Below are 264,401 nucleotides of genomic sequence, written 5' to 3'. Positions count from 1 at the left end.
AGCGGCACACTAAATCGTGTAGTCTTCAGCCGGAGCCATTTTGCAAAATGGCTGCCGCAAAATGGCGGCGGCCATAGACCAAAACGATTCAACGCAGGAGGTCGTTCCGGACCCCTGCTGGACTTTGGCAAGTCTTGGGGGTCAGGAGGCCCCCCAATTGGGCCAAAAGTTCCTGGGGGTCCAGCGGGGGTCCGGGAGCGATTTCCTGCCGCAAATCGTTTTCCGTACGGAAAATGGCGCCGGCAGGAGATCGACTGCAGGAGGTCGTTCAGCAGGGGTCCGGAATCCTTGCTGAATGACCTCCTGCAGTCGATCTCCTGCCGGCGCCATTTTCCGTACGGAAAACGATTCGCGGCAGGAAATCGCTCCCGGACCCCCGCTGGACCCCAGGAACTTTTGGCCAGCTTGGGGGGGCCTCCTGACCCCCACAAGACTTGCCAAAAGTCCAGCGGGGGCCCGGAACGACCTCCTGCGTCGAATCGTTTTGGTCTATGGCCGCCGCCATTTTGCGGCGGCCATTTTGCAAAATGGCGCCGGCTGAAGACTACACGATTTAGTGTGCCGCTTTTCCTGCTCTCCCCCTTCCCCCGATTTAGCTACGGACCGCCGCTACGGAGGTAATTTAAGGCTACGGACCCCTGGTAATTTAAGGCATTTGGGGGGGGGTTTGGGAGGGTGGGGGATTTAATTTAAAGGGTCGGGGTGGGTTTTAGTGTGCCGTGTTTTAGTGTGCCGCTGGACCCCAGGTAATTTAAGGCATTTGGGGGGGTTCGGGAGGGTGGGGGATTTAATTTAAAGGGTCGGGGGTGGGTTTTAGGGTGTTTTAGTGTGCCGGTTTTCCTGCCCTCCCCCTTCCCCCGATTTACGATTTTTTGACGATAAATCGGGGGAATTGGTATTGTATCGTGGCCCTAACGATTTTTGACGATTTAAAATATATGGGACGATATTTTAATTCGTCAAAAAAACGATTCACATCCCTAGTATACACATTAAATTATAGCACATGCAAAAAATGTTTTAGTCAGAATTTTAGTGTATAGGCCCCCTTTGCATCTATTGGGAAAATGCTTATGTGTATAGGCCTATAAATGAAGCCGGTCACATGGCTTAGGCCAAAGCACTTCATAATATTTAAGGTGATCCACATTCAGATTCCCCTGTATATCAGGGATTGTTTAGGTTTGGGGGTTACCTAAGAGTTTGTGCACTCAGACCTGAAAAAACAGGGAGGATGGCTCCTGTGCTGTAAGCAGCCCCAAGGATGACCTCAAAGAAGTTTCTCTTCCAACTCTGAGGCCTGCAAACATGCCCTGAGGCAGGCGGAGATATAATTTAGGGAGGGGTAAGTGGCAGAGACCACTGGGGACAAAAAGAGCAAAAGACCAAAAAGTGGATGTGAAATGTCCTATGAATATACTTATATCCAAGCAGAAAATAAAAAAACATGTAAAATAATTACATGTCAAGTCAAATTACATTTAAAGGTCAACTCATACTTGCATCGAAATCTTTACTAAAAAACATTATATATAATACTGTTGTCGTAGACTTGTTATTTACTTAAGTAGATGCTCTGTGTAAACATTCTACAATGGCTGAACAGCAACATGAGCATAAGTGACCTTTCAAACCATTTTAGGGATATTTCTGTTCAGAACATTCTGTTTTCTTGAAAGGGGAAACGTATTCAAGAATGTCAAGGATGTTAACATAAACACCAGGCCTAAAACCAAGCACTTAATACTAAGTGGCCATGAATTAAAAAAGAATTCCTACAGACTCATCTATCTGATTCAAATGCATATTATATTATGTTTCTGAATACAAAAGGTATTAATGTTGATTCCTTACTTATTAAGAAAGGCTGCACAAAAATTGTTTTAGTATGGGGAAGAAGGGGGATTATTACAGTGAAACATGTTAAAAGATGCAACACTTCAGTGTCAAGTATTTACTGACTAATCTAATGACCATATTAATGATACTGCAAGTAATAAAAGTACGTGTAAAATTACCAAATACATTCTCTCTGATCAGTGCCATTATTAGTAATTAGTTATTCTTCGGTTCAGTAACATCAAGAATTTTTTTTACCACTGAATTCATTAGTTGCTGTGATAAATTTTGTTTTGGAAAGGCACATAGTGTATTACAACCTTTGCACCAATAACTAGGTACGGTTCCCCCTTTAAAAATTGAATTTGCAGTTAGCCGGAGAAATGCAAGCAGCTCCACTAAATGCAATTGGCCTGTTACAAATGTCCCATTGCCAGCAGTAGGAACTATGGGAACTGGTCACAGAAACCCCGAACTTTAAAAAAAAGATGGTGCACAGGTACAGTGGGCTCATGTTCACTTCTGTAATGTTCTATTTGGTTCCATTCGAACAGATGGCAGCTGTCCTAATTAAACATAATGAAAGTGTCTACCGCTTTGAACATTTGATGAATGGCTAGCATTTTACACTTTAACTGCATCTAAATTATCATTAAAGACTTGCAGGGCCTGAAACAATCCTTTTCCGTTCTCTACTTTTATCATCCATGTCCTCATTAGGGACTGACTGAATTTAAGCAGCAGCACCTGCTCATATTTCGTGTGTGATGGTGAGACATACAAAGAGCATCTATACCTCTGAATAAGTGACATGACTAAACCCTTCCTGTTCACATTTCTTAAATTAAGTCAAAATTACAAATAAGAATTACATTTACATCTACCTTCAGTACTCTGCTGTATTATAGAGTGGTCAAAGAACAAGAATGAGGCAAGAGGTCTTGGGATACTGCAGAGGCACCGGGTGAAAAACAAAGAAGCAGGGGAGCCTCAGATCTTCTCAAAACTGACCAAGAAAGGAAAAACATTTTAAAATCAAAAATGAAAAAAAATTCAAATGAAAACTTACAGGTGACCTCTTCTGGAGATAGATAAAGATACTGAATATTTTCTTTATATTAGAAGGCCTTCTTGTTTTCAAGTAACAGTTCTAGCAAAACAAAAAAGTTTAGATTATACAGTTGACAATCGAAATAAGAAAAATCTTTGCAATATTTTATTTACATTTCTATTTCATTACATTACATTTTTTTTTGGGGGGGGGAATCTCCTGGTTAGTTACTTTTGATAACCATAGTGCTGTTATGCTAATTGTCATCAAAATCTCATGCAGGCATCATACTATTATACCGATTCAATTATGGAAGCAATTTTGAGTAGCCCATGTAGCTGCAAAGTGTGTGGGTATTTTTATCCAGGCCCATATATAGACAACTACCTCCAGCAGCTGGTTTGGAGACTATTGTTATTTGGTTCTTATTCAAAGAGCTGAATGTAGAATAACTCCTAAAATGTTATGACCCCAAAAGAATGATAATATTGTTATAAGTACTTGAAAATCATCTGGAGGGAAAGAGTTTCCTAACCATAATATTTCTGTCTTCTTGACATTCAATTCAACTTTATTGTTCTCCATTCAATTTTGTTAATGATGTTAAAAACGTGCCGCAAATCCTGACAGTTATTTTCAGAGCAATCAGTGACAGAAAAATATGAAAATCATCCACATAAATATAAACCTTCAGCCCCAGGTGCCTTATAATTACAGATGTGCATTGTTTTTATATATCTAATCGGTTCATACTTTGTTTTTCCAGTGGTTAATTTCATTTTTTCCATGTTTCAGGGTTTTTTTGCGTATTTCACTAATTTCGTTATAGTGCACATGGAAGACTAAATATAACATTTTAAATTTCACCCACTGGGAATTTGGTAGTCAATGTAAAGAGAGTTAGGGGTAAATTTTAAAAGGCATATGCGGGCATCCATGTGCACGAGCTCCCCGGCGCGCACACATAGATGCCCGGTTTTATAACATGCATGCCCGCAAGGGGGGTGCATAATTGTGCAACTTGCATGTGCCGACGTCCGCGGCCTTCCCTTGTTCCCTCCCAGGCCACTCTGATTTCCCAAACCCTTAATCTAACCTTCCTATCCCTTCCCCTAACCTATCCCCCCCAGCCCTATCCTACCCCCCCCCCCCCCGGACTTTGTTTTACCTTCTGCGCCTGCCTCTGGGCAGGCACAGGTTGCATGCACCAGCAGTCTACAGGCAGGCAGTCCCCCAGCACAGCAGCAAATTGATGCCCCTTTTCCAAAGCCCCAGGACATACGCACATCCCGGGCTTTACGTGCGTGGCTGGGCCTTTTTAAAATAATATTTATGTTTTATAATTGTATTATATTTGCAACACATATGTTTTAGGTTCTATATACTAATGTATATTTTTATTTTTTAATAGGCCCTGAAGCAGCCCTATTATAAAAGGGCGAAACTCAGGCCTTGAGTCGAGTAAATTCTTAATAAATATTATAAAGGACATTCGATGTTATCTTTTTTTTGTTTCCTCAACGGCTTCAATAAACCATCTTCCTTATTGTTTTTTGGGACCAACAACGGATGGTGGAAATTTCTGATGTGGGGGAATTGAGGTTTATATATTGGCAAGGGTTTTTTTCCTTCGTGCTGCGCACGGTCTGTCTTATATTATAGTAGGGGTGTGCATTCGGATTGACCGCATTAGTAAAACGCAACTCATATTTTTTTTTACTTAAAAATTGATTCGACATAAACGATCGGATTTCCCACATATCGAATAGATATGTTCGATATGTGGGAAATCGCGATTGTTGAGCCAAAATAAAAATTTAAACCCCCTCACCCTCCTTAATCCCCCCCCCAGACTTACCACAACTCCCTGGTGATCGAGCGAGGAGTGAGGACGCCATTTCTGCAATCCTTGGCGAGAAGCATGTGGCGTCGGCGGCACGTCGAGTGACGCCGGCGTCACGTGATTCCCGGCAAGTTCGCGCCGGACGGCTCGTTCGGCCCAAAAAGAACTTTTGGCCAGCTTGAGGGGGTCAGGAGGCCCCCCCAAGCTGGCCAAAAGTTCTTTTTGGGCCGAACGAGCCGTCCGGCGCGAACTCGCCGGGAATCACGTGACGCCGCGTCACTCGACGTGCCACCGACATCACATGCTTCTCGCCAAGGATTGCAGAAATGACGTCCTCACTCCTCGCTCGATCACCAGGGAGTTGTGGTAAGTCTGGGGGGGGGGATTAAGGAGGGTGAGGGGGTTTAAATTTTTTTTTGCACATATGTACATATACCCAACTCATTGGATTTTTTTATGTCCATATTGGCCGCAAGTGGGACCCCCTTTCGGACATAAAAAATATGAACATAAAATTTTGCTCTGCACATCCCTATATTATAGTATAGGAGAAGCATGTTTGTGTGTTGTTTTCATGCTCTGTGCTTGGTGGGGGAGGTTTTCAAGGGTGTTGTGTGTGTGGAGAGGGCATGTGTGTCCGTGGGTGCTCACACTCGCATACATGATGTTTTGTGGACATTGCGGAGTCACGCGCAGTTTCAGTTTCACGTATAGATTTGCTAGCGCCGAGGAGTGGCAGTATGGATGCGTTCCCATGATGTGACTGTTGTCTATGTGGGTGACTGTTTTTTGAGGGGGCAGGAGAGATGCAGGGTATCATCAGGGATTTGGCTGCATCGTGTCATCGTCGTCCCCCTCTTTCGTTGCTGGTGAGTGAGGGCTGATGTTTTTGTTTCTACGTCCGCTGGATGCAGACTGGACCGGGGGAGTGCCCAGTTGCCTGTTGGGGGGTTGTCGCCATCCGTGAGGGTTATGTGGGTTTGTGCTCAGAGTCCTTGGGCAGGCTGGCAAGGATTATAAGCACAGGACAGGTGGAAGTGGAGAAGTTTGGCACTTTGGAGATCCATGCTGGATGACGGTGACCGACTGCGGCCGGTGGCAAGGCACTGACCGCTGTTGATGCATGGTGGCTGAGGGGCTCAGAGTGTCTCGAGGATTGTACAGGCGGGTGTCCCCCCCCCTGCACCAGCGTGGCAGCAGGGAGGCGTTTTGAGAGTGAGGAATGTGCCATCTGCAGTGCAGAAGAGATTTCCGAGCAGGACTTGGGGACAAGGTGCGGCAGACATGCTGTAAGCAATGGGGAATTCCATCGGTGGGGGACTGTCTGTCTTCAAGGCACGTTGGCCATGATGTGGCAACAAACCAGGGGCCCCATTCGGTGATTGGACAGTCACCTGGCTCAAATGAAGTGGGTGACCGGGAAGTCCTAAAATGTTTATCTCCCGGAGGGTAGGGCCTTGCTTCGATGCGGCAGGCCCCAGGCTTGAGGTAGCGGGATGCTTGCACCAGCAGGGCGCATAGGGCTTTTAAAATCTGCCCCCTAAAGTGGTACATATGGGGCAGAAAGGTAGGCAGAGTAGTATTAGAACCCCTATGGTGGTGCATCTGGGGCATGGCAGGTAGGTATAGTAGCAGGAAGATCCACTATCAGGGGTATGACAGGTAGATAAATAAGAAGCAATACCTTCAAGGAGCTTTCAGTCATCTTGCCACTCATATGGAAATTCTGAAAAACTAAACAAAGGCAGATTGAATTTCAAAATGACCAGCATTTTCATGAACTTTGGCACCAGTCTTGAGGGATAAGGGCTCATGATGTCCCTGACATTGAGAAGACATGTTCACTAGTCAAGCTGGTTGGCAGATAGGAAAATAGGGCTGAGTCACCTTGGCTTGGTCTGTCCAGAATGCAGACTTGTGCCCAATATACTCGATGGACTCTGTGAGATAGCATATCACAGAAATTTGTGCTGGTGTCTCCTTTGCTTGGGGGTGAGACAAGGTAGCTGCTTTATGGCCTCTGCCAGGAGATATGGTTCTTTGGGCAACATGGCTTTGGTGTATTGATATGAGAGAAGAAGTGATAGCAGAGAGGGTGCTGCTTATTAGGGATGTGAATCGTTTTTTGACGATTTAAAATATCGTCCGATATATTTTAAATCGTCAAAAATCGTTAGAGCCGTGATACAATAACAATTCCCCCGATTTATCGTCAAAAAATCGTAAATCGGGGGAAGGGGGAGGGGAAGGGGGAGGGCGGGAAAACCGGCACACTAAAACAACCCTAAAACCCACCCCGACCCTTTAAAATAAATCCCCCACCCTCCCGAACCCCCCAAAATGCCTTAATTACCTGGGGTCCAGAGGGAGGGTCCCGGTGTGATCTTTTACTCTCGGACCCCGGTGCTTGTAGAAATGGCGCCGGCGCTACCTTTGGTTTTTCCGTACGGAAAAACGATTCGCGGCAGGAGATCGCTCCTGGACCCCCAGGGACTTTTGGCCAGCTTGGGGGGCCTCCTGACCCCCACAAGACTTGCCAAAAGTCCAGCGGGGGTCCGGAATGACCTCCTGCAATCGAATCATGTTGTCTACGGCCGGCGCCATTTTGCGCCGCCATTTTGCGCAAAATGGCGCCGGCCGTAGACAACACGATTCGACTGCAGGAGGTCATTCCGGACCCCTGCTGGACTTTTGGCAAGTCTTGTGGGGGTCAGGAGGCCCCCCCAAGCTGGGCAAAAGTTCCTTGGGGTCCAGCGGGGGTCCGGGAGCGATCTCCTACGCTCCTGACCTCGGGGGACAAAAACAAAATGGCGCCGGCGCTACCTTTGACCCGTCATATGACAAGGCAAAGGTAGCGCCGGCGCCATTTCTACAAGCACCGAGGTCCGAGAGTAAAAGATCACACCGGGACCCTTCCTCTGGACCCCAGGTAATTTAAGGCATTTTGGGGGGGTTCGGGAGGGTGGGGGATTTATTTTAAAGGGTGGGGGTGGGTTTTAGGGTTGTTTTAGTGTGCCGGTTTTCCCGCCCTCCCCCCCACTGGACCCCAGGTAATTTAAGGCATTTGGGGGGGGGTTCGGGAGGGTGGGGGATTTATTTTAAAGGGTCGGGGTGGGTTTTAGGGATGTTTTAATGTGCCGGTTTTCGATTTACATGATTTTCACGATTTTCACGATATTTAAAAAACCCAAACGACGACGATCCGATTCCCTCCCCCTCCCAGCCAAAATCGATCGTTAAAATGATCGATCACACGATTCACATCTCTACTGCTTATGCTTGCACTACTCTCTGAGGTAGACACTTTTTCCTGGGCTACATCCCCACTGTGCCTCTGCCTCTGACATTTTCTGTTCACACCCCCAGATTCAAGCATCTCCTTCATGAATATGAGACTCTTGGACTGGAGGGTGAGACTCCCTTTCATCCATTGATCACAAAGTATAGCAAGCGTGTATTGTTTTCTATCAAAGGTTTCAGATTCTCTTGCACATTGTGCTGCAAGGAGTCCACAGACCAACACTTCGGCTTTCATTCCCTCTTGCTCACAGAAGCTCTCTAACTTTTCCTCCAGAATATTTACTATAGGGATTACCCCAGCCAGTATGGTATTTCTGGAACTCAGATCCACCATGGCATCTTTGAAGGGTTTCAGAATGTGTGCCAGCTACCTCATCAGTACCTGATCTTAATGCCCATGGATCACTGAACACCTATTTCTGCTTCAAAAGACAGATCATGAAGAGGTGACAACTGTTCCACTAACTTCTAAAGTATCATATAGGTGGAATTCCAGTGTGTGCCAACATCTTAAATCAAATGTTTGTGAGGCATCCCAAATTCTTCCTGGGTTTCATAAAGAAACTGCTCCACTTACATGTGTCAAAGGAATTACCCTACTAGTTTCCTGCCCCAGGGCATCATTCACTGCCAAGCCAGCAATAGTGCATTGGAATGGATATCCTGAAATCTACAATCTTCTATTACCTTTGCCATATTTGTACTACTCTACAACAAATAAACCTGTCTGAAGCCTCCTGCCTCTCCTGTCTAGTTTCCAACTGTCCAGCAACTTTCCTATCACTATAGAATATTGCATGAGATATGGGTGCTATGCATTAACTCAGTGTGTAGCAAAGCCCATCTGCACCCTGATGCTCCATCCCTACTGTAGCTGCTGCCAGCCCCTGCGTCAGCTATGGTCCCACCAGTATGCTGTCAGGGAGTGGTAGGCATGTGCAGTGTTCATGCTGGTCCAGATATTGCTGGTGAAATGCACGATGTTCCCTTCTGCCTTAGCCAGCTGTGTCTGCATGAAAGTATGGTACTGGTTGTACAGGGTGAGATTGACATTCCTACTAAATGTAATCATGATGGGGACTTTTTAATTGAGGGTTAACATATGCAGCAGATGCTTAAATCCCATAGTCCCCGCTACCTGCAGGAGCTGGTCATCAATAGCAATCATTTCCCCAATGCTACTCATTACTACTTTAGATGCTGCCTGTCTCTTGTCCCAGGACAGTGCTACAGAACTGTTGTGATAATGTGTGGTTTGGATCCTTGGGTGCTAAGGAGATGACCATGCCCATGGGAAGGAGCCCCTTGAGGAGCCGCAGCACTGGGCTAGACCCATGCACACTAAACACAGGATAAATCTTTTATTAAACAGCTTGTGGCAGTAGTGAGGCAGTCCATAGCTGTAGTCTCAGGGACCTCGGCAGAGGGAGCCCTTCTCTCCTAGATGACGTCAGAACGTTCTGCAGCAGGTCTCCCAGCAAGGAGATAGTGTGGATGAGATAGACTGAGAGTTAGAGTACTCACTAGGTGTTAACTGTTGATATGTGATTCCACCAGGTATGTAGTTGAAGTTACAGGCACCAAGACAGGAGAGCAGGCCCTGTTCCCTGACAGGAACCTGAAATAAACAGAGGGCCCCCGAGGAATGGGTGCCCAGGTTAGCATGTACCTCGAAGGGGAGAGAGAGAAAGCTTCCTGCGGTAGAGTAGCGTAGACAGGAACGGCTTCGAGTCCTTGTTGACTCAGGGAGCTAGCAAATTGATGATGGTAATATACCCGGATGGCATGTTGTCAGTATGAGTGAATGCTCTCGAGTTTCGTGCCAAGGATCCTACAAAGACGTGGGTAGTGAGTGCATGTGCACCCTAGTAGGTACCTGGGAGAAGCAATGGCGGGAGGCTGCACCATAGCCGTTCTGGGGACGCCAGAGAGGTTGGCAGGAAAACGCAGTGGTAGCCATCTTGCTCAGGTAAGCGGGAGGAGCCGAGAATGAGGTGAGGCAAGTGGGGCGAAGCCGTCGAAGACCGACGGATGCAACAGTAACCCCCTTCAAAGGGCGTCCATGCTGTTTCCTGCCAGGTCTTGGTTTTTGAGGATGCAGATGATGAAAGTCTTGTAGCATCTCTTTATCCAGGATATTAGACATTGGTGTCCAAGAGTTTTCTTCAGGGCCATACCCTTCCCATGACAGGAGGTATTACCATACTCTGCCTCATCTTCTCACATCGAGAACTGCGTCTACTTTGTATTCGATGCCTTCTTCAGCATCTATCGGTGTTGCATCTGGTACCTTGTTGAAGAATTCACTAAGGATCAATGGCTTCAATAGTGGGACGTGGAATGCATTGTGGATCTTTAAAGTAGATGGTAGCTTCAGACTGTAAGTGAGATTGCCCAGTCATCGGAGAATGAGAAATGGTCCAATGAAGCAAGGAGCAAGCGAGCTGAAGGAAGTTTAAGTCTTAAATGCTTTGTGGAAAGTCAGACTTTATCACCAGGCTTGAAGTCTGGAGCCTTGCAGTGATGAGCATCGTATCCTTTCTTTGCTCGGATTCCTGCTTTGGTAAGCATCTCTTTTGTCTGAGTCCAAAGTTGTTGGATATCTTTAGCCATAGATTGAGCTGCTGGGGACGACACTGATAATAGAAGTGGCAGTGGCAGTGGTGGCTGTGGTAGTCATCCGTTGACCATTTTGAATGGTGTTGATCCAGTTGATGTTGCTGGATGAGAATTATGGCAAATTCTGCCCAGGGCAACAGTTCACTCCAATCATTCTGGCGAGTGTTCACGTAGGCACGAATGAACTGTTTGAGAGTCCTGTTCATCCTCTCTGTTTGTCCGTTGGATTGTGGATGGTATGCGGAGGTGAAGTCGAGAGAAATATCAAACTTTTTACAAAGTGCCTTCCAGAAGTTAGCTGTGAATTGGGCTCCTCAATCGGAGGCTATGTGCTTAGGCAAACCATGCAGATGGAAGATGTGCGCAATGAATAGCTTGGCGAGCTCCATGGCAGTGGGTAAGCCTGGGAGAGCCACAAAATGAGCCATCTTTGAGAACCGATGTACGGTTACCCATATGGTGTTGTTTCCTCCTGATAATGGCAAATCTACCACGAAATCTGTGGCAATATGTGTCCATGGTTCTTCTGGCACTGCCAAGGGTTGGAGTAGACCCCATGGATGACCTGGCGGCGTCTTCTGTTTAGCGCAGTTTGCGCAGGAAGCAACGTAGGAGAATGTGTCTTCCTTCATGGTGGGCCACCAGTAATAGGTCTGAAGTTTAGACAGGGTTCTACATTGACCAGGATGTCCTGAAAGTTTGGAGTCATGGGCCCAAGCCAATAACTTCTTTCTGAGGATCTTGGGTACGATCGTCTTTCCTGCAGGTACTGAATGGGGTAGCTGCCAATATGACCTTCTCTGGGTCAATGATGTGTTGCAGTTCTTCAGGTATGTCCTCGGAGAGGAATGAGCGAGATAGAGCATCAGCTCTGATATTCTTATCTCCAGAGCGGTAGTTGAGCACAAAGTTGAACCTGTTGAAAAACAGAGACCATCTCGCTTGTCTATGATTCAGGTGCTGTGCGTGGCAGAGGTACTCCAGATTCTTATGGTCTGTGAAGACCGTTACTTGATGTTGCACTACTTCGAGCCAAGGGTGCCATTCTTCAAATGCCATCTTAATAGCCAGAAGCTCCTTATCTCCTATTCCGTAATTTTTCTCTGCAGGAGAGAAGCGGCGGGAGAAGAATGAGCATGGTTGTGGAACTTTGAATCACCAGCCTGGCTTAATATGGCCCCTACGCCAATGTCTGAGGCGTCGATCTCCACGATGAAAGGCTTGGAGGGATCTGGGTGTCGAAGCACGGCTTGCTGGAAAAGGCATCTTTTAGATTCTGGAAGCAGCTATCGCCTCTGGAGACCAATTAGCAATGTTGGCACCTTTCTTTGTCATACTGTAAGCGGCACTGTGAGTGAAGAGTAATTCTTGATGAAGGTCCTGTAATAGTTGGTGAAACCTAAGAAGCGTCTGAGAGCTTTTAACCCGGTGGGTTGCCCATTTCTGGATACTCTCCAGCTTCTGTGGATCATTTGAAAGCCTTGATTGGAGATGATGTAGCTTAGGAAAGGCACTGACTCTTTGTGAAATTCACATTTCGATAGCTTGGCGTAGAGATGGTTCTCACAGAGCCCTGTAGTACTCTCTTGACATCCTCCTGATGAGTGGTCATGTCTTGCGAGAAATCAGTATATCATCCAAGTAAACAAAACATACTTATAGAGGAGGTCGTTTATTAAATTTTGTAAGACAGCCGGGGCATTGCACAGGCCGAAGGGTATCACTAGATATTCAAAGTGACCATCCCGAGTATTGAAGGCCATCTTCCACTCATCACCATCTCGAATGCGAAGTAAATTGTAGGCTCCTTTCAGATCCAGTTTAGAAAAGATTTGAGCCCCTTGTCATCTGTCAAACAACTCTGAAATCAGAGGCAGGGGGTAATGATCCTTTATTGTTATTTCATTGATTCCCCTATAATCTTACATGGGCGTAATGTACCATCCTTTTTGCCCACAAAGAAAAAGCCTGCTCCAGCAGGAGACTTGGATGGTCTTATGAAGCCTTTTTGGAGATTTTCCTGGATATATTCGGACATGGCTTTATTTTCTGGCATGGACAGAGGGTATACCCTACCCTTGGGTGGCTCCGTATTAGGCTTTAGACTAATAGCGCAGTCATAATGTCTGTGAGGCGGAAAGACATCTGCAGTTTCTTTTGAAAAGACTTCTTGGAAAGATGCATATTGAGGCAGCACCCCCGGCAGCACTGGGGTGGTAGGCATACAGGGTAATGAAATTACCTCCTTCAGGCATGTATCATGGCAGTCAGGTCCCCATCTAGACCATTGCAGTGTAGCCCAATTGAATTGAGGCATATGCTGCAGCAGCCAAGGTAATCCCAGTACTATAGGGTGCAGGGCCTTCTCTAAAACAAAGAAGGAGATGGTCTCAGAATGAAGAGCACCGGTTCGTAGACTCACTGGTTCAGTGCATAATGTTACTTCACCCAGTAAGGGTTCTCCATGAATGGATGAGAGAAGTAGTGGAGGCTTCATAGTGGAAGTGGGGATCCGTAGGTGCTCCACTAATCATTGAAGAATGAACTTGCCTTCTGCCCCAGAGTCCACAAGGGCAAGAGTCTGGATACAGGAAGAGAGAGCGGAGGATAAGGAGTGGTGAGACCTAAGCAGAGTCCTCCTGCAGGACTTATTTCTGCCAGTTTCCCGGACATATAGGGCAATTTTGGACAGCATGACCGGCTTGTCCACAATACATACACAGCCCTAATTTCTTCCACGTTCTCTCTCTTTTGAAGTTAGATGGCTACGGCCTAACTGCATAGGTTCTTCTTTGCCGGCTGCTGGGACCTGAGGAGCAGGCCTGGGTGTGGACTTAACTCGAATCTCACTCAGGAAGGGTCTTCTGGGAGTCTTGGTCTCTTTATTCTTATCACGAAGTCGGCGATCGATCCTTGTTGCCAATTTCACCAGTTCAGTCAAGGTCTCAGGCATCTCACGAGTGGTGAGTTCATCTTTCAGACAAGGGTTCAGTCCTTCAAAGAAAAGAGTCTTCAAGCATCTCGGGTCCCAGGATAATTCAGACGCCAGTGTCTTGAATTCGATAGCGAAGTCAGCAAGAGGTTTGTTCCCTTGCTTCAGAAAATCCTGCAATGGTATACCGGGCAGGATCATCAAAAACTGATTTAAACAGTTCAATAAATCCTTCAAGGTCAAGAAGGATTGGATCCTTGCGGTCTCACAGCAAAGAGGCCCAAGACAATGCTCGTCCATCTAGATATGACAGAATAGAAACATAGAAACATAGAAATGACGGCAGAAGAAGACCACACGGTCCATCCAACTGCCCAGCAAGTTTCGCACTTTTTTTTTCTCATACTTATCTGTTACTCTTGGCTCTTAGTAACCTTTTGGTTCTATTTCCCTTCCACCCCCACCCTTAATGAGAGAGCAGTGTTGGAACTGCATCTAAGTGAAATATCTAGCTTAATTAGTTAGGGGTAGTAACCACCGCAATAAGCAAGCTTCACCCATGTTTATTTGTTTACCCAGACTAAATAATCCAGTCCTTGTTGGTTGTTGTCTGTGTATAGATCCACTTTTCTTCATTCCCCCTGCCGTTGAAGCAGAGTGTTATGCTGGATAGGCATTGAAGTGAAATATCAGATTTTCTCCCCTGCCGTTGAAGCAGAGAGCTATGCTGGATATGCGTGAAGTATCAGTCTTTCTCCCCTGACGTTGAAGCAGAGAGCTATGCTGGATATGCATTGAAAGTGAGGTAGCAGACTTTCTCCCCTGCCGTTGAAGCAGAGAGCTATGCTGGATATGTGTGAAGTATCAGTCTTTCTCCCCTGCCGTTGAAGCAGAGAGCTATGCTGGATATGCATTGAAAGTGAAGTATCAGGCTTATTTGGTTTGGGGTAGTAGCCGCCGTAACAAGCAAGCTACTCCCCGCTTTTTGTGAATGCAAATTTTTTTCCACATTTTCTCTTGCCGTTGAAGCTTAGAGCAATGTTGGTAGAATGTAGGTTGTCTTGGCATACGCTGTGGGAAAGTGTCCAGGTTGTATTGAAAAGTGCATGCAGCACTGGTTAATGAAGTTTCTGCATCTCCATATTTCTCCCGAGAAGTGGGTGGGAGCTGCTAGAGGCACCGTAGTCTTGACCATCACCTCAGATGGTTTAGCGTCTTTACCTGAGGTGGAAGGAGAGTTCATCTGTGTGTGCAGTAGATTGAATGCAGCGGTCAGTCCTTCCAGCGCAGTCTGCTGTTCGGAGATCCGCTCAGCCAGGCCTGGAATGGCCTGCAACGCACTGAGCTGAGCTGGAATCATGGAGTTAGCAATCTGTTGTGATAACGTGTGTTTTGTGGATCCTTGGGTGCTGTGGAGATGACCATGCCCACAGGAAGGAGCCTGTGAGGAGCCACAGCACTGGGCTTGACTCGTGCACGCAAAACACAGGATAAATCTTTTATTAAACAGCTTGAGATTTCCACCAGAGATGGCAGTAGTGAGGCAGTCCATAGTTGTAGTCTCAGGGACCTTGGCAGAGGGAGTCCTTTTCTCCTAGATGACATCAGGAGGTTCCGCAGCAGGTCTCCCAGCGAGGAGATACTGTGGATTAGATAGACTGAGTGTTAGAGTACTCACTAGGTGTTAGCTGTTCATATTCGATTCTACCAGGTGTGTAGTTGAAGTTACATGCACTGAGACAGGGAGAGCAGGCCCTCAACGAGCGAGTACCTGTTCCCTGACATAAACCTGAAATAAAGCAGAGGGCCCCCGAGGAGCGGGTGCCCAGGTTAGCATTTACCCCGAAGAGCAGAGAGAGAAAGCTTTCTGTGGCAGCACGGAAGCGGCAGAGTAGCGTAGACAGGAATAGATTCGAGTCCTTGCTAACTCATGGAGCTAGCAAATTGATGATGGTAATATACCCGGATGGTGTGACGTCAGCATGAGGGAACGCCCTCGAGGTTCGCGCCAAGGGTCATACAAAGACGTGGGTTGCGTACGTGTGCTCACTCTTGAAGATACCTGGGAGGAGTATTGGCGGGAGGCTGCACCATAGCCATTCTGGGGATGCCAGAGAGGTCGGCTGGAAGACGTGGCAGTAGCCATCTTGCCCAGGTAAGCGGGAGGAGCCGAGAATGAGGTGAGGCAAGCGGGGCGAAGGCATCGAAGACCAACAGATGCAACATGAACATCATTCCATTTCCTCTATAGTGGGTTTGGCTGGAAACTGCTGGCCTGCCACCTGACTGGTGGAAGAGGCCATGGAATCAGCTTGAGGAAGTCTTCCCCTTTTCAAAACCTTTCTCTGGCTTTTACTTTGATTTGCAGAAGGGCTCCCCAGGCTATTACTGTAACCCTGATGCCAGTTATAATGTGTGCTGCTTCTGCAGATGATGTAGCATACCAGTATTTGTCAGATGTGCCATTTGCTTCCCTTAAGTTATATTCTTGCTGCAGTGAATACATTGAGCAAAATTCATGTCCTCCCTCACTTTAAAATGCCTTCAGATCAAGGATGTATATCAAGATCTCTTTTCTATATCCTTGGGGGCTGATTCTGGAACTGAAGTTAAAGTTGAGGGTGGATGCTCTGGAAACATGCCAGGGGCATCATTTGTAATCCTGCCTTTGCTGTCTGCTCTTCCTAGGGGTTAATGTCAATATCAACCTTAGATATTACTGATTAAACTTCCCAAATTCTCATTGGCTCCTAGCTCTTCAATATCTTCTGATTCATAGAATCCCAGAAATAATTCTTCCTCTGAATCTCTTGGTAAAAATAGTGCATTCACTGCCTCAGAAGCAGGAATCATAGAGCTGCATGCTAATGGTTTTGGCTGTTACATTTTTCCTGCCTTTGTCTGTGACCCTGTCCTGCTACTACCAGTCTTGGGTATCTCTCCCTGCCCTGCTACTACCAGTCTTGGGTATCTCTCCCACCTCAGCTCCAAAATATGAGGGAATGGAACAGACAGTGTTGGCACATGGTCTCCAATTTTCAATTTCTTCTGCTTTTGAGTTACCTTACACTCATATTGCTCTCTTTAATTAGGTGGCAGGACAGCCTTTTTTTTTTATCACTGCTATGACAGTGAACTGCCTCTACACCAATTTTTTGACCCCCGCCAAGCCTGACAACATTCCTTCCTCTTCTTTCTTCTGCCATGATAACATTTTCTGAAGTGGGGTTTGGATATTACAATTTAATTTATTTATTGATACTATAGCTGTACAATCACTCACAGTATCTCTCAAAAAGACACATATACACACACACATTTATAATGTATGTGTGCTGTGCTATGTGCACTAGTGTTGACTGACTCTTCATATAAAAAGCAGTGGACTTCCAAGCCGCTGTGTGCACCGCTGTAGGTAGTCCTGCTGCTCCGCAAGGTTTCACTTGACTTCCGCCCTCTGCTAAAGTGAGGGACAGAGATTTCTGTGGCAGCCAAACTTCCCTACCCCTTATTCAGATGTGAAACGCAAGGCAGAGTTATCTTTCTTCTTTTTGTTTAATGATACGGAACGATGAAATATTCGGTGGAATAGATATTATTAGAAAGAAAGAAAAAAAAACCTTTACAAATGACATCTGTACCAGAATGGTGCTTGACAGCCTGCCCTGTCTAGTCCTACAGTAATACCAAAGTAGGGTTCCCATGGTAACCAAAAGCAAGCGAGCGAGCAAGCGGGGGAGGGGGGAAGAATTTTGTCTCTCTGCAAGCCGTTTCAGGAGTGCTGCGATCACCTCTCCCAACTTTCCTTTTGTTCTGGGGGCCGAGCTGAAGCTGCTGTTGCTGCTGAAGAAGTTGCAGCCCATTAAAGTGGATCCCTGTCCTCGCTCACTGCGGTGTCGGAGCGCGCGGGCGGCCCCGCCACGGGGAGGTGACAGTTGTTGGTGGTGGGGGGTGCCACCCTCTCATGAGCCTGCTGAAAAGAAGCTCCGATCCTCCCGCCTTGCACCCGGCCACCGCCGGAACTTCACTTCTGCAGCTCTCGGGAGAAAGCTTTTTCTTCACTTTTGATTTTAGCGAAATACTTTTTTTTTTGTCTCCTCAGGATTTAGTTTTGCAATTAGCAACTTCTGCAAGACTTTGAAACCAATCGGCTAAGGGGAATATTTCTTTTTTTTAAGTTGGGATCGGAAATACATTTTGCATTACTCTCCAGCAGACTCCTGTCGTGCGCTGTGGATAATTTTGGATGAAGTCTGAAGAGTCCTTTCATATATGGTCTGTGTCAGATGCCTAAATAAATGGCAGTGCCGTTTGCTTTCACCTGAAACCTGTCTGGTATGAAGCTGACTGAACACCACACTAACGCCAGGGACAGGGTAGGCAGTAAATATTCAGGGTAAAGACACGGTAAATGAGCTGGTTAACAGGGTGATAATTTGGACGCACATTACTGTATCGGAGGGAATAGCTAATCCAATCTTTAACATGTCATATACATGCGGCGGGCAGAAAGGGATACGCGTCCTTTTCGGCAAGCGGTAAGGACGTGTAAAAGCTGATACTGAATCGCGGGTACGCCTTAAGCGTCCAAAACTTGCGTCCAAAGCGGGTTAAAAACCGAGTAACCACGGCTGCACTTTACTGTATCGGCCCGTTTGTGACAGGAAAGGAAAGACTATCTATCTATATCACAGTTGCAAACAGAGATTTGCATCTTTGGTCAACAAGGTGTATGTGGAGAGTCAATGAGGCTTTTGTATCCCTTGTGCTTGAGATACTCAAAGGAACAGGTTCTCTGAAAAGTTATGTGACATGTTACAGAAGGATGGGGACAGGTAATGCCCAGGATAAGCAAAGAATATTACAACTGACATAAAATTGGCTGAGATCAGTATGACCTGTCAATAAGGGGCTGAACTTGTACAACTTAATTTTGTCTGATCTAGAAAAGGCTAAACTTGAATGGCTATCCTTATTACAGTGATGCTATCATATGAAAACAAGAGAGAACCAAAAGCAAAATGTGTTCTTTCATTTTATGTTGTTTTGGATTGTGAATGTTACAAAAAAAACAAAGACATTTTGCTATGTTTTGTTCTTTTGGTTTAGTGTATGCTAAATGGTTTTAGTGCACACTACTTAGCATTTGCTAAAACAATTTAAAAGTGAATTTTAAAAGCCCGAAATGCACATCAATAAGGGGATGCATGAATATATTGGACTATTGCGCACTAAGCAGATTTTAAAAGCTGGCCAAATACATGCATAAATGTGCATTGCACACATCTTAGAAATTTTCAAAAAGGGGCGGGGAATAGACATAATCTAGGCTGGTCATGGGCCTTTTGGGGTGTGAAGCTGAGATATATGCCTAAATACTTATACATTCCCATATGCGTCAAGTATCCCTGCAGTGTAAATTTACTTCTGGTATAGATGCCATGTAAGTTATGAAATAAAGATAAATAGGTAGATCGGACAGGGTTTAAGAATCGAGGAAAACTGGAGGGAGTGAAGGCTATTAAATCAGGGAGGTTTGGAAGACATCTTTCATAACTGGGAGAACTAGGGATGAACTGGTAAAACTGGAAATGGCATCGGCACACATCCTTTTAAAATCCTCCACTTTATGCTGTAGAAGTGTCATTTGTGCACATATGTTCACACCCACTTAAAATTTGGCTCACATGTGCGTGCAGCCAGGCTATTTTATAATATGCAAGCATATATGTGTGAAAGTTATAAAACAGCCGTGTGCCTGGGTAAAGGCCGATGAACATTACTGTCCCGCTGTGTGCTGGAACAGAAAAACAAAACAAAATTAATACAAAAGGAATATTTTCTTGTACACCCCTTGTACACCCCTAAACATAACCACAGTGGTTAAGCTTTGGACTGTGCATGTTACACAGTAGTGGTTAGAGCAGTGAGCTACAAATGAAGAAACCAAGGTTCAAGTCCCACTGTTGCTCCTTGTAACCTTGGGCAAGTCACTTTACCCTCCATTACCTCAGGTACAAATGTAGATTATAAGCCCTCTGGGAATAGAGAAATACCTGCAGTACCTGAATATAATCATAAGAACATAAGAAATTGTCATGCTGGGTCAGACCAAGGGTCCATCAAGCCCAGCATCCTGTTTCTAACAAAGGCCAAACCAGGTCACAAGAACCTGGCAAGTACCCAAACACTAAGAAGATCCTATGCTACTGATGTAATTAACAGCAGTGGCTATTAGCTAAGTAAACTTGATTAATAGCAGTTAATGGACTTCTCCTGCAAGAACTTATCCAAACCTTTTTTGAACCCAGCTACACTAACTGCACTAACCACGTCCTCTGGCAACAAATTCCAGAGCTTAATTGTGCGTTGAGTGAAAAAGAATTTTCTCCGATTAGTCTTAAATGTGCTACTTGCTAATTGCATGGAATGCCCCCTGGTCCTTCTATTATCTGAAAGTGTAAATAACTAATTCACATCTACTCATTCAAGACCTCTCATGATCTTAAAGACCTCTATCATATCCCCCCTCAGACGTCTCCTCTCCAAGTTGAACACCCCCAAGTTCTTCAGCCTTTCCTCATAGGGGAGTTGTTCCATTCCCTTTATCATTTTTGTTGCCCTTCTCTGTACCTTCTCCATTGCAACTATATTTTTTTTGAGATGCGGCGACCAGAATTGTACACAGTATTCTTTTTTTGTCCATTTAATCTTTATTGAATTTTATTGTAATTACAAGACAGGACAACATGTCTCAGATTTTTCAGTAGGGGCATTACATAATCAATCTCCATTTAGGAGGGGAAAAAAAGGAAAACAAATTATCATTTAAACAGAAAAAGTATAATTTTTGCCCTTATCCTGTTTTACTATGCAAAAAGAGGGGAGAACAAAAACTTACTAGAGCAAACAAATCTTAAGTAATTACTTATCATTACATATTAATAGCAGGTTGGACAGCAGAGATAAATAGCAGGTATTATTTCTATGCACTGGCATTTCCAACGGATTACTCCCTGTTATCCCCATGCAAATTCAAGAATAGCTCTAATTGAACTGGATCCATAAAAACATAACGTACATCGTTTATTTTCATTATACATTTGCTAGGAAATCTTATTGTTATCTGAGCACCTAGCTAACAAGTTCTGGGACACAGTGGTAAAAAATCTTTTACGACGCAATTGCGAGGCTCTTACTATATACGGGTAAACAAAGATCTTTTCAACTAAATAGGTTTTATTACAGTTACAGAGAAAAGTCCTTAGTACACTATCTCTCTGCTTGCAACATAAATTTATTAATTAAAGTTCCACTTTTTTCCACTTGTTCTTCCTGTGTTGTTTCGAAAAAACCGGATAGGTCCGTCAATGGAGATATCTCAGGATGTTCTGCTTGAGTATTCACATTCATATTGCCTGGCCTTTGATTATCTTCTGTGAGGAAATACATTTTTAGGAAAGTTGGTAATTCTCCAATAGGCCAAGACAGTTTGTCCAGCAAGTATTTTTTAAATTGTTCCTTGGGAGAAATTAGTTTGCATTTTGGAAAATTCAGTGCTCTTAAGTTGCTTGAATACTTTGGATCTGATATATTTGTGAGTCCATTTCCTGGATTTTATTTGAGTGGGCTAAAACCACCGGATTCACTGCATTAAGCTGAACTTGTGATTCTTTAATCACTGCAGTTAGAGAAACTATCGCATTCTCAAGTAATGTTACCGCATTCCACAGAGCTTCCAAAGTCACCACTGGAGGTTTAATAAGTAATTTATTTGAAGAAATATTTATCAGACCTTTTTCTTGTTGTTCACTGGGTTCCTTGGGGGATTCCGTCTGACTCCTTACTTGAATGGGCAGCATTGGCAAATCCACACCAGCACTGCTCAACCCTCCGATGTTTGCCTCATTCAAGGCAGTTAAAACCTCTCTGCCCTGAAGCTGCTCCATCAGACCTGTGAGAAGACCTCCTTCGAGGGCCATTTCTCCTCCAAACGCTATCCGTCCAGGGGTTAAGGCCGGTCTAAACACTCTGGAATGGGCAGGAGGTGAAGGAGTTGCCGGCGCTCTGGGGCTAAGAGATGTTTCGCCGAGCAGCATCAGAGCCTGCTCCTCCTCTGGCACTGCAGCTGGGTCTCCCGGAGCGTTACCCGCAGCGGCGTAGAACTCCTGGATCTTCATTTGCCGTAAGGTAGGCTTTAGGGGGATCGAGGTTCCCTCTCTCACCTCCCCTTTTCTTTTTGTTTGAGGCATTATCTTCAAAAAGGCAGAAAAACCAAACAAGTCAGGAGCTCTCTCTCACCGCGTCTTTCTCTCAGGGCACCATTTTGTTCTCCTTGTACACAGTATTCAAGGTGTGGTCTCACCATGGAGCGCTACAGAGACATTATGACATTTTCCATTTTTTTAACCATTCCCTTCCTAATAATTCCTAACGTTCTGTTTGCTTTTTTGACTGCTGCAGCACACTGAGATGACAATTTTAAAGTATTATCCACTATGATGCCTAGATCTTTTTCCTGGGTAGTAGCTCCTAATATGGAACCTAACATCGTGTAACTACAGCAAGGGTTATTTTTCCCTATATGCAACACCTTGCACTTGTCCACATTAAATTTCATCTGCCATTTGGATGCCCAATCTTTTGCAAGGGCCTCCTGTAACGATTCACAATCCTCTTATGATTTAACTACTCTGAATAATTTTATATCATCCACAAATTTGATAACCTCACTCGTCGTATTCCTTTCCAGATCATTTATAAATATATTGAAAAACACCAGTCAAAGTACAGATCCATGAGGCACTCCACTGTTTACCCTTTTCCACTGAGAAAATTGACCATTTAATCCTACTCTCTATTTCCTGTCTTTTAACTCTTTGAAGTGCTGTGAAAAGTAAAATATAAAAATCTAAATAAAAAAAATGATGGCTTGGCAATGTAATCTGCAGCCCTTGACTTTCTAAGGAGAAAGGGAGAGGCTGTCTGAATCCAGTTATCTATTTAAAGCAAGAGGACACTGTATAAGATCCTCTGAAGATGAAAGGGATGCTAGAACAGTTGTGTGTTATAGCTTGCCCAAAATCTTTCAAACTGACACTAAAGACCTATCTATTTACTAAAGCTTTTAATCTGGATGCCCATGATTTAACACTTAAAGCAGTGTGTAGGACAGTGCAATATTTAATTGTTGTAATTATTCACAAGCAATTTCCATGTCTATTCTATTTGTTTTATGTTTTCCAAGTTATTGAAAAATTACACAACTCCAGGGAGGGGGACACAAATACTCATCTACTCCATGGTAGTTCACCCGACACAGCTGTGTTTCGGACGATGCCGTCCTGCTTCAGGGGGTGTCCTTCAAAGTTTACTTTTGAGAGCGTCGTAGGGAAGCCTTTTGTACATTCATGGGGGCTGCCGTGGATTATAAGAAAGAAGCAATACCAATGAATGTACAAAAGGCTTCCCTACGACACTCTCAAAAGTAAACTTTGAAGGACACCCCCTGAAGCAGGACGGCATCGTCCGAAACACAGCTGTGTCGGGTGAACTACCATGGAGTAGATGAGTATTTGTGTCCCCCTCCCTGGAGTTGTGTAATTTTACTATAATAGAAAAAACCTTAACAAAAATGGACAATTGATAAAAATCTAAATTAAAGCAAGGTGACCCTATACAACAATAGAGTCTGTTGCACAATACAGACCCTTAAAGTAAGGGGCCTACATATATTTGGTTTCGCACATTTGCGAGGTGTTTAAAATATACTGGTGGTACTATTTGATTCCTGATATTGTTGTTAGACAATTCAGTACACTGGAATACAGTGATTTTGGGTGAATTGGTTCCAAGTTATTGATACATGTGCTGCCCACGGCAGACCTGCGATGCGGCCCTCTTACCTTCTCATGCGGACTCCAGCTCCTGGTTCCTCTGACCTTGGGTCGCCTCTGGTACCTCCGGCTCTGCTATGGTCTCCAGTGTTGCCAGAGATGTCCTTGCTCATCGGGCCTCTCCGCATGGTCCGCAGAGAGACGCCAACATCTGCGCTGCACCCCTCCCTAGGCGCACGCACGTGCATCCCTAGTTCTTTTAAAGGGCCCGCGGTGGGAACCTGGCCGCGGCCCCAGATGCTGATGTCAGACTCTTAAGCGTATAAAAGCTCAGGCCTCGCTCCATAGCATTGCCTTTGTAACATGTCTCCTCGTACTCTTCGTACTCGTTGCTGATAGAGAATCCTCTCTACTTCGTGTTCCTGATTCCTGTGGTTCTCGGTTCCTGTCTTCCTCGTTCCTGTCTCATCTATGTGTTGGACTGACTCTTTGGATTTCAACTCTGCTTTGACTACTCTTCAGCTCATCTCCAGCCCCGGACCTCTGCTTTGCCTGACTACTCTTTAGTCTATCTCCAACCCCGGACCTCAGCTACACTTGACTATGCTTGCCTTCTCCATGCCCTGACCATTGCCTTGATTAACGATGCCTGCCTTCTCCGTGCTCTGACCATTGCCTTGATTAACTACACCTGCCTTCTCTTTGCCCTAACCACTGCTTTGATCAACTACGCTATAGACCTTTCTGTGTCCAGAGTTCTACGCTGCTTTCCATGACTTCCACTTGCCGCCAGCTCTGATCCTAGCCTGTCAGTGATGCCTCCTCTTGCCTATCCTCTGGACATGGACTTACAAGGCTTAAGCCTTCCTTTGCTTGAGTGCTTCCAGTTACTTGTTGTTCCTTTGGCGCCTGAGTTCCTGTACCAAATCCAGTCCAGGGTATGACTTTTTGCCATCTACTGGCTACTGTCTCTGGGCCGAACCACTTCTCGTTACTAACCTAACCTCGAGGCCTACCTAAGTCCTGCTGGCCCCGGCACCCAAAGGCTCAACCTGAAGGGAACGAGGGCTGGTATAGGTGAAGCTCCAGCAGCGTCTAGCTTCAGCCCACTCCACCTGCTGACGGTGGGGACCAGTAGGTCCTTACCTACGGGTTGCATCAACCCCACCTCGACCCAAGGGTCCACCTCCGACGCATCAGTTATATGTTTTCCTTTTTAAACTATGTATATTTAAATAATGTAATCTGCTTCCAACATGATATGTATGAATGAGGAATAGAAAGCTTTTTAAATAAATAAATAAATAGATAAATAAATAAATAGATGACGAAGCAATAGCTCATAGTGTTTAGAAGGGTTAAGAATGAAATATCAACTTCAACTTAAGAGATTCTGACATGTGAGATGTGCAAATAATTTGGTTTGAACCAATTGTATACATTTAGGCAAATCTGTTCCACTAAAAAGCCAAAACATCAGTTTCTAACTTTCAGGGTACCCAATCTTATTTAGATATTTCTGACTATCATTTTCTTTCCAATCTCTCTCATGTTTTTGTTTATATCCAACAAGTTTAAACATTTTGAAACAAAATATGTCTATGACTAGTTGTACAAATTTCATTTACATGCTTGTGTGATACATTTTTGACAAACTCGTAAATGTCATATCTGAAGTCAGATTTACTAACTCCTTTCTACATTAACCATGTCTAGGTTGTGACTTTGAAATTAGGACATTTTCCAAACTAAATGTTTTCATCATGTCCATAGTGTAGGTGTGCAAAAGACATGTAGATAATCCTGGATATGAATTCTGCCTTCATAATAGTTTGACGTAAATTCATGATTTCCTGGCTTGCAAGAATCAGTTCCATCTGTTACGGTGCATTGTGCCCACTTTGCAAGAGGAGAATGCATTTTCATCAGTGCAAAGTAGTCAAGAAGGTGAGGGTTTTGGAAACAGTATTTTTACAACATGCCATCTCTTTTGCAAGAACTGACATATGTGTGTCAAGTGTATTTCCTTTCTCAGGTATGGATAAGGTAAAATCATTTTCCTTAACAATGAATCAACTAAATAGTATGACAGAACAGATGTGAGCAGGTTGGCATATTCTTGGTCTTCAGCGGGACTACAATTATTATAATTTTTCTTGTGGCTGGAATATGTTTAAATATAAGTATATTGCTACTTACAAGAATGTGCAATAGATACCTACATTGTAATCTTTGCTTTTCTCAGCTCTTATCTACAAACTCTCCTGAAACTCTACTTGGAAGAAATTTTACAAGACATTTTGAATGTATTTACTTAAAATGCATTTAAACATTTGTATATTCTGCATACACAATACAAATCATTCTATTGTTTATCATTTACCTTTCCATCAGTGTTAAATCAGAAGTAATGAGTTATCATTTTGGTGTGAAAAATAAGGTCCTGTTTTGGTAATAACATGTATATGGAGAGTAGTCCAATGAATTCAATAGTATCTGATGTTAGCTTTATATACTTCTATTTTTATTCTAATCAAATAGGGAAGGGGTTGCACAGATTTTTATAATCAAGCAAATATTCAGTTCAATAACCAATATAACAAGTATTTCTAATTATGATCACTCCAACAAAATTGAGCATTTCTAGATAATGAAAATAAAATGCAACAAGCTGTTTTCTATGCTACTCTTACTAGTCTGACATTGCTAACAGTTTGGAGGAGGAAAATATGCTTTAGCCTACAACAGAAAATGCTTAAAGGAAAAACAATAAAAATGTGAAGCAATTTGTCCAAACTGTCATTTTGTTACTTGTTTCCTGTGAGTGTGTCTGTGGTTCATTTGCTGTAGAACTTTGGCTTCAGGGCTAATATTCAGTGCAGCACACAGAGTCAGGAACAATACTGCAAAACAGTTTTGTGACCAGTAAATACTTGGCAACCATGTTCATGGATTTCTAGGAATAACCATCAAGTATATTTTTGACAAAACTAGGGGTCACCATTATGAAACTCCAAGGGGATGACTCAGGACCAATATTAGGAAATATTTCTCCATCAAGTGGATGCCTGGAATTGCGCTCCCTGAAGAGGCGATGAAGATAAGAACAGTAAATGAATTCAAAAGGGCACGGGACAAACACTGCAGATCCCTAAAAGCTTGAAAATGGAAATGAAAAAGGAGGAGGTATAACATTTCTGCATGGGGGAAGCCTACACAGGATGACAGTTACTATCCTTAACAGATCGCATGGGGGGGAAATCTACATGGAGCAGCAGATACTACTCTTAACAGATCGCATGCGGGTAACTTGCATTGAAGCGGCAGTTACTACCCTTAACAGATCGCATGTGGGAAATCTACATGGAGCAGCAGATACTACTCTTAACAGATCGCATGCGGGTAACTTGCATGAAGCGGCAGTTACTACCCTTACAGATCGCATGGGGAAATCTACATGGAGCAGCAGATACTACTCTTAACAGATCGCATGCGGGTAACTTGCATGAAGCGGCAGTTACTACCCTTAACAAGATCGCATGGGGGAAATCTACATGGAGCAGCAGATACTACTCTTAACAGATCGCATGCGGGTAACTTGCATGAAGCGGCAGTTACTACCCTTACAGATCGCATGGGGGAAATCTACATGGAGCAGCAGATACTACTCTTAACAGATCACATGCGGGTAACTTGCATGAAGCGGCAGTTACTACCCTTAACCGATCTCATGGAGGTAGCCCACACAGAGTGGCAGTTACTACCATAAGCAAATTGCTGGGCAGACTGGATGGATGGTCATTATCTGCCGCCATTATTATGTACTATTAATTTGAATACAATGGTAGCCAGATTTTTGGATTAGTAACCTTTATTTACTCAGAATTATTGAGTCAGTCAAGTAGAAAACAACTACGTCATACAAAGGATAAGTTTCATACGCATTTCTGCAGATAAAAAAGTATGGCCGAATTTATTTTTTTTAAATTGCCCTCTGGATATATGAGTAAACTTATGTGTGCATATTCTGTTCACACATAAATTTCCCCAGCCTAAGCAGAGGCCATTCTCGGGGTTGAAACGAGGTTTGCTCTTACTAGCATACTTTTGGATTTTAAAAATATGCACACATATTTTTAATGGGAAATTTATGCAATGTTTTAGCAGGTATAATTTGTGTGGGTAGACTTTGTGGGATCATTTTCAAAGTGGGACGTATGCACATAATTTCACTTTGAAATGAGTTTGTACATGAATTTATTTGCTGGCTAACTTATGCATGATGTTACAAACATTACAACCAAACTATCCTAAAATGTTTTTAATAATGGTGCAATAAACCACTTGGCATTGTCCTGCAGCAGCAACACTCACAGCTAGTCCTAAAGTGACTGTTGTATTTCACAGTTTTGTTATTTTTAACCATTTGGCCTTGATGTTGAAAAATTCAAAAGTGTGCAAAAATCATGCAAAGGGATACTCAAGACCAAGAAATATAAAAATGTGCATATTGGGACCTATCTATTAAAACTCATGCTAAAAAAACTTTACTGTGCAACTCAGTAAAAGTTTACATGCATTTTTAAAAAAAGTTTTACATACTATTCAAAAACATTTAGAGAGGGATGATAAAACATTGCCCTCAATAGCGGGCCTTGGTACTAACATGGACATTAACTCAAAATAGATAAATATCAACATTAGCTGTGGCCCAAATTCCCTGGACAGTAAGCATAATAGTGAATTGCCCTCCCCCCCAAACTGGCAAATAGAAAGTAGCCTTCTCCCTAATTCAACTTCCCAAGCATCATCCCACTATCTGGTATAACAGGAATCTCCCCCCCCCCCCCCCCCCCATCTCCCCACCAGGAACATCTTCACTCCAGCAGTGCACAGTAGGAGCTCTTCTCTACAAGAAACATTCCCCATCCTTGAGAAACATATATAGAAACATAGAAACATAGAAATGACTGCAGAAGAAGACCAATCGGCCCATCCAGTCTGCCCAGCAAGCTTCACACTTCTTTTTTCTCATACTTATCTGTTTCTCTTGGCTCTTAGTAACCTTTGGTTCTATTTCCCATTCACCCCCACCATTAATGTAGCGAGCAGTGATGGAGCTGCATCCAATTGAAATATCAAGCTTGATTAGTTAGGGGTAGTAACTGCCCCGCAATAAGCAAGCTACACCCATACTTATTTGTTTACCCAGACTATGTTATTCAGCCCTTATTGGTTATTTTTCTTCTCCCCTGCCGTGATGTGAGCAGAGAGCTATGCTGGATAAGCATGAACTATTAGTTTTACTTCTCCCTTGCCGTTGAAGCAGAGAGCTATGCTGATATGCATTGAAGGTGAACTATGCATTGAAAGCCACATTAACTATCAACAAATATTGAATAAGCCTAATAATTGGTAATACCTATAGCCTTTGAACTCTCCGTTAATTTCACATACTCTTACCCACCCCTGGGGTTTGTTGTTTTTTTGTTTTGTTTTTTGTTTTTTAATTTGGAGATGGCAGCCCTCCATCCTTCCGCTCCGTGAAGGTGGAACACCACCACCACTGGCCACTGGCATCCTGCTCCGTGAATGCCTCTGTGGCTACTGCCGCTCCGTGCAGTGTTTTGCTGCCTCCTCTTTATACACGTCCTCTAGACCTGATGGACCTTATCTGTTACTCTTGGCTCTTAGTACCTTTTGATTCTATTTTCCCTTCTACCCCCCCACCATTAATGTAGAGAGCAGTGTTGGAACTGCTTCTAAGTGAAATATCTAGCTTAATTAGTTAGGGGTAGTAACCGCCGCATGTCCGTGGAACATAGCAAGAACACCTCCCAAACAGGTGTCCCCATAGCACATGGTAGGAAACCTCCCCTATCCACCTCTCTCTGGTCTATCAGGAACCTCCACTCATGAGAGGCCCTTCCTCACTCAGATACATCCTTCCCTTTTTCCCCTTCTCCACTGCTACATAGAAAAATAAACCCCACCTATACCTCCATAAACAGGTTTTACCAGTCTGGTTGGGTACTATCTTCATGAGTAGCCCTCTCTTGCCCACACTACAGTCTAGTTGAATGATACCCAGGAGGTGTCCAGCTATATGGGTGGGAGATTTCTCAAAGGGGTGATAGTTCTGGGTGTGAATCCACCTAGAAGAGGGGGTTTCTACTGTGCACCATGGGGGGGGGATGCATTTTGGGAGTTTTCCTTAATATACACATTATTGCATAGTCCTCATCATATTGGAGAGTAAGGATGGACAAAGCCTGTGGCACACAGCTGGAAATTCACATTACTTAAATCCCTGTCCCTACTCTTACTCTTACCCAAAGTTTGGGGTGGGTTACAATAATACATGCGTAGAAGCAAGTATACACATACCACCCTCAATTAAAATGAACTAGAAAATATGACTTAAAACAAGGATTGCATAATGATATGGAAACCCACCTTCCAAGGGGAGTTTGGAGGTTAAAGAGCATGCTACAATTTAAGTGAACTGCAACAAAGAACAATGAGGACAATGCAGCTATGTAGCAGTAGCTAACTGCCCAGAAAATCCAGAATGAGATTGAAAAGGCTGCCAGACCCCTTACTATGAAGGAGCTTAAATGAATAGATGAGTCAGAGAGTCAGGAGGGGATTTGAATGTCACAGCCCCTGGTCTACTGTTGATATCTTGCAGTGAAATATCACTTTAAATCAAATGATAGCAAAATGCTATATTACAGAACTATGATGAGAAAAGTCCTACTTTTGAGAATTCTGAATGAGAGATGGATTTATGAGAGAAATGTACTGAAAAACAGTCCTAGAAGGCAAACAGATTCTCACCCTGACTAAGAAGTGGAAGTCCAATGCCTTGGCTATGCAGTTCTCAGACAACAGTAAAAAGAGGATGGCAGGATGGAAAGGATGTACACATATTCTCTTTCCATGGTCCTGCCTGGGTCTTAGCCTTTTGTCTGAGAGAAGGTGACCCATCCAAGCTGGGTAACAGTGAATGACTGGCCATGAGCTTAGTGGAGCTAAATCACTGAAAGCTGAGACTGTGGAGGGCCTGCATCACTGAATGTTAAACAAGCCATAAGCCTAGTAGAGCTGTAATCCCAAGCCAGAGAAAACCCTCCTACCAAAGAAGAAGGACCAAAGAACAGCGGCAGATCTAGATGTGGAGCAGTCCCCCTAGCAGAAAGGGGACCACAGCGGCAGATTGGGAGGTGAACCTGGGTCCTACTTGAGCACATGGACCCCAGTGAAGATCGAGTGGTCCCCCAAGAGGGTATGAAACCCAAGTGGCAAATTGAGCATCCCTCAGGACGGTGTGGACCACATGGCAGATCAAGTGGTCCCCCCGGAGGAAGGGGATCTCAGCGCCAGGTTCCAGCGGTGCAGTCTCTTTCCCAGGAATGTGTGGACCCCAGCAGCATTCCAGGAGGCAGAGTCTCCCATAATGGGCATAGATCCCAGCAACAGACTAGGAGGTAGAATCAAGTCTCAGGTGTGCAGTGACTTCCAGCGTTGGCATGGACCTTTCAGTGGATTGGAAGCAGCACTGAGGAGATGCAAGTGGTTTAGGTACAAGTACCTCCAGGCGAACACACCCACTAGCCCAGTTGCATCTTTTCACATGGGAGAGATTTGGGCTAAAAGGGGGAGGATTATAATACTTGATTATGTGGGAACGCAAGCGGTCCCTTCTATATGGTGGTATACTGTGGAGGCCAACAACCCTAAATTACAAAATATTTAATTTTTCTTGCGATCTTGTAAAAATATACTATAGTTGTGTGGACTGAGACTATTAACCATGAATAGATAAGTGGGCTGTTTTACATCCTATTAGTCATATGTATAGTCATGTAGAAATGTATATAATTATATAGTCTAATGAACCTGTATATATTTGTACATACTGCCAGTCTTGTTCACAATCCCATATGTTTTCCTGGGGGTGAAAGGAGGAAATCCCACCCATTAAAACCTTTTCCCCAGGTGGAGGCACCAGGCACCAAGAAGCAAGACCAATGGAGTCTGCTCGTGAAGGGGCTCCCACCCGGTCAGTTCCCAGACCCAGGGAATACCCTGTAAGGTAAGTCAAGGGGGCATTACATAAATGTTTGGAGGCACCACTGGGATCAATTTGATTTAATTTTGATTATTTTTACTGTGAATAGGACTGGCAGACTGGGGAAAAATGGATGCCATGGTTGAATTGTTGTTGAAAAATTGGTGTAGAGATGAAGGCGTTAACTTGTCATGGGCTATATTGGTGAATTGTGTCCCTGAGGACTGCTTTTGAGCAGGCCCTAGCAGATTTCCAAGTTGTTGGGGGCAAGTAAAGTTTAGGGGGAGATTTTACAAGGATGCACAGGGGAATGTGAAAGTTTTCGTACTTGCTCTATGCATTTAGATCCTAACAATCATCCCTTACAGTTTGCTGGGAGAAGAGGTATCTGTTCCCTTAGTCACTATGGGAGGGTGAGTATTCTATCCCAACCCCCTGGTAGTTGGCAAAAAAATGTTATAGGCCTTATTAGGAAGTAAAGGAAACCTCTGCAGGATTTAGCAAGGATCTGCCCGAGGTGGGACGGCCAGCCTGTTCTAATATACTGATTGGTATTCTGGGGAAGGAGGTTAGAGAAGTGCCTGTAGCCCCATTATGATACCAACCCATATAAAAGGTGGAGTTGAGCCCACCCCACCAGGAGAGGAGGAATGTGTCCCACTGGATGGTCCTGGCCCTTTAGATGCTCCATGAATGGGCAATTCACTGAGTTGGAGAAAAGAAGTGAATGGTAGAGAGTTTGCATGCCCCTGCCCTTCATGCAGTAATGTCTCTGACACCTTCCAAGCCTGATGCTACTGCCCAGGATTGCTTGGAAAATTTAGAAGGCATGTATGGTGGTACAGAAGACAAAGAAGATTGCTTATTCACTTCGAAACTACATGCAGAGGCCTGGGGAAATGCTCTCTCAATATGCATCCCGTCTAGATTAGAAAATTGGAAATGCCATGCAGACTTGAAATAGATGTTTTTTAATTTCATTGTACATTTAATTTTTCTCCACTAAGGAATTGCAAAGTCAAGATCACACTCGGTAGCACAGAGAGGAGGGTAAAAGAAACACAGTGAAAAAAAGATGCAAAATTATTTTTTCATGAAAGTAGCTGTTAGTCTAATTTGATAACTGGTATGCATGTTGCAGTCAGACAGGTTGGCGTTTATAACTGGAAAATGGGCAGAAATAGTAAATGGAGAACTTATATGATAAATGTCATGATGCTACAAATATGATGAGGCCAGAGCCACACATTAAAGAATACAGAAACAGATGTCAGCAACAAAGGATTACATGATCTGCTCCCTCTGCTCCGGCATACTGTGCCATCACTGTGCTCACTTCCTCCCTCTGCCACTCCCTTTGCACAGTAGTGGTGAAGCTATTGGACTATCATTCTGCTCAGTTGGTCTCTAGCACTTTAGAAATATCCATGACTCACCATAGAGTATTAAGGGCTCAAAGCATTTATTGACTCAGTACAATATCTTTCTATGCCTCTCACAAATCTTCAGTTGTCAATACATGTTTCAAAACTTGTAGATATTGAATTCACTATGGAATAGAGCATGCTGACAGACAAAACAAAGTCAGGAAAAAAAATGAAATTCTGTTGGAACTTCAGGTGACTTAAGAGAAAATTAAACCCCTGAAGATATAAAAGGAATCCTGTTTTATTCCCCTTTTTTATTATTTTCTAGCAAGCGAGAGCACATGGGAGCAAACTTATAAAAGCAGACAAAACTCTGCAGTGCAGTTTAAAGACCTCAAGTCCTGATGCTAAATGACAAGACTGAAAACTTTTGCACAGTAAAGGAAAGCTGAGCCTTGTCTTTATGAAGTTAGAAACTGCTTAACCTTCTAAATGGAAAAATATCCTTACTTTTCTCATGAAAGTGGTTTGACAAGAGAAATAATCATCATGCATATGCATTCTAACCTTCATTTGCTGCACTAAATTCTGATGGATCCCCTACCTGTTTTCATATCAGGCACAACAATCTTTTTTATATATAAAACTAGCAACTGTACCTGTTCTACGCCCGGGCGGCGAGCCTTTTATTGGCACATATGCTCTTGTATGGAAGCGTTAGCTGAAAAGGAAAAACTAAATTGTTTTCATTCACCCAGGGCAAGGGACGTGGAGGCACATTTGCTAAAGCCAGGGCTGGCAAAGTTTATTTACCAAGCTGTCTCTCGCACTCCCCCACACCCCCTCTCCTCTCTCACACACACATTCTCTCTCACCGGCATCACCCCCCCCCCCCATGCTCTCTCACACCCTCCTGCTCTCTCTCACCCTCCCCCACCCCCCTCTTACCAACCATTCTCTCTGTCCCCCCCTCTCTCACACACACATTCTCTCTCACTGGCATCCCCCCCCCCACCCCATGCTCTCTCTCACACCTTCCTGCTCTCTCTCACCCTCCCCTCCCCGACACACATTCTCTCTCACCGGCATGCACGGGACCCTCACAGTTCGCGGCGAAGATGAAGGCCCAGCGTGCCGTTTGTGGCAAAGATGAAGGCCCAGCGCAGTGTTTGCGGCACACAGGGGCCTTCCATTTTCGCCTTGAGCAGAAAATAGCAGCGGAGACCCCGGCATGCTGCGAATGGAGTGCGTCCTGCGGCACACGCTCCATTCGCAGAGAAGATGAAGGCCCGGGCGTGCCAATCGCGACACACAGGGGCCTTCCCTTTTTGCCGCAAACGGAACTGGGCCTTCATCTTCGCTGCGAAAGGAGCGTGTGCCACGGGATGTGCTCCGTTCGCGGCATGCCAGGGTTTCCTCTGCTATTTTCTGCCTGTCCCGCGATGGCCGCTGTCCTTCTGGTTTTGAATAGTCTTCTGGCGAGGGAGAAAATCGGCGAGGTGAGGGAGGAAATCTGCGGGAAGAAGGAATTCTGTGCAAAATCTGCATTCCGCAGTAGCGCTGAATTCCCCCAGGAGTACCTCTTGTAGCTGGTGTTGTGACATGGCCGCTGTACGGCGTGTTTGAGCCCCCAAGGCGGCCAGGGAGCCACCTGCGCCATCTATCGGTGGGCTGGGGAACATGTGCGAGCACTGACGGACACACTACTAAGCCCGATATATTATAGTGCCATCTATTTACGGGCTGGGAACATGCACAAGCACTGATGGACACACTACTAATTTTGATATATTATGGATGCTTCCAGTGGATAGACTGCACCCCTATTTGTGTTACTGTGGCTGGCTAAATGCTAAAGTTAACAAGGAGGTTGCCCAGATTAATAGCTATAGTTTATTTCATCTCTGTCATGAGCAGATTAAATTTCATTATATATATATAACACAGGAGAATGTCCAAACAGGAACTAAATTATGATAGATATTTAGAGAGGGCTTGCTTTACCCATTCTTAGACTGAAATGGAGGCAAAGGTGAATAACTTTTTTTTTTTTTTTTAATTTAAAAAATGTATATTCTGCCAAGTGCAACAGAACATAAAACCATCAAAATATAGATAAAGCCAATAGTGATATACATCAAATAGACCATTGGACAAACCAGGTAGTAAGCAAACTTGAACACTGCACTATAAAATGCAAGATACAATAATAATTGGGGCAGGTCTAATACCCAGCTCAGACATCCTCCATGTTGCATACCCATAACATACAAACAAGTCCTAGATCATGTCATTGGATAATAATGGCCACAGCTTTTTATTAGACACTTGACAAGGAAAACTAATTTGGGTGCACATACCTGACTACACCTTCTTGACCATTGGTACACAGGAGGGCAAACGCTTGGCTCTAAGGCACACACTCTTTTCCGCTCTAACAAACCCATCATACTCTGACAGCTACACACAGGTTATGTCCAAAGCTGCCTTGAAAGGTCCACCATCGGGCATGAGCTATGAATGAGACCTGACTATCCACAGTGATCATTGTCACTGGATGGTATCTGTGAGCAGAGAACATGTGAGGTTATGTGCTGGAATACAACTCTAGTACTGGGCAAGCACAGGGCAGCCATCACCAATTCTAATACAAGTTCTATATACTGCAGAGTATCAGCGGCCCGGGTCATGCCAGCATTAGCACGATGCCAAAATGCCCACTCTGGAGACTGGTGGCCTTGAGGGTCAGCTTGAAATCTGTTTAGCGGTTTTGTGTCCTGATGTATAAGAATTAATCTACTTCCTGGTGGACAAATGGTCATGTAAGCAAGTACAGTCTGTGGGCACATCATTAAATTGGACTCTGCTAAAAGGATGATGATCTGACCCTGAGCAGACTGATCAATCGAAGATTGCCGAATGTGCACCACGATCCTGCCATTGCGTATTGTGACAGAGGACAGTAACCCTGGGGTCGATGCACTAATGTGCATTCAGCAGAGTGTACAGTTTTACCCTCAGTCGTGTGCACATTTTTTGTATGCAAATGGTACTCCTGATGCAGGTAGGAGTTTTCCGCTCAAAAAGTGTGCATGTAATACTGTGCATCCTGCTTAGCGTTGCATGGAAATCCCAGGCAAATTAAGTCATTAGCTCTTACTCTTCAATATACAGTTGCACCCTAGCTTAACTTAGGTTTTCTTAGCACTGGGAATTTTACTCCTGTCAGAGGTAGAATAACGTTTCCAGTGCTTGTGTCTGTCTATGGAGCTGAAGCAGAAATTCTGACACCAGGACCTGTAATAGGGATTTGTGCGCAGAAAACATGCTTTGTGTGCACAAAAAATGCATTCTGCACTGACATGCATTCTGCACTGACAAATCATGTTTTTTGTGCATACAAATCTTTTATGTGAACAAAAGATAAGTTTTGTGCACATAAATCACTTATGAGAAACCCCTCCGCTTCAGCGAGTTTAAAAGTGCATTCAGCCTGTGCTGAGCACACATTTAAAATTGGACTTGTTTACATATTTTCCAGTTAGCGCACTTGTTTAACTCCCAACACATTAGCACAGGGGGTGCTCAAACTGGTCCTTGGAGACCTCTAGCCACTCAGGAATTCGGGATATCTCTAATGAATATGCATGACATTTATTTGCTTGTCCTACCTCCTTGTGTAATGCATATTCATTAGGGATGTTTATGGAAACCCAAATAGCTGGTGAGGGAGGGTACTGGTCTGAGCACCCCTGCATTAGCATACTATTAGCTTACTGTATCTGGAGTTTAAAAAGTTGTAACCTGTGCATTAAGTTTCAGTGCACAGTTTTAACCCATATGCTGTTGCATCAGCCCCTCTGCTAGTACAAATGCCTTGCAGGATGCTGCCTTGAATTCGCTCAAAGGGCTCTTAATATTGCCAGGGGAACATTGCACAAAGCAAAGTGGCCTTGAATTCCAAAGAAGCCACACTTGATCATATGTAAATGGTCTATTGACAGGACTGTCTCCTGGGCCCAACCTCTCATGATCTGTCTCACTATGAAAGTGTGCACAAACTCTGACCCATATTATCTGGCACCGCAGGGGCCACATCTGCTAATTACCCAGCCGTGCATTTCACTGGGGCATGACAAACCACAGCTGAGGGATCCAACCAACAGAGCATGCTGTGGCAATGGCAACTAGCTATGTAAGAGGCAACTGCAAAGCATTAACAGGGTAATTTTCAAAGGAAAATGTAAATATAACATACTATCATAGCAATTTTCAAAATCCCATTTACCCGCATTAAGTGCATTTAATCTGGATAAAATCTATGGGACAATTCAATAGCATATTTTGTAGCAATTTTCAAAAACCCATTTATGTGGGTAGATGAGCTTTTGAAAATTATTGTTAGTATGTCACAATTATATTTACATTTTTCTTTTAAAATTATCCTATAAACCTCCCTCAATTACTATTATCTCATATATATATATATATATATATATATATATATATATAAATTATATACTGCATAACCAGTAAAATTTACAATAGAAATGGTTTACAGATTTAACATATCCAATAAAATCCAACATAAACCCAATTACCTACAATTCAGCATTACATATACAAACTACCAACTGCCACCGTCACCTCCCAAGACCCCACCATGCCACAAACCATAATCCCAATTCTCCACAGCATCAGAAGCCAACCCTAAATCAACTTAACTGTCCCCTCCTCTGAAAACTGGAAAGAAAACAAATGGGCCTTAAGAAGTTTATGAAATTTTGTATAATTCGATTTATTTTTGACCAACACTGGTAAATTATTCAAGGGGCTGCTGCTGTAATAGGGGTAGATTTTAAAAGGTGCTCTCAGGCAGGTGTGCCCATGTTATAAAATCAGGGATTGGCACGTGCAAGGGGGTGCCGCGCTGCCTTCCCCCATTCCCTTCCCCCTAGCCTGACTTTCCCACCCTTTCCCCTAACCTTTTCCCCCCTACCCCTACTCTAACCCCCCCTGACCTTTGTCTTACCTTTTGTCTTACCTTTTGCACCTGCCGGCACCTGGGACTTATACACGTCCTGGGGCGTGTCACCGGGCCTTTTGAAAATAGGCCCATCGTGCTTAAGACCGGATTTATGCGCGTAGCCTTTTTAAAATCCGGCCCATAGATTGCCTACTAGATCTAAATTTCCATTCATATCAGAATTCCAAATAGGCCCATTGGGATGCTCTAAGGATTCGACCTGGTAAATGCCATGATAACTTTGATGAAAGGTATCGCAGACCTTATAGATAGATAGATAGATAGAAATAGATGATAGATTTTTTTTAATATTATGTGGGTATATATGCATTTATATATTGCTGGGGGTAACAAAGCGGTTTAGTGGAACAGGCGAATCAAGCCAACCCCAGACATTGCAGCTCCTTTCTTCCCCTAATCCTAATCCATTTTCCCTTTTTTATGGGCCTACTATCCAATTGAATAATTGAAATAAATGTAGCCTTTAATTGCCCTAAAAGAAGCAGCCTTTAAATGACCTGAGAAACAATGGTTGGCTCTTTTCTCTTTTCTCTTTTCTTTTGAAATGTGGAAGTTCATAGGGCCTCATTTTCCACGCCGCTCGCACGCAATAAGGGAACTTTCGCACGTGAAAAGTCCCTTATTGCGTGCGATACCAGGATGGGGGTGGAGTCGGGGCAGAGTTCGCCCCAGAAGAGGAGGAGTCGGGGCATCACCGGGGCCGACTCTGCACCGTCGCCGCGGACAGTGAAAAGGTAAGTGCCTTTTCGCGTCAGCTTTCGCTCCCAATAGCTACATCTCCTATGGTGGCACTATTGGGTGCGATCGCTGCCGGCTTGCGCAGGCCCTCCCCCCATTGCGGCCCCCCGCCCCTCATCTTCTAAAGTATCGCAGGCCTGCGATACTTTAGAAAATGAGGCCCATATTCAGTAGGCCGGTTAGTGGACAAGTTATCCAGCTAAAGTTAGCCAGATAATTTGTCCCATATATTTAGCAGGAGAAATGTCCCGCTAAATATAACTACCTAAAGTTATCCGGTTACATATATTCTTCGCAGAATGATGAATCATGCGAAAATGGTGGACGGGGGCGCGAAGGGGGGATGGGCCTGCGAAAGCTAGCAGCCTTCGCACTATGGCGGTGCGCCAGCTGCCGGCTTTCACACCGAATAGCACCAACGTGAAAGGCAATTGGCCGGTGCGCGCAACTTGCGTCTGCCCAGAGGCGGGCGCAAAAGGTAAAACAAACATTTTGGGGGATTAGAGTAGTACTGGGAGGGAAAGGATAGGGGAAGGAGTGGGAAGGTCAGGCTAGGGGGAAGGGAAGTTCCCTCACAGGGCACTTCAATTTCGGAGCGGCCCTGGGAGGGAATGGGGGAAGGCTGCGCAGCTTGGCATGCGCAAGGTGCACAATTGTACAACCCTTTGCGCACACCGACCCCTGATTTTATAACTTGTGTGCACCTGCGCGCGCAAGTTATAAAATAGGGTGTACATGTGCACGCGCCGGGTAGCACGCGCACATGTACGCCCGCACACAACCTTTTAAAATCTACACCATTATTTTTACTCGATGCATAATTAAGCTCTGGAATTCATTGCCAGAGGTGAAAGCTATTAGTATAGCTGTGTTTAAAAAATGCTTGGACAAGTTCCTGGAGGAAAAGTCCATTAACAAAGGAGAGTTGCAGAAATCCACTGCTTATTCTTGTGAAAAGAAGATTGGAATCAATCTACCCCCTGGGATCCTGCCAGGTACTTGTGACCTGGCTTGGCCATTGTTGGAAACAGGATACTGGACTTGATAGACCTTTGGTCTGACCCAGTAGGGCAAGCCTTATCTTTTTATGTTACTTCTGCCCTCAGTATTGAAAACCAACTGCATGTGCCAAGGCTCATTTTTGTACAGCAAAGGGGCAAAGCTACATGGAAGAAGACTGTACATATCGAGTTTAGCATATATGCACCATATAGCACAAATATGATATTAGCACATATAACATGCATTTTTATGGGTGAGTTTGCATAGTTATAGTGTTCATACACAGTGGAGGCTATTGCATACTCCATATTGCATGCTCTATTAAGTAGCATTTTTGTATGCATATCAAATTATTACTGATGCACATGTTAAAACCTTACTTAAGAACATAAGAACATGCCATACTGGGTCAGACCAAGGGTCCATCAAGCCCAGCATCCTGTTTCCAACAGTGGCCAATCTAGGCCATAAGAACCTGGCAAGTACCCAAAATCTAAGTCAATTCCATGTAACTGTTGCTAGTAATAGCAGTGGCTATTTTCTAGTCAACGTAATTAATAGCAGGTAATGGACTTCTCCAAGAACTTATCCAATCCTTTCTTAAACACAGCTATACTAACTGCACTAACCACATCCTCTGGCAACAAATTCCAGAGTTTAATTGTGCATTGAGTAAAAAAGAACTTTCTCCGATTAGTTTTAAATGTGCCACATGCTAACTTCATGGAGTGCCCCCTAGTCTTTCTATTATCTGAAAGAGTAAATAACCGATTCACATCTACCTGTTCTAGACCTCTCATGATTTTAAAGACCTCTATCATATCCCCCCTCAGCCGTCTCTTCTCCAAGCTGAAAAGTCCTAACCTCTTTAGTCTTTCCTCATAGGGGAGCTGTTTCATTCCTCTTATCATTTTGGTCACCCTTCTCTGTATCTTCTCCATCACAACTATATATTTTTTGAGATGCGGCGACCAGAATTGTACACAGTATTCAAAGAGTGATACAGAGGCATTATGACATTTTCCGTTTTAATCACCATTCCCTTTCTAATAGTTCCCAACATTCTGTTTGCTTTTTTGACTGCCGCAGCACGATTTCAGTGTGTTATCCACTATGACGCCTAGATCTCATTTTAATGCTTAAGTTCTACAGTCCAATACAGAAATTTAATGTAGGTTGCACTCACTTGAATGGGCTTTCAAAGTGAGAAATTATTCATGTTTTTATAATGCTCCGAATTCCTGTGCTTGTGTGTCTAAGAGGAATGATTCACTATTGCAATTACTATACAGAAAGCACTGGAGCCATAATTTCCCCTAATGACAACCAGTCGGAACACAACATCTCAGGATCAATGGTTTTTGTTAGGGATGTGCAAACTTGAGTTTTGTTTTGTTTTTATTTTCGGTTCACCCATTCATTATTTGAGGGGTAATTTTTTGTTCCTTGTTTTTTGGAATTTCTTTTTTTTTTCTTTTTTCAAATTCATTTGTTATCAGGAAATCGATGAACTTCAACACTAAAGATTCTGCATTTTGTTTCTGTTTCCTGTAGAATGAAATTCTTTAAAACTGACAGCAAGGTGAGCACAAATGATAAATAAGGGTTCTGAGTTCATCTGTACCTGAAGATTAAATCAAGCTGTAGGAATAGTACAACAAAAAAAGATCCAGAAATGCATAATATAGCAAGAGGGAAAATTTTAAGAGAAGAAACCAGACCAAACCAACCCAAACCCCTAAAACAAGAACAGAGCAAACTGTTTCATGGCCGGAGGGTATGAGTCAGACTCCTTGATCTTTTAGGCTATTTCCCATCGGTATGGATTTTTAATTCAATTTGCAATACATATTCTCATTCTTAATTTGTTTCAGGGGGGGGGGAGCCGATGAAACTATAAATATTGTAAATACCACACTGCTTCTAGAAACCAAACTCACCTTGCACTCCTTGTCCTTTTTGCTGGTGCCTGCTTCTTAAACATCCAGTGAAAACCTTCTGTCATTACTTTGCTGCAGTATCTAAGCTAAATAAACTGTTACTGTTGAAGCTCATGTTTTGCGTAAAACTAATTAGTATTATTTATGTGCTACCAGATTCCAATAACTATTTCACTATAATTCCCAGGAATAATAAAGTCCTTTCTGTAACTAACAACTGTTTAGTTAAGCCTCTGGAGAGGTTGCTGTTCCAGCAAAACAATTGCTGTCAGACTGTAATTATCAATTTTGAATGGGTTACTGCAGCTATATATGAAATGTTTAGCTTTTTAATTTTGACACATAATGATGACAGAAACAATGTGATAATGAAAAGGATTTTGATTCATGTAAAAATAGATTTTTAATGAGCACTGAAACTAGTTAGTTTTGGGGGTTATAAAGTCTGTAATATCCTCTACTTCTCTTGCTTACACACAAATGATGTAATATTTATAATGGGAAAAACAGTCAAGAAAGTTAATCTGGAATAGGTTCATGAACACTGAACAATATTATGGAAGTGGTAAAGGCGAGATCTTATACTTTAGTTGGGTCCTGGCCTGCATCCGTTGGCTGGAAGTGACAGGCGAGAAATAATATCACCACTGGCTGGCTGGACATCAGGTAATGGGGGGAGAAAATGGAGGAGACTGCCTCCCCAGTCTTCAAATGTTGCGGTGGGGGAACCCTTCCATGTAGTCCAGGCCCAAAATGGGCACTCGAGCCCACAGAATTGCTTATCTCTGTTCTAGTTTAAGAGCTTATACATATAATTAACATGCATTATGCAAATGTCTTGTGCTTTTGGAAGGTGCCTCATACGTTCACATTATAAACCACTCCTCACATTCATCTCAGCTGCTGAGAGCCATGAGGAGAGCAGTGTTGTTTTAGTAATGCCCTACCCACTTTGAGCTTCATAAGAACATAAGAAGTTGCCAAACACAGCTAATGGCACAGTCCCTGCCCGCCCCCATGTCTTGCCCCTCCATGCCCAGACCCCGCCCCTGGCCCACCCCTTTCTAGAGGCCTGGCACTTCAGTGCGTATCAGGAGTTACGCACATGGCAAGGTCCTTTGGAAAATGCGCACGGCGCGCACAGGGCCGGCCACATGCGTAGCCTGGCTATGTGTGTAACCCACGATTTTTACAAGCACTTGTGCTTTAAAATCAGGTCATAACTCTTCTTAACTAAAAGCAAATTATGAACTTCTCCTCTAGGAACTTGTCCAAACATTTTTAAATCCAGCTAAGTTAATTGCATTGAGTGAAAAAGAATTTTCTCAGATTTGTTTTAAATGTGCTCTTTGCTAATTCATGGAATGCCCCCTAGTCCTTCTAGTATCTGAAAGAATAAATAACCAATTCACATTTACCTGTTCTAATTCTCTTATGAATTTATAGACCTCTATCATATCCCCACTTGGCTGTCTCTTCTCGAAACTGAACAGCTCTAACCTCTTTAGCCTTTCCTCATAGTGGAGTCAATCCATTTTCGTTATCGTTTTATTTGCCCTTCTCTGTATCTTATCCAGTGCAACTATTTTTTTTTTTTTTTGCGATGCAGAGACCAGAATTGCACACAGTACTCAAGGTCTCACCATGGAGCAGTACAGAGGCATTATGACATTCTACCTTTTATTCACTATTCCCTTCCTAATAATTGCTAACATTCTGTTTGCTTTTTTGACTGCCAACTATTTCAATGTATTGCCCACTATGACACCTAGATATTTTTCTTGGGTGGTACCCCCTAACATGAAAGCTAACATCATGTAACTACAGAATGGGTTACTTTTCCTTATATGCATCACCTTGCATTTGTCCATGTTGAATTTCATCTGCAATTGGTTGTCCAACCTTTCATTCTTACAAAGCCCCCTTGCAATTTATCACAATCCAATTGTGATTTATCTACTCTGAATAATTTTGTGTCATTTGCAAATTTGATCACCTCACTCATCGTTCCATTTCCAGATCACTTATAAATATATTAAAAAGCACCAGGTTCTTGGGTACTTGCCAGGTTCTTATGGCTTGGATTGGCCACTGTTGGAAACAGGATGCTGGGCTTGATGGACCCTTGGACTGACCCAGTATGGCATGTTCTTATGTTCTTAAGTACAGATCCTTGAGGCACACCACTGTTTACCTTTTCCCACTAAGAAAATTGACCATTTCATCCTATTCTCTGTTTCCTGTCTTTTAACCAGTTTACAATCTACAAAAGTGCATTGCTTCCTATCCCATTACTTTTTAATTTTCTTAGAAGCATCTCTTGCAGGACTTTGTAAAATGCCTTCTGGAAATCCAAATACACCATACTTACTGGCTCACCTTTATCCACATGTTTATTAACCCCTTCAAAATTATTTAGTAGATGTGTGTCCCATTAAACCATGCTTATCTATATGTTCTGTGATTTTGTTCTTTAGAATAGTTTCCCCAATTTTTCCTAGGATTGAAGACAGGCTCATGGTCTATAGTTTTCCAGATCACCTCTGGATCCCTTTTTAAATATCACAATTACATTGGCCACCTTCCTGTTTTCAGGTACAATGGAAGATTTTAATTATAGGTTACAAATTAATAGTAATAGATCTGAAATTAAATTTTTGAGATCTTTCAGAATCCTGGGGTATACCATCTGGTCTGGGCCATGTGCTACTCTTCAGTTTGTCAATATGGCCTGCCACATCTTCCAGGTTCACTGTGATTTGGATCAGTTCATCTGAATCATCATCTCTGAAAACCATCTCTGGAACAGGTATCTCCCAAAAATCTTCATTTGTAAACACTGATGCTAAGAATTCATTTCATCTTTCCATGATGACCTTATCTTCCCTAAGTGCCTCTTTAACTCCTCGGTCATCTATTGGCCCAATTGACTCACTCACAGGTTTCTTGCTTCAGATATATTTTTAAGAGTTTTTATTATGAGATTTTGTCTCTATGGCCAACTTAATTTCAAATTCTCTCTTAGCCTGCCTTATCAATGTTTTATACTTAACTTCACAATGCTTATGTTTTTTCCTATTTTCTTCAGCTGGATCCTTCTTCCTATTTTTAAAGGATTTTTTATGGATAAAATAGCCTCTTTCACCTCACCTTTTAACCATGCTGGTAATCATTTTACCTTCATTCTACCTTTCTTAATGCGTGGAATACATCTGGACTGCACTGCTAAGATTATATTTTTAAACAATGTCTACACCTGTGGTATACTTTTAACCTTTGCAGCTGCATCTTTCAGTTTCTTTCAAACTATTTTCCTCATTCTATCAAAGTTTCCCTTTTGAAAATTTAGGGGGTAATTTTCAAAGGAGTTACGCGCATAAATGTAACTACTATTGTAGCAATTTTCAAAAGCCATTTACTCACGTAAAGTGCACTTATGCGAATAAATCTTATGGACGATTCAATGGCATATATTGTAGCAATTTTCAAAAGCCCACTTACTCGAGTAAAGTGCATTTACATGCGTAAAACCCAGATTTAAGCATGTAAATGCTTTTTAAAATCCGCCCCTTAGTGTTAGAGCTGTAGATTTATATATTGTCCCCCTTACAATCATTACTTCAAATATGATCATGTTCAATCATGTACAATCATGTACAATCATTACTTCAAATATGATCATGATCAAATATGATCATGTTCAAATATGATCCAAACTGCCCTTCTAAACTGGGAATCCTGCCTTTTCTCCATTAACCAACTCCTCACAAACATGCATCTTGCTCTCAACCCCCAAAAAACTGAGCTCCTTATCATTTCCAACAAGCAGCCACCGCCAGCAATCCCCCTCTCACACGCATCGACATCATTCTCATCACACACTCGCAACCTTGGTGTCATCATTGATAACCAACTCTCTTTCAAACCATTTATCAACGCTATTATCAGAGACTGCTATTTCAAACTACAAACGATTAAAAAACTCAGACCACTCCTACACTTCTCTGATTTTCGCACAGTTCTCCAGTCTATTATCTTTTCGAAAATAGACTACTGTAACGCCCTTCTCCTTGGACTCCCTTCAACATATACCAAACCTTTACAACTCTTACAAAATGCCGCTGCACGTATCCTCACCAATTCCAAAAAAAGGGACCACATCACACCCACACTGATTGAACTTCACTGGCTCCCTATACAATCACGCATTGTGTACAAAGCCCTCTCCCTGATACATAAAAGTCTGATTAATGAAAACCTTAACTGGATCACCCCCCCTTTACATCCACGCACATCTATCAGACCCACCCGCCCCGCCCTACAAGGAACCCTCCGTACTCCTACAATCAAAACGATCAAACTTACCTCCACCATGCACAGAGCTTTCTCCCTTGCTGGCCCTACCCTATGGAACTCCCTACCGCCTGATATACGCACTGAGACCTCAACCCCTAACTTCAAAAAAAACTAAAAACATGGTTGTTCTTACAGGTCTACCCACATGCTCCCCCCTCCCAAAGAGGAAGACCCTACAACACGATATCCTACAACTCGATATCGTTAAGCTAACCCTCTTATCTGATTCTCACCCCCCTAAGCCCTTTCTGCTACCCGCATAACCCTTGACACCCCTGAATAGCTCATGATCCTCCCTCTCTCCTACCCTCTATATGCCCTCCATTGTACCTTTCCCTCACCCTCCTTCTCTCTCTTCCACTCCCTTATCTCCATTATTTTGTTTTCCCCTACCCACCATTTGAATCTCTAAATTATTCAGCTCCACACTGCTGTTTTTACACCTTTCTAACGACAATGTGTTATAGTTTTAAAGTTATTGTATTGATAGTATCATGACCCCTCCAGCATAAGTGTTCTCCTTAAGATATCTTTATGAATATAGTTGCCTAAGGTAACTCTTATACTCCCTGTTCCCACATACATATATATCTCTTGTATTTTATTGTATAGTTCTATCTATTACAATTATATCTTCTGTATATTTGTTTTATTTTCCACATTGTTCTAATGTTCTTTGTAAGGGGCTGTGCCCATAAGTTATTAGTTGTATGTAAACCGATACGATGTGCAAACGGCTATTGGTATATAAGAAACCTCAAACCTCAAAATGTTATGATCACTATTTCCAAGTGGCCCCCACCATCGTTACCTCTCTCACCAAATCCTGCATTCCTCTAAGAATTAAATCTAAAATAGCTCCCTCTCTCATTGGTTCCTGAACCAATTGCTCCATGAAGCAGTCGTTTAGTCCATCTATGAATTTTATGTCTCTGGCATGTCCTGATGTTACATTTACTCAGTCAATATTGGAGTAATTGAAATCTTCAATTATTATTGCACTGCCAAATTAGTTAGCTTCCCTGATTTGTCATAGCATTTCATCATCTGTCTGATCATTTTGGCCAGGTGGATGGTAGTATACTCCTATCACTATTCTCTTACCCAGCACACATGGGATTTCTACCAATATAGATTCTACTGAGCATTTAGTGTCATGTATGGTCTTTAGCCTGATGGATTCTATACCCTCCCAGACATAAATTGTTACACCCCCAACATGTTAATCCTCCCTATCATTGTGATATAATCTGGACCCCAATATAGCACTATCCCATTGGTAATCCTCCTTCCACCAGGTCTCTGAGATGCCTTTACTTTCTAACTAGATGTTAATCGGTTTCCCCTCAGTTGCATTGTAAACCGGTACGATAAGACCTGGTCTTGAGCATCGGTATAGTAAAATAAATAAATAAATAAATAAATAAATAAATAAATAAATAAATGCCAATTATGTCAATCTCATCATTCACTACTATACATTCTAACTCTCCCATATTACTTCTTAGACTTCTGGCATTGGCATACAAACATTTCAAAGTACACTTTTAGTTTGTATTAACAACCTACTTTTCAGTTGATATGGATAATTTGGAATTCTTTAGCTCAGGTGATTCTTTACTTATAGGCACATGGACTACTATTGCTTTTATTGGAACCTCTCTGTTGGGATGCCCTAACTTTCCTGTTTCATTGGTATCCTTCACAGATAAATTCCTACAAACTATGCACTGCTGAGCGACTGTCGGTTTTCCCCCTTGGTCTAGTTTAAAGGGTACTCTATTACCTTTCTAAAAGTTAGCACCAGCAGCCTGGTTCGACTCTGGTTAACGTGGAGCCTGTCCTTTGAAAAAAGTCTCCCCCTTCCCCAAAAGGTCATCCAGTTCCTTACAAAACTGAATCCCTGTTCCCTGCACCATCATCTCTCCTAAGCATTGAGATTCTGGAGCTCTGCCTGCCTCTGGGAACCTGTACATGGAACAGGGAGCATTTCAGAGAATGCCACCCTGGAGGTTTTGGATTTCAGCTTTCTACCTAAAATCCTAGAATTGGCTTCCAGAACCTACCTCCCACATTTTCCTATGTTGTTGGAGCATCATATACCATGACAGCCGGCTTCTCCCCAGCACTGCCTATAATCCTGCATAGGTGATAGATGAGGTCTGCCACCTTCACACCAGGAAGGCAAGTTACCACACATTCCTCATGTCCACCAGCCACCCAGCTATCTACATTTCTAATAATCGAGTCACCAACTATGATGGCCAACCTTCCCTCCGGGGCAGTAACCCTTGGAGAATTGTCCCTAGTGTGAGGACAACACATCACCTGGAGAGCAGGTCCTTGCTATAGGATCACTTCCCAATATACCATGGTGATGCTCTCCAACCAGGAGGACTTTTTGATCCAAAGCAGCCAGACTGGATATGGGACTTGGCTACTATGTCCCTGAAGGTATCATCAATGTACCTCTCTGTCTACCTCAGCTCCTCCAGGTCTGCCACTCTAGATTCCAGAGATTGGATTCATTCTCTGACAGCCAGGAGCTCATTGCACTGGGTGCACATATAAATCTCTCACCGTTGGGTAAAAAATCATACATGTGACACTCAATGCAAAAGACTGGAAATACCCCTTCTTGTTGCTGGACTGCTGCCTTCATCTTAGGTTCCTAAAGTGTTGCATCCGTCGGTCTCAGATGGCTTCTCTCTGCTCTCTCCGCTAGCCTTGGGAAGCTCACTATTCCTTCTTTTAACAGTGACTCCATTACTTTTCCCACCACCGAGGTGAGGCTAACCGGTCTGTAATTACCAGCCTCTTCTGTTTCCACTCTTGTGAAGCAGGATCACCACCGCTCTTCTCCAGTCACTCGGCACATATACAATTGAAATCTTCTCCAAATAATAATGTTGCTTGATTGCAACTAGCCAATGAACGAAATATCTTAACAAAAAATTATGGTCAAAGATGATTGGGGCATACAAATTACACAAAATGATAGAGTGCCTATAAAGAAGGCTATCCATTATTACATATCTACCTTTCGGATCATCTAAAATCTTAGATACCTGGGAAGAAACTCTTTTGCCCACCAAAATAAGTACTCCCACCTTCCACAAGTCGGACTGGGCAGAATAAAGTTCCTCCACTGTCTTTTAACTTTCCGATGTTCCTCTTTGATTAAGTGCGCTTCCTGCAACATTGCAAAATCTGTCTTTGCTCGCTGCATGGCTTGAAGAATTTTATATCGTTTAAGGACAGATCCAATACCCACTACATTCCAAAGTAGGGGCCACAGTCTATGCCCTAATGCAACACCAGTGCATCAGCCTAAGCCTAGGCCTGAAGCTGGAGTGCCACCTAGGGCATAGACTAAGGCCCAAAGTAGAGGCCACGACCTACACCTGAGTGCGACACCAGAGTCTGAGCTTAGGCCCAGCCTGACACGAGGCCTCAGCCTAGACCCGAAAAAGGTCTTACCTAATCCATCAGGAATCTGATGGCAAGGCCGAGCCTTGTCATTAATTACACAAATCCTAGAGAGCCAAAATGTATATATAAAACATACAAAATTTATTGAAAATCCCACACATATATACCTGTATAGACAATAAAACTAAGCTAGCACACTCACTCATTCATATCCACAATTTAAAAAATATGTCTTTTTGAGATACAAAAAATACAAATGTGAATTGTTATTACAAATTAATTTCACAAATGCTCATGGATTATAACAATTAATACATTGCATATATTATATATTGCCACGATCAATATATTGCCACGATATTTGGGCCTGGGTCCTGGCCAAGGCCGAGCCTTGGCCAGGACCCAGGCCCAAAGCAGCATCTGAACCCAGGCCCAATGCCACAACGCATCTGATGGCCAGGTCCTGACACGGGTGCCTCGGCCTGGACCCAGGCTCAATGCCGTGACCCAGCCCAGAGGCCGGGTTTCGATGCCTGGGCCTAGCCTGGATCCAGGCCTGATGTCACAACCAAGCCCAGATGCTGCCTCCCAGTTCCAGGGCCTCGGCCAGGACCCAGGCCCACTGTCATGACCCGACACAGAGGCCGATTCCCAACACCAAAGTCTCAGCCTAGGCTGGAGCTCGGACCCAGGTCCAATGCCCTGACCTGGCAGGTCTCGACACCTGGGCCTCAGTCTGGACCCAGATAGAAGGCTGGATCCTGATGCCAGGGCCTTGGCCCAGACCAGTGTTGCCAGATGGGTGGGCTACTTTTCAATGAGCTTGTGTGGGAAGTTTTTCATGTTTTCAGCTGCAGGATTTTGGGCTACTTTTTTTTTTACTTGGGCATCTTTTTGGACGTCTTCTGCCTGGTCTCCAGAAGCACTTTTGCTGATGCATCACCAACTACTGACCGGCTTTTTAGCTGGCTGTGGAGAGCAAGAAAGATTTGTATCTAGAAGCAACATTGTATTCAGATGAAATAATTTGAAAGTGGTAAAACTTTTCAAGCATCTTTATTGTCAATACTATTAGCATTTTTTTTTCTTTCAGGTCTGTGCTGTGCCGCACTGACTGAATGCTGGTTTTAGTTGCTGAAATTCAATAATATTTTAGTTTGTGTAGAATTACAAAAGGTCCATAGGTTGCAAGGTTTGGAGATATTCATATGCATTTGAAAGGCAGAATAATAATGGTACTGGAGATCTGAAGCAGTTATAGCTTGATTATTGGAAGTATGGAGAAACAGCTTTGTGTATAAGATAACATGGTCACACTATCTTAAATCTATTCACAGATGTATTTAGTCCATGAAAAAGGTATTGCCTATGACTTGTTTGCTTATCTTTTTTTCTGCCTAACAACAGAAAATATACCTCCTGTTCACTATAATTAGGGACCATTGTTTTCAGTTGTTTACTGATTTCTGCATTTCCCACCCCCTCACTTGATTTTTAAGAGCAAAAGAGAAAACTCCAGCAGAGAGAAAGGAATTAGGGCGCCAGTGCAGGAGTCCACTACCTTCTCTCCAACATCCCAGATTTCTAGGCTTTTCTAGCCTTGTTTTTAAACTATTTTACGTCCCTAGGTATTTCTGTCAGTTTGTCTGCATGCAGGACTGTGCATAGTCCCTAGGTATTTCTGTCAGTTTGTCTGCATGCAGGACTGTGCATAGTCCATAGGTATTTCTGTCAGTTTGTCTGCATGCAGGACTGTGCATAGTCCATAGGTATTTCTGTCAGTTTGTCTGCATGCAGGACTGTGCATAGTCCCTAGGTATTTCTGTCAGTTTGTCTGCATGCAGGACTGTGCATAGTCCCTAGGTATTTCTGTCAGTTTGTCTGCAAGCAGGACTGTGCCTAGAATCTTGCATAATTCAACTTTTACTTTTTTTTATTTGCAATTTTTTAGTTTTGGTGCCACTTTTGGGCTAGATTTTGTGATTGATTTGACTATAAACATTTTGGCATCTGGTAAGACTGGCACAGACCTAGGCCAGAGGCTGGGTCTTGATGCCAGGGCCTCGGCCCGGACCCAGGCCCAATGCCAGGGCCTGGCTAGAGACCAGGTCCCATCGCCAGGGCCGAGGCCAAGGTCCAGGCCTCCCAGCTGCTCTCCGCATCATCCTCTTCTTTTTTTCTGACACCGTTGCTGCGCCGGAGTTCATTAACCCTAGTGCATTTACCCTAGCGGACGGAGCCATTTTGATGTACAGCAATGCCATACACATTGTCATACATCAAAATGGTGCCATCTGCTGATCCCCACCAGACTGGGTAAGTGGGAGCTGGGGGGGGATCCTGGCTCTGGCATTTTTCTGGCAGATGAGAGGCCCTGGGAGGCCTTGTTTTTGCTTTTTGGTCATCTTGGGGTTTGTTTGTTTTTTTTAATTGTTGCTTTGTTTTCTTCTCATGAATGAAACTAATCAAACAATCCACAAACCTAAATTTGTGAGGGAAAAAAAAACCTCCCGAAAATGAACACAAATCTTTTCCCCCTGCACATCCCTACCCTCTACATCCCATCACCCAATCTCTTCCCTCCTCCCTCTTATCCTTTCACTCAGTCCCCCACCTCCACCACATCTCCTCATTCACTATCTTGGCCCTTTCACCCTCACCACTGGTGGTCACCAGTAGTAAAGGCAGCAGGGCCCGGGATCACAGTGTGAGAGGCAGGAAGCCAACACACCCAAGAGTGGCAGAAACAGTGAGGCTTGCATCATTTTTTACCTTGGCTGTTGTCCTTTCTGCCTCCAAAATAATGCTGGAAAACTGCACAAAAGTCAAAGCTATGTGGCTTTGTCTCAGGGTAAGCAGTTTCAATATTCTCTGTTCTTCTTTGCTTCTTCCAAAGGCTGGAGAGCCATAAATAATCCATGCAATTACTAGCTCAGTTCTGTTTCCTCAGGTGAACCAAGATTGATATACACTGCCTACTCTGCTCTACTTTCTTGGTTCCCAAGAAAAAAGTAGCACAATGCCATTCTGGAAGGGGTTTTGTTTTTTTTTGCCAGAAATTTACTTCTTGATAATCTACACAAAAAAGGGTAGAATTAGCACAGGTGTGAAAGTTGTGAGAAATAGTGTCATCCATCAAGGCAAGAGTTGAAGCTTTGACAATTTGCACTACTACTCACAAGTTTCAGATTTATGGTAATTCAAACACTTTTTGTCTGTTCTTTGCTCTTCAGTGTCAACCCTTCTCTTTCCATTCTCTGCAGTGCAGGAGGAGAGGTGGAACAAAAGGGAAGGGGCTAGATTAGGGATCAGAGTGACACTTCTCAAAATACTCCAGGCTCACCCCCTCCCCTTCTTTTCTCTGCAGGCTGCCTGCAGAGGAGGGGCTGGAGAAGAACACCCCTGCTCCTCTGCCTCTTAAACCTGGAAAAAAAAAGTGCTAGAACTGCATTCCTGGCCATTCCCCCAAAAATTAAGCCCTGAGGTATGGACACATCATGGCTTGATAAAGAGGAAATATGATATTTTCTGTTCTGTTCTCTATTCCTTTGTGGATCTATTCCTAACATTTCTCTGCTCCTGACTAAAAGTCCCCATGCCAGCCTCATCCCTGCAATCTCTGGAAGGAAAGAAAAGGATGATTATATGATTGCCTTTACCTAACTACTGTAAATACTTAGACCTTATTATTTATAACATACTGGGTTTTTAGTCTCCTGTGATGTCAAGAAGAAATGTAATAATCTTCACAGCTTTAACATTAAGGGGCTGCTTGTGTTCTGATATTTGTGATTCTGTTTTTTTCTTCAGGGTGCAAACACCCTATTATAGTTATTAGCCAAATAGACTTAGACGGTAACTTTATTCTCATGCACGAGCACACATGTGCGCATGTTTGCTGGGATATACACATAAACGCGTCCATTTTATAATATGCGCGTGTATATGAGCGCACATTATAAAATCTGCAGGACACGCATGTTACGACTATGGCTGCTATGCAGCCGCATCACCACCAGAGGTCCCCCATGAGCATTCTCCCCCGGCTGGCCCAGTCCATCCTCCTTGTCTACTCTATGTTCCAAACTTCCTTTATAACCCTGCCTAACATATCCCTCGGTGTTTCGGCATTGAACTTGCCTGGGCTCCCTGCTCTAGCCTACTGCCTCTGTGTGGCCTTCGGGCCTTCTGTCTGTCTTGCCCTGCTGCCTTCGGGCTACTGCCTTGCCCTGCTGTCTTTAGGCTTCTACCTTGCTCTGTTTCCTTCGGGCATTCAGCTTAGTTGTCTTTGGGCTTGTGTGTTTTATGTTTAGTGTTGTAATGTTTGGTTAGTCTGTCTGGTCATTGTCAGTCTTGTTTTCCCCGAGTTCCCTTAGTCCAGTCACTCATACCAACAGTCAGTATCACCCTTACCTACACGCAACCCTGAGTCCATCCTTACCAGCACCCAGCTCCAGTATTCTGATCACTTCTACATGCATTCACTTCCACACATACCTCCACGCTGTTCCTGTGTTTAAGTTCACCCTTACCTCCACGCACCTTGTATTAGACTCCCTCCAGCCAGCTCTCACTACCACAGGCACCCTTCTGTTAGTATTCAGCTCCATAAGCCCCAGCCAGTACCCAGCCTTACACACTCCTGCCTGCACCAGATTCTACTCCAGCCAGTATCAGAGGCTTTCCTGCAACCCCTGTCTCTCTCCACCTGGAGTCATCCCCGCAGGTGGTGTTTACCACACCTAACCGGTGCCCATTCATAACAGCATGCTGAAGCCATCAACCTCCAGAGAGAGAGAAAGGACTTGGTATTCATCTGGTGAGTCTCCACGGTTTTTTACTTGTAATGCCTGTCAAACCCTGAACCTTTTAACTTACCAGAACTGTCTAGCCTGTCAGCTTGCAGATCAAGAACACTGGGCATGCAGCAACTGTCACAAAAAGAATGTTTCTGCCCACCAGGAATGTTTAAATTGTCATACTCCTAAACCAGGATGGTGGAACTGCTCCTGTATTCCCTGTCTATTGCCCCCAGGCAAACCCTGCCCCTGCTACACAGCTACCGGTCCAACTGTTTCACTAGAAAACGCAGCCACTTCTATTACACAGGGTTCAGCTTCTGACCCAATTAAAAATGTTATTACCTTTGGCAGTTTGCGGACAGAGAATTCCAGCACATCATTTCAGACACCTTGAAGAAAACCTGTCACCAAAAAACAAGTTGTATTTCTGAAAACCTTGGAACTCACCTGGTTAAGAAGGCTCTTATGACTTCCATGCTAGAGTCTCAGAAACAAAAGCAGAGAGAACTAATTAACTCTAGCAGAGCCTTGCTTCCCACAGCTGCAGATCAGTTACAATTAACGACTGGAGTTCCAAGACGATCCAGAGCTGCCTGTGCTTTCACTAAACTACAAGTTCACACTTCTAAACCAGGGAACCATAATCTGGAGCTCCAGACTCTGTCTCTAGGTACCAAGTTTTACGCAGTTCAATCTTTATCTTCCTTTCACACCACAACAGACTTCATTAACCTGCCATCAGAGCCTGCCGCATTACCCCAGAAGGGGCCTGAGCATGCCTGGCCGCCCCAGGAGGTTCCTGAGCCTGCCTGGCTGCCCCAGGCGGGGTTTGAGACTGCTCCGCTGTTCCAGGAAGGGGTTGAATTTTTCGCATCACCTCAGGAGGTCCTTGACCCTGCCCACCCACACCAGAAGGGGTCTGAGCCTGCTGCATCACATCCCCAGGAGGGGGTTGAGACTGTGTCGCCACCCCAGGAAGAGGATGACTTTGTCACACCATCTCAGGAGGAGTTTGGAATTGCCATCATGCAGTGTCCCCTGCAGAGTTGGGACCCAGGTGGAGGAGGAGGCCTTAAGGAGGGGGGTACTGTTACGACTATGGCTGCTATGCAGCCGCCTCACCACCAGAGGTCCCTCATGAGCATGCTCCCCCGGCTGGCCCAGTCCGTCCTCCTTGTCTACTCTATGTTCCAAACTTCCTTTATAACCCTGCCTAACATATCCCTCGGTGCTTCGGCATCGAGCTCGTCTGGGCTCCCTGCTCTAGCCTACTGCCTCTGTGTGGCCTTCTGGCCGTCTGCCTGCCTCTGTGTGGCCTTCGGGCCTTCTGTCTGCCTCTGTGTGGCCTTCAGGCAGTCTGCCTTGCCCTGCTGTCTTTGGGCTTCTACCTTGCTCTGTTGCCTTCGGGCATTCAGCTTAGTTGTGCTGCCTTCGGGCTTGTGTGTTTATGTTTAGTGTTGTAATGTTTGGTTAGTCTGTCTGGTCATTGTCAGTCTTGTTTTCCCCGAGTTCCCCAAGTCCAGTCACTCATACCAACAGTCAGTATCACCCTTACCTGCACGCAACCCTGAGTCCATCCTTACCAGCACCCAGCTCCAGTATTCTGATCACTTCTACATGCATTCACTTCCACACATACCTCCACGCTGTTCTTGTGTTTAAGTTCACCCTTACCTCCACGCACCTTGTATTAGACTCCCTCCAGCCAGCTCTCACTACCACAGGCACCCTTCTGTTAGTATTCAGCTCCATAAGCCCCAGCCAGTACCCAGCCTTACACACTCCTGCCTGCACCAGATTCTACTCCAGCCAGTATCAGAGGCTTTCCTGCAACCCCTGTCTCTCTCCACCTGGAGTCACCCCCGCAGGTGGTGTTTACCACACCTAACTGGTGCCCATTCATAACAGTGCGTACATGTGCACTCAATTTTATATGGGTGTGCGCAAATGCCGCATCTACCTTGTAAATGGGGGATTTTGTAAGATGTACGTGCTGACGGCAATACCCTTTTCCCCAATCCATTCCCAATTTGCCCAGTTAAACAATAAGACTTCCTTACCCCCCAGCTAACTAGCCTTTCTTTTGCCCTACCTGCCCCGACCCTTGAAACCCTGCTCAGTAGCCGTGACTTTAAAGTTTTTCTACTTACACCTCCGGCATAGTAGAAATAAAGTTACGTGGTAGGGGACCCCGGCGCACGCTTGTGTGCGTAAGTACTTACATGTACATTTTTACTTAGGGATTTGAACTGCCCATGTCCTGCCCAGAATCTACACATGCCCCACCCATTTTTTTACCTTTTGCATTTGTGTGTGCACTGGGAGATACGCGTGTACGCAGCCACTTTTTAAAATCTGCGTGGTGCACACTGGCCAGAGATACACACGCATATCTCCTGGCTTTGGCATGTAGGCCTTTTAAAATCTACTACTTAGGAAAGCCTGCGCTTTTCCCTGGGAGTGAGATAGATCAGCTATTGGAGATCTGCTGGTTACTTGTAACCTGGACAGGCCACTCTCGGAGACAGGATGCTACACTCAATGGATGGTGGTCTGGCCCAACATGGCACTTCTAATGTTTTTTATGTTCTTATGACATAGGATGAAAGCTAAATGGAGTTGAGTTTTCTCATGAAAAGAACCTCAGAGGTCAATATTTAGAAGAATCTAGCAATCTAAATAATAGCAGCCAGTCAGATCAAAGCCTTTGAGAACTGGTTAGGCTAATTGGTCAAATTTTAGCTTCTAAATTTCACTTGACAATTACATTTAGCTTGTAAATAGCAGCATGCAAATATATTTTCTGTATAAAATCAGACCTATTTGGAACAACTTTGGTGTTGACCTCAATTATTCTTGGACCTAACCACAGAAAAAGTGTGATGCCACAACAAGGATTCATCTTGCTTGAGTGCTTTTTCCCATGGTTCACTACATTGATCACTGATATGAAAAACTCTCTGACCATTCAGGATAACCACCTCATTATTCAGTTACACCTTTTATTGTATTATTATTATAGGCATAATCATAGTGGCTTCCATTAGGTGAAATGTGAAAGTATGCAAAAATGTAACACACTTCTCTGTGCCAACCTGAATGCTTTTTTTTTTTTTTCACATAAAAAAATGCTGTGGGCTGAATATTCCTGGAGCTGACATTTTACATGGCTTCTAAATTTAGTATTGTTTTCCTAAAGAGATTTTGCTGACTTCAAGTTTGGCATTATTTATATTCGTTTTCAGCATATATATAGGATTAGCCTTCCATTTAAAATTTATTTTATAGTTAAAGGTTATGTGGCCTTCAAAATAAAAATTAATATATTTAAATTACCACTCTGAATTTTTATATCTTTTCATGTTTAAACATAAGTTTTTATACTTTATCGTGTCTCATCACTCACTTCTGACAAACCAAGGTCACAACTGCTGCACAAAACTGATGGTCCAACACAGCTGAACTCACTGAGTCTGCTCCTAATCAGCTAAGGATGTTATCTACCTGCTGATCCTTCACTGCACCTGTATTTCAATCAGTGAAACCCCAAGCTGCAATTCCCTCCACCAGTCCTCACAATTCCTTCACCCCCCAGTGCCAGACAATTGCTGGTGATGTCACCAGGAGCTTAATTTGAAAGCATTGGGGCAGATTCCTGAGGTCACCTATCTGCTGTCCTACCACTTGACTTATCTGGATGCTGCATTAAAGAAGCAGAACAACAAGCTGCTGTTTTCTCTGCCTGCCATTGAGCCACCTCACTTCCTACTCTTCCAGCGATGGACTATCACTGACCCCACCCTCAGTAACATCAAAGGGAGACTCCGGAAGTGCCACATGCCGAGGTATTGCATTTGCTCTGTTGGAAACAGGAAGGAGTACAACAAAGGTCTCCTTAGTTTGTGAGGCGTGTGAGGAGATTGAGTTCCTTTTCTTGCCTTGATTGAAAGGGTAGGGAGTACCTGTTATTCTGACTATGGTAATGACAAATCTCAACAGATTTCAGCTATATGTGGCCATTGCAAATTAGGTGGTATTTGTCATCATAAACAATGTAGGTTTGGTAGGCTCCTAGCTTTTAGCATCTGCTCACAAAATGCTCTCTTGTATCGATCCCCCTTTATTGAGAATTTCAGCATATTGACCAATGCAAGATCAGTACATAGGAAGTCTATTATTATCTTTGACATGCTAAACGATATAAAACTAGATCTATTTGGTATTATAGACATGGCTATTGGAGACTGATTTGTTTTGTTAAATCAACTTTGCCCACCGACATATCTTTTAATCTCTAAACTGTGACTAGTTAAGCAGAGAAGTGGTATTTTAATAGCTTTTAAAAAGTGTATTTCTTTCCATCAAATTAAATTCAAGACAGAACAACCATATGAAATGCTCATGCTTTCTGCACAAACATGGAGTATATGTCTGTTTTACCTTCTACCTGGGCTCTTTGCACAGAGTTACTCCCCCCATTATTAAATCCCTGATTACTTCAAGAGTTGATTTAAATAATACCACAGTGCTGGGAGATATCAATTTACATGTAGGTAAGCAACCACTTACAATGCATTTTTCCATGTCTACGCTGAGATAATAGATAGTTCAGGAGCCTACTCATAACAGCAGCTATACTTTGGATTTAATTTTTTTAGTCAAATTCTACTTCACAGCAGATCTTATAGCTTCACATGTGCACAAGTGCTATGGACTTATTCTGAAAATATCTGGTGCCCTTTAGCAATAAAAATAGAGCACCAATGAGGAATCATTATTTTAGGTAGGGTCCTGGAGACATTGATTGACTATGTATGTGATGTCTCAAAGATACAAGATTGTAATGATCTGTGTATTGCTGTTAATTCTTGGCTCAATTCATTAAAAGAAGTCATTGATGAGGTAGCCCCAGTTAAAAAGATCTTTCCAGTCTACATTGATCACATACTGTGCATGGCTCTCCCTCGAGTTAAGGGCTGCCAAGAGTTAATTGTACAGGAAAGATCATCATTGGTGCAATCTGTATTCATCATCAGATTTAGCTGCTTATAAATGCCAGCTAGAAAAGTACAGATTTCTGACAGATAAAACCAAGAAAGCATAGTTTGCAGCTAGGATTCAGCTGACAGGCAACAGGCCTATTGACAGTTCCAGACTACAATATCTCTTACATACTAATAATATTGGTGCTGGAAAGATTGTAACTTCATCTGCAGCTATCATGTAAATGGTTAACTAGTTTCTTTCAAGACAAAATCACAGCTGGGCTAGATTCCCTGCTGGGGTCCTGTATCTCTTTCTCTGTTGGGAGACTGGATTGAAATGGGAGCGGTTTTCTTTAGCAATAGTAGATGACATGAGAACCAGTTTATAGCTGCCCTAAATTATTCTACCTGTCTGCTTAATCCATGTTCCACATTAGTATTCAAGACCTTATCAGGGGATATTGGTTACTCCATTGCTGGAATCATTAATGCATCATTGTCAACTGGATACTTGCAAACCCCACTAAAACATACCTCTGTATGACCAACATTTAAGAAAGCGATTCTGGATCCTTTAAATCACACTATGATCTTATTTTGTCCTTGCTTTTTTTTTGCAAAGACAATTCAGGGGGGTGTATTAAAACAACTAACTGAGTTCTTAAATGAGCACACTATATTAGACCAGTACCAATTTGGATTTTGTAGGGCACATAACACAGAAATTCTATATTTATAAAGTCTGGATGTCTTTGGGAGACGTTTTGATAGTAGCACAACATATCTCCTGATGCTTCTTGATGTATCAGCAGCATTTGACATATTGAATCACCAAATTATGACATCATGTTTAGCTGATATAAGGACAACAGAGATGGTTTTGAAGTGGTTTACAACTGATCTAGCAGACAGGACCCAAAAAGTGAAGATTGGGTCCACGGAATCGACTTGGTATCATATAGAAACGGGTATCCTACATTTACTTTCTTTTCCCCATATGTGTAGCATCTTGGCAAGTTCAGGAGTAGGATATTGTGTATACACTGACAACATCCACTTTTTTATTCCAGTTACCTTATCTAGGCCAGATGCCATGGCACTATTATCTTAATGCCTCACTGAAGTAGAGCACTGCTGTTCAAGAATAGCATGGCCTTTATTATCAGGAAAAAGGAAGCTATTGTGCTTAGTAGGTTCCCTTCTAAAGAAATCCCATTTCCCTGTGATTTAACGAATGGACAATCTCTCTTTCAGTTCAAATAAGAAATTTAGGGTTATGTTTGAGCCTGATTTATCCTTTTATATACAAGTCAGTGCTGTGATAAAGGTAGCATTTTTTAAGCTATGCCTCCTGTTAAAGTTGAAGCCATTACTGAGCTTTCTGGATTTCTGTACACTTTTGCAAGCACCAGTCCTAACTGGGCTAGATTACTGCAATTCATATTGGGCTACCAGCTAATATTCTCAGCGCTCTACAGATCATCCAGAATGTAGCAATATGAATACAAACAGGTACTAAACTGACAGAACACATTGCTCCTGAATTGCAGTCCCTTCATTAGTTGTCGGTATCATGGAGGATAAAATTCAAGATTGTGAAGATTATTCACAATTCTTTAAATAATGATGCACCTCTCTATATCAGTACAGTTTTGAGAATTTACTGACCTTTTCAGGTCTTGTATTTCTGCTGGTTGTGGTTTATTGGAATGGATATACCCCATCCATAGTTAGTGCATCTAGCCAAGGTCTGAGTGAGAGCTTTCTCAGTCGTCGGGCCTTTGCTCTGGAACTCTCTGACAAATAATCTGCAAGTTATTGAGTGGACCAAGAGTTTTAAGAAACAAAGGCATATTTTTTCAGGGAAACATTTGGTTCAGAGGAATAAGAATACGATATGCCAGGCTGTTGGTACTAATTGGTAGAATTTGCTTAAAGTAGACATTAAGAATAAAGTATCTTGGTTATAAATGTTTAGAATCAGTTTGAAGAGGCAATATATAGCTGAATCTTTGTGATGAGGGAGCTCAGAGATGTGCTAGTGGGTCCGCTGCGAGACCTGTTCAATAGATCCCTGGAAACAGGAGTGGTGCTGAGTGATTGGAGAAGAGCTGTCGTGGTCCTGCTCCACAAGAATGGAAACAGAGGAAACCAGAAACTACAGACTGGTTAGCCTCACCTCAGTGGTGAGTAAATTAATGAAGGAAAGGATAGTGAACTATCCACAGTCAGGAGGATTGCCAGACCCCAGGCAGCATGGATTCACTAGGTGAAGGTCCTGTCAGACAAATCTGATTGATTTTTTTGATTGAGTGACTAAAGAACTGGATCATGGAAGAGCGCTCGATGTGATATCCATGGATTTCAGCAAAGCTTTTGCACAGAACTGAAAACTTGGACATTTAGATTACATTCTTTGGTACAGAGACACATAAATCAGATGAATTATATTATGCAGCATTGTACCAATCTATATAAATATTATTTTGTGCTTTCCATGCCTTTAGGGCTTAAGTATGATTTTTCATTATTGTTTTTTAACACCCTTGAATACCAGATTTACATTTCTGCTCACGATCATTAGCTTTTGTGAAAAAACTGTTACACTTCCTGGCCACGTTCACTCCGTGGCAGGGCCTGCTCACCTTTCTCTCCCGTCCACAAGCTCCGGGCTTTCCTCCTCCGCAGATGCAGCCAGTTCGCAGCATCCCCGGCTCCCCCGCGCTCAGTCTCCCATCCAGGTCTCATGGCAGGGCTTGGCATTCTCCATGGCGTCGGTCCCGCCCCTAGGCACACTAGCGTGGACCGCCCAGCCTCTTAAAGGGCCAGGGGCAGATCCCAACTCCGCAGCGCAACCTGATTGACGGCAGTACTTAGGGAAGTGGTCAGACACCACTTCCTTGCCTTGGCAATTGGGTCGTACACTCTGGTGTCTCTAGTTTGCCTGTTCCAGTGTCTCTTGTTAAAGTGTCTCTTGTTCCAGTGACTCCTGATCCAGCGTCTCCTGTTCCAGCGTCTCCTGTGTCTCCTGTTCCAGCATCTCCTGTTCCAGCATCTTCTGTTCCTTCATCTCTCCATCCCTGGTAGTACCCTTCAGACTGATCTCACGGTACTGACCTTTGCTTGCTCCTGACTACTCCTGATTGCTGCCCAGACCTGACCTCTGCCTGTCCACTGACTACTCCTGATCACTGCCTGGAACTTGACCTCTGCCTGACCACTGACTTCTCCTGATCGCTGCCTGGAACTTGACCTCTGCCTGACCTGACTACTTCTGGATTGACTACAGGTATTGACCCCTGCTTCGGCTGCCCATTCTGGACTAATATTCTGGCCTTGATCCTTGCTATCCACTTGGACACTTTCTTCTGGCCTCCTGCAATCTCTGGACATTCTTGCTTGGACATCGACCATGCACCCTTGTTTGTGGTGGGCACTCCTCTGCACCTCCTCTCTAGGAAACCCTGCAAGGCCCACCTAAGACCAGGCAGCCTGGGTAACCAAGGGCTCAACCTGAGGGAACCCCAGGTTGCTATTGGCGAAGCTCCAGCTAGCCTCCATCTCCTCCTGTGCTCCGCCTGTTGGTGGCAGGCGCTCTCCGGGTCTGACCGGAGGGCCGTACCAATCTTGCACCAAGCCATGGGTCCACCTACAGTGCAACAAAAACATTCCTTGTTATGAAATAGGAAAGGGGTATTTGCCCATCTCCCTCATCTCTGCCACCATTAAAAAGTAAATATGGGTTTTATACAAAGCAGCTCACTAAAAGATAATTTTCTATCTCCTAGCAGCTGTACTTGATGAATTAACAAATGATACCATTTTTAAATGCTTTATCATGTAAGTGAAATTAAGAAAACTCATTCTATTAACTAAATTCAGTGTGAGGCTGTAATGAGGCATCTCTCCCTCTTCAAAGCAGGAAAGTTGCAATTTAGAACATTTTGATTACTGTTGCTCTTATACAATGTTGATGCAGATGTAATGAAATGTGGGTAGCGGGAGCTTACTGGGCAAATACAAAGAAATAACTGCTCCTTATATTTAATTTAATAAGCTATCTTCATAATGGGCCATCCCATATTGTGACTTTTGTAAAATATTTAGTGCCTATGCACTAAATCACCTAAAAAACAAGTGGTAGCCTGAGATTTTAATGCATGCATGCTAGTGTAGTGCGCTAAAATGTGTAAAGCTCGTAATGATACCTTGTTAAAGCAGGTTTACTGAGATCGGAAATGACCTAGTTCCTACTGCTAGTAGCACAGGATTATACTAGGCTACAATAAACTTAGTCACAATAGGTTATCAATGTACCTGTACCAATTACGCACCCCTTCCTATACCAAAACAAAAGAGAAGGATCTGCCAGCCCTAAAATAACCCCGCTCAGAATAAAAGGTCGGCCATGGCCCCCACCATAACCCTCCAAATGTCCTACCCCAATCCCCTCCCCCACCTTTCCCTTCAGGAGAAGAGATCTCCCACTCCCACTCCCTCCTGCCCTGCTCACTCTGATGGCCAAAATTGCTCTGGATAACTTTACCTACATCTTTGCCCTTCTCTTCTGCTTCAGGTGCAATAGCCTGCCGAGGTGACAGAAAAACCATAGCTATACCTCTATAGATATAGTTAAGCTTTAGTGTTACCATCTAGGTTAATACAAATCATGTGGCTGACACAAATGCTGTTAACCATTTAGAATAGTAATGAGCAGATTTGTTAATAACTATTTTGCTTGCAGTATAGCTAAGTTTTTTAGTATGAATACAAGTGCTTTCATTATTCTTAATGCATAGTGTTGCCTTTTATTAAATAGGACATTTGTGAATAAAGCTTGCTGTTAAAGAGGCTGATATACTAACCCACAATATTTGCCATGAGTTGGCAGCAGTTTTGAATTGCAATTTTGCTACCAATGTGGTAGTGAAATTGCACAAGATCTTTTACACACGTGCCCCAGCCAGAAACTTTCCTCATTCCCAGCTGAGACAAAGCACAAATCACTGCAGGGATTTACAGAAGCCTCAAGGACCATATGAGTTATCTCCATGTCCTGCAAAGTGTTAATGAAATTCCCTGTTGGTCTAGTGGTTCCTTGACCTTGTGGTTCCTGTGCTCCTTGTGGGCTGAAAATATCAAAGCCCTGCCCTCTTGCTGTCCCCTTGCCACTAAAATCACACAAAACCCCATTTAGGTGTTTCACATGCCCATTCCCTTCTAAAAACTTAAGCTCTTGAAGGGGAGGACTTCAGGGACCAGGAACATTTCCCAGTTGCCTATGCCCTATCGGGATCTGGTTCCAAAATGGCACCAGCTAACTGCAGAAGCTCCTTTGACATGCAATAAGGAGCATCTGCAATCAGCTGGCACCATTTTGGAACTGGGGGCTGATGGGGCAGGTGTGAGTAGCCATCATTCCTGCCCTCAGAACACCAACCCTTTGAAAGAGTAAGCTTTTGGGTAACATTGTCTATACTTTCTGGGATGGGGGAAGTACCTTACACAAGCGACAAGATCTCTTTAAATCCTCATGGTGGTTCATGCCCAGGAATGGACAGAAAAATGACTATGTCTCATAGAGATAGCAATTTTTGAGATAGCTGTTTTTTCAATAATGGGCCTGCAAAGCATTTTTGTATGCCTATTTTCACAAAAAAAACCCCCAAAGAAAATAATCAGTTGTTTTGCATGATTTTGCATTACAGCAATTCATAAATGTGAATTTGTTGCGCACCCCATCCGCATCCGGCCCACGCAGGGCCTGCTCACCTTGCTAGTTCCTCTGCAGGGCACGGATCGGCCTCCCCAGCGGTAGCCGCAAGTTCCACTAGGCCTTGGCATCCCGCGGTGGCAGTTGCCGGGCCTTCCACTGCCAGGCCTCATGCCGGAGTATGGCGCCTCCTGCAGTGTAGGCCACGCCCCTACGTGCATGCGCGTGGACCGCCCGGCCTCTTGTAGGGCCAGGGGCAGGTTCTAGCTCTATGGCACACCCTGATTGATGGAACAATATAAGGAAGTCCCTGCCTGCACTTCCTTGCCTTGGCAATCGGGTCGGCATTGTATTGTGTGCTAGGTTGCCTCTGCGTTCAGTCTTGTTCCAGTCTCGTTCCAGTCTTGTTCCAGCCTTGTTCCAGGATCCTACTGTTCCAGCCTTGTTCCATTGTCCTACTTTTCCAGCGTCCTCCTGTTCCTGCATTTGTCTGTTCATGTTTCCAGGTAGTACCCTCGGACTGTCTCTCTGGTACTGACCTCGGCCTGTTCCTTGACCATCTTGTCTGCTACCTGCATCCTGACCTCTACCTGCCTTGTGACCTCATCTGACCTCCGGAACCTGACCCCTGCCTCGTTGACTACTCCTCAGACTGATCCTCAGATTCTGACCTTGGCTATCATTGACTACGTCTTCTGAATCTGGCTCTGTCCCTTGCCTTGTCATTGCCTACTCTGTTTGGGCCTTCCTTGCCTCTCCAGGGCAACAGCGTGAAGTCCAACCGTGCTCCCTTGCTGATCGTGGGCACGCCTCTCTACTACCTTTCCAGGAGACCTTGTGAGGCCCACCTAAGTCCAAGCGGCCCGGGTCCCTACAGGCTCCACCAGGGGGGACCTCGGGCTTCCAGTGCTGAAGCTCATCTCAGCCTCTGTCTCCTCCTGTGCTCCACCCCCTGGGGGCAGGTGTTCCCTTGTCCCTACCAGGGAGCCGTTCTCCAATGCTCCAGGACAAGGCTCCACCTCCAAGCGCAACAGAATTTTGAGTACATTTTTGCACACTGTGGTCTATAGGAAAAGGTTCTTTAACGCAAAAGCTACTTTTGTGAAATTTTTTCCCAAAAGAGCTTTTTACACAAAAATATATGCAAAACTAATACATTTTTGCACATTTATGTGCATTTTGTGAGGTCTTTTACACGAAAACACTTTGTGCAAAAAACAAATTTACAGCTTAATACATCAGCCTCAAAATTTAAAAGGTTTGAAACTAAATATTACAGAAATTGTATATTTCCAAATTGTTCGGCAAACTTCTGAAGCATAGTAAAGACTAAGGATGTGCATTCATTTCCAAAAATAAAATGAACCAAAAATAGCTTCCTATGAAAATACTGAAAATTTGGGGGTATTTTTGTAGTCATGGCATTTTTGAGAAAAAAAAATGGATCTCTGGCTGCCCTGGCAGGTCCTCTCCAGGGCAAAAATCAGTCCTAGTTTGGCCTGCCGTGAGTTTGCCTGGTACCAAGACCTGTCCAGTACTGGCCTAGCTTTGAAGCCTACCTAATGCCAGAGCCTGCGCCAAGCTGACTCAACATGGGGCCTGCCCCAAGCTGGCCTACCCAGCACCAGGACCTGCCTAGAACTGGCTTATGCCAAGACCTGCCTGCTCTTGGGCTAGCCTATCCAAGCCTGAGCCAGCCCAGTGCTGAGACTGGCCCATAACTGGCCCAACACCAGGGTTTGCATGAGGCCAGGCTTGGGGTTCAACCGCTCTTCTTCCCCTCTTTAAAATTACATGGGCCAGCAAGCTTTCACCACAGTCCCCACTTACCCCTTCCTGGATCCTCCAAAGAGAGCAGGAATAATATCTAGTTGCTCCCACCTTGTTCCACGATACTTTTAAATAACAAGGATAGCATCAAAGTGGCATCACCTCAGTTACTTGTTCTGGTGCAGCCAGCACCATTTTTCTGACTATTTGAATGGCCATTTGACAAAATGGTGCTGGCCGCACCATACAAAGGTACCAAACTGAGACCACTTTAACGCCTTCCTCCAGATTGTGATAATATTTTTATAGCATTAAAGGCCTGGGTGGGAGTGACTGGGCATTGATCCTATCCTTTTTGGAGAATCCAGGAAGGGGTTAAATGGGAGTCAGGATGGGAGCTCCCTGGCTCAGCAATTTTAAGGGGGGAGGAGGGAGGGGGAATGTGAGCCCTGGCCTGGTCCTGCTCCAAGCAGGTCCTGGTGCCAGGTAAGACTTGACAGCAAGCTAGCTCAGGGCAGGCCCAGGTACTGGATAGGCCTCAGTGTTGGGCCAGATTTGGCAGGCCCTGGTGCTGGGTAGACCTTAGCACTGGGCCATCTCTGCTCAGGCCCCAGCAGCAAGTAGGATTTGGCACTGGGCCAGATCAGTGCAGGCCTCAGTTATCAAGCGAACTCTAGGCAGACCCAGTGGGCGACCGGCACCGGGTCAGATTCGGTGCAAGCCTGTCTGCAAGCAGACTCCAGCCTTAGCACCAGGCTGATGTTTTTCACTAGAGAGTGGAATCACAGGGACCCAGTAAGACCCTGCTAGGACCACCAAAGGTCCTTTTTTTGTTTAATGTTGTTGGTTGGTTTTTTGTTTGATTGGTTTTTTTGCAGTTTGGCAATGCAAACCCCCATACAAATTTAACAAATAAAAAATAAATTATCGTTGCCATCTGTTGATGGATTCCAGACAAAGTATTCATACCTTCCAATATCTGAAAGAACACTATCAGTTTGAAAATAAAAATTGTTTTGGCATCCTTACAAATATGTCATTATTTTGACTCCCTAATGCATTTGGGTGCCAATATTTTTGCGCCTGCTGATTTTGAAGGAGATGTGGTAAATTTGACTTCTAAAATAGATGTCCTCTCCATGTTTTATACAAAATTGCTGTGGAAATGGGATAAAGATCAAGTATCAACACTGGCAAGCCAATGGTCAGAGGATATTAGTAAGGAAAAGATGTAGAGGACTTGTGGGATGCTTTGGGACACATGCATGGATTGGTTAAAAGTGCAAACCTATGTGATATGCATTTTAAATAGTAAATGTGTCTTCCATTCGTGCACAACAGACTAAAATAGTCCCCAAGGGGCAAGTCATGAATGTGGGAACTCAGAGTGAACTTCTTTCCATTTCCTATGGGTTTGTACATATATTAAACAATTTGATGAGGCAGTGTTTTTACACATTTCAAGGTGTAGAGAGCAGTCTCTTCCTTTGGATGTTCAGCTAGATCTCCTTGACATTGTTAATACATTTGACTTGTAAGATGATGATCTGCTCCTATTATTGCATAAATCTTACTGTATGATTAAAGAATATATTTTGACACAGTAGGTATCTACTGATCACCTCCTTGACTATGTGCAACATACAAATGCATAATCTTTTGATTATGGAAAAACTATTAATAATCAAAGGCACTGTTAGTTGATGTAAAAAGTTTCTACGAGTTTGGACCCCTTAACTCGCTGTCTTCTAGACTCTAAAGCATAAGAACATAAGATATGCCATACTGGGTCAGACCAAAAGTCCATCAAGCCCAGCATCCTGTTTCCAACAGTGGCCAATCCAAGTCACAAGTCTCTGGCAGTTACTCAAACATTAATTAGATCCCAAGCTACTAATGCTAGTAACAAGCAGTGGCTATTCCCTATTGAATAATAGCAGTTTAAGTCTCCTCCAGGAACTTATCCAAACCTTTTATTAAACCCAGCTACACTAACTGCCTTAACTACATCCTCTGGCAATGAATTCCAGAGCTTAATTGTGTGTTGAGTGAAAAATAATTTTTCTCCGATTTGTTGTAAATATGCCGTGATTGTTTGTCCAGAACGACAGTATATAAATAAATAAATGAATACTTGCTAACTTCATGGAGTGCCCCCTAGTCCTTGTATTATCCAAAAGAATAAATAACCAATTTATATTTGCCCATTCAAGTCATTTCATGATTTTATAGACCTCTATCATATCTCCCTTTAGCCGTCTCTTCTCCAAGCTAACAGCCCTAACCTCTTCAGCCTTTCCTCATAGGGGAGCTGGTCCATGCTCTTTATCATTTTGGTTGCACTTCTCTGAACTTTCTCCAGTGCAGCTATATCCTTTTTGAGATGCGGTGACCAGAATTGCACACAGTATTCAAGATGCGGTTTCACCATGGAGCGCTACAGAGGCATTATGACATCCTTTGTTTTATTTGCCATTCCCTTCCTAATAATTCCTAACATTCTGTTTCCTTTTTGACTGCCAAAGCACACTGAGCTGATAACCAATTCACTGGATGTTTGATGTAGGTAAGGTTTGTCTTTTTGCGGATGACACTAAGATCTGCAACAGAGTGGACACGCCGGAAGGAGTGGAGAGAATGAGACGGGATCTAAGGAAACTGGAAGAGTGGTCGAAGATATGGTAGCTGAGATTCAATGCCAAGAATTGCAAAGTCATACATATGGGGAGTGGAAATCTGAATGAACTGTATTCGTTGGGGGGGGGAAAGGCTGATGTGCACGGAGCAGGAGAGGGACCTTGGGGTGATAGTGTCTAATGATATGAAGTCTGCGAAACAATGCGACAAGGCGATAGCAAAAGCCAGAAGAATGCTGGGCTGCATAGAGAGAGGAATATCGAGTAAGAAAAGGGAAGTGATTATTCCCTTGTACAGGTCCATGGTGAGGCCTCACCTGGAGTACTGTGTTCAGTTCTGGAGACCGTATCTACAAAAAGACAAAGACAAGATGGAAGCGGTACAGAGAAGGGCGACCTGGAAGGTGGAGGATCTTCATCGGTTGACGTACGAGGAGAGATTGAAGAATCTAAATATGTACACCCTGGAGGAAAGGAGGAACAGGGGTGATATGATACAGACTTTCAGATACTTGAAAGGTTTTAATGATCCAAAGACAACAACAAACCTTTTCCGTAGGAAAAAAATCAGCAGAACCAGGGGTCACGATTTGAGGCTCCAGGGAGGAAGATTCAGAACCAATGTCAGGAAGTATTTCTTCACGGAGAGGGTGGTGGATGCCTGGAATGCCCTTCCGGAGGAAGTGGTGAAGACCAGAACTGTGAAGGACTTCAAAGGGGTGTGGGATAAACACTGTGGATCCATAAAGTCAAGAGGCCGCCAATGAAGAGTGGGTGACTCGCCAGAATGATGGCTACTGCCTGGACACAATACCCTTATTCAATAAACATACACATGCTTACTGTGACTCCAACATCGCTCTAAGCTTCAACAGCAAGAGGAAATGTGGAAAAAAGGATTTGCACTCACAAAGAGGGGAGTAGCTGGCTTGTTACGGCGGTTACTACCCCAAACCAAATAAGCCTGATACTTCACTTTCAATGCATATACAGCATAGCTCTCTGCTTCAACGGCAGGGGAGAAGAATAACTGATACTTCACACATCCAGCAGAGCTCTCTGCTTCAACGGCAGGGGAGAAGAAAAAAGGGTTCGCACTCACAAAGAGGGGAGTAGCTGGCTTGTTATGGCGGTTACTACCCCAAACCAAATGTGCCTGATACTTCACTTTCAATGCATATCCAGCATGACTCTCTGCTTCAACGGCATGTGAGAAAGACTGATACATCACGCATTTCCAGCATAGCTCTCTGCTTCAACAGCAGGGGAAAAGAAAAACTGATGCTTCACGCATATCCAGCATAGCTTCAACGGCAGCGGAGAAGAAAAAATGGATTCGCAATAACAAAGTGGGGAGTAGCTGGCTTGTTACGGCGGTTACTACCCCAAACCAAATGTGTCTGATACTTCACTTTCAATGCATATCCAGCATGGCTCTCTGCTTCAACGGCATGGGAGAAAGACTGATACTTCATGCATATCCAGCATAACTCTCTGCTTCAACGGCAGGAGAGAAGAAAAACTGATACTTCACGCATATCCAGCATAGCTCTCTGCTTCTACGGCAGGGGAGAAAAAAAAACAAAAAAACTGATACTTCACGTGTATCCAGCATAACTCTCTGCTTCAACGGCAGGAGAGAAGAAAAACTGATACTTCACGCATATCCAGCATAGCTCCCTGCTTCAACGGCAGGGGAGAAGAAAAAACAACCAATAAGGGCTGTATAACATAGTCTGGGTAAAACAAATAAGCATGGGTGTAGCTTGCTTATTGCGGCGGTTACTACCCCTACTACCCCTAACTAATCAAGCTAGATATTTCACTTGGATGCAGCTCCATCACTGCTCTCTACATTAATGGTGGGGGTGGAAGGGAAATAGAACCAAGAGCTAAGAGAAACAGATAAGTATGAGAGAAAAAATGTGTGAAGCTTGCTGGGCAGACTGGATGGGCCGTTTGGTCTTCTTCTGCCATCATTTCTATGTTTCTATGTTTCTATGTACTGAATAATTTCCCTGCAAGGCTTGCAGCTTTTGGAGGTGAGGGTTGTAGGCAAGTCAGCAATAACATGGTTAATTAGAATGTACTAAAAGGTGAATTTTAAAAGCCCGACATGTGCCAAAACTGTGAGATACATTGGGCCGGCGCATGCCAAGTGGATTTTAAAAGCTGCCTGAGTACGCGCGGATCTCCCAACGAATGCAGAAATGAAAAGTTCAAAAGGGGGGGAGAAGACTGGGTATGGTCTGGGCATGGAATGGGCATTCCTGGATTTCAACTTCAAATTAGCTCATAAATACTTATATGCATAGGCACATAGGGCCGGATTTTAAAAGCCCCACGCATGTAAATCCAGAGTATATACAAGCGTAGGGGGGGGGGGGGTTACGCGAGCCAGGCCTATTTTATAAAGGCCCAGCGACACGCTTAAAGCCCGGGACACGTCTAAGTCCCAGGGCTTTACTAAAGAGGTGGTCTGGGAGCGGGGCATGGGTGGGGCAGGGCGGTCCAGGGGTGGGGGTGGGGGTGGGGCGGGGTCAGAGACTCCCGGCAGAGTAGCCATTTGCTGCTGTGCCAGGGATCGCACCCCAGCACTTGGCTGGTGCATGCAACTTACTTCAGCCCCAGGGCTGAAGTAAGTTTTGTAGCAAAAGGAAAAAAAAGAAAAAGGTAGGGGGAAAGGGTGGGGGAGGTAAGGGAAGGGAAGGTGGGGTGGGGGGTAGGGAACGGAGGAATGGAGCGCGACTCAGCGCAGGCTCGGCACACGCCGACCCCCGATTTTATAACATGCGAGCGCCTGCGCACGCATGTTATAAAATTGGGCGTACATGTGTGCGAGCTGGGTAGTGTGCGCACATGTACACCCATGTGCAAGTTTTAAAATCTACCCCATACTGGGGTTCCTGCCACGTAACTTTACTTCTGCTATGGAGAACGTGTAAGTAATAAAATAAAGATAAATAGATAGATCGGTAAGGTATTAAGGGTTGGGGACAACTGGGGAGAAGGGGGGGTGTTAAACTAGGGAGCTTGCAAGTCTTACCTGGTAGAAGCCACATTTGCGTGCACTTAAAATTGTACACATATGTGCGTGTGGTCAGGTTATTTTATAACATGCACGTATATTCGCATGTAAGTTATAAAATGGCCGAATCACTAGGCGCGGGCCAGAGAATGCAAGCACATTTGCACCTGCACATCGGTTTAAAAGTGTCCATCCCTGTGTAGCTGGTACCATGTGTGATGTCTAATTATTTGATTCTTTTGTGCGCTAAGACAAGTTTATTTGTTGTAAAGAAAGTATGCTTGATATATGTTCAATAAAACAGATTTAAAAAATAATAATTCCCCCACCCTATCTCAGAACAAAAATTGAACTGAAATGAAAAAATGGCAAATACTTCTCTAATATGTTCTACAGAAAATGAAAGGTAACCATGATGAGGCAGGAGCACCAGTTAAATACTACTGTATCAGAGTTTTTTTAAATATCTTATAAGGCAGTCCAGTGATCAAAATAATACAGAACTTGTCATTTAATTTTTATTGATAACTTTTTTCCAATATAACCTCTATGTATACATTAACATAATCAAAATTAACATCTTTACCACTTCTGTAGGAATAGCACAATTTTGCTAATGTACTGAATTTTGAGAAAAATATATGTAAGATATATTCCAATGTTGTCAAGCAAACAAAACTGAAAATACTAACAAAACTGTCACTTAAAAAAAAAATCCTCTTCCAAGAGATTAGACAGCAAATTGATTTCACCTCTCTCCTTCTCTTTTTAACATAGCGCTAAATGAGACACATGCTTTTATGAAAGCAGCATATTTCCCTCTTAGTGAGGGGGTAATATTTTCAAAAACCATCGTATCTCAAGCCTCACCAATCTTTAATGAGCGCTTGTGCTGCTTTGTTGCATGACAAGCACCAAAATGAAAGATATGTGGAGAGAAAGGAGGCGATACCTGGGGAGAGAGGGATGAAGAGCACATAACCTGTCTTAAACGTGAGGTCTAATTCTATTTCCAAGATATATTGTCCTGAGTTTCATTTGCTTTGTGTCCTTGGATCCTGATTTATAGCCAAAGAGAATTCATAAGCTAGAAAAAAAAACCAAAAAAAAACCTGGGAACTAGATGGCTCACATTTTTCCTTCTGATTTTTTAATTTTATTTCTCAGGTCTTACAAGAGGAATGACATGATTCAAGCTGACTTTGCCAGTACTCAGTATTCAAGAAGTTTCTAGAAAGGATTACTGGTGCTTACACAAATAGGACATCAGCTTTCATTGGGTCAGAGAGCAGTGAACTGTCTCAATGCTGAAAACCTTGCTGGCCAAGATATAACGACCACTGCTTTTTGTTGCTTCAGAAACTTCTGTAGAACCTGCCCTGGAAGACTGAAGTCCATCTGATGACAAGTTCTGATGTCGTAGCATATCATTCTGTTTCTGCAGCTCTTTTTGTTTTCTGCATCCTCTGGCGATGTGTCTGAATTCTCCAAAGATTTTTTATAAGTAATTATCAGTATCACCTGCTCAGGTCCTATTAGCAAGAAAACCAGAGGTCCATCAAATTCAACTTTTTGTCATTAAAAACAAAAAGAATGGAACATCGGGTTAAGACTGTGTGCAAAGCAGATGTGAAAAAAGTCCCTAATGTAAAATAATTTGAGCTGAGCATGCTCAGTATTGCTGGGAAATTGGAATGCCAAAAACATAACCAAAGAAATGCAGTTCAACATTTCTGTGCAAACTGAAAATGGTTTGTGATTTGTGGATTAAATTTCCAGTCATTTTCCCTTTCTGCATTATTTGTATTTTGCCAACACATAAAAAGCCCCAGCTTAAAGGGGATCTGGATATTTTTCAACAAATACAATGTTGTTAAATATATTTTAATGTAATTAATCATGCACATTAATTTAAAAAATGGTGACATTTTATTCATTTCGCAAATTACAATTTTATCATAACATCTACCAGGTTGACTACAGTGCTATGCATTTCTTGCTCATTAATGACTATTACTAAAATTAGCATGATAGATCCACATCTCAGGATATTAACCCTACTCCCTCACATTTCTAACCACTTGTACTTTGGCAATTGTATACTAAATGTTCAGTTCTAAAGTTATTTCATCTGTTAAGCTATACTCTCACCAGATGAAAGTGGCTCCATAGGGAAAATTATAAACCAAACATGGAACAAAAATAGTTACAGATTTTACAGATTTTTGATTTTTAATATTGAAGTGTGAAGATATGTAGAACATACTGAACATTAACATCATGCAATTGTTGGACTGTATTTAAGTTGTCAGAGCTTGTGCTGATTACATATTAAGATACCATTAGAGACCATCTGATATTTTATTGATACTTGGCTGGTGGGATGTGTGGGGAGAAGCTGTCTCTTGCATGATATACTGCCAGCATTCTGTGTGAGCTCATGCAGCATATTTCTGAAAATACCCTGACCAGGTCATAAGGTTGTTTCAATATTTCTTCTAAAAAGTAAAAAAAAAAGAATTCTCTACATAGGATTTTGTCCAATACCAATATGTTGGCATCATTAATCTTCAATCTGTACTTCTGACCTTGAAAATCTTTTATAAAAGTCTGAAAGCAGATAGAATTTTCTATTTATGTGCAGAAACTGCTTCACATCTGCATATGATACTTAGATAAAAAAAAAAATAATCAGGGCCTGGTATACTATGGGTTGTTCCCATTTTGGGCCTAGACAGTAAGCATTTCTCCTATAGACACAAAACTGGAAAAGCCTGAATCACCTAGGCCCTTCTCATTGATTCCGAGAGCAGTAAACTGTCTCATTACTTAAAGCACTGTTGACAAAGGCACAGCTGACCATGGCTTTTTGTTGCCTCAGAAGCTTTTGTAGCCTAGAGAAGGTTGAAGTCCACCTGAACTATAGCATATCATTTTGCTTAGATAGCTGTTTTCATTTTCTGCATACATTGGCAGTGTTTTTGAAGTGTACACAGATTTTATAAGTTATTCTCAGTTACCATAGTCAGGCTGCATGAAGACTGAGTTTAACTATTTTTTAAAAAAGAGGTTTATGACTGTCTCCCGTATTGTATCTATGGGCTTTATTGACTAGGAAGTCAATATTCAAAAGGTTTATCTGGAAGTTAGCTGGACAAAACTTGCTGTTTCAATTTTCCTTCCCACTGATTATCCAAATTTTGTCCAGGCAAATCATCAAACACACAAAGTTTTGCCAGGCAATAAAAGAGGGGCTTGAGGGAGTTCTTGGGGAAGCGGGGGTTAAACCTTAATCAGTCAACTCTGATATTCAGTACCAGCCAGCCAAAGTTACCTAGTCAGCAGGTCTAAAGATAACCAGGTAACCTTCCCGTTGACTGATTTAAAAAAATCAGCAGGGACGCAGAGGGGATTTCCCAAGTTAGCAGTCTCCTTTATTGGGCAACAAGGTAAAAGAGGGGAGGAGGGAGATGGAGAAGATCCAGTATTTTCTTTATGACAAAGGGGAGAGAGGGAGTAATTGTATGCCGAAGGGGCTTTCTGCAATCTTTACTAAACTGGGAGAGAGAAAGGAGGCATTGACCTGGAAAGATTAAATATGTTATTGGGCCGAGGAGGGAGAAAAGAGTGGGGCCTCGGCCTCCTAGATTTAATGGAGCTAAGTGGGAGGGAGGAAAGGGTCATTTGTCTCCTGGATATCTTTACATTTTTATGGGGCCAAGAATGGAGAGGAGAAAGGGGTATCAGCCCCTTGAACAGTCATTTTTGAAAATAATATGCAGCAGATGGGGACAGAAGGAAGAGAGATCAGCACTTATGGAAGTTGGAGGTTAATTTTGATGTTACGTGTAGAGGGAGTAAGAGATTCCCATATTAGCTTTTTTTTTCCCAAGAGGGGTAAGGCAGTTAGTGGCAGATTTTCAGCACTACCAGTTATGCTTACCTGGAAAACCCAGTTGCACTAAATCTTGCCAGTTACAATGACAAGCTAGATTTAGAATATTCAGCTGAAAATCCAGCCAGTTAAAATCAGCTGAATATTCTCTTAAAGATAACCAGTTAAAATAAGCCAGTTATCTGCTCAAGTTTTTGCATTTTTCCTTCTAGACTTTTTTTTTCCATAGACAAGTGTCACAGACAAATGTAAGACCCATAACCTCAATAGCTTAATAACTGTCAACTAAATCCATACCCTAGCAAAAGGATGAAATGGTTCAGTCCGATGCACCCTTGAGGTGGACATGCCTATGCGACGCGAATGTTGAGTTATTGACAGAGATTCACAAGAGGAGAGTTCAGCTTCAAGATGTCACTGAGAGAGCAGTGAGAGTTGCTTATCTCCAGAGAATAAGGGAATGGAAAAGAATTCAACAACTCCCAACTGTGTGAGAAGAAAAATATTTCACAGCCTTTACATGTCTTGGGTAACAAGTGATAATGGGATCAACAGAGACTCTCAACACTCAATATACTGTAAAGAATGCTGCTCATGGTAGGAGCTTCGAGTAGTAATATTGCAATGGGAGGAAGGAGAAAATCCTAGATTAATCTATGGATGGCTAGTTAGTAGTCATCTTGACTTAAAAGAATGGAATTCATCAGAGCAGAAGAATTGCATAGACTGGTTTTGTTGGATGCAATGCTGGTCACCCAATGGCAGTGACCCAGCAGCTAGCTCCACCTTGTTTTTTGAAATGTCTGGCAGCCTGGGGCATATAATGTCACCTACTAGGCTGCAGTATGATATTACTATAATTGAAGAGGCCAAATTGTAATATACTATAAATTGCCCAAAAAAGGCAATGCTGGGGCCCAGGGCTGGTGGCGGAGGAGGAAGCAGGAGCTGGTGAGATTTTAATCTCCTGCCAGCCCTCTCTCCCTCCCAACATTATGATGCCAGTCATGCAGCCCATCATAGGTCAATGGTTCCATCAGCATGAGTCAATTGTAAGGATGTCTCATACAGTAGATTATCAGATTTAGCAATGTTAAAATACAAATTCATTAGTTTTAGGGAGCAGATTCAAGACACTTTTTATGAAGTAGTCAATTAGTTTATTAGCAGCATATGTAAAAACAAGGATAATACAGTGCAATTATTTCTTTTGTTTGTTTTTTTTTTGTTTGTTACAGTTTCAATGTTAGTTTTACAGTGTAAGCACTGTCATATCAGATAAGCAGAGAACACATGTTATCTAAGCTTAATTTGCACTTAAAAATTACGCAGTTACCATATCTAAACTCATCCCAGCTCTAAAGTAATCTGAACCAGTGTTCTCACCTTTAAAAGTGCCACATCAGTTCAGTGTCACTCTTGTAAGAGAGTTCCATGTCTGACATTCAAGGGATGGATCAGTATCCCTTACAGTGATGACATATAAAAACCCAAAAACCTCACAGAGGTATGATGGCAGAAAAGGATAAAAATCACTAATTGGACAAATATACTTCCAGGGTAAATCTGGCAAACAGTTATATTTACTTTAATTAGCAACTATGCTGAGTAAAACTCGGTTTTTAACTTGCAAGTCACAAAGGTTGTGACTGGCACAGTCAGTTCTGGAAGCATGGTTCTCAGACCACTTTCCATAAGTCTGTGAAGGAAATCACAGGGAAACACCCTTGGCCAATGTTAAAATCATTTACATGATGTCAGACATCAAAGATCATCTATTTAATGTTAAAGTTCATCTGTCTGACATTAAAGTTCATCTATCTTGTAATTCAGTCTCGGATATCCAGTTCCATAGGATTCCGTTACTCCAGATTGGATTTTGCCACCTCCTGTAGACACAGGATTGATGGGATGCAAATAATGTCATCTATGCCTCAATGCATAGGACTATTCTCATGCTCATTAGAGTCCATCAGCAAAAAACAGGTATTAGAACAATACCTGCTTCATAGCTGGTCTCAGGCTGGATACAAAGTTTACCAAGGACATGTTCTCATTTCTGGTCAAAGGTTTCTTCCTCTCATTTGGGAAATGTTGACAACTCTCTGATATGAAGAAACAAACATAGTATTTTCTCATCTGTGTGAAAAACTGTCTTATTAAAAATCTGCCAAAAATATAACATGGTCACAAAACTCCATTTTGTTTTGCTCTTCAGGCCTATACTTTGGCTCAGTCTGTGTGTGGTAGTGGGCCTCAAAGTTCATGATGCACATGCTGTTTTACTGACATCTACCTTACACGATGATGTCAGCATACCCCCGTGACTGTCAATCGTAGGACACGCTATTATCAGTTTCAAAGAGGGATGCAACCATGTGCTGGCTGCACTATCTGTGCCTAAGGCTCAGCTTGGCCCATCTTAGCTGGACCCACTTCCCTAAGGTCAGGTAAGTTCCTGACAGCCTCCCTCAATTAGGTGTATGGGCATTTCGTTACAGGCGGCACATGTGCATTTGCATAAGAGGGACTGCCCATAAAGTATACTGTAAGTAAAAGTGAAACAGATTCAGTTGCTTGCATGGTCTATTAATGTTAGGTTCTCTATCAACCATACTTTATCCTGGCATTTGGCCCACAGTTTCATAAACAGTCATATAGTATATATCTAGAAAACATAGGGAAAGAAATAGGTTAAAGAATCTGCTATGTAGTTGAAATACATCTTAAAAAAATCTTTACTTACATAAAAATATGATACATTATACTTCCAGCTTTTGTATTTTTAACTTCAAGGAATTGCAGATTATTAAGAATTCCTGCCCCATCCCATTATCTTCAACAACTATGTACAACTAATACTTAATGGCTAACTATGGAAAATCCTGAATTAAATCATAAGGATTGGAAAAAGTACCATTTTCTGACTTCACACACCAAAAAGGATATGTTCTTTAATTAAATTGAGCAAAACTTAAATATAAATAAATATATATATATATGGCTTTCTAGGTGTGTGTAAAAAATAGGCTTGCAATTTCTATAGTTTTTCAGGTAATAAGAAAATGAAATAAATTAATTAATTATACATATATATAGTATTTCTGTCATTAATCTATTATAGAATGTGCCTATGAAAGGTAAAAATAGACAAAATATAAGAAAAGGTATCTAGCTTACAGTCTGTAAGAGAGACATTTAATGCTTTAAAACTTTAATAAAAGTCAGTCACACAGCCATTTTTACTATATACATATGGCAGAGAATAATCGTTTAGAATTACTCTCTAAATAAAGCCACTATTCTACAAAACTGTAACATCTACATTGGAGAAGCTTTGCACCAACATTATCAATCTTGTAAACAGAATATGACCAGGGATAAAACCTTATGTAACCTATATATCAGTCTTGGATTCTATTAAAGAGTTTTTCTGTCTAGTTTTAAAGCCATTGCTAACACCATTGTCAACAGCTTCCAAAGCAATACATCATGGTTAACTCTATCAAAAGCTTTGCTTCCATCCATAAAAATGTATCATAAACCTAAACACATATTCCATTTTTATTGATGTGCAGGCCAAAACCATTTTTGCTTCTTTTAGAGGAATTTCTGGCAGAATATTTTTTATTTGGGTGCTTTCTTTCGCTTTTTATTCTTTTGTCATTTCATGAAATAGTGCACACTGTTTGGAAACAGCACATGCTATATTCTGAAAGAAAAATAAATAAATCAACATTTCAGCAGGATTTGTTTTGCTTTATCTAAACAAAATGTAATGGAATAAGGGTGCTTTGTTGACATTTTCATTTCTTTTGCAAATTAATGTGATCTTTAATTTTTATAGTACCATTAGCTTTCAGCCAAATTGATGGGTACTTAATTTAGTATTATAGCAATGAGCATCTAGCAAATAGTGTTGGTTTACAAATAGGTTCCAATGTAATGAGAACTATTTTGTGAACACTTTGGGGTAGATTTTATAATTTAGCGCGAACGCGTACTTTTGTTCGCGCACCAGGGGGGTTTGGGGTAGGTTTTCGGGGAGTACATGCGTATCCTACACACGTACCCCTTTGAAAATCTACCCCTTTATGCCATATCTAGTCTTAAACTTTGGGACAACATATGTCATGGTAGGGATGACATGAAAACTTCCTTGAGTTGGCAGTAGACCTATTAGCTATACCCACAAATTTTTCTAACTCATAACCACCAAATCAAATTGAAACCCAGTCCTGCTACTGCTGGCTGTAGAGTATATGGCACTATCTCTATCTTATTGGGATCTGTATTGGGACCCTTACTTTTCAATATATTTATAAATGATCTGGAAAGAAATACGACGAGTGAGGTAATCATATTTGCAGATGATACAAAATTGTTCAGAGTAGTTAAATCACAAGCAGATTGTGATAAATTGCAGGAAGACCTTGTGAGACTGGAAACTTTGGCATCGAAATGGCAGATGAAATTTAATGTGGACAAGTGCAAGGTGATGCATATAGGGAAAAATAACCCATGTTATAGTTACACAATGTTAGGTGCTACCACCCAAGAAAGAGATCTAGGCATTATAGTGGATAACACATTGAAATTTATTTTATTTATTTATTTAAAAGTTTTAATATACCGCACAATGGGGTAGGGGTCTATCCGTCTAGGCGGTTTACAAAGTAAAAATATACATAATATTGTTACAATACATCATTAAAATACAAATACATTACATTACTGAGTTGTGCTAACAGGATTATAGTCCGTAGAGCATAAATCTTATTATAAATTATAGGCACATGTGAAGAGGTGAGTTTTTAATAGTTTTTTTAATTCTCTGCGATTTGCTGTTAAACGGATATTGTCTGGGAGAGAGTTCCATAACTTTGGTCCGGCGACTGAGAAAGCGCGTTTACAGGTAAGTGCTAAACTGACAGGTATTTCCAGAGTACATTTGTCTAACGAACGGAGTTGTCGGGTGGGCCTGTATATTCTTAGTAATGAGCATAACCAGATGGAGTTGGAATTATATAGCAGATTATGTATTATAGACAGGATTTTATATGTCGTGCAATGCGATATCGGAAGCCAGTGTAAATGTTGTTAGGGATGTGCAGCCAAAATGTTTTCGTTGCATTCGTGATTCGGATTCGTTGGGGCGCAAATGCGTTACATTCGGTCGTATGGCGCCCCGATGCATTAATACGGCGAGTTAAATTCGTGTCCCAGCTAAAATTAAAATTAACTACAACCCCCCACCCTCCTGACCCCCCAAGACTTACCAAAACTCCCTGGTGGTCCAGCGGGGAGTCCAGAAGCCATCTCTGCATTCTCACACCCTCGTTTGCCGATTTCTTCATGGCGCCGATAGCCTGTGTCAGCAGTACAAGACTCTGGTGCCTCCGGACCTCAGCTTGGCACATGGATGCTTCAGCAAGACCCCCAAGGGCTGCTCTTATCACCTCCAGCTCTTCCAGCATCATCTGCGTGGACTGGACAAACTGCCACTGAGAAACAGGCTTATTGCCTGCAGCATGTGCTCTGGATGATGAGCCTGGTTCTCTAGCCAGGCCAGCAGATGATGGTAGAAGAGGCAGGTGATGTGGGCCTCCCTCAGCCAGCAAAGGCTGGCCAGTCTAGGTCTCTGCATCCCTATTACCCTGTTCCAAAATTAGAGGAGGCCCTATTGGGATGGGGAGAGGGTGCTGTGGCCCAGGGTGCACCTCTTGGAGATGGGGGTTGCCATTGCTCCAGCTTCTACTCCTGATGATGGCAGAGGTGGGGCAGGAGCAGCCTGCTCCTCGCCAGCAGTGGCAGCAGTATTGGTGAGGTATGAGGCTGGATCATCACTGGCTTCCTCCTGCACCTCTTCCTTCTCTTCCTCTCCCAGCAACGCGTTTTCATCTGTGAAGAGAACAGCAATAGTGTGCCATGTGCTTCCATTCTTTTAGAGAGTATTGCTCTAGCTGGGATGGTGTGGGCCAAGGGAAAAACTAATAAGTATGAGACTATGACATCCTATATCTGGTGCCAAACTGATAGGTATTTTTGAATGTCAAAGGATGTTCTATGTCACCTGGTGGTTGTTTCATTCTGCCTTGCATGCTGAATAGGTTGTGTGTTTGACTCAGTGACAGTGATGAGTAGTGGTCTACATAGCATGAAATCTAGGGCCATGAGGCTATACATACCAGTTGTGTTGGATAGGGCCCATTAATTTGCATGCAAAGAAATGTCTGAATGGTTGTGAAGAACCACAAGGTTTCCCAGCTAGGCTAGAGGGTACCTTTCAATGAATACTTCATGAAGGCATTGCCTGTGACCCTGAGAGTATTTTCAATGTATGTATGTGTAAATGAGGATTTTGGTAAGCTGAAAGCAAAGGCAGGGTTATGCAGAGCAGTAGGCCTATGTATGTGTACTGATAGAAACAGGACCTATACAGACCATCTGAATATGACTAGAGAAAGAACTTATCTCCAGCGCCAGCCCACCAAGCCTGCAGCTGGTCCAATCACCTCCTCTTCTGAAGGCACAGCCACCTGGTCTTCTTCTTTAGGTCCTCAACCTATAGGAAGGAATAGGATGATAAATCTGATTGTGCACTATAACTGTAACTGCGATTTCCATAATGGTATGTCATCATGTATCCTACTGATGTCTGAAGTGGGTAGCATGGTTCTTTGCAGTCCATTACTGTGCATAGAAGTGATTCAATGGCACCTGCACAAGCAGCCTGCTTGAAGGGCCCTAATACCCTAGGTCAATATTAAGATAGCTATGCAGTGTAGACAGCGGGAATATCCATTTACCTAGAGGGAACAGCTTTGTGGAGTACGAAGAACCATGTAACAGGCCCTAACAATGTTTGACTGACTATATGCATTAAGGCCAGAATTGTCCAAAATATAGCATCATATTAAATATGTACAATGTTATATGTATTTTAAAATATGCTTTTTAATACAGTTAACATTATAAAGGCAAACATATTTAATCTGGTGCTATATTTCGGACAATTGTACTCTAGTGCCCCCCCCCCCCCCCACCTGCACTACATATGCACCTACTTACCCACCACCCACCCCTTACTGCCCCCTCATGTACCACTTAGCCCACGTCAGTGGGAGGCTCCTCTATTGAAGGCCTCCCTCAGATCCTTCCATGCCTGCATGCTCCTCCAAAGGTTGCGCTTTACAACAGCACGCAAAAATAGCCTTTTTTCATACTGTACTACCAGGGACACCAAGTGGGCAATGTCCCTGGTGGTAAAATTTGGCTGGAGTGCTGATGGAGGCATTTTGGTGGCACACCTGGAAAGAACAGGAAGTTCTGCCCTCACAGAAGTGTGTGTGCATGCACCTGTATACACATCTGCACGTGCAGATGCACTTACATATGCACACAACTGGCCACGTCTACATTCGCAATTTTACAAAGTGTGCACAAATTGCAAAATACACTTCTATGCTCATGCGCACCCATTGCGAATGTTCATGGATACAATTGCACATATTTTAAAGTTACCATTTTAGGACACTCAGTAAAAGTCCAAAATGTACATTTAAAACCCCTGTATTGTTGAGAGAGATTGGATTTTAAGAAAAATATGCTATAAAAGAAATGGGCAAATATAGCTCTACATATATAGAGAGAGAGAGCAAGAGAGAATCAAACTGTAGTACTTCAGTACTATGATACTTTATAAAGTTTTATTTCACTGTCCACAGAAAAGGAAAATATATTGATGGTAGTAATGCGGCTGTGAAATTGAAGACACTAGCATATAATTTCTCAAGTCAGAAGGTCATGATTTTTTCCATTTCAGTTTATCACTGTACTTCATCAGCTGTGAGCACATAGCACTAGCAGAAAATTGTCTAAATTACAACTTGGTATGCACAGGTACAGGACCACTTTATCAGCCCCTTGTGTCACTGCCTGGGCTAATAGGTTGCTATGGTAATTTCACAGTCATGACATAACCTGTGATGTCAAACTAAGAATAAAGATACCATAAACAAAGAAAAATAGTAAGTGTTAAAAAAAAAAGGCAAAAAACTGTGGTTTCTTGGAATAAGACAATATTTCAACAGAAATATCATACCACCTGCATCACTTTGACCATATTGAGTACAGATGAAATGGCCCTCTTACAAATCTCCTGAAAAATGATGCAGCTATGTGCCTAATTAGGAACAGGTAACTCATATCTCAGATGGCTGCATCAAATGTATCTCTATTTTTTTAATTCCCTTTGAATGAGAGATTCAATTATGTATCCTTGACTACAATAAAACAGCACCCTCTAGCAAAAAAGAAAGCCACAGAGAGCAGGAACTCTGAGTTAATTTTCACAGTGAGTAAATCAAACACAGAGGGATGCCAACCCATATAATACTGGATGCTCATCTCAAGACAAAGAAAAAAAAGAGGTCAACAAAACAAGCCCATGGTACATCGTTTTATTGATGAAGTTTCCCTCTCCCAAGAATGACAGTTGGACCTTTGGGTTCATGATTCTCATTTCCCATCTAATGCAGAAGTGGTCACGACGTTGATAGTAAAATTTCACACAATCCATATCACATGTCCATTTCATAAGATATATAAAGTTGCTTAATATAAATGTAAATGTTATCCTGCATTATTTAATCACCATGTTCTATGTAAACCGATACGATGTGCAAACGGGTATCGGTATCTAAAAGCCTTAAATAAATAAAATAAATATGTTCCCTCTTTCTTATTTTTCTTCAGCTGTCAGGAAAGGTTATTTTGCTGAAAATCTTGCTGGTGCCTGGTGGTTATATCCAAGAGGTAGGTGTGCATAAGCTTTTGTAGTGCTAGGATCAGAATCCATAATTCAGTTTTTTGCTGGCTTGGATGAAAGTTCCTTTGTACAGGAATATATCTGATTTATTTTTATTTGTACATTGTGATTTTAAACCTTTTTCTAATGTTTCTTAACATATCTTCTCTTGACATAAAAGTACTCCATGGGTGCAGGAATTTTATATGTATGTGTGAGTGGGAGAGGTGCAATAAAAATTTGCAACCACAATTATACATTATTTTTTCATCTGCATCTGGGCTTTTTTTTTGCTCAAGGGGGACACAGGGTCACCTCCCGATCTGCTGCTGGGATCCCCTTCCTCTTGGTAGTCTGTTCGATTTGCTGCTAGGGTTCACACCCTCCTGAGGGACCTCTCCATTTCCAGATCTGCCACTGTCCTTTGGTTCTTCACCCTTGTTGGAGGATTTTTCCTGGCTTGGGTTTACAGTTCCATTAGGCTCATGACCAGTCATTTGCTGTTACTCAGCTTAGATGGGTCACCCTCTCTAAGCCAAAGGGCCAAGACTAGGGAGGACCATGGAAAGAGAATGTGTACATACCCTTCCATCCTGCCTTTTTTTTTTCTGTTGTCTGAGAAAGGATACCCAAGGGTCTGACTCCCTTTGTTAGGGTGAGAATCTTTTTGCTTGCTAGAACAGTTTTTTCAGTGTATTTCTTTCATAAATCCCTCTGTCATTCAGAATTCTCCAGTGTAGGACTTTTCCATTCATAGCTCTGTAATTTAGGATTTTGCTATCCTTTGATTTAAAGTGATATTTCACTGCAAGTTACCAACAGTAGTGCAGGGGCTGTGACATACAAATCCCCTACCTGAGCCTCTGACTCATCTATTCAATGGTCATTTAAGCACCTTCACAGTAACGGGTCTGACAACCTTTTCAATTTTATTCTGGATGTCCTGGGCTGGTGGCGCATGTTACATAGATCCATTGTCCTCTTTTTTTTTTCCCCTCTGCTGCAGTTCACTTAAATATTAGCATGCTCTTTAACCTCCATCTCCCTTGGGAGGTGGGTTTCACTCTCCCCCACTTAAACTTCTTGTTGTCCTCAACAAGACCCACTCTCTTGCTAATATCTCCCTTTTAAATCAAAGTTTCAAGGCATTCCTTCATTACTTTTCGGTAATAGGCGTCACCTGTTTGTGTGCTACTGTCAGGGGGACATTTACTGGGTTTCCAGAGCTATCATAAGGCATCATTGTCCTACCTGTCCTTCTGGGCTATCGGAGTGGTAGTGAAACCAATTCCTCAGCCTCTGTAGTTTCTGATTCTCTCTGGGGGTGAATCTCATCTGTGGCACCTCTTTCCCTTTCTTGTTCCAGGTTGGCCATCCTTCTCATGCCATCCGTATCATCTTCAGTACCTTCAGTCCTATCATTACTCTAGAAGGCTTCTTGGATTTCCCTCTCCTGGTTTTCCATCCCCAGGAACTGTCTTACTAAGTACCCATCATGTGCCTGTTGGTTAGGGGTATGGTCTCTCCAATATGGCTCCCAGGTGAACTTCATATTTCTCCCACCTAACTCTTCTTCTGAATCCTCACTATCATATCTATCATGTCTGTCTTCTAGTGGATACTCAGTGGTCCTTACCAGTTCCTGATGGGGATTCCAACAAACTCCAAATGAGGTTGGGTCTCAGGTCTTAGTGCTCCCTTTCTTCTTGGTTGGGGGTGGAGAGGGTTCAGCTATAGCGTAGGGTTCCTCTAGAGTAAATAGCAACTATCCAATGGGTAGGAGATGATTTCTGTGTACCATTTTTACTGGTCCTTCACCCCATTCTGGCCTCATCCGGTAAACAGGCAGATTGTTTAGTTTTTCCTCAACAACATAGGGGCTAGACCTCCACCTATTAGCAATTTTGTATCTCACAGTCATCCCCCAGTTCTCTAAAAGTACTCTGTTCCCTGCTGTCAAATCATCCTGCCTCACCTTCTGGTCATATAATAGAGATGTGAATCGTGTCCTCGATCGTCTTAACGATCGATTTCGGCTGGGAGGGGGAGGGAATCGTATTGTTGCCGTTTGGGTGTGTAAACTATCGTGAAAAATCGTTAAAATCGTGAGCCGGCACACTAAACCCCCCTAAAACCCACCCCGACCCTTTAAATTAAATCCCCCACCCTCCCGAACCCCCCCCCCCCCCCAAATGCTTTAAATTACCTGGGGATCCGGCGGTGGTCCAGAACGGCGGCGGTCCAGAACGGTCCCCTCAATAGAATCGTGTTGTCTTCAGCCGGCGCCATTTTTCAAAATGGCCGCCGCAAAATGGCGGCAGCCATAGACAAAAACGATTCAACGGAGGAGGTCGTTCCAGACCCCCGCTGGACTTTTGGCAAGTCTTGTGGGGGTCAGGAGGCCCCCCCAAGCTGGCCAAAAGTTTCCTGGGAGTCCAGCGGGATTCCGGGAGCGATTTCTTGCCGCGAATCGTTTTCGTACGGAAAATGGCGCCGGCAGGAGATCGACTGCAGGAGGTCGTTCAGCGGGGGTTCCGGACCGCCGCTGAACGACCTCCTGCACTCGATCTCCTGCCGGCGCCATTTTCCGTACGAAAACAATTTGCGGCAAGAAATCGCTCCCGGAACCCCGCTGGACTCCCAGGAAACTTTTGGCCAGCTTGGGGGGGCCTCCTGACCCCCACAAGACTTGCCAAAAGTCCAGCGGGGGTCCAGAATGACCTCCTCCATTGAATCGTTTTTGTCTATGGCCGCCGCCATTTTGCGGCGGCCATTTTGAAAAATGGCGCCGGCTGAAGACAACACGATTCTATTGAGGGGGCCGTTCCGGACCGCCGCCGTTCTGGACCACCGCCGGATCCCCAGGTAATTTAAAGCATTGGGGGGGGGGGGGGTTCGGGGGGGGGGGGGATTTAATTTAAAGGGTCGGGGGGGGGTTTTAGGGGGTTTTAGTGTGCCGGTTTTCCTGCCCTCCCCCTTCCCCCGATTTACGATTTTTTTAACGATAAATCGGGGGAATTGGTATTGTATCGTGGCCCTAACGATTTTTTGACGATTTAAAATATATCGGACGATATTTTAAATCGTCAAAAAACGATTCACATCCCTATCATATATATGCTTGTTTCTGTGGCTCAGTTTGTAGGCAGACTCCGGAGACAACCTATAGGAAGCCCCCAACTGTTCTTTTAGCCTCTTCACATAGCCTTGAAAAGTCTGAGACAATGACTCATCTACAGAAACCCCAAAACACAGATCAATTGGCAACCGGGCCTCTCTCCCAACATCAGAAAATAGGGTGAAAACCTTGTAGCATCATTTTATGTGCAGTTGTAAGCATGCACCAAATAGCTCACATCTTAGCTTCAGTTCTTCTTTTTGTTGCGTGTCCCGGCCGCGGCAGGCCCGCAGCCAGGCCTACTCTCCTCCAGCTCCTGGACCTGGCCCGTCCTCGCTGGCAGCAGTGGGCAGCCGCCTGTACTCCCACTGCCTCCTCAGGCACTCCCGGTTCCTCTCCGGACCTCTCCGGCTCCCGGCGGGTCTCCCCATGTGTGCTGCGGGGAGACACCACCATCCCGTGTCCTGCTTCCTCCTAGGCACCACAGTGGGAAACTAACCCGTGGCCCCGGATGATGACATCATCAGGCCCTGCTATTTAAGGCAGGGCCCGCTATTCTTCCTTGCCTTGGTAACAGGTCTCCACACTAGTCGTGTGCTTCGTTGCTCATTCCTGTTCCTGACTTCATTCCTGGTTCCTACTCCTGACTCCGTTCCTGGTTCCTACCTAGCCTTTGCCTTGGACTGATTACTGGCTTTGACCCTTGCTTCGTTGAACCATGCTCAGGACTGATTACTGGCTTTGACCCTTGCTTCATTGGACCTCGCTCAGGACTGATTACTGGCTTTGATCCTTGCTTCATTGGATTATGCTCTGGACTGGCTTTGACCCTTGCACTGCTATACCTCGCCTAGCTCTTCTGCCTGCCCCAACTTCAGCCTGTTCCTGACCTCGCCTCTGGTATCTCCTTGGACTTGGCCTTTTTGGGCTTCGGCCTTCTACTGCCCGGGCATCACCTATTCTTGTTCTCTGGCCCATCATTGCCACCCGGTCCTCTGGATCCCTGCCTCATCTGGACCTGTCTAGGTCCCTCCAATACCTCTGCTGGTCGCTGGCTACCTACTCCAAACATCCACTGAGAATCGTCTGACAGAGGCCCAATTAAGACCAGCCAGCCTCGGCACACAAAGGCTCAACCTGCGGGGAACGAGGGCTGGTATTGGCAAAGCTCCAGTCGGCCTCCTTCTCCTGGTCTGCTCTGCCTCCCGACGGTGGGGACCCATGGGGCTTGCCCTACGGGTAGCATCAACCCCACCTCGGGCCAAGGGTTCACCACCAGTGCAACATTTTTGAGCTGGTTTCAATGTCCCCAACATGTTTAGAAGTGACCTGTTAAACCTCTCAGGCTTGAGATCTCTCTGAGGATGATAAGGAGACATGTGTGACTTCCTAAACCCAGCTACATGCAACATCTCTTTAATGAATCTGCTTTCAAAATCCCTCCCCTGGTCAGAGTGTATCAGGGCTGGGAGTCCATAGTTCACAAAGAATTTCTTCCATAATACTTGGACAACAGTATGTGCTCTCTAGTCCTTGGTGGGGTATGCCTGTTCATATCCTGTGAAATAGTCTTTCACAACCAGAATGTTCTCTTTACGCTGGGAGTCCATTTCTAAAGTCAAGAAGTCTAATCATACCAAGTCCATAGGGCCTTGACTAGTAATGTTTACTATCTCTACTGCTCTGTGCAGTAGGGTCTTTCTTTTTATACAACCAGTACATTGTCTACAATGTTTTTCAATATCTTGTGCTTGTTTAGGCCAATAGAACCTGTCACTCATCAGTTGTAGGACCCTCTCTGTCCCCATATGCCCCATGTCATCATGGACAGACTGTAGCACAGTTCTGTGGAATTTTTATGGTAAATATAGTTGGTCAGGATGACCCTAATTGGTATCTTTTCTTTCTCTGTAGAGTACCTGATTCTTCAAAAATAAACGATCCCACTCTCTGATTAGCAACTGAGTGTCTGGTTGGCTCTGATGGACTGCTTGAGCCCCCAAATTTCTCTCCTTCACCCTGAGCATATCACCAATCAAGGGATCAGTCTGTTGTGCTTGTCAAATGTTTTACAAAGTCAATCTTGGCATGTTAGTGGAGACCAGAGAAACAACATCACAGTAGGCAGGGAGAATGCTGTCGGGAGGTACCCCCATGCTGTCTGCAGCATGACATAAGTTCTCAGTATCACCTTTACTCCCATTCCCCATCTGGTTACACATTGCTGCCACTCAGGTCTCTGAAAAACTGTACCAAACCCCCTTGGTAGTTTTACTCCTCTTGGGCTGCCGGGGCAGTGCATCTGCGTCCCTGTTTGCACTTCCAGGTTGGTACTGCAATCTAAATTTGTAAAGGGATAATGCTGCCAATGACCGGTGCCCAGTTGCATCCAGTTTTGCAGTTGTTAAAACATAAGTCAGTGGATTATTGTCTGTTTTCACCTTAAACTCAACCGCATATAGGTAATCCCTGAATTTGTCTACAACCACCCACTTAAGAGCTAAGAACTCCAGTTTATGAGAAGGGTAGTTTCTCTAAGTTTTACACATAGATCACAGGTCTTAGTCCTTCTGGATGTGGCTGATTTAAAACTGCCTCTAAACTCTCCAGGCAAGCATCTATATGTAGTTCATAGGGTTTGCATGGGTCAGCAAAAGCAAGTACTGGTGCATTACACCTCACATTCTTGAGTCCATCTTACATGAACGGACTCTGATACCTTGTAATATTCGCTCTTGTCAGTCACCCTATGTTTCTGCTTCTTGTTTACGGGTGGATAACCGTTCATCAACCCCAACAATGGGCTTTCAATCTTTGAATAATCTTTCACAAACCATCTGTAATAACCACTAAAGAAAGGAATGTAACTCTCTGAGGTTGGCTGGACAGGGCCAGGTGTTGAGGGCAGCTATCTTATCAGGGTCTGTGGCCATTCCCTCCTTAGAAACAATATACCCAACATACTTAACCTCAGCTTGACAACATTTGCATTTGTCCAATGATAATTTTAGGCCACACTGTGCCAACTGAGCAAGTACCTTGAGCAGCCTTTCTTCATGCTCCTCTAGGGTTTTCTCAAAGACTATCAGGTCATCCAAGTATACTAGCGCTTCTAATAGATTAATGTCCCCCACAGTTTTCTCCATTAACCTTTGAAACATAGCTGGGGCACCTAAGAACCCTAGAGGAGTGGTTAAAATTGGTAAAACCCTAATGGACATATAAATGTGTTTTTTTCTTTGTCAACCTCACTCATGGATATTTGGTAATAGCCACTGCATAGGTCTAGAATAGAGAACCATTGACTTCCAGTCAGAGAGTCAAGGGCATCCTCAGCTTGTGGTGTAGTATACTGGTCAGGTGTGGTCCTGGAATTTAGGGTATGGTAATCAACACACAGTTGTACCATCCCATCCTTTTTCCTAACAACTACAATGGGGGAGGTATAAGGACTGCGTGATTCGGTGATGTTCCCTGCCTGCCTGAGCTCCTCCAAATGTCTTCTTACATCAGCTAAGTCACCTGGGGCTATTCTTGATCTTTCCCAGAATGGGGTGCCATCAGTAAGATGTATGTGGTATTCTACACCCTTTGCACACCCCACATCCCACTCAGACCACGGGAACACACTAGCATGTTGTGCTAATTTTTGTTGTAGTCTGGCCTTCCAAGATGGGGGAATCAGGGAGTCTTCAAACTGGAAAACATTCAGGTCAATTGTCTTGGTACACCTCCCTTTAGTTTCTACTCTCTGTACAGTCTCCATTCAGCTCACTGTAACCACTTTGATCCCTGAGAGGTAACTGGACAGGGTGGCAAGACTCTTTCTTCAGTCTAACAAACACTTTATGTATCCTTCCCCATCTAGAGTTAGTACAACATTCTGCATCAGCAACCCTACAGGCAATCTTATATTGGTGCCTCAATTATCACTGTGCTGTGTGCAAAGGTGGCATCGACCGTCAAGAGGTTATTTAACTCCTTCACACCTCCTGGGGGTATATCAATAGGGGTTTTGCTCCTTTGCCGTATCTCCCCCACTATATCCAGCACCTGAAATTTGTGCTGTCCCCCTTCAAAGTATGCTTGTAAAAGCATTACATCTGGGTAGGGATACTAGTCTTGGCCACCCATGGCCTCCTGACATGCCTATGCCAATCTACCAAACAAGTGCGAATGGGTACATAATAGTGCTAGGATATGGGTTCCAAACTGGGAATCTGGACATGCCAGCATCAAAGCTTCTAGCTGTTGGGCTTCTACAGTAAGGTATTGGGTACTCCACTGTCAGTACTATATAGCCCTCATAGGGTCAGCTATGGTTATTTATGCCCCTCAGCTCCAGCCCCTGCTGTGGTTGGATTCAGATGTGTGACAACCTAGTATCATGGAAGCTCCAGTGTACAAGGAAGACTTGGGACCCACTATCCAATAAGGCCTGGGACTCACTATCCAATAAGACCTTCAATTCAGATTGGGACAATTATTTTGGTTAATCCAGTAATAAAAGGTAAGTGGAAGTACAAAACAAAAGTCCAAAATCCCGAAAAACTTCCACAACACATTTTTAACCAAGTTTCTTTTCAAAAATAGAACAGCATAGATTAGAGAACACTTGACTTGTGGTGACTCAAGTTCCTACTCTACTTGGGGACTTCTCCACCTCAAGATATGCCACTGTCCTTCACTTCTTCTCCCTTTTTGGAGGATTCTCCCTGGCTTGGATTTACAGCTACACTAAGCTCGTGACCGAGCCTGAATGGGTCACCCTCTCTCAGCCAAAAGGCTAAGACACAGGCAGGTCCATGGAAAGAGAATGTGTGCACACCCTTCCATCCTATCTGGCCTTTTTTGTTCTGTTGTCTGAGAACTGGGTACCCAAGGTTCTGACTCCCCTTGTTAGTCAGGGTGAGAATACGTTTACTTTCTAGGACTGTTTTTTCTCAGTGCATTTCTAATCCCTCTCTCATTCAGAATTATCCAATTTAGGACTTTCCAGTCATAGCTCTGTAATTTAGGAATTTTGCTATCCTTTGATTTAAAGTGTTATTTCACTGCAAGTTACCAACAGTAATCAAAGGGGCTGTAACATGCAAATCCCCTACCAGAGTCTCTGACTCATCTATTCAAGGGTTATTTAAGCACCTTCACAGTAAGGGGTCTGGCAACCTTTTCAATCTCATTCTGGGTTTCCTGTGCTGGAGTCTCATGTTATATGACTGAATTGTCCTTTTTCTCTCTGCTTCAGTTCACTTAAATGGTTGCATGCTCTTTAACCTCAGTCTCCCTTGGGAGGTAGGTTTCATAAACATTTCAGTTCAGAAACTATAGGCATCTTAGGAAAGTTAATCAAATGTATATTGCAGTGCCTTGAACATTTTTCAAACATTTCCAAATTCCTTGAAATTAACAAGTTAACCTTAATTGTTATAGCTTGTGTATTGTTACACTCCATAGCATTATTTTCTACTTGTTCTAGATTAGTTTTAACCATATTCAAATTGTGCTCATATTCCCCAAGTTTAGTCATAACATAATCAATTTGTGATGAGATCTCACATGGGTGCCCAAATATTGGCCCATAGCCAACTACAGCTTCCCAAACTGGCTCCATATTTATTTGTTTTAGGTACTGAAATACATACGATTCCATTGAGGAGACCTCTTTAAAAAACAAACTTGGTACCAATCAATTAAGCATTTCACTTCCCACTGTGGTGCTCAGTTTCGCCAGCCATTCCTCCTGCTAAAATTCTCCAGTAGTCTGCTAAAACTTTAGCAGGAACTGGAAAGGAACCCATGGTACAAGTCCCAACTTGTACCATGGGTACTGTTGGGTACTGTAAATAATTACTAAATTAGTAAATAATTACTAAATTTTTTATATTTCCCCATACAGTTCCTGTTACTCCTCACTCTCCCTCTTTTCAAGCTCTTTCCAAGTTATTCTACCCCTGGTTTTTTGTAACTGCTTCCCCCTTGCACAAGTTTAGTTCTACTGTTCGTTGCACCCCTTGTTCTATGTAAACCGGCATGATGTGACTTGTTCATGAATGCCGGTATATAAAAAAATCTAAATAAAATAAATAAAATAAACTTCTCTCTCACTCCCTCGACTGCTTCTGAAATACTAACATCATCGGTTGATGACTAAGCAGAGACTGCAACTTCAAGAGATCCCATCATAGGCTGCTGGGAATAGCCCATACCTTGAGGCTTAATGATGTCTCCAAATCAAGGGAATCTGAGGGTCCACCTGTCGCTCTCGGAAATCTCATCAGTTTCCCTCCAAATCTAACACTATGATCACTCATCTAGATAAGGGGTTCAATTTATAGGGCCTGCTGGAGTCTAAATTTTGGGTTCAGATTGAAACATCTGTTGTCTACCCTTATGTTTCACCATTAATACAAGTAAATCATCAAGAACATTTAAAAAAATTAACATCCCAAGCAGGTTCATGTGTACATGTGACTGCCATCTTGGATTCCTCTGTAAAGGGATTTTCTTTGATACAAAATGTTTACAGATATATAATTAAGTTTTGCCATTATTTTTCTGTAATCGTAGCTAATGTGTGCCATACTTTCCAGCAATAATTGTCCAGTTGAAATGGATTATAGTAGCATAAAACTGCAGGAGAAAAAAATGTCATCCTTCCCTAAGACAGGACAATTTTCAAAAACCATTACCATTGGTAAATGGTTATTTTCCACCTGAAATGGGGTCTTTAAAGGTTTCCCACCCTATATGCAGGTAAAATCACATGAATAGGGCCACTACATCCATAACTTTACCCGCATTGAGAAGAGGTGCTCCCACAGCTTGGGTTGGCATAAGGCTTGTAAGTATACTTTTGCATTTTTGAAGTATAAATGTAACTTTACTCAGAAAAAATACCAGCAGGAAAAGGAGGGACAAAGTTGTACCGTATTTTCCGGCGTATAAGACGACTTTTTAACCCAAGAAAATCTTCTCAAAAGTCGGGGGTCGTCTTATACGCCGGGCACACCTGCTCTCTGACCAGTTTCTCTCAATCACACACACGCTCTCAATCAAATGCATTCTCGCACTTACACACAGGCTGGCTGCTGCTTCTCTCTCTCTCTCTCTCACTTCCACTCCCACCCCCGAGCACAAATAGTAGCTGCATCACCTCCTCCTCCAGCCCCCGCAGGCCAAGAAAGAAGAAACCCATCGGCCGCGGGAGGCTCATGCTGCTCTCTCCCTTTCCCGATTACCAGCTCCTTCGACTGCTCGGGGGCCGATGCTGCTATCTTTTCATTCGGCACGGCTTTCTCCTTCCCGCGCACCGCACTGCCGTTGCCGCTGGGCTGTCAGCACGTTCAAGCCCAGCGGGAACGGCAGCGGTGCAAAAAAAAAAAAAAAAAGCTGTGGCATTCGCGGCTGGCCTTGTCTTCTTCCCGCCCCCCCCCCCCTTTGAACCGGAACAGGAAGTGATGCGCGGGAAGAAAGAGCCGTGCCGCGTGAAAAAATAGCAGCGGCGACAGCAGCATTGGCCCCCGAGCAGTCGAAGGAGCTGGTAATCGGGAAAGGAGACAGCAGCATGAGCCTCCCGCGGCCGATGGGTTTCTTCTTTCTTGGCCTTCGGGGGCTGGAGGAGGAGGCTGCTGCAGCTACTATTTGTGCGGGGGGGGGGGGGTTGGAAGTGTGTGAGAGAGAGAGAGAGAGAGAGAGAAGCAGCCAGCCTGTGTGTAAGAGAGAGAGAGAGAGAAGCAGCCAGCCTGTGTGTAAGTGAGAGAGAGAGAGAGAGAGAGAAGCAGCCAGCCTGTGTGTAAGTGAGAGAGAGAGAGAGAAGCAGTCAGCCTGTGTGTAAGTGAGAGAGAGAGAGAGAAGCAGCCAGCCTGTGTGTAAGTGAGAGAGAGAGAGAGAAGCAGCCAGCCTGTGTGTAAGTGAGAGAGAGAGAGAGAGAGAGAAGCAGCCAGCCTGTGTGTAAGTGAGAGCATGCATTTGATTGAGAGCATGTGTGTGATTGAGAGAAACTGGTCAGCGAGCTCATGTGTGTGAGAGACAATGAAAGTGACTGCTCAGAGAGATGACTGATGTGTATGTGAGTGTGAGAGAGAGAAAAGCATGGAAGTGAGAAATCTGGGTATGTGAGAAAGCATGGGAGTAAGAAGCCTGATTATGTGAGAGAGAGCATGGGAGCGGGAGGACTGGCTGTGTGTGTGTGTGTGTGTGTGTGCGCGTGCATGAGAGAGAGACTGGTTGATAAGGTGACGGTGTGTGAGGGAGAAAGAGACTGCTGTGTGTGAATGTGAGAGAAAGAATGTGATTCAGGGAATGAGAAGCCTGTGCACGTGGAGAGTGAGCATGGAAATGAGAGAGAGACTGGTGTGTGTGTGTGTGTGAGACAGAGAAAGTGATTATGAGAGTGAGAAGCCCGTATATGTACGGTAAGCAGAACACGGGAGTGGGAAGCCTGTGTGTGTGTATGGCATGAGAGAAACTGTTCAGGAAGGTGTCTGGTGTGTGTGTCAAAGACTGTTTGGGAAATGATTGGTGCGTGAGAGACAGAAACTGGTCATGGGGGCATGACTGGTATGGTGTGTGTGTGAGAGACATGGGCCCTAAGGAAGAGGAAGAGGAATAGGAAAGCTGCTGGAGGGGGTAAGGAAAGGTGGCTTTTTAAGTTTATTTTTCTTCATTTACTGCCATTTTAATTATTTAATATTATGTGATGTGTCTGCTTTTTTGAAATATTTTATTGGTGTTTGGAGAATGTTTAATAGTTTTTATGAGTTTTTAATTGTTGGATGTTATTCTGTTCATAGCTGTTTTGAAACATTTATTCTGCTTATTAGTATAGTTTTACAATTATTTATGTGTGGGGATCTATAGCTGCTTGCTAGTTCTGTTTTCCTAATAAGAGGTATATTGGTTTTTAGGGCCTGATATACGGTATTTGTAGTGTTGCCTTTTCATAGATAGGGTTGCTCCTGTTTGAGTGTAAAATTATTTTTTTTCTTAAAATATGTATAAAAAAGGGGGGGTCGTCTTATACGCCCAGTCGTCTTATACACCGGAAAATACGGTACCAATACTTTTTCTTGGCAATTCAGTTTAATCCAGCCATGTTTTTGGCCCAGTAGTCCCTTTTTTTTATCCTATTTCTTCAGCACCATCTGAATCAGTGCTGGGATTCTGGTGCCATGAGCCTTCTTTCCACAGCTTCCTCCCTCCAACTGTTCCTAGCCTGGTCATTATAGCAACAGCCTTGAGATCAGGATCCATGCACTAGAGATTTTACTGGACCTTGTATCATGGGCTATAAATCCAGCAACCAGGTGTTAAGAACATAAGAAAATGCCATACTGGGTCAGACCAAGGGTCCATCAAGCACAGCATCCTGTCTCCAACAGTGGCCAATCCAGGCCATAAGAACATGGCAAGTACCCAAAAACTAAGTCTATTCCATGTTACCATTGCTAATGGCAGTGGCTATTCTCTAAGTGAACTTAATAGCAGGTAATGGACTTCTCCTCCAAGAACTTATCCAATCCTTTTTTAAACACCGCTATACTAACTGCACTAACCACATCCTCTGGCAACAAATTCCAGAGTTTAATTGTGCGTTGAGTAAAAAAGAACTTTCTCCGATTAGTTTTAAATGTGCCCCATGCTAACTTCATGGAGTGCGCCCTAGTCTTTCTACTATCCAAAAGAGTAAATAACCGATTCACATCTACCCGTTCTAGACCTTTCATAATTTTAAACATCTCTATCATATCCCCCCTCAGCCGTCTCTTCTCCAAGCTGAAAAGTCCTAACCTCTTTAGTCTTTCCTCATAGGGGAGCTGTTCCATTCCCCTTATCATTTTGGTAGCCCTTCTCTGTACCTTCTCCATCGCAATTACATCTTTTTTGAGATGCGGCGACCAGAATTGTACACAGTATTCAGACTATGATTTCTTCTCCCACCTCCTCCCCACTCCCAGAGACTATGAGTCTGAAAATGCTGTGTTCTACATCTCATTGGGTTTGTAGATACTGCATTAAAATGTGGTTTAGCATAGCTATTAGATTCTCAAGTAAGAAATGTTCCCTGCCAGTTCTAATGTGCTTTAGTAGATAGATCCTGTGGTCTAATTTTAGAAAATATAACTTTTGACATGATGTCTATTGGAGCAAACTCTATTTTCATGAAGAAAGAAATGACTATATTGACACCTGTTTTAGGTACTCCAGTTTATTGTGGTTATGGGTAAAAACACTTAACAAGGGACATAACATTCACCCAGCCCTGAAACCACTGTTTTGTCTACTTTTATAAAATATAACTTGTGTCATTATAGTTAAATGTGCAGGCAATGTTTTGACTTTAGAATCAGGCAGTGGGTCACAGATAATCATAACCTATGAACACAGTATCTGAATAATAAGTTGCCCTGGCGCCATCCATAATTTCTGAAACTGCACAAAATGACGCTATCAGGAATGGATGAGACATGTTTCTCCCTTAAAACTGTTTAATACATAGTGTCTGTCGATGATCCCTGCCTCCGTTGGGCCGCACCTCACTAGTGCCGGTCCTTGCTCTCCTGGTTCTCTGGGCTCTTTTCTTTCCACTTTCTAGCCGCTTGCCCCAAACGTGCCCCTCCTCCAAGGAAACATCCAGCGTCCCAGCCTAGCCAGAACTTCTCTGAGAGCTGGGGCTAACAAACACAGTTAGTCCAGCTTCCACCCCCACAGGGCTAGTGCAACACAAGTCTTATAAACAGTTCCATATGGCTCCAAAAAGAAAAAAAAAACAACTTTTTTTTTTTCTGTGCTGGCTTTCTCTCCAGTCCAGCAGCTAGGGCTGACCAGCCTATCTTCTGTTTCTCAAAACAGCCACAAAGCCTAGGCTTCTTGTCTCTTAGCCTGCTGCCAACGCCCAGCCAGAGGTTTGCAGCCTTCCCCCAGCTCCCCTTAAAGTTGAGCAACAGTCATCAGTGTTCCCAAACCGGAAAGCAAATTATACCTAAACAGTTCATAAACCCTTAAATAAAACATTCCTTTTGTCAATTAGGAATATTCCCCAGCCCCAGACAGCCTGCTTACTCTGCCTCCATACTGGATAAAGAAGACTCCTCTGTTAGGCTATCTACCTCCATTGCACTCTCCTCCTGCTCTGAAGAGCCCAGTATTTTGGCCAGCTCCACCACTCTGGCACACCCTCCTCCTCGATCAGCATTGGTTCTTCTTAGTCTAATTACCCCTCATTAGGCTCAGTTGGGTAGTTTGTTTCCTCCCCTATCTGTGGATCTACCTGAGCCTCTAAGAGCTTGGGAATTGTAGTCTGTACAAGCCTTGCTAGCGCCCTCTTTGGCCAGCGGGATGCAGGGCACAGTTGGTTCTTAGTATTTTTGTTGGGAGAGTAGGCTGACGCCCTCTCCCGGGATGTATTTGAACGGCCTAATATATTACTCCTGTTTGGGCCACTTTGTGTGTCCTGCGAGATGCAGGGCACAGTTGGTTTCTTACATCTTTGTTGGGAGAGTGGGCTGATGCTTCTCTCCCAGGATATACTTGAATGGTCTGAAATAGGCCCTCTTTGGCCAGCACCCTGCGGGATGCAGGGCCACAGTCATACTCCAGAACTTGTCGGAAGGAAGGCTAGCGCCACCCTCCCGGATTGTAAAGGGATGGCCTGAAATAGTCCCTCTTTGGCCAGCCCACGGAACTAGGAGATTTTTCCTTCAACTTATTCTGTCTTTTCTGCCCTTTGTAGGGTGGCGCTTCATCACAATAGACACTCTAGAACTGGAACAATATTGAGCAATGATACCTTTTTTGAGAAATAATACTCCAGTGTAAGGGAGTTGTAAGTAAAACATCTTTGAAGGGGTAGAAACTTCCCCTAAATCTAAAAGCCTCATCATGAGCAATTTCAGAATATGTAACTTGTAGCTGTAGGTCATACTGTTCAGATACTGATCTCATTGTCAGAAAAAGATAGAAAGTGTATTCATGCGATGGAAACAGTGACTAAGCAAAGCAGGTTTTTGTAACAGGTTAAAAGTTCTAAACCTAGATTAAATGGCATACACAATAAGTTTTATACTAGCAGTGCTATTCACTGGAAGATTAAAAAACAACAAAAAACCACAAAAATATTGTAAAATTGCAAGAAAAAACGACTAAATATAGATATAACGTTGCCGCAGATGATTAGAGGTCCGGGCGGTTCTCCTGTTGAGTTGATCGAGAACACGCTGACAGGCTTGATGATACGGTTAAAACAACTATAAATATATGTCTGATTATTTTGGGGAATCGGGCGTTCAATATAAGTTTTCTGATATGACATTTCCTTTTTGAAGACAAAATATTGTTACCCATAGTCCCCTTCTACTGAAAAATATGTACACTCCCTAATGATGTTTCATTTGATGGGGAGATTACTAACACAGTGAGGATAGCTTTAAAAGAAAAGCATGCTGTTGTGACCGCGGGGTACGGTCGCTTGCTCTGGAGAGATGTGAGCCCTTGAACCATGGCGCAGCTCAGGGAGGACACCCAAGACACGCACCAAGGGAGGTGAACGTGTCCAAGCACAGGCTTGAGCTGGAATAAGGCTGAGTGAGTAACATCACAGAAACTGGTACAAGGCAGGCTCAGACCTCCACTGGACCTACTCATACAAGTAAGATCCAGCAACGCAATGCTGGTCTCAAGAGTAGCCATCCAGCCACTCAGTAGCCCTTCTGGACCCGCCACTTAGGAAAGAAGAGTACATGAGGCCAGGTTAAGGCTGAGGGCAGGAACATTTCAAGCCATGGAACTGAACAATGACATGAGGAACTTGGAAGACTCATACGAGGACTCAAGGAACCTGGAAGAGTCAGGTTCTGATTCAGGATTCAGGCACTAGTACAGGGTGAGAACTGCACCGCAGGGCGCCCTCATAGCCACCCGTGGATGGTTACGGACCACGCTGAAGCAAATCAGGCTCTGTGCTTGAGTCTTGGGCATAGACGGATACAGGAAAAAGGAGCTCCAAAGACCAGGAGCAGGGATCAAGGATTCAAGACTCAGGATTCAGAACTTGGATTCAGGAACAGACCTTGGCATTAAAAGCAAGGGCTTGCTGGAGACTTGTGCTACAGATGTGAAGACTGACCTTGTGCTGGTCATGGACTATGGCCTTGGGATGGTCACAGACTACGACGGTGGCACACCAGGAAAGGTGAACGAGAAGGAAACCTGGAAGCAGGAAGAAGAGCCGGAGGCTGGAACATCAGGACCTGGACTGGAACATCAGGAATATGAAACAGTCGAAGGAGCTCTGACGAGGAACAAGACCAGACACATCAAGAACATTCAACGAAGAAAAATCTGGACACAAGAAGACTGTTAGGGCTGTTCAGCTTGGAGAAGAGATGGCTGAGGGGGATATGATAGAGGTCTTTAAGATCATGAGAGGTCTTGAATCGGTTATTTACACTTTCGAATAATAGAAGGACTAGGGGGCATTCCATGAAGTTAGCAAATAGCACATTTAAGACTAACCGGAGAAAATTCTTTTTCACTCAACGCACAATAAAGCTCTGGAATTTGTTGCCAGAGGATGTGGTTAGTGCAGTTAGTGTAGCTGGGTTCAAAAAAGGTTTGGATAAGTTCTTGGAGAAGTCCATTGACGGCTATTAATCAAGTTTACTTAGGGAATACCTACTGCTATTAATTGCATCAGTAGCATGGGATCTTCTTAGGGTTTGGGAAATTGACAGGTTCTTGTGACCTGGTTTGGCCTCTGTTGGAAACAGGATGCTGGGCTTGATGGACCCTTGGTCTGACCCAGCATGACAATTTCTTATGTTCTTAAGACCGCAGAGGACCTTGACCGGAGAAGAAACCACAGGCAACTGTGAAGATCTGATGCAAAGGCTCCGACGAAGTGGAAGAGAGCCCTTTTATAGGGTTGAAGGTGAAGCAGGAAAATGGCATCATCCGTCGGAGCTGTGGGACTTTTCCTGCTGCTTGCCCTTTAAATGTTAAACAGATGCACTGCGCACCTAAGCAGAGCCCAGGAAAGAAGGAGGAAGTTGGCGTCGGCAGCAACCCTGCCATATAGGGGTTGAAGGCAACAGTGGCGGCACTCCTGCCGCAAGAAGCAGAGATGACAGCAGCTTCCCCTGCCATGCAGAGATGGTCCGGACAGCAGCTCCTGCCACGAGAAGGAGGAGACCGTGGTGGCCCTTCCTTCCGCAGACAGCGGCATCGGAGGTGGCTCCTCAGCTGCAGGGAGGAAGAGGCAATGGCAGCACCAGGGCCACAAAGGTGGAGACTTCGGCGGCGGCCCTCCTGAAACGCGAAGAGAGGAGTTGGGGCCTATGGCGGCATCGGGCTAGGGTGAGTGAAGCTGCTCACAGAATTTTCTGAGATTCTTCACTTTACATCCACGTACATATATTTTGACAAGATCCAGGAATTGTACAATTCAGGCCACACACAAGTCGAATAGCATCAGATGTGTACAACCATGCAAAGAATCTCTGAAAATTCTGTAAGATACGAATAAAAAGTGGTTATCGAGATAACACTTTAGCCATTCAAAGAGCAGAGAGTGACACCTTTATACAAATGTGTATGTACATACATTTGTATAGTATGGATTAATGAGCCCCTGATGCAGCCGAAAAGGTGAAACTCGGTCAGAGTCGGGCACTCTGATTTCTAAACTGAATCCACCTGGCTGGCACCCTAGGTGACCGTCCAGTTCGCCTCTTGGATGTGCCATCACTGACCCCCAGTATGTTCCAGTCTGTCCCATGGGCACTCATTCCCACACCCTTGCATGCTGCTGTGACCATTAACACAGAGAAGCCAGCCTGCCAAACACCAAGTGGCAAAACAGCATAAAAGTTTGAAATTGTCTGCATAAATTAGCAGTAGTAAATATACTCACATATGGGCGAATAATAAAAGGACTGCACGTGTAAAATTTGAGGGTTACATGTGTGGCCGTGCCCTGTGTGCGCCGCACGCATTTTCGAAAGGGCCTGTTCATGCGCATAACCTGCTCAGTCAAGCACACACCTTTGTTGATATGCTCTCACATTCTGAATCATACACTTTCACATGCTCAGTCACTCACACGATCTCTCAAATGCTCAATCAGACACAAACACACTAAAACATGATCTTTATTTTCCCACTTTCAAAATACAAGGGGCAGCAGCAGCAGAAACCGCCCCCTTCAGCCCCCAGAGACCTTCAGACTCTTCTGCTTTCTTCTAGCCTTCATTTGTGCAATGTTGCTCCTGCTTCTGAATTGGGGAGAAGGCTGGGGGGCTGGAGTATACAGAAGGAGCAATGCTTTTTAAACCCTGTGGTCCATGCTGCTTAAGAACATAAGAACATAAGAATTGCCATACTGGATCAGACCAAGGGTCCATCAAGCCCAGTATCCTGTTTCCAACAGTGTCCAAACCAGGTCGCGAGTACCTGGCAGGATCCCAAGGGGTAGATAGATTCCAAGCTCCTGATCCCAAGAATAAGCAGTGGATTTCTGCAACTCTCCCTTAATAATTGTCAATGGACTTTTCCTCCAGGAACTTGTGCAAACCTTTTAAATGCAGCTATACTAATAGCTTTTACCACATCCTCTGGCAACGAATTCCAGAGCTTAATTATGCATTGAGTAAAAAAGAAAAAAAAAAAAGTAGAGTGAGGGAGGAGGAGACCAATGTTTCTCGCGGCCCCCATGGGCTGCACTGTTCCTTATTACTAGAATGGCAGGTGGGAGGGATGGAGAAGGACGCCCAATGCATTTCGCAGCCCTATGGGCCGCATTGCTCATACTGCCGGGGCAATGAGAGAGAAGAGGAAGGTGATACTTTTTACAGCCGCAGTTGCGCAGTTTCTCACTGCCGTACAGAGGAAGGAAAATGAACCTGCTGCTTCTTGCGACTCTATGCTCCTTCCTGCCAGAGCAGGGAGAGGGAAGAGGAGTCCAATACCTCTAATTGTCTCATGGACTGAACTTCTTCTCATTGCAGAGGGAGGCGACGGATACTGCTGATGCTTCAGCGCAATGGTGCGCCTGTTGAATGGCATCTATGGCAGGTAGCCCTATCAGCCATAGGCTAGCTATGGCTCCGGATAGTTACTGCTGTGTCCTTTTTTTCAAAAAGGTTGACTCTGTACCTCTGTAACTTTTCAGAGCCTATCAATCTCCTTCTAAGAATGCCCACCGTCTGCAAACATGTTAAATACATACATTCACCCTAGATTGTCATTTACTGCCACACCAGCAGAGGCCTGTGGATATTCCTAAAGTGTAAGGGCTATGACTGGCATTGGGATCGTGTTTAGATGAAATTAACAATATCAGTACAAACTTTTGTTGACATTATGCTGTACTAAGGAAAAGATGATAGAGAGCAAATACATGTTTTATAAATCATTAACTTGCCCTGCAACAATTAGGCTTATTTTTTCAGATTATTCTTGCTATTCATTTTTATTCTTGGTTGATTTTAAATGTTTGTTAAGAGTTCAAAACATGAAGCCACAAATGGTGTTGAAAATATTTACCAAATATTGTGTTTCTCTGACTATGTCTATGGTATATTTAAAGTAAACCTTTAGTGGGTACCTAACTTAAGTTACTTGCATACTTTTAAGTCCACTCAAACCAACCTTGCAATCATAAGCAAAGTATCTGCATAATTTGTGTTTAAATGTCAGGTTGTCATAGGGATACATGCATAGCTTAAGCCATATTACACAAAGGCATAAAGTACATGCATTAGAGGCATGCTTTTGTGCATTTACATTCCTGAAACTCAAATGTACGCACACAGTTTACGAACATGCTTCCAAAACATGTTCCTACCCTACTCCTCTTCCTTTCCCCCCTCAAATGTCAAAAGTCTGCATGTTGTCAAAGTATGCATGCTCAGGGAGTTGAAAGTCTACTTGTGCGGACTCAATCTACACTTGTAACTCAAATTGCACATGTAGATCCTGGCTAAACCTTTGAAATAGGGCTGTTAATTCACCCTAGTTTGATGATATAGGCTGATCTGCTCCTGGATTATGCCTATATTGCATGCATGCAATTATATTTCTGATTATCTAAGGGAAATCAATGGGACAATCAACTACAACTCCATGCATGTAACGAGACAAAACCAGGAGTGGATCAGCCTGTTCAATCAACCCTGCTTTGAAAATGTAGCCTTTTATGTGTCTACAAAACAGAGTAATTATACTAATTTGAAAAATATATTAGTTTACAGATTCACTTTGTAATATTTGCTAGGTTGTATGTAATGTGAATGTTAACTAGATTTTGTTCAAATTTCCTTGAATTTCAGGCAATGTTAAAGATTTTTTGTGAAATGTGCAAAATCACAACTGCTACATAGGATAATGAACATTAACAAATAGGCATAACTGGAAAGAATTCTACTACCTAAATTGTACAAAGGAACGGTAACTTTCAAAGTGGCGCACAGGCACACACTGATGCATGTACATCGGCATGCGCCAAGGGTGCACTGATTTTATAATTTGCGAATATATATGCATGCACATTATAAAATACCCTGGCTCAGCGCACATCTGTGACAAATTTTAAATGGGTATGCACCTAGGCATATAAATTCCTTTTCTACCATGTAAGTCAGGGTATTTTATAATGGGCACCATAGTTCCCTCTAAGCTGAGATGTACATACATCTCATACATTTCGGAGTGTCGCTCACCAGTTTTACATAGTTGCTCACATAAATTTTTCTTTGTGCTATATACAGAAATGCAATACTTATACTTCACTCAAATATTGTTGGTTTAAAAAAAAATTTGTTCACATGAAAAAAAATTGGTACACACCTAATCACACCTTGGAAGAAGCATTGATGGGCGTGCATCAACGCCATTGCCAGTTTCACCAGTTCATCCACTAGTATACCTAGGTGAGAGCTATGTCATCCACACACCCCTGATTTAATAGCTTGTATCCAGGGCCAGAGGAACCACTAGGCGAGCTAGGCCTGTGCCTAGGGCGCCGAGACTTAGGGTGCGCTGCGTCAGAATTTTGAAAGAGCAAAAAGTGCCCTTTCAAAATTCTTCCAGCCCCCGCCTCACCCCCAGTGTCACCCTCCCAACGCCCCCCTGGTGGTCCAGTGGAGGGCCTGGGAGCCATCTGCTGCTCCCAGGACCTCGGCTGCCACTAACCAAAATGGCGCCGGTGGCCTTTAGCCCCTACCATGTGATAGGGGCCAACCAATGGCACTGGTAGCCCCTGTCACAGGGTAGGGGCTGAAGGCCACCGGCACCATTTTGATTAGCGGCAGCCGATGACCCGGGGGCGGCAGATGGCTCCCAGGCCCCCCGCTGGACCACCAGGTGATTTGTGAGTTTTCTTTTGGGGGGGGGGAGTTGGGAGGGTGGGGGAGGAGTCGGGGCTGCGACCGGAGACAGGGCTGGGGGGGGGGGGCGGCACAAGGCTGAAGGTGCCTAGGGCGCCCAATCCCCTTGCACCGGCCCTGCCTGCAACCCTTCCAGTTACATCAGACACTGGCTTTTTAAAATATTTTTTAAGTTACATCTCCTCCATAACAGAAGTTAACTTACACAGCACTAGACCTGGGCATGCATCCAGGTACATAAGTATTTACATGCACATCTTTTGGACCAACCCTGGAATGCCCTTGCCCTGCCTAGACCACCCCCCTCCCATTTTTGAATCTACATGAGATGTGCACCATCACAAAATGTGCAAACCTCTTGGAGCTTTAAAAAATCACTGAGCAAGTATAAGCTCAACTTATGTGCTCATTCCCCATTTGATGCACGTGCTGGGCTTTTAAAATCCACCTCCATGTGCCCTTTTTTTTTTATAAGGTATTATATACTGGTAAACTCATGAGAACTTCGCAGGTATAGATGGGAATCTCCAACAGAAAAAAACAAACCTTAAAGACTACTCCCCCTGCCCCCAATCCCTACCCCCCCCCCCCCCACATATTTCCTTTCAAAGTATCTCCCCTCAGTGTGAGCGCTGTTAGATATCAAAGGAAGAGGCACAGGGAAGCCAGTGGAACATCCAGAAAACAGCAATGTAACAAAATAGGCTTTGTTTCACTATTGGAAAAGAAACCAAAGGAAAAAGAATAATGCTGGGGCCTTTGCATTATAGGGTTATTTCCCAGTAGACGACAGTGGAAAATTGCCCTACAGTACTGCAAGGCTAAGAGTAAAGAAACCACTAACAGACTGCAAAGAAGCAGGGCAGCATTAAAATTTTAAAATATGAAAGCTTCTTTAACATTAACATATCTTTTCTGGGAGCTCTCTGGGACCTGCATTTGTCATTTCTTTTGAAATTCAAGTGGAATCAAAACTCAGGATAGGGTCATGTGAGGAAAGATGAAGGTGAGTCCTTAGGCAATGCTATGTTCTGTTTAATTGGAAGTCCACAGAATGAATCAGTTATCTCTTGCCAGTCAGGCCCAGGGAAAAGAATTTGCAATTTTTTCACAGTCATTCATAATTTATTTGCTATGTTGCAGACACTGGCAAGTCACTAATAAAGTTACTATTCTTGACAGTACTTTAAGAACAAGTTCAATCACTGTTATGCCTAGGGTAAATTCTGGCTAAAAAATGGTTATAGTGAACTGAGTTTTTATTCTGTTTCCATGTTAGTGGAAAGGCTGTGAACTGTTCCCTTCATAAATAAAGAAATTGTTTCAATTGTTATTGTTGGAATGTCCAGTTATTATTTTTAAATATTTTTAAGAGGGCTGTTAAACATTCAGAAGAACAGAAAGCACTAGGAATATGAATTGTTTGAAAAGAATGGGTAAAATGCAACAAATTTGTCCAGTTTTGATTCATTTATGGACTCCTGAAATGAATGGATGGTGCCCATAAATTTAGACAAACATGTTTGTCTCATTCATTTATGTTTCCCATTCAAGTCTATGGCCCATTCAAGTCTATAGCTGTGCTCAGCAAACAAACAAGTGCGGGGTCTAATTGGTAACTATAGCACCAGCTCTTGCCTGTGTGATATCACAATCTCCTGGGAGCAGAGGTAGGAGAAGTTGGCAAGAAGACCGAATGGTGAACAAATCATGGTGAAGCATCTTTTTACCTAGCCTATAGCTGCCATCTGGATCAAGTGACACTGACATCCTCCCACTGAAAGGTCTGAGCTTATGCAAGAAACTCTTCAATTGTTCTCTGGCAGTTTGCAGAGATGGATCTTTTTTCAGAAGATCTCTCAGAGTTTAAAAAAAAAGCTTTACAAAAGAGGCTTTGGCACTGTTAAAGAGCTTTTCCTGATCTTCTCAGCTGCAGTCAGTAGTCTCTCACACACTCTGTCAGAAATAGAGAGGCAGTGGTACTGCTTTTTGTGTTCAATGAAGTTAAGATAGGAGTAGAGACTGAAGCAGTGCCAGTGAACTTTCTGTCTCTATCTGATACAGAAGTACAATAAGCTTATCTGCAAGTAGACTGAAGAGAAGAAAAGCCTTGCCAACCATCTTAGTTTTATTTCTAATAGCTTTATTATATGTATGCAAAAAGAGTCAGTCAGCAGTTCATACATATACATTGTATATGTTTCTGTGTATATGTGTGACAGACATTTTTGTATACATTAAAGTGGTACTGTAAGTGGTACTACAATATCAATACATCCTTTTGTGATATAAAAATCCTCAATAGGCACTTCAAAATTCACTACAAGGCAAGGGTAGAGGAGAGAATGGCAAGGGTAGAGAAATTACTGCTGAGCCAGCCCAATCTGTGAGAAGTACAAGCAGTACCAATAGCAATCAGAAAAAAAGGCAAGCCTGCCACTAAGAGATTTTCTTAGCCAGAGTGAAAGCCAGAGTGAAAGCCTGCTGAAGTCAGAAGAAAGTGAAATTTGGAGAGCATGTTCTACAACTACTGCCTGTTCCACTGCTCTAGTTTTGGAGCAGATGCAAAGTGGAAAATCCATCTGAGATTGGAATTAGTAGCTCAGGAGCATGGACAGAGGTAGCAGAAGTGCAATACCCAAAACCAGCAGAGTGTTCCTCTATGGTTCTGGCTTCTGAGGCACTAGAGGCACTATTTTCAACAACTGATTCTGAGGAAGAATCTCGTTTGGGATTCCTTGAATAAGAAAATGAAGAGACAGAAGATGAAGAAAATTTGGGAGGTTTAGTCAGTAGCATCTTAGTCTCCAGTGAGGTGAAGGGGAGAAATATGATGAGCAGGCAGTCCAGCTAGAGAGCATGAGAAATACCTCTGGTTCTTTTCCTCATAGTCCACCCTCAATTGCAAATCCAGTACCAGCAGAAACCCCAAAGGATGTAGAGAAGAAATTGTACAGGGTGGCCCATGGAAAAGTACCCCGCCTCCAATACCAGTACATTGGAGGCAGGCTACTTTTCCATGGGCCAACCTGGTCTAGAATCACTTTAAAGTGATGGAGGACCCATGATTTGCTTAGTGTATTCATTGCAATAAGGCTCTCAGTCAAGGGAGGATACTGGGGAATCTGACAAATGCTGGTATGTAGTATTACCTGCAGAAGCAGCACCTGTCTGCATTAACATCAAGGGAGAGTGAAAGTACTAGCCTAGGGACCCCCTTAGCCATTCATAGCAAAAACTAGAAGAAATGAGTTGAAAAGTAGAAGACTTTCCCCCAAGATTATCCCATGGCCCCTTCCACCAATCAAATAATAGGCCAGCAGCCCCTACCATGTGTATGCAGCAGCCACCCATTATAAAGGAGATGGGGTGGTGGTTCCCATATCACTGTGCCAGGGCAAGAGGCAGGCAGCAACAAAAGTACTGAAAATATACATCACATAAATGATTGCCCTGGATGACCAGTCCCTGCATGTAGGGGAGAACATGGGCTTTAAGCGTCTGCTGCATTGTGTTATCCCCCAGTTACAAAGTGCTGTCTAGGACTACATTAAGTAGGTTGGTTATCTCCATCCTGTACAACTAGTAACTGGCAGGCATAGTTGATTAGAACAAAGAGGAGTAGTGTGCATTTCGCCTGTGACATCTGGACCAGTATAAATGCTACATAAACTTACCTCTTTTTGACAGCACACTTGTGGGTCCTGGCTGAGGCAGGAAAAGGCAGGACATAAGAACATAAGAAAATGCCATACTGGGTCAGACCAAGGGTCCATCAAGCCCAGCATCCTGTTTCCAACAGTGGCCAATCCAGGCCATAAGAACCTGGCAAGTACCCAAAAACTAAGTCTATTCCATGTTACCATTGCTAATGGCAGTGGCTATTCTCTAAGGGGTAGATTTTAAAAGAAGCGCGATCAGCCTACTTTTGCTTGCGCATCAGACTCAAGCAAAAGTACGCTGGATTTTAGTAGATACGCGCGGAGCCGCGCGTATCCACTAAAATCCTGGATCGGCGCGCGCAAGGCTATCGATTTTGTATAGCCTGCGCGCGCCGAGCCGCGCTGCCTCCCCCCGTTCCCTCCAAGGCCGCTCCGAAATCGGAGCGGCCTTGGAGGGAACTTTCCTTTGCCCTCCCCTCACCTTCCCCTCCCTTCCCCTACCTAATCCACCCGCCCGGCCCTGTCTACACCCCCCCCTTACCTTTGTCGGGGGATTTACGCCTCCCGGAGGGAGACGTAAATCCCCGCGCGCCAGCGGGCCTGCTGCGCGCCGGGCCGCGACCTGGGGGCGGGTACGGAGGGCGCAGCCACGCCTCCGGGCCGTAGCCACGCCCCGTACCCGCCCCCAAAACGCTGCCGACACGCCCCCGGAACGCCGCGACGACCGGGCCCGCCCCCCGACACGCCCCCCTCCGAGAACCCCGGGACTTACGCGAGTCCCGGGGCTCTGCGCGCGCCGGGAGGCCTATGTAAAATAGGCTTCCCGGCGCGCAGGGCCCTGCTCGCCTAAATCCGCCCGGTTTTGGGCGGATTTAGGCGAGCAGGGCTCTGAAAATCTACCCCTAAGTGAACTTAATAACAGGTAATGGACTTCTCCTCCAAGAACTTATCCAATCCTTTTTTAAACACAGCTATACTAACTAGGGATGTGAATCGTTTTAGGACGATTAAAATTATCGTCCGATAATTTTAATATCGTCTTAAACCGTTATGGAACACAATACAATAGAGATTCTAACGATTTATCGTTATAAATCGTTAGAATCGTGAGCCGGCACACTAAAACCCCCTAAAACCCACCCCCGACCCTTTAAATTAAATCCCCCACCCTCCCGAACCCCCCCCAATGACTTAAATAACCTGCGGGTCCAGCGGCGGTCCGGAACGGCAGCGGTCCGGAACGGGCTCCTGCTCCTGAATCTTGTTGTCTTCAGCCGGCGCCATTTTCCAAAATGGCGCCGAAAAATGGCGGCGGCCATAGACGAACACGATTGGACGGCAGGAGGTCCTTCCGGACCCCCGCTGGACTTTTGGCAAGTCTCGTGGGGGTCAGGAGGCCCCCCACAAGCTGGCCAAAAGTTCCTGGAGGTCCAGCGGGGGTCAGGGAGCGATTTCCCGCCGCAAATCGTTTTCGTACGGAAAATGGCGCCGGCAGGAGATCGACTGCAGGAGGTTGTTCAGCGAGGCGCCGGAACCCTCGCTGAATGACCTCCTGCAGTCGATCTCCTGCCGGCGCCATTTTCCGTACAAAAACGATTCGCGGCGGGAAATCGCTCCCTGACCCCCGCTGGACCTCCAGGAACTTTTGGCCAGCTTGTGGGGGGCCTCCTGACCCCCACGAGACTTGCCAAAAGTCCAGCGGGGGTCCGGAAGGACCTCCTGCCGTCCAATCGTGTTCGTCTATGGCCGCCGCCATTTTTCGGCGCCATTTTGGAAAATGGCGCCGGCTGAAGACAACAAGATTCAGGAGCAGGAGCCCGTTCTGGACCGCTGCCGTTCCGGACCGCCGCTGGACCCGCAGGTTATTTAAGTCATTTGGGGGGGGTTCGGGAGGGTGGGGGATTTAATTTAAAGGGTCGGGGGTGGGTTTTAGGGGGTTTTAATGTGCCGGTTTTGCGATTTTTCGATTTTTCGATTTTTCACGATTTTTCACGATATTTTACCCCCCAAAACGGCAACAATACGATTCCCTCCCCCTCCCAGCCGAAATCGATCGTTAAGACGATCGAGGACACGATTCACATCCCTAATACTAACTGCACTTACCACATCCTCTGGTAACAAATTCCAGAGTTTAATTGTGCGTTGAGTAAAAAATAACTTTCTCCGATTAGTTTTAAATGTGCCCCATGCTAACTTCATGGAGTGCCCCCTAGTCTTTCTACTATCCGAAAGAGTAAATAACCAATTCACATCTACCCGTTCTAGACCTCTCCTGATTTTAAACACCTCTATCATATCCCCCCCCCCCCCCCTCTCAGTCGTCTCTTCTCCAAGCTGAAATGTCCTAACCTCTTTAGTCTTTCCTCGTAGGGAAGTTGTTCCATTCCCCTTATCATTTTGGTAGCCCTTCTCTGTACCTTCTCCATCGCAATTATATCTTTTTTGAGATGCGGCGACCAGAATCGTCGCCGCAACCGTGTAAGGCACATTACCAGATAATGACTGATTAACAATGGTAATCAGTACAATGCTGATAGCAGGAAGCATTGTACTGATGTCCATAGTTGGGAGGATTGCTGGACCTGAGGCAGCATGGTTTCACCAGGGGAAGGTCCTCTCAAACAAATCTGATTGATTTTTTTGATTTAGTAACTAAAGAATTGGATTGAAGAAAAGCACTTGATGTGATTTACTTAGATTTCAGCAAAGCATTTGATATGGTCCTGCATAGGAGGCTTGTGAATAAAATGAGAAGCTTGGGAGTGAGTGCTAAATTGCTGATGGGATTACAAACTGCTTGACAGATAGAAGACAGCATATGATGGTAAATGGAACCTACTCTGGAGAAAGAATGGTGTTAAGTCGAGTGCCACAAGGATAAGTGTGTTATAATTAATGAGGTTTAGGTGGACCCTTGGACACTGTGGCAGCTGACCACGCCCACGGGGGGAAGTCCCGTGAGGAGCCACAGGTCAGGCTCAGCTTAGGACACACAAACACAGAGATTGATCTTTTATTAGACAATGTGATGAAGCCACCAGAGGTGGCAGTGGTGAGCATTAGAAGTGGCCCAGGTGGGCTAGTATCCCTCAGGCGCTGGAACAGCAACTCCTCCGGTAGCAGTGCTGTAGTGGAAAGAACTGAGGATAATGAGTACAGTGGAATATGCACAAGCCCTAGTATGGAGAACCCCAGGATAGGGAGAGAAGGCCCTCGGGGAGCGAGTACCTGATCCCTGAGAGCTGAGAGGCTTGAAGGTAATGTACTCACACAGCGTTTCCACGTAGGAGATGGCACTAGGGCTGGAACGGAGGCAGGCCCTCGAGAAGCGAGTACCTGGTTCCAGGGAACAGCTCTGAGGTGAAGAAGGTAGTACTCACTGGTGTTGAAGATAGAGAATCCTTCCAGGCAGAAGAGAAGGTAAGAGCAGGCAGCGAGTCAGGGAACATGGGCCCTCGAGGAGCGAGTACCGGTCTCCTGATTTCAACCTGAAAAGCAAGTGAAGCCCCCGAGAAGCGGGTACCCCGTTAGCGTTAAGAATCCAATGGAAGATTGGAGGCAGAGTAGCTGCGTACGGAGAGCGAATCCCATCCGTAAGGAATTCCCTTGCTAACTCAAAGGCTAGCAAACAATGTAGGCTTTAAATATCCGGGCAGCGTGATGTCATCACAGGGGGACGCCCCTGAGGATCACGCCAAGTAGGAAATAAGAGAGAGGGCCACGCGGCGCGTGCCCTAAGGTATTAGTGGAGACTGACGGGAGGCAGTGCCCAAGCCGGTCCGGGGATGCCGGAGAGGACGGCAGGCAGACGCCGCGGCAGCCAGGCATCCATCCACAGCAAGAAGAAGTGCAAGGAAAGAAAGGTAGGCGGAGTGAAGCCGTCGGGAAGGGACGGTTGCAACAAAGTATTGGGACCAGTCCTGTTCAACATCTTTGTGAGTGACATTGCAGAAGGGATAGAAGGTAAAGTTTGTTTTTTTGTGGATGATACTAAGATCTGCAACAGAGTGGACACACCAGAAGGAGTAGAGAGAATGGTCAAAGATATGGTAGCTGGGATTCAATGCCAAGAAGTGCAGAGTCATGCATCTGGGGTGTGGTAATCCAAAAGAGCTGTCTGTGATGGGGTGAAGGGCTGTTGTGCTCGGAGCAAGAGAGGGACCTTGGGGGTGATAGTGTTTAGCAATCTGAAGATAGCGAAGCAATTTGATAAGGTCATAGCTAAAGCCCGAAGAATGCTGGGCTGCATAGAGAGAGGAATGACCAGTAAGAAAAAGGAGGTGATAATCCCCTTGTACAAGTCCTTGGTGAGGTCTCACCTGGAGAATTGTGTTTAGTTCTGGAGACTGTATCTCTAAAGGGACAGAGACAGGATGGAGGTGGTCCAGAGAACAGTGACAAAAATGGTGGCGGATCTCCACATGACCCCATGCATTGGCCCAGGAAAGGGTGCACAAGGTAAGCCCCACTGGTGGAGGCCTGCTTACGGGTCTTTGCCATTAATATTCATGATGGCCATGACATTGAATGACGTCACTGCCAATGTGCAAGACTTCTCTCTGTGCCAAAGGCAGATAAAGAAGGACGCATGAAACCTTTCCAGCCACTCTCTCAGCAACTCTTGATGTAAAGTGCTAATGCATTTCAAAGTGCAATGTGCACCAGTTCCCACAGGCCTTCACTTTTATTCAGGATAGCCAGCACCTTTAAATGATGACGCTGCATGTGGGAGGGACTTCTGATCATGCCAGCAGCAGATCAGGAAGGAGTCATAAAGCTTTTCCAGGCACTCTCTCAGCAGCTCTTGATGTAAAGTGCTAGTGCAGTTCAAAGTGTGATGTTCTAAATGTGGGAAAGGTTTCAGGAGAAAGAAAGAACTAATACAAAACCAGAATATCAACAAAAGGAAGAGACTATATTCAGTTACAGAATATGGGAAAAGCTTTCTTAACAATGTCAATCTCACAAATTCCCAGGAAAGCCATATTGTTGCGCACGTCGGTCGCAGACAGCTGCGACCTTTGCTGCTCACCTCATTTTGCCCAGTAGCTCCAATTCTGGCTAAGATGGACACCTCTGCCTCTGCATGCCAACCTCCCTGGCATTCCCGGGACGGTATGGGAGATCCTGGTTGCCATCTTGAATCTGGTATGACCTAGGGCACGCGCGCCTGCCTCCTTCTTGTGCACATCATGGCGGGAACCTCGGGGGCGTCCCCTCCGTGTGACGACACTGCCTACGTGTATTTAAGCCTACCGGACTTTCCTACCTACGAGTTAGCAAGGATTCCATCTTGCTCAATTCCTTTCCTCTGAGACTCTTCACCTCGCTGTTCCTGTGTTCCAGACTGAGTGACTCAGGTACCTGCTCCTCGGGGGCCTTGCTGCACTCAGGGCTATCCGCTCCTCGGAGAGCCTTATCTGCCTATCTCACCTTCACCAGCTAAGTGAGTTCCTCTTGCAGCTTCCTCGGACGACCCTTCTCTGTTCCTGCTTCGGGTCTCCGCTACTGCTACCACAAATTCTCTACTGCAACAACACGGAGTGAGTACTAGACCTGCTCTACATTACTGCTTCCATCTTGCGGTGTGGATCCTCGGGTTACCCCCTCTGTGGACTACTACAATATCCACGCTGTCTTGTGCCAGTTGCCAACTTCTATCTCTGGCTTACCCCACCCTGCGGACCACTACCGGAAGAACCATGCACAAGGCCTACTAAGAAGCAAGTATTCCCGGGTTACCTTGCTCTACGGACCACTACCGGAGAATCCATCCCAGGTCTTCCTTCTCCAGGACTGAGTTTACAAACCCGCTCCTCGGGTTTCTCTTTGCTGTATAATAAATATTCTCTGACTCCTGTGTCCATCACTGCCTGTCGTGGAGAGTCCCCACAGGGCTCCTCCCTGTGGGTGGAGTCAGCTCTCTCCACGACCCAAGGGCCCACAAACCCAGTTCAAACATAACACATACTAATGAGAGACCATTGTCATGTTTTGATTGTGAGAAAAGTTTCAATCATAAAGCAAATTTCACAAGAAATCCAAAATTCCACCCAGCAGCAATATCAATTTCAAGTAAGGAATGTAATAAAAGCTTATGTCTCAAAAATGATAGTGATTACATCATTCTTTTGGACTAAATCTGACACGTGGCAAGAGTTTCAACAGGAGGACAGACGTCTCCCACGCCATTCGGCCTTGCTGCCATACCCTTTATCATACAGCCTAGGAAGCTTTCTTCTATTCAGCATTGCTGCCATTCCCAGACTTTGCACCTTGAGGGCCTTGCATTCACTCTTCCTTGCTGTCATACCCCAGACTCTGCCTTGGGATGTTCTTGCCACTTTGCCACTTTGCACTGTTCATGGTGTCTTGGCATGTTAAAGACACTCTTTGTGCTGCTTTGTCCCTTATTGGTGCCTTGGTTTTTTCCTGCCATCTTTTCTGTTTCATTCCTACTTTATGGTACCTTAGGACGTTAATGCCACTCTTAGTGCAGCTCTGCCTCTCATGCAGTCTTCAAGGTTTCATGATACTGCTTTTGGTACCCTCTTTTGAAGCCTTAGGATATTCTTTCCACTCTTGCTGCTTCTTTGCTCCTCTCATGGTGCCTTGGAGAACTCCTACCACTGCTGGTGCCCTTTTGCCCCTTTACAGTGCCTAAGATTATTCATGCCACTTTTGGTGCTACTTTTAGTAGATCCAATTACTAAGGAGATTGTTAGTTTTATGATCAAAAGGAATATTTAACCTTTTCTGGTGGTTGAAATTAGCAATTGGGTAACTCTGGTCAGAGGGTAGCAAATGCAAGGCCTCTCTCACATGGCTGCCAAAAACCCATTTGCTCTCATTGCTGTACTGTGCCGACTTGCAGTTGAATATGTTGTAGGTAGGGGGTGAAGTGAAGTTGCTTGTGAGGAGGTGTGTCTGTCTGTCTGTCTGTCTGATTAGGTACTACCTATATCTGTAGGACAGAAGACAATGTGTGATGGTAAATGGAACCTTCTCTGAAGAGAGAGCGGTTTTAAGTGGTGTACCGCAAGGATCGGTGTTGGGACCGGTCCTGTTCAATATCTTTGTGAGCGACATTGCGGACGGGATAGAAGGTAAGGTTTATCTTTTTGCGGATGACACTAAGATCTGCAACAGAGTGGACACGCCGGAAGGAGTGGAGAGAATGAGACGGGATCTAAGGAAACTGGAAGAGTGGTCAAAGATATGGCAGCTGAGATTCAATGCCAAGAAGTGCAAAGTCATGCATATGGGGAGTGGAAATCCGAATGAACTGTATTCGATGGGGGGGGAAAGGCTGATGTGCACAGAGCAGGAGAGGGACCTTGGGGTGATGGTGTCTAATGATCTGAAGTCGGCGAAACAATGCGACAAGGCGATAGCTAAAGCCAGAAGAATGTTGGGCTGCATAGAGAGAGGAATATCGAGTAAGAAAAGGGAAGTGATTATTCCCTTGTACAGGTCCTTGGTGAGGCCTCACCTGGAGTACTGTGTTCAGTTCTGGAGACCGTATCTTCAAAAAGACAAAGACAAGATGGAGGCGGTACAGAGAAGGGCGACCAGGAAGGTGGAGGATCTTCATCGGATGACGTACGAGGAGAGATTGAAGAATCTAAATATGTACACCCTGGAGGAAAGGAGGAGCAGAGGTGATATGATACAGACTTTCAGATACTTGAAAGGTGTTAATGATCAAAAGACAACGACAAACCTTTTCCGTAGGAAAAAAATCAGCAGAACCAGGGGTCACGATTTGAAGCTCCAGGGAGGAAGATTCAGAACCAATGTCAGGAAGTATTTTCTTCACGGAGAGGGTGGTGGATGCCTGGAATGCCCTTTCGGAGGATGTGGTGAAGACCAGAACTGTGAAGGACTTCAAAGGGGCGTGGGATAAACACTGTGGATCCATAAAGTCAAGATGCTGCCAATGAAGAGTGGGTGACTCGCCAGAATGATGGCTACTGCCTGGAGTCAATACCCTTATTAAATAAACATACACATGCTTACTGTGACTCCAACATCGCTCTAAAGCTTCAACAACAAGAGGAAATGTGGAAAAAAGGATTTGCACTCACAAAGAGGGGAGTAGCTGGCTTGTTACGGCGGTTACTACCCCAAATCAAAAAAGCCTGATACTTCACTTTCAATGCATATACAGCATAGTTCTCTGATTCAACGGCAGGGGAGAAGAAAAACTGATACTTCACACATCCAGCAGAGCTCTCTGCTTCAACGGCAGGGGGAGAAGAAAAGAGGGTTCGCACTCACAAAGCGGGGAGTAGCTGGCTTGTTACGGTGGTTACTACCCCAAACCAAATGTGCCTGATACTTCACTTTCGATGCACATCCAGCATGGCTCTCTGCTTCAACAGCATGGGAGAAGACTGATACTTCACGCATATCCAGCATAGCTCCCTGCTTCAACGGCAGGGGAGAAAAAAAACAACCAATAAGGGCTGTATAACATAGTCTGGGTAAAACAAATAAGCATGGGTGTAGCTTGCTTATTGCGGCGGCTACTATCCCTACTAACCCTAACTAATCAAGCTAGATATTTCACTTGGATGCAGCTCCATCACTGCTCTCTACATTAAAGGTGGGGGTGGAAGGGAAATAGAACCAAGAGCTAAGAGAAACAGATAAGTATGAGAGAAAAAATGTGTGAAGCTTGCTGGGCAGACTGGATGGGCCATTTGGTCTTCTTCTGCCATCATTTCTATGTTTCTATGTTTCTATGATTCTATGTAGGTGCATGTGAGTGAGTATGACCATAGAGTGAGTGCATCTGTGTGACTTGATGCATCAGCTCTATGGGTGTATGCATGGAAGTGAATGGGTGGTGTGTGTTTGAATGAATGGATATGAGTGTGTATGTTCAGTGTGGCCACTGTCTCTGCAAGTGTAGGTGTGTTTTAGTGTGTGGGATGTGAGGTCTGTGTGTGACTGAGTGTGTGTGTGAGTGGGCAGAGTGTGGGTGCTGTCTGTTTGTTACTGAGTGGGAGGGGTGTGAATGATTGATTAGGCAGAGTTTGAGTGAGCGACAGAGTAAGCCACATCCCAATGGCTTCTTGTCAGTATTTCTTCCCATTTCTTCCCTCTGCCTCCTTGACCAATCATTTCCTATACCTCCCCTTCTCCTCCTCCTTCAGTTTGTCCCTCTCTTCTCCAAATGCTGTTGCACGACAGCCTCCTTTCTGGCTCCCTGGCCAGTACCTCCTGGGAAGAGTGTCAGTGTATACATGTTGGGGATAAGGGGTGTAGTGGAGTTGCATGTTTGATGATGGGTGTGTGTAAGTAGGATTTGTGTCTGCTGCTGTGTGTGAATGTGAGCAAGAAGTGTGTGCATCTGGGTCAGTTGGACAATGGAAGTGAGTGGGTGGTGTGAGTATGTGTCTATGAGTGAATGAATCTGTGTGTGTGCCTGTGGGTGGTGTGGGCTCTATCTGTACGAGTGTGTGTCTGAGTGGGAGGGGGGTGAACTCTATTTGACTGAATGTGTGTATCTGTGTGAAAGGTTTGGGCACTGTGGAGTTTGATTGACCGAGTTACGGGGCATGACTGAATAGTTGTCAGCTTGACCTCCCCATGGCCTCTGGCTCCCCCATCTCTCCAATTTCTCCTGCCACACCATTTCCTCTCTCACTTGTTGGCTTTTTTCTCCAATAATTTCCCACATCTCTTTTTCCCCTCCTTCTTCCTTTTCTTTCTCCCCCACTCCCCATTGATAAGTCATCAACAGAGGCAAGGCACATCCTTTCAGCCGGGCACACTGCTCGGTGTCTCTTCCATGGCCTGCTGTTCAGGTCGTGGGGTGCTTTGCTCACTTTCTCTTGCAGCATCTCTTGTTTGGGTCACTAGTGTGTTCTTTCTGGAAACTGCTCTACACATGTAGAAAAACAGTGACCCCCTAATTCTCAACAACTACCATCCAGTCTCTAAGCTCCCATTAATTGCCAAATTAATAGAGAAAGCAGTACAAAAACAATTAGCTGAACACCTAGATGAAAACAACATACTATACCCTTCGCAACACGGTTTCCGTAAACACTACAGCACTGAAACATTACTCCTCTCATTAACCGACAACATCTTAAGAGGTTTCGATAACAGCAAACATTACATCCTTATAATGCTAGACCTATCCGCAGCTTTTGATATGGTAAACCACCAAACGTTACTCAAAAGACTAGAAGAAATAGGATTATGTGACAAAACGATCAACTGGTTTAAATCGTACCTCAGCAATAGGTTCTTCCAAGTCATGATAAAAAACACTCTTTCAAAAAAACTTAAACTCGAAACTGGAGTACCTCAGGGTTCAGCTCTGTCTGCCACCCTCTTAAATATATATATGCTGCCCCTTTGTCATCTACTGGCAGGACTAGGGATAATTCATTAGGGGTGTGCATTCGTTTTGAACTTATATGTAAAACGCTACTTTTTTTTTTTTTAACTTAAAAAAGTGATGAGGCGAAAACGATCGGATTTCCAACTTATTCAACATAGCTATGTTGAATACGTTGGAAATCGCGATCGTTGATCCTAAATAAAAATTTAAACCCCTCACCCTCCTTAATCCCCCCCCAAGACTTACCAAAATTCCCTGGTGGTCCAGCGGGGAGTCAGGAAGCCCCCCCAAGCTGGCCAAAAGTTCCGTTTGTGTCCAACGAGGGGTCCGGGAGCAGAACCGCGGTGGATCACGTGACGGCCGCGTCACTCCGACGTGACGCGGACGTCACGTGCTCCTCGCAAAGGAATAGAGGAATGGCTTCATGACTCCCTGCTGGACCACCAGGGAGTTTTGGTAAGTCTTGGGGTGGGATTAAGGAGGGTGAGGGGTTTAAATTTTTATTTAGGGAACCGGTGCACGTATGGACATAGACTCAACTTATGGAATTCTCCATATGTCCATATTGACCGAAATTGACCCCCCTTTTCGACTTATGGACTTATGAACATAAACTTTTTGTTTGCACATCCCTATAATTCATTACATTTATGCTGAAGACATTCAGGTAATTCTACCAATAGAGGACTCCATTGATAAAACACTAGGATTAGCAAACATGTACCTTGACATAATAAAACAACTTCTAACCCAAATGGAGCTGGTTATTAACATTGATAAAACAGAATTCCTACACCTTGAACGAAAACAATCTGAAATCATCAAAACACCAATAATGCTAGGAAATAACCAGAAAATAGAACTGGCCGAAAAAGTAAGAAACCTGGGAGTAATAATGGATCCAGAAATCAATTTAAAACAACACATATCCTTAAAAGTAAGGGAAGGCTACGCAAAACTCATGATCCTGAAAAGATTGAAACCGTTACTCACACCTGACCACTTCAGAACAATCCTACAAACAGTGAACACTTGTTTTTGCCAGTACTGATTACTGCAATGCACTCTTACTGGGACTCCCCAGCTCATCAATCAGACCACTGCAAATACTCCAGAACACTGCAGCCAGAATTTTAACAGGAAAAAAAAGAAGGGACCATATAACTGAAACTTTAGCAGAACTACATTGGCTACCAATTGAATACAGGATCAAGTACAAAGCCTTATGCACAATACACAAACTAATATATGATAAAGAAGCTGACTGGCTAAATACAGCTCTAAGAGTCCATGTACTGCAAAGGAACCTTCATTCGGCTAACAAGGCACTACTAACAATCCCCACAGTAAAATCAGCTAAACTAACACAAGTAAGAGAAAGGGCTTTATCACTGGCAGGGCCCTTTCTATGGAACACAATGCCCACTGGACTAAGATTACAGAGTGACATCAAATCCTTTAAAAAAAACCTTAAAGACATGGCTCTTTAAGCAAGCTTTTCCAAAAGAAACAGTGGGGTAGAGAGGGAGAGAGAGAACGAAAAATACAGGAAAATGCAGCCAAAATAAATGGCACCACAATATTATAAATACATAGTACAGTAGAGAAATAGACCAAAGGAAAGTACCACAATAAACCTTCCCAGAACTATTTCATCACTACCCAAAAATGTATATTTATTAATGATATTGTTACCGTTTGTAGCTGGCACTTGTTAGAATGTACGATACCCACCTATATATACATTATTTGTGCCTATTTGTGAACCGTTGCGATGGTACATAACTTAGCGACGGTATAGAAAAGTTTTTAAATAAATAAATAAATAAATTACCTGCCATGCCTGTTCAGCTCGCATATGTCTTTTGCCAATTCATTCTGTTGCTGCTGCTGTGGTAAGCATGCACCATATTTCCCACCTGATGCACCTCTACATACTTCCACTGCAACCTCTTCTGTGACTAATTGGTCCTGGCTTGCCCACCAACCACGCTGCACATGATGGTCTTACATCCTGTTCCTGTTTCTTGGTTAGCAACTTGGCCATGCTAATCGTGCATGCACGCATCCCAGTCACATTTGGCACACATAGGCACAGGTCAGCAATAGGCTATGACTAAATGACACAGTGACAACTGGGAGGAAACTTGATCACTGAAGGACAATTTGGCATCAATTTTTATGCCTAGTGCTGTAATCAGCTATTTCTTCTGATATCTCTGGATTTCTGATATCTCTTAAATTCTTAGGCTTAAACCAGATGTTGTTGTGTTATCTGGGTATTAAATTGCCTTTTGACTTTTTTGATAATGCTTTCATCATGGCCATTGAATCTATTTAACTGGTCCTGGGTGACCTTCATTGACTGATCTTTCTGTCACACCTTATTTTTGCTCTGCTCTGGTTGGCATTGCAGAGAAAAACACTAAGGATTATTTTAGCAGCAGAACTTCCAGATATTAAAGATTTTTATATTAACATTCAGCATTTTCAAAAATGCTCATTTTAAAACTGTAGAATAACAGGTAAAATCAGGTAAAAATAGATGGCATGTGGCATCAAGATGTTTGTGAGATTCCACCAGCGATGAGAGCAGCTACAACCAACCACAGCCTGAAGCATCCCATATAGCAACAGGCTATGACAGTAGGTAAGAACTCAGCATTGTAGTTGCCCTGTTAGTCCATTTGATTGCACAAAAATCAAGATTAACAACTAGAAACAGAAAAAAACCAAGGTGATACCTTTTTATGGGACTAACTTAATACATTTCTTGATGAGCTTTTGGAAGCTAATATTCCCTTCCTTAGGCCAGAATAGAACAAGCAAAAATAGCAAGGACTGGAAGGCCCACTTAGTCTGCTCAATTTACCTCCTGTTCACTATCATAAAGCCCAGTGGATCTCTGACTTACCCTTCATTCTTTCACACCTAGGTATCCTCTGACCTTTTCCCATGCTTTCTTGAAGTATGCCACTGTTTTTGCCTCCACCACCTTCACTGAGAAGTTGTTTCATGCATCTACCACCCTTTCAGTGAAGAAATATTTTCTGACATTGGGCCTGGGTCGATCCCCCTGGAGTCTCATAATATGGCCCTTTGTTCTATAACTTCCTTTCCTCTCAAAATATGTTTAATTCTTGTTCGTTAATCGTTACTAATACCTTTGAGGTATTTGAATGTATCCATCATATCATACCTCTCTCCTCTCCTCTAGGGCATACATATATATAGGTTCAAATGTTCTTTCCGAAAGGCTTTTGGTTCAGACTAAGCACTATTTTGGCAGCATTTATCTGGACTATCTCTGTATTATTTATATACTTTTGGAGGTATGGCCTCCAGAATTGGACATAATACTCCAGATGGCAGATGAGGTCTTGCCAATGACTTTTACAAAGTCATTATCACCTCCTGATTTCAATGGATTAAACCTCTCCCTATGCACCCTAGAATCTCTACAGCTTTGGCCATTGCCTTGTCACACTATTTTTCAACCGTGAGAACCATTAAGATCTCCGTCTTGTTTGGTGAACATCAGTTTCTCAACTCAAGCTTTCTTAGCTCACTTATTTGACTACTCTGTGAGGAGTGCACACTCTGTTGCACATCTGCAGAAACACACAAACCTTACGAAACAGAAGCAGCTCTAGCACTGATCCCTGAGGCACTTGGCTAGTAACTGCTCTTTCACTGGAGTGAGCTCCCTTCACCAGGACCCTCTGCAGTCTCTCGGGCAACCAATTCCTTACCCTGACAACCACCTTATATGGGTGTCACTGAACTATATTTCTCTCAGAACTAAAGGTTAACAAGAAAACAATATTGAACATTTCAAGCTGGGACTTGCTAGGGCTGAGACTGACCACCAGCTGAATCCAATCAACCGTTTAGTTGCTGAGTGCCAGCCTTCTTAAAACTCATAACTCTAAATGGATTTTATGTAATTTCTATGCACAACACAACTGCAGTGGTCTTAACTCGGAAAATGTTTTCATGCTGTTGAATCTGAGAGGCACTTCAATATGAATTACTGCTGGAGAGGGCAATTTCAAAGGCATTTTTCCACAGATAGAACAGTGTTTTACCCATGCAAATAGGGTCTTTGAAAATTGCCTAGCCTATCTTCAAGTAAAAGTACACATACGTTTACTCACCCATAAAGAAGGCGTTCTTGAGTGAGAAGTCTGGACAAGGTTAGCACTTGCATACATATTTTTTTGATCTTAAAAAGTATAGGGTGAATTTGCAAAAGAATTAACGCAAGTAAAATTAGCATATACACACATAAGTAGCTTGTACTCGTGTACATGCTAGTTTATAAACATCAAAAGTACGTGCATATTTTCAATTTTGTGTGCACATTTACACAAGCAAAAAAGAGACAGTTTGGAGACTCCAAGGCAGGGCTAAGTTATGTGCATAAATTGCTATTTTAAAAGAGACCCAAGTACACATGCAATTTTATACTTGCTAATTACCTTGCACAATTGATATCAGAATTGTCTGCTGTCTGCTATTTGTTGGGTAGGAGGTCTGAGTGAACTGGGGGGGAGTTCAGGGTGATGTAGTAAGAGGATCTCAGTGAACTGGAAAAAGGACTGGGTGAACTGGTGGAAGTAACAGCAGATTGGTGACTTCAATTACACACGCATGTTTTAAAATATACCGACTTCCACGTATACATCAGGATTTTACACAAGCAAGTTATATTTTTTCGACATGTAAAATATGCATGCATATGTTTGTAAAATAGGTACGAAAGGTACATGCTTTTAAAGCTTTGCAGGTATTCACGCATAACCAATCATATACACAACAATGAAGTTGGGACCACTTGGGACATTCCTATTTCCATTGACAGGAAGATTGATGCGTAAAAACCAGATTATAGTGGTAAAGCACAACACAAGAATGGCATTGCTGATAGAGGTGTCAGAACCCAGCAATTATTCTGTGGATCATATGGAGAAAGCAAAGATCCCTGTGTACCAAGAGATGCAATCAGAGACCAAAAAACTTTGGCAGAAGGATAGTGAAATAGTCTCAATTATATTGGATGCCACTGGCCTGATTAAGAGGAATTTCTAACTGCACCTTGATATGTTGCCTGTGAAAATTTACATTCTTTATACTCCAGGAGTAGGCTCTCTTTGGTGCAATGCAGTACTAAAAAGGGCATTAGCAATAAATTTGAGAGACTGAGATCATCCCCATCATAAGGTTCATTCCTGTCACGGTATGCATAAAATAAACCCATTTGGAGAAACTACCCAAGAGAGTCTATTCTCTGAATAATATAGAGAAAAAAAAAAGATCCTTAGAGATGTAATCACAGACTAAGAAAATGTGGGGGAAAGATAAAGAAATAGTCCTAATTATGGCCTAGATTTATCATTTTGCTATAAGTTGCGCATGCATAGTGCACACGATAAAAAAAAAATGGGCGTGGTTAGGGAAAGGTTTGAGTTACCGCTCCATGCACTATTTTACCGCTTTGCATAGGTATTTTGTTGCATGCTGCATTGCATTATAGCACGCTGCAATGCATCATCGTGTTGCATGTTGCATCATCGTATGGCACTTTACTTCATCACGCTGCTCGTTACATCATCATGGTGTGCGTTATTTTTTCCCTGTATAAATACTGACTTCTTGCACATGCCTCTTTGAGGGTGTGTCAGGAGTTGGAGTGAGAGAAGAGGAGGTTAGTGTTCTAGAAGAGATTTCAAGGAGTTTTTAGCAATTACTGAGTGAGTTGTCTTGTTTTCTGTTGTCATCTGTTTCCCTTAACCGTTATCTTTTGTCTTATTTATTGGAGTGAAAGTATGTTAGTCCAGTTTGCTATTTTGTATGGAGGAGGAGCGGAGGAGTGTGCGGAGGAGTGTATAGAAGAGTGTGTGTGTGTGGGTGTGCAGAGAGGATATGTGTGTGCAGGAGTGTGTGTGTACAGCGCTCCTCTGAGCGCTGAGGTATGTGTGTGCAGAGAGGATGGAGCATGACAGGCATGGGAAGTGAGGAGAGAAGAGGCATGAGGAGAGGAGGATGAGGAGGGGGCAGAGGGAGTGGGAGGATGAGGGTGGGAGTGGCAGGGGAAGGAGGAATAGGAGTAGGGACAAGGGCAGGATTAGACAGAGGCAGCAGGGAAGGGATAAGAAGGTGCGGGTGGGAGAAAGGTCAGGCAGACAAGACTTGAGGGAGGAGTAGGGCAGCATAGGGATAGCCAGAGAGGGCAGAGGGGAAGGGAGTTGGCAGGCCAGGGTCAAGTGGGGGGGGGGGGGGGAGGAAGGGAGGGGAGAGGAGAGGAGAGTGGGACGAAGAGTGATAAAAGGGAGGACACCTCTCCGATCGAGGAAGTGGCACCCCCTTCAGGCAGCCAGGCAGCACCACGGTAGAGTCTCAGGGCCTTAAAAATTAATGTGGAGAAGAATGAGCTGCTCATCGCAGGGGTCCTGCAACATTACCCGATGTTGTTTGGAAACTGGGCAGCAAAAACCTCTAAGACAGCCAAGGATCAAATATGGCAAAACATTGGCTAGACTATCAGCCAGTACAGCAGAGTGGAAAGAAATGGGGAGCAGGCCTCCCATTGATATTATGACATCAAAGTCCATATCAAGGCAAAGGTTGCATCCAGAGCAAAGTATCAACAGCAGACTGGAGAAGGGGCCCCTTGTCCAATAATTGTCACAGAAATGGAGCAGCGACTCATTGAAAGGCCTTGACTGGACATTTTCGAGGGCTTGGATGAGTGACTAGACACCACACAAGCTGCAGCTGGCAAGGTCACTTCACCCATAAATGCCCAGACAGCAACGTGTGTACACATAATTTGGCATAAGATGCTCACTCTGCAAAGAAACAAAGTGCACTTCTGATGCCAAATAAAAAAAGGATACTTGCTGGCTTATGTACTAAAGGCATATGTTTTGTTTCCACAGTTCTTGCCCTCTAAGGAGCCGGTCCAAGCCAGGAAGCCCCAGGGCCCAGCTGGGAAGCCCAAGGAACCAGCCGTGCATTCCCACCATTCCACAAGCCCTTCCTTATGGATGTGCAGATTCAGATCAGTGAGGAGGAGGAGCAGCAGCAGCCAAGAGTCACCACCCTCCATTTGTCATGCTGGATGCCCTAGGCTCACAAAGCACACTTGATATGTCACTGAACCTGGAGGGTTTCATGCAGTAAGGGAGCCAGGAGTGGGAGCCTTCAGACACATTGACTCCAGGAGCCAGCACACCACTGCGCCATTCACCACCACCATTGCCTCCCCCTCATCAGGAGGACCGTACAATGCCCATCTTGCAGTGTCAGTTACAAACACTGGAAGCAGCACCACTGACTCAGGAACCAGCACCACCAACACCAGTATCCGCAGGACCAACACCGGTACACGCAGCACTACCACCTAAACCTGCTGCACCGATGCATGTTGCTGAGATGAGGCACACACATGCAGAGCTTTGTGCCTTGAGGTCTGTAAACCGGCAGAATCAGATCCTGTAACAATATACAGTGGCAAATACCCAAAATATAAATCCACTGGTTGCTGCCAGATCCCCTTGGGTGTCTTCATAGAATTCCATGATTGTCTGAGAGCTGAGCCGATACCTGCTAAGCACCAAGTCCGCTGGCATGCCCAGCAAGCATGTTCATGGAGGAAAGATCCAGTCCCTGTATATCCTGCGCCGTAGCCGCCTGCGTGCCGGATGGTGGCCCACGCCCACAGCCCACAGAACCTGCGCGATAACACCCTAACATGATTTGAAAAATAACCCAGTACATTGGGTAACACTGGCCTGATTAAAAAGAATTTCCAAGAGCATCTTGATATGTTACCTATACAAATTACATCCTATATCTACACCTAAAAGGAGAGTCTCTCTGACACAATACAAGTTCTAAGTAATAGCAGTACGTTTGGGGGATTTGAGATCACTCCTAACATACCCTGACTTACAAATGAGGCTCATTCCTGTCAAGGTGTGTGCAAAGCAAACCCACTTGGAGACGCTGCCCCAAGAGAAATAGTTTATTTGTACTAAGCTTCACATCATAAGCATGACACTGATTTCACTGCTCTATACTGTACGTATTGTTGAGGCTGCAAATTTGGGATAGCATAAAATGATTCGGGTTGTATCACTGTGACACAGGAATCCAGGGTCATCTCCCCCATTCATCAGGGCCAGTTGAGCCTGGGCATGCAGTGGAGGGAGAGGGCTGGTCGTGAGGAAGCCTCTGATGCTCAAGAAGCAGTGTTGAAGGTATGCTTTGGGCCAAACGTGCCATTTGGGGAGGAACTAGTGGAAAAGAGCACTGAGGAAGAAAAAGAGGGCGGGAAGGTGAAGGGGGGGGGGAGGGGGAGACAGAAGAAACATGAACAGCTATGGTAGTACAATTCAGTATTTACTGTATACAAATATTTGGATTTTAATATTTTTACATTGAATTTATTTTATAAAAACATGAGCGGTAATCTGTAAATAATCATGTTATACAGGGTTGGCCTTAAGGGCCTGATTTACTAAGGGTGTTTTCTCCTATTCTGTGTCTATGGGAAACAAGCTTTGTGAATCAGATCAAGATTTCAAGACAGCAGTAACAGCACTGCTCATCCCTGAACTATACAATTGCTTTTATAAAGTGGTCTGAAAACAAAAGATTTTAAAAAAATGTATTAAAAAAAACAAAATCATAAACTATCTTGTTAACCTAAAAAAAAAAAAATAGGCCCTCCAAGCCCCCACCTTTGTGTTTCACAAAGCAGATCACAACCTTTCCTGGCTGTGTGTGTCTAGAATAGTGTAAGTTCTTTGCTGTTTTATTAAATATATTGAATATTTATTTATTTATTAACAGTTTTATATACCGAAAATTCTTGTAAGGGGTTACAAATCAGTTCGGTTTACATAGAACAGCAACAGTGCTTCATTAAATGAAAGCAATTACATTGAACAATTAACAGAGCTTCAAAAGAGAATAATTACAAAGAGTTAAGGATTCCAGTAAGAATAATAAAATTATTAACCAATAAAACAAGCAGATAACATTTAACATTTAAACAGCAAACAGTGTCTCGGGGGGAATAAATATAATACGCACGTGATGGCAGAGGTTAAGATCTTGAACTACGAAACAGAAGAACTAGTGGTTGACTCCACTATGGAGTGCACCAAAATAATATCATGGAACAGGGGGCATATAAGGGGCATATAAGGGTGTCCCTGTAACATGTAGATAAAAGGGTAGTGATTAGGTGTGTGAACCATTGTGAAGGCAATAGGAACTAAGTAGAGGAGCTAAAACTGGACATGAAATTTTTTGAATAAGTCTATAAGATGAAAGGAAGAGTCAAAATACTACTCATGAGCGGGTAGGTTTTAATTGAGACGAATTATCTGAAAAGGAAAAGGCCTGATTGAACAACCAGGTTTTGAGTCTTTTCTTAAAAGTAACGGGGCAATGTTCTAGCCGTAGGTCAGGAGGGAGAGAGTTCCAGTGTTTTGGACCAGACGCTGAGAGGGCTCTCATTCCTGAAGTTGTTTTAAGAAAGGGAACCTGGAGGGTGTCTTTATATGCTGCTCTTACCGGCCTGGATGGTACGTGCTGTCTAAGAGGGAACTTGAGATCCAGAGGTGTGATGTTGAATATCGCTTTGTGTGTGATGGTTAGAGTTTTGAACAGGATTCTGTAATTGATAGGGAGCCAGTGGAGGATTTTCAGGATGGGGATAATGTGGTCCCATTTTTTGGATCTGGTTAGAATCCTGGCCGCGGCATTTTGCACCATCTGTAATGGCCTGATAGTATTTGCGGGGAGGCCGATCAGCAGAGAGTTGCAATAGTCTATTTTTGAGAAAATGATTGCCTGAAGTACTGTACGGAAGTCGTGGAAGTGGAGGAGAGGTCTAAGTCGTTTTAAAACTTGGAGTTTGAAAAAGCAGTCCTTGGTAGTGTTGTTGATGAAGCATTTGAAGTTAAGTTGTTTATCCATGAGGACTCCCAAATTTCTGACTTGGGAGGAGAATGTGGGAAGGGTTGCAGGAAGGGGGTTAAGCTGTGTGAGATTGCCGACGTGAGAGATAAGAAGATATTCCGTCTTTTTTGTGTTCAGGATCAAGTTGAGGCTTGATAGAAGGTTGTTTATGGAATTGAGGCAGGTGTCCCAAAACTCGAGGGTTTTGTTTAATGAGTCGGTGATTGGTAAGAGAATGTGTACGTCGTCTGCGTACAGATAGAAAATTAGATTAAGAATGGTGAGGAGGTGGCAGAGAGGGAGGAGGTAGATATTGAAGAGGGTTGGGGATAGTGAAGAGCCTTGGGGAACTCCCAACGTTGAGCAGACAGGTAGGGACTCTTCATTGTTCATTTTGACCTTGTAGGTCCTGTTTTGAAGGAAAGACTTGAACCAGCTTAGGGCGGTGCCTTTGACGCCGATGTCCGATAGACGATCTAAGAGATAGGCGTGGTTCACCGTGTCAAAAGCCGCAGACAGGTTGAGGAGAATGAGAAGACTTGGTTGTTTTTTATCCAGACTTGTGAGGATGTTGTCTGTAAGTGTGATTAAGAGTGTTTCAGTGTTGCGGGCTTTCCTGAACCCGAACTGATATGGGGAGAGGATTTTGTTGTTGTTCAAGAATTCTGTGAGTTGCTGGTTTACTATTCTTTCCAAAATATTTGCGATGAATGGAAGGTTTGCAATAGGGCGGAAATTGGCTGGATCATCCGGGGAGAGATTCGGTTTTTTTAGCAGAGGTTTTAGGATAGCAAGTTTAAGTGGTTCTGGTACATGGCCCTGTGAGAGCGAGCAATTGATGATTTTAGCAATATGCTTGGAAATGGTACTAGGAATGGAGATAAGCAGGTTGGATGGGATTGCGTCCAGGGGGTGAGATGCAGGTTTGAGCTTTTTGAGAATGATTTCTATCTCCAATGATGAAGTAGGTTCGAAGGTTTCAAGATTTGTAATTGGGTGAGTGGTTGTAGCAATGGGGGGTGGAGGGAGAAGAGTATTGTTGTGCGTGAACGGAGCTAAGAGGTTTAAGATTTTATTTTTGAAGTAAATTGCTAGTTCGGCTGCTTTGCTTGCGGCTTGATCATCTGGAACCGCAGTAGGTGATGGTTTGGTGAGCGAGGAAATGAGAGTAAATAAAGCTTTTGGGTTGTAGATGAAATGATGGATTTTTTGAGAGTAGAAGTTTCTTTTGGTGCGGAGGATGGCGATCCTGTATTGATGCATGAGTGTTTTGTAAGCCATCAGGTTACTTGTAGAGGAAGGGTTTTTGCGCCAAAGGTGTTCTCTGCTTCTGAGGTCTCTCTTGATGGATTTAAGTTCCGGTGTGTACCACGGTTTTCTGTTGTCCATATTTGAATGAAGAGATTTTGTAGTTAGTGGGCAGGTGAGGTCAGCCACTGTTTTTGTGATTTTTGACCAGGAGGTAGTAGCTGAGACTGCGTCAGTGAGGTCGAGCTGTTCTAACTCTGAAGTTAGGTGATTGATGAGTGTGTCAGGGTTACATAACTTCCTGTAATGGATTTTGGTCTTTTGAGACTGAGAAGTGATAGGTTGATGATTTTTTAGAGTGGTGGAGATAAGCTTGTGATCAGACCAGGGGATAGGAGTACAGAGTGTGCCAGTTGAGGGGGAGAGGCTCTCATTTAAAAAGATCAGGTCCAAGGTGTGTCCTGCTTTGTGGGTAGGTTCGTTGATAATTTGTTTGAAGCCCATACCGCTCAATGAATTAAGAAATGTGTCGCAGCTGGAAGACAGTGGGGACTCATCCACATGGAGATTGAAATCTCCCAAAAGGATGGATGGTTTGTCTGAGTTAATATGTTTGGCTATGAGGTCTATTAGCGGGGCTGGGTCTGACTCAAGATAGCCGGGAGGGGCATAGGTAAGGGCAATTTGTAGGTTGTTAGATTTGAAGATGGCAAGTTCCAGGGGGGAGAAAGTCTAAGTTTTTTGTTTGCAGCGAGAAGCAGACCTCCACCTCTCTTCTTAGGTCTGGGAATAGAGAAGAAATTGTATGAGGAAAGCGGAAGTTGGTTGATTAGGGCAATATCTTCTGTTTTTAACCAGGTCTCTGTGATGGCACATAGGTCAGGTTGGGATTCCAAGAGGTAGTCATGGAGAAGATGGGTTTTCTTTGTGAGGGATTGAGCATTTAATAGTGTTAGGGTGAAAAGAGTGAGACCTAGAAGTTGGTTCAAAGGAGATATCATGATTGGGATTAATCTCTTTTGCAATATTGAGTGTGAGTGGGGGGATTTTTCTAGGTTGTTCCTGCTTTTGTGAATGATTGGGATGGTGAGAGAGATCATGGTTCGCATCAGTGGTAAATGATGAGAGAGGAAGGAAGGGATTGGTTTCGAGCGAATACAAAAATATTGCAAGAGGAACTCGTGTGGGAGTGAAACTGCTCACGTCGGGGAGAATGGAGAATAAGAGTGTTCCTGTTAAGAAGGCAAAACGCTTGTTCCACAGAGAGCTGCCTTAAGGAGCTGCACTAAGGGGCGCACAAAGGGGCGGGCCCCTTTGTCGCGCTCCTTCGGCACGCGTCGCCAGAAGAATGGGCCCGAATTTAAAGGGCTTTACCTTTATTTATTAATTTAAATTCGTCAGTTCCTGGTCGGTGCTGCTGCTCCGAGTCTCCGGCTCCTATTGGTTGGCGAGGTCCCACGTGGCCTGCAGCTCGGAGCACAGGGAGAAGGGCTCGATGGTCGGCGGGGCTTGGGTCCCGGGCGGGGCGGCGCCGACGCGGTCGAAGAGGCAGGCAGCGAGGAAGGTGAGCTGCGGCATAAGGAATCGCCGGAAGAAGGGGCCCGAATTTAAAGGGCTTTACCTTTATTTATTAATTTAAATTCGTCAGTTCCTGGTCGGTGCTGCTGCTCCGAGTCTCCGGCTTCTATTGGTTGGCGAGGTCCCACGTGGCCTGCAGCTCGGAGCGCAGGGAGAAGGGCTCGATGGTCGGCGGGGCTTGGGTCCCGGGTGGGGTGGCGCCGACGCGGTCGAAGAGGCAGGCAGCGAGGAAGGTGAGCTGTGGCGAAAGGAATCGCCGGAAGAAGGGGCCTGAATTTAAAGGGCTTTACCTTTATTTATTAATTTAAATTCGTCAGTTCCTGGTCGGTGCTGCTGCTCCGAGTCTCCGGCTCCTATTGGTTGGCGAGGTCCCACGTGGCCTGCAGCTCGGAGCGCAGGGAGAAGGGCTCGATGGTCGGCGGGGCTTGGGTCCCGGGCGGGGCGGCGCCGACGCAGTCGAAGAGGCAGGCAGCGAGGAAGGTGAGCTGCGGCGTAAGGAATCACCGGAAGAAGGGGCCCGAATTTAAAGGGCTTTACCTTTATTTATTAATTTAAATTCGTCAGTTCCTGGTCGGTGCTGCTGCTCCGAGTCTCCGGCTTCTATTGGTTGGCGAGGTCCCACGTGGCCTGCAGCTCGGAGCGCAGGGAGAAGGGCTCGATGGTCGGCGGGGCTTGGGTCCCGGGCGGGGCGGCACCGACGCAGTCGAAGAGGCAGGCAGCGAGGATCTTAAAATCTTAAGAACTTGATCTAATTAACAGTTTTACACATAAGAGCCTATGAAACAAATCAATGGTCTAAAACGTATGTAGACACTGTCAAGTAAATGAAAGCTCTAAAATGGTCAAGGGAGTCAAAATTATGGCCTAATATACCACTTTCTCATTGCCATTTTGTAAGGTGATTTATTGTTTTTATAGGATTCTGAATTAATTGAGTACAAAGCTAGTACTAAACAAGCTTCTCCCTTTCACAACAACAGTAATAGAATACCTTTCCAAAATAATTAATACACAGATCAGTCTATAAGCCTATATTTACTATGGTTAGGGACCTTTGTTATCAGTTTTTATTTTATTTTGTCTGGCAATTTCACTGCTATAACAAAAAATACATTGTAGAAAAATGACTTCTCTGATGATTTTTCTACTGTGTGTTATATCAAAGTCATTTTTCCACTGACTTTTCTTGTTATAATATTGAAATTCCCAGGCAAAATAAAATAAAACAAAGGTTCCTAACTATTCTGTATATATTCAATTGAAACTCATAAATCATCTGTATGATCTCATCCATTTGCATATTTTTCATTATGCTCTTTCTTTACCATTTATTAACTACATCAAACAAAAAAATGTTAATTGATTAGAGAATAAGAGTAGTACACTAGTACTTCTCAGCACTATTTATTCTTGATTTACTAAATAATGGTTAATATTTAGTAGAATGCACTTCATTTCGCAGTGTACCTAAAATAGATTTGCCAAGACAAATGTAATTTTAATATCAATCTGTAGAGCATTTTGGAAACTGGATGATTTATTTGACATTGAATTGGTCAGATACTAGCAAAATGGTCCTATGGTAACACCCATTGTTTAAAATAAACTTCTTGCATTAATTGGCCTGGGTGACATAGATCAAAGCATATGGATGTTGGATCAAATATAGAAGAAAAAGAGCTGATGACCTTCCAAAAGATAAGAACTAAGTTTAGCTTTGCAACTTCTCAAAGCTTTAAATGGCTTCATTTGAGGCACTATGTATTAGCAATGAAAATAGTAATCCGTTCATTATAGGATGTACCAGAGATAAGTAAATCTTGCTATAAGATGCTGACATTCTATAAAGTAGCTTTGAGGTTTATCAGTGTTTGCAGAGTGCACTGACTTAGGGTCAAAAAATATGGGAACAGGATTTGGAAGCCTATGTGGAGCTTGCACAATGGGAAGGTAATAATGAAACTGGCACGTGAGCCCTCTTTGGCGCATGTGCATCAACGTGTCCCCAGATATGCAGCCACTTAATAACTTACGCACGTATATGCACGCATGTTATAAAATACCACACTGTGCGCTAATCTGCATAAATCCCGCTTTTACTACATAAGTCCTGAAATTGTAAAAGGGGTGTGTGCCCACACCATTGCCAGTTTCTCCAATTCTTCCACCATTTCGATCAGATAACAGCTTGGTCCTCCAAACACCCTCAGTTTAATAGCCTTCATTTTACCCAGTTAACCCAGACCCTTAAATCACCACAGTTATGCCTAGTTTTTATTTTTTTTTAACTTATACCTCCTCCCCAGCAGAAGTAAATGTACATACCAGTGGGACTTGGGAGTGTGCCTAGGTCTGTAAGTATTTATGTGCACATCTCTTGGCGATGCCCTGAAATGCCTATGCCCCACCCAGGCCATGCCCCCTCCCCCCCACCCCTTTTAAGATGTGTGTGCAGCGGGAGATACACATGTATCTTGGGGCTTTTAAAATTCAAGTCAGCATGCCCCAGCCCAACTGGTGCATGCATCCCCTAATTGTGTGCACCGGGCTTTTAAAATTCACCTTTAAGCTATTTTTGTAAGCAGGTTAATGCAGATGTCCATGTCCGCATCCCTCACTCAAATGTTTATTGATTATAGTTAAAGTCATCAGTCTAGATCAGGGGTGGGCAGTTCCGGTCCTCGAGGGCCACAAACCAGTCTGGTTTTCAGGATATCCCTAATGAATATGCATGAGAGAGATTTGCATGCACTCTGCCTCGGTTGTATGCAAATCTATATCATGCATATTCATTAGGATATCCTAAAACCTCGACAGGTTTGTGGCCCTCGAGGACTGGAATTGCCCACCCCTGGTCTAGATAGTCAACTCAGGTAAAAATCTTCAAACTCATCGCTGAAAATAATAAATGTTGGTTTTGCCACACAGATTGGGACATTCTCACAGATATTTCCATAACAATATAAGAAAGTTTTGTACAAGAGGATAGAGAAGGATATAGGATATACTGAATATCCACTGTGAACTTTCATTTAATATTATTATTTGGAAATCAATTGTAATTACATGTAGTCCCTCTCCCTAGCTCTCACACAGTAGAGCAGTGATCCCCAACCCTGTCCTGGGGGCCCACCAGCCAGTCGGGTTTTCAGGATATCCACAATGAATATGCATGAGAGAAAATGTGCATGCTTAGTGCTTAATGCATGCAAATTTTCTCTCATGCATATTCATTGTGGATATCCTGAAAACCCGACTGGCTAGTGGGTCCCCAGGACAGGGTCGGGGACCACTGCACTAGAGGATCTCGCTATAGAGCTGCTGTGTTTTGATACAATAATCCAGGGCATTTCCTGCAGTTTACTCCAAGCAGGGGAGCAAACTGCAGGATATTGGGGAGATACCAGTTCCGGAGATGGTTTTCAGGGGTGATGAGTCAGACGAACTCAACAAAATCACTGTGAACGTAGAAGATGTAGTAGGCCAAATTGACAAACTAAAGAGTAGCAAATCACCTGGACCAGATGGTATGCATCCTAGGGTTCTGAAGGAACTCAAAAATGAAATTTCTGATCTATTAGTTAAAATTTGTAACCCCCACAAGACTTGCCAAAAGTCCAGCGGGGATCCGGGAACGACCTCCTGCAGTCGAATCGTGTTGCCGGCCGTTCCGGACCCTCGCTGGAATGTGGCAAGTCTTGTGGGGGTCAGGAGGCCCCCCCAAGCTGGCCAAAAGTCCCTGGGGGTCCAGCGGGGATCCGGGAACGACCTCCTGCAGTCGAATCGTGTTGCCGGCCGTACGGCAACACGATTCGACTGCAGGAGGTCGTTCCGGACCCCCGCTGGACTTTTGGCAAGTCTTGTGGGGGTCAGGAGGCCCCCCAAGCTGGCCAAAAGTCCCTGGGGGTCCAGCGGGGGTCTGGGAATGACCTCCTGCAGTCAAATCGTGTTGCCGTATGGCCGGCGCCATTTTGCGTAAAATGGCCATTTTGTGCAAAATGGCGCCGGCCGTACGGCAACACGATTCGACTGCAGGAGGTCGTTCCCGGACCCCCGCTGGACTTTTGGCAAGTCTTGTGGGAGTCAGGAGGCCCCCCAAGCTGGCCAAAAGTCCCTGGGGTCCAGCGAGGGTCCGGGAGCGATCTCCTACGCTCCTGACGTCGGGGGACAAAAAACAAAATGGCGCCGGCGCTACCTTTGCCCTGTCATATGACAGGATACCCAATCCTGGCTAATTATTTATATATCACAAACCAATTGCAGCTAATACATATATTGTGACATCAATCCAATTCAATAATCTTTATTGGTGAAAAATTCATGAAAAATATTCACAATTAATCCATAATACCCCACACAATAGACATAATATCTTTATAAAAACAATAGACAAAATTCACACACCACCCATACTACACATATACACATCCGTTCTACATTCAACTCCTTATAAAAATCATTTCCAATTTTCTAAACATTCAAATATAACCATTAAATATAAATCTTCACATAACATATCATCAGATGTTAATACATTTCACTTCGTAAGCAGAAAGAGTTATATTGCACTTTAATTCTTGCGTTACAAGAACGTCAATCCTTTTGTTCTCCTTTTGTTCTCTCTACATGTTTCGCCTTTCCTCAGGCTTCTTCAGGAGAGTTTTTTCAAACAATCTCCCACTGCTCATGTACAACATCTATCCATAGGGTCTTCTAAAAACATTCATACAAAAAAATGTTTTTGAATATTCAATTAATACATTTTATATATAAACTTGATTCTTTATAAAGTGCTTCAAAAAAACTCCCATACCTGCACGTCCCAAAAAGGCTTGCCCAGACGCACAAATCAGCACATCCTCAACTCTTGTTTCAAAGCATTTCAATTGTTCAAATGCTCTAAACACATCTCTCAAAAGTATTCAAACTAGAAAAAAACAGATCAAAATGACTTCAAAGAGAAAATCATTCCCTTAAGAGTTCACCAGTGTGCAAGACAACCAAGGATTCTTACCTTTCTTATCTTAGGCAGAGAAACCACCTTCACCTTATTTCAAAGAGACGCCTCCATCGAGTGAAAAAACGGAAGTGAATCAAACTCTTCTCTTCCATCCTTTTAAGCCACACTGCCCCAATCAGAGCTCAACTCAAAACTATCCCTGCCCCTTAGAACATATGGTGTCTAAACCAATTGCCACTAAACCAAGTAATTGCCACTCCCTAAGCACGCCAGATTCAAACCAATCACTGAAGACAACAAATGAAGAAAAAAAAAAAAAAAAGTGAAAAAACTTTGCAGCCAGAGTACAGGTTCTAAAACTTTGCAGCCAGAGTACAGGTTCTAAAAACATGTAGCCCACTCGATCTTATCATTCAATCCTTTTGGCCACAAAGTCTGTAAATTAAAAATCCATCGTTGTTCCTTCTGCAATAATATTTTGTTTATATTACCTCCCCGTCTAGCAGAAACCTTCTGAAGTACAAAGAAACGAAGTTCTTCTACCTTATGATTGTACTCACGCCAATGTTTCACTAGGGGAGCTGTCTCCACCACATTTCTAATTCTGCTACAATGCTCTAGGATTCGAAGTCTCACCATCCTTGATGTTTTTCCTACATATAATAGCCCACATGGGCATTGTACAACGTACACCACTGAACTTGTTTGACATGTTGTAAAATGCTTTAAGAAAAATTTTTTCCCAGAAACAGGATGTGAAAAATCTTTCAATGATAAACACAATTTACACACACTACACTTAGTGCAAGGGTAATGCCCACCAGCTGTATCTTTCCAGTGTTCACTACCTCCCAAATCTGAGTGAACTAAAATATCCCTCAAATTTCTAGATCTCCTAAAAGAGAACATAGGGGGATCCTGCATACCCATAAAGCCACTCACAAGATGCCAATGATTTTTAACAACCTCTATGAGGTCCCCAACTCGATTTGAATAAGGTAAAACACACACTAAAGCTGGTGCATTCTGTTTTGGCTTCGGCTGTAACAGTAAATCTCTATTAATATGTCGAGCTCTTTTATAAGCTTGCTTCACTATACGTGTGGGATAGCCCCTTGCACTAAATCTTTCTTGTAAGTCTTGGGCATGAGTCTTAAAGGACAATACATCGGAACAGAGTCTTCTTACCCTAAAGAACTGTCCTACGGGGATATTTTCCCTAACATGCTTGGGATGAAAACTGTTGAAATGTAACAATCCATTTCTATCAATTGGTTTCCGATATAACTCAGTGACAATTTTTCCACCCTTCTTTCCCACCTTCATATCCAAAAATGGAACCCATTGATTCTGAACATCACTAGTAAACTTAAGATTAGTATCTTGTGTATTTAAGTAATGAAAAAATTCTTGAAATTCACATTGTGTGCCAGACCAGATAACCAGGACGTCGTCAATGTAACGGCACCATAACCTCACATGCTTGTACCAAAATGATGGATAAACAAATTTTTCTTCAAAAGCTGACACGTACAAGCATGCGAGGTCAGGTGCCATCGTTGCGCCCATAGCTGTTCCATGAACTTGCTGGTAAAAATCATTTTGAAACAAAAAATAATTCTGAGTGAGCGCTATTGTAGCCAATTCTACCAAAAAGTGTGTTGGAACCTTCTTATCTAACCTGGTATCCAAAATCTCCTGCACCAAATCTATTGTAGCTCTCTGAGGGATATTCGAATAAAGTGATTCAATATCCATTGTAATTAGCAAGGTAGATTCTGGTACATCAGGTAAAATTTGTAAAACTGTTATCAAATGTGATGAGTCCCTTATAAATGATCTGGCCAATGGAACAAAAGGTCTCAAAAAATGATCGATATAGATAGACAAAGGTTCTAAAACAGACCCTATACCGGCAACTATTGGTCTTCCAGGTGGGGACTCTAAGGATTTATGCACCTTTGGAAGTACATAAAAAACAGGTATCTGAGGATTTTGGTTTATCAGAAAAGCCGCTTCTTTAATGGTTACCCAACCTACACTCAAAGCTTCTGTAATTACCCCACCAATCTGCGCAGATAACAGTGCAGTCGGATCTCCTTCCAGTTTTTTATAAAGTCTGCCATCTCCCAATTGTCGATTCACCTCCTTTATATAATCATCTTTATTCAAAATTACCAGGGATCCCCCCTTATCAGCAGGTTTAAAAACCAATTTTTCATCACTACTTAGATGTTCCAATGCCATAAATTCTTCCTTACTCAAATTCCAAAAAGGAAACCGAACCTCTGCCTCTTTAATCTTTAAATCCCGCTCAACCACTTCTTCAAAGGCAGCCATTAAGGGATGTATAGGGCCCGGTGGCATCCAACTAGAGGGGTTTTTAACCACTGAACTATCAACACTCACATTTTCATTACCTTGAAAAAAGATTTTTAATTTCATTAATCTAAAAAATTTTTGCAAAGCTACACGGATTTCAAAAGAATCATATTTCGGAGTAGGTGAGAAAGAAAGACCACGATTTAAAACCTGCAACTCAATTGTAGTGAGTGGACGAGAAGATAAATTTATAACCAACTCATTCATGACTGATGATTGCGATCCCGCAATCGAACAGGACTGCGATTTCTTGGCGGACGATTTCCTCGTCCACCTCACCGTTCCGTCCCTTGTTTGGATCTTACTCCCTGATCTAAAAAAGTCACCCGTCCACCCTCCTCTCCCGATGATCCACTCGATGAAGAGTCAAAAGTAGGTGATTTCTTATATTTCACTCGATTCTTATTACACCAGGGATACACATATCCCTGAGTGTAATCCTTTTCATCTCTCTGAAACTTATTCAATTTTGTTTCCTTTATTTTGTCATGCATACTGGTGATCTCCTGTTCTAATTCATTCATCTTTTCTTCAAATTTATCAGGAGATGTGTTATCTTTCAGAATGGCACTCAACGCATCTATCTCCTTCTGAGTATCTATCAGCAATTTCTGGGTGGTCTCTACAATCAGGATCATAAGATCCATTGCACACTTATTTAATATTGAGTTCCACTTAGCTACAAACTCCTTATCTTCTGAAAATAAGTGGGGTTCTTTATATAATCGAAGTCCACGTGGAATTCGCTTAATCCTTAGATACTCAACTAAAGTAGAGGAATGTAAAGATGAACGTGTATAACGTTTCCTCAATTGTGAAAGATCAGACCATTGAGTGTCATTCACTACATCAATTTTTTGATCAAATAAAGGTGTCCCTCGTAACAAAGAGTCAAGGATAGTATCTGAATAACTGAATATAGAATCAATTTGAAAAGCCATTTTCATCTACAAGATACCCAATCCTGGCTAATTATTTATATATCACAAACCAATTGCAGCTAATACATATATTGTGACATCAATCCAATTCAATAATCTTTATTGGTGAAAAATTCATGAAAAATATTCACAATTAATCCATAATACCCCACACAATAGACATAATATCTTTATAAAAACAATAGACAAAATTCACACACCACCCATACTACACATATACACATCCGTTCTACATTCAACTCCTTATAAAAATCATTTCCAATTTTCTAAACATTCAAATATAACCATTAAATATAAATCTTCACATAACATATCATCAGATGTTAATACATTTCACTTCGTAAGCAGAAAGAGTTATATTGCACTTTAATTCTTGCGTTACAAGAACGTCAATCCTTTTGTTCTCCTTTTGTTCTCTCTACATGTTTCGCCTTTCCTCAGGCTTCTTCAGGAGAGTTTTTTCAAACAATCTCCCACTGCTTCATGTACAACATCTATCCATAGGGTCTTCTAAAAACATTCATACAAAAAAATGTTTTTGAATATTCAATTAATACATTTTATATATAAACTTGATTCTTTATAAAGTGCTTCAAAAAAACTCCCATACCTGCACGTCCCAAAAAGGCTTGCCCAGACGCACAAATCAGCACATCCTCAACTCTTGTTTCAAAGCATTTCAATTGTTTTTTTTTTTTTTTTTTTTTTCTTCATTTGTTGTCTTCAGTGATTGGTTTGAATCTGGCGTGCTTAGGGAGTGGCAATTACTTGGTTTAGTGGCAATTGGTTTAGACACCATATGTTCTAAGGGGCAGGGATAGTTTTGAGTTGAGCTCTGATTGGGGCAGTGTGGCTTAAAAGGATGGAAGAGAAGAGTTTGATTCACTTCCGTTTTTTCACTCGATGGAGGCGTCTCTTTGAAATAAGGTGAAGGTGGTTTCTCTGCCTAAGATAAGAAAGGTAAGAATCCTTGGTTGTCTTGCACACTGGTGAACTCTTAAGGGAATGATTTTCTCTTTGAAGTCATTTTGATCTGTTTTTTTCTAGTTTGAATACTTTTGAGAGATGTGTTTAGAGCATTTGAACAATTGAAATGCTTTGAAACAAGAGTTGAGGATGTGCTGATTTGTGCGTCTGGGCAAGCCTTTTTGGGACGTGCAGGTATGGGAGTTTTTTTGAAGCACTTTATAAAGAATCAAGTTTATATATAAAATGTATTAATTGAATATTCAAAAACATTTTTTTGTATGAATGTTTTTAGAAGACCCTATGGATAGATGTTGTACATGAGCAGTGGGAGATTGTTTGAAAAAACTCTCCTGAAGAAGCCTGAGGAAAGGCGAAACATGTAGAGAGAACAAAAGGAGAACAAAAGGATTGACGTTCTTGTAACGCAAGAATTAAAGTGCAATATAACTCTTTCTGCTTACGAAGTGAAATGTATTAACATCTGATGATATGTTATGTGAAGATTTATATTTAATGGTTATATTTGAATGTTTAGAAAATTGGAAATGATTTTTATAAGGAGTTGAATGTAGAACGGATGTGTATATGTGTAGTATGGGTGGTGTGTGAATTTTGTCTATTGTTTTTATAAAGATATTATGTCTATTGTGTGGGGTATTATGGATTAATTGTGAATATTTTTCATGAATTTTTCACCAATAAAGATTATTGAATTGGATTGATGTCACAATATATGTATTAGCTGTCATATGACAGGGCAAAGGTAGCGCCGGCGCCATTTCTACAATGCACCGGAGGCCCGAGAGTAAAAGATCACACCGGGGCACCCCCCCCTCTGGACCCCAGGTAATTTAAGGCATTTTGGGGGGGTTCGGGAGGGTGGGGGATTTATTTTAAAGGCTCGGGGTGGGTTTTAGGGTTGTTTTAGTGTGCCGGTTTTCCCGGCACACTAAAACACGATTTAAACGATATTTACAAACCTAAAACCGCGACGATCCGATTCCCTCCCCTCCCCCCCCCCCCCCGAGCCAAAATCGATCGTTAAGACGATCGATGACACGATTCACATCTCTATTAAGCAGTGGAAACTCTCTATCCTCAACACCTCTGTGACTCCTCAGTTTTCACACTGAAGACTCTATGAGCTTTATATAGAGAGACCTGGGATGACACAGTGTTCTAGCAGGCAGTAAGTTGATTGCATATATTTTAAACTTTCATGCCTCAAAAAGTGAATTGAGAGAGGACCAAAGTAAGGGTCCCAGTGTTATCTCTTGTGGGCTCATTTATGTTACTCCAACTAAGACCAGTCAAGAGTTACATGTACACTATCTACTCTCTGGGCCTGGCACCTGCAGCTGCAAATTTCTGTTCATTAGAGAACAAGACCAAGAGCTTTAGCTACTTTTCAAGTAGGCTTCTGACTAAAATGTTACATGATGACAGCATTAGGTGCTAGACCCAGGGAAAAGATCCATAGTTTGGTCAAAGCTGATATATCTACACAATGGAAGAGGCCAATGGTTTGTTATAGCTACACTTTATTAGCATTAGCATAACCATACATTCTATTGATCACCAACAGAGTGAAAAACTTGCTATATCACCTCTAACCAGACATTTCTACATCTATTACACTGGACAGCATATGGAGGTGAACACTAGCTAGAAAGGGCAGATCTCACATACCTGCCCGTGTACCCAATAGCTAAGAGTATACTCTCTAGAAAAGGTAACACAAACCATTTATGAAGCTCCACAGTAAGGAGTTTAATGTTTAGTTCTTGCTGTCTTCCTTGGGAACATACAATGAGCTTTCCTTTTTAAGGCCTAGGCCGCATGGTCCTGCATGTGAGAAATGCGCCTAGTTGGAATGGCCAATGGCACTCTAGTGTACAAGGTCATGTGGGACCCAAACTATACAATATGAAGACACAACCAGACAATTAAGTTTCAAAGTATGTGACCACTTTATTAAACAACATTTGTAGTCACAACATGCAAAGCAATTCAACATCTTTGATAATCACATTCTGCCAGAACAAGATGTCAAATAGCACAGGACATTGTAAATGAAATTACCAGCACATGTTGTGGAGACATGTACATACATTGTTACAAATGGCATCAGAGCATATGCAGTATTATGATCTTACCCTTTAGAAAGGGGACCAGAACTGGAGAGTATAGCATGGAGGCAGCAGGACCAGGACTGGAGAGCGCAGTATGGAGGCAGCAGCAGAATGAGATGAGATGAGACAGCAGCAGCCTCCAATGCTGGCATCATCAGGCTCAGGGGATGAGCTCGCTTGGATATCCCACTAGTCACAAAGCATGCTAGAGGCAGAAGACTACTGGGCTAGGTTCTCCAGTGACAGGACAGATTCCTCCATAAAGCTAGCGAAGTTTAAACTGGCATCAAGGGGTTGAAGTAACAGCTGTTGCTGCTTCTACTTCTTCTCCTCTTCCTCGCTCCACTATGTCTGAGCAGATTGTTCTTTAAATGGACTTTTGTGTTCCTGTAGCAGTGTGCCATCTGTTTTCTGGTTGTCTTTATTCCACTGCACTAGGATATGTCCTGTGTGACAGTGTGCCATATCAGGGCCTTGGAAGCATGGAGGTGCTCCCAGCCCGATTGCAAAACAGCAGGTGGAAATTTTCAAGGATGCCGGTGATGAGCTGCTTGATGTCCTCTACTACTAAACTTGTAGGCACATAGATATGGCCGAGCTGCTGCCTGGCTGCCAGAGGATTGGACTTGCCACTTACAGTTCTAGAGAGGTGTCACTATCCTTACTCTTAATCCCACTCCTTGCTCCTGAAAACTCCCCACCCTTCTGTCCTCTCTGTCCTGCCTTATACTGCCATCCTACACTCACCTGCCTATACCCTTCCCCTCCTACTGCCTCCTATCCCTTCCCTCCTCCCTATTCCTACTTCTATTCCTCCTCCTACCACTCCTGCCCTCTTCCTCCCTCCTCTCTTCCTCCCTCCTCCTCACCTCTCCTCCCTTCCCACACCTGCCATAATCTATCACCTCACCAATACTCACCAAAACTCTCCTCCACACTCCTCATCACTCTTCCAACAGTTCTCCACTCCCCCAACAGTTCTCCACTCCTCCACCACTCCTCCTCTACTCCTCCACACAACGGAACAGACAGACTAACTAGACAAATGCACAAAACCCTCCATACACAGTTAAAGACAAGAGACAAAGGTAAAAGAAAACAGATGAAAACACTAAACAGGACAACTCACTCAGGTAATCAATAGAAAAAGCTCACAAAATCCAAACAAACAACTTACCTCCTCTCCTTTCTCTCTAGTGCCTGACACATCCTCAAAGAGGCAGCTGCAGAAAGCCGGTATATATATAAACAAAGAAAATAACGCGTGGCACGTAAAATAATGTGCAATGCATAAAATGACATGTGACACAATAGAGTATCGTGCGACGTGATGTTTACAGATGTGGTGCAGTATTCCTTAATTTGCCTAACCACACCCATCTTTTTATCGCGGTCTGCGAATGCGCTATATTTCAGCTTTATTTTCCTCAATTTGATGAATCTAGACCTAAGTGTGGTTGTGCCAAAGGTCTGTCCTAAAGTTAGCCAGATAAAGTTATCCGGCTAACTTTATGAAAGCTGGCTATATACAATAATGCGACTACACTATTGAACATATCTCCAAAGTTAGCTGGATATGTTTATCCAGCTAACTTTTCTATCCAGACAGTGACTATGTATGCCTTAATATTTCATGTAAGTATTTAGTTTTTCAGTTTCAAGTCTTCTTTATGGTCTTGAGGATCTCAATAGATATGAAAGGTCTCTATTAATATCCTAATATAGCTGATGAGACTGTGGATTTTTGTTTTATATTTTTATACCCTCATATTGGACCCCAAAATTAGAGATATTGAAGCTTGTTCAAAATATCATCCGACAAATCATTCAGTAAACTTGCAAACATTTTCACTGTTCATTGGTTTGGTTTGTCAAAACGTTTAGAAGAAATTTGAAGTGAATTTGAAAACTTCATTTTGGGTTTTTTAAAATGTCGCTTTGGAATTGGTTAATGTGCAGATGCAATTCAGATGTTTTTGTTTTTTGGGGTTTGTTTGTTTTTGTTTTTTTTTGAAACATCAGAAGTAAGCTTTTCAAATATATTTCAGATTTTGGAAATGTTTCAAATTTTTTCAAAATCTGCTGTCAAAAATCAATATAAGAACATAAAAAATGCCATGCTAGGTCAGATCAAGGCCCCCATTTCTGACAATGGCCAGTCTGGGTCAAAAGTATCAGTCAGATTCCAAATAGTTGATATCACATCCATCGATAAGCATTGGCTTTCCTTAGTGATTCCTGCCTAATAACTGTTTATAGAGTTTTCCTTTAGTAATTTGTCCAACACTCTTTGATCCCCACTGTATTAGTTCCTTGAACAAATCCTCTGGCAACAGGTTCCACGGTTTGTGCAAAGAATAGAAAAATACTTCCTACAATTTGTTTTAAATCCGCTGATTATTTGTTTCTTGGAGTGTCCTCTAGTCCTAGTGTTGTTTGAAAGGGTAAATAACCATTCCCTGTTTCCACCCCACTCCTGATTTTATAAATCTCAAGCCTATCCCCTCTCAGTTGCCTCTGCAGAAGGGAGCTTTTCCATCATTTTTGTCACCCTCTCTATACTATTTGTATGTCCGTTGTATCTTTTTTTATATGGGGCGATCAGAAATGCACACAATTCTTAAGGTATGATTGCACCATGGATCCATACAAGGGCATATCATATTCTCAGTTTTGTTCTTTCCAAACAATTCCTAACATTTTATTTGAATTATTGACTACTGCCACACACTGAGCCAAAGATTTCAAGGTATTGTCCACAAGGACTCTGAGGACTTTTACCTGGATGATGACTCCTAACAAGGAACCCAGCATCATGTGCCTGTAGTTGGGATTATTTTTCCTTATGTATTTTACTTGGCACTTGCCCACATTTGAATATGTCATATAGATGCCTAGTCACCAAGTTTCACAAGGTCTTTCTTCAGTTCCTCACAATGTGCTGCTGTTTTAACAACTGAAAATAATTTTGCCTCATCTACAAATGTAGTCACCTTATTTGCTATTCCTTTCTCCAGATCAGTCATGAATACACTAAAAAGCTCTGGTACCAGAACAGACTCCTGGGGCACTCCACTAATGACCTTACTCCATTTGAAAAAAAAAATGACCATTTGGTTCTACCCTTTGTTTCCTGTTTTTATCCAGTTGCCAATCCACAATGTATTTATTTATTTTATTTATTTAACGGTTTTTATATACCGACATTCATCAAGGATATCACGTCGGTGTACATTGAACAAGAGTATGGCGCGGTGGTGTTTGACAATAAACATGAGAGCATAAATAGCTCTCCTTACAATGGGACACTACCTCCTATCCCATGACCTCCCAATTTCTTGAGGAGTGTCTCCTGAGAGATTTTGTCAAATGCCTTCTGAAAGTCCAAATACACCAGATCAACCAGTTCATCTTCATCCACATGTGTATTAACATCTTCAAAAAGTCTAGTAAATTGCTAAGACTTCCCTTTGCAAAAATCACATTGACTCTCGCCCATTAAACCATATCTATCTATGCAGTCAGTAATTTTGTTTTTAAGAATAGCTTCTACCATTTTGCCCAGCACCGACATTGGGCTCACCAGTCTATAGGTTCCTGGGTCAATCCAGAGACCTATTTTCAGGAACCATGACTGTTTTAAATGATAGCTTGCAAATCACCAAAAACAGATCTGCATACATTTTTGAAAATCTGGACACTCCATCAAATTTGAAATTTGCTGGTCTGAGTTTGATTTTGAATTGTTCATACATCTCTACCAAGAGTTACTATATGAAAGATCAGCAAAAGCCAAAGATAAAAGTAGAAAATATATACCAGAACTGAGTAAAAAGTCATAATGAGCAATGAAGATGAAACCTATGGAGCCAAGAGAAACTGTCACAGCTGGCGCCTGTTTTCCATATAGAAGAGAGAGATGAATCAATTAATTTTATTGGCCAAATCGACTTTTCCTGGTATGTAGATCGCCCTCTTTAAAGGGGAAAGAAAATATGAGATGTGTGCAGTAGTTGTTATCCTAAACAAGAGATGTATGTTTTAAGAATCCGAAATTTTCTGTTATTAAGTACTCCAGACTAATGATTTGTTCATCTTATTGCAAGCACAAGTCTCTACATATTCAAAAGTACAATTCATCTACACTAAAACTAATATGCAAACACTACAGTTAGTTAATGGTCTTAATATTACTGCTGCTAAAAGTAAATTGCACCCAAAATGAATAAATTGACCACTACTGTTCAATTAATTTTCAGTTTGGGAGTCTGCCAACTCTCATGATCAGCAACGAAGTTTAATATTGCTTGACTAGCAAATTCACTTAATTAATGGAAACAATCATTGACATTTGAAATGCAGTATTTAGTAATAAAAATGATCTAATTCCCATGTCATAAGTTACAGTGCAATAAAATGGTAATAACAGAGAGATGCAATGCTGGTTATAGACATGTATATGCAGAAAACAATGATAAAACTGCCATGATGCCTTTTATAATGCATATCAGCTTATGTTTTATTATGTACAACAGTCAATTGGAAAAAAAGGAAGCCTAATTTGACAGTCACATTTTTTTGTTAACAGCATGTACCAAAATAAATGATAGCATGTACCTAAATAAAATCCTACCCTAGTCCTTCATGGATCTACAACTTACTGTGAACCACCTATAATTCGACAAAGGAACCTAAAAGTCATATCCTCACCCCTGGAACACTTATTTGTAGTGTGCACAAGAAATAGCTTTTGAGAACTTTTACACACACAACCTCTTAGGTAATTTTTAAAAGGCCATTTACATGCATAAAACCAAAGGGGCGGATTTTCAGAGCCCTGCCCGCCTAAATCTGCCCAAATCCGGGCGGATTTAGGCGAGCAGGGCCCTGCGCGCCGGTGAGCCTATTTTACATAGGCCTACCGGCGCACGCAGAGCCCCGGGACTCGCGTAAGTCCCGGGGTTTTCGGAGGGGGGCATGCCGGGGGCGTGTCGGGGGCGGGACCGAGTGCAGCAGCGTTTTCGGGGCGTGTCGGCAGCGTTTTGGGGGCGGGTCCGGGAGCATGGCCGCGCCCTCTGTACCCGCCCCCAGGTCGCGTCCCGGCGCGCAAGAGGCCCGCTGGCGTGCGGGGATTTACGCCTCCCTCTGGGAGGCGTAAATCCCCCGACAAAGGTAAGGGGGGGGGGCTTAGACAGGGCCGGGTGGGTGGGTTAGGTAGGGGAAGGGAGGGGAAGGTGAGGGGAGGGCAAAAGGAAGTTCCCTCCGAGGCCGCTCCGATTTCGGAGCGGCCTCGGAGGGAACGGGGGTAGGCTGCGCGGCTCGGCGCGCGCTGGCTATACAAAATCAATAGCCTTGCGCGCGCCGATCCAGGTTTTTAGCAGATACGCGCGGCTCCGCACGTATCTACTAAAATCCAGCTTACTTTTGCTTGCGCCTGATGCGCCAGCAAAAGTAAGCCAATTTGCGCTATTTGAAAATCTACCCCATAGTTTCTTCACAAAACTTCCTTTGAAAACTACCCCCATTTGGCTTAACATTCAAAAGATCAAGGTGCCTAACACTTTCTAAACTAAATTCTTTCCCTTCTGAGCATCTAAATTTAGGTGCCTTTCTAGTAGGTCCCTAAAAAGTGGGCAAGGTGAGGTTGGATGAAGTAAGATAGGTGCTAATTTTCAGCATTAGACAACTAACATAGGGCCTGGTTCCCTAAGGCATTTCTCCCATTATGGGGCAGATTTTCAAAGGGTTACGCGCGTAAGATACGCGTTAGATACACACGTAACCCCTGAAAAACTGCCCCTTACACCCCCTGTGCGCGCCGAGCCTATCTTGCATAGGCTTGGCGGCGCGCGCAAGACCTGGGACGTGCGTAAGTTCCGGGGCATTCCTGGGGGGGTGTCGGGGGCATGTTGGGGCGTGTCGTGGCTGGTGCGTCATCTGGGGGGGGTTCCAGGGGCGGGGTTGTGGGCGTGGTTATGGCCCGGGGCATTCTGGGGGCGTGGCTGTGGCCTCCAGACCAGCCCCTGGACCGGAACATGGCGCGCCGGCAGCCAACCGGCACGGGCAAGTTACACCTGCCTTGGGCAGGCATAACTTGTAAAATAAAGGTAGGGGGGAAATTAGTTAGGGCTGGGTTAGACAGGGGAAGGTAGGGGGGCTGGAAGGAAAGTTCCCTCCGAGGCCGCTCCAATTTCGGAGCGGCCTCAGAGGATGGCTGCGCGGCTCGGCGCACACAGGCTGACGATTTTGCGCAGCCTTGCATTCGCCGACCCTGTATTTTATAACATGCATGCGGCAGCGCGAGCATGTTATAAAATCAGGAGTAGATTTGTTCCCACCGGGTTGTGCAAACAAATCTACCCCTATTTTCCAAGCAGTTTACCGCATGCAATAAATTCACATTGAGAGAGAGAGAGAGAGAGAGAGAGAGAGAGAGAGAGAGAGAGAGAGAGAGAGAGAGAGAGAGAGAGAGAGAGAGAGAGAGAGAGAGAGAGAGAGAGAGACTTACTATAGTGCCTATGCCCTAGACAGGTATTTTAATCCCTATGGGAGGGCCACCTACTAACTCGGGGTGGGGATTAGGTATGAGCATCGGGGGTTGGGGGCCACTTTCGCATTCCACATGAGACCTACGGAAAGAACAGTGGTCTCTAGTGAAGATTTGCTGGCCGTCGGAGTGAGGAAACGCACTCCAAGAGGAGATTTGGGCAACGTTCTCTCCACCTAGCTTGCTGGAGAGAACGTAGCCCAAATCTCTTCTTGGAGTGAGTTTCCTCACTCCGACGGCCAGCAAATCTTCACTAGAGACCACTGTTCTTTCCATAGGTCTCATGTGGAATGCGAAAGTGGCCCCCAACCCCCGACGCTCATACCTAATCCCCACCCCGAGTTAGTAGGTGGCCCTCCCATAGGGATTAAAATACCTGTCTAGGGCATAGGCACTATAGTAAGTCTCTCTCTCTCTCTCTCTCTCTCTCTCTCTCTCTCTCTCTCTCTCTCTCTCTCTCTCTCTCTCTCTCTCTCTCTCTCTCTCTCTCTCTCTCTCTCTCTCTCTCTCTCTCTCTCCAGGCTGTCTGGAAGCGAAGCCTCATTTGCATTGGTAACGCCCCCTAATGCGTTACCAATGCGATATTGGAAAATGAGGCCCTAAGTATGTGTTAGTGCGTTGTAACTAATATTAGTGTGCACTAAAAAATGCAACTTAAAAAGTATCAATTCAGAGGAGTTTGTTAGCTAGAAAAACAGTGTGCACTAATTGGTATTACTGCACATCCCTAATGTAATATGTCATATATAACAGATCAGTATCTGCTCTAAATATTATACACACACACAATAAACACATTATCCCCAAGCTGGACATGTCAAAGATCATCTTACTCCCATAATCACACATACATTCATACCAACCACACCACATTCACTCAGAATTCACCTCCACATAAAATATAACACTCGCAATATCCCTAATAAATTCTTCCAACTATTATAACTCTTCTCTTCTCAATAAATTTGTCCCCTCTTCTCTTCTCAATTAAGTCGTCCCCAACAAGGTGCCTTGTTTCATCCAAAAGGGCTTCCTCAGGGGTATTCCTCAACCCACTCTCGATCTTCACGGGGACACACCCCTAATTCCACACATGAACTCCTATATATATATGATATAGAGGCATGATGACATTTTCTGTTTTATTAACCATTCCCTTCCTAATAATTCCTAACATTCTGTTTGCTTTTTTGATTGCTGCAGCACACCGAGCCAACGATTTTAAAGTATTATCCACTATGATGCCTAGATCTTTTTCCTGGGTGGTAATTCCTAATATGGAACCTAACATCGTGTAACTACAGCAAGGGTTATTTTTCCTTATGTGCAACACCTTGCACTTATCCACATTAAATTTCATCTGCCATTTGGATGCCCAATCTTCAAGTCTTGCAAGGTCCTCCTGTAATGTATCACAATCCGCTTGGGATTTAACTACTCTGAATAATTTTGTATCGTCCACAAATTTGATAACCTCACTAGTCGTATTCCTTTCCAGATTATTTATATATATATTGAAAAGCACAGGTCCCAATACAGATCCCTGAGGCACTCCACTGTTTACCCTTTTCCACTGAGAAAATTGACCATTTAATCCTATTCTCTGTCTCCTGTTTTTTAACCAATTTGTAATCCACGAAAGGACATCGCCTCCTATCCCATGACTTTTTAGTTTTCTTAGAAGCCTCTCATGAGATCCAGAACTATATCCATTTGTAATCCATGGCATAGAGCAAGATTATGGAAGACACAGCAGAGCAGCACTATATCTCCAACTTTGGGTGGTGCATACATTAAAGCTCCATCCGTCATGTCCAAACAGTGAAATTGACTTTTGAGAACTCTGAAAGTGTGTTCTATGACACAGCGGGTAGCACATAAGGCTTCATTGTACCTTGTCTCTGCCAGCATGTTGGGAATAGCAGTGGGGGTGAGAAGCCAGGTCCTGCAACTGTACCCGGAATCTCCTGCAACAAAGACAATACATTGTTCTTGTTGCGACCGTCACTGCCTGACATCTCCACTCCACCCTCCTTACCTCTTTGGTGACTCCCTCTGAGGTTGATGGAAGTTTGGCTGCAAGATGATCGCCACACCACTCAGGGAGGAGCCCCAAGAGTGCAGAGAGAGGTGAGCTAATGCAAGCACAGGCAAACAAGAAACAGAAGAAGGCTTGATAGTTCGCGATGGTGATCCTGGGTAGGATCCATTTGTATGGAGCAGAAGCTGGATCAAATCATGGATTCAAGGTAATTAGCTGAGATGAGGTCAAAAAGTGAAATGCAGGAAGGTGACATCTGCGACGAACCAACAAGTAATCCATAGCTGGAGTCACACTTGCGTACAAGGAGAAAAACTTCTGGTTGAAGCTGGCTCCATGGCAAGCACTCAGACAATGCAAGCAAGAGCGAAGTCAGAAGCAAGGAGACAAAGACAGGTCTAGGGTACAGGCGCCTCCTGCTGGTCATAAGAACCAAAGACCTGGGGGTAATGTGGAGTACGCTTTAATGAAATATACTCTCTGATGCTTGAGAACGCTGGTCATTGAAGATACTGGATGCTAGATGAGAAAGCTGGGTGCAGGCGCCTCCTGCAGGTCGTATGGAACCCAGGGAGCTGGACTACAACGTAGTGGGAAGAATGGAGATGAAATCTGGAACAGTGGCAGGCGCCTCCTGCTGATCGTGGAAGTTCTTCGCCTATGTCTTCTTCCAGAAGTCTTCCAGAGGCTAGCACTGTGGAGATGAAGATGGCAATGTGCCATGAGGCGCCCTACACAGCCCGCCCGTGGGCTGGTCACGGACCATGACAATGGCACGTTGGGAAAGTGGAAGTCCAGGAACCAAGAAACTGGAGGCAGAGGCGAAGACAAAGACATCAGGAAAGAACATCAGACATCAGGAGGTACGGACAAAGGACATCAGGAACATGAAGATGAAGCCGTCAAAGCAGGAAAAGGCCATGGAGGACCTGGACCAAAGAAGAGGACACAGACGACTGTGGAACCTGATCCTAAGACCCTGAATGAAGGCAGGCAGGGCCCTTATATAGGGCTGAAGCAGGAAGCCTTTTAAGTACACTGAAGAGGCACGCGTCGGCACCTAAAAGCAGGCAGGAACAGGAAGTAGCACCACAGACAGCGGCGGCCTACGCGCAGGAGCAGAACAAACCTTGGATGCTTCAGGAGCGGCCTCCAGGCTGCAGGATCGCATCGGAGCGGCCTGGACCAAAGAAGAGGACACAGACGACTGTGGAACCTGATCCTAGGGCCCTGAATGAAGGCAGGCAGGGCCCTTATATAGGGCTGAAGCAGGAAGCAGTCATTAGGTGGAGCCCAGGGCATATCCGGCTGCGGACCCTTTAAGTACACTGAAGAGGTGCACACCGGCACCTAAAGGCAGGCAGGAACAGGAAGTAGCACCACGGACAGTGGCGGCCTGCGCGCAGGAGCAGAACAAAACTGGGACACTTCAGGAGCGGCCTCCAGGCCGCAGGATCACATCGGAGCAGCAGCGGCCTTCTGTTGCCGCTCAAGAGGGATTTCGGTGGCAGCTCCTCGATGCAAGAGGAGCTGATGGATGCAGCCTCCAAGCTGCATGAAGATGGTGGCAGCGTCGGAAAAAGCGGCACTAGGCCGCGCAGAAGAAAATCCCTTTGGGGCTTCCCCACCTCAGGGGCGATGTCGGCAGCCACGGCTAGGCCGGGAAGAGCAGGCGATTCGTCGGCAGCTTCCCAGCCACGTGAGGTGTCCTGGTAGCAGCACTAAGTTGCGAAGACAGTCGGTGGCACATGCCGCAAGAGGTGGGTCCCGGCAGCGTGGTGAAGGTGAGAGGCCTGCTCGCGGACAGTAGCTCCACGGGCAGGAATCGTAACATACAGCAAGGGTTATTTTTCCCTATATGCATCATTCTGCGCTTGTCCATGTTAAATTTCATCTGCCATTTGTAAGCCTAATCTTCCAGTCTCTTAAGGTCCTCCTGCAATTCATCACAATCCGCTTGAGGTTTAACTATTCTGCATAATTTTGAGTCATCCACAAATTTGATCACCTCATTCATCTTACCCCTTTCCAGATCATTTATAAATATATTAAAAAGCACCAGTCCAAGTACAGATCTCTGAGGCACTCCACTGTTTCCCTTTTTCCACTGTGAAAATTGACCATTTAATCCTACTCTGTGTTTCCTGTCTTTTAAACAACTTGCCATGCACAAAAAGATATCGTCTCCTATCCCATGACTTTTTAATTTTCTTAGAAACCTCTCATGCAGGACTTTGTTAAACGATTTCTGAAAATCCAAATACACCACATAGAAAGAAGCATCTCTCTTACCTATGACCATCCTCAAAATTATCACTCAGGCCTGATTGTCTGAGTATAAAGGAATCGTGCGCAGCTCCCGGGTACCTGGCCACCATGTCGAGGATGTGCATTCAAGCGTCACAGACCACTTGCAAGTTGATAGAGTGGAAGAGCTTTCTGTTGCAGTACATCTCCTCCCTGTCACGGGGTGGAATGATGGCCACATGAGTGCAGTTGATAGTTTCCAGAACACTGGGAAAGTTTGCGAAGGCATAAAAGCCTCTCTTCAAGTCCATCAAGACCTGCCTGCCTTGAGGAAATGTTATGTAGCGATTAATGCGGTCAGAGACTGCTGTGATGACCTAGGCCAGACAGTGGGAAAAAGTGGTTTGTGACATTCCTCCCATGACCCCTACTGTTTTTTGGAAGGAGCCAGTTGCCATGAAATGCAGGGTGGGCAACAGTTTGGTGAGGCCAGGCACAGCGTGGGACCTTTCAGTGACCAGATACAAATCTCCTCGGATTTCTTCATATAATTCCAGGATAGCCTGAGAGCTGAGGCGATACCTGCAAACCACATAGTCCTCTGGCACTCCCAGCAAGGATGTTCGTGGAGTAAAGATGCGCTCCATGCATCTCGTCCACCGTGGCTGCCTGCATGCAAGGCGCTGCCCTGGACCTTGACCCTGCAGGGCCCGTGCCTCTGCCTCCAGTGCAGGGACTTCCCTAGGAGGGCTTGGAACAGGCCTTGCCTATTCTTGAGGTTGTTGTTGTTCTGCTTGTTGTTGTCTACAGCAAGCCTCCCGAAGCATCCAGTATCCCCCAACAATTAAACATGCCACAAATATTATGGCTTTAGGAAGCTAGACCAGGTAAGAACAGGTGTTTTTATTGGGACAGGAAAGTCTGGTATAATTCCTTTTTTTATCACTCGCGATATTCACTGTATTAATACCCGCGATCCGTAATATCGGCCGCTGGAGAGCGATAAATAGTTTTTTCACTCTACCGCAAAAAATATGGTGTATTTATTTCCGCCATTAAATCCTGCGATAGTGCGCACTACTCTATCACATGCCACACTAGCAGACCCTTATTTTCATTTACTCTGCCCAAACTCCACCCACTCGAATTCTCAATTCTTAATTTGCGCACACATGTTACATTGCATCATTTATCGAGTGCGTTACGGCGTTATCGCAAGCTTTACGTGTTTTCGTGCGCGATAAGGCCCTAATGAGAAATGATAAATGACCCTATTTGTTTCAGGGAAAACTCCTTAGTAAATCAGGTCCTTAGATGGATACATTTGGCTGAAACTTTGCCAGTCTTTAGGTTCTTTAAACTGAGGTGCTTTCTTTGAATATTGACCCCATTAGTATTACAAATAATAGTGTGTGCCATTTTTCTGCTTCTGAAGGGTCATATAATGTTTTACACAAAGTTATGATTCTGAAAAGATCAAAATAAAGAACACATCATTTTTAAAGGAATTTTAAAATGTTTGGGATAGGCACAGAGCACAGTGGTAAACAGGTAGAAGAAATAAAAAAAAGGAATATATAGTATGTGAGACATTTATGAACAGCAGGTGAGAGATTGGTAGGTGGTGTGCAACCCCAAAAATGTTGTTTCATATTTCCTGTACTATTGTCAGGGATGGGAGGTTCAGGGTTTGTTTTTTTTAACTTTATTGATTTTTACAGTTATACAAAGAGAAAACCTTTGCACAGTAATATGAGAGAAATATTATTAGCAACATAAATGAAAAAAAAGAAAACCAAAATATCTACAGAGATATACAGTTAATCATTCTCGCAAGTTTGAAACAAAGGTTCAGGGTTTTTTCAGGTTCTTTGGTTTCATTTTAGGAAGGGGTTTATTTCAATCTGTTTTGGATTTAGTATGCTCTATTTGTGAAATGGCACATATTAAAAATGAATCAAAATGAAATTCAAATTGTTTTTGTTTTATTTTCAAATGGCATGCAATTAAATTACTTGTTTCGTTGGCAGCTTCCTGCAATTTGAAAATAGAAGCCCATCCCTAGAGACTGATTGGGTGACGCGGTGAGAGACAGGGGAGCTGGGATGTTGATTTCGACAACGTGAATTTGTGTGCTCATCTACCCATAGTGATAGAAAACCAGAGAGAAAGTGTTTAATGTAGGCAAACTGGATGGGCCAATTGGTCTTTATCTGCCATCATTTACTATCTTATGTTATTCTGCTGTATACCTTAATTTGAATTGTAAACATTGCTTGTTCCCCGGGCAATACAATAATGAAATCATTAATTTAGTGCTAGTCCTATCCTTATGTTCTTTTCATAATCTTCCCTACAGAGTGGTAAGCCACTTTTGTACAATTAATAGTAATGATACTTAAGATTATAAAAAGAGTCTTCTTAACTAGTTGGAGAAATAGAAATTCATTAAGAAAATTAGCTTTCTCCTTCGTGTTTTATTACCCTTTACTGCTTTTCCCAATGTGAAGACCTACTGAAGTGGAAAAATAGGCCATTGGCATTCATAAATACCCTTCATGGCTTCTCAGAAGAAATAATATTTAAAAAATAAATACACTTGGAAAGAAAGGAATTTTATTTCATACTTGAGGAGATGGTGTTTTTGAAATCACAATCTACTTTGTCACTACTATCATTCGGGCTGATACAGTAAAGTCCATGGGAGAATAGGCGCTCTCCTGGTGCACGCACAGGTCAATCTCCTGTGCGCCCAATTCTCTATTCAAATGAGGCCCGGCGGTAAAAACAGGTAAAAGGAGGCGCTAGGGACACTAGCCCGTCCCTAGTGCCTCCTTTTGGACCGGAGCGGCGGCTGTCAGCGGGCTTGACAGCCGACGCTCAATTTTGGTATAGGAGATTTACTATATTGTAATTGTAATTCAGTTTACTCATGGCTTTCTCAGGGCCAAGCCTACACCCAGCATGGGTTACCAAGGTATAATACCATATGGATTCAATCATCTTTTTGCTTTTCTGGTTGGCACCACAGCACAGCATGTAAATATGATATACATGCTGTTAGTGATATTTTTGCCGCAGAAGACTGTACTTTGGATGTTCTTTTTCATGTACTCTAAATGCATAGTTTTTGTGTGTGTGGAATGTGTGACTGGTGGGGGGGGGGGGGGGGGAGCACAAAGCTTTAAGTGGGAGGCTGCAGCCAGCAAACAAGATGCTTGGATTTCATTTTGAAATTCCTGCATGTGCTTTATCGTTTGACTTTGAATCTGCTACAAAGTAGGTGCAAAGACTGTAGTTGTTCAAGTACCCACAGTTCCGGCTGGTCCCCAGATTTTCAAAGTGAAACTTCGTGGGCAGTTTTCTAGCCTCTTACATTATGTGCATTGGATATGTTTGATGATATTGAATCCTCTGATCTATCCATAAAAGATTTTCCAGGCTCATTATTTCAACATTTGAAACCTACTTTTAATATGGTAAACAATATTTGATGCATGAATGTTTGTGAACCTTTTGATGGTTATAATTTTGTACTCTGCCTAGAATTTTAGATAGAGCGGGTTATACGTAAGGCTCATGGCACCAGGATTCCCATACTGGTTGCAACTGAGCTGGAAGCTTTATAGAGCAGGAAAAAACTGCTGGAGCAAAATAAAAATTAAAGCCCCCTACATTTAACAGAGGCTCCCGCTTTGGGGTGTTGTGTGTGGTGATCAGGGTGAGAGCGTACTTTTTCACTTTACTATAGGTGCCAAATGGCCTGGCTACAGCTCTGGGGAAGGCAATTAACTGGCACTAGAGTAGCGGCCTCTGCTCACACAACAGAAGCACGGAGAGATTTAACCTCAATGGAGATTTCCCCTAACCCTCCATTAGTAAAGCTGTAAGCTTCCCTGGTCCATCATCTCTAGCGTCTATGTGGTAGGAGGTGGGGGTGGTGGGAGAGGCAGAGGGAACCTACAGAGGATGTAAAGGAGTTAGAAAGCATTTTAAGAAACATCTTCTAGTCTACCTCCTATTATGGGACATGATTTGGAGAAGCAAGATAAAGATTTATATTTTCCCACTGAGCTCCTCTAAATTTTTGAGAGAAAGTTCAAAAAAATTTAATTGTTGACAAAATAAAATGGATTTTCTCTCTGAAAAAGGAAGAGTTGGCAATTTACAAATATCCGTTGCTGTACAATAGGAGAAAAAAAATGCTCTCCCATTATGAAGGCTTTATATTTTTCAAAGCAGACTGCTATAATAAAGCCTATTTAGCTAATCCGTTTCTACCTTTTTTGCCTGTGAAAAGTAGAATTCAATCAGAAATGCACTTAGACCCTTATTGTTTTTGGGAATCAAAAGTCCATTTCTGAAAGAAGCTCTCCTATGATCCCATCATCACAAAGAACAACTGCAGCAGAGCCACTCCACTCCATTATAAATATATGTTTATTATAAAAACTAAATGAGATATATTTTCCTGTTTTTAATGCAAAACAAATTGCATTCCTCCTGGGACACTGGCATTTTAAAAGATTTGTCGTACTGAATAAGTACTTTGCAAAAAAGAAAATAACAAAGAGATGGCAATCTAGTCATGCATGCTAAAACCTATTATATAGAATCCACTTTATATTACATCATTTTAGGCTACTTAGAAATTTTCACTTCTTTTATATTCCTTGTTTTATGTGGAGTTCAAAGAAATAAAAGGCCAATGCACTCAGTGCTCTCACTTCAGTAACGGTGGGTCCATTTGGAAATATAATTCAGTAATGATCAAAATATAGTTTATAATCAGAGATAAATACAGCCTTTTTCGAGAATGCCAGATTCAAGAATTATATGAAGGCTCACTAATTGAGGTTCAACCAAAAGCATCATGAAATGACTCACAGACCCTGAGGGGAAGGGAGAACATAAGAACATGCCATACTGGGTCAGACCAGGGGTCCATCAAGCCCTGCATCCTGTCTCCAACATTGGCTAATCCAGTTCATAAGAACCTGGCAAGTACCCAAGAACCTGGTGCTTTTTAATATATATCCCATGTTAATGCTGCTAGTAATAGCAGTGACTAATTTTCAAAGTCAACTTAATTATTAGCAGGTAATGGACTTCTCCTCCAAGAACTTGTCCAATTCTTTTTTAAACACAACTACACTAACTACACTAACCACATCCCCTGGCAACAAATTCCAAAGTTTAATTATGCATTGAGTGAAAAAGAACTTTCTCTGATTAGTTTTAAATGTGCCACATGCTAACTTCATGGAGTGCCCCCTAGTCCTTCTATTATCCAAAAGAGTAAATAACCTATTCACATTTACCCATTCTAGACCTCTCATGATTTTAAACACCTCTATCATATCCCACCTCAGCTGTCTCTTCTCCAAGCTGAAAAGTCTTAACCTCTTTAGTCTTTCCTCATAGGGGAGCTGTTCCATCCCCTTTATCATTTTGGTCGCCCTTCTCTATACCTTCTCCATCGCAACTATATAATTTTCGAGATGCGGCGACCTGAATTGTACACAGTATTCAAGGTGTGGTCTCACCATGGAGCAATACAGAGGCATTATGACATTTTCCGTTTTATTCACTATTCCCTTTCTAATCATTTCCAACATTCTATTTGCTTTTTTGACTGCCGCAGCACACTGAACCGAAGATTTCAGTGTGTTATCCATTATGACGCCTAGATCTCTTTCTTGGATGGTAGCTCCTAATATGGAACCTAACATTGTGTAACTATAGCATGGGTTATTTTTCCCTACATGCATCACCTTGCACTTATCCACATTCTGCTTGTGATTTAACTACTCTGAAAAATATCACCTGCAAATTTGATTACCTCACTCTTAATATTTCTTTCCAGTTCATTTATAAATATAATGAAAAGTACAGGTCCCAATACAGATCCCTGACACATCCACTGCCCACTCCCTTCCACTGAGCGAATTGTCATTTAATCCTACTCTCTGTTTCCTGTCTTTTAGCCAGTTTGTAATCCACGAAAGGACATCGCCACCTATCCCATGACTTTTTACTTTTCCTAGAAGCCTCTCATGAGGAACTTTGTCAAACGCCTTCTGAAAATCCAAATAAACTACATCTACCAGTTCACCTTTATCTTCATGTCTATTAACTCCTTCAAAAAAGTGAAAAAGATGTTACGTGTGCCGGCCATGGCAGACCCGCGGCCCGGTCCCGTCATCTCTCTCTGGCAAATCCAGTGCCTGATTCCTCATCCCTGGCGGCAGTGGGCCACCGGCTCCATCCTCGGGCCGCCCCCTGTGCCTCAGCTTCAGCTACAGTTTCCTGTGCTCCGCGTCGGGCCTCTTCACGTGGCACGTGTAGAGATGCCGCCGTCCAACGCCGCACCCCTCCCTAGGCGCGCGTGCGCACATCACTGATTCTTATGAAGGGCCTGTAGCAGGAACTTGGCAACAGCCCTGGATGATGACATCACCGGAGCCCCGGCACTTAAGGCTGGGCTCGGCTTCCAATGATTGCCTTTGCAACAGGTCTCCACGCTGGTTGTGTACTCATTGCCTCCTGGTGATCCTCCTGCGTTCCTGGTTACTGATCCTCGCAAGTTCCTGTTCCTATTCTCCTTTATTCTTGCTTCCTGATTCCTAACTTTTCATCGGATTGCTTTCTTGGACACGACCTCTGCATTGCCTGACTACGCCATTGACTCTCTCCAAGCCCGGACCTCTGCATTGTCTGACTACACTACCGACTCTCTCCTCATCCAGACCTCAGCCTTGTCTTGCCACTGGCCCTGACACCAGCTTGCTCTATGACACCTCTTCAGTCTACGACCTGGACTTGGCCTATTCAGGCTTTGGCCTGTTCTTGCTCGGGCACCCCCTGTCTGACTTTGGTTCTATTGATGCCCGGGTCTCCGGGACTCCGCCTTGTCCAGTTCAGACTTCTCAATTCCACTGTTGCTGCCTCTGGGCTGACCTCTCTGTCCTTCCATCAACGACGACATATGGAGGCCCACCTAAGTCCAGCCGGCCCCGGTATCCAAAGGCTCAACCCGCGGAGAAAGAGGGCTGGTATTGGTGAAGCGCCAGCCGGCCTCCGTCCTTCAGCCCACTCCGCCTCCCACTGGTGGGGACCCGTAGGATCCCTCCTACGGGTAGCGCCAACCCCACCTCAGCCCAAGGGTACACCTCCCGCGCAAAAGCACATTTGTGAGGCAAGACTTGCCTTGGATAAAGCCATGCTGATTTTGTTCCATTAAACCATGTCTTTCTAAATGTTCTGTGATTTTGATATTTAGAACACTTTCCACTATTTTTCCTGGCACTGAAGTCAGGCTAACTGGTCTGTAGTTTCCCGGATTGCCCCTGGAGCCCTTTTTAAATATTGGGGTTACATTAGCCACCCTCCAGTCTTCAGGTACAATGGATGATTTTAATGATAGATTACAAATTTTTACTAATATTTTTTAGTTCCTTCAGAACCCTGGGGTATATACCATCGTGTCCAGGTGATTTACTACTCTTCAGTTTGTCAATCAGGCCTACCACATCTTCTAGGTTCACCGTGATTTGGTTCAATCCATCTGAATCATTACCCATAAAAACCTTCTCCAGAATGAGTATCTCCCCAACATCCTCTTTAGTAAACACCGAAGCAAAGAAATTGTTTAATCTTTCCGCGATGACCTTATCTTCTCTAAGTGCCCCTTTAACCCCTCGATCATCTAACGGTCCAACTGACTCCCTCACAGGCTTTCTGCTTCGGATATATTTTTTAAAGTTTTTAATGTGAGTTTTTGCCTCTACGGCCAAATTATTTTCATATTCTCTCTTAGCCTGTCTTATCAATGTCTTACATTTAACTTGCCAACGCTTATGCATTATCCTATTTTTTTCTGTTGGATCCTTCTTCCAATTTTTGAATGAAGATCTTTTGGCTAAAATAGCTTCTTTCACCTCACCTTTTAACCATGCTGGTAATCATTTTGCCTTCCTTCCACCTTTCTTAATGTGTGGAATACATTTGGACTGTGCTTCTAGGATGGTATTTTTTAACAATGACCACGCCTCTTGCACACTTTTTACCTTTGTATCTGCTCCTTTCAGTTTTTTTCTAACAATTTTTCTCATTTTATCAAAGTTTCCTTTTGAAAGTTTAGCACGAGTGCCGTGGATTTGCTTACTGTCCCCCTTCCAATCATTAATTCAAATTTGATCATATTATGATCACTATTGCCAAGTGGCCTTACCAGCGTTATCTCTCTCACCAAATCCTGTGCTCCAGTGAGAATTAGATCTAAAATTGCTTCCTCTCTCATCGGTTGCTGAACCAATTGCTCCATAAAATTGTCATTTATTCCATCTAGGAACTTTATCTCTCTAGCATGTCCCGATGATACATTTACCTGACAATATTAGGGTAATTGAACTCTCCCATTACTACTGCACTACCAATTTGGTTAGCTTCCTTAATTTCTCTTAGCATTTCACTGTCTGTCTCACCATCTTGGCCAGGTGGACGATAGTATACTCCTATCACTATAGTCTTCCCCAACAAACAAGGGAATTCTGTCCATAAAAATTAAATTGTGAATTTAGTCTCTAATGCTGAACTGTTAGACCTTCAGTGCACTGCAATGGTTTCTCTTAGAGTTAATGTCTCCTAGTGGGTTTCTTTTGAGCATACCACAACAGGTATCAAATTAATTATTTAGCCAGGGTTTGCTAGGTTTGATCTCAACTTCCCAAATGTACTGCTAATACATTTCATATTATTTGCACTGTGCCAACGATATATTCCTTCTAGAGCTTGTAGGATATAATATATAAAAGCAACATATCTAGGAGTGCTTTGAAATTTGACAATGAGCAAATAAGTGTAGCCAGGGATAGTGTAAGAAGTACTAGGCGAACAAAGTGGCCACCTAGAACTCTAGGGTTCTGAGTATTGGAGGCTGTGATTCAACTTTTGTGTTCAAAAGTAGTAGCCCAGCAAAAATAATGCACCCGCCATTTATTTAATGCCTCTTACCTCCAGACACTCCCACCGTAGCTTCTTATAGCATACTGCATCCTAGGATATGTCCTCCTTAGGCGAGCATGCATGGTGGCGCACAAACTTTATGGGCATAGTGACAGAAAACCCAGGTCCTGGTGCCACAGGATGATGTCATGAGGCTGGTTATTTAAACCTTTACAATGGTTCTCTTGTCTAGCTGCAGTATGTGTTGCTCTGCATTCTTGTAACTGTTTCCAGCCTTACCTTGACCAGAATCCTTTCCTCATCCAGCCTTGCCTTGTCCAACCTTCCTCATTCATCCTTGTCCTTCTCTCGGCCCGACCTTCTGGTATCAACCTCTTGCTTCGGACTTGGACCTGATTTCATCTGCCTGCCTCCTGGACCTGACAATGCATGCTTGCCGCCTGCCCCAATCCCTGGCCTGTTCCTGGTATTTTCTGCCTGCTGCCTGCCCTAACCTTGGTTCATGCTCAGATTTTCACTTGCTCAACCACCAGAGATTTTCCTAAGTCCTGCCAGCTGCCAGAACCCAAGAGTTCAACCTGTGGAGGAGGCGGAGAGTATAGATGAAACTCCAGCTTGTTATATTCCAGTGTGCTTTTGCCAGCTGTCAGCATAGGCCTCGTAGGTTCACCTATGAGCAGGGCCGGTGCAAGGGTATTAGGCGCCCTAGGCGAAACGTCAGCTATGCGCCCCCCCCCGCCTCCACACACAATTAACTTACATTGTGCATTAATGAAAATAACGAAGTCTGTATTTATAACAGAACACTTATTTGACATTTTTATGCCATGTAAACCATTGAGATGATTTGTCTTATCGATGGTATAGAAACTCTTTTATAAATAAATAAATAAAAATATATAAAATAAACATAAACCAAAGCTATACTTGTTGCTCAAACAAAAAAAGCAGACACATCACATAATATTAAATAATTAAAATGGCAGTCAATCAAGAAAAATGAACTTAAAAAGCCATCTTTACTTACCCCCTCCAGCAGCTCTCTTACTCTTCTTCCATGCAGGCTGTAGTACACACCAGAAGCAGCAGTAGTGGCTAAGCTCTATACCAGGGGTCAGGAACCTTTTTGGCTGAGAGAGCCATAAACGCCACATATTTTAAAATGTAATTCCATGAGAGCCATACAATATGTTTAAAACTAAATACAAGTAAATGTGTGCATTTTATGTAAGATCACACTTTTAAAGTACAATAAGTCTCTGAAAATATTACACCAGGCCTTAAGACACCAATACATCTCCTATTAGGAAAACGGACCAAGTCAGGCTGCTATAGAGTCCTACACAGAAACAACACGCCAGCAGAAAACCTCACCTGAATCACGTGCTGTCCCTCACCTAACATAGAATAAAGAGACCAAAACGCATAACAAGAAGCATGCAGAAAAAACTGAATTGGAAACTGCAACAAGCCAGAGTCTCTGTATGCAGTTAACAAAGGAAAAAAGAAACATCACCCATCCTTATAAAACAAATCAAGAAATATAAAATCATCAGCAGTAAAACTGTACTAACAAAAAGAACATATTTCGAAACAGCTGATGAGTGGAATATCCAATAATTAAAAACTCATATAAAACATTTCCAGATACCAACAAAATATTTCAAAATAGCAGACACAAAGACCCAGTAATGAAAAATAATAAGGATACAAAAATATTTTTGCTCTGCATACCTGGGAACGTTTGATATCCAGGTGTCCTGAGATTGTTCTGAATTAGCAGGAGGTGGGGTGGTTTGCTTGGAACTTTCTCCTCTCTCAGTCACATACCAGCGCTCTCTCTCACACTGGCTCTCAATGACACACCCATACACACATGCTCTCAGTACTCACATATACACATGTTTTTTCTCTCTCATATAGGCTCTTAATTACACATTTACACACATGCTGCCTATCTTTTCACGCTTACACACACACACAGGCTTTCAATCACATAAATACATGCTGTATTTTTCTCTCACACACAGACTCTCATTCACATGCTTACAAACATGTCCTCTCTTTCTCTCATTTACACACAGGCTCTCAATCACATACTCACATGCTCCATCACCTAAACCAGCTGTCAATCAGACACAGACACACATGATCTCTCTCTTACTTATACACACAGGCTCTTAATCATACATACACATGATTTCTCTCACACACAAAGGATCTCAATCATACACACATACTCTTTCACACAAACAGGTTTTCAATCACAAACTTACACATACAGGTTCCCAATGGTAAACTTACATTCATGCTCTCTCTCTCACAGGCAGGCTCTCAATCACAGACATACTCTCTTTCACATACACAGGCTCTCAATCATTCACATACATGTAATCTCTCACTCACACACACAGGATCTCAAACACACATGCTTGCTCGTTCATTCACTCTCTCTCTCCCCCACCCCGGGAACTCGCGGCAGCAGCAGCCTCCTCCCAACGCTAACCTCTTCATTTTCAGCCCTCGCGGAGGTGGAGTCCCATCGGCCGCGGTTGAAACTCCATTTTCCTCCGAGCCGCGCTGCAGTCTTCTTCCCGTCGGACACTAGCGTGGCCTCTTCTTCCCGCGCAGGCACCCGATGCTCTCCACTTCCTCTTCCGGGCCGCGGGAAGAAGAGAGCACACCGGCGTGCTCTCTTCTTCCCGCGGCCCGGAAGAGGAAGTGGAGAGCATCGGGTGCCTGTGCGGGAAGACTCCCGTGCAGGCACCCGATGACTCCCGCGCAGCCACCCGGCTGACACCCGATGACTCCCGCGCAGGCACCCGGCTGACTCCAGTCGTGCCCGGCGTGCTCTCTTCTCCACCCCCCCCCCCCCCGTGGTCCGGAGGAGGAAGTGGAGAGCATCGGGTGCCTGCGCGGGAAGAAGAGACGTGGTCTCTTCTTCCCGCGCAGGCACCCGATGCTCTCCACTTCCTCCTCCGGACCGCGGGGTTGGGGGGGGGGCGGGAAAAAGAGAGCACGCCCGGTGCCGCTGACTCCAGCTGTCCTGCCGCGTTCCGCCCGGGCTGACAGCAAAGGACTCACATGCTTGAAAGCGCGGCTCTCTTAATTTTACCGGGGCAGTGCCGCCCCCGGGAAGCTGGCGCCCTAGGCGACCGCCTAGTTCGCCTAGTGCTTCCGCCGGCCCTGCCTATGAGGATGTATCAGCTATACCACAGTTTGTGTACCTCCTCCTGCTAATAATCCAACACAGTCTTATGATGAATGGAAATCAAATGTTCCCAGGTATGGAGAACAGTGGATTTGTTTTTTATCCTTAGTTTTAATTATTGGGTGTTATTTGTCTCCCAAACACCAGTAATAATATTTGAAAACAGTATATTAAAAAAATAATTTTGGAAGCCCCTATTCAGCCCTTGAATGGCTCAGCAAGTTAGCCGGATAAACCTATCCTGCACCATTGAATATACTTCGCTATCTTCAGTTTATCCGGCAAACATTAGGATAGACCCAACAAGAGATAGCCAGATAAGTTATCCAGCTAACTCTGAATATCGAAGGTGGCCTGATAACTTATCTGGCTAACTCAATTCCTCTCTGATCCACCCATTCCCTACCTAAATTATCTGGCTAAAATCTTAGCCAGATAACTCACTTATCTAGCTAAGTGGTGCCCACTGACCATAGCTGGATATTCAGTGGTGCCGCTTAGCCAGATAAGCACGACTTATATGGTTAAGTTGTTTTTTGAATATTGGGTTCTATAGTTTTCAATTATTGGATATGCCATTCATCAGCTTTTTTAAAATATTTGTTCATTATGTTATGTTCGCCGCCCACAGCAGCCCTGCGGTGCGGCCCTCTCACCTCTCTACACAAGCTTCAGGTTCCAGCTCCTCATCACTGGTGGTGGTGGGCAACCAGTCCCGACCTCAGACTTCCACCAGCACCTCCGGTCCTGCTCTGCTTCCAGCCAGGATGCCTCCATCCGTCAGGCCTCTCTGTGGGGTTTGCGGAGAGACGCTGCCAGCAGCACTGTGCCCCTCCCTAGACGCACGCGCGCATACCAGTGAAACCTTTAAAAGGCCCGCAGCGGGAACCTGGCCATGGACCAATATGTTGACATCAGTTCCCTTAACATATAAAAGCTCAGGCAGCGCTCCTCAGCATTGCCTTTGCAACAGGTCGCCTTGGTCTCCTGTTCTGGTTTCCGAGTTCTAGTTGCCTTGCGCTAGTCTTGTTCCTGTGATTCCTGGTTCCTGTTTCCTGTGTTTGTCTTGTCTGTCTACTGGATTGACTACCTGGTTCTGACCTCTGCTATGCCTGCCTTCTCCATGCCTTGACCAATGCTACATTTGACCACGCCTACCTTCTCCATGCCTCGATCATTGCTACATTTGACCACGCCTGCCTTCTCCGTGCCTCGACCATTGCTACATCTGACCATGCCTGCCTTCTCCGTACCTTGACCATTGCTACATCTGACCACGTCTGCCTTCTCCATTGCTACGAACGACTTCGCCTCAGACTTTCTAGATTCCAGAGTTTTACGTTGCTTGCTACACCTTCCAATGTATTTAAACTTAGAGTAATGCTAGTGGAAGCTATATTCTGAAGTGCAAATTATTTTTTAAACACAGATAGATGTGCAATATTATTGTGAAAACCATTTTCTTTGCAACAGTCTTTCCTGTCAGCAACATCTAAGCAGAGAAGAGGGAAATAGAAATTTTAAAATATCAATTTTAACATCTAATTTAATAGTCTGCCTTATTTCAACACAGTGATCCTAATTTTTATCCCTACATTCTCGTCTAACCTCCAAGAGACTTCACTGGGTGGGCTTCAGACCCCTACATTGCATCACCCAGTTACAAAGAGAGCATTAAGTGTGCCCCTTTTTAAAAAAAAGCAGCATGGGTCATTACCAATGAGTTACCTAGTGCAAATTGCGATGAACTCCCTATTACCATAAAACATGCCCCTTTTCCCATCGCATGCAATATTTACCGCATTTTGATAAATCCAGGCCTGAGTCAGGAACCAAAGGAAAGAGGGGGAACTTTTCTGGGTGTGCCCAGAGTCAGACTTACCCTTCTAAAACTAAAATGGTGAGCCTTTGGTTCTGAGTACTTTTGCTACATTTTGATTCAAGGCCAAACCAGGAGAGATTCTACTCAATATGAATTATGTGAAAGACCAGCGCAGGCAGCGGGTCCTTCGCATAACACAAATTGAGAAATTCAAAGGTTGTGCCCAAAATTTCACAACTTGAGAGAAAGAAATATTCCTGAAAGGTGAGATAAGAGACACAAATTCAGAACAGGAAATTTGAATAGTTCAATCAATCTCAGCTACAAGAGTTATCCCTTGTTTCAAAGAAGACAGATTTCTCTAAAATATTATCAGGCATTTCCTAGAAACCAATACACCACAAAGAGGTTTTTCTTAGAAAAATACAATCTATGCAACACTACTCTCCATTTCACAAAAAGCATAAAAGTCATTTGTGTGAATCTTGAATGCGGGGGTCATGTGATTCTTTTCATGCTTATGGTGAAACCTTATCAGCAGCTTGCTAACTCTTCTTTTCATGCAGCAAATGTAAGTAATTAGCAAATAAAGGCCGGCTTTCAGACCTTCCATTGTTGCTGTGTAAGTACAGACAGCAAATGTTGAATTACTTTTCTTGCTTGTTCAAACATGCCAAACAACATTGATCATGCTACAGAATGAAATCCTAAAGGTAGGAGGAAGTCCTAGCAGCAGGAGCAACTTGCCAGGTTTTGCATGGAAATCAATAAAGGTGAAATGCTAGCCCTGCTTCTCCACTTCCCAGTAACAAAGTCTTCAGCAAACAAGACGTTTTGGTGGGCCACTGATGAAAGCGATTTGCATAATACAGATAAAACAGCTAGGCAGCATTACAGCCACTCATCCTCACATTTCCTGGATTCCTTTTTGTTTGCACATCAATCCATCATTTAAATAGCAATAGTTCACGGCTCCTGCCATATGTACTGAGCAGAGCGTATATGAAAATGCATACCACCTGCGACAGTTTGCCTTGAGTTACACAATAGGACCTGTGGTTATACCAATATACATTCTCTGCAAAATACGTATATGTTCTCTCACATTACTAAGGACATCAAATATTTCACATCACTTTGCAAACACTGAAGAGACAACAACAATCTGGAAAACACCATCCACCTACTATAGAAGTGCTCTGTTCAAAATTTGTGTTCTAAAAACTATATAATTCTAGAAAATGATCAGTCTAAACCTCTGCCACAAAAGTATGCCAAAATAGATGCAGTATGTACTGAAAGATATACATTCTGCCTTTGACAGATCAGCATACTAGATCCAAAGCTAAGTTGTCATTTTAGGTCATATTAAATAAATAATATTGCTGCATACCATGGAGAGCTATGGCTGTGCAGTGCTCCATCAAGACCATTAAATGAATTAGAGGAACTTTCAAGTCATAATGTGGTTTGATGTATAATCAGTGCATCTAGGACCAAAACTGTGGATCCCTGGGATTCAAAAGAGGAACACCCTATTGACTACTTATTTTATTAGAAGTTGTTAATATCCTCAGCTATAGTTCTGAACACCTGTCATTAAAGGCTGCTGAAGCTTGCTCATGAAGCACAAAATTTCCCCTCCCTACAGGAAAATGCCAGGAAATACAATCCTGTGGTTTCCCAATTCATTCTTAAATCTCATGAAGCCTGGTCCTCATACATAGCAGAGAATTTGAAACTGTACAATATCAACAGACTCTACTGTGTTGGTAACTGTGACAGAGTAATAATCAGCAGAACCTCAAATTACAAGTTCTACTCAGCTACAAGTTCTATTAAGCATTATAGAGCTGATTCACCAAAGGTCATTAATAGAATACCCACTGAACGGGTTTAGCATGTGCAATAAATACCATCATTAACTTAGGGGTTAATATTAAAAAACTCACTCAGCAGGTATGATAATCAGGTCAATGTACCGAGTCATCTTTAAGCAGCTATTCAGTAGCACTTACTAAGCTAGCTGTATGGCTGAATATCATGTTAAATCTACCCATTCAGAACTTGAGGACTTTTCAAAACTACCCCCTAAGCTTTCAAAGTGCATGTTAAAAAAAACTAGGGAACATTCTTTTGGCCATTATATGGTCTTCATTAGTTTACTGAATAGCACAGGGGTGACCAATAGGGATGTGAATCGTGTGCCCGATCGTTTTAACGATCGGGTTCGTCTGGCAGGAGAAAAAAAATCTGATCGGCATGATTTTTTTTAGTTAAAAAAATCGTTTTTCCGAATAGTGCACACTAACGGAAGGTTAGTGCGCACTATCAAAAATTGTTACTTAATGGTTTAAAAGTAACATTTGAGGAAATGTTCATTAGCTAGAGGTATCGTTCTGCGTCCCCATTGGCTGCCACCACCTTTTCTGAAGAGATCTGTCCTTCAGAGACCAGGGAGTGGGACTGCTTGGCCCTTCACCTCCCCCTTTCCCTTCCCTTCCCCTTCTCTCTCCCATATACCAGCAGTGGGGGGGGGGATGTGAAGGGGGAGACAGCCCCTGCTTTCAGCAGCTCTGATTTTCTGAAGAGATCTGTCCTTCAGAGACCAAGGAGTGGGACTGCTTGGCCCTTCACCTCCCCCTTTCCCTCCCCTTCCCCTTTTCTCTCCCATATACCAGCAGTGGGGGGGGGGGGAGAGGGATGTGAAGGGGGAGACAGCCCCTGCATTCAGCAGCTCTGATTTTCTGAAGAGATCTGTCTTTCAGAGGCCAGGGAGTGGGACTGCTTGGCCCTTCACCTCCCCCTTTCTCTCCCCTTCCCCTTCTCTCTCCCATATACCAGCAGTGGTATTTCACGTGCCAGTGCCTGGTAACAAAAATAATAAACAAACAAGTTCTAGTCACATGACTGATGATCATCTCATTACTTTTTTTGTCAAGCTACCAACCGTTTCCATTTCCCATCCCCTATATATTAAACCATCACCTCAGTGGGAACCTTGGTAACATCAATAAATAAGAGGGCAGCCAATAGGAATACATATTCATTCCTAACTGACCTTAACTGACCTGAAAAGTGTCAAATTGTATCGTCTTCTGTTAGTGCGCACTAACAATGGGTAGTGTGCACTAACTTCCTGTTAGCACGCACTAACTCCCGTTAGTGCGCACTAAGACGATTAACAATTTTTTACGATAAATCGGGGGAATTTCTATTGTTTCGCACTCTTTAACGATTAATGACGATTTTAAAAATATCGGACGATAATTTAAATCGTCAAAAAACGATTCACATCCCTAGTGACCAATAGAGATGTGAATCGTGTGCCAGATCGTCTTAACGATCAGATTCGGCTGGGGGGGGGGGGGATTTGATCGTTAAGATATGTGAATTGGAATTGTTTCCGATTCCAATTCACATCGCTAATTTTTCTTTTAGCGGGGCCCGCGCCGCTAAAAAAAAACAACCCACCCGACCCTTTAAATCGACCCCCCCTCCTCCCGACCCCCCCCCCACAAAACCTTTTAAAATTACCTGGTGGTCCAGGGGGGGCCTCGGGGGGCCTCGGGGAGAGATCCAGGGGGGCCTCGGGGAGAGGAGAGATCCAGGGGGGCCTCGGGGAGAGATTTCCCGTTCCCAGGCATCAGCTGTTCAAAAAAAAAAATGGCGCCGATGCCCCTTTGCCCTTACCATGTGACAGGGTATCCGTGCCATTGGCCGGTCCCTGTCACATGGTAGGAGCACTGGATGGCCGGCGCCATCTTTAAAGATGGCGCCGGCCACCTTTACTCATCAGCCCCTATTATACTATACTCTATAATAGGGGCTGATGAGTAAAGATGGCCGGCGCCATCTTTAAAGATGGCGCCGGCCATCCAGTGCTCCTACCATGTGACAGGGGCCAGCCAATGGCACGGATACCCTGTCACATGGTAAGGGCAAAGGGGCATCGGCGCCATTTTTTTTTTAAAACAGCTGATGCCTGGGAACGGGAAATCTCTCCCCGAGGCCCCCCTGGATCTCTCCTCTCCCCGAGGCCCCCCTGGATCTCTCCCCGAGGCCCCCCTGGACCACCAGGTAATTTTAAAAGGTTTTGGGGGGGTCGGGAGGGGGGGTCGATTTAAAGGGTCAGGTGGGGTTTTTTTTTTTAGCAGCGCAGGCCTCCCTTAAAAAAAGTGTCGGGAGGGTGGGGGAGTCTAAGGGGGGTCGATTTAAAGGGTCGGGTGGGGTTTTTTTTTTATCGGGCCATCGGCGCCATTTTAATTAGTGGCAGCCAAATTGGCGCCGATGGCCCGAGAGCGGGAGATCGCACCGGGAACCCCCCCCCCCCCCCCCCACTGGACCACCAGGTAACTTAACTTTTTGGGGGGGTTCAGGAGGGTGGGGGAGGGTAAGGAATTGGTTTTAAAGGGTCGGGGTGGGTTTAGGGGTTGTTTTGGTGTGCCGGTTTTCCCGCCCTCCCCCAATTAATTCCCGTGCCCTATTTAACGATACAATACAAATGCCCCTGACGATAAATCAGGGGCATTTGTATTGTATCGTGCACTCTAACGATTTAGAACGATTTTAAAATTATCTGACGATAATTTTAATCGTTCAAAAACGATTCACATCCCTAGTGACCAAGGCTGGTCCTCAAGAGCCACAAATAGGCCAGGTTTTCAGGATATCCATAATCAATATGCATGAGATAGAGGTGCATGTATTGCTTCCATTGTTTGCAAATCTATATCATGCATTTTCATTATAGACAACTTGAAAAACAGACCTGTTTGTGACTTTTGAGGCCTGAAGCTGGTCACCTCTGGAACAGAACATTAAATATAATTTTAGTGATAATACATCTGATCTAAAGAGAAAGATTTGATGTAAAGAAGAGAATTATTTATGTTATAACAGCATATGAAAAATCAAGGAGTATTCAAATTTATAATGCATCCCAAATCAGTGGAAATTGCAAAGTTGTAAATTATAAATATAGCAAATTATGGAATAGTATAATAAGAGTGAAGTAATGTTAAACAGATAGATCACAGAAAGCTGGCAAATGTTGTTAATATTAGAATTGTTCATGGAAAGCACTTTCATCTCATGTCATTATTTCATTTCATTTGTCAGTTTGTGTCATTTTGTTTGATTTATTTCACAAGTTATGTTGTTTATTTAATTTCTGTTAAAGTCAATGAGGGAAGATAGCAGAGATTATACGCATGAGATTTACAGGCAAATTAGAGATCAAGATTGCTATAAACCATTAGCAAGGGATCTGACACAACAGTTTCAGATAGCCATTAAGAATATTACCATGTGGGGGTCTTAAACAAGGGTTCATTACACAAAAGGAATTTAAGTTTCTAAATCCTCCACACCTGAGAGTTCCAACTATTTGCATACCGCCTAAGGTGCATAAAACATTTTAAAAATCCACCTGGTAGGCCGATCATTTCATCTAATGAGTCAGTGCTAGAACCTTTATCACAGTACGTGGATTGCTTCTTGCATGAATATATGAGCAACAGTCTGTCATATAGTAGAGACACCTCTTACTTTATCACTATACTGGAGAATATTTTTTAATATGATCAATATTGTTTGCTAGTGATGATGGAAATAAAATCTCTTTATACATTAATCCCACAAGATTTGGCATTGGAAGTGATTTGGAAAATATTAGATAATTGCCTGAGTCCTCATAAAGTGTTGACAGATTTCATCATGCCATTCGCTGGATTAGCATTAAAGAGAAATTATTTTATGTTTCAAGAAGCATTCTTCCAATAAATCTCGGAACAAAGATGGGGCCACCATGGCCCCCTCGTTAGCTAATACTTTCATGACCATATCTGAAGAAATTTGGATTTCCAATTATTTTGGAAAAGATTTATCGATGATGATTTCTCATTTTTTCTGATGATGAAGAAGAATTGATAAGCTTTGGAAGATGGATTAATACTTGTGAAGAAAACATCCAGTTCACTATGCAATATGATCATAATATCTCATTTTTTGATTTAGAGCTATATAGAAGTAAAGACGAAAAACCTGCAACAATTATACATTACAAAAAACCAGATAAGATTACCTTCCTATATTATGATGGTGATTATCCCATACCATTGAAAAAGGAGTTTATCAGTTTCCTAGTTCATGAGATATAGACAACATTTTTCAAGTATTGTAGAATGCAAATAAGAATCTCAAGTATTGATTATGAAATGATGCAATTGAGGGTACCCGATAAAGTACATTAAGCAGGCCTACAAGAGAGCACTATACAGTGATCGAGAAGCATTACTTATGGGAAGAAATAGAAAGGAAAATTATGAGACAGCTACTTGTGTGACCAGGTATTCACCAATATCCATAAAAATATCAACATTGGGGCATTATACAAATGATACCAGAAATGGAACAAACAGATTTCAGAATGGCACATTCATGTTCTAGAAATCTATGGGAGGAACTGTGTCCAGCAATGTTACCAACAGTTAAGAAAAGGATAAGTTCCATCAAAGATGGGAGTACATTATATGGACACTATAAATGTGGACATTGTGTTGTTTGTTATCAAACCTTACAAATAAAAGAATTCAAATGTGTTCTAACAGATAAGGAGTATAAATTAAAATATTTCACCACGTGTATATCCACACATATAGGGGTAGATTTTAAAAAGTACACGTGGGAGTAGATTTGTTCGCACAACCCGGCGTGAACAAATCTACTCCCGATTTTATAACATGCACACGCTGCTGCGTGCATGTTATAAAATACAGGGTCGGCGCACACAAGGCTGCACAAAATCAGCAGCCTGTGCGCGCCGAGCTGCGCAGCCATCCTACGTTCCCTCCGAGGCCGCTATAAAATCGGAGCGGCCTCCCTTCCCCAATCTAACCCACCCCCCAGCCCTAGCTAATTCCCTCCCCACCTTTATTTTACAAGTTAAGCCTGCCCGAGGCAGGCGTAACTTGTGCGCGCAAGCCGGCTGCCGGCACGCCATGTTCCAGTCTGGAGGCTGGTCCAGAGGCCACGGCCATGCCCCAGAACACCCCTGGGCCATAACCACACCCGCGACCCCGCCCCCGGAATGAGGGTGAAGTAGCAGGTGTGAGTGATTTAGAGAAGAGAAAAGAAGTGACAGTGGAGGGGGAGAGCAGAGTGAGACTATAGGGGGAAGAGAAGAAAAGTGACAGGGTAAGGCAAGTATGAGTGAAAGTAAAGAAGAGAAAGGAGAGAAGGGGTTTTAGGGGTGAATGGGAGTATAAGTGAGAGGAGGAGAAAGGGGAGGGAAGAAGAGTGCATGAGTATGTGGTGGATATCAGTGGAAGAGAGTGTGCCACAAATACTTCACACTGCCACTCACCCACCTGCCCCACTCCCCTAGCAGAAAGATGCAGATGCCGAGGAAGGGGGATGTAAGGTGGTAGTCATAATGGCCTCAATAATGAAATTGATTGGTATTCACTTCTATAGATTCATTTTAGTGGATAACATGATGACATCATTAATCATGAATAAGCTATGTTCATTAGATTTACATTGGTTGATTGACATCTGTTGGAAACAGGATGCTGGGCTTGATGGACCCTTGGTCTGACCCAGTATGGCATGTTGTTATGTTCTTATCTTGATCTGTTTATTAAAAGGAAGTCTGTGATAGTTCACAAGTATGACATCATTTCCTGCTTGATGCCGGCATGAGCTCAACAACATTACCTCAAGTGAGTAAGCTTTCAAACATATTGTAAAGTCATAAGTTTATTAAATGACTTCTTATGCTTTTCTGTTATCCTTAGATGCATCTATAAGATCATCCCTTGAAGAAGAACTATCACAGTTCAAAACGTGGTCCTGAATTGGTCTTTTTGATCTGCAGCGGGCATTTGATTTATGGCATTTCTTGGCGTTTTTTCATGTCCCAACAATTGAGATAAGTTCCTTTGCATGGCTTTCCTATCGGATAATAGGGACTGAGTATTTTAATTGCAAGTAAAAATATTTAAAAAAAATAAGAGGAACACACAATAACAAAGTAGCAAGTTAATACATGATGAACTGTTGATACAATATGACCAATGATTATATATAAGGCTGAGTTCAAGTGTGGTAGCACAAATTGATGATGCCTAGTATGAATGTCATTCTATCAGCATTTAACATAATATAATTGTTGAAATTTGAGGGAAGGAGGATCATTACATTTTGATCATTACTATTATTCCACTTCACCTCACAATTAATTATTTGGAAGACAGTGGTGTTTTTTGAAATGAAAATAAACAAAAATTTTTGTCATATTTTTCATTTCATTTTCATTCCTAGTTAACATAATTAGCTTGTTTCAAATGAAAATTGATGAAGAACTAATGACAGGTCCATATTCAATAAGCTGGTGAATGGAGAAGTTATCCAGATAACTTGTCCCAGATATTTAGCAGGATAAACATTCCTCCTGAATATACTCACCTTAAGTTATCTGGCTGCATGAAGCCAGATAACTTATAAAAATGCACTAAATATTGTAAGAAGCTCCTGGAGAGCCAGCCTAGCTATCAGGGCTGAAAGAGAGGGAGAGAGAGAGATAGCACCTAGCTGTAATGGCCTCACACAAGAGAGGTATTTATATCTCTATTGGAGGCCCACCTAGTAACTTGAGGTGAGGTTTAGGTATTGGTGTAGGGGTTAGGGGCCACTTTGACATTAAAAGTGAGACATGCGAACAGAACAGTGCTCTCTTGCAAAGATTTGATGACCTTCGGAGTGAGGAAACTCACCCAAAGTTGAGATTTGTGCAATGTTCTCTCAACCTAGCTTGATGGACTCTCTACCTGGGTAACATCAAGCTAGATTGAGAGAACATTGCACAAATCTCATCTTTGGGTGAATTCCCTCACTCTGAAGATCATCAAATCTTCACAAGAGAGCACTGTTCTGTTCGTACGTCTCACTTTGAATGTCAAAGTGGCCCCTAACCCCTACACTAATACCTAAACCTCACCTCGAGTTACTAGGTGGGCCTCCCATAGAAATATAAATACCTATCTAGTGTGAGGGCATTATGGCTAGTCTCTCTCTTTCTCTCTCTCTCTCTCTCATTACAAAATTTAATGCATTTTGATACATTATCCCACTTCATGCAGCCAGATAACTTAAAGTGAGTATATTCAGGAGGAATGTTTATCCTGCTAAATATCTGGGACAAGTTATCTGGATAACTTCTCCATTCATCCCTGCCAAGAGCAAAATATGAACTGAACCATTCCTGGCACACCCAGTTTACACTTCCAGTGCTGAAAGGTAGCAGTCCTAATCCTTCCCTCCTGGGCACATGCCCCTGGAGACACATCATCAGTATGAAAGGGTAAGGCATCCACCAGCTGGCAGGCACAAGCTACAGAACCACTTCCTGTCACACCAAAATGACAGTCTCCTTCTCAGCGACTTTGCTTCTCTACAGCAAGCACAGGGGCTTCCACACTGCAGTTGAGGCATCTCTTTAAGTCTGCTCTATTACGTGTTACACTTTTTGCAAGAAATCCTAGGCTTGGCTCTCATTAATTCTAGCCTTCTCTGCTCTCTCCATTTCCTCCTGGATTGTTTTTTCCTGCAAAGACATGGCTCCAGTCCTGTGAGCCAGCAGATTTCCATTTATTTTTAAGGTGAACTGCCTTGAGTCTTCTAGTACTATTTTTAAGATGGACACACATTCTCTTTCTCAATACATGGAAGTCCTCATTGCATTTATGGCTCAGACATACATTTTTTTAAATTACCCTTTTCTCTGTAGTGTTGGTAAATGTTTTGGAGTTGATGCCAATGCTATGTAGTGATAGCAGCTGGGTTAGTACCCTTACATTCTATTTCCTGATATATGTGATATCATTTGGAGGGAAACCTATAAAAGGGATTGAAAGCTGTATAAATCTCTCCTACGCAGAAGTTTTAATGTACACAGCTCACCATCATCCTAATTTTTAAACTTTGATTGCAAATATTTTTATTTTCAGGACCCCCTAAATATCTCTATAAATAGTTTTTGCATATTTATGAATTTTGCAGCATTTTGCAGCATGTGTTTCTTTCAAATTGAATATAGGGCACTGCTAATTTAAATGGGTCCTACACAAAAAATAAGGACAGAAACATCATTTGTAATATATATTAAAATTTAAACCAGATGAGGATAGGTTTAAGGATCTAAATATGTATACCCTGGAGGAGTGAAGGGAAGACATGAAACAGACCTTCAGATACCTTAAAGATTTCAATGATGCACAGACATCAAATCTTTTCTATTGGAAAGAAAACTGTAGAACTAAGGGTTACAATATGAAGCTCTAAGAAGGACTACTGAGAACCAACATCAGAAAATATTTCTTCACTGACAGAGTGGTGGATGCCTGGAACGCCTTCCCAGAAAAGGTGGTAAAGATGAGAATGGTAATGGAATTCAAAAGAGCATGGGATAAAGTCACTGCAGATCCCTAGAGGCTAGAGGATGGAAAAGAAGAAATAGGGTAACCTATATTAACGTTAGGTGCAATATTTCTGCTTGGGGGTAGCCTGCATGGAGCGGCAGTTTCTACCCTTGAAGCCATGGAGGTAACCTGCTTGGCTCAGTAATTGCTACCTTTAACAGAAGGCACGGGGCTAACCTGCATGGGGCGGCAGTTACTTCCACAAGCAATTTGGTAGGCAGACTGGATGGACCATTTGGTCTTTTCCTGCCAACATTTAGGCCTAGATTTTCTAAGACACCGCGGCGTTGTGAATCGCGCAGTACAAGGGGATAGGGGGGTGGGCCTGCAATAGCTGGCAGCGATCGCACCTCCGCGGTGCGATTGCTGCCGGCTTTCGCACCCAATAGCGCCATGGAAATTGGAAGCAAAAAGGCTCCTTACCTTTTCACCATCCACGCTGTCTTCGCAGCGTCCGCCCCGGTGCCGCCCCGATTCCTCCTGTTCCGGTCTTGATGCCGCCCCTTTTTAGTGATTGCACGCGAAAAGTCCCTTTTCACGTGCGATCGCTTTGAAAATTGACCCTCTTAGTATATTATTATATTATAGTTAGGTTGCTAATAACTTTAACATTTTTTGAAATGACATTATTACGGCTATTGTTTCTGTTAATGTACTTGTTAGTCTACTAAAATTGATTGTAATCTGCTTTGAGAACATTCCTGGAAAAAACACAGAATATCAAATGTTTGTAAATAAATAAATAAATGAATGAATAGATAGATTTGTAATGAGATATAATTGATAATAATATCCAAATCTAACTATCTCTCTAACTAGTCATTAATATAAAATCCACGATTTGATCTGGGTTGGAGGACAATTTTCCATCTCTAGTAAAAAGTACTCATCCTTTCTGGGGAAGAAATTCCTGGTAAATTCACAATGAATGACCTTCTAGTATTGTAAACACTCAATTCTGTCTTCAGCACTGAAAGTCTCAAAAAGCAAACACTTAATGTAACAAAGTATAGTAAGTGCATCCTAATTATGAAGTCTGTTTTCAAAAGGCTGAACAAGCTGGTGCATCACTGTTGGATGGAAAACATCTAACACCCACTCATATTTATGTTACAGGTATATATGATATTAACTCCTTGTTAACAAAATCTATCAGCACAAGAAGAAGAAGTGCTGGGCCGGATATTCGAAATGCATTTAATGCTAGATAGCTGGATACATAGGACTTATCCGGCTATGAGGCGGCCACTGAATATCTGGCTATGTTCAGCAACTGCTACATAGCCAAATAAGTCACTTATCCAGCTATCTGAATACCCAGATAATTTATGCGCAGACAGTGAGCAGATTGAGGTGGCGCTACTTAGCTGGATAAGTTATCCGGCTGTGTAGCAATATTCAACTTTAGATGGATAAGTTATCTGGGTAACTTTAGATGGATAAGATACTGCTCAACAGTAGGTGTAAACTTAGATGGATAAGATTTATCTTCCGAAGTAGAGCTTGCTTTAGGGATATTCAGCAGTGTAGCTGTGCTGCTTAGTATCCCAAATAAGTTAACTGGATATGTCTGTATGGCTAACTGTATGGCTAACTGAATGGCTAACAGGAGCGATCGTAAAGATGGCTGCCGGCCATCCAGTGCACCTACCATGTGACAGGGGCTGGCCAATGGCACGGATACCCTGTCACATGGTGAGGGCAAAGAGCCATCGGCGCCATCTTTATGAGTGCCAGCCGACAGCCCGAGAATGGGAGATCGCTCCCGGGACCACCACTGAACCACCAGGTAATTTTAAAATGTTTTGGGGGGATCAGGAGGGTGGGGGAAGCTAAGGGGTCATTTTTAAAGGGTCAGGTGGGTTTGTTCTTTTTATCGGGCCATCGGCGCCATTTTTGAGTGGCAGCCAAAATGGCACCGATGGCCCGAGAGTGGGAGATTGGTCCCCGCGCCCCCACTGGACCACCAGGTACTCGTAAAAAGTTTTGGGGGGGTTCGGGAGGGTAGGGGAAGGTAAGGGGTCAATTTTAAAGGGTCGGGCCTCACTAAAAAAAAAATTAACAATGTGAATCAGAACCAATTCCGATTCACATCTCCACCGATCAGATTTTTTTCTCCCTCCAGCCGAACCTGATCGTTAAGACGATCGGGCACACGATTCACATCCCTACAAACCACACACAGAATTGTTATTACAAACAGCAAATAAAACAATAACAATTAAACAATAAAATGAAAATTTGAATAAGGCTTACCATAAGCACTATCTGACAAATTGCCTCACCCAACCTAGTAGCAAAAACAATCTATGCTCTCCTCTGGAGCCTCCTCCAACCAAAAATGTAACAAGATACTAGGAAATTGCATAGGCTTCCTTATAAAGGTAAGCTTTCGATAGTTTCCTAAAAGTAAGTAAATCAATCCTGAGTTGATTTTAGAGAATCGGGTAGCGCATTCCAAAGGCTATATCCAGCCACTGCAAAAATATACTCCTGCAATTCCTTCAAACGAATCTGCCTATTGCCTAACAGAAGGTATTTCTAACAATGATTTAGCAGAGGAACATATGGAATGAGCAGGTTGATACACAAGTATAGAAGATGAAAATCCCAGGGGTTATAGAGCATGCAAACATTTAAACACTAGGGCCAATATTTTAAATCTGATCCTAAATTGTGTATGAAGCCAGTGTAGGCCCGACGAGAACAACCTGATATGAGAAATGCTGCTGAATTTTGAAATTGTTGCAATGATATTGCTGAAGTTTTTGGCAAATCTAGAAATACAGCATTGCAATAATCTAATGTAATTACAATATGTCTGTTGATTGCCACTAATTAAACACTGAGGGGTAGATTTTCAAAGGGGTATGCGCGTAAGATACGCGCGTACCCCCCGAAAACCTACCCCAAACCCCCCCCTGCGCGCGCCGAGCCTATTTTGCATAGGCTCGGCGGCGCGCACAAGCCCCGGGACGCGCGTAAGTCCCGGGGCTTTGCAAAGGGGGCGTGTCGGGGGCATGTCGGGTGGGCGGCACAAATTTCGGGGCAGGGCAGGAGGCGTGTCGGGGGCATGATGCCGGCCCGGGGGCGTGGTCAAGACCTCCGGACCAGCCCCCAGGTCGGGTGATGGCATCTTTAAAGATGGCGCCGGCCATCTTTACTCATCAGCCCCTATTATATAGTAAAATAATAGTAATTTTAAAAGGTTTTGGGGGGATCAGGAGGGTGGGGTCGATTTAAAGATGGCGCTGGCCATCCAGTGCTCCTACCATGTGACAGGGGCCGGCCAATGGCACGGATACCCTGTCACATGGTAAGGGCAAAGGGGCATCGGTGCCATTTTTTTTTAGAACAGCTGATGCCTGGGAATGGGAAATCTGTCCCCGAGGCCCCCCTGGAACTCTCCTCTCCCCGAGGAGTCCTGGCAGGCCCTGCTCCTCTGGCTCTTAGAGTGCTGCAGAGCCAGATCAGGTGAGGGTAGGGCTCAGTCTTTGCAGCACAGTGGTCTGCCTCTCCTGCTTCTCTTCAACACACTGTGGGGCCAGGGACAGTGCTCTTTGCTACCACAGTCTGCCTCTCCTTTTCCCTACAGCTGACTGCTTGGCCAGGTTGGAGCTGGAGCGGAGGCCGGGATCTTCTTGCTGCCTCAGTCTCCCTGACTTTTCCCACTTTTCTCCAGCTATACAGAGAGTGGAGAGGCCTTCATGGTGGATGGAGCATGCAAAGAGTGTTTTTTCTCAGTGACAGTGGACCAATTAGAGGCCACTTTAGGACTACACAGGAGCTGCTACTGGCCCTCAGGTCTTATCTTTAAGAATACTGTCCTCCCAAAAGTCAAGCAACTGATTAATCATTGCCTTTTCAATTATTTTTCCTAAAAATGTTATATTAACAACAGGTTAATACAATCTGAAACATCCATATTTAATTAAAAAATATTATGAAATAGGCCTTGGACAAAGGCCACATTTAACTGTGACAGTGATTTGCTTAAACATTCTCTATTTAACTTAGAGAAGAGGGGTATGGAGCTAGCAAACAGATCAGCTGCATGGTGGTCAAAACATCTTGCGTATCCTTATAAGTAAGCAAATGGAACATGTTTCAAATGATCAGCCTATGCGCCTGTACTGGCTCATTAGAAGGTAACTGAAATAACTTTCACTTCATTTCTTCCCTGAAAGAAGTAAACATTTCAGTGAAACTTTATATAACAGGGTGTCAAATTCTACCCCTGTAACTGTGTTTGCCCTTTAGTGGATTAGCAATTGTGGCCTCAATAGGTCATTCAGCCAGTAATATGAGTCAGGGGTAATGGTAATTTATTTTGACTATACCGATTTTCATTCGATATCAAAATGGTTTACAAAACAAAATTACATAAAATTCAAATAAATAGCATAGCAAAGTAAAAATCTAAAACTATAAAAACAATTAAATGTACAGAGAATGACTAATAAAAACAAATTAAAATCAACACTTAAAAACTTGTATTAACAGCCAGCATTTCACAAGTTTCCTGAACGTCAGGAAATTATGTTCAGTACAGATCCCCAATAGTATAGAATTCCAGAGTAATGAAGCCAGATTTTGAAAGGTAGTTTGATGCCTTTAAGAGTAATTTTATGAGGAGAAGGGATCCTTAACAATTCCTTCTGAGATGATCTAAGTAGTCGTGTATGTTTCTAGTGTTAGCAGCCTGCTGCTGTAACCACTAAGCTAATCCTCCACTGCTAATATGTTTCCTTCAGATTATTAACAGAAAGCATAATCCTTTTAAGACCTTATTAGCCAACCTAATTGACAGGCTGATACATTAAAGTACACCCAGCCTAGTATACAGGTTTATGTACGGTTGGACTCATGTTTTAGAGGTGCTAGTCTAGCACCCAATGCAATAAGGAGATTAGGGTACAAATAATATCGCAATGACAGAGAGGAGCACCCGGGGGGCGGTGTAGCGCTTTATGTCCGGGATGGCATAGAGTTCAACAGGATAAACATCTTGCATGAGACTAAATGCACAATCAAATCTTTATGGGTAGAAATCTCTTGTATGTTGGGGAAGACTATAGTGATAGGAGTATACTACCGTCCACCTGGTCAAGATGGTGAGACGGACAGTGAAATGCTAAGAGAAATTAGGGAAGCTAGCCAAATTGGTAGTGCGTTAATCATGGGAGATTTCAATTACCCCAATATTGACTGGGTAAATGTATCTTCGGGACATGCTAGAGAGATAAAGTTCCTGGATGGAATAAATGAAAGTTTTATGGACCAATTGGTTCAGGAACCGACAAGAGAGGGAGCAATTTTAGATCTAATTCTCAGTGGAGCACAGGATTTGGTGAGAGAGGAAATGGTGGTGGGGCCGCATCGCAATAGTGATCATAATATGATCAAATTTGAATTAATGACTGGAAGGGGGACAGTAAGCAAATCCACGACTCTCGTGCTAAACTTTCAAAAGGGAAACTTTGATAAAATGAGAAAAATAGAAAAAAACTGGAAGGAACAGCTATAAAGGTAAAAAGTATGCAAGAGGCGTGGTCATTCTTAAAAAATACCATCCTAGAAGCACAGTCCAGATGTATTCCACACATTAAGAAAGGTGGAAAGAAGGCAAAACAATTACCAGCATGGTTGAAAGGTGAGGTGAAAGAAGCTATTTTAGTCAAAAGATCGTCATTCAAAAATAGGAAGAAGGATCCAACAGAAGAAAATAGGATAATGCATAAGCATTGGCAAGTTAAATGTAAGACATTGATAAGACAGGCTAAGAGTGAATTTGAAAAGAAGTTGGCCGTAGAGGCAAAAACTCACAGTAAAAACTTTTTAAAATATATCCAAAGCAGAAAGCCCGTGAGGGAATCAGTTGGACCGTTAGATGATTGAGGGGTTGAAGGGGCACTTAGAGAAGATAAGGCCATCACGGAAAGATTAAATGATTTCTTTGCTTCAGTGTTTTCTGAAGAGGATGTTGGGGAGGTACCCATACTGGAGAAGGTTTTCATGAGTAATGATTCAGATGGACTGAACCAAATCACAGTGATGTCCTTTCGTGGATTACAAACTGGCTAAAAGACAGGAAACATAGAGTAAGATTAAATGGAGAATTTTCTCAGTGGAAGGGATTGGGTAGTGAGTGCCTCAGGGATCTGTATTGGGACCCTTACTTTTCAATATATTTATAAATGATCTGGAAAGAAATACGACGAGTGAGGTAATCAAATTTGCAGATGATACAAAATTGTTCAGGGTAGTTAAATCACAAGCAGATTGTGATAAATTGCAGGAAGAACTTTTGAGACTGGAAAATTGGACATCGAAATGGCAGATGAAATTTAATGTGGATAAGTGCAAGGTGATGCATAAAGGGAAAAATAACCCATTCTATAGTTACACAATGTTAGGTTCCATATTAGGAGCTACCACCCAGGAAAGAGATATAGGTGTCATAGTGGATAACACATTGAAATCGTCAGTTCAGTGTGCTGCGGCAGTCAAAAAAGCAAACAGAATGTTAGAAATTATTAGAAAGGGAATGGTGAATAAAACGGAAAATGTCATAATGCCTCTGTCATAATGTCATAATGCCATTGTGAGACCGCACCTTGAATACTGTATACAATTCTGGTCGCCGCATCTCAAAAAAGATATAGTTGCAATGGAGAAGGTACAGAGAAGGGCGACAAAAATGATAAAGGGAATGGAACAGCTTCCCTATGAGGAAAGACTAAAGAGGTTAGGACTTTTCAGCTTGGAGAAGAGACGGCTCAGGGGGGATATGATAGAGGTGTTTAAAATCATGAGAGGTCTAGAACAGGTAGATGTGAATCGGCTATTTACTCTTTCGGATAATAGAAAGACTAGGGGGCACTCCATGAAGTTAGCATGTGGCACATTTAAAACTAATCGGAGAAAGTTCTTTTTCACTCAACACACAATTAAACTCTGGAATTTGTTGCCAGTGGATGTGGTTAGTGCAGTTAGTGTAGCTGTGTTTAAAAAAGGATTGGATAAGTTCTTGGAGAAGTCCATTACCTGCTATTAATTAAGTTGACTTAGAAAATAGCCACTGCTCTTACTAGCAATGGTTACATGGAATAGACTTAGTTTTTGGGTACTTGCCAGGTTCTTATGGCCTGGATTGGCCACTGTTGGAAACAGGATGCTGGGCTTGATGGACCCTTGGTCTTACCCAGTATGGCAAATTCTTATGTTCTTATGTAGTGAGTCCAAAATGCGCACCCAAACAAATGCGTCCTGATAGCATTCATCATATGTAAATTATATGTAGATGAGGCTATTAGCTATATCCCCCCTCCCCCCCCCCCAATGTACAAAATATCTGGGTGCCCAATGCACCCTGGAGGTGGCGTGGTCAATCCGTGAGTCAAGAGCTCAGGAGAAATTTAAAAAATACTGTCCTCTCTGGTTCTTCCTACTTAGGTTCATTGCAATACTTAAATCTACTGCTTGCAGTGCTTAAGAATCAAGGTATAATCTAATAGCTTGCTGTAAAAAAATAAATTCTGGATGCACAATATACACGCTCCTGGTCGATTTCGCCCCTTGTTATTACGCAGGTATATTGTGCACATATATTGGGTGAAATCAACTTGAAGAGGAATAATACATTTAATAATACAGCTGATACATTTTAGTACTGGGGATGCACAATTCTTCCCTGGTGCGTCCTTTTTATCACAGCAGCTCATTTAAATATTGCATTGGCGCCCAGGAGAAGTGACTGTAAGCGCTTTAGAAAATGGATCTCAATACTTATTGCATCAGCTCCTGAATTCTTATACTGTGCAAGTTGCCCTTTCTAGCTGATTTACTTCTATTACCTGATGAGGATTTCCCCCAGATTTTCAAGTTTCCTATTTTACACCACTTAATATTTAAAAACAACTTAAAATGAAGACATGGAAGGCAGAAGAGAAAGAAATAAAGCTTAAAACAAAAAGCTATGGGGCTGGATTAGAGAAGAAAGAAGTTATAGAAAGCAACGTACCATGTATTAGGGAAGTGCAGTCACTTAAAATGACAAGAAATAGTAAGGACATTTGATATACCATTTTGTGTCATTTCTAAATGAAAATGGCAGAAAAACAAATGAAATTTCACTTGTGTCATTTTTGTGTGCAATATTTGCAAACAGTGTGCATCAAAAATTGAAATGGAAATTAAAAAAATTACAAAATGAAATTTTTAAAAATGTGAAACTAAACAAAACTTTTCAGCATGCACACCCTTAAGGGTAGATTTTAAAATCCCGGGGTTTATACGCGTGGCCGGGCCTTGCACGCGCCGGGCGAATTTTCAAACGGGCACAGCCACGCGTGTAAACCCCGGTACGCGAATAAGTGCTGGGCCCTGAAAAGGGGGAGGGCCGAGGGGCGGGAGGGGGGGACAGAGGCCGTCCGGGCCAGCATCCATTAGTCGCTATCCCAGGGAAGTGCGCCGGCAGTCGGCCGGCACAAGTAAATTACTTCTGCTCCAGAGGAGCAGCAAGTAATAAAATAAACACATTCCAGCCAGGTAGGTTAGGTTTAGGGGGTACGGAGGAGAGGGGAAGGGAAAGGGAAAGGAAAGGAAGGTTAGGCAGGGGTTTAAGGAAGTTCCCTCCCAGTCCGCTCCTTAATTGGAGCAAACTGGGAGGGAACTGTGGAAGCCCAGATTGCGTCGCCGCACAGAGTTTGTAAAAGACCCCCCCCCTCCCTTGTGTGCACTGCCACACGATTTTATAACATGCGTGTGCCAGCACGTGTATGTTATAAAATCGGCGCGTCCATGTGCAGTGCGCGCTAGGAAGCGCGCACACATGGACGCATGCGCGCGCGTTTTAAAATCTACCCCTTATTGTGCATCTTGAAAATGTCAACATTTCTAAAGAGCTGAAAGAAAATACTGAAATGCACGGCAGGTTTTGTCAGATAGAATGTGATTCTCTTCAGTAAAAAGTTTCTCCTTTGCCACTGATAGAATTGATCTATAGTAAATAAGACCACCAGTTTAAAACAACTATCTTACCCCTAAAAAAGGCTCCTTTTTCCACCAGCAATTAAACAGCTTGTCATTATGTAATTTAAGAATGCTACAAAAGTGCTAAAGCCTCACTCAGTGTAAAGACAGTTCAGAGATGAGGCGCAAAACAGTATCTCAGAAATGTTGATCTCCTTGACACCCCTCCAGCCCATCATGAGCATGTCACTGACCATGCATATAAAAAGATACTTTTCTATACAACTAATTTATTTATTTATTTGTTTTATTTATTTATTAGCTTTTATATATCGACATTCATAGGTACATCATGCCAGTTTACAATATAACTGAAGGAGGAAAATACAACAAACCAGGGTGGGGGGAGGGGAGCAGATAGGAAGAGAGAAGGGGCGAGAGGGAAAAACAGGAAGAGGAGAAAAGGAACAGTACCTGATGGAAAAAAACAGAAGAACATAATATGTAACATTGCAAAGTATACACTCAAAAAGGGACTGCGTATAACCTTATACACTGTGGATAACCTTATACACTATATATAAATTATACACTCCAAAAAGTATTATATACAATAATATACATTATCGTTAATTAGTACATACAGAAGACACTATATATGACATTACAAATTATACGTACTAATGTATTGAATAAATATTATAAATAATCATATGTAATATGTAAAGTTGGGAATACCTGAAAAAGGTTTTGATCCTTATTAATAAGGACTTGGAAGATAAAGATGCTCTGATTTCATTTTAAATTGTAATAAAACTGTGATTATATAGGAAACCCGCTCAAAATTCAATGGAGGGTATGACTGATTTATTTTATTTATTTATTTATTTATTTATTTAACATTTTTTCTATACCGACCTTCAAGGTTGAATACCATATCAGGTCGGTTTACATCGAACAGGGGTAGATCAGTATAACGTAACATAACATAAGGAGCAAATTTTGTGGTAAGAGACAAGAGCAGAGAAGCAAAAAGTTACATAATAACAAGGACCTTGAACTTGGAAGCTGGTTCAGCTGGAAAAAGAGAAGCCTTAAGAAGGTATTAAATTAAGTACATTGTGATATGTCCAAACTAGTAAATGAGGTGAATATTGGCGGGGCGAAGTTCCATATTCAAAAGCTGAGTAGTTATCTAGTGAAAGTTTGATGGATCAGGGAAGGCTTGTAAGAAGAGCCAAGTTTTGAGTTTTTTTTTAAATGTAGTTAGGCACGGTTCCATTCTGAGTTCTGAGGGGAGGTTGTTCCAGATGGATGGACCTGCTGTAGAAAAAGCTCGGTCCCTGGTAGAGATGAGTCGTGTGGCTTTAGATGGCGGGGCTTGTAGAGTTCCTTTGTAGGTTTCCCTCATTGGTCTGTTGGAAGTGTGGAGTTTGAGTGGGAATTCGAGGTCGAGATGGAGGAGGTTATGAATTGATTTGTGGATTAGAGTTAGCGATTTGTGTAGAGCCCTGTAACTGACTGGTAACCAGTGTAGATTACGGAGGATGGGCGTAATATGGTCTCTCTGGTTGGTGCTTGTCAAAATTCTTGCTGCAGCGTTCTGTATCATCTGTAAGGGCTTGGTTGTAGAGCTTGGTAGGCCGGTGAGGAGAGCGCTGCAGTAGTCAATTTTGGCAAATATTAGAGATTGGAGAACAGTCCTAAAGTCATGAAAATATAGGAGAGGTTTGAGTCTTTTTAACACCTGAAGTCTGTAGAAGCACTCTTTAGTTGTGGTTTTGATCATATTCTTTAGGTTAAGACGGTTGTCTATAATTACTCCAAGGTCTCTCACATGAGAGTGGGTGAGAAGGTGTTTGTGATGAATCTGAGATGAGAGGTTTTCTTGGTTGGAGGAAATGAATAGGAATTCAGTCTTAGATGCATTGATGACCAGATTTAGACTGTTGAGGAGATTAGTGATGGCTTGTAAGCTGTTGTTCCAGAGTGCGAGGGATTTGTTAATAGATTCTGTTATGGGAATCAAAATCTGAACATCGTCTGCGTAGATGTAGTGAATGAGGTTAAGACTAGTTAACAGTTGGCAAAGGGGAAGGAGGTAAATATTGAAAAGGATAGGTGATAGGGATGAACCTTGTGGTACGCCAAGAGCGGAATTTGTAGATGGTGATTCCTTATTGTTGATTTTGACTTTAAAACTCCTGTTACTGAGGAACGACTTGAACCAATTGTGGACTGTTCCCGAGATGCCTATGTCTGAAAGGCGATTCAAGAGGATGAGGTGGTTGACGGTGTCGAAAGCCGCCGAGATGTCTAGAAGGATTAGGAGAAAGGAGTGTCCTTTGTCTAGCCCCATAATAATATGGTCTGTTAGAGATATGAGTAGGGTTTCAGTGCTGCGAGATTTGCGGAACCCATATTGGGAAGGGAAAAGTAAGTTGTGATCTTCTAGATAATCAGAAAGCTGGGTGTTGACCAATTTCTCAGTGAGTTTGGCTAAAAATGGTAGATTCGAGATAGGGCGGAAATTAGCCAGAACACCAGGGTCTAGGTTATGTTTCTTGAGGAGTGGTTTCAGGGAAGCGTTTTTTAGACTATCTGGGTAGAATCCTTGAGTTAAGCAGCAGTTTATGATTTTGGTTAAGGGACCAGAGATTATATTTGGGATAAGTAGCAGTAGCTTGGAAGGTATGTTGTCCGATGGGTGGCTAGATGGTTTTTGCCTTTTGAGAATGGATTCGATCTCTTTGGTCGATGTTAATTCGAATTTGTCGAATTTGATTCCCTTAAGAATGTAGGTGTTATCGAATGAGGTGGTGTAGTCAGTCTTGGTTGGAAGGAGAGCAAGTGTATTTGAAATCTTCTGCTGAAAGAATAGGGCTAACTCATTTGCTTTGGTTTGAGCTTGTTCGTCAGGAATTGATGGTGGTAGAGACTTTGTTATTTGAGAGACATATGCAAAGAGGGTTTTTGCATCAAATTGGAGATCATGGATTTTATTACCGAAGTATTCTCTTTTTGCTTTTAGAATTGAAGTCCTGTAGAAATGTAGAGTTCCTTTGTATGACAGTAGTGTAGTGGTGGAAGGTGCTTTGCGCCATTTATTTTCTTTGTGGCGTAATTCTTGTTTTATCCGTTTGAGTTTGCTGGAGAACCAAGGTTGATTTCCTTTTTTTGTCGTGTTGCTTAGTTTCGTGATTGTTGGGCAGAGTTTATTTGCTACCTCTTCAGTGATCTTGTGCCATGATAGCACTGCAGTGTTAGGATTGGCCAGATCTAAATTAGAGAGTTCCTTGGAGAGGTGTTCACTGAGGGTCTCAGAAGCACAGGGTTTCCTGAATTGAAAGGATGAAAGGTGCTGTGGGGGGGGAGACTGTTTTTTTGTAGTGAGGGTGGTTGTTATCAGAAAGTGATCTGACCAGGGGATAGGGGTACACACAGGTTCCGTGGAGTTGGAGAAGTTAGAGTTGATAAAAATAAGGTCCAGGGTATGTCCTGCTTTGTGTGTTGGTTTGTTTACAATCTGAGTGAATCCCATTGCACTGAGGGCTGTGAGGAGGGCGTCACAGTTGGATGAGTGGGAAGAAACCTCAAAGTGGAAGTTGAAATCTCCCATGATTATGGTGGGTGAGTCAGTGTTGACGTGTTTCACCACGGATTCTATAAGAGGGGAGGCATCTGTATCTAATACTCCTGGGGGCGCGTAGACTAGTAGTACTTGCAGTTGGTTTGATTTGAATAGGCCTAGCTCAATTTTAGATTCTGACTTAATTGTATGCGGAGTTAGTCTGAGTTCTTTTTTGGTGGCTAGTAACAGACCGCCTCCTCTCTTTTTTTGTCTGTGAATTGTAAAAAAGTCATATTTGTGGGAGGGTAATTGGTTGATAAGGGCAATGTCTGAGTTTTTTAGCCATGTTTCTGTGATTGCACAGATGTCTGGGTTACCGTCCAAGAGATAGTCGTTGAGGATGTGAGTCTTTTTTGTCAGAGATTGAGAGTTAACTAGGGTCACTGAGAGTAGAGTTAGTCCTAGGAACTGAGTCAGTTTCTGTGATTGCACAGATGTCTGGGTTACCGTCCAAGAGATAGTCGTTGAGGATGTGAGTCTTTTTTGTCAGAGATTGAGAGTTAACTAGGGTCACTGAGAGTAGAGTTAGTCCTAGGAACTGAGTCAGCGGGTTTATCATGATTGGAATGAGAGATCTAGGGGTTCTTACTGGAGGTATCGGAGTCAGAGCTGGAAGCCTGTTGAGGTGTAGTCGATGGTATCTTATTGGAATATGTTGGGCTAGCAAGTTGTAGAGTCTTGCTGGATGTCGGAGAAGCTGGATTGGAAGCTGGGTGGATGCTGGAGAGGCTGGAATGGATGCTGAAGAGGCTGGAGTGGGTGCTGGGTGGATGCTGAAGAGGCTGGAGTGGGTGCTGGGTGGATGTTGGAGAGGCTGGAATGGATGCTGGGTGGATGTTGGAGAGGCTGGAATGGATGCTGGGTGGATGCTGAAGAGGCTGGAATGGATGCTGGGTGGATGCTGAAGAGGCTGGAGTGGGTGCTGGGTGGATGCTGAAGAGGCTGGAGTGGGTGCTGGGTGGATGCTGAAGAGGCTGGAGCGGGTGCTGGAGAGTCTTGATGGACGTTGGAGAGGCTGGAATGAATGCTGGAGTGGCTGCTGGTGAAGTTGGTTGAGTGGTGGCTTTATTTCAGCTAGCAAGATCTGTTAGCTCAGGACTTATGCAGACAGCTACAATTATTATGAATGTAGTTTTAGATTCTTCCGCGGGTATGGCTCGGTGCTTCCTCGGGGCTGTACGAAGGGGCAAAACAAAGGGGCCTGCCCCTTTGTTGCGCTCCTTCGGCGCGCGACGCTCGGCGCGCGGCGCCGGACGGAATCCAGATTTAAAGCCCCTCAGGGCTGGCTCCTATTGGTGGAGCTGGATCAGGGGGCGGGGCTCCCGTTTTCGGCGCGGTTTTTGATTTTTCTGTTTTCTTTTCTAGCCGGACAGCTATACTTAGCTTTGCCGCGCTATCGTCGCCGAGGTCCCCCGGGTGGGGAGAGTGAAGCCCAGACCTTCCCCCGGCGGGGCTCGGCGCCGGTAGCGCAGGTCTTCCCCGATCGTGCCTGTGGTGAAGAGGAAATGGCGCCGGACCGAATCCAGATTTAAAGCCCCTCAGGGCTGGCTCCTATTGGTGGAGCTGGATCAGGAGATGTTCATCATCCCCAGACCAACCCTAGCACTCTCCTCCCCAGCACACTCTTCCCCCCTCCCCAGCCTGACCACTGCACACTTCAAACTCCCCCTCCCAAGCCTAACTCCAGTACAGCCAAACTCTAGCAATCACTTTCCTCACCGCAACCAGACCCCCAACTCTATTCCTGCACTCTCTCTTCCCCAGCTTGACCCCAATATATGCTAACTCCCCTCCTCATCCCTATCCCAGCCTTCAGTTCCCCCCTCCCTTGCCTGTTTAACACCAGCACTCTCTAATCTACCTCCCCTATACACATAACTCCATACTCTTGGACTTCCAAACTGGACATATATGCTAACCTGATATGTTGTTGGTGGGGCTGCAGCAGTAAATGGCATCTGTATTTACAGGTAGAAAGAGTGTAGATTGTAAGCTAAGGGGTGTAGATAAGGGGTAAAATGGGGTTGGTAGAGTTTGTTTCTGCTCATGCATGAGTGAATGGGTGAGTGTGTCAATCTGTGTGAAGGAGTTGGTATGTAGACTGTGTGTATGCATGTTGGCGACTGGTGTGTCTGTGTGTAAGTGTGAGTGTGTGTTTGTATGTGCATGTGAATGTCTGTGAGTGGGCGGGTATGTGTGTGCGTGGGAGAGGTGTTGCCTCTGTGTGCGAGTGACTGAGTATGTATGTGTGTGATGAGAAGGGCATGAGCTCTGTGTGCAAATGAGTGTGTATGTGAGTATGGGTGCATGCACACACAGCCTACATACCAACTCCTTCACACAGACTGACACACTCACCTATTCATTCAGGCACGAGCAGACACAATCTCTACCTGCTTACTCACATATATTCACCCAACCCCATTTTACCACTTATGTAGACGCCATAGCCCACAATCTGCACCCTTACAACCCTTACAGCTTCTCCCGCATCACCTATCTGTGCCCTCATCAAAACTTTTCCACCCTTCTTGCTCTCTTCCTCCATCCCTTCTTCCTTCCTCTCTTCACAATCTTATCTGATTCAAATGTAATTGCTCCTGTGCTATAGGGAAGGCCCGGGTTCGCCACACACTATGCTGCTTCCTCATGAGCCATGCCACGCACTTCACCGTCATTGTTTCCGTCATTATTTCCCCAGTGACTGTGCTGCTGACTGCTGCCAAATCTCAGCCCCACTGAATCTTCTTGCCTCCCTCTTGTCTGTGTTGAACGACGGAGTCTGGTCTCCCAGCTACCCATCACCAGCACCAACTTATAGCATTGCTCATCAGGGCCTGGTCTCCTCACCAGCCACACAGCTGAACACTGCAGGGCATATGCACATTCTTTGTAGCATACACACACAGATTCCATGCTATTTGCATAAGCACGTATGTACTTCAGCACCCCCACCAGCCACTGAGTTTATGAGCATAGTCTTTGAGTGATGCGAGTAAGTTCTAAGCTCTGCGCATGGCTTGGCACATATACATGAAACTCAAAGACTTCGCACCTACATTCATCAGTGGCTGGCAGGGTGTGCATGAGTGCTGATGCACAAATGCACACCCCATCAGTTGCCTATAGACAGACAGACACTACATTCTTCTCATATTCAGTAGGGTGGTTAGTGGACAAGATATCCGGCTAAAGTTAGCCAGATAAAAAAGGGGAGTTTTGAGGGCATTCTGGGGAGGGGCTGAGATATCCAGATAACCTAGTCAAATATTGGGTATATCTGGCTAGATTAGCCGGATAACTTTAGATGCTATCTAGCCTGATAAATTATTACCCAGCTAGAATTTAGCTAGATAAGGGCTGATTATAGGCGGCTTTTGAAAATTGTCCTAAGTATATATATTATATTATACAAATAAAAAATAAGTTTATATATAGCATAAGACTTTACGAAATAGGAAATAAAAAACATTCCTATCTTGTAACACAATTGCAAATGATTTATGCAGAGATGAAAAAGTTCACACATCCAGACTGTTTTTATATACCACAAAAGTCTTAAGGCTCGAAACATGACTATATCAAGGTGGATTTTTCAGGGAAGTATTTAAGGATTGGTTGACCCTGTATTTGTCTCTTCTGGGAATATTTCATGTTGAAGTTACACATTGATTCAACCTATGGCCTAGATTTTTCATTCTGCTATAAATATAATGGAACGAAGAGCTCGGCCAGAAAAGGGATGAAGGGGCGATAGTGTGCACCCGGTCGCATTGCGGCAGTGCATTTTTGCCCGCTGCAGTTGCAGCCACAGTGCACACTATCACCCCTATAGCACCTCTGCAAAAGGTGTAGCTATTTCTGTGCTACTGCTGGCGATAATATGTAAAACATTATCGCCCGCAACACAACCAGCCCCAAAATTTTTTAAAGCCCGCCCAAAGCCCTCCCTTTTCCCTCATTTTAATATTATCGTCACAATGCAGTCATTATTTCATGCGTTAGGGCATTATCGCACATGATAAGACTCTAAAACACATTATTTATTTATTTATTTATTTATTTATTTATTTAGCATTTTTATATACCGATATTCATGTAAAAAATTACACATCACTTCGGTTTACAATAGAACGTGAACTGGCATGTAAGAATGCATTACATCACAACAAGGGATACATTAAACTGGGATCAACCGGGGAAAAGAAGAATGGGCTCTTCCGGAGAGCCGGAGGATAAAGAACTGAACAAATTGACTGTACCTAAAGGGTGCCTAAAAAGCTGAAAAGAGTCTTATGTCTAGGGAACCTGCGAAATTGAAGGTGTCATGTACACAGTGGACCTGTATACAGAACTCATCTTCTGAAGAGTGGATGTAGAATGCACGAGTGAAATTAAGGGAAAGCTTGCTCAAATAGCCAGGTTTTGAGTCTTTTTTTTAAGGTAATCGGGCAATGTTCGCGCTGAAGATCTGGTGGGAGAGCATTCCATTTCTGCGGGCCAGTTGTGGAAAGAGCTCATTTCCTTAATGTGCTTTTTGTGGGGGGAGCGACAAGGGTGTCTCTGTAGGCAGATCTTAACTGGTCTGGAGGGTAAGTGCGGACGAAGTGGGATAGTAAGGTCCAGTGGAGCGGTATTGTGGATGGCTTTGTGTAGGACCATAAGGACTTTGTACATGATTCTGAACTTGATTGGGAGCCAATGCAGGTTCCGTAGGATGGGTGTGATATGGTCCCTTTTATTGGTCTTAGTCAGAATCCTTGCTATGGCGTTTTGCAGCATCTGTAAGGGTTTGATGGAATTTGCTGGGAGCCCGATAAGAAGCGCGTTGCAATAGTCAATTTTTGAGAAGATGATTGAAGAACGGTGCGGTAATCTTGGAAGTGGAGGAGTGGTCTCATCCGTTTTAGGACTTGTAGTTTAAAAAAGCAATCCTTCGTGATGGTGTGGATAAAGTTTTTTAGGTTTAGCTGATTATCCATGATGATTCCGAGGTTTCTTACTTGTGTGGCTAGAGGGGGTTGCATTGTGGAAAGCAGATTGTTAGCAGTAACATGATTGGCATCCTGAGAGATGAGGAGGATTTCCGTCTTATTAGTGTTAAGTATGAGGTTAAGGCTTGCGAGTAGGTGGTTAATTGATTTAAGACAATTGTTCCAGAAGCAGAGGGTATTGTGAAGGGAGTCTGTAATCGGAATAAGTATTTGCACATCATCTGCATATATGTAGTGAGTTAGCTTTAGGTTGGAAAGGAGCTGGCATAGCGGGAGAAGATATATGTTTAATAGGGTAGGGGATAGGGAGGAGCCTTGTGGAACTCCCAGGGATGAGCTGAACGGTTGAGATTCTTTATTGTTGATTTTTACCTTATAGAATCTGTTTGTGAGGAAAGACTTGAACCAATTCAGTGCGGTGCCTTTGATGCCGACGTCGGATAGCCGCTCTAGGAGGATAGAGTGGTTCACAGTGTCAAAAGCAGCTGATAAGTCGAGGAGAATGATCAGACAAGGCTGTTTCTTGTCGAGATTGAGAAGGATGGTGTCTGTTAGAGAGATTAGGAGGGCTTCTGTATTAAGAGATTTACGGAAGCCGTACTGAGAAGGGGCTAGGATGTTATTTTCGTCTAGGTATTCCGACATGGTATTCCGACATGGTAATAATGGCCCATCGTGTTTTGAAAAATGACCCTGTATGTTTGGTCTCTCTTGGGTTATTTCTTAAATCTTCACAGCACATCCTCAAGATCTATAAGCTAGAGATTTAATCACATGCATGCCAATCACCAAATGCATTGATTTTAGGTTTCCTTCTATATGCTTTCTGCCATTCTTTTCTCAGTTCTATCACTCTTGAGACAGGTTCCAGAAAAATAAACATCAGATATTCCTGAGATCTGGAACCTATATGCCTGTATTGATTTATTACTTTCTAATAGTTTTTCTGGCTTTTATTATGTACATGTGGAAATATTCCATGTTTATGTTTGTTTTATTACAACTATGCAATAATGTCTTAGAAATCTTTGTGAATACTTGTATAACATATCTGATAGAGACTGTCTGATAATGCAGTAACTAGTAGCAAATGTAATGGGAAGGAGGACATGGAACCCTTTTCAACCTGGTGACCCTAGTCAACTGTTTGCATTGCTTAGTGGGAAAGCTAGGCCTGGATGCCAGGTTGGAACCAGAAGACTACAACTCCCAGAAATCAATCATGTTCATGGAGGCAAATTGGTGGTGATTGGGTACCATCCAACACGACTATTGGGACCTAGGTGATTTGGTGTTCAGACAACAGCCTCACTAGTTTTGATAGATTATTACAAGGTTTGGTGGTAAAACATGGGGAGAGGCTGGTTTGGGATTTATTATGGGAACTTGTATACTCATCTATTCAGAATGATAGAAGACAAAGAAGACAACAACAAAAGCTGACTTGGATGTTGAACAATATCCTACAAGCATTCAAATTTCTACAGCTGGCAGCTGGGACAGACTTGTTAGTGTGGATCAAAATAACTGGGAAGACTGGTTCCACCAATTGGTCCTTATCTGCCGATTTTTACTACAAATATGCACACATATACACATATAAATATATAACTTACTTTTATCTAGTATCTGATTTTAAAATCCTGTTATAGTTGTTTGTTTGTTTGTTTTAAATAAATCTACTTTAAGAATTTACAATCATTCAATGCTTGATTTAACAAGTTCCTACTTGCCAGTGGCTGAATGTTTGGAGAGAGATAAATATGCTACTTCTTTATGTTATTTTGGAGCTTGCTCATCTAAGAGAATGTCTCACCGTTATTGACATCTCAGCAATTTGTAGTTTAGCCCCATAAATAAAAACCATTAGATTGATAATGACCTTTACATTTTGTATTCTTCATGCTTCAGGACTCAAAAAATACAAAATATATCCTACAAGACAATAAATGTTCTGGATCCCAAAGGCCAGAAAGGATCCAACCAGGCTGTTTGCTCCCCTCCTTTATATGATTTTAGTTTCTTGTGAGCAGTAATAAAGAACAAGCTGTTCTTTAACTTAAACATATGCATTTGTAATAGTTACAGAACAAAGAAAACAACAAAATATATATTCTGTAGCACAACACATAAAGCATTAGTCTCTGGAGATTTAATTAAGTGGAAAGTTCTTAATGGGTAACCAGAAGTTTAAAAAAACATTTTTTTTCTTTCTATCACTGAGGCTTTAGATTGAAACTAGTGTTTCTAGTAAGTTCTGGGGATGTGCATGCACATTTTTTTTCAGTTCAGTTTGTTTAATGGACAAATTTGTTGTGGGGGACTATTCTTTTTTCTATTTTTCATTTTGGCAAATAGTGTGCATTATTTGCTGAAACAAAAACTTTGAAAATTTGTGGAGTTTTTGGCAGCATCACTGATTAGTTTTGGATTTAACAAAACAAAACTTGCCTCAAACTAATGAATATACTGCCTCCCAAAGCCACTCAATGGATATCAATATCAATGGAACGAAAAGTTTCCTATGCCGGCCCCATCCTATGGAACAAACTCCCCACAGAACTAAGAACAGATCCATCCACCCAATCTTTCAAGAAAAATCTTAAAACATGGTTATTCCACAAAGCCTTTCCAACATCACACACGAACCAACCCAAAACCAAACCCTAACCATGTACTCAGAACAACCCCCCTCTCCACCACCACAACAATAAATTCACCCCCTGTTATACCAATTCTAATTGCTCTCATTATATTACTATTTATGCTATCTATTTAACTATGCTACCCATCCCTAATACCGTCTCTGATACAAAATATACCTAATGATAATTATTGTTGCCCTGTTACTCTAATATTTACTACTATTTATGCAATATATTCCTTTTGCTATACCATTATTATTTATGCTATCTTTTGGCACTGTTTTTTACCCATGTTGCTACTATAACTTCCTATAACATTTCTTTAATCATTTACTGTACCTATCATAAATTATTTGTAAACCGATGTGATATGTAAATCGAACACCGGTATATAAAAACAAATAAATAATAATATTAAGTTCTTAGAGTTCAAACTGGGCCCCCTACTGCACAGAGCACTTTACCCAATAATTAAAAGGTTCCTGTCTCTCAAAAGCAGCTCTGTACCAATCACAGGCTCTAGCAACAAAAATGCCTAAACCTAACATCCTTCCTAAAGGTATGCACACTCTTTTATATGATACATAGAATGCTGGAATAATAAACCAACTGGTTCCATAACAATAAAGAAAGAGAGACTCTGTATAGAGGTAGTCTGACACTTTCTATATATGTACCACTGTAGAGGTGCACTTTGAATCGAGGTAGTTTTCGGAAGGGAGGGGTTAGGAGGGTGGTGTTATAAAATGTTTCTGTAACATTCTGTAACACCACCCTCCTAAACCCGCCCCCTACCTTCCGAAAACCACCTTGATTCAAAGTGCACCTCTACAGTGGCACATATATAGAAAGTGTCAGACTAACTGTATAGAGAGTCTCTCTCTCGCTCTCTTTCTTTATTGTTATGGAACTTCCAGCAGTCTGTGTATCATATAAAAGAGTGTGCATACCTTTAGGAAGGATGTTTTCGGAAGGGGGGGAGTTAAGAGGATGGTGTTATAGAATGTTTCTGTAACATTCTGTAACACCACACTCCTAAACCCACCCCCTACCTTCCAAAAACCACCCCGATTCAAAGTGCACCTCTACAGTGGTACATATATAGAAAGTGTCAGACTAACTGACACTTTCTATATATGTACCACTGTAGGTGGTACATATATAGACAGGTGTTCTCTCTCTCTCTCTCTCACTCAATGCAGAGTAATTAGCCTAACCATGCCCCTTTTTTTTTATCACAGGCACTATTTCATCTATATTTATAACATGTTGATAAATCTAGGGGCAATTTTGATAAGGGATCAGTTTATATCTTCCAGCCTATTCATTTTCATCTGTTTTTATAATCAGTGTTGACTGTGTGCTAATTACTAGCAATGAGTAAACATGTGTAAATCAGACTTGAGACAGGCAGATGGTCAGCCTGGTTTGAATTTTCTGATCTTTTTGTATTTTCTCCAGGTTCAATTGGAAAATCTGTTGAATTTTTACAAGCAGATTTGGAAAAAAAATTCTAAAGAAATTCAAAAAGATCAGCTTCAGGTTTTCAAAAGTTCTGCAGCAGATCTCAAAATCTCCAGATCTCTCCAAAACTGTTCATCCAACCAATTTAACTTGCCTTCAGAATTTTTACTTTTTTGTCAAAATGTTCAACAAATCTATCTTGACAAAGTTCACTCATCTTTTCTAATTACCTGTAGTGGCGTGTACTGCTGCTTATATTGAGATTTACCATGATTCATATCTGACTTCCTATACAATAAATAGTGTTAATTATTGAAGGAGTAGCCTAGTGGTTAGAGCAGCAGGCTACAAAACAAGACTCAAATCCCACTGCCTTTCCTTGTGACCTTGGGCATGTCACTTTACCCTCTGTTGCCTTAGATACAAACTTACAGGCCTATTACTAATCCTCGTTAAAAAAAAAAAATAAAATATATATATAGATATATATATATATATAAAGTAGCTCATGATATTTTGCATGAAAAAAAAGGGCAGAACAAAGTAAATTCAATAGGAGCACTTTGCGTGTAGCATTCATATTAAAATTTGCACATTGCATTACAATAACTATTTGCGCGGTATTTTGTTGGACTATAAAAAACTGCTTCCTGCAGCTGCTCCTCTGAGGGTTGTTTAGCAATGGTAGAAGCGTGAGGAGAGAGGAGTTAGCAAAGTTTTTCATCAGTTACTGAGTGCTTTGTCTGCTGTCTATTCGTTTACATTTGTATTTACCTTTCCTATTGTTTACTGTGTCTACTTATTTATTTATTTATTTATTTATTGAGAATTTTTCTATACCGGCGTTCATGTAGCAAATACATATCATATCGGTTTACATTAAAACAGTAGTTACATAAGTTGCATAAGAGCATTACATGGAACAGGGGTTAGACGTAACTGGGGTCCATGAAAATAAATATCTGGGGTAAATACAAACTACTAATATAACATTCAGGTATAATGCCAACAATAGTGATAATTCAAAATATTAACAATAAATTAATAGGTAGAAGTAACAAGCAAATTATATATAAACTCGGGAGCGTACATTAAACTGTCATCATTAAACGTACATTAGACGTCATTAATCGTCATTAAGCGTCAATAAACATATATTAAATGTCTATAATCATCATTAAGCATCCTAAAATTATACATTGAGCGTACAAGACAGGTGAGAGAAGGGGATATGCTTAAAGGAGTGATGCTAATTGGAGTGGCCAAGATGTTTCTGTCTTTATATGGAGTAATGATCGTCAGCATGGGGAAAAGCTAGGCTGCATAGCCATGTTTTGAGCTTTTTTTTTAAAGTCAGTGGGCACGGCTCTTGACAGAGATCTGGGGGAAGAGCATTCCATTGAGGGGGGCCGGCTGTTGATAGAGCGCGTTTCCTTTGGGAAGTATTGGCTGGGGGGTGTAAAGAGTGCCTTTGTAGGCACTTCTCACAGGTCTGGAGGAGGAGTGGGACCGCAGAGGGATCCTAAGATCGAGAGGAGAAAGATTGTGAAGGGCTTTGTGGATTACTGTTAGAACTTTGTAGAGAATTCTGAATTTGATAGGTAGCCAATGAAGGTTCTGAAGGATAGGGGTAATGTGTTCTCTTTTGTGGTGTTGGTCAAGATCCTAGCGGCCGAGTTCTGTACCATCTGCAGGGGTCTGATGTAGTTGGCTGGGAGTCCTAGAAGGAGGGCGTTGCAATAGTCAATTTTTGAAAATATGATGGATTGGAGTACTGTGCGGAAATCCTGAAAGTGGAGGAGGGGTCTCAATTTTTTTAGGACTTGTAGTTTAAAGAAACATTCCTTTGTGGTATTCTTAACAAATTTTTAAGGTTTAGGTGGTTGTCCAGGATGACACCCAGGTCTCTTACTTGTTGGGAGAGACTTAGTTGGGAAGAAGGTGGAATGTTGGTTGATCCGTAGCTGTCATCCTGGGAGAAGATGAGGATCTCCATCTTGTTGGTTTTTAGTACTAAGTTAAGGCTGGAGAACAGGTGGTTGATTGACTGAAGGCAGCTATTCCAGAAGCTGAGGTCTTGGTGAGGGACTCCGTAATCGGGATGAGTATTTGAACGTCGTCGGCATAGATGTAGTGAGTTAGCTTTAGATTCTTAAGTAAGTTACAGAGCGGGAGGAGGTAGATGTTGAAAAGGGTTGGGGAGAGAGATGATCCTTGAGGGACACCAAGAGTGGAGCTGACCGGGTGGGATTCTTTGTTGTTAATTCTGACCTTGAAAAACCTGTTGCTTAGGAAAGATTTAAACCAGCTGAGAGCCACTCCAGTGATGCCTATATCTGCTAGGCAATCTAGGAGTACTGAGTGGTTAACTGTGTCAAAGGCTGCCGATAGATCTAAAAGAGCGAGAAGAAACAGTTGTCTAATTTCTAGGCCCAGAAGGATGGTATATGTTAGTGAGATTAATAGGGATTTGGTGTTCAACAATTTACGGAAACCGAACTGGTAAGGGGCGAGGATCTTGTGTTCCTCAAGGTATTCTGTGAGTTGCTTGTTGATGATTTTTTCCAGGAGTTTGGCAATAAATGGTAAGTTGGCTATAGGGTGGAAGTTTGCAGGATCGGCTGCCGACAGGTTGGGTTTTTTAAAAAGGGGTTTGAGAATGGCGAGCTTTAGAGGGTCTGGTACTAGCCCTTGTGACAGGAAGCAATTTATGATTTTGGCAATGGGCTTAGTGATGGTTTTAGGGATGGAGATGAGTAGATTTGAAGGTATCTGGTCTGACGGGTGAGAGGATGGTTTGAGCTTCTTGAGAATGTTTTCTATCTCCAGAGATGATGTAAGCTCAAAAGTTTCGAATCTTGAATCACAGAGGATTGAAGAGGGGAGAGATGGGGGGCTGGCGATTGGTTGAGATCAGATTGGTGATTTTTTTCTTGAAGTAGGTGATAAGTTATGCGGCTTTGCTTAGGAGCATGTGTGTGTATTTTAGTGTCAATCTTGTTTGTCTGTGTGTCCTGTATTTAGAGTTTGAAAGGCATGAGTGTGTCTGAGTGCAAGAGGGGTGTGAATGGTGAGTGATAGGGATGTGCCTGGGCATGGCAGCAGTGTGAGAGCATTGCATGCAGATAGGAAGGATAGACAGGTGGGCCCGGTGAGGAGGAAGGCATGGAGCAGAGGAGGGAAAAGGTGGGCAGGAGTGCTAGAAAGGAAAAGGGTGGAGAATCAGCAGAGAGAACAATTGGGCCCTGAGTCATTTGAGGGCATGACAGAAGAACTGGACACAGATCGTGACCTTCCCTCCCCATAATACAGTATTATGAGGAGGGAAGTCAAATGTGACATAAATTTGCTGTCTGTAAAAAGAATATTTTAACATGTATAAAAACGTAGCACATATAGAAGGCTTTTAGAGTCTCCAGTGATAATTTCATTCTACTTTATTTCCTATCACAGGGCTCAGCACTCAAAACCCAGACAGGAGTGGCCAGCATGCAAAAGAGGTAGCTTCAGCAGTCGCAATTCCTGAGAAGGAGGAAGAGGAGAAGAAGCAGCTACAGGAGATGGCAACCAAGCAAGAACAGCACACAGATGCTCCACTGGAGGTTTAGCTGGTTTCTCAGCAGAAGCAGTGTCTTCATCAAGCAGAGGGAGAGCCTGAGGAGGAGATGGATGAAGAAGATGCTGAAGAACATAATAACATAAGAAGTTGCCATACTAGGTCAGACTGAGGGGCCATCTAGTCCAACATCTTGTTTCCAAAAGTGGCAAGTCCCCAAACATTAAGTAGGTCCCATGCTACAATGCCAGTAATAACATTAGCTAACCGGCCAATTTTAAATAGGCCATGTGCATAAAAAGAGGAGGTTATGCACATGGCCAGGCCTTGCATGCACCGTGCGCATTTTAGAATGAGCGCGGCCATACTCATAACCCCCTTTACACACAGATGTGCCAGGCCCACTAAAAGGGATGGGAAGGGGCATGGTCTGTGTGGGCAGGGGTGGGGCAGGGGCAGGCCGAGACAGCAGCCATTACGCCCTGTCCCGAGGAAGCGAGCACTGGCAGCTGTCGGCGCGTAACTTACTTCAGCTCCAAAGGAGCAGGTAAGTTACAAAACAAAAAACCCCCTAATTAGAGTTAGTGTAGGGGCAGGGAGGAGAGGGGAAAAGAGAGGAATAGGGGTAAAGGGAAGTTCCCTCCTGGAAGGGAACTAGGCAAAGGCCCAATCACATTGCCGCACGTAGATTACAAAATTCCCCCCCTCGCGCACGCAAGTTGTGGGTTACCTGCACATGTGCATGCGGATTTTAAAATCCAGCGTGCATGTGCACATGGCCATCTGATTTTACATTATGCGCGTAAATGTGCTTGCGCTGGGAACTGCTCACAACCCTAAGTCAACTTGATTAATAATAGTTAATATTAATAAACTTCTCCTTTAGGAACTTATACAAAACCTTTTTAAACCCAGCTACACTAACTGTCCTAACCACATCCTCTGGCAACAAATTCCAGAGCTTAATTGTGCATTGAGTGAAAAAGAATTTTATCTGATTTGTTTTAAATGTGCTACTTGCTAACTTCATGGAGTGCCCCCTAGTCCTTCTATTATCCAAAAGAGTAAATAACTGATTCACATTTACCCATTCTAGTCCTCATGATTTTATAGACCTCTCTCATATCCCCTCTCAGCCATTTCTTCCCCAAGCTGAACAGTCCTACCCTCTTTAGCTTTTTCTCATAGGGGAGCCGTTCCATCACCTTTATCATTTTGGTCTCCCTTCTCTGTACCTTCTCCAGTGTAACTATATCATTTTTGAGATGCGGCGACCAGAATTCACACAGTACTCAAGGTTTGATCTCACCGTGGAGCGATAGAGGCATTACAACATTTTCTGTTTTATAAACTATTCCCTTCCTAATAATTCCTAACATTCTGTTTGCTTTTTTGATGGCTGCAGTATGCTGAGCCAATGATTTCAATGTATTAACCACTATGATGCTTAGATCTTTTTCCTGGTGGTAGTTTCTTATAGGGAATCTAACGTCATGTAACTATAGCATGGGTCATTTTTCCCTATTTGCATCACATTGCACTTGTCCACATTATATTTTATCTGTCATTTGGATAATATGTAATTATCTGTCATTTGGATAATATCTGTAATTTGGATAAAAAAAACCCCAGGACTTACGCGCGTCCCGGGGCTCTGTGCGCGCCGGCGGCCTATGCAAAATAGGCGCATCGGCGCGCGAGGGCCCTGCTCGCGTAAATCTGGGCGGATTTACGCGAGCAGGGCATTTAAAATCCGCCCGTGAGAGAATATGCATACTTTATGCTGCAGAAGATTGGATGGTGCAGAGAGGCAGACTCTCTTTTTGAGTTTGTTAAAGTGATAGGTAGTAGGAAGCAGAAAAGAAACAAGAAAGAAGACAGAGTTAACCATTGATCAAGATCAAAGCTAAGGGTGGGCACACACCAACACCATTAACAATGACAGACAAAAAAATAAAGAAACAGAAGAAGGGAAGTGAAAGAAAAGTAAAAGAAATAGAAAAATATCAATAAGACATACAAAGAGAGACCAACAAAGAAAAGAAACTTTAAAGAGACACATACTTATCCAGAGCTCTCTGAAGTCCACATTCGTTCATGCATCCTAGGGAGACAGAAGAATAATCCAAAGAATCGATGTTTTGAATCATGTAGCAGAGACAAACATTAGCTGAAATAAAAGCTTTCATAAGACAGCTAATACTTATCTGACTGTGAGCTTAAGTAGAAACTTGGAACCCTGATTTATTTCACTCTAAGTTCGGGTACTGATAGGGCCTAGAAGAATAAAAAAAAGAGAAAAAAATAAAATACAAAGGTTTTTTTACATGTCTATTGTATTAGACAAAAAAAAAAGAGAATTGTTTATAACAAGCATTTGGTTTAGAGCAAAATGATCTATTTTATGAGAAATCCTTTATCTGTTAATATTTAACTTGTACACATTAAATTAAAAAAAAATTAATTGTTTATATATTGCTGGCTATTCCTTCTGATTTACTTCATCTTAAAACTCTGACTTCCCCCTCTACCCCTGAGGGACTCTTTGGGTGGGTGTAGTCCCTTTAGTCCTGGTAAGGTGCCCCAGAAGGAAGGAGGATTTCTCTACACAACCTCCTATTGTGAACACCCAGCAACACCAAACTTAAAACATCTGAAGACAGTATAATCGTTACCTCAGCCACCGAAAGTGGGAAGGTTATCACACTGCAAAAGAGGAGAAGTATTAGAATGAGATTATTTCTCTCTACCTCTCTTACCATTTACTGTAACTGGCAACTTGGGAAAGAAAATGGCAACAATGCAGTTTTCTGAACAGAGACAATATCAAATGCAAAATGCTGCTTTATCTTTCTGCCTCTTACCTATTGAGGCGGATTTCATGCTCTATGGCCATCTACATGTGGTGACAGAGACAGAATGAATACAAAGCATTTTTAAGGCCATCTGACCCCTGGGTCTACTACTATGGCAGATAGCTTCCAGAAACCCTGGCAGACAAGGAAGTAATGCTTTGTATGTGGATGATGAGACATCTATACCCTCAGCCCTTAGCTACATTTCAGACATCTGTAGTGTCCTATTGTTGCTACATTAAGAGGGTGAATCTGATAGATTAACAATAAAAGATAGCACATGAGTGTTCCAGATAGTGCCCTCCATACTGCAGATAGCCTCCACTAACCTTCCTCTTAAGCCTACTGCAATTTATGAGACATGTGGCTGATATTTGCTGTTTGGCCTGCAGCGCCTCCAGCTCCACATTGTGAAACATTTGGTGTGTGAAAGCGTGTGCACACCTTCATTATAAAGGGCAACACAGACATACCAGCAGCCTTTCATTTTATGGGAAAGACATTGCATTGCATTCCCACAGTCTACTGCCCTGCATTAACCAACATAAAGGCCGTCATTTTTGCAGCAAACCTCACAGGTGGATGGTGTGATGGTGACATGTATCTATGAGGAGTTAACACAGCCATAATGACTTGATGTGTCAGCATTGTAGAAATGGCGCTATGCCAGCTCCCAATTTCATGCTAGAGCCAATGTGTTGTATACGTCATTGGGCACAAGACAGAGTACTATCCAGCATGCAGCAGGAGCCGAAAATCTCTAAGATCTTCCGTGGCCATCAAGGCAGTGCTCCTGTTGGAATGCGAAAGGTGAAGAACTCGTGCAAGAAGCCAAATAGTAAGCATGGAGAGACTGATAACAGAAATGGAAGAGTCATCAGCAAACACACATAAATTCTTCAGAGGTCATGACCTCTACTTAAATGCAAAGTATTCCTCAATGGTTCATTGGCGAGTCTGGCTTCCATGCTGTGTTGTTTCCTGACTATGTGCAGGGGTGCCAGGATCCTCCTCTATATCCATGCTCATCTCTACTGAGATGCCATACCTAAGAGTTATATTATGCAACATGCAGCTGGCAAATGCAATCTCCGTAACAGTGAGCGGGTCATATTGTAAGGTCCCCACCCCTCCCCAGGTTTTGTCCAGACAGTGGAAGCGACTTTTGAGCACCCCAAAGGTGCACTCAATGACTCAGCGAGTGGATGCATGTGCCTCATTGTACCTCTTCTCTGCTGGTGTGCTAGGAACTGAGACAGGGGTAAGAAGCCATGACCGACAACCATATCCTGCATCACCTATAACAATATGAATCAACAAATGCTGCAATAGACTCCTTTGAATTAGTGATATCCCATGGGTGACAATACATGTGTTTGCCTTTTAACATCCATGACCATTATTAACTAGGTTAACATTAAAAGCAAAGATGTGCATAAACGTAACAAAACCAAAATTTTCAATGAAGTCCTTCAGCAGTTACCTATATATAATGCCTAATATCATCATAGCTGTACATGGCATGGACAACATCTACATGTTGCATCTTTCATATCTATGTAGAGCTACTAACTACTACACCCAGCATGATGGTTTATGGTGCTTTTTATGTGTAGGTGTGTACTCTGCCTTCATTATAGCTGTGGAATCTGGTGTCATCTCCTTGTATAATCTTCCGAGACAAAAAATTCCATTCTATTCAGAGGCATGTTTAATCTGAACATCTTCTAATGCTTCAGAGTTGGAACATCTGAATGTCCTTATATCAATGTATTTGGGAGATGTTGGACATTAAACCACTTTAAGAAGTACCCACTGCAGCTTTTGCACCTCATTCCATTGTCATCATTATATATACCGTACATATACGATATGTCTGAAATGTGAAACAGAAGAACTCAATATTAACACCTGTCTCTTGGCTAGAATGATGCACATTTTAATATATACATTTGTATATGTTAACTTTCAACTTATAGTGGGTGGAAAAGTGACATCATAGGGGGCAAAGCTGAAGCTGTGAAGAATCTGTAGTATTACAGCATTGAAATGTCTGACTATGCAACAAAAAGTTACCAGTTTCCAATCATAATCAATAGCTGTGCCAATATGATATATAAAAGTGTGCCCCTGCTCAGTTGATCTTATAAAGTTATGCACATAACCTAACAATGCATTAAACTTTCTGTCAAATTTGGTCAGAGACACATGTATGTGGTCATGAGGTTGAAACTGATCATATGGATAACCTTGTGAAAAAATGCATTCACTACATACAGACCCTAGGTCTGCTCCCAGCTGCATCCCCTCCCAACGCCATACACGTACACACACACACACACGCACACTCCACACATCAAAGGTATGTGACAAGGTCGAGTTACGAAGAGTCTATATGTAAAGGAATTCTGATGCCACAAAGTACAAAAGGAGAGTTATGACAATACTGCCACTGATTTCCTAGACATAAACAAAATCATCTTAAAAGGATTCTATAAAGGAAGAAGTGTTCTTATCAAATAGCCAGCCATGGCCATACCTGCCATTCTCAAAGTGTTCAAAAAGTGCCGATTGATGCAGGAAGTATGCATCATGGGTGGCTCCCGGGTATTGAGGGACAACACTGAGAATGCGCAATTTAGCATCACATACCACTTGTACATTGAGGGAGTGGAAGAGCTTATGGTTGCAGAAAACCTCCTCCCTCTGACAAGGAGGTATAAGGGCAACATGGGTGTAGTCTATGGCACCTAGGACATGGGAGAAACTGAGCTATATCATAGAAACCCTTCCTCATGGCATCCAAATCTTGCCTTTGAGTGGGAAATCAGATGTATGAATGACTGCAGCTGCATATATCTCGCAACACCTGGTGCAAGCCTCTGGAAAATGTGGCTTGTGACATATCCCCCACTACATTGATGGTAATTTGGAATGATCCAGATGCCAAGAAATGAAGAGTGCTCAACAATCTCAACAGACCTTGAATGGCATGAGACCTCTCTGTTACAGGATCTATGTCGGGTTGCAGCTCTTCATATAAAGTGTTGATAGCCTCAGAGCTCAAATGGAATCTCATGATCACCCTCTGGAAAAAACAGTAAAGTGGTGCAAGAGCTAAAGCTGCGTAGCCTCCTATTTGGAGAGCCTATCTGTGGTACCAGGTGGCCCACATGTCCGGTGGCTCATGTGGACTCTGTGCTGGGAAATCCCTTGATGACATTGCAGCTTGCCTTTCCTGTTGGTACTGCTGGTTAGCTGCATCAAGCATGCACCCCAACAACAGCACAGCATATTGGGTGAACATTTTGGCTTTAAAATACATGGCCTGGTGGGAAAGCAGTTTTTATATGTGCAGGGCTCTTTAAGAGAAGCTGGTTGACTGTGCACAAATTATTGCATGTTAAAATTAAGGGACGGATTTTAAAAGGTTACGTGCGTAAGTCACGTGCGTAACCCTTAAAAACTCCCCCTGTGCGCGCCGAGCCTATTTTGCATAGGCTTGGCGGCGCACCCAAGCCCCGGGACGCGCGTATGTCCCGGGGCTTGCAAAAAGGGGTGGGGCGTAGGCAGGCCGGGGGGCAGGCCAGGGTGTGACCTGAGCCTCCAGGCACAGCTGCCATTTGCCACTGTGCCCGGGATCGCGGGCCGGCCGTCAACCGGCGCGTCTAACTTCTTCAACAAAGGTAATGGGAGGGTTCTAGGTAGGGCTGGGGGGCGGGTTAGGTAGGGGAAGAGAGGGGGAAGGTGGAGGGGGTGGAAGGAAAGTTCCCTTCAAGGCCACTCCGATTTCGGAGCGGCCTCGGAGGGAACAGAGGCAGAGGCTTGGCGCGCGCAAGTTGCACAATTGTGCACTCCCCTGCATGCGCCGACCCTGGATTTTATAACATACGTGCGGCTGCGCACGCATGTTATAAAATCAGGCGTAGATTTGTTCGCGCCGGGTTGCACGAACAAATCTGCACCCGCGCGCAGGTTTTAAAATCTGCTCCTAAGTTTGCACGCATCCCTACACAAAAACACCCTTTAATGACAACTGAAAAGCTGTAGCAAAAAACGTCTTTTCCCCATGATAATGCCCAGCATAACATGTTATTTTAACAGCAAAGGCTGTAAGCTTCCTTATTTTCATAATTTATTCACAATTGAGTACTCATTTGCAAACATTATGAGTTTGTGCATGGTCCAGCTTGCTAACGTGTTATCATGCATTAACCTACGTTAGTCTTTACACAATGCATGATATGGGCATATCACAGATTAGTAAATTACCCTGTTAGATTTTAAGTCCTCTGGGGATAGAGAAATACCTACAGAACCTGAATATAATCTGCTTTGAAGGGCCAAAAAAAGTGTAATTATAAATAAAAGATAGACAACCTGTTAGACTAACATAACTCCAGCCACAATAAAACCACCCTGAAGATCCCTTGCCAACGTTATGATATCCCTAGTATCTAAATTCTAGGAGAAGGAAAACATGCAAACCTATATAAACAAGAAAAGAGGAAATCTAGCACAGGATCCCAGGTAGGTGACTCAAAGGATGCTTTTTTACTTTTAAAGTTGTATGCACACTTCATGACATATAAGGCATATATACATATATACAAATTAATCACATTGCTGAAAAATCTGCAAGTACTTTTTAATTGCATGGACTTTTTCTTTGAAAATTGCCCAAGGGAAAAGTACCCACAGAGATTTGTACCTTCTTTTTCTTCAGATACTTTTTCCAACCAAAAATACATGCCTAGTTTTGAAAATCCGAAACTATGCATATGGTTTTCTTCCCTAACCTAAACCCTCCCCAGGAATGCCTACACTACAATGCTGCTAGAAGTACGTGGATTGTGGAACTGTGTGTATTAATTGAAATAAAATGCTGTAGCACCCCTATGGGAGGGTCCTGTGCCATTCTTCTTCTGAGCATGTTCCCATTTGGGCTTTTGTAGAAACTCACTTGGTTGTAGACAGGTGTGCCATCCATCATATAACCTCAGAGGATACAGTTCCCTACGGAAACCCTGCAAGCCCGATGTTGAAAGGGGTAGTTTGGGTTACATAAGTTGGCATCCAACATGGGGCACCAACTTATGAACCAGTACCACCCTATCTTCCTTAGAACTTGCAGATTTCTGAGGGGAATTGTGTGTTTTGTTGTACTAGAAGCTCACTGAGAGCATTGCTCCATTAAAAAAAATGATATGATTTAAGAAATCTTCAGTGCTGTGAGTATTATGTACATTAAAAATGTTTCTGCTTGTTATGCCATCTTTTTCTGATGTGTACATTGATTTGGCTTTTATTTGCATTTAGACATTTACCCTGAAGCAGCTCACGCAAAACGCTGGCCATCATTGGTTATGGTTTGGCAGTTTTTTGCAAAGTGAACAGTGAAGCAGAAAGAAGAAAAGGCCTCTTTTTGAAAGCTAAGTATTAATAATGATAAAAAAAAAGACAAAAATATGGATATGTAATATGGATATGTAATATAAAGAAGAAAAACATTTTTCAAATAAAGTGTGGCTCAGTTAAAGGTTTTTGCCCTGTGATTACAAATGAGCATATGCCTTCTCTGGTTAACTGTTTAACACATAGGCATCAATGCATCTCTGAGGTCTTTCCTCCTATTAATAATATAGTAGTTTGTGTTCACAAGTATTGGATTATTACATTTCAGTGTAAGATTTTTTTGTTTTTGATTTGATACTTTAAATCTACAGCATCATCTTTGCAATAAAAGCATTTCCATAGTTGCATTCATGTTCTATCTGCCGACAAGTAACTGAGGGGGCAGTTTTGAACTTTAAAAATCAGCAGCCTATGTATTTACATATGTGAACACACTGTACAATGCTTCATGTCATCTATGTAGTGATGTGTCCCTATGGGATAATATATGTTGGAAAAACCAGGAGATAATTTCTCACTAGAATGGTTAAACCCTGAAGATGTGTTTTTACTAATAAACTTAAAGCTCCTATGGTACTCCATGTTAATATTAAACAACACCAAGCAGCGGTGGACAATTATTGATCATGCGGCACCTTCTATTCAGCGTGGTGATCCCGATGTTAAATACTCCGAGGTGAACAACATTGGATTTTTAAATTAAGCACTGTTGGTTTGAATACAGAAGGCTAGGATATTGAGATTAAAGCTATCATTTTCTACTAATCCCCTGCTGTCTGTTGAAGCTATTTTAAGCCGCGTGTCTGGTTTCAATTTGCAATTGGTACTTTAGATTATAAAATGTCTCTCTGTGCTCAGTCTCATAGGTCCCCTGCTACAGCACTATCTGAAACATTGATGTCGGGACTGGACATGCCCAAGAGTCATTTTTGAATGGGAGGCTCCAATTAACAATTGACTGCGAGGCTTTGATAAATTAAAAAGATTTTTAAAAATAAAGACAGGATTTATACAATTTGTGTTCTCACGAAGAATTTTCCGTGTGGAACATATTACAACTGCTAAGCTAAATAACACTTTTATTACAAAGATGGTGCTGTGGATTTACACATGGGGACAGTAAGTTTAAAACAGGTGCGCAGGTGCACGTGTACATTGGTATATGGGAGTGCGGCCAGACACACAGCAATTTTATATCCTGCATGCACATACACGTGCATCTTATAAAATAACCCTGGTATGTGCCCAATTTTGTGCTTGCACGCGCAGAGCAGCATAACTCAGATTTGGGATGCGCAAGTGAGGGAATTTTATAACGCGTGTGTGCCCAAGGACTTGGGCTAGACTTTAGTGTGAAGACTGGTAGTCTAGAGACTTTTTTACATAAATTTACAAAACTTCCCAAAAAATGTGTTTTGTTTTACTCTCAAGGTGAATGAATAAAATGTCCAGGTTACTCACAAGTTGATGGGCACATCGACAGGCTCGCTGATACCTTGATATTATTTGTATGAATGGTTTTGATCCTTTTGTGTAATTAAACCATGTTGTTTTGGTTTTCCTTCTTTTTTTGTGCTTATATGAATTAGTGTTGTAGATTGTATAAAGGCTTTAGGTTTTTGAAAAAATACAGAGAAGGGCCACTGCAATAAGAACTCAGGAAGGGAACTTGTTCCAGCTGTTGCTGTTTGCCTGTGAAAAATGGGAATTACAGGTTATGGTTCCCTGTACAACTATCACAAATACTAGGAGTGGATAATTAGAGCAGCTTGTTGAGAATTATGAAAACCAAGGTTCAAATATTGCTGATGCTCCTAGTGACCTTGGGCAATTCTCTTCAGCCTCAGGACAAACCTAGGACCCTATTTACTAAGCATTTTTCTCATAGACATAAAATGGGAGAAAACATTGAGTAAATACGCCCTCTGGGAGAAGGGAAAATGCTTACTGCACCTGAATATAATTTACCTTGAGCTACCGATTAAAAGGTGTGAGCTTAATATATTATCTATTTTTCTCTCTAGGCCTATAGCTAGAGCAAGTAGTTACTGAATTTAATTAGAAATAAGTATTTTCTATATTCATTCTAAGAAAAGGGTTCCCTATGTTGAGATTACACAGTAATAGAATAAATGATAATGGATTAAAAAAAAAGTCCATCAGCCTTTCCAATCTAGATTCCTCATCTCTGATTCTCTATCAAGTTGAGTAGTAACCATTTCTTTTGCTCAACCTATCAAATCTGTTTCTCCTATTATGTCCCCCACATGTTCAAATTTTGTTACAGCGCTGGCCTCCCCACCCCCACTTGTAACCTATTTCAGGTATTGTCATGTTCCTCTTTATTTAGTAAAATCCTCTGGATCTTCAGAGATCAAGTATTTTTAGTAGAATCCTCTGGATCTTCAGAGATCAAGTATTTTTTAAAAGTGCATAGTATGACAGCTGTCATTCAGCAAAGAATTAAACTATATCATAGGTTTTCAGTGTAAAACATTAAATCAACTTCTTTAAACACATCTAAAATTACATTTAATTATCTCATAGTGTCTAATGATACAGTTGAACGTGTCAGATTTATTATAATTTCAATTGATAATTTAAATATTTCCCCCATCTTCCTCAAGGATTTTTAAAAATCTCAACTAAAGAATTTGTCTTTCTTGGAGCACCACAATCAAGAAATTGACTAATGTGTGAGTAATTTCAAAGAAAATAAAACTTGTGGACCTGTTGTCTAATTTCATCCAGACTAAGTACCATATGTATTACTATGGCTAGAGATTATGTCAATGATATCTAACTTTGGGGGTTATTTTTCAAAGCGTTATCGCATGCGAAAAGGGCCTTTTCACATGCGATCTAATGCAAATTAGCTGGAGGGGAGGAGTCGGCCGCGGCACCGCTGCCGGCGATAATGCGAGGAACATTATCGCCGGCAGTAGCACGGCGAATAGCACCACATTTTATGGTGGTGCTATTTATGTGAAAGGCTGCAGCCGGCCGCACCGCAGCAAGGCAGATTGTATTACTCTATATCAAAACACTACAATCACCGTATGCACACCCACACTCAGCTCTCAGTTTTTCTAATGCTTGGTGAGGACAATTTTTATCTGGGTGAAAAGCATTTTACTTGTGTTAATCAGCTTTGTCCCAATATGGACAGTATGAAAATAGCCCCCAAAGCTTCCTTATATGACTTGATAAAAGGTATGAATCGGGTTAAGGACAAAATAAAGGTCATTTTATACATATGTATATTTTATAACTAATTCCATAAAATGCCTTATAAAATGTTTGAGGAGTACCATTCAGCACCTTTACTTTGCTGCCCTGTCAGCACATCATGAAGCACTAACCAATATCATGGCACTTGTGTAATATATACAATTTTTTGTACAGCATTTAGCCATAAATAATAATTCAAATCATTTTCTTTAAAAGTTAATTCAGCTATCTATTATTACCTGCCACAACTGCTGCAAATAAGCTAATACTTTATATATATACTTGTTTAAATGTTAAAGAAGTCATCTGTATAACTGCCATAATTGTTAATTAAGCTCCCATACATATCCCCGATATAATCTATATATCCTTCTTTAACCGCTGTAATTAAGCGATAATATTTTTAATCCTGTAAATCAACCTCTCATGTAAATACTGCTATGTTCCTTTACCTTTCTCAGCTGCTGTCTTTCCCCCTTTACCTTGCTCCCTCTCTCTCCCCCCCTCTTTCCGCTCCTGCTCCATCCCCCACCCCCTGTTTTTTGTAATTTCCTCCTTTCTCAAGTTTATTGTAAACCGGCGTGATGTGCTTGCACGAACACCGGTATAGTAAAAGCTGTTAAATAAATAAATAAAGACCTATGTAATGTATATTTGTTTTGCTTATCGGTCATTACATCATCACATTTTTATAATCCAAATAAACCAAGTAGAACCAAGCAAACACCTCTTTGCAAGAAGGGTGGAGCTGTTCTGGGTTTTTTCAGTTCCATCTCTTCCTGCTAATATAATAGATAGTAATTTTCTCTTGTTTATGCATATAATCGGAAATAAAATGAACTATACAACTGTAATCTGTAAATAGAAAGAATATCTTTGCTGGAACATTAAATTGAAGCCTCTACTAGAAAGCATGCAATTTGTAACCTATGGCTTTTGCTATGCTTTTCTCTCCCACTCTTCATTTTTACCTCTAGGATTCAATTATACATTACTGATGAGCACCAATCTATTCAGTTGGGAATAGCAATTTTCATCTCCCATAACAGAAAATCGAGTAAGTGAATGCGGGAAGAATACTAATATAATGTTGGATAAACCCACGGCACTGACAGCAGACATGAAGACAGACGGTTCTGTGGGAGCAGACCAGCAGAATCTAGTACCAGAGAAAACAGAAGTGCCTGTTCAGATGTAAATCCAGACTAGGTACATGAGAGGGTTTGTCTGTTTTGTTTTGTTTTTACAAGATATCACTTAACCAAAGTGCTTGCATCCCTTAGCCTGTTTACTGTATGGGTGAACACATATATTTGCACATACTTACATAAACAGGATGGCAAACATGTATTTTGTATGGGTGAGATTATTTAGTTCTGATAATTCAGAGGGCAGGGTAAGTTATATAGGTAATTTATCACTCAAATTTTGCTTTACTTTTAAAATAAAAAAAAATAGCTTTGAATGAAACAGAATTTTACCCTAATGCAACTCAATGTAGTCATTGAATAGAAAGCTAGTCTCAGTTAGCATCTATGCAAATAATTGAGCAGTATATATGTTGCTGTATATGTAGACATTGCTTCTTGGTATTTTGTGATACTTGTGTTTCCTTTCAAATCAAATAAACTGGAGTATCACTAATGACCTGTTTATGAGACCTTGGGACCTACTCTCAGGCTTTTCATTTTGTTCATGAGCCTTCTATGAGGGACAGTGTCAAAAGGTTTGCTGAAATCCAGATAAATCATATTGAGTGTTCATCCTTGATTGAATTCTCTAGTTTCCTAATCAAAAATGTTCAATCAGATTTGTTTGACCCAATCTTCCTCTGGCAAAACCAGGTTGCCTTAGATCTTGAAATCCACTGGATTGTAGACAGTTGATTATCCTTTCCTTCAGCAGTGTCTCTATTAATTTTCCCACCGCCAAGTTAAGGCTAACCGGCCTTTAGTTTTCAGCCTTTTCTCTGTTCCCACTTTTGTGGGCAGTAGTGGTTCCGTTTCACGAAAGTGGTAGCAGAGAAAAGGCTGGAAAGTTCAAGCTGGAAAACCTTACTTTGGTGGTGGAAAAATTAATGGAGACAATACTGAAGGAAACAATAGTCAACTATCTACAGTCCAATGGGTTGCAGGATCTGAGGAAACATGGCTTTACCAAAGGATAGTATCATATCATAACATAGTAAATGATAGCATATAAAACCCAAAATGGTCAATCAATGTTTTGTCAAACAAATCTGATCGACTTTTTTGATTGGGCGACTAGAGAATTAGATCAAGGATGAGCACTTGATATGATTTATCTGGATTTCAGCAAAGCTTTTGACCCTGTCCTGCATAGAAGGCTCATGAAAACAATGAAAAACCTGGGAGTGGGCTCCAAGATGGTGGAATGGATTACAAATTGGTTGACTGATAGATGAGAACAAGTGGTAGAAAATGGAATCTACTCTGTGGAAAGAGTGATAAGATGAGTGTCTCAAGGATTGGTTCTGGGGCCAGTTCTGTTCAATATCTTTGAGCAATATAGCAGAATGCTTAGAAGGAAAAGCTTTTTTGTGGACAACTAGACATGCCTGAAATATTAGAGAAAATGAAACGTGATCTAAAAAAGCAAGAGGAATGGTCGAAAGTTTGGCAGTTGGCATTCCATGCCAAAAAATGCAGAGTCATCCATTTGGGGTGCAGAAATCCAAAGGAGTTCTATGTGATGAGAGGTGAAATATGGATGTGCATAGAGCAGGAAAAAGACCTCAGAGTGATAGTGACTGTTGTTCTGAAGGTAGTAAAGCAATTTGACAATGTGGTGGCTAAGGCCAGAAAGATGCTGGGCTGCATAGAAAAAGGCATAACCAGCAAGAAAAAGGAGGTAATAATGCCCCTTGAAGTTCCTTGGTCCTGGAATGCTCTGTTCAGTTCTGGAGACTGTATCTCAAAAAGGATAGAAACAGGATGAAAGTAGTCCAGAGAAAGGCAACTAAAATGGTGTGGGGGCTACACAAGAAGACTTATGAGATGAGAATGAAGGACCTAAACATGTCCTGGAGGAGAGGAAGGACAGGGAAGATATGATACAGACTTTTAAATACCTAAAGAATATTAATGATGCATGGGAATCAAGCCTATTCTATTCAATAGAAAGCTGTAGAACTATAAGTCATAATATGAAGCTTCAAGGGGGTAGTATCAGGAACAATATCAGGAAATATTTCTTCATGGAAAAGGTGGTGGCTGCATGGAATTCCATCCTGGAAGAGGCAGTGAAGACAATAATAGTAATGGAATTCAAAAGGGTGTGGGATAAAAACAGAGGATCCCTAATGGCTAAAGGATGGAAATGATGAAAAGGGGTAACCTGTGATAATGGGAATAACCTGTATGGAGTGGTAATTACTACCATTAACAGATGGAATGGGGTAAAACCTGCATGGAGTGGAAATTACAAGGATAAAAACATTCTTGCTGGGCAAACTGGATGGATTTCTTGGGTCTTTCTCTGCCGTCATTTACTATGTTACTATTCAAATACAGAATCTGAGCTATGACTTGAGGTTTTCCCTTCTTGCCTTTTGGTTGAGATTGAAAACTTATAGAAAAGGGGTCTTTTCCAATTTTCTGTGGCTGCATCATTTTTTGCATATTAACTAAAGTAAACCAATTTTGCATAATTGGAAACTTACTTTATTCCTATATTGCTTATGCTGTTATGGAGTCTCAATTTAGTGGACCCTTGGGCTGACCTGCAGGAGACTGGGATAGGTGTTCAATGTCTCTAGTACGTGGCAGGCTGGGAGGCAGATGTTCAGGCAGGACGTGAGGTGCTCTTCACCCTGGCGCTCCCCCGGGAGGAGCTCGTAGGAGCCCAGCCGCTGGGACTTAGATAGCTTCACCCTTGGAAGCCGAAGCCCCCCCGGGAGGAGCCCGTAGGGGCCTGGCTGCTGGGACTTAGGCGGGTTGATGATCAGGACTGAGAACTGGAACCAGACTAGAACAGTAGACAGGAACTGTAGCAAGACTCGGGTACTGGAACCAGGCAGGAACTGTAGCAAAACTCGGGTACTGGAACTAGGCAGGAACTGTAGCAGGCAAGCAGGAACCAAGCAGGTACTGTAGCAGGCAAGCAGGAACCAAGCAGGTACTGTAGCAAGCAAGCAGGAAAGGAGCGAGTACCAAGGCAGCTCACTCGGGGGCACGAAGCAACAGGGAACCAGGAGGTAAACCCGTTGCAAGGCAAAGACTGAGTGTCTGTGGCCGGCTTATCAAGGCCGCAGCGTCTGATGTCAGGAACTGGGCAGAGTCACCTTTGGCGGGAAATGGCCTAGAAAAGTGCCCAAGTGGCATGCGCGTGCGCCTAGAAGCAGGGCGTCCATGTGAGGCCTTCCGGCGGTGCAGCCCCCACGGGGACGCCGCCGAACAGGCCGCAAACCAGGCCTCCAGAAGTGGGAACAGGTCCAGGAGCTCGGAGGTAAGGGTCTGGTCGTGGCACTCACAGCCAGAACTGTAACAGTACCTCCCCTCTTACGCCCCCTCTTAGCCGGTCTGGGTTTTCTTGGGTGGTCCAGATGGAACTGCTGTAATAAGTCCTTGTCAAGGATGTTACAGGCCGGTTCCCAAGAGTTATCCTCGGGTCCACAACCCTCCCAGGCAAGCAAGTACTCCCAGCGTCGTTGATGGAACCGGACATCCAAGATCTCACGTACTTGATGCGTAACATCGTCCGGTACTGAAGGATCTGATCGCTCAGGAGCCCGGGAGTGGTATCTGGATAAAACAAGAGGCTTCAGCAATGACACATGGAACACGTCATGTATGCACATGGAGGAGGGTAGGCGTAGTCGGTATGAGACTGCTCCCATTCGTTCGGAGACTCGAAAACGCCCACAGAATCTCAGAGACGGGATTTGTAGCTGTAGATTTTTAGTACTAAGCCAGACGTGGTCTCCAGGAAGGAAGGTCGGCGCTGGCTGACGATGCCTATCCGCCCATTTCTTGGCGGACTGGGCGGCTTTATGGAGCTTTCCCTGGATAGAAGTCCATAAGGAAAGAAGCTGGCGGGCTGAAAGTTGCACTGCCGGGAGTGCACTAGGTTCAGGCGAAGGCAAGGGCGGTCGAAGTTGCTTCCAATAGACAACAAGGAAAGGTGAACTTCTAGTAGCAGCATGCGTGTGATTATTATACGAGAACTCCACCCACGGGAGTAACTTGGCCCAATTATCTTGACGTTCATGCACGAACGAACAAAGAAAAGTCTTTAAAGTTCGGTTAGTCCGTTCCGTTTGCCCATTAGTCTGGGGATGGAACGCAGACGACAGACTAAGTTGCACACTGAAGCGTTTGCAAAGTGCTTTCCAATATCGAGCAGTAAACTGTGGTCCTCGATCGGAGACTATATCCTGCGGAAGACCGTGAAGTCTAAACACATGCTGGGTGAAGAGATTGGCTAGGTCAGGTGCAGAAGGCAACTTTGGCAAGGGGACAAAGTGCGCCATCTTGGAGAATCGGTCTACGGTCACCCAAATAACCGAATTACCTCCTGAGATGGGAAGGTCCACGACAAAGTCTGTGGAGATATGTGTCCAAAGCTCCACCGGGATGGGTAATGGTTGTAACAGGCCCCTGGGCCTCCCAATGAGCAGCTTCTGAATGGTGCAGGTAGAGCAAGAGCCCACAAAGGCTTGGACGTCCTGTCTCACCGTCGGCCACCAGTAGAATCGGTTCAACAAGTCCAAGGTCCCTTTACAGCCAGCATGGCCCCCAGTGAGGGAGTCATGGGCCCAAGTGAGGACTGCTCACCGGGAGCGACGTGGAACGACGGTCTTTCCTTGGGAGGACACCAAGATTGCTGTGAGGCTCACTTTCATGAGATCTAAGATGTACTGGGGAGTGTCAGGAGTCTCTTTGACCTCAGAAGAGCGCGAGAGCGCATCGGCTCAAACATTCTTAGAGCGGGGTCGGTAGCATAGAGTAAAGTTAAACCGATCAAAAAACAGCAACCACCGGGCTTGCCGGGTTCAGGCGTTGGGCTTGCTTCAAGAATGCCAAGTTTTTGTAGTCGATGTAAATCGTAACCGGGTGGTTGGCTCCCTCCAACCACTGTCTCCATTCCTCCAGGGCAAGTTTGACGGATAGCAATTCTTTATCACCAACACAGTAGTTGCTTTCTGCCGACGAAAATTTCTTCGAGAAATATGAACAAGGTAACAACTGTCCAGAATCAGAGTACTGACTCAGCACGGCCCCCAAGGCCACATTGGAGGCATCGACTTCCACCACAAAGGGCCGGCTGCGATCCGGATGACGAAGGCAAGTGTCTAACAAGAACGCTTCCTTGAGGGCCTCGAAGGCTTGGCAGGCGGGAACAGGCCAATCCACCGCATTGGCCCCTTTTCGGGTGAGGGCAGTCAACGTGGCCACAATACGGGAATAGTTGGGAATAAAGTGATGGTAGAAATTGGAAAAGCCGAGGAAGCGTTGCAATGCTTTGAGGCCCTTCGGGCGGGGCCAATTCCTAATGGCTGCCACTTTCTCAGGATCCATTTGAAAGCCTGTTGCAGAGATTATGTAGCCCAGGAACGGCAGGGACGTCTTCTTGAAACTACATTTTTCAAGTTTCGCGTACATATCATGCTCCCTCAGTATTTGGAGCACTTGACGGACATGCTGACGGTGTGAAGGCAGGTCCTGGGAGTAGACTAGCACATCATCGAGGTAGAAGATTACTCAGGTGTTCAGAAGGTCCCGTAGCACCTCATTCATAAGGTGCTGGAACACTGCCAGAGCATTACATAAGCCGAAAGGCATCACAAGATATTTGTAATGCCCATCTCTGGTATTAAAAGCAGTTTTCCACTCGTCTCCAGGATGAATTCTGACTAAGTTGTAAGCACCTCGTAAGTCCAACTTTGTGAAAATCTTCGCTCCCTGGAGCCTATCGAGGAGCTCCGGGATTAGCGGGAGCGGGTAACGATCCCGCTTGGTAATGGAATTTAGGCCTCGATAGTCTATACACGGTCTCAGCGAGCCATCCTTCTTGCTGACAAAGAAGAAGCCTGCCCCTGCAGGTTACTTGGACGGGCGAATAAACCCCTTGGCCAGATTCTCTGAAATATACTCGGACATGGCCCGGGTTTCAGGTAACGATAAGGGATATACCCTTCCTCGGGTAACAGGTCTATAGTGCAGCCATACAGACGATGCTGCGGAAGGATCTCCCCCTTGGTCTTGGAAAAAACATCCGTGAAGTCCTCATAAGGTGCAGGAGGACCTAGGGCAGAGTGCATCAATGGGAGTGCGGGAGCCCTAGGCACTTTCATACAGTTAGCTAGGCAGAAAGGGCTCCACTTGACAATCTGTAGAGTATCCCACTGAATCATGGGTGAGTGCTTCTGTAACCACGGCAACCCTAGCACCACAGGGTAGACAGACTTATCCAATACTAGGAAGGCTATCTCCTCCGAAAGGATCACCCCGATGCGGACAGTAATGGCTGCCATGGACATCAGGACTGGTCCTGGAAGGAGCGTCCCCTGGATGGAGGTAATTCGCAACAGGACCTCCCATCTAAGCATAGGAATTTGCAAGTGGGAGACTAAGGCCTGCAGGATGAAATTACCTCCGGCTCCAGAATCCAGGAAAACAATGGTCTCAATGGACCCTCCAGGGTATTCCAGGGTAACAGGCACAGTACATTGAGGAGCTGTAGCACAGCCTAGGAGGAGCTCCTCCAGACCTCCTAGGCTTTGGCGTTTTCCGCACGCTCCTGGCAGCGTGCCAAGAAGTGGCCCTTCTGACCACAATACAAGCACAATTTCAACGAACGGCGACATTGCCTCTCTTCAGCAGAGAGCGGGGGCCATCCCAGCTGCATGGGTTCGCAGGTGGGAGCGTCTGGACGAGAAGTCTTAGGAGAAGACGCGGATCTCGCTGACACAGAAGCAGAACTGTGGAGAGAGGAGTGCTGCTCCTTGGCCCGTTGTTGTAGGCGGCGGTCAATGCAGGCAGCCATCTCTATCAAGGCGTTGAGGTCCTCCGGCAGATCTCGGGCAGCAATCTCATCCTTTATGCGTCCGGAGAGGCTCTCCAAGAAGATAGCCTTAAGACTACCATCCTGCCAATCTACTTCTTGGGCTAAAGTCCAGAATTCCATAGCATAATCTGCCAAGGAGCGAGCCCCCTGAAGAAGTTGCAGCAGATCCGATGTAGCTGTAGCTACTCGGGCGGGCTCATCAAAGGCCTGTCGGAAGTTCGAGACAAACTGTTGTAAGTTCATTAGCGAGGGATCATTGTTTTCCCAAAGGGGAGAAGCCCATATTAAGGCTTTCCCATCAAGCAGGGACAGGATATATGCCACTTTCACCGCATCCGAAGGGAACTGCCGAGGCAACAGAGAGAACCGTACGAAACATTGGTTCAGAAAGCTGCTGCAGGTCCTTAAATCTCCAACGTAGCGAGAGGGTGCCGGTAGCTGAGTCACAGAAGAGCTGTGCCCCTCGGGAACCCCGCCAGCCGGAGGCAAGGACTCCAGGCGAGAGGACAGCCGTTCCACCATTGCTGCCAGAGTATCAATGCAGCTCTGGTGCTGTAGCATCTGGCAGGCCATCCCGGGCAGGTCCGAGGGAGCGGGTGCATCCGCCGAGTCCATGGCCTTGCAATCTGTTATGGAGTCTCAATTTAGTGGACCCTTGGGCCGACCTGCAGGAGACTGGGATAGGTGTTCAATGTCTCTAGTACATGGCAGGCCGGGAGGCAGATGTTCAGGCAGGACGTAGAGGTGCTCTTCACCCTGGAAGCTGGCGCTCCCCCAGGAGGAGCTCGTAGGAGCCCAGCCGCTGGGACTTAGGTGACTTCACCCTTGGAAGCCGAAGCCCCCCCGGGAGGAGCCTGTAGGGGCCCAGCCGCTGGGACTTAGGCGGGTTGATGATCAGGACTGAGAACTGGAACCAGACTAGAACAGTAGACAGGAACTGTAGCAAGACTCGGGTACTGGAACCAAGCAGGAACTGTAGCAGGCAAGCAGGAACCAAGCAGGTACTGTAGCAAGCAAGCAGGAACGGAGTAAGTACCAAGGCAGCTCACTCCGGGGCACGAAGCAACAGGGAACCAGGAGGTAAACCCGTTGCAAGGCAAAGACTGAGTGTTCACGGCCGGCTTATCAAGGCCGCGGAGTCTGACATCAGGAACGGGGCAGAGTCACCTCTGGCGGGAAACGGCCTAGAAAAGCGCCCAAGTGGCGCGCGCGCCTAGAAGCAGGGTGTCCATGGGAGGCTTCCCGGTAGCGCGGCCCTCGCGGGGATGCCGGCGAACAGGCCGCAAACCAGGCCTCCAGAAGCGGTAACAGGTCCAGGAGCACGGAGGTAAGGGTCTGGTCGCGGCGCTCACGGCCAGAACCGTAACATATGCATCAGTATAATTTATTTTGCTCTTTTGAGAGTGTTTTGAATGGGGAATCTCAGATATCAGTATAGGGAAGGAAGAGGATCTCTAGGGATGAGGAAGATTTGGGAAAGAAGATGGGGAGAAGGAAGGAGGATCAGGGATGTGGAGAGAAGATGGAGAGAGGATCAGGGAGGGGGAATGAGAGAGAGAGGGAGATAGAAGAGGAGAAGAAAGGAGGATTGGGAATGGGAAAGAAGAAGGAAAAAGAGCAGGGATGGGGAAAAGGCTCAAGAGGAAGTGAGAGGGGAGATTCTGGGATCTTGGGGGATCTGTATCAAGAAGAAAATGATGTCTCTCCCCAAGCCCTGTTTCCCTATCTCTATGCCTGCTCCTCTTTCTCTCCCCACTCTCAGCCTTCTTTCTCTCCCTTCATCTCCCTTCCATGTGCCTTCTCTCTCATCCCACCATCTCAAGAGTCATTACACACACACACACCTGTCCTCCCGCCTCAATCTGGCTCCTAGTTTCCCTCAATTTTGCAGGGACCAGCCAATTCTACAGCAAGGGACAGATTTTATAGACATTGCCACAGCCACAGAATATGGGAAACCAGCAGCCTTGGGTACAGAACTTAGAAAGAGACAAATTGAAACTCTGGGGAATCTTTCTTCTCTCTTTGCCACTTCCCAAAGCATTCACATATTTATACAATGAAATAAAACGGTGCATATCATGCACCAGTTTCTCTTATTCAAATACAGGATTCATAAAATAAACTGCATAGACATTTATATCAATTTACAAATGCACCAAAAAAATCAAATTATACTAAGGGGCAATTTTCAAAACTGTGTGGGCAGTTGCAAAGTCCACTGGCACTTTTATCTGTGGATTTTGCACCATTCTACAAAGGGAAAGCACACACTTACTTTCCCTTTAAAAACTGCCAAGGAAAACTGCCAAGGAAAATATTTGCACCTGATGTTTTTCTGTGGATAATTTTTGCAGCAAAAACAAAGTGCGTAGTTTAAAAATACAAAACTATGCACACTGTTATCTCCCCAGGACGAATCCCACACCTGGAATGCCTCCATGAGGATGCGGGTAAAAGTATGCACATTGCAAACAACATTCAAAGCTTTACCTGCATACAGGATGGGGTACTTTTCAAATATGCATAGAAGTAGAAACCTCCTCCCCCCATCACAGGCAGGAAGAGATTATAATACTGCAATGCCTAGGGCAGGGGTGGCCACCCTTGGTTTTCATGAGTCATAACCAGGCCTAGCTTTCAGGATGTCCAAAGCATGAAACCTAGTTGTTATGCTGGACTCTAGGTTATCCATATCACATCACATCTCTAATATTGTAAAAAAAATTCCTTCTTTAAATTCCATATCTTGAAACATCTTCATCCCCTTTTATACCCTGACAACTTTCGCACAATTTTACAATCTTTAAACTTTAGAGGTCTTGGCTATTGTAATGCACTCTTGATTGGACTACACGATAACGCCATCCATCCCCTACAACTAGTTCAGAATTCTGCAGCTCACATTCTTACAACTTCACGCAGAGACCATTTTTCTCCTGTATTACATTCTCTACACTGGTTAACCGTTCATTATAGAATAAGATATAAAATCCTCTCCATCATACATAACGATACTTCTACTTGGCTTTGCTCTCAATTACGAATCTATCAACCCAATAAGAATCTATGATCTATGCATAAAAATTTCCTACAAGTCCCCACAATCAGAGTCACTAGGCTAGATATCACCAGAAGACATGCTTTTTCCATGGCTGGCCCCCAAATCTGGAAAGCAATTCTTGATAATTTGAGGCAGATTACCAATCATAAAGATTTTAAAAAGAACCTTAAAACCTTTCTTTTTAGGAGTGCTTTTGAAACTATTTCTACATCTTTAACTTGGCCTCTAATATATCTATGTCAGCACTTAGATAAAGAAGCATCCCCCTTTACTATCTCAATTGGACACAGTGTCTTCCATCCTGTTTTTAATTAGTCTGTCAAAAGTCCAAGCTCGCTGTATTTTTACTGTTTCTGTTTTTAATGTTTTTAATGTTACCTTTATTTTAATTATGTATGTCAAATGAATATGTAAACCGCTTTGACCACCAAACATTGTAATGGCGGTATATAAATAATTTTAAATAATTAAATAAATATCTGCCATGAATATGCATGAGATATATTTGCATACAATGGAGGCAGTGCATGCAAACCTATATTATGCATATTCATTTAAAATATCTTGAAAATCTGGCCTGATTGTGACTCTGGAGGACTGGAACTGGCCACCCTTGGCCTAGGGCAAAAGCCAAAGTCAGGTATCCAAGAGTGAAGTGCAGTTATAAAAGAACTTGGAAAATTCTGGACCAATGGAGCTCTGAGGGTGGAATTTCTATAACAGGGAGGGTGGGAACTCCGATCTCACCTGAAGTGTAGGTGAGGTAAGTAGAGGTGAAAGAGAGAAAGAGAAGAAGGAGTCCTGGCTAAAGCGGATGGAGGTGGAGGACATAAGAGGAGCCAAGAGCTACTGATATGGAAATCGACTGAAGGTCAGTGTATCAATGTGGTCTAGGAATAAAAAACTGCTGAGGAAACTGTCTGAAGGGCTCAGAGCTCAGTAGGGCATGGCCTTGTCCAGGACTAAAAAGTCTGCCCCTTGCAATAGGTTGGAAGGTTCTTTTTTTTTCCTTTTTGGTTCTTCTCTTGTGCCTTCCATTTCAGGCCCATCTCAGGGGCTGTAGCTGATATTCCATACAAAGGTCTGTCACAACACTGCAAAGAGGGGTTTTGAGAACAAAGTCTGACCCAGAATAATGTTGAGAGGAACTGGCTGACGTTGTCAAGGCAGGGTTCTGTGACAGCACTCCACAGAGGTAGCAGATCATGAAAGTAGCCACTTAAACTTGCCCTCTAAATCTACTAATGAAAGCTGACTGGACTTTATTAACTCTTGGTTTGGGTTAAGACCACTGTGCATATCTGAAGTACATTATTTTGTAAAATTACTAAAATACAAAATTATGTCTGGGGAAATAATTTTAACCTCACCAGTTTGCTTGAGTAATCATTTTTTGAAATCAAACACCTAAATTATTTTATTTTTAGCAAATTACTTTGCAGAGGAGAGGTTTACTAAGGCATGGATAAAGTTAAGGGTAGAAATGCATTTTGTGCCTCATTTTCAAAGGAGAGGTGTTGGGGAGGTAGAGTTCACAGGGCTGTCTGCTTACCTCATTTCCAGTTTTTCTTATATAGATTGTTTCAGAGCAGATTTCCAGATTTCCTGCAGATTTATTCAATTAGATAATTTATCTATTTACTCACCTTTTATCTTAACTCTGGCTACCTCTAAACACTCTTATTTGTCTTGTCTGTCTGTCATGACTATATATATATATATATATATATATATATATATGACAAAGGGTATTCAGTACCCAGCATCTTCCGAGAACACTTATACTGATTAATAAAAAGAAATTATACTTTCTACTGAGTCTAAGTGGTCTTGTATCCCTGGCTATAAGCATAGAGTGTGCTTTACAATTGTGAGCTCCATAGCAAATAAATTCCTTCTTACATATATTTTTCGAAGGACTAGGTACAATTGGTAGCACTATATATATAAATGGCAATGATGATTATAATAAAAATAGGTTGCACATATCAGAAGCATTTCAATAATGGGCTAAACACAAAACATTTGCTGCTGTAACTCACAAAGTTTCAAGCTTGTGCTAATTCAAGCTCTTTTTGTGTCTGTTATCATGTTTCCAATATATGTGCACAGATTTTTCTGAAAAGTCAGTTAAAAATGCTTGGAAATAACTAACAAATGATAAGACAGGGTATATCTCCAAGAAAAAGATTAATTTGGAGTTGTCAGATGTTATAATCATGTGCATGAGCAAATAGGCATATGCACGTTCACACACACACACACACACACACATACACATACATATGGTGGATGAGAAGTAAAACAAATTATGTAAACTCTGTGCACATATATTGCTTTTCAGAATTTTCTTTGACAAGGGTGCCCTCTGGAGGACTAACAGAGTATTCCTATTCTAATAAAAGTCTATGGTGTAAGGAAACGTACACAATTCTATTGATTGTGCAGACAGTTTTACTACCATTTTCATCAAGGCTGAAATCACAAACATTAATATCAGACCTTTAACCCCCTCATCTTGATAAGTATTTAAATTTGCAAAAAATATACCATGTACAATGCAAGAAGGTGAAACAGTATATAACACTTGGCCAGCCGCGGGTCAGCCTTGCGACTGGCTGCACTCACCCAGAAAGCTCCTGAGCCCCAACCTGGCAGGACACTGCCATCCTCTGCCTCCCTCTGATCTGCGGTGCTGTCCCTAACGCTGGCCTATGAAGGCCCCACAGCAGGAAAGCCCTGCAGCAACGCCTCCTGATGACGTCATGCGGCTGGGTATTTAAACCGTAGCTACATTTTCCTCGATACCTCAGCAATAGTTCCTCCTGCTCTTGCAGTGTGTGTTGCCTCATTGTCTCTTTGCATTGCCCATTGTCTTCCTGCCTTGCCGTTACCTTGCCCACCCTACCATTTTCTTGCCTTGCCTTGTCCTGCTTGTGTCTTGGTCCCCAGTGCCTTGTCTTCTCTTGTCTGTCCATATCTGCCTGTTTTCTGGTTCTGGCCCTGGCTATGGATTCTGACTACTCTACTGGACTGCCATCTGCCCTGACTTCTTCTTGGACCTTGACACTGCTTGCTCACTGCCTACCCTAACCTTTGCCTGGGCCTCGATGCTGCTTGCTTGCTTGCTGCCTGCCCCGCCCTTGGCCTGGACCTCAATACCATTTGTTCACTGCTTGCCCTGACCTCTGCCCACTACTCGGCTTCATCTGACCATTTCTACAGAACTCTCGCCTAAGCTCTGCTGGCCCCTGGATCCCAAAGGCTCAACTTGCAGGGAACAGGGCTGGTATAGGTGAAGCTCTAGACCCAACCCTACTAAGAGTGAGTCCACCTGCTGTCAGTATGCCTGCTAGGCTCCATGAAACACGCCACAACCCAAGGGCTCTCATCCGTGACACAGTAATTTCCTAGTCACTAATATAGAAGGGCAGAGCCCATATCCAGACATTTTATGAGACTAATAAGTATAGTCATTTGAAAAACAACTTATTAAAAATGTTGATAAAAATGTGCAAATTAATTTTTCAAGGGCAAAGTCAAAAGCTTGCTTTTGTCTCACTGGGTAGCATGCAAAAAGAGGGAAATTAGGTAACCCGGTAAGCAAAATCTTTTGTATGCAAAACCACAGAGCATTACGAATACTAAGGATCTTGGTGGAAGAGTATTACTAGTGTTGCGCACCCCGGCCGTGCTAGGGCTGCGACAGGCCCTGCTCAACTTCCAGGTCCAGCCTCCACTGCTCCCCCGGTCTCTCCAGCAGTCGTAGCTAGCCGTCTGCGCCCTCGGGCTCCTGGCTCCTCAGCCTCCTCAACTCCAGACCTGGTTCCCTCCTGCTCCGGTGCTCCGCATCCCTCAAGGCGTGGAGAGGCCCACGCCAAACCTTCCTGCAGTTAGCCCCTAGGCGCACATGCGCGCACAGGGCCAACCTTTAAAGGTTGGCCCTGTTCCACTGTGCCCAGCGATGACATCACCTGAGCCCTGCATAAAAGGCAGGGCTCAGCCCTCCATTCCTTGCCTTGGCAAACAGGTGGTCACATTGTGTGAGCTAGTTGCCGTCCTCATTCCTGAGTTCCTGTGCTTGTTCCAGTGTTCCCGTGTTCCTGTGCTTGTTCCAGTGTTCCTGAGTTCCTGTGCTTGTTCCAGTGTTCCCACATCTGTTCCTGTGCTCCTGTTTTTGTTCCAGTATTCCTGCTTTGTTCCTGTGTTCCCATGGTCCTTCCTGTGTTCCAGCGCCTGTTCCTGTGTTCCTTCATTCCTGAGTTTGTTCCACATTCTGCAACCCAAGTTGTACCTCGGACTGATACCCGGTACTAGGGATGTGAATCAAGTGCCTGATCGTTCCCGCTTTCGGGATCGTCTGGCCGCGGGAAAATCTCATTTTCCTGCGGATCCCCGGTTTTTTTTTTAGTGAAAAATTGTTTTTTGGGTTAGTGCGCGCTAACTCATGTTAGCGCGCACTAACAAAAATAGCAAAAAGTAACAAAAAATAACAAAAATAAACGGTTTTTTGTTAGTGCGCGCTAACATGAGTTAGCATGCACTAACCCAAAAAACGATTTTTACAAAAATTCGAGGGGAAAAGTGATCGTTTCTTTTTTTACCCGATATAATAACGAATTTAGAAATATCATACGATATTTCAATTCGTTAGAAAAACAATTCACATCCCTACCTGGTACTGACCTCGGTCTGCCTCTGACCACGCTTGGACCGATACCCGATACTGACCTCTGCTTGCCTCTGACCATGCTTGGACTGATACCTGGAACTAACCCTTGCTTTGGCTGACCATCCTCGGACGGATACTCTGGCTTTGACCCTTGTGCTCCTTTCGGACACTCTCTTTGCTTCACCTGAGACCACCAGGCCCACCTGCCTTGACGCTGTCTGCGGTCTTCCTCGAGCTAGACCACTAGGCGCTGCCTACCCTGCCCGGAGGACCTTCAGTTCCTGCCTTGTCACCATGGGCTCCGGTACTCTCTGTTCCATTCTAGCTCTGTTTCCCGTCAGCCGTGCACCCCTTCTCTTGGTGGGCACACCTCGCCACCATCTCTCCGGGAGACCCCCAGAGGCCCCCCTAAGCCCAGGCAGACCGGGAATCCAAGGGCTCAACCCGCGGAGCCCCCGGGCCGTTATTAGTGAAGCTCCAGCTTGCCTCTGTCTCCTTGTGTGCTCCGCCTCCTGGTGGCAGGCGCCCTCTGTGATCCCTCAGAGGGCCGTACCAATCCTTCGCCAGGCCAAGGGTCCACCTCCAGCACAACAACTAGAGGTTATGTTACTATAGATGTTGGCTTCTCTGTGCCACAGAGTACACTTCTTGGCTCACTGTGAACTCTTCTTCCTTCCCTAGCCCTATTTTGGATACAAACCTCCCTCCATGATTTCATGCATCTTGACAGAAGGGGAGGGGTGAGACAGAGCATGTTTAAACTGCAGAAAAAGGGTAGGAAGTTGATGACAACTGCTCAGACTTTCATAACATCTGAAGCTATTTTATTACATTCTACCAACAGCAGAGGAGCTTAAGTTACCAGACAAAGCCTTAAATAAAATGCCATTTTAGTCCACTTGAATAGGCAGAAATAAAGGTCAATAAAAAATAAATAGTTGATTTTTTTTGTTGAACTTTATTTCCACGAAGGCCAAGCCTAAAAGTAAAGCTCTGCAGCTTTTAAACACAACGGTAAAATTATATTTCATGTAACAAGCCCTCAGACATTCCACAAAGGATCTCAAATAATGCAATTACACTTTTCATTATATAAGGATCCACTGGATTCCTGACTAAACTGGGGTGTGCACTAAACATATTTTCATTTTGTTTATTTTCTTTTTTTGTTTCATTTGATGTAAATTGTTTTGTTTCATTTTGTCTATTTAATATTTAGCAAACAACAACAAAACCCAAAACAACAAAGCAAAAAGAAGAAATGTGGGATCCACGCCTTCCTACCTTATAGATCCATGAATGGGGTAAGTGTTTAGGGGGAGGAGGAGGCCACCATATTTTGAAAACAACCAAATGAAATTAAACTTTTCTTTGTTTCACCTTCAAAATGAAAAGACACAACAGCACATCCCCACTAAGTACAACCCCCAACTTGGGAAATCTTCAGAGTCATGGAATACACTGAATACCTGGCTAAGTCTCGGATAATATTGTGCCTTTCTCCTTTTCTTTTTTCCCAGTTGAAGGGTTTTTCATTGGGGGGAAGATAGATCTCCTAGGCCCTGGGCATTAATGGTATAGTTCTCTTCAGAGTGCCAGTAAAGAAGCTGGCACTGTGAGGGTGTTCCAGAATAAACTGGACAGATCCAATGGATCAAACTTAAAAATATGGTACTTGGCACAAGTCTATCTCAGATAATATCCATAAAGCAATTCAAAATAATAAATCTATGATCCTGTAATCTATCCTTCAGGGTCCCTTCCTGGGTAAACTGAGGTTCTCTTCTCCCAGTTTAGTTCCAGGACCAAATACCTGGGATCCATATGCTTGAGCTCTCAAACTCTTTCCTCCTCATCTCTCAGACACCCGGAGGGCACCACTTCAGCTGAATGCATCCAGAATGGGAGCACAGAATCTCTCTCTCCACCTGGCAATGATACCAGACAGGTATCCACGCCTCCATCTCCAAAGTTTCCAAATGGGAAAAGGAATCCCTTCGGCTATGGGGGTGCTAAGATGACCAAAGAAACTTCTTTCCTTACTTCTCTCTCTGGGGAGGGAGGGAGGGAGGATAAAAACTTCTTCCCACAACAGAAATTACAAAGAATTAATAACTACAAAAATCAGTAGAGATGTATCACCAATCGCTAGGGAGGAGTTGGAATTTACTCTCTTTACTTTCTAAGACTCGTCCTCAGTCAGGGTTCTAAGCCTTTACTCTGAAAAATGTACCAGAACTGAAACACTCCTTTTTCTCCTTAATTATAAACTAAAAATCCACTCAGACACTAGGGATCAGTTGCTTTTAAGCAAGTCAGTATAGCTCTTACTCTTAGGATTTCTGTCCTTGCTAAAATAGAATCCTGATACAGTGATCAGAAGAGTGCTGTGTTTTGTGATTTTTATGGTTTGCCAGTAGTCCACTGGAAACCAGTCAGCCACACACTGACAGCTGTGAATAAAAGGAGTTTTTTTTTCCCAGAAATTAATCTAAAAAACATAGTAACGTAGTAATGATGGCAGAAAAGGACCACATGGTCCATCCAGTCTGCCCAACAAGATTCTTATGATAGTATTTACTGCACCGTGCAGGTTACCCCCATGTTTCTCTTAAGGGTAGCAACTGCTGCTCCATGTAGTTATCCCCAAACCTTATGATAACTCATAAAAAATTTACTGCTAGCAACATTTTTACTATATTTATTTATTTATTTAATATATATTTCTATACCGGACTTCACGAATGGAATTCACATCAGGCCGGTTTACATGGAACTTAGGGGATTAACAAAAGTAACCAAACAAGAAGGCTGAAACAAGCAAAGTTACATATAACAAGGGCATTGAACTTGGGGGCTATAGTAGCCAGGAAGAAGGCAGAGTGGAATTAGCAACATATAAATAATATATAATGGGTTAGGAGATTATTAAACATCTCATTCCTTGGGCTGAGTCCGACGTATGATGAGCCTTCTGGAAAATTCAGACATTGCTGCTTTATGACCTCTGCTTATGGACTTGGCCATAGAAGCAGTCCTGTTTTTTTTCCCTTATGTCTGTGCATCAGTACCCCAGATTGTAAAACTCAGGGCTCATGTTGCTTGTCTCTGAATCCAATTCCTATTCCACCCCTCCCCTCCACCACCACCGTCAAAGCAGAGAGCGATGTTTCAGTTACGTCAAAAGCATTAGGCTTTAGGGGTGTGAATCATGTAATTGATCGTCTTAACGATCGATTTTGGCTGGGGGGGGGAGGGAAATCTGATCGTCGTGTTTTTTTTTTTCTAAAAATCGTTAAAAATCGTAAATCGGGGGAAGGCGGGAAAATCGGCACACCAAAAAAACCCTAAAACCCACCCCGGCCCTTTAAAACAAATCCCCCACCCTCCCGAACCCCCCCCCAAAATGTTTTAAATTACCTGGGGTCCAGTGGGGGGGTCCCGACGCGATCTCCTCCCGCTCTCTGGCCACCGCTGCGTTGAGAAATGGTGCCGGTGGCCCTTTGCCCTTATCATGTGACAGGGCAAAGGTAGCGCCGGCGCCATTTTGTTTCCTGGCTCCCGGACCCCCGCTGGACCCCCAGGGACTTTTGGCAAGTCTTGGGGGGGGTCAGGAGCCCCCCCAAGACTTGCCAAAAGTCCAGCGGGGGTCCGGGAGCGACCTCCTGCACGCGGGCCGTATTGCCAATCTTCAAAATGGCGCCGCGCTACCTTTGCCCTCACTATGTCATACCTTTGGGTAGGCGCTAATTTCTGAAAGGGGTAAAGTTAGCGCGTCGAAAACGCACGCCCAAACACGGGTTAACAGTGCACTGTACTGTATCGACCTGATTGTGATGGCCATATTTTAGATCTGGATTTTTAGTCCCAGCCATGCAGTGTGGGTTTGACTACTGCTAATTGGCAGTATAATGCAGTCTGCAGTGGGATCATTCTATTCTCTGTTTCACCCTTAAAAGGTGATTCTTCCCTCACTCTCAGGATTAAGTTCAGGAGAAAGCTAGACCCAGAAATCTTTTTAGATAAAGTTGGTAGTTTGAGTTCAGACTTCTCAGGGTCTTTGATTGAGCAAGTTCAGCATTGGAATACTTCTTTATCACCTGTACAAATTAGTTTGGTTTCTTGCCCTAAATTTTCTCCTTGGTTTGCCCTGCTTTAAAACAAGAGATATAGATTTTTAGAATATCTATGGTGAAAAAAAATTGGAAGATGATGTTAAATTATTTAGCTTGGTTGGATACTAATAATAAGGCTGCTGTTTTGGATGCCAAATAATGATTTTTTTTCAGTCTGTAACAGAGATAGGATAGTGTGATTGTAGACAGGTCTTTACCATTGTGAAAGAGCTGACACAGCCAGCAAATCAGATGTTCTCTTCCTTTTCCTCCTGTCTGGAATCTGTCATCTTTACTCTTTTTTTTTTCAGAAAACTTTTTAAAGTGCTTCTGTTTATGAGTATTTCTGGGACTAATTAGGGGGAGGGACTTCTATCTTTTGTATCTGCCTGGATGAAGGCTAGTATGATGACTCTGAATTCCTCTAAAGCAATGATACTTGTGGCAAAGTTAAGATGGGGTCGATTTTTCATCAGTGCAGATTATTTTGGATGGCTCCCTCTTTTCTTTAAAAACCAAGGCTATGATAGTAACTTTCAAACCGGTGTACGGGTGCACATGTGCACACATTTGTCGGCCTGCACCCAAGGACACGGACATTTTACAACATTCGCATGTATATGCACACATGTTATAAAATAGCCTGACTTTGCGCACATGTACGCTCAATTTTAAGTGGACACGTGAATGTGCGCGCAAATGCCGCTTGTACCACGTAAGTGGGGGGGTTTTAAAAGTCACACACACTGATGCCATTGCCAGTTTTCCAAGTTCATTCCTAGTTCACCCAGTTAAGGGATAGGACTTTCAAAGCCCTCTAGTTTAATAGCCTCCCTTCCCCCTTGTTATCCCTGACCTTTAAAACCCTGCTGAACTGCCTAGTTTTTGTTTTGTTTTCTAACATCATCCATAGCAGAAGTAAAGTTACATGGCAAGGAGCCCAGCGCGCGCCAGTGAGCATAAGCATTTATGTGCAAATTTAATGTTATAATCCCGAAAAGCCCTTGCCCCACCAAGACCTCGCCCACGCCGCAGTCCTTTTTGGAAACATTTCATTTGTGCACGCAGCGGCATGTACATGCATATATGGGTGGCTTTTAAAATCCGCTCGGCGCACACCCTCCCCACATATTTGCACATCCCCTAATTTCAGTACGCGTCAGGCTTTTAAAATTCACCTTAAAGTATCTATGGATAACCATAGATTTCATCTTAATTTTGAAGAACATATTATGCAGATGAGCAGGATGCCTGGGATAAGTTGTGCTTGGTTCATTGCTTGAAGCCTTGTTTATATGAGTTGCAGCTTTAAATGGTTATTCAAGCCCTAATGATTGCTCCAATGAACTACTGTAATTGGAGAGAATTTTCAAAGAGTTATGTAAAAATAGCATATATGCATATAAGTAGCATGTGTGCACATATATGATATTTCATAAACTGCAAGAGTATGCACATACTTGCAGTATAAGAAATATTGAAACCCAAAACAAAGCAGAAATCTAGAATTCCACAGTAGAGAATATATTCTGCTATAATGGCTCTTGCTACATCACTTAATAAAGTTGTAAATGACCATCATATGTCTCCAATGCCAATGGCTATTTGGTGAAGCCTTTTATAGCACCAGGTCCCTGTGCTATAAAAGGCTTCACTAATTAGCCATTGGCACTGGAGACATTATATGATGGTCATTTACAACTTTATTAAGTGATGTAACAAGAGCCATTATAGCAGAATATATTCCATACCTGCAGTATTGCATGGAAATTCTAACAAGGAAAAAAGGCATAGTCATGGGCTTTCCAGGGTGGGTTCTGAAGTATGCACACACGTTACTATTTTGGAAGAGCTATACACGCAAACATTGCAAACTTGTCTGAACACTTTTATACCAGCTAATTGACTCTTGCAATTGAAATCAGACTTCTATTTTTATCTGCAGTTTTTGGGTGGGAGATATGGGTGAACTGCTGGGGGTTCAGGGTGACTTGCTAGAGGATTTAAGTGAACTGGTGAAAGTCTGGGTGAACTGGTAGAGATATAAATGAACTGATTATTCCAAGTACATGTGCAACTAAGTATTTTCAGAACATGTATGTGCATTCTTTAAAATATACCTGCCTCCATGTTTAATTCTCTAGTATTATGCACAAATTGCTACAATTATTTTACACGTAAAATATATACATGTATTTTTTTTTTTTTTTTAATGGATAGAGAAAGTATAAGTGTTCCTGCATTGCAAATATACACTTGTACCAAAACTTAACCATATAATTTTGGAGCAGCCAGTGGACCTGCCAAAACTTCTCTAGGAACTTCTCTTAAGCTCTGACTATTCCACCGGCTGACCTTTTCAATTCTTCTTTAGAGTCGGGAGTAGTTCTGGAGCACTAGAAACAAGCAGATGTGGTTCCTTTTCATAAGCTTAGCACATACCTGGCTAGACCATTATTGACTTCTGCACAAGGTATATAGAACATAAGAATATAACTAATAACCGGATATTACATACTGCCCTCTCTCTCCCCCCCCCCCCCCCCCCCACACACACACCCACACACAATCTTTGTGTCCCCACAAAGTAATGAAAAACACAATGGACACTTTATGCTTTGTCCCCCATAAATGCAGGAGAGGGTTTTGTTCCTTGTTGCTGTGGCACACTTTACTCAAGCTGACCCGAACCTGTAGGCTCAACTCAGGAGATTATGTTGCATCAGTGTTCTGTGGCATACCTCACACTAATAAGGAGAAAATACAACTTGCCTATCTGCTGTGGCATTCTTTCACAAACAGACCCTGGGATCAGCACAGGAATATTACTTAAGCAAATAATACATATGAGGTGAGACTTAAGGACCTAAATATGTATCCCCTAGACATGAGTAGAGGAGCAACAGAGGGATATGATGGAGACATTCAGATATCTTAAAGACATACTTTAAAGTTGGAAGGACACTTTATTTGTTTTCCTGCCACCTTAGGTCTACTATATCATCTGTTTGACTTAACAATTCAAGAACTCGCATAGCCATGTCAAAGAGACCTTACCAAGAAATGGATTCAAATATAAACAAATAAATAAAATTGACTAGAGACCTAGGAGTAACTGCGCTCTCTTCAAGCCATTGAAAAGTGTAATAACACTATATAGATACGGCTGCTTCCCCCAGTAAATCAAGACACAGCTAATGGCCTTGTACATTTTGCACCTGCTATTTCCATGAGGAGTAAGAGTATACATAGTTTAAAAAAAGTTGAATCTATGCACAATGATTTCCTCCCTTAACTTAAACTCTGGGTTGGGATCTCAAATGGGGTCACAAAACCTGCAGCTGGGGTCACAGCTGCCTCAAATGGCAGCACTCTTCAGGGGCTAGCAGCAGCAGCAATAGGAGTGGAAGTCAGTAAAATGCCTGTAAGCCAGTGTGTACTCACAGGCCCTGCAGTAGCCCTGCCCTTGCATGAATTTTTGTGGTAATGGGAAGCCCTGTACAAGGAGGGATTGGGGCTGCTGTAGGGCCTGCGAGCTTGCACTGGCTCACATGGTCCATGCTGACTTTGATTACGAATGCTGCTGCCACTTGTAGATCACTGATGGGCTTGGGACTCGCCATGAGAGGAGGGAAGGAGAAGGTTGAGTATGCATGGGCTAGTGGAGATTTCCAATGTTCTTCTCTCCTTACCCATCACTGAACATACCCAAGAGACAAATCTTGCCCCTATCATCTGCCCTCTCTCTTTTCCTATCAATTGTCCACCAACTTTGGCCCAGGGTCCAAAGGAAAATGTTGCTGCTGACCCTGACCTGGGAGATGTTTAGATGATGGGCTGTTTGAAGGGGAAGATCAGATGCAGAAGGAGTTTGAGAGTTGGATAAGATGGAGAGAGTGAGTTATGGAAAATAAAATAAAACTGACGAGGATATAAGAGAGGAGCTAGTGGAGGGTAAGAGGTGATCAGCGGGTGGGGGGGAGGTTATGTAAGAAATGGTGTAGCTAGAAGGTCAGAAGGAATGAGGGGAGAGAGGGGGATGACAGATGGAGATTTTAAAAATGATTTGGAGCTGAAAGGGGATCAGCTGAGGGATGCAAAAATGGCTGGAGAAGATGAAAGGGAATGAGCTAAGGAGATGAGAGGAGCTAGGGAACATAAGAGGAGATCAGCTGGAAGGGCAGAAGCTGAGAGAGGATATCCTTTAGAGGAGGTGGAGGTTGAGAGAAAGAATTGGTCAGAGATTGTGGAGGTTGAGAAAGTGGGTAAGCTGGAGTGTGGGGAGAGTAAGAGTGGAGTGACTAATAAAGGGGGATGCACCCTTGCTAATTTGCTTTGCTTCTACTTTGGGGTCATGTGAATTTTTAAGTGCTAAAATGGGGTCATATTGGCTAAATGTTTGGGAAGCCCTTACCTAAATATATCCCAGGAACATTTCTTTTTAATAGGGCTAAAAGTACACACATTGTGAAAACTCGCATAGACATTTAGCTGTTCTGAAGGGGAACATTTTCAACCAGGGCAATCAATAAAGGTAAATACTTTTCGAGCAATAATCTCTATAAGGGCCCCTACCTGACCTAACCTCCATACCAAATCAAATCCATTGCAAGTGAAGGAAATTTTATATAGGAGCCACAAAAACAAAGATTTTAGTCTTTCTGTAAGCAAATAGTTTTAGAGAAATTCTTAATTTACATTTTAAGCAGTAAACAAAATCTTTAAATGCAGATTTGTGTACCTGAACTGAATATTAATTATCCATATCAGGTGCAAAGAATCTTTATAACACGGAGTCTAATTACAAAATGCCTTCATTGTAGATTATTCTGAGCAGGCTACCTGCTGGCCCAGCATCTGTTCAAAGTTATTAGCAATTCAATAAAATGCTAGTCTAACCTAACCTAATCTACTGTATATTACACATATAATGAGCATACAACACTAAAAACATATGCCTTCCAACAGAACAGTGTTAAATGAAAATCAGCTCTCTAATGTATTTGAATTATGTAGAATAAAGACCCGCAGCCAACCTATGTTTTACTTCAGCCAGCATCATCATGTTCTGTTGTTCTACAGGCTAATTATAATTCTTAAAGCAATTCTTGTCATTGTGGGTAGTCCTGTCTGATAGAGAGCCTCCAACATAGTATGTTGGAAAATCAGTCCGCTTACCGGACTAATTTTCCCCGCCACGTTAAACGTCATATTTATGCCTCTGTTTCTTGGTCTCATTGCCTCATCTAGTTTCAGTTACACTGTCCTTTACCTCTGGCTAACCTAGCCCCCAAGTTATTAATTCCTTGTTATATGTAACTTTCGCTTCTGGTTAATAGATGTTTAAGTTCTACCCCCTGTTTACATGTAAACCAATCCGATATGAAATCTTTTCATGAAGGTCAGTATATAAAAGTGTTAAGTACATAAATAAATAAATATGTAAGCAGAGGTAGAGTTCTATTAGTTTGTTGACTTTAACTAATAGCATGAGCAAGGCTACTATCCCACACTTTTGGGCCGATACAGTAAACCATGCGGGAGAGCAGGCGAGCGCACAGGCCACTCTCCTGTGCGCGCAATTCAGTAACTTAATTTATTTAAATTAGGGCCCGCGGTAAAAAGAGGCACTAAGGACACTAGCACATCCCTAGCGTCTCTTTTTTGATGGAAGCTGCGGCTGTCAGCGAGTTTGACAGCCGACGCTCAATTTTGCCGGCGTCGGTTCTCAAACCCGCTGACAGCCACGGGCTCGGAAACCGGACGCCGGCAAAATTGAGCATCCAGTTTTCAACCCGCGAGCCGCGGGCCTATGTTACATTTTTTTTTTTTAACTTTTTTAACTTTTGCGGCCTCCGTCTTAATATCGCCATGATATTAAGTCAGAGGGTGCACAGAAAAGCAGTTTTTCCTGCTTTTTTGTGCACTTCCCCGGCGCTGGCAGAAATTAGCGCCTACCTTTGGGTAGGCGCTAATTTCTTAAAGTAAAATGTGCGGCTTGGCTGCACGTCGAAAACACGCGTCCAAATGCCGGTTAACAGTGCGCTCCACTGGTTTTCAGGATATCCACAGTGTATGTGCAAGAGATAGCATACATTGGATGCAGTACATGCAAACTCAAACATATTCATGGTGGATATCCAGAAAAATAAACTGACTGGTTATGTCTTGAGGACTGGGTTGAGAACCACTGACTTAGAGTTATTGAAGAATGTGCAATACACTTTACCAAAATGAGTAAAATGGGATGAGTTCAGTCATTTTCAGTTTGCTACAAACAGAACAAACAGAAAATGGCTTCTTAGGAAAATACCCGAAAACTTTTGGATATTTTTATTTTCAGTTAAAAAAACAAAAAAGGACCTCCCAAGGCCCTGTAAACCCACCCACCCCCTCCTGCCCAGCAAACAGAAGGGCCTCCCCAGGCCTCTCTGACCCACCACCAAAAAATTCCAGGTCTAGAGAACTCCCTGGCTCCTACTTACCTCATCTGTGGGATCCATCTTAGAGCTTAGAGCCATGGCAGAAATGAGTTGAGATCACTCCTGCCCTTTCCATGAAGAAGACAAGGAGCTGAAAACTAACCATGAAGAAGAAAAGAAACTGAAGAACATGGACAGACAGTCAACACAGGAACCAGGAACAGAACCAGGAACTCAAGAACAATGAAGCCAGAAACAGGAACATGGTGAGGCAATGCACTACTTCCAGAGAAGATGGCCTATTGCCGAGGCAAGGAGCTGTGGCTGAAGTGGCCATGCTGGTGAAGTAATCAGAAGGTGCCTCCTGAAGTTCGCACCTCTGGCTTTTTAAATAGCAGCAGGTCCAGCGTGTGAGCACCAAACGAGAGCCACTGCCAGTGCCGGCCTCTCTTTCTACTTCAGCGCATCAGGTCTTCCCAATGCAGTAGTCTGCTGCACAGTGATTTGGGGCCTGCCCAGGGGTTGGAAGCATTTGTCGTGGCCATGGGGCTGGAGGTAAGAATGGAGGTCTGTGGGGTAGGAGCTCAGACAGCCAAGCGTAACAATAAAATCATGTAATAGCCTATTCTAGTGTAACTTATATTGTAATTCAGAGTTTTGTGTTTCCAAACTTATCTCCCTCAAATCAGAATTTTGGAAAATAAGGGTTGAATCAGGCCTTCTTTAACTGTGGATGTGAATGTAATAGTCCTACATCTGCTAATATTGTGTTATTTTTAGCAGGAAGTTCTTCGGTTATAAACTTAGTAGGAATGTGCAGAGGCAAAAATTGCATTACAGTTTCTTTATGCATTTTCTAGGCCACAATCTTTCATTTGGTTCATTTCAGACAAAAAAATGTTTTTCATTTATTTGTTTTATTCTTTCATTCCTTTACCATTTAAGTCACTGGAGGAAGCAATGCAGCCTATTTTGGGCACCCAAGTGGGGGGTTTCTAAGCATTTCTAATGAAACTTGTGGGTGGATATCATCAGAATGGCGAAGGGAACTACTACACCACCACACTGTGTCAACATGGTGCTAAAAATGGCATGAATAGCCCAAGGAACTGTAATGGGGCAAAAAAACTACCAGCAGTGGCAGGAGTTCTCCAAGGCACCATGATAGGCACAAAACAGCAGCAAAATCATCCAGAACATCCTAGGGCTCCAAAAGAAGGGCAAAGGGCACTAATAACAGTGAATGAAGCCCCCAAGTTAGCATGCAAGGGATAAAACAGCACCGTGTGACTTGCATAGTTCAAGACAACAGAAAGGGGAACAAAGCATCAAAAGTAGCAAGAAAAAAACCTCTGTGAATATCTCAGTGTACTCATTTTCTCAGTTCTTCTTCCTATAGCACTGCTATCGGAGAAGCCGCTGTTCCAGTGCCCTGAGGAATACTAGCCCAGCCGGGATCCATCTTCTGCTCACTACTGCCACCTCTGGTGGCTTCATAAACTGTCTAATAAAAGATATAATCTGTGTTTGTGTGTCCGGAGCTGAGCCTGACCTGTGGCCCCTCACGGGACTTCCCCCCGTGGGCATGGTCAGCTGCCACTGTGTCCAAGGATCCACCCAAACCCTACAAAACATAACAGATTGCTAACGCCATGGATCCGGCACAGCTCAATACCCTGCAGGCTGTACCGGGCGAAGCCCTGCGCACTTCTGAACAACAAGATGCATTGGAGAAACTCACTTCTGCGTATCATCAGCTACACGCACAGAAGAATCAAGGCGCTACTTCCAGGAGTGAAGGTCAGTTACCTGAAGTAACGTTAAAGACAACTGTACCTCTGGCTGCTCCAGTTCATTTCTCTGGAGAGATTCAAAGGACTACAGGTTTTCTAAATCAGTGCTGCATGCATTTCACATTACAGCCTTCTCATTTCCCCACGGCTTATGCCCAGACTACATATATTCTATCTTATCTTGATGGAAGGGCCTTGTCTTGGGCCTCTACGCTGTGGGAACGTAAGGATCCTATTTTGCAGGATATTGACTGATTTCTGGATTTGTTTAAGTCCGTCTTAACGATCCTGTTCCAGTGACTGTTGCTGGTTCTACCCTGGTGGACCTGAAGCAAGGCAACTGACCACTGGCTGATTTTGCAATAGAGTTCAAGACTTTTGCTGCGGAACTATGCTGGGATTCCAAATGCCTGAAAACCCTCTTCTTCAGAGGTCTGGATACTCGCTTGAAAGACGAGCTGGCCGCTCATGAGACACCTGACTCGCTGGATGAACTAGTGGCTTTGGCAACTAGAATTGACCACCGACTCCATGATAAGTTGAAAGAGCTCAAGCCTACCACCAGACCGGTTCAGAAGGAGGTTCGTGCTAAACCTGCACTCCAGACAATCCCAGCAATATCAGTCGCCAGTGGAGAAGAACCGATGCAACTTGGTTGCAGTAACTTGACTTCAAAAGAGAGAAGACTTTGGAAGAGGCATGGCTTGTGTATGTACTGTGGACAGACTGGTCACAATGTCCCAACATGCCCAATTCGTCCGGGAAATGGACTAGCCTAAGTCCTGCAGGAGGACTGTTCTTAGGCCTTACCACGACCTCTCCTCCGCTCTCTCTCCCAGTCTTTCTGAGCTGCGGAGCGTCCGAAGTTTAAACTCTTGCCCTGGTGGATTCAGGGGCAGGAGGTAACTTTATACTTTGATGCCTAGTGAAACACTTGAGGATTCCCCTCATCACCTTGGAAGTTCCACTGCTCTTATCCTCCACCCATGGAGAGCCTTTGCCGGGTGACATAACCTGGCATATCGAACCGGTAATCCTTCACACCGGAGCCCTCCATAGAGAATCCATTTCCTTCTTTGTGTTGGAGAAGGCTATGCACTCTATCATTCTGGGGTTACTCTGGTTGCAGTCGCACCAGCCTCAATTCGACTGGGCCACCTTAGAACTCTCCCGCTGGGGCCCAGGTTGTCATGGCAAGTGCCTTAAGGAGGCTTCTCCTGTCCTTTGCATGCCTACGACTCCAGTGATGCCAGGACTGCTGCCTCAATATGCATCATTCAGTGATGTATTCTCCAAAGAAGCTGCTGACATCCTTCCTCTACACAGATCGTACGACTGTGCCATAAGGCTGAAACCTAACACTGAACCTCCTAAACGACATGTCTATCCTCTCTCTGCCTTAAAGAACAAAGCTATGTCCGAATACATTGAGGAGAACTTACAGAAGGGATTCATTCGACCATCAAAGTCTCCAGCCAGCGCAGGTTTCTTCTTCGTGGGGAAGAAGGACGGTACCTTGTGTCCTTGTATCGACTATCGAGGTCTGAATTAGATCACGATCAAAGACCGATATCCCCTTCCTTTAATCTCAGAGCTGTTCGAACAGCTTCAAGGTGCCAAAATATTTTCGAAACTTGACCTGAAGGGGACCTACAATTTAATTCGCATTCACAGTGGTGATGAATGGAAAACAGCCTTCAACACTCGAGATGGTCATTTTGAGTACTTAGTAATGCCTTTTGGCCTCTGCAACGCACCCGCCGTGTTCCAGAACATGATGAATGACATCTTGCGGGACCTGTTGTTCAAGAGTGTCATGGTATACCTAGATGATATCCTGATATTTTCACAGGACTTGTCTACCCATTTAGAGGACGTCAAACAAGTATTTCGAAGACTACGAGAACATCGGCTCTACGCCAAGCTATCCAAGTGCGAATTTCATAAAGACTCCATCCTTTTCTTGGCTACATTGTGTCTAAAGATGGCTTTCAGATGAATCCCCAAAAACTCGAGAGTATTAAAAATTGGTACCAACCTATCAACCTGAAGGCCCTGAGACGATTTTTGTGGTTTACCAATTATTATAGAAGCTTTATAAAGAATTACTCATCCTTAACTGTGCCCTTAACTGCCATGACCCGAAAGGGGACCAACACTTCTAAATGGTCTGTGGAGGATATTTCCGTATTCAAGAATTTAAAGATTGCCTTTTCCACCGAACCCTGCCTGCATCATCCAGACCCCAACAAGCCATTAATCGTAGAGGTCGACGCCTCTGACGTCGGTGTTGGGGCTGTATTGAGCCAAACCGGAGACTCCAAAGCATTACATCCCTGCTCTTTCTTCTCGTGACATTTCTCTCCGGCAGAGAAGAACTATGGGATCGGAGATAAAGAGCTCCTGGCTATTAAACTGGCATTCGAGGAATGGCAGCCTTTGCTCGAAGGCACTCAACATCAAATTACCGTGTTTACGGATCATAAGAATCTAGAGTATCTCCACCATGCGCAACATCTTAACCATAGACAAGCCAGATGGTCCTTATTTTTTAACCGTTTTGACTTTGTGTTCAAATATCGCCCCGGAGACAAGAATACCAGAGCTGATGCCCTGTCACACTCCTTTCTCTCGGAGGATGTTGCCGAAGAACCTCAGCACATAATTGACCCGAAGAAAGTCATCTTTGGTGCTATCCATTCTGTACCCGCTGGTAAAACCATCGTGCCTAAACATCTCAGGAAGAAAGTGCTCTATTGGGTTCACGATTCCAAGCTAGCTGGCCATCCTGGTCAACGCTGTACCCAGCTGAAACTCCAGAAGTATTATTGGTGGCCAACTATCAAGGAAGGTACTTTCTCCTATGTGGCATCTTGTGCCAACTGTGCCAAGCACAAACCTACTTCTGGCCAACCATGGGGATTGCTGCAATTGCTTCCAGCTCCGGAGCAGCCCTGGACGCATATCGCTACTGACTTTGTAGTTGATCTTCCCCCCTCTGGAGGTATGAATACCATCTGGGTCACAGTCGATCGTTTCAGCAAGATGACCCACTTCGTTGCGCTGCCTGGCTTACCATCAGCCTTGGAGCTTGCAAAGCTCTTCATAACCCACATCTTTTGCCTTCACGGCCTACTGAAGCACATAGTATTGGACCGAGGATCACAATTCACGGCAAAATTCTGGAAGGCCTTGTGCAAACTCTTTGACATCTCTCTAGACTATACATCAGACTATACATCAGCCTATCATCCTCAATCAAATGGCCAAACAGAACGGATGAATAGGACCCTGAAACAGTTCATTCAGGCCTATGTCAGTTGCCGTCAGAATAACTGGGCCAAATTGTTACCATGGGCCATTAATTCTCATCCGGCAACATCCACTGGATCAATACCTTTTGAAGTGGTATATGGATGTTTACCACCACCGCCACTTCCACTGAAGCTCTCAGTGGCATCCCCAGCAGCTCAATCCACTGCTGATGATATCCATCAATTATGGACTCAGAACAAAGAAATGCTATTCAAAGCGAGTTATCGAGCTAAAAGATGTTAACGACGCTCACCATTCCAAAGCACCTATCTTTGCACCTGGAGACAAAGTCTGGCTTTCCACTAAGCAGCTTAGACTGAAGTTACCCTCCACTCAATTTGCTCCTCGCTACGTTGGACCATTTCCAATCCTCCAACGTCTTGGCAACATCACTTACAGTCTGAAGCTACCACCTGGATTAAACATCCACAACGCATTTCATGTTTCATTCTCAGTGAGTTCTCTTCCAAGTCTCAGGAACCATCTCCCATCAGTGCAGAAGATGACCTAGAATACAAGGTCGAAGCCATTCTTGATGTCCAAAGACGAGGCAAGACTTGGGAATACCTTCTTTCATGGGAAGGTTTCGGCCCTGAAGAAAATTCTTGGGAGCCTCTGGCAAATATCCTTGACAAAGAGATGCTCCATCAGTTCCATCTCTCGTATCCTTGGAAACCAAAACCTGGTACGCGCAGAGGAGACCACCCTTTGAAGGGAGGTACTGTTGCAACAGTCACGGCCCGATGGCTTTTTTCCGTCTACCTTTCTTTTTCTGCGACTCCTCCTGATCGCTGTGGATGTCTGGTTGCCGCGGCATCTGCCTGCCGTCCTCTCCGGCGTCCCCGGATCGGCTTGGGTGCTGCCTCCCGCCATGCTCCTCAGGTACCTTAGGGTGCACGCGCCGAGAGGCCCTCATTCTTATTTTCTCTATGGCGCGAACCTCAGGGGCATCCCCCTGTGATGACGTCACACTGCCCGAATATTTAAACCTGTTGTTTATTGCTAGCCTTTGAGTTAGCAAGGGATTACCTATGGATGGGATTCACTCTCCGTACCCAGCTACTCTGCCTCCAACTTCTATTTGGACTCTTTGCTGTTAACAAGGTACCCACTCCTTGGGGGCCTCTCTGCTTCTTTCAGGTCACTATCAGGAACCGGTACTCACTCCTCGAGGGCCCATGTTCCCTGACTCGCTGCCTGTGTCCATCTCCTCTTCTACTTGGAAGAATTCATTACAGACAACATCTGTGAGTACTACTACCATCTACTTCTCAGAGCTGTTTCCCTCGAACCAGGTATTTGCTCCTCAAGGGCCTGCCTCCGTTCCAGCGTGAGTACTTGCCAACGAGTCTCTGGGCCCAGGGATCTGGTACTCGCTCCTCAACGGCCATCTCTCCCTATCTCAGAGCTTCTCCATACTGGAGACTCTGTGAATATCTCAGTGTACTCATTTTCTCAGTTCTTCTTCCTACAGCACTGCTATCAGAGAAGCTGCTGTTCCAGCGCCCTGAGGAATACTAGCCCAGCCGGGCTCCATCTTCTGCTCACTACCGCCACCTCTGGTGGCTTCATAAACTGTCTAATAAAAGATATAATCTGTGTTTGTGTGTCCGGAACTGAGCCTGACCTGTGGCCCCTCACAGGACTTCCCCCCATGGGCGTGGTCAGCTGCCACAGTGTCCAAGGGTCCACCCAAACCTTACAAAACATAACACATCCTTGACGAGCTTTAAGACTTGTATCGGCAAACTTATCCCTATCCAATCATGATGCTTCAGGTGATAATCCACACCTATCTCCATTTCATGAGAGAGATCATGAAGAAGTATCTGCTTCTCCACTAATCTCTGCAGCATCAGAAAGGTAAAATTCCAGTGGTTGCTAACATCTTAAATCACATGCACATGAGGCATCCCAAATTATTCTTGATTCTCATAAAGTAGCTTCCCATCCTTTATGTTATGATAAAAATGCTCTGCTATTTTCCTGCATCTCTCCATCAGGTCCTTCAAGACTGGAATTCTGTGTTCTTTAAGGCCTAGCCCCAGGCCATCCCACTGCCAGGTACAAAAAGTGTGCAAACCAATGAATCCCCTGATAGCTCACATATTCTACTGCCCTCATCATATTTGCACCTCGGTCTGCCACAAAAAAACCTGCAAGAACACACCTGCCTCTCTATTCTAGCTGCCAGCCCTCCAGCATCTTCCTTATTCACTGTTAGAATATTGCATTAGGTTTGGAAGATATTCATCAGCTGGGTGTGCAGCAATGCTCAGTCCCTGCTAGAGCTGCTGCCTGCTCCTGCCTCAGCCAGCTTTCACTAATATGCATCAAGGAAAGGTAGGCATATGTAGCTTTCGCACTGGTTCAGATTTCACAGGTGAAATGCACACTACTCCCCTTTGCCTTAGCCAGCTGCACCTGGATGTGACTTCAACACTGATTGTGCAGGTTGGGAATAACCTACCATACTGAATGTAGTCTTGGATGAGGGTACTTTTGTAATTGGGGGGCTACTAGGTGCAGCAGACACTTAAAGCCTAGGTTTAACACAATCTTCAGGGGCTGGTCCTCAAGGGCAATCATTTCCCCAATGCACCTTTTCACTACTTTGGATGCTGCTGTCTCTTCTCCTGTGACAGTGATACAAAACATTCCACCATTTTCTTTATGATAGTTTGCAACCTCAGATGATTGGCAAGGGGCTACTGGCCTGCCACCTGACTGGTTGAAGGGGCTGTGAGGTGGACAGCTTGAGGAAAGGTCTTTCCTATTTAAAACCTTTTGCTATAGCTTCTGCTTTGAGTGGCATAGGTGGGTGGGTTGCCATGCTAGTGCTGTGTGTTTCTGTGCTAGTGATGCCTAATACCCAGACTGATACCCCAGTACCTTCCCACAGCTGATGGCTTTACTACAGTGAATACACGGAACAAAATGTGGGCCCTCTCTCACTTTAAAATGCCTCCATTCCACAGATGTCTTTTGTCTTTTCCACTCTTCTTTCTTGGGGATGCTGCTGTAGCTAGCACTATAGCTAAGGTTGAGGGTGGACCATGATGTAAAAGGGCAAGGGCATTGCGCATGCTCTCTGACTGAACTGCCTATTCTTCCTAAGGGTTGCTCTTAACAATTTCAGTATCATCTACCTCCCTCATCCTCACTGCTGACCATGTTTTCTTGGCTACTAGCTCTTCAATATCTTCTGATTCAGGGAATACAGGATATGATTCTTCTTTAGAATCAATTTTTGAAAATATTGTCTTTATTACCTCAGAAGCAGTAATCATGGAGGATCACTACTACTTTTGGGAGTTGTACTTCTGTTGCCTGTATTCTTGCTCCTGCCTTGCTAATGCCAGCCTCATATGGCTGTCCCACATTTTTCCCTTCTCCAAAACAAAAGGGAGAAGAATAGCTAGTGGTCATATATGCTCTCCCAATTCTAATTTCTTATGGCTTGAGCTACCTTCTATTCCTGACTTTCTGCATCTAAAAAAATTATTTTAAGTTTAGGGGCACACTCCCTTTTTTATACTGCTACTAGTACTGTTTGTACTTCTGACAGGCTGAGCTGGCAATGCAGCAACAACCAAAACTCTGCCTCTGCCAATTTTGTGACTCCAAGAAGGACAGACATTTTTCTTTTTTCATCATTGAGAATGCCCTTAAGAAATTGCCATGCTGGGTCAGACCAAGGGTCCATCAAGCCCAGCATCCTGTTTCCAACAGAGGCTAAACCAGGCCACAAGAACCTGACAATTACCCAAGCACTAAGAGGATCCCATGCTACTGATACAATTAAGAGCAGTGGCTATTCCCTAAGTAAACTTGATTAATAGCCGTTAATGGACTTCTCCTCCAAGAACGTATCCAAACCTTTCTTGAACCCAGCTACACTAACTGCACCAACCACATCCTCTGGCAACAAATTCCAGAGCTTTATTGTGTGTTGAGTGAAAAAGAATTTTCTCCGATTAGTCTTAAATGTGCTACTTGCTAACTTCATGGAATGCCCCCTAGTCCTTCTATTATTCGAAAGTTTAAATAAACCGAGTCACATCTACTTGTTCAAGACCTCTCATGATCTTAAAGACCTCTATCATATTCCCCCTCAGCTGTCTCTTCTCCAAGCTGAACAGCCCTAACCTCTTCAGTCTTTCCTCATAGGGGAGCTGTTCCATCCCCTTTATCATTTTGGTTGCCCTTCTCTGTACCTTCTCCATCGCAACTATATCTTTTTTGAGATGCGGTGACCAGAATTGTACACAGTATTCAAGGTACGGTCTCACCATGGAGCGATATAGAGGCATTATGATATTTTCCGTTCTATTAACCATTCCCTTCCTAATAATTCCTAACAGTCTGCTTTTTTGACTGCTGCAGCACACTGAGCTGACGATTTTAAAGTATTATCCACTATGATACCTAGATCTTTTTCCTGGGTGGTAGCTCCTAATATGGAACCTAACATCGTGTAACTACAGCAAGGGTTATTTTTCCCTATAGGCAACACCTTGCACTTGTCCACATTAAATTTCATCTGCCATTTGGATGCCCAATCTTCCAGTCTTATAAGGTCCTCCTGTAATGTATCACAGTCTGCTTGTGATTTAACTACTCTGAATAATTTTGTATCATCTGCAAATTTGATAACCTCATCCATCGTATTCCTTTCCAGATCATTTATATATATATTGAAAAGCACCGGTTCAAGTACAGATCCCTGAGGCACTCCACTATTTACCCTTTTCCACTGAGAAAATTGACCATTTAATCCTACTCTCTGTTTCCTATCTTTTAACCAGTTTGTAATCCACGAAAGGACATCACCTCCTATCCCATGACTTTTTAGTTTTCGTAGAAGCCTCTCAAGAGGGAATTTGTCAAACGCCTTCTGAAAATCCAAATACACTACATCTACCAGTTCACATTTATCCATTTGTTTATTAACCCCTTCAAAAAAATGAAGCAGATTTGTTAGGCATGACTTCCCTTGGGTAAATCCATGTTGACTGTGTTCCATTAAATCATGTCTTTCTATATGCTCTACGATTTTGATCTTGAGAATAGTTTCCACTATTTTTTCTTGCACTGAAGTCAGGCTCACTGGTCTATAGTTACCTAGATCGTCCCTGGAGCCTTTTTTAGATATTGGGGTTACATTGGCCACCCTCCAGTCTTCAGGTACAATGGATGATTTTAATGATAGGTTACAAATTTTTACTAATAGGTCTGAAATTTCATTTTTTAGTTTCTTCAGAACTCTGGGGTGTATACCATCTGGTCCAGGTGATTTACTACTCTTCAGTTTGTCAATCAGGCCTACCACATCTTTTAGGTTCACCATGATTTGGTTCAGTCCATCTGAATCATTACCCATGAAAACCTTCTCCGGTATGGGGACCTCCCCAACATCCTCTTCAGTAAACACCGAAGCAAAGAAATAATTTAATCTTTCCACGATGGCCTTATCTTCTCTAAGTGCCCCTTTAACCCCTTGATCATCTAACGGTCCAACTGACTCCCTCACAGGCTTACTGCTTTGGATATATTTTAAAAAGGTTTTACTGTGAGTTTTTGCCTCTACGGCCAACTTCTTTTCAAATTCTCTCTTAGCCTGTCTTATCAATGTCTTACATTTAACTTGCCAATGCTTATGGATTATCCTATTTTCTTCTGTTGTATCCTTCTTCCAATTTTTGAATGAAGATCTTTTGGCTAAAATAGCTTCTTTCACCTCCCCTTTTAACCATGCCGGTAATCGTTTTGCCTTCTTTCCACGTTTCTTAATGTGTGGAATACATCTGGACTGTTCTTCTTGGATGGTATTTTTTAACAATGACCATGCCTCTTGCACACTTTTTACCTTTGTAGCTGCTCCTTTCAGTTTTTATTCTAACTATTTTTCTAATTTTATCAAAGTTTCCCTTTTGATAGTTTAGCATGAGAGCCGTGGATTTGCTTACTGTCCCCCTTCCAGTCATTAATTCAAATTTGATCATATTATGATCACTATTGCCAAGCGGCCCCACCACCATTACCTCTCTCACCAAATCCTGTGCTCCACTGAGAATTAGATCTAAAATTGCTCCCTCTCTTGTCAGTTCCTGAACCAATTGCTCCATAAAGCTGTCATTTATTCCATCCAGGAAATTTATCTCTCTAGCATGTCCTGATGATACATTACCCAGTCAATATTGGGGTAATTGAAAGTGCACAAATACAATTATTAACTTGAATGCACAGTGGGTGGTATGATGGTCCCTAACTTAATATAGACATTCCTACATTGAGTAAAAATTATTATAGCATTAGTAAACTAAAAGTGTATAATATCACATCATCAATTTATGTTTATACAAATCGAGGGCTCACATACAAAGAGATATCTTATAAATTTGGTAATTGAAATATCCCATTATTACCACACTACCAATTTGGTTAGCTTCCCTAATTTCTCTTAGCATTTCAATGTCTGTCTCACCATCTTGACCAGATGGACGGTAGCATACTCCTATCACTAGAATCTTCCCTGACACGCAAGGGATTTCTACCCTTAAAGATTCAGTTATGCATTTAGTCTCATGCAGGATGTTACAGCAAAAAGAGACAGACTCTTAAATGTGTAGGAGTAACTTTCTGAGAACATGTGTAATCATGCATGCTTTCTCTTCCTAATTAAAGCATGAGCCCCAGAGGCCATTGCCGCTGTGTCGAAGAATCACGTGCCGGCAGGCTGGCAGCGCACACAACTTGTGCCTGCCCAGAGGCAGGCGCAAAAGGTAAGATAATTTTGGGGAAGATTAGAGTAAGGCTAGGGGGGGAAAGATTAGGGTAAGGGGTGGAAAGGTTAGATTAGGGAAAAGGGAAGTTCCCTTCCAGGCCGCTCCTCCTAGGCCGCTCTGATTTCGGAGCACCTTGGAGGGAACGGGGAAGGCAACGCGGCTCGGCGCACTCAATGTGCACAATTGTGCACCCCTTGCGCACGCCGACCCCTGATTTTATAACTTGCGCACGCCTGCGCATGCAAGTTATAAAATCAGGCGTACATGTGTGGGCACCGGATAGCATGCACAGGCATGCCACGCACGCTCCTTTTAAAAACTACCCCTAAGTTATTAATATCATATCACCTATTAATGAGCTGCTTTGCATGGATTTGCAAAATCCATACATGCAATTTGCATGTAAATTAGTTCATTGTAATAGGGGAGGAAATCTGGGCAGGGCCATGCAAATTATTGCATATATAACCCAATATGACCATGATAGGGCATATATTATGTGATATATGCTGTTTAACACGCATTAGAGCCCTACTGTGGCTTGATGCATTTCCTAGTGAGCCAGCTGCCCTCACCACACTGACTTCTCCTTCTCTCGTACTTTTATGTAAAAGGAGTTGATCCATGGTGATGGATGCGTGCATGTATCTTTGCCCTCTCTCCATTTCTTTTAAAATTTGGAAGAAACTGGTGGTGCTTTCAGTGCTTCCTCAACTTTTCTTTTGGCCATATGAATACTCTGCATGTCCGCACTGTCTGCCTGATGGAGTTTGGTGTGCCACACAACATTTTTGTTAATGTAGGTGGGCTTTAGCTTTGAAAACATTGGTTAATACAGCTGTAGCCTAATAAAAATCTTTTTCAACTGAGCTGGAGACCAAGGAGCAGGAGGAAATTACCCAAGCCAAAGAAAATAGCTTTTTATGGTGTGTTGGCTATCCAGGTAGTAAACTAGATCAGTATACCCTCAAATATCTGGATGTTATTTTAGTTGTAATGAGTTCTCAGCTTCAGGCAAACCAACTCTACAATTGAATCCTGGCCAGACTCTCAAAAAAATGTAAGGGTCCCTGGTTATTGTACTTATTATAAATGGAGGACAATACTCAATCTCTTACATATTTTAGAGTGATCATAATCAAAGAGCATGGAGAAAAGGTACAAAAAGTTTCAAATTATTTTTGAAAATATGCTCAGATAAGTGTAAAATTATATTTAAGAAGTTTCCTACTGTGATTCCATCAGTTTCCCATTTCACAGTGCTGAGATAGTAGTTTTGCTAAAGAATCACCAGCTGTTTTCTCCTCAGATTTGTGTATAAAAGCAGAACAGAATATTGTATTTCATATTAGGTAGAGCATAACTACAGTTCATAGGTATAAAGAAATCAGTAGTGTGACCAATTTCTCAAGCTTCCTCCTGTGCAAAAATGTGTGTTGAGAGAAGAATCAGCACATATTTAGTCTATAGTCAGACGTTCTACCAGTCATCCAAAACACAGTAGTATTTCTCTGTCCCGCAAGTGCTCAAGCAGGTCAACATATAATTTACCTCATTATTTTTATGCCACATGGAAGAGACTATCTGAGCATTCCAGGAATTTAAATCTGTGTCTGAGTTCATTGCTGAGAAAATTAATCCCAGCAAAGACTAGAATCTGCAGATCTTGTCAAAAAGAAGTATTTAAATTGATCAAACAAAAGGAATCCTCCCACTGCACATTCAGAGGTCAATGTTCAGAGGATTTGTCCATCTAACCTGGAGTCAATGAGGAGCAAGAGATTGAAAACAAATGAGCCTTTTTAATTAAGAATAAAAAGTAATGATGCATTTGTTTAAGAGAGAGAGAGAGAGAAAGGGAGAAGGAATAGTTAGCCATAAAGTAAAACATTTTATTCTGCAACTTGGCTGCAGACCAGAGGGAAAAAAGTGGAAAGGGAAATATTTTCTTTTGCTACAGAGAGTTTACCAGTTGTGGTGCTCTTATATTCAGCCAGCTGAAATAAGTTTAGCCTTTTGTTCTGAGGTTTTTTTTGCAAGAGAATTAAAATGATTTTGTTTTATTTCAAGCTAGATGAACAATATTAAGAGCAATTTAGTTCAGGGAAGTTTCAGAAGATTTGTGGCAATTTTATTTCGAGTAAAGAGGGAATATTATTCCTTTTTGTGAGATTTTTGAACATTCATCACTGGGAAGTAAGTTGATCAAGTGTCTACAGGGAGGATGTACCCCGAGCATTTGCAACTGCTTCATCACCCATCTGGATTGCAGAAACATTCATCTAAAGGATTTAAAAATCATTTCAGATTAAGCTGAGAACTTATGCTAATATTCTGGCTAGAATTTAGAAGGGAATTTTGAAACCAGAATTTTTTATTTTTTACAAGTAAACTGAACTGAAGTTTAGGACATAGTTAGTGGTTTTCTATTATAACTTACATATTTTCTCAATTTTCCAATACCAATAAATATTTTCCTTTTATTATAATGCTAAGTATTTCTGTTTTCTATAGAGTATAAAAATCTAAACGTGTCATGTACATGTTCATGTACTACTTCCATTTGCATTACTTGCAATAGTAATACATTGTGTGCTTATTTTATTTTATGTATGTTATTTTTATTTTCTGCTTCTTCCTATCTTCCCCATCCCTGGGAGACCCATTATCTATGTAGGCATGTCACACATGTCCATTCTAAATCACACAGCTGAGATTGGAATCATTTAGATGGTTCCTCCCTCCCATAAGTGAGGGGGATTTACATATATATATATATATATATATATATATATATATATATATACCAGTCGACCTGGGTTAAATATTAAAAGGTGAATTTTAAAAGTCCGGTGTGTGCCAAAACTGGGAGATATGCACACAAGTTAGACTGCCGCACACCAAGCAGATTTTAAAACCACCCACGTACTTGCCACTATGCACACAAATGAAAAGTTCTGAAAAAGGGGCAGGGCATGGGCGTAGTCTGGGCAGGGCATGGGCTTAGGCATTACTATATTGTACCTTGAAATTTGCATGTAAATACTTATGCACACAGGTATACTCCTTGGTCCCCTCCCGTGTAACTTTACTTCCGCTATGGATAGCGTGTAAGTAGTAAAACAAAAAGATATAGGTAGATCAGTAAGGTTTTAGAGGTAGGGGCTAACAGAGGAGAAGGAAGCTATTAAACTGTTGTTATTTAGGAGAGTTGTGGGTTGATCCTTGGGCTGGTGGCAGATGACCACGCCCCCGGGGGAAGATCCGAAAGGGACTACTGGTCAGGCTCAGGGTTAGGAGACAGACACACACTAGTTCTTTTATTAGACAGTATACTGAACCACCAGAGGTGGCAGTAGTGAGCTGGAATGCCCGGCTGGGCTATAGTCCCTCAGATACTGGATTAGCGATCCCTGGAGGCTGAGCTGTAGAGAAACTGAAATATAGTGAGTAGGCAGGGTATGCAGAGTTCATGGACAGAACCTGATGGTAACACTCACACAATGTCTCATAGAAACCCAGGAGCTGGAATGTATAGGCCCTCAAGGAGTGAGTACCTGGTTCCAGGGAAAGCTCCGAGAGAGCGACAGCAACTCACTGATGTAGTTGGAAGTGATGACTTCCAGGCAGAAGAGAATATGGAGCAAGTCTGGGAATGAGGGCCCTCGAGGAGCGGGTACCCCTGGTAAGTCCGAGGAGGCAGAGTAGCTTAGGTAGAGTAACCCGAATCCTTGCTAAATCAATCTGTTAGCAAATTCTAAGACCTTATATATCCGTCGAGGGTGACGTCATCTCGGGGGACGCCCCTGAGGTTCGCGCCATCGCCGGTACTTCAGTCGGGGCCGCGCCGCGCGCACGCCCCTAGACTTCCTGAAAACATGGCGGGTTGCAACATCTAGCCGGTCCGGGGACGCCGGGGGACTTCGGCAGAAGGACGCCGCAGCAGCCAATCTTCCCGTGGGTGAAGAGGGAGGCGCCAAAAAGGTAAGGAGGGCTGGAGAGAGGGTGGAGAGAGGGCGTCAGGAACCAACAGACACAACATAAACCAAGGGGGTTTGGAAGTCCTATCCCTTACCCACTTAAAATTGTACGCACATGTGCACGTGGTCAGGCTATTTTATAACATAGGCGCATATACGCGCCTATGTTATAAAATGGCCATGTCCCTGGGTGCGGGACGATGTACTTGCCCATATGTGTGCCCGCGTGCCTGTTTAAAAATTAGTCTTAATTTTTTTCATTTCATGACTACACAATATACACAAACAATGAGGAATTCATTAAATGAAACTAAATTAGCAAAGAGCAATGTGATAGGTGATAAACCTGATTTCTGCTCACAGAAGAAATTCTTGAAATAGGTATTATGCTGTATTACCTATGAATGACGGGATTGCACCAAATCAACCTCAGCATATCTTTTATGCAAGACCATCATTGTTTTCATTTATTTTTCTCTTTGTGGGCTGAAATTAAACACTGAAGAAATTATTCATGGGATTTCCCCAAGTCCACCTTAGTTATGGTTTTTAGATGTATTTTGTTTGTTTTGATTTGTGATGCATATTATATTATGATATGAATTACTGCTGTATATTGCTTCGGGCGATTTCTTTTAATCATTAAAGCAATTCATAAATACTATTAAATAAATACATACAAATAAGTTATTTGTTATACAATCGGGCGGATTTTAAAAGCCCTGCTCGCGTAAATCCGGGCGGATTTACGTGAGCAGGGCCTTGCGCGCCGGCGCGCCTATTTTCCATAGGCCGCCGGCGCGCGCAGAGCCCCAGGACGCGCGTAGGTCCCGGGATTTTTGGAAGGGGGTGTGTCGGGGGCGGGGCGCGGCGTTTCGGGGGCGGGACCGGAGACGTGGCGCCGACCCAGGGGCGTGGTCCAGGCCTTTGGACCAGCCCCAGGGTCGGAGCACAGCGCGCCAGCAGACTGCTGGCGCACGTAGATTTACGTCTGCTTCTCGCAGGCGTAAATATACGGATAAAGGTAAGAGGGGGGTTTAGATAGGGCCGGGGGGGTGGGTTAGGTAGAGGAAGGGAGGGAACGGTGACAGGCTGCGCGGCTCGGCGCGCACCGGCTGCCCAAAATCGGCAGCCTTGCGCGCGCCAATCCAGGATTTTAGAAGATACACGCGGCTACGCACGTATCTTATAAAATCCAGCGTACTTTTGTTTGCGCCTGGTGCGCAAACAAAAGTACGCGAACACGCTTTTTTTAAAAATCTACCCCTTTCTATTTATTTATTTACAAATGCTTATATTCCACCTAACCTATAGCAATAAATTGTGCTAGGCAGATCACAATTAAAACAATCATATTAGACATACATAATACATACATTAGATTAAAGATATAAGACATAAAATCAATAATATTTACACCTGTGCATTTACTCCAACACTACCTCATTTTTCCAACGTAGGTTAAATGTTTGCAATATTGTCATATGAACTATAAAGTTAAGATCTATGTACTTAGTGACTTCATATAACACCTATAGAATTACATCTCAATTCATTTTTTAACATATAATTAGAATCTTAGACTTAAATCAAATGTAAAAAATTGCACATTCACAGACAATGTGTCCATTTAGGTGAGAGTACAAAGTTTCAGCAGCTGGAGACTCAGATTTCCTGTCCATCTTCATTGCTTTTCCTAAATAACCATGAGCTAATTACTTAATTTCTCAGTTGGTAGAGCATGAGAACATAAGAACATAAGAACATAAGAACATGCCATACTTGGTCAGACCAAGGGTCCATCAAGCCCAGCATCTGTCTCCAACAGTGGCCAATCCAGGCCACAAGAACCTGGCAAGTACCCAAAAACTAAGTCTATTCCATGTTACCGTTGCTGATCGCAGTGGCTATTCTCTAAGTGAACTTAATACCAGGTAATGGACTTCTCCTCCAAGAAATTATCCAATCCTTTTTTAAACACAACTATACTAACTGCACTAACCACATCCTCTGGCAACAAATTCCAGAGTTTAATTGTGCGTTGAGTAAAAAAGAACTTTCTCCGATTAGTTTTAAATGTGCCCCACGCTAACTTCATGGAGTGCCCCCTAGTCTTTCTACTATCCGAAAGAGTAAATAACCGATTCACATCTACCCGTTCTAGACCTCTCATGATTTTAAACACCTCTATCATATCCCCCCTCAGTCGTCTCTTCTCCAAGCTGAAAAGTCCTAACCTCTTTAGTCTTTCCTCATAGGGGAGTTGTTCCATTCTCCTTATCATTTCGGTAGCCCTTCTCTGTACCTTCTCCATCGCAATTATATCTTTTTTGAGATGCAGCGACCAAAATTGTACACAGTATTCAAGGTGCGGTCTCACCATGGAGCGATACAGAGGCATTATGATATTTTCCGTTTTATTCACCATTCCCTTTCTAATAATTCCCAACATTCTGTTTGCTTTTTTGACTGCCGCAGCACACTGAACCAATGATTTCAATCTGTTATCCACTATGATGCCTAGATCTCTTTCTTGGGTTGTAGCACCTAATATGGAACCCAACATTGTATAACTATAGCATGGGTTATTTTTCCCTATATGCATCACCTTGCACTTATCCACATTAAATTTCATCTTCCATTTGGATGCCCAATTTTCCAGTCTCATAAGGTCTTCCTGCAATTTATCACAATCTGCTTGTGATTTAACTACTCTGAACAATTTTGTATCACCTGCAAATTTGATTATCTCACTCGTCGTATTTCTTTCCAGATCATTTATAAATATATTGAAAAGTAAGGGTCCCAATACAGATCCCTGAGGCACTCCACTGCCCACTCCCTTCCACTGAGAAAATTGTCCATTTAATCCTACTCTCTGTTTCCTGTCTTTTAGCCAGTTTGCAATCCACGAAAGGATATCACCACCTATCTCATGACTTTTTACTTTTCCTCATGAGGACCTTTGTCAAACGCCTTCTGAAAATCCAAGTATACTGCATCTACCGGTTCACCTTTATCCACATGTTTATTAACTCCTTCAAAAAAGTGAAGCAGATGTGTGAGGCAAGACTTGTCTTGGGTAAAGCCATGCTGACTTTGTTCCATTAAAGCATTTCTTTCTAAATGTTCTGTGATTTTGATGTTTAGACCACTTTCCACTATTTCCCTGGCACTGAAGTCAGGCTAACCGGTCTGTAGTTTCCCGGATCGCCCCTGGAGCCCTTTTTAAATATTGGGGTTACATTTGCTATCCTCCAGTCTTCAGGTACAATGGATGATTTTAATGATAGGTTGCAAATTTTTACTAATAGTGTTACGATCCCCCCTGTTGCTGCGCTACAGGTGGTCTCTCACCTTCCACCGGAGGCTGCTCCGAAGCCAGGGCCTTGCCTGTGTTCCATCCGGGACTTGCTCCAGGGCCTGAGAGGCCTAGCTGTTCCTGTGGCTTGCTTGGCTGCTTGGACTTCCTGGTTTCCAGCCACGCCCGTTTCCCTAGGGGCTGGCCTGCAGCTCTCCATCTTACTTACAGGACCAGCGAGGGGCGGTCCAGACAAACTCCTCCCAGGGAGTTGCCTACAACCTCCAGTATATAAGGACTTTCTTGTCATTTGCAACTTGCCTTTGGATCGGGCTCTACAGTTGCCTGTAACCTTCGCCTCGATCCAGGTCATCCGTGGTCTTGCCTGTGTTGATGGTGCCTTGTCCTGTTTTGATGTCTGTTCCAGTCCGTGCTTTGATGTCTGTTCCTGAAGCCGCCTGTTCCTGTTCCAGTTCCGGTTGTTCTGCCCTATGTCCTCGTCTGGTTCCTGAGCCTTCTGTCCTGTTGGGCCCTGGAGTGGCCAACAGGAGGGATTCATCCCCCGGGCTCTTGAGCTTCTGTTCCTGCCAGCCGACGGGGCTTCAGATGTCATTGGTCCCGGCATCGGAGTTCCTTCTCGACTGGACCTTTCCTGCACCCTCCTTTCCTCAGCGTGGTCCGCGACCAGCCTTCCTGGGCTGTGTAGGGCGCGTCTGGGATGGGGTGGTCCGCGACTCAGTCCCGTGGGTGGGCTGAGTAGGGTGCCCTGTTGGACAGTGCCATGTCTCCTTCCAGCCCTCCTCTTCGATGTCTGCACCTGCCTTGTCTACGATGTCTGCACCTGCCTTGTCTACGATGTCTTCAGTGTAAAGGACTCTGTCTGCCCTCGCCTCTGTCCGGCCTGCCGCCCATTGCCGTACCCAGCGGCAGGTCCGAAAGGGCCGGGAACAGTCGGAGGACCGTTCATTAGTCAACTTCCCAGTGTTGGCTACCATGGGCGTGCAGGTCCTGCTGAGGGTCGGACTCCCTGCTTTTGTACCCGCCTGGCTCCCCATGCCTGCTCAGCTCACCTCCCACGGTGTGGCTTTGGGCCCCTCCTTGAGTCCTGCCGTGGCCCAAGGGCTCACCACCCGCTTGAGACGACCGCGCCCGCGCGCGCTTGTAACAAATAGGTCTGAAATTTCATTTTTTAGTTCCTTCAGATCTCTGGGTTTATACCATCCAGTCCAGGTGATTTACTACTCTTCAGTTTGTCAATCAGGTCTACCACATCTTCTAGGTTCACCGTGATTTGATTCAGTCCATCTGAATCATTACCCATGAAAACCTTCTCTAGTACGGGTACCTCCCCAACATCCTCTTCAGTAAACACTGAAGCAAAGAAATTATTTAATCTTTCCACGATGGCCTTATCTTCTCTAAGTGCCCCTTTAACCCCTCAATCATCTAATGGTCCAACTGACTCCCTCACAGGCTTTCTGCTTCGGATATATTTAAAAAAGATGTTACTATGAGTTTTTGCCTCTACAGCCAACTTCTTTTCAAATTCTCTCTTAGCTTGTCTTATCAATGTCTTACATTTAACTTGCCAACGTTTATGCTTTATCCTATTTTCTTCTGTTGGATCCTTCTTCCAATTTTTGAATGAAGATCTTTTGGCTAAAATAGCTTCTTTCACCTCCCCTTTTAACCATGCAGGTAATCGTTTTGCCTTCTTTCCACCTTTCATAGTGTGTGGAATACATCTGGACTGTGCTTCTAGAATGGTATTTTTTAACAATGACCACACCTCTTGGACATTTTTTACTCTTGTAGCTGCTCCTTTCAGTTTTTTTCTAACAATTTTTCTCATTTTATCAAAGTTTCCCTTTTGAAAGTTTAGCACAAGAGCCATGGATTTGCACACTGTTCCTCTTCCAGTCATTAAATCAAATTTGATCATATTATGATCACTATTGCCAAGCGGCCCCACCACCGTTACTGCTCCCACCAAGTCCTGTGCTCCACTGAGAATTAGGTTTAAAATTGCTCCCTTTCTTGTCGGTTCCTGAACCAATTGCTCCATAAAGCTATCATTTATTCCATCCAGGAACGTTATCTCTCTAGCGTGTTCCGATG

At 43.4% G+C, this 264,401-nt stretch overlaps 1 long non-coding RNA gene across 1 annotated transcript; it reads left to right on the top strand.

The window, feature by feature from the left end:
* The first annotated feature begins 21,429 nt into the window (after window positions 1–21,429).
* LOC115086996 lies at window positions 21,430–177,487 on the top strand. Its single transcript, XR_003855387.1, has 3 exons — window positions 21,430–21,774; window positions 84,963–85,022; window positions 177,360–177,487. It is a non-coding gene; the product is annotated as an uncharacterized LOC115086996 (long non-coding RNA).
* The last annotated feature ends 86,914 nt before the right edge of the window (window positions 177,488–264,401 follow it).

Source organism: Rhinatrema bivittatum, chromosome 3 (genome assembly GCF_901001135.1).
Source record: "Rhinatrema bivittatum chromosome 3, aRhiBiv1.1, whole genome shotgun sequence".
Taxonomy (NCBI): domain Eukaryota; kingdom Metazoa; phylum Chordata; class Amphibia; order Gymnophiona; family Rhinatrematidae; genus Rhinatrema; species Rhinatrema bivittatum.
This window is presented reverse-complemented; position numbering and strand designations above follow the sequence as displayed.